Consider the following 288,358-nt stretch of genomic DNA (forward strand, 5'->3'; position numbering starts at 1 on the left):
ATGGATGTTAGTTTTATTTGGTTCATTAGTTTTAGTTGCAGACACCTCCAATCGAGAAAAGCTACATCGTGACCACCTGCATAATGGTCCCATTTATTATGTCAAATGTTGTTTGGAAGTGTATCTAAAATTGGTGCCGAGGTAAATTGAAACCTGGTTAAAAAACAGAGCTTTGTCTGAGATATTACTATATAATATAGTTTTTGCTCTGAAGTTATATTATATAGCAACATCAGGATTATACTGAATTTGTTTGAGTTTTATAAACAAGATGTTTGACAAGTTTTCATAATATTTATTTCTTTCATTTCGAAATATTTATTTCTTTCATTTATAGTTTCCTACATGGCCTTGCACGCTCTTTGGATCACTAAATTGGGGTCTCATTAAAGAGAAACTTTGTTCTAGAAAACATTAGTGCGCTATGGATTTGCGAAGATCCAAGGCCATGTAGTAGTGATATCAATTTATACAAGAGTTAGCTAAAACTTTTTGTATTTGATTATATATTTACCTTTTAATATACGTAATAAAGTATAACAAGTATGTATTTAATATACGTATAATAAGTATTATGCAGTTCGCGAAGTTTGCAGTGGAATAATACAGCTTCAAATATCAAAAGGATTTTTATTGAGAGACTCGTAATTGAACTAACACTTAACTCCGTGTTGTCTTTGATGTCCTTATTCGTAGTAAAATGAATGAAATGTTTTATAACGTCTCTAACTCCATAAATCGAAGCTCAACGTCAAATTTTTTTCTGTTTATAATACTCCACTAAAATATCACTAGGTCATAAACTGAAAAATTTGTTTCCAAATGCGTATTGTTATACTAATTTGTAATATTACTTCTCAGCGCATATAGGCCAATCATAAAGAAGACATTTTTACGGATATCTTTGTTGGATGTTAATTGGATGACAGGATCATTTGGAAACAAAATGAAAGAATCTAGAATCTCTAAGAATTTTGGCGATAGGTTTTTTAGATTGTGCTTTGTGATTATCTTTATACAATCCTATCTTATCTGCCTCGGAAGCTATAAAAAGTTGGAAGTTTATTCGAATCAGTCGAATCAGTTCAGCAAAGCGCAAGCTTTAAGTCCGTTGAATGGAGCTCAAGCAATTAGTGAGTGAGGATTGAGAGTTGCACCGAACCTTGGAGTCTTATCGAATTGTGTATCGTGTACTCAGTCGTTTAATCGAATCAATAGAGAGACGGAAGTTGAGGACAACTAAAGAAAGAAGGGTATGGAACGAGAAGACGTTTTGAGGGGCGTCAATATTTGTGTGAATCTCTCTATGGCTGTTTTATGTTTTTGCGATTGGTTACTACAGATTAGCTGTTAGTGTGTAGCTGTTTATTTAAGTGCTTTCATGTGAACCCCTCAGCTGGTTTTTGTCTTTCGTGTGCACATGTCTTCGTGGTTAATAAACGCCTTTGTTACTGAGTCTTTTGATGGTTTGGCTATATACCCACTGCACCGAGCTCATTAATTTTGCGAAATTTTGTGAAGAATTTCCCGTAACAATATTGATATATTTCTATTTTTTTAGTGTAAGCGAACTTTATATTTTTGGGCGCTTCTGTAGAAAACCACAATATAAAGATGAGTTTGGCATAATTAGCTAATAAGACATGAATCTGAATTTTTCTCAAAAATATTCTTATGGTTCGTAATTTTTTTTTTTTTTTGCAATAAATTGGTTACGTTATATTTAAGCTGATGTCGTTTTGTTTTAGTTTTACGATTCAAAAACAAAAAGAAAAGAAAACAAAAGAATAATGAAAATAGGGTTCTTCGGAAGAATAAAATAGATCTTTATTATAGTACCAAATACGATACAAATCCTTTTTCGCCGTTACCATTTTATTAGTGCAAAATAAAGTAAGTCCATAATCTATGAAAATGATAGCATTGAGCGATGTTACTGATTTTCTTTAAACAAGATGCATGGTTCAAAGAAAACAGTTGAAATAAGGTGCATGATCAAAAATTTGCTAGCTGTGTGATTACAGAAAAAAATATATTACATAAAAATGAATTTTTTCAAAATTGAAGAGATTAAGTTTATAATATCCTTCGAAATTCTATTCTATTTTAAATTCCATCTTCCAAAAAAAACATTTTTTCTTTATTCCATTACACTGAAAATAATACAGTAAGTTGGAAAAAAATGTGTAGATGTTGAAATTATGAAATAATACTTTTAAAAAGATTTCTCTTTTATACATATTAAAAATCTAGATTTTGAGAAAATTGAATTCTGGGAACCCTTCTTAAGCCAGGGCTTCAATAAAGTATCTAGAGTTTAGAAAATTGACATTTTATAATTATGACTTGTTATTTCGAATAAAATAATAATGCACTTCGAATAATTTTAATCAACTATATAAAAAATAAGTTTTCTTCATTAATATATAAATACAGAATTTTCTTACACATTTGATGATTTAACATATTAAGAAACCGTGCTGCAACCATCTCGCGGCTACTATGGTATGTAAAGTTCTGACAATATTTAATATGTGCGCAGAACAAAGAGAAGTTTTAAAGATTATCAACCATATAATATTATTAGGATTTGTAATCGAATTGGTAATTTTTTACGTATTTTATTTATTTTGATTTACAGATTAAAGAACTTAGAATGCGTAATAAATGCATGCTATTCTTTCTCCCTTTTTTAATGTTTTAAACTTTTTATTTTTATAGAACTGGTACATATAGTTTTGCAATTCTGTAAAAAGCGCAGGTCTTAGAGAATATCTCTAAAATAATAGATATTGTCTCGGTATTTCAATTTTGGTAAAATGGCCCAGTGTATGCCGAAATCTTCCCCGTTATGCTTAGGAGAAGATCTTTTTTTTCATTTAAGCAAATTGAATTACGAAAACAATGTTTTATTTAATAAAGCAAATCTACAGCACCACGTCAAACTTTATATAAATCCTCTTTCACCGCTGCCATTCCATTAGTACAAAAAAAAAACAGAGCTTCTACTTCATCAAGGAGTTGCCATCATAACTTTACTTACAAGATTATGAATGAAAAAGAGATGGAAAAAGGAAATATCTTAACATTTTAAAAATAAAATATTACTAAATTCTTATTTAATTTTCCTTCCTCTTTTCGAATACTAAAATATTTAATTTTTTAACCATAATTTGGGATATTTTGGCAGGCTTGTGATAAGTCCAGGTGTAAGAATTTACAATTCATGAGTTTGCGAAATACAAATTTTGTGAAAGATTTGTCTTTTGTTTACTCACGGCATGTTCTAAAAATACAGGTTTTTGAATGAGTTGAAAGGCTTTCTTTTAAGCATATTTTTCGTATTATGCATTGTAGATTTTTATGAAACAATAACTCAAAAAAACCCTCAGACTTTTTATTTTTCATAGCCTAATGTCATTAATATAACTTTAAACATCCATTTAGCATCACGTTTCTTTAAAAGTGTGCTATATGTAGTACCAAATACCACTAATCTTTCCAGATCTTCTTAGCATCTTTCTTCCAATTTATAGGTAATTCATTTAACATTAAACTGGTAATTCTTATTATTTGTGATTTGTAAGGGACCACGCATGAAATATAGCTTCAAATATAAAGATTTATTGGACATAATTTTGTTTATTGAATCTTATCACTTATGTTTTATAAGTATATCAATTATTTGATTACTTTTAATACATTAATAATTTTTAAGTACATGAGGTAATATTTAGTACAATTTAGAATAATTTCACCTTGAATAGAATTGTAAAAGCATGGATTGTTGTGATAATACAAATCAAATTGAGGATGGTGAAGATAAAAGGCTGACAATTCGCCAAGGAGTACAAGGGGAATTATCATTCTCCATACAATTCGTGAAAGTGAAGAGTAATCCATTTTTTTTTCTTTAAGGAGAAGTCACTAACGACATAGAAACAGTTTGGGAATGTTCCAATCCTTCATGTAGCATCTATTTTCATTGAAATGTATGTAGCTTTTGAAAATTGACCTATATTGTCAAATAGATACAATATTTCTTCAACAAGTAGCAATGCTTATAAATATGATCTCGGAGGTTCGAAAAATTAACTAACCAATTTCAGGTTCTGAGTTCAACAAGAGATGTTTATGCGCTTCTTGAGCAAAATTACAAGATTAATCATAGCCGAATTTTGTACACATATTCTCCAGAATACAGGACTAGAGGAATAGGAGAGGATATTAGCCTCTGTAGCCTCTAGTCTGTAGTTCTCTATTCTCCAGAATAGAGGACTAGAGGAATAGGATAGAATATTAGCCTCTGTAGCCATCCCTATATCAATAAAAATTTCCCATTGGTATTTAATACATATCTTTTCATATAAGTAAATCAGAGTTATCTTTTGGTACTGAATCTGTACTATTCGATATAATTAAATCAAAATTCTCTTTGGATACTATATCTGTACCATTCCATATGTAAATCAAAATTTTCAAATGGAATTACTGTACACGTTTGCATGTTATTCATAAACTTTCACGCATCTTTAACCGATTATCAGAAGTTGAAAGTGTCCTACTTATATCATTTGTATAGTCCATAATGAAATGTTTAAGTACCATAAAAATGCTAGATTCACTTTGTGAATAAAGTTCATTTTATGGAAAAAATGTTTCTAATTTTTCAGTAGAATCTTACATAAAAGCATTAAAGTGAATAATTCTTTCGTAATGCGCAGAATGAAAGGCTATTTTCCCTATTCAAGAAAATCTTTTAGAAATGATCAACTAGTGTCTGGGGAACAATTTTGTTATGGAAATTCCAAGTTCTTGGCTATGTACCAATAATGTTGAGGGTAACTGGCCTTACGCCAGTGGCCTGTTGAAATACATGACAAATGATCAAAGAGTTATAAAACAGATTTGCTTGAGGAAAATAAAGTCATTTGAAGCAAAGGAAGTCAAATACTTCAATTAGAAAAATATTAATACTTTCTTTCTTTACGTCATTATCTTCATTAAAAAATAGAAAAATTGTATTTGGATATGATTTGACGAAGAATAGGATAAAACTCTTCTGCCTAACTTGCTTTAACTCCCTTCTATCGATAAGAAAATATTTTAAACAAGCCTATTTACTTGTGCCTGAAGTTTTGCAAGCGTTTATTTTATCCATATATAAGTAAGATAACACAAAATATTTTTACGCATTTTGTGTTTTTTATATTCAAAACCCAGGATTTAACTTTTGAGCCTGATGATTCGGCAATAATAGTTAAAAGGGATAAAACAAATACCTAATTTCAAGACATTACGAAATTAAAGAAAGATTTAAAGAAATCGGTATCTATAAAGGAACTGTTACTGTTCATCGAGACATTTTTGCATATATCAGTTCACTTTCTTTGAAACATATTTGAGCTTATTTGCAAACATCGCATCTAGATAGTGATTTTAAAGAATTACGCACCCAGAGTGTTAAGATCTTCGGCAAAAAGGTGGTATCTATTTTTTTTTCAAGTTTTGTTCCAACAATAATATGATTTCTTCCGCTAATCTATACTTTATTAGATAAATCTGAATAAGATTCCGATTTTTCAATTTCAGTCATTAAATTTTAAAATACAAAATGCATTCTACTGTTGTATCTTGTAAATTTTTAATAACTATGGCTTAATCTGAGGAAATATTGTTAAAAAAAGTTACATTTGCTTATTTGCCAATACTCTAGAACTTTCAAAACGATTTGTTAAAATATCCTAAATTTTATTGCAGTTAGTTTTAACTATATCGAAATATTTGACTAATCTTACCGACTTCATCAGAAATTTAAAGTTTTAAATAATACTGCATTTGTACATCAGTTACCGTTTCGTTTTGGTGAATCATAGAATTAAACAGGTAAGTAAAAGACAACAATTTTTATGTTGATTATTAAATACTGCCGTTTGAATGCGAAGCATTCTAATTTCACAATCTGGTTCCTTTTGAACGAAAGATTATTGCCAAAGTGACGGATTCATTTTAGTGGAAGTGAAACCTAGTTTCATGTCTCCTTTCATTTCAGCATAAATGCTAAAATACAATTCTTCTGCAGCACTATGGCGATCGTCTTTCAGATACAGTAGGTTATATAAAACTGGTAAGAGGTGTTCATTTTAAATTTTAAAGTCTGCATAATATTAGGTGCCTAGTATTGATCAATTCTTGAAATATGCCAGAACCTTTAACATACATAATTGTTCAAGCAATACTTCAAATAAAGTTTAACTCAAATTAATTTTACCCGATTCCGTGGTTCAGAAATGAATGTGGTTTAGAAGGAAATCAAATAGAGTCGAAATCAGTTAAAAGAAATATTTTATTTAACATTGAAATCAGAATTATTTAACATCAAAATCAGCAACCCACCATGGGAAGACATCTTTCACCGACATAGGATCGAAGGTCCCTCAGTGTTAAACGATTGTTTGGCTAAATTTTAAATTTCACTCTCTTGTCATTCTAATTTTGATAATTTTTCCTTCAAAAATCGGCGATACGCGAGAGCATTATGAGAAGCTGCCGCAGGTCTGATTAATTCTTGAATGTCTTGCACAGAAAAGTTTTCAAATTTTGAATCTATGTAGGAAAAACCAGAAGGAAATCAAATAGTGCTCCACAACTTAGAACATCTTCTCTGTATAGAACAGGGTATCAATTCGGCGTCTAGCTAAATTCATTCTGCCAGACATTATATATAGTAGAAATGTCGAAACATGTCGAGCGCGGAGAGCCCGCTATAAAAAAAAATAGAACCGCTTTCGATTTATGCATCTTCATCTCTGACCTGAAACATACATAAAATACAATGTTAAATAAAGGAATCAACAAGAGGAGAGGTATCGACCCATGCCGAACGCGCAGTGCCAGTTACCGAGCACGGACACCTCGTTCGATCTATGCATCGACATCTCTGACCTGAAACATACATAAAATACAATGTTAGAAAAAAAACACAAGAAAAACATTCGGATGTACTCCCAGCATGCAGAGCGATTTACCAAACACGAACACCTCTGTCAATCTATATCTACCATCTGAAATATACAAAAAAACAGTTTTAAACAAAGGAATCAACAATAGGAGAGATGTCGACCCATGCCGAGCGCGCAGTGTCAGTTACCGAGCACGGACACCTCGTTCGATCTATGCATCGACATCTCTGACCTGAAACATACAAAAAATACAATGTTAAATAAAGGAATCAACAAGAGGAGAGGTATCGACACATGCCGAACGCGCAGTGCCAGTTTCCGAGCACGGACACCTCGTTCGATCTATGCATCGACATCTCTGATTAGAAACATACAAATTACAATGTTAGAAAAAAAAAACAAGAAAAACATTCGGATGTACTCCCAGCATGCAGAGCGATTTACCAAACACGAACACCTCTGTCAATCTATATCTACCATCTGAAATATACAAAAAAACAATTTTAAACAAAGGAATCAACAAGAGGAGAGGTATCGACCCATGCCGAACGCGCAGTGCCAGTTACCGAGCACGGACACCTCGTTCGATCTATGCATCGACATCTCTGACCTGAAACATACATAAAATACAATGTTAAATAAAGGAATCAACAAGAGGAGAGGTATCGACCCATGCCGAACGCGCAGTGCCAGTTACCGAGCACGGACACCTCGTTCGATCTATGCATCGACATCTCTGACCTGAAACATACATAAAATACAATGTTAAATAAAGGAATCAACAAGAGGAGAGGTATCGACCCATGCCGAACGCGCAGTGCCAGTTACCGAGCACGGACACCTCGTTCGATCTATGCATCGACATCTCTGACCTGAAACATACATAAAATACAATGTTAGAAAAAAAACACAAGAAAAACATTCGGATGTACTCCCAGCATGCAGAGCGATTTACCAAACACGAACACCTCTGTCAATCTATATCTACCATCTGAAATATACAAAAAAAACAATTTTAAACAAAGGAATCAACAATAGGAGAGATGTCGACCCATGCCGAGCGCGCAGTGTCAGTTACATTGCACGGACACCTCGTTCGATCTATGCATCGACATCTCTGACCTGAAACATACATAAAATACAATGTTAAATAAAGGAATCAACAAGAGGAGAGGTATCGGCCCATGCCGAACGCGCAGTGCCAGTTACCGAGCACGGACACCTCGTTCGATCTATGCATCGACATCTCTGATTAGAAACATACAAATTACAATGTTAGAAAAAAAAACAAGAAAAACATTCGGATGTACTCCCAGCATGCAGAGCGATTTACCAAACACGAACACCTCTGTCAATCTATATCTACCATCTGAAATATACAAAAAAAACAATTTTAAACAAAGGAATCAACAATAGGAGAGATGTCGACCCATGCCGAGCGCGCAGTGTCAGTTACATTGCACGGACACCTCGTTCGATCTATGCATCGACATCTCTGACCTGAAACATACATAAAATACAATGTTAAATAAAGGAATCAACAAGAGGAGAGGTATCGACTCATGCCGAACGCGCAGTGCCAGTTACCGAGCACGGACACCTCGTTCGATCTATGCATCGACATCTGACCTGAAACATACAAAAAATACAATGTTAAATAAAGGAATCAACAAGAGGAGAGGTATCGACCCATGCCGAACGCGCAGTGCCAGTTACCGAGCACGGACACCTCGTTCGATCTATGCATCGACATCTCTGACCTGAAACATACATAAAATACAATGTTAAATAAAGGAATCAACAAGAGGAGAGGTATCGACCCATGCCGAACGCGCAGTGCCAGTTACCGAGCACGGACACCTCGTTCGATCTATGCATCGACATCTCTGACCTGAAACATACATAAAATACAATGTTAGAAAAAAAACACAAGAAAAACATTCGGATGTACTCCCAGCATGCAGAGCGATTTACCAAACACGAACACCTCTGTCAATCTATATCTACCATCTGAAATATACAAAAAAACAATTTTAAACAAAGGAATCAACAAGAGGAGAGGTATCGACCCATGCCGAACGCGCAGTGCCAGTTACCGAGCACGGACACCTCGTTCGATCTATGCATTGACATCTCTGACCTGAAACATACATAAAATACAATGTTAAATAAAGGAATCAACAAGAGGAGAGGTATCGACTCATGCCGAACGCGCAGTGCCAGTTACCGAGCACGGACACCTCGTTCGATCTATGCATCGACATCTCTGACCTGAAACATACATAAAATACAATGTTAAATAAAGGAATCAACAAGAGGAGAGGTATCGACCCATGCCGAACGCGCAGCGCCAGTTACCGAGCACGGACACCTCGTTCGATCTATGCATCGACATCTCTGACCTGAAACATACAAAAAATACAATGTTAAATAAAGGAATCAACAAGAGGAGAGGTATCGACACATGCCGAACGCGCAGTGCCAGTTTCCGAGCACGGACACCTCGTTCGATCTATGCATCGACATCTCTGATTAGAAACATACAAATTACAATGTTAGAAAAAAAAAACAAGAAAAACATTCGGATGTACTCCCAGCATGCAGAGCGATTTACCAAACACGAACACCTCTGTCAATCTATATCTACCATCTGAAATATACAAAAAAACAATTTTAAACAAAGGAATCAACAAGAGGAGAGGTATCGACCCATGCCGAACGCGCAGTGCCAGTTACCGAGCACGGACACCTCGTTCGATCTATGCATCGACATCTCTGACCTGAAACATACATAAAATACAATGTTAAATAAAGGAATCAACAAGAGGAGAGGTATCGACCCATGCCGAACGCGCAGTGCCAGTTTCCGAGCACGGACACCTCGTTCGATCTATGCATCGACATCTCTGACCTGAAACATACATAAAATACAATGTTAAATGAAGGAATCAACAAGAGGAGAGGTATCGACCCATGCCGAACGCGCAGTGCCAGTTACCGAGCACGGACACCTCGTTCGATCTATGCATCGACATCTCTGATTAGAAACATACAAATTACAATGTTAGAAAAAAAAACAAGAAAAACATTCGGATGTACTCCCAGCATTCAGAGCGATTTACCAAACACGAACACCTCTGTCAATCTATATCTACCATCTGAAATATACAAAAAAAACAATTTTAAACAAAGGAATCAACAATAGGAGAGATGTCGACCCATGCCGAGCGCGCAGTGTCAGTTACATTGCACGGACACCTCGTTCGATCTATGCATCGACATCTCTGACCTGAAACATACATAAAATACAATGTTAAATAAAGGAATCAACAAGAGGAGAGGTATCGGCCCATGCCGAACGCGCAGTGCCAGTTACCGAGCACGGACACCTCGTTCGATCTATGCATCGACATCTCTGATTAGAAACATACAAATTACAATGTTAGAAAAAAAAACAAGAAAAACATTCGGATGTACTCCCAGCATGCAGAGCGATTTACCAAACACGAACACCTCTGTCAATCTATATCTACCATCTGAAATATACAAAAAAAAACAATTTTAAACAAAGGAATCAACAATAGGAGAGATGTCGACCCATGCCGAGCGCGCAGTGTCAGTTACCGTGCACGGACACCTCGTTCGATCTATGCATCGACATCTCTGACCTGAAACATACATAAAATACAATGTTAAATAAAGGAATCAACAAGAGGAGAGGTATCGACCCATGCCGAACGCGCAGTGCCAGTTACCGAGCACGGACACCTCGTTCGATCTATGCATCGACATCTCAGACCTGAAACATACATAAAATACAATGTTAAATAAAGGAATCAACAAGAGGAGAGGTATCGACCCATGCCGAACGCGCAGTGCCAGTTACCGAGCACGGACACCTCGTTCGATCTATGCATCGACATCTCTGACCTGAAACATACATAAAATACAATGTTAAATAAAGGAATCAACAAGAGGAGAGGTATCGACCCATGCCGAACGCGCAGTGCCAGTTACCGAGCACGGACACCTCGTTCGATCTATGCATCGACATCTCTGACCTGAAACATACATAAAATACAATGTTAAATAAAGGAATCAACAAGAGGAGAGGTATCGACCCATGCCGAACGCGCAGTGCCAGTTACCGAGCACGGACACCTCGTTCGATCTATGCATCGACATCTCTGACCTGAAACATACATAAAATACAATGTTAAATAAAGGAATCAACAAGAGGAGAGGTATCGACCCATGCCGAACGCGCAGTGCCAGTTACCGAGCACGGACACCTCGTTCGATCTATGCATCGACATCTCTGACCTGAAACATACATAAAATACAATGTTAAATAAAGGAATCAACAAGAGGAGAGGTATCGACCCATGCCGAACGCGCAGTGCCAGTTACCGAGCACGGACACCTCGTTCGATCTATGCATCGACATCTCTGACCTGAAACATACATAAAATACAATGTTAAATAAAGGAATCAACAAGAGGAGAGGTATCGACCCATGCCGAACGCGCAGTGCCAGTTACCGAGCACGGACACCTCGTTCGATCTATGCATCGACATCTCTGACCTGAAACATACATAAAATACAATGTTAAATAAAGGAATCAACAAGAGGAGAGGTATCGACCCATGCCGAACGCGCAGTGCCAGTTACCGAGCACGGACACCTCGTTCGATCTATGCATCGACATCTCTGACCTGAAACATACATAAAATACAATGTTAAATAAAGGAATCAACAAGAGGAGAGGTATCGACCCATGCCGAACGCGCAGTGCCAGTTACCGAGCACGGACACCTCGTTCGATCTATGCATCGACATCTCTGACCTGAAACATACATAAAATACAATGTTAAATAAAGGAATCAACAAGAGGAGAGGTATCGACCCATGCCGAACGCGCAGTGCCAGTTACCGAGCACGGACACCTCGTTCGATCTATGCATCGACATCTCTGACCTGAAACATACATAAAATACAATGTTAAATAAAGGAATCAACAAGGAGAGGTATCGACCCATGCCGAACGCGCAGTGCCAGTTACCGAGCACGGACACCTCGTTCGATCTATGCATCGACATCTCTGACCTGAAACATACATAAAATACAATGTTAAATAAAGGAATCAACAAGAGGAGAGGTATCGACCCATGCCGAACGCGCAGTGCCAGTTACCGAGCACGGACACCTCGTTCGATCTATGCATCGACATCTCTGACCTGAAACATACATAAAATACAATGTTAGAAAAAAAACACAAGAAAAACATTCGGATGTACTCCCAGCATGCAGAGCGATTTACCAAACACGAACACCTCTGTCAATCTATATCTACCATCTGAAATATACAAAAAAACAGTTTTAAATAAAGGAATCAACAATAGGAGAGATGTCGACCCATGCCGAACGCGCAGTGCCAGTTACCGAGCACGGACACCTCGTTCGATCTATGCATCGACATCTCTGACCTGAAACATACATAAAATACAATGTTAGAAAAAAAACACAAGAAAAACATTCGGATGTACTCCCAGCATGCAGAGCGATTTACCAAACACGAACACCTCTGTCAATCTATATCTACCATCTGAAATATACAAAAAAACAATTTTAAACAAAGGAATCAACAAGAGGAGATGTATCGACCCATGCCGAACGCGCAGTGCCAGTTACCGAGCACGGACACCTCGTTCGATCTATGCATTGACATCTCTGACCTGAAACATACATAAAATACAATGTTAAATAAAGGAATCAACAAGAGGAGAGGTATCGACTCATGCCGAACGCGCAGTGCCAGTTACCGAGCACGGACACCTCGTTCGATCTATGCATCGACATCTGACCTGAAACATACATAAAATACAATGTTAAATAAAGGAATCAACAAGAGGAGAGGTATCGACCCATGCCGAACGCGCAGTGTCAGTTACCGAGCACGGACACCTCGTTCGATCTATGCATCGATATCTCTGACCTGAAACATACATAAAATACAATGTTAAATAAAGGAATCAACAAGAGGAGAGGTATCGACCCATGCCGAACGCGCAGTGCCAGTTACCGAGCACGGACACCTCGTTCGATCTATGCATCGACATCTCTGACCTGAAACATACAAAAAATACAATGTTAAATAAAGGAATCAACAAGAGGAGAGGTATCGACACATGCCGATTGCGCAGTGCCAGTTTCCGAGCACGGACACCTCGTTCGATCTATGCATCGACATCTCTGATTAGAAACATACAAATTACAATGTTAGAAAAAAAACAAGAAAAACATTCGGATGTACTCCCAGCATGCAGATCGATTTACCAAACACGAACACCTCTGTCAATCTATATCTACCATCTGAAATATACAAAAAAACAATTTTAAACAAAGGAATCAACAAGAGGAGAGGTATCGACCCATGCCGAACGCGCAGTGCCAGTTACCGAGCACGGACACCTCGTTCGATCTATGCATCGACATCTCTGACCTGAAACATACATAAAATACAATGTTAAATAAAGGAATCAACAAGAGGAGAGGTATCGACCCATGCCGAACGCGCAGTGCCAGTTACCGAGCACGGACACCTCGTTCGATCTATGCATCGACATCTCTGACCTGAAACATACATAAAATACAATGTTAAATAAAGGAATCAACAAGAGGAGAGGTATCGACCCATGCCGAACGCGCAGTGCCAGTTACCGAGCACGGACACCTCGTTCGATCTATGCATCGACATCTCTGACCTGAAACATACATAAAATACAATGTTAAATAAAGGAATCAACAAGAGGAGAGGTATCGACCTATGCCGAACGCGCAGTGCCAGTTACCGAGCACGGACACCTCGTTCGATCTATGCATCGACATCTCTGATTAGAAACATACAAATTACAATGTTAGAAAAAAAACAAGAAAAACATTCGGATGTACTCCCAGCATTCAGAGCGATTTACCAAACACGAACACCTCTGTCAATCTATATCTACCATCTGAAATATACAAAAAAAACAATTTTAAACAAAGGAATCAACAATAGGAGAGATGTCGACCCATGCCGAGCGCGCAGTGTCAGTTACATTGCACGGACACCTCGTTCGATCTATGCATCGACATCTCTGACCTGAAACATACATAAAATACAATGTTAAATAAAGGAATCAACAAGAGGAGAGGTATCGGCCCATGCCGAACGCGCAGTGCCAGTTACCGAGCACGGACACCTCGTTCGATCTATGCATCGACATCTCTGATTAGAAACATACAAATTACAATGTTAGAAAAAAAAACAAGAAAAACATTCGGATGTACTCCCAGCATGCAGAGCGATTTACCAAACACGAACACCTCTGTCAATCTATATCTACCATCTGAAATATACAAAAAAAACAATTTTAAACAAAGGAATCAACAATAGGAGAGATGTCGACCCATGCCGAGCGCGCAGTGTCAGTTACCGTGCACGGACACCTCGTTCGATCTATGCATCGACATCTCTGACCTGAAACATACATAAAATACAATGTTAAATAAAGGAATCAACAAGAGGAGAGGTATCGACCCATGCCGAACGCGCAGTGCCAGTTACCGAGCACGGACACCTCGTTCGATCTATGCATCGACATCTCAGACCTGAAACATACATAAAATACAATGTTAAATAAAGGAATCAACAAGAGGAGAGGTATCGACCCATGCCGAACGCGCAGTGCCAGTTACCGAGCACGGACACCTCGTTCGATCTATGCATCGACATCTCTGATTAGAAACATACAAATTACAATGTTAGAAAAAAAAAACAAGAAAAACATTCGGATGTACTCCCAGCATGCAGAGCGATTTACCAAACACGAACACCTCTGTCAATCTATATCTACCATCTGAAATATACAAAAAAACAATTTTAAACAAAGGAATCAACAAGAGGAGAGGTATCGACCCATGCCGAACGCGCAGTGCCAGTTACCGAGCACGGACACCTCGTTCGATCTATGCATCGACATCTCTGACCTGAAACATACATAAAATACAATGTTAAATAAAGGAATCAACAAGAGGAGAGGTATCGACCCATGCCGAACGCGCAGTGCCAGTTACCGAGCACGGACACCTCGTTCGATCTATGCATCGACATCTCTGACCTGAAACATACATAAAATACAATGTTAAATAAAGGAATCAACAAGAGGAGAGGTATCGACCCATGCCGAACGCGCAGTGCCAGTTACCGAGCACGGACACCTCGTTCGATCTATGCATCGACATCTCTGATTAGAAACATACAAATTACAATGTTAGAAAAAAAAACAAGAAAAACATTCGGATGTACTCCCAGCATTCAGAGCGATTTACCAAACACGAACACCTCTGTCAATCTATATCTACCATCTGAAATATACAAAAAAAACAATTTTAAACAAAGGAATCAACAATAGGAGAGATGTCGACCCATGCCGAGCGCGCAGTGTCAGTTACATTGCACGGACACCTCGTTCGATCTATGCATCGACATCTCTGACCTGAAACATACATAAAATACAATGTTAAATAAAGGAATCAACAAGAGGAGAGGTATCGGCCCATGCCGAACGCGCAGTGCCAGTTACCGAGCATGGACACCTCGTTCGATCTATGCATCGACATCTCTGATTAGAAACATACAAATTACAATGTTAGAAAAAAAACAAGAAAAACATTCGGATGTACTCCCAGCATGCAGAGCGATTTACCAAACACGAACACCTCTGTCAATCTATATCTACCATCTGAAATATACAAAAAAAAACAATTTTAAACAAAGGAATCAACAATAGGAGAGATGTCGACCCATGCCGAGCGCGCAGTGTCAGTTACCGTGCACGGACACCTCGTTCGATCTATGCATCGACATCTCTGACCTGAAACATACATAAAATACAATGTTAAATAAAGGAATCAACAAGAGGAGAGGTATCGACCCATGCCGAACGCGCAGTGCCAGTTACCGAGCACGGACACCTCGTTCGATCTATGCATCGACATCTCTGACCTGAAACATACATAAAATACAATGTTAAATAAAGGAATCAACAAGAGGAGAGGTATCGACCCATGCCGAACGCGCAGTGCCAGTTACCGAGCACGGACACCTCGTTCGATCTATGCATCGACATCTCTGACCTGAAACATACATAAAATACAATGTTAAATAAAGGAATCAACAAGAGGAGAGGTATCGACCCATGCCGAACGCGCAGTGCCAGTTACCGAGCACGGACACCTCGTTCGATCTATGCATCGACATCTCTGACCTGAAACATACATGAAATACAATGTTAAATAAAGGAATCAACAAGAGGAGAGGTATCGACCCATGCCGAACGCGCAGTGCCAGTTACCGAGCACGGACACCTCGTTCGATCTATGCATCGACATCTCTGACCTGAAACATACATAAAATACAATGTTAAATAAAGGAATCAACAAGAGGAGAGGTATCGACCCATGCCGAACGCGCAGTGCCAGTTACCGAGCACGGACACCTCGTTCGATCTATGCATCGACATCTCTGACCTGAAACATACATAAAATACAATGTTAAATAAAGGAATCAACAAGGAGAGGTATCGACCCATGCCGAACGCGCAGTGCCAGTTACCGAGCACGGACACCTCGTTCGATCTATGCATCGACATCTCTGACCTGAAACATACATAAAATACAATGTTAAATAAAGGAATCAACAAGAGGAGAGGTATCGACCCATGCCGAACGCGCAGTGCCAGTTACCGAGCACGGACACCTCGTTCGATCTATGCATCGACATCTCTGACCTGAAACATACATAAAATACAATGTTAGAAAAAAAACACAAGAAAAACATTCGGATGTACTCCCAGCATGCAGAGCGATTTACCAAACACGAACACCTCTGTCAATCTATATCTACCATCTGAAATATACAAAAAAACAATTTTAAACAAAGGAATCAACAAGAGGAGAGGTATCGACCCATGCCGAACGCGCAGTGCCAGTTACCGAGCACGGACACCTCGTTCGATCTATGCATTGACATCTCTGACCTGAAACATACATAAAATACAATGTTAAATAAAGGAATCAACAAGAGGAGAGGTATCGACTCATGCCGAACGCGCAGTGCCAGTTACCGAGCACGGACACCTCGTTCGATCTATGCATCGACATCTGACCTGAAACATACATAAAATACAATGTTAAATAAAGGAATCAACAAGAGGAGAGGTATCGACCCATGCCGAACGCGCAGTGTCAGTTACCGAGCACGGACACCTCGTTCGATCTATGCATCGACATCTCTGACCTGAAACATACATAAAATACAATGTTAAATAAAGGAATCAACAAGAGGAGAGGTATCGACCCATGCCGAACGCGCAGTGCCAGTTACCGAGCACGGACACCTCGTTCGATCTATGCATCGACATCTCTGACCTGAAACATACAAAAAATACAATGTTAAATAAAGGAATCAACAAGAGGAGAGGTATCGACACATGCCGATTGCGCAGTGCCAGTTTCCGAGCACGGACACCTCGTTCGATCTATGCATCGACATCTCTGATTAGAAACATACAAATTACAATGTTAGAAAAAAAAACAAGAAAAACATTCGGATGTACTCCCAGCATGCAGATCGATTTACCAAACACGAACACCTCTGTCAATCTATATCTACCATCTGAAATATACAAAAAAACAATTTTAAACAAAGGAATCAACAAGAGGAGAGGTATCGACCCATGCCGAACGCGCAGTGCCAGTTACCGAGCACGGACACCTCGTTCGATCTATGCATCGACATCTCTGACCTGAAACATACATAAAATACAATGTTAAATAAAGGAATCAACAAGAGGAGAGGTATCGACCCATGCCGAACGCGCAGTGCCAGTTACCGAGCACGGACACCTCGTTCGATCTATGCATCGACATCTCTGACCTGAAACATACATAAAATACAATGTTAAATAAAGGAATCAACAAGAGGAGAGGTATCGACCCATGCCGAACGCGCAGTGCCAGTTACCGTGCACGGACACCTCGTTCGATCTATGCATCGACATCTCTGACCTGAAACATACATAAAATACAATGTTAAATAAAGGAATCAACAAGAGGAGAGGTATCGACCCATGCCGAACGCGCAGTGCCAGTTACCGAGCACGGACACCTCGTTCGATCTATGCATCGACATCTCTGATTAGAAACATACATAAAATACAATGTTAGAAAAAAAACACAAGAAAAACATTCGGATGTACTCCCAGCATGCAGAGCGATTTACCAAACACGAACACCTCTGTCAATCTATATCTACCATCTGAAATATACAAAAAAACAGTTTTAAATAAAGGAATCAACAATAGGAGAGATGTCGACCCATGCCGAACGCGCAGTGCCAGTTACCGAGCACGGACACCTCGTTCGATCTATGCATCGACATCTCTGACCTGAAACATACATAAAATACAATGTTAGAAAAAAAACACAAGAAAAACATTCGGATGTACTCCCAGCATGCAGAGCGATTTACCAAACACGAACACCTCTGTCAATCTATATCTACCATCTGAAATATACAAAAAAACAATTTTAAACAAAGGAATCAACAAGAGGAGAGGTATCGACCCATGCCGAACGCGCAGTGCCAGTTACCGAGCACGGACACCTCGTTCGATCTATGCATTGACATCTCTGACCTGAAACATACATAAAATACAATGTTAAATAAAGGAATCAACAAGAGGAGAGGTATCGACTCATGCCGAACGCGCAGTGCCAGTTACCGAGCACGGACACCTCGTTCGATCTATGCATCGACATCTGACCTGAAACATACATAAAATACAATGTTAAATAAAGGAATCAACAAGAGGAGAGGTATCGACCCATGCCGAACGCGCAGTGTCAGTTACCGAGCACGGACACCTCGTTCGATCTATGCATCGACATCTCTGACCTGAAACATACAAAAAATACAATGTTAAATAAAGGAATCAACAAGAGGAGAGGTATCGACACATGCCAATTGCGCAGTGCCAGTTTCCGAGCACGGACACCTCGTTCGATCTATGCATCGACATCTCTGATTAGAAACATACAAATTACAATGTTAGAAAAAAAAACAAGAAAAACATTCGGATGTACTCCCAGCATGCAGATCGATTTACCAAACACGAACACCTCTGTCAATCTATATCTACCATCTGAAATATACAAAAAAACAATTTTAAACAAAGGAATCAACAAGAGGAGAGGTATCGACCCATGCCGAACGCGCAGTGCCAGTTACCGTGCACGGACACCTCGTTCGATCTATGCATCGACATCTCTGACCTGAAACATACATAAAATACAATGTTAAATAAAGGAATCAACAAGAGGAGAGGTATCGACCCATGCCGAACGCGCAGTGCCAGTTACCGAGCACGGACACCTCGTTCGATCTATGCATCGACATCTCTGACCTGAAACATACATAAAATACAATGTTAAATAAAGGAATCAACAAGAGGAGAGGTATCGACACATGCCGAACGCGCAGTGCCAGTTACCGAGCACGGACACCTCGTTCGATCTATGCATCGACATCTCTGATTAGAAACATACAAATTACAATGTTAGAAAAAAAAACAAGAAAAACATTCGGATGTACTCCCAGCATGCAGAGCGATTTACCAAACACGAACACCTCTGTCAATCTATATCTACCATCTGAAATATACAAAAAAACAATTTTAAACAAAGGAATCAACAATAGGAGAGATGTCGACCCATGCCGAGCGCGCAGTGCCAGTTACCGAGCACGGACACCTCGTTCGATCTATGCATCGACATCTCTGATTAGAAACATACAAATTACAATGTTAGAAAAAAAAACAAGAAAAACATTCGGATGTACTCCCAGCATGCAGAGCGATTTACCAAACACGAACACCTCTGTCAATCTATATCTACCATCTGAAATATACAAAAAAAACAATTTTAAACAAAGGAATCAACAATAGGAGAGATGTCGACCCATGCCGAGCGCGCAGTGTCAGTTACCGTGCACGGACACCTCGTTCGATCTATGCATCGACATCTCTGACCTGAAACATACATAAAATACAATGTTAAATAAAGGAATCAACAAGAGGAGAGGTATCGACCCATGCCGAACGCGCAGTGCCAGTTACCGAGCACGGACACCCCGTTCGATCTATGCATCGACATCTCAGACCTGAAACATACATAAAATACAATGTTAAATAAAGGAATCAACAAGAGGAGAGGTATCGACCCATGCCGAACGCGCAGTGCCAGTTACCGAGCACGGACACCTCGTTCGATCTATGCATCGACATCTCTGACCTGAAACATACATAAAATACAATGTTAAATAAAGGAATCAACAAGAGGAGAGGTATCGACCCATGCCGAACGCGCAGTGCCAGTTACCGAGCACGGACACCTCGTTCGATCTATGCATCGACATCTCTGACCTGAAACATACATAAAATACAATGTTAAATAAAGGAATCAACAAGAGGAGAGGTATCGACCCATGCCGAACGCGCAGTGCCAGTTACCGAGCACGGACACCTCGTTCGATCTATGCATCGACATCTCTGATTAGAAACATACAAATTACAATGTTAGAAAAAAAAACAAGAAAAACATTCGGATGTACTCCCAGCATGCAGAGCGATTTACCAAACACGAACACCTCTGTCAATCTATATCTACCATCTGAAATATACAAAAAAAAACAATTTTAAACAAAGGAATCAACAATAGGAGAGATGTCGACCCATGCCGAGCGCGCAGTGTCAGTTACCGTGCACGGACACCTCGTTCGATCTATGCATCGACATCTCTGACCTGAAACATACATAAAATACAATGTTAAATAAAGGAATCAACAAGAGGAGAGGAATCGACCCATGCCGAACGCGCAGTGCCAGTTACCGAGCACGGACACCTCGTTCGATCTATGCATCGACATCTCTGATTAGAAACATACAAATTACAATGTTAGAAAAAAAAACAAGAAAAACATTCGGATGTACTCCCAGCATGCAGAGCGATTTACCAAACACGAACACCTCTGTCAATCTATATCTACCATCTGAAATATACAAAAAAAAACAATTTTAAACAAAGGAATCAACAATAGGAGAGATGTCGACCCATGCCGAGCGCGCAGTGTCAGTTACCGTGCACGGACACCTCGTTCGATCTATGCATCGACATCTCTGACCTGAAACATACATAAAATACAATGTTAAATAAAGGAATCAACAAGAGGAGAGGTATCGACCCATGCCGAACGCGCAGTGCCAGTTACCGAGCACGGACACCTCGTTCGATCTATGCATCGACATCTCAGACCTGAAACATACATAAAATACAATGTTAAATAAAGGAATCAACAAGAGGAGAGGTATCGACCCATGCCGAACGCGCAGTGCCAGTTACCGAGCACGGACACCTCGTTCGATCTATGCATCGACATCTCTGACCTGAAACATACATAAAATACAATGTTAAATAAAGGAATCAACAAGAGGAGAGGTATCGACCCATGCCGAACGCGCAGTGCCAGTTACCGAGCACGGACACCTCGTTCGATCTATGCATCGACATCTCTGACCTGAAACATACATAAAATACAATGTTAAATAAAGGAATCAACAAGAGGAGAGGTATCGACCCATGCCGAACGCGCAGTGGCAGTTACCGAGCACGGACACCTCGTTCGATCTATGCATCGACATCTCTGATTAGAAACATACAAATTACAATGTTAGAAAAAAACAAGAAAAACATTCGGATGTACTCCCAGCATGCAGAGCGATTTACCAAACACGAACACCTCTGTCAATCTATATCTACCATCTGAAATATACAAAAAAACAATTTTAAACAAAGGAATCAACAATAGGAGAGATGTCGACCCATGCCGAGCGCGCAGTATCAGTTACCGAGCACGGACACCTCGTTCGATCTATGCATCGTCATCTCTTACCTGAAACATACATAAAATACAATGTTAAATAAAGGAATCAACAAGAGGAGAGGTATCGACCCATGCCGAACGCGCAGTGCCAGTTACCGAGCACGGACACCTCGTTCGATCTATGCATCGACATCTGACCTGAAACATACATAAAATACAATGTTAAATAAAGGAATCAAGAAGAGGAGAGGTATCGACACATGCCGAACGCGCAGTGCCAGTTTCCGAGCACGGACACCTCGTTCGATCTATGCATCGACATCTCTTACCTGAAACATACATAAAATACAATGTTAAATAAAGGAATCAACAAGAGGAGAGGTATCGACTCATGCCGAACGCGCAGTGCCAGTTACCGAGCACGGACACCTCGTTCGATTTATGCATCGACATCTGACCTGAAACATACATAAAATACAATGTTAAATAAAGTAATCAACAAGAGGAGAGGTATCGACCCATGCCGAACGCGCAGTGCCAGTTACCGAGCACGGACACCTCGTTCGATCTAGGCATCGACATCTCTGACCTGAAACATACATAAAATACAATGTTAAATAAAGGAATCAAGAAGAGGAGAAGTATCGACACATGCCGAACGCGCAGTGCCAGTTTCTGAGCACGGACACCTCGTTCGATCTATGCATCGACATCTCTGACCTGAAACATACATAAAATACAATGTTAAATAAAGGAATCAACAAGAGGAGAGGTATCGACCCATGCCGAACGCGCAGTGCCAGTTACCGAGCACGGACACCTCGTTCGATCTATGCATCGACATCTCTGATTAGAAACATACAAATTACAATGTTAGAAAAAAGAAACAAGAAAAATATTCGTATGTACTCCCAGCATGCAGAGCGATTTACCAAACACGAACACCTCTGTCAATCTATATCTGCCATCTGAAATATACAAAAAAACAATTTTAAACAAAGGAATCAACAAGAGGAGAGGTATCGACCCATGCCGAACGCGCAGTGCCAGTTACCGAGCACGGACACCTCGTTCGATCTATGCATTGACATCTGACCTGAAACATACATAAAATACAATGTTAAATAAAGGAATCAACAAGAGGAGAGGTATCGACCCATGCCGAACGCGCAGTGCCAGTTACCGAGCACGGACACCTCGTTCGATCTATGCATCGACATCTCTGACCTGAAACATACATAAAATACAATGTTAAATAAAGGAATCAACAAGAGGAGAGGTATCGACCCATGCCGAACGCGCAGTGCCAGTTACCGAGCACGGACACCTCGTTCGATCTATGCATCGACATCTCTGACCTGAAACATACATAAAATACAATGTTAGAAAAAAAAAACAAGAAAAACATTCGGATGTACTCCCAGCATGCAGAGCGATTTACCAAACACGAACACCTCTGTCAATCTATATCTACCATCTGAAATATACAAAAAAACAATTTTAAACAAAGGAATCAACATTTGGAGAGATGTCGACCCATGCCGAGCGTGCAGTGTCAGTTACCGAGCACGGACACCTCGTTCGATCTATGCATCGACATCTCTGACCTGAAACATACATAAAATACAATGTTAAATAAAGGAATCAACAAGAGGAGAGGTATCGACCCATGCCGAACGCGCAGTGCCAGTTACCGAGCACGGACACCTCGTTCGATCTATGCATCGACATCTCTGACCTGAAACATACATAAAATACAATGTTAAATAAAGGAATCAACAAGAGGAGAGGTATCGACCCATGCCGAACGCGCAGTGCCAGTTACCGAGCACGGACACCTCGTTCGATCTATGCATCGACATCTCTGACCTGAAACATACATAAAATACAATGTTAAATAAAGGAATCAACAAGAGGAGAGGTATCGACCCATGCCGAACGCGCAGTGCCAGTTACCGAGCACGGACACCTCGTTCGATCTATGCATCGACATCTCTGACCTGAAACATACATAAAATACAATGTTAAATAAAGGAATCAACAAGAGGAGAGGTATCGACCCATGCCGAACGCGCAGTGCCAGTTACCGAGCACGGACACCTCGTTCGATCTATGCATCGACATCTCTGATTAGAAACATACAAATTACAATGTTAGAAAGAAAACAAGAAAAATATTCGGATGTACTCCCAGCATGCAGAGCGATTTACCAAACACGAACATCTCTGTCAATCTATATCTACCATCTGAAATACACAAAAAAAACAATTTTAAACAAAGGAATCAACAATAGGAGAGATGTCGACCCATGCCGAACGCGCAGTGCCAGTTACCGAGCACGGACACCTCGTTCGATCTATGCATCGACATCTCTGATTAGAAACATACAAATTACAATGTTAGAAAAAAAAACAAGAAAAACATTCGGATGTACTCCCAGCATGCAGAGTGATTTACCAAACACGAACACCTCTGTCAATCTATATCTACCATCTGAAATATACAAAAAAAACAATTTTAAACAAAGGAATCAACAATAGGAGAGATGTCGACCCATGCCGAGCGCGCAGTGTCAGTTACCGTGCACGGACACCTCGTTCGATCTATGCATCGACATCTCTGACCTGAAACATACATAAAATACAATGTTAAATAAAGGAATCAACAAGAGGAGAGGTATCGACCCATGCCGAACGCGCAGTGCCAGTTACCGAGCACGGACACCTCGTTCGATCTATGCATCGACATCTCTGATTAGAAACATACAAATTACAATGTTAGAAAAAAAAACAAGAAAAACATTCGGATGTACTCCCAGCATTCAGAGCGATTTACCAAACACGAACACCTCTTTCAATCTATATCTACCATCTGAAATATACAAAAAAAAAACAATTTTAAACAAAGGAATCAACAATAGGAGAGATGTCGACCCATGCCGAACTCGCAGTGCCAGTTACCGAGCACGGACACCTCATTCGATCTATGCATCGACATCTCTTGATTAGAAACATACAAATTACAATGTTAGAAAAAAAAACAAGAAAAACATTCGGATGTACTCCCAGCATGCAGAGCGATTTACCAAACACGAACACCTCTGTCAATCTATATCTACCATCTGAAATATACAAAAAAAACAATTTTAAACAAAGGAATCAACAATAGGAGAGATGTCGACCCATGCCGAGCGCGCAGTGTCAGTTACCGTGCACGGACACCTCGTTCGATCTATGCATCGACATCTCTGACCTGAAACATACATAAAATACAATGTTAAATAAAGGAATCAACAAGAGGAGAGGTATCGACCCATGCCGAACGCGCAGTGCCAGTTACCGAGCACGGACACCTCGTTCGATCTATGCATCGACATCTCAGACCTGAAACATACATAAAATACAATGTTAAATAAGGGAATCGACAAGAGGAGAGGTATCGACCCATGCCGAACGCGCAGTGCCAGTTACCGAGCACGGACACCTCGTTCGATCTATGCATCGACATCTCTGACCTGAAACATACATAAAATACAATGTTAAATAAAGGAATCAACAAGAGGAGAGGTATCGACCCATGCCGAACGCGCAGTGCCAGTTACCGAGCACGGACACCTCGTTCGATCTATGCATCGACATCTCTGACCTGAAACATACATAAAATACAATGTTAAATAAAGGAATCAACAAGAGGAGAGGTATCGACCCATGCCGAACGCGCAGTGCCAGTTACCGAGCACGGACACCTCGTTCGATCTATGCATCGACATCTCTGACCTGAAACATACATAAAATACAATGTTAAATAAAGGAATCAACAAGAGGAGAGGTATCGACCCATGCCGAACGCGCAGTGCCAGTTACCGAGCACGGACACCTCGTTCGATCTATGCATCGACATCTCTGACCTGAAACATACATAAAATACAATGTTAAATAAAGGAATCAACAAGAGGAGAGGTATCGACCCATGCCGAACGCGCAGTGCCAGTTACCGAGCACGGACACCTCGTTCGATCTATGCATCGACATCTCTGACCTGAAACATACATAAAATACAATGTTAAATAAAGGAATCAACAAGAGGAGAGGTATCGACCCATGCCGAACGCGCAGTGCCAGTTACCGAGCACGGACACCTCGTTCGATCTATGCATCGACATCTCTGACCTGAAACATACATAAAATACAATGTTAAATAAAGGAATCAACAAGAGGAGAGGTATCGACACATGCCGAACGCGCAGTGCCAGTTACCGAGCACGGACACCTCGTTCGATCTATGCATCGACATCTCTGATTAGAAACATACAAATTACAATGTTAGAAAAAAAAACAAGAAAAACATTCGGATGTACTCCCAGCATGCAGAGCGATTTACCAAACACGAACACCTCTGTCAATCTATATCTACCATCTGAAATATACAAAAAAACAATTTTAAACAAAGGAATCAACAATAGGAGAGATGTCGACCCATGCCGAGCGCGCAGTGTCAGTTACCGAGCACGGACACCTCGTTCGATCTATGCATCGACATCTCGGACCTGAAACATACATAAAATACAATGTTAAATAAAGGAATCAACAAGAGAAGAGGTATCGACCCATGCCGAACGCGCAGTGCCAGGGACCGAGCACGGACACCTCGTTCGATCTATGCATCGACATCTCTGACCTGAAACATAGATAAAATACAATGTTAAATAAAGGAATCAACAAGAGGAGAGGTATCGACCCATGCCGAACGCGCAGTGCCAGTTACCGAGCACGGACACCTCGTTCGATCTATGCATCGACATCTCTGATTAGAAACATACAAATTACAATGTTAGAAAAAAAAACAAGAAAAACATTCGGATGTACTCCCAGCATGCAGAGCGATTTACCAAACACGAACACCTCTGTCAATCTATATCTACCATCTGAAATATACAAAAAAAACAATTTTAAACAAAGGAATCAACATTTGGAGAGATGTCGACCCATGCCGAGCGTGCAGTGTCAGTTACCGAGCACGGACACCTCGTTCGATCTATGCATCGACATCTCTGACCTGAAACATACATAAAATACAATGTTAAATAAAGGAATCAACAAGAGGAGAGGTATCGACCCATGCCGAACGCGCAGTGCCAGTTACCGAGCACGGACACCTCGTTCGATCTATGCATCGACATATTTGACCTGAAACATACATAAAATACAATGTTAAATAAAGGAATCAACAAGAGGAGAGGTATCGACCCATGCCGAACGCGCAGTGCCAGTTACCGAGCACGGACACCTCGTTCGATCTATGCATCGACATCTCTGACCTGAAACATACATAAAATACAATGTTTAATAAAGGAATCAACAAGAGGAGAGGTATCGACCCATGCCGAACGCGCAGTGCCAGTTACCGAGCACGGACACCTCGTTCGATCTATGCATCGACATCTCTGATTAGAAACATACAAATTACAATGTTAGAAAAAAAAACAAGAAAAACATTCGGATGTACTCCCAGCATGCAGAGTGATTTACCAAACACGAACACCTCTGTCAATCTATATCTACCATCTGAAATATACAAAAAAAACAATTTTAAACAAAGGAATCAACAATAGGAGAGATGTCGACCCATGCCGAGCGCGCAGTGTCAGTTACCGTGCACGGACACCTCGTTCGATCTATGCATCGACATCTCTGACCTGAAACATACATAAAATACAATGTTAAATAAAGGAATCAACAAGAGGAGAGGTATCGACCCATGCCGAACGCGCAGTGCCAGTTACCGAGCACGGACACCTCGTTCGATCTATGCATCGACATATTTGACCTGAAACATACATAAAATACAATGTTAAATAAAGGAATCAACAAGAGGAGAGGTATCGACCCATGCCGAACGCGCAGTGCCAGTTACCGAGCACGGACACCTCGTTCGATCTATGCATCGACATCTCTGACCTGAAACATACATAAAATACAATGTTTAATAAAGGAATCAACAAGAGGAGAGGTATCGACCCATGCCGAACGCGCAGTGCCAGTTACCGAGCACGGACACCTCGTTCGATCTATGCATCGACATCTCTGATTAGAAACATACAAATTACAATGTTAGAAAAAAAAACAAGAAAAACATTCGGATGTACTCCCAGCATTCAGAGCGATTTACCAAACACGAACACCTCTTTCAATCTATATCTACCATCTGAAATATACAAAAAAAACAATTTTAAACAAAGGAATCAACAATAGGAGAGATGTCGACCCATGCCGAACTCGCAGTGCCAGTTACCGAGCACGGACACCTCGTTCGATCTATGCATCGACATCTCTGATTAGAAACATACAAATTACAATGTTAGAAAAAAAAAACAAGAAAAACATTCGGATGTACTCCCAGCATGCAGAGCGATTTACCAAACACGAACACCTCTGTCAATCTATATCTACCATCTGAAATATACAAAAAAAACAATTTTAAACAAAGGAATCAACAATAGGAGAGATGTCGACCCATGCCGAGCGCGCAGTGTCAGTTACCGTGCACGGACACCTCGTTCGATCTATGCATCGACATCTCTGACCTGAAACATACATAAAATACAATGTTAAATAAAGGAATCAACAAGAGGAGAGGTATCGACCCATGCCGAACGCGCAGTGCCAGTTACCGAGCACGGACACCTCGTTCGATCTATGCATCGACATCTCAGACCTGAAACATACATAAAATACAATGTTAAATAAAGGAATCAACAAGAGGAGAGGTATCGACCCATGCCGAACGCGCAGTGCCAGTTACCGAGCACGGACACCTCGTTCGATCTATGCATCGACATCTCTGACCTGAAACATACATAAAATACAATGTTAAATAAAGGAATCAACAAGAGGAGAGGTATCGACCCATGCCGAACGCGCAGTGCCAGTTACCGAGCACGGACACCTCGTTCGATCTATGCATCGACATCTCTGACCTGAAACATACATAAAATACAATGTTAAATAAAGGAATTAACAAGAGGAGAGGTATCGACCCATGCCGAACGCGCAGTGCCAGTTACCGAGCACGGACACCTCGTTCGATCTATGCATCGACATCTCTGACCTGAAACATACATAAAATACAATGTTAAATAAAGGAATCAACAAGAGGAGAGGTATCGACCCATGCCGAACGCGCAGTGCCAGTTACCGAGCACGGACATCTCGTTCGATCTATGCATCGACATCTCTGACCTGAAACATACATAAAATACAATGTTAAATAAAGGAATCAACAAGAGGAGAGGTATCGACCCATGCCGAACGCGCAGTGCCAGTTACCGAGCACGGACACCTCGTTCGATCTATGCATCGACATCTCTGACCTGAAACATACATAAAATACAATGTTAAATAAAGGAATCAACAAGAGGAGAGGTATCGACCCATGCCGAACGCGCAGTGCCAGTTACCGAGCACGGACACCTCGTTCGATCTATGCATCGACATCTCTGACCTGAAACATACATAAAATACAATGTTAAATAAAGGAATCAACAAGAGGAGAGGTATCGACACATGCCGAACGCGCAGTGCCAGTTACCGAGCACGGACACCTCGTTCGATCTATGCATCGACATCTCTGATTAGAAACATACAAATTACAATGTTAGAAAAAAAAAACAAGAAAAACATTCGGATGTACTCCCAGCATGCAGAGCGATTTACCAAACACGAACACCTCTGTCAATCTATATCTACCATCTGAAATATACAAAAAAACAATTTTAAACAAAGGAATCAACAATAGGAGAGATGTCGACCCATGCCGAGCGCGCAGTGTCAGTTACCGAGCACGGACACCTCGTTCGATCTATGCATCGACATCTCGGACCTGAAACATACATAAAATACAATGTTAAATAAAGGAATCAACAAGAGGAGAGGTATCGACCCATGCCGAACGCGCAGTGCCAGGGACCGAGCACGGACACCTCGTTCGATCTATGCATCGACATCTCTGACCTGAAACATAGATAAAATACAATGTTAAATAAAGGAATCAACAAGAGGAGAGGTATCGACCCATGCCGAACGCGCAGTGCCAGTTACCGAGCACGGACACCTCGTTCGATCTATGTATCGACATCTCTGATTAGAAACATACAAATTACAATGTTAGAAAAAAAAAACAAGAAAAACATTCGGATGTACTCCCAGCATGCAGAGCGATTTACCAAACACGAACAACTCTGTCAATCTATATCTACCATCTGAAATATACAAAAAAAACAATTTTAAACAAAGGAATCAACAATAGGAGAGATGTCGACCCATGCCGAGCGCGCAGTGTCAGTTACCGTGCACGGACACCTCGTTCGATCTATGCATCGACATCTCTGATTAGAAACATACAAATTACAATGTTAGAAAAAAAACAAGAAAAACATTCGGATGTACTCCCAGCATGCAGAGCGATTTACCAAATACGACCACCTCTGTCAATCTATATCTACCATCTGAAATATACAAAAAAAAACAATTTTTAACAAAGGAATCAACAATAGGAGAGATGTCGACCCATGCCGAGCGCGCAGTGTCAGTTACCGAGCACGGACACCTCGTTCGATCTATGCATCGACATCTCTGACCTGATACATACATAAAATACAATGTTAAATAAAGGAATCAACAAGAGGAGAGGTATCGACCCATGCCGAACGCGCAGTGCCAGTTACCGAGCACGGACACCTCGTTCGATCTATGCATCGACATCTCTGACCTGAAACATAGATAAAATACAATGTTAAATAAAGGAATCAACAAGAGGAGACTTATCGACCCATGCCGAACGCGCAGTGCCAGTTACCGAGCACGGACACCTCGTTCGATCTATGCATCGACATCTCTGACCTGAAACATACATAAAATACAATGTTAAATAAAGGAATCAACAAGAGGAGAGGTATCGACCCATGCCGAACGCGCAGTGCCAGTTACCGAGCACGGACACCTCGTTCGATCTATGCATCGACATCTCTTACCTGAAACATACATAAAATACAATGTTAAATAAAGGAATCAACAAGAGGAGAGGTATCGACCCATGCCGAACGCGCAGTGCCAGTTACCGAGCACGGACACCTCGTTCGATCTATGCATCGACATCTCTGACCTGAAACATACATAAAATACAATGTTAAATAAAGGAATCAAGAAGAGGAGAGGTATCGACACATGCCGAACGCGCAGTGCCAGTTTCCGAGCACGGACACCTCGTTCGATCTATGCATCGACATCTTTTACCTGAAACATACATAGAATACACTGTTAAATAAAGGAATCAACAAGAGGAGAGGTATCGACCCATGCCGAACGCGCAGTGCCAGTTACCGAGCACGGACACCTCGTTCGATCTATGCATCGACATCTCTGACCTGAAACATACATAAAATACAATGTTAAATAAAGGAATCAACAAGAGGAGAGGTATCGACACATGCCGAACGCGCAGTGCCAGTTACCGAGCACGGACACCTCGTTCGATCTATGCATCGACATCTCTGATTAGAAACATACAAATTACAATGTTAGAAAAAAAAACAAGAAAAACATTCGGATGTACTCCCAGCATGCAGAGCGATTTACCAAATACGACCACCTCTGTCAATCTATATCTACCATCTGAAATATACAAAAAAACAATTTTAAACAAAGGAATCAACAATAGGAGAGATGTCGACCCATGCCGAGCGCGCAGTGTCAGTTACCGAGCACGGACACCTCGTTCGATCTATGCATCGACATCTCTGACCTGATACATACATAAAATACAATGTTAAATAAAGGAATCAACAAGAGGAGAGGTATCGACCCATGCCGAACGCGCAGTGCCAGTTACCGAGCACGGACACCTCGTTCGATCTATGCATCGACATCTCTGACCTGAAACATAGATAAAATACAATGTTAAATAAAGGAATCAACAAGAGGAGTGGTATCGACCCATGCTGAACGCGCAGTGCCAGTTTCCGAGCACGGACAACTCGTTCGATCTATGCATCGACATGTCTGATTAGAAACATACAAATTACAATGTTAGAAAAAAAAACAAGAAAAACATTCGGATGTACTCCCAGCATGCAGAGCGATTTACCAAACACGAACACCTCTGTCAATCTATATCTACCATCTGAAATATACAAAAAAACAATTTTAAATAAAGGAATCAACAAGAGGAGAGGTATCGACCCATGCCGAACGCGCAGTGCCAGTTACCGAGCACGGACACCTCGTTCTATCTATGCATCGACATCTCTGACCTGAAACATACATAAAATACAATGTTAAATAAAGGAATAAACAAGAGGAGAGGTATCGACCCATGCCGAACGCGCAGTGCCAGTTTCCGAGCACGGACAACTCGTTCGATCTATGCATCGACATGTCTGATTAGAAACATACAAATTACAATGTTAGAAAAAAAAACAAGAAAAACATTCGGATGTACTCCCAGCATGCAGAGCGATTTACCAAACACGAACACCTCTGTCAATCTATATCTACCATCTGAAATATACAAAAAAACAATTTTAAATAAAGGAATCAACAAGAGGAGAGGTATCGACCCATGCCGAACGCGCAGTGCCAGTTACCGAGCACGGACACCTCGTTCTATCTATGCATCGACATCTCTGACCTGAAACATACATAAAATACAATGTTAAATAAAGGAATCAAGAAGAGGAGAGGTATCGACACATGCCGAACGCGCAGTGCCAGTTTCCGAGCACGGACACCTCGTTCGATCTATGCATCGACATCTTTTACCTGAAACATACATAAAATACACTGTTAAATAAAGGAATCAACAAGAGGAGAGGTATCGACCCATGCCGAACGCGCAGTGCCAGTTACCGAGCACGGACACCTCGTTCGATCTATGCATCGACATCTCTGACCTGAAACATACATAAAATACAATGTTAAATAAAGGAATCAAGAAGAGGAGAGGTATCGACACATGCCGAAAGCGCAGTGCCAGTTTCCGAGCACGGACACCTCGTTCGATCTATGCATCGACATCTTTTACCTGAAACATACATAAAATACAATGTTAAATAAAGGAATCAACAAGAGGAGAGGTATCGACCCATGCCGAACGCGCAGTGCCAGTTACCGAGCACGGACACCTCGTTCGATCTATGCATCGACATCTCTGACCTGAAACATACATAAAATACAATGTTAAATAAAGGAATCAACAAGAGGAGAGGTATCGACACATGCCGAACGCGCAGTGCCAGTTACCGAGCACGGACACCTCGTTCGATCTATGCATCGACATCTTTTACCTGAAACATACATAAAATACAATGTTAAATAAAGGAATCAACAAGAGGAGAGGTATCGACCCATGCCGAACGCGCAGTGCCAGTTACCGAGCACGGACACCTCGTTCGATCTATGCATCGACATCTCTGACCTGAAACATACATAAAATACAATGTTAAATAAAGGAATCAACAAGAGGAGAGGTATCGACCCATGCCGAACGCGCAGTGCCAGTTACCGAGCACGGACACCTCGTTCGATCTATGCATCGACATCTCTGACCTGAAACATACATAAAATACAATGTTAAATAAAGGAATCAAGAAGAGGAGAGGTATCGACACATGCCGAACGCGCAGTGCCAGTTTCCGAGCACGGACACCTCGTTCGATCTATGCATCGACATCTTTTACCTGAAACATACATAAAATACAATATTAAATAAAGGAATCAACAAGAGGAGAGGTATCGACCCATGCCGAACGCGCAGTGCCAGTTACCGAGCACGGACACCTCGTTCGATCTATGCATCGACATCTCTGACCTGAAACATACATAAAATACAATGTTAAATAAAGGAATCAAGAAGAGGAGAGGTATCGACACATGCCGAACGCGCAGTGCCAGTTTCCGAGCACGGACACCTCGTTCGATCTATGCATCGACATCTTTTACCTGAAACATACATAAAATACAATGTTAAATAAAGGAATCAACAAGAGGAGAGGTATCGACCCATGTCGAACGCGCAGTGCCAGTTACCGAGCACGGACACCTCGTTCGATCTATGCATCGACATGTCTTACCTGAAACATACATAAAATACAATGTTAAATAAAGGAATCAACAAGAGGAGAGGTATCGACCCATGCCGAACGCGCAGTGCCAGTTACCGAGCACGGACACCTCGTTCGATCTATGCATCGACATCTCTGACCTGAAATATACATAAAATACAATGTTAAATAAAGGAATCAAGAAGAGGAGAGGTATCGACACATGCCGAACGCGCAGTGCCAGTTTCCGAGCACGGACACCTCGTTCGATCTATGCATCGACATCTTTTACCTGAAACATACATAAAATACAATGTTAAATAAAGGAATCAACAAGAGGAGAGGTATCGACCCATGCCGAACGCGCAGTGCCAGTTACCGAGCACGGACACCTCGTTCGATCTATGCATCGACATCTCTTACCTGAAACATACATAAAATACAATGTTAAATAAAGGAATCAACAAGAGGAGAGGTATCGACCCATGCCGAACGCGCAGTGCCAGTTACCGAGCACGGACACCTCGTTCGATCTATGCATCGACATCTCTGACCTGAAACATACATAAAATACAATGTTAAATAAAGGAATCAAGAAGAGGAGAGGTATCGACACATGCCGAACGCGCAGTGCCAGTTTCCGAGCACGGACACCTCGTTCGATCTATGCATCGACATCTCTGACCTGAAACATACATAAAATACAATGTTAAATAAAGGAATCAACAAGAGGAGAGGTATCGACCCATGCCGAACGCGCAGTGCCAGTTACCGAGCACGGACACCTCGTTCGATCTATGCATCGACATCTCTGACCTGAAACATACATAAAATACAATGTTAAATAAAGGAATCAACAAGAGGAGAGGTATCGACCCATGCCGAACGCGCAGTGCCAGTTACCGAGCACGGACACCTCGTTCGATCTATGCATCGACATCTCTTACCTGAAACATACATAAAATACAATGTTAAATAAAGGAATCAAGAAGAGGAGAGGTATCGACACATGCCGAACGCGCAGTGCCAGTTTCCGAGCATGGACACCTCGTTCGATCTATGCATCGACATCTCTGACCTGAAACATACATAAAATACAATGTTAAATAAAGGAATCAACAAGAGGAGAGGTATCGACCCATGCCGAACGCGCAGTGCCAGTTACCGAGCACGGACACCTCGTTCGATCTATGCATCGACATCTCTGACCTGAAACATACATAAAATACAATGTTAAATAAAGGAATCAAGAAGAGGAGAGGTATCGACACATGCCGAACGCGCAGTGCCAGTTTCCGAGCACGGACACCTCGTTCGATCTATGCATCGACATCTTTTACCTGAAACATACATAAAATACAATGTTAAATAAAGGAATCAACAAGAGGAGAGGTATCGACCCATGCCGAACGCGCAGTGCCAGTTACCGAGCACGGACACCTCGTTCGATCTATGCATCGACATCTCTGACCTGAAACATACATAAAATACAATGTTAAATAAAGGAATCAAGAAGAGGAGAGGTATCGACACATGCCGAACGCGCAGTGCCAGTTTCCGAGCACGGACACCTCGTTCGATCTATGCATCGACATCTTTTACCTGAAACATACATAAAATACAATGTTAAATAAAGGAATCAACAAGAGGAGAGGTATCGACCCATGCCGAACGCGCAGTGCCAGTTACCGAGCACGGACACCTCGTTCGATCTATGCATCGACATCTCTTACCTGAAACATACATAAAATACAATGTTAAATAAAGGAATCAACAAGAGGAGAGGTATCGACACATGCCGAAAGCGCAGTGCCAGTTTCCGAGCACGGACACCTCGTTCGATCTATGCATCGACATCTTTTACCTGAAACATACATAAAATACAATGTTAAATAAAGGAATCAACAAGAGGAGAGGTATCGACCCATGCCGAACGCGCAGTGCCAGTTACCGAGCACGGACACCTCGTTCGATCTATGCATCGACATCTCTGACCTGAAACATACATAAAATACAATGTTAAATAAAGGAATCAACAAGAGGAGAGGTATCGACCGATGCCGAACGCGCAGTGCCTGTTACCGAGCACGGACACCTCGTTCGATCTATGCATCGACATCTCTTACCTGAAACAAACATAAAATACAATGTTAAATAAAGGAATCAAGAAGAGGAGAGGTATCGACACATGCCGAACGCGCAGTGCCAGTTTCCGAGCACGGACACCTCGTTCGATCTATGCATCGACATCTTTTACCTGAAACATACATAAAATACAATGTTAAATAAAGGAATCAACAAGAGGAGAGGTATCGACCCATGCCGAACGCGCAGTGCCAGTTACCGAGCACGGACACCTCGTTCGATCTATGCATCGACATCTCTTACCTGAAACATACATAAAATACAATGGTAAATAAAGGAATCAACAAGAGGAGAGGTATCGACCCATGCCGAACGCGCAGTGCCAGTTACCGAGCACGGACACCTCGTTCGATCTATGCATCGACATCTCTGACCTGAAATATACATAAAATACAATGTTAAATAAAGGAATCAAGAAGAGGAGAGGTATCGACACATGCCGAACGCGCAGTGCCAGTTTCCGAGCACGGACACCTCGTTCGATCTATGCATCGACATCTTTTACCTGAAACATACATAAAATACAATGTTAAATAAAGGAATCAACAAGAGGAGAGGTATCGACCCATGCCGAACGCACAGTGCCAGTTACCGAGCACGGACACCTCGTTCGATCTATGCATCGACATCTCTGACCTGAAACATACATAAAATACAATGTTAAATAAAGGAATCAAGAAGAGGAGAGGTATCGACACATGCCGAACGCGCAGTGCCAGTTTCCGAGCACGGACACCTCGTTCGATCTATGCATCGACATCTTTTACCTGAAACATACATAAAATACAATGTTAAATAAAGGAATCAACAAGAGGAGAGGTATCGACCCATGCCGAACGCGCAGTGCCAGTTACCGAGCACGGACACCTCGTTCGATCTATGCATCGACATCTCTGACCTGAAACATACATAAAATACAATGTTAAATAAAGGAATCAACAAGAGGAGAGGTATCGACCCATGCCGAACGCGCAGTGCCAGTTACCGAGCACGGACACCTCGTTCGATCTATGCATCGACATCTCTGACCTGAAACATACATAAAATACAATGTTAAATAAAGGAATCAAGAAGAGGAGAGGTATCGACACATGCCGAACGCGCAGTGCCAGTTTCCGAGCACGGACACCTCGTTCGATCTATGCATCGACATCTTTTACCTGAAACATACATAAAATACAATGTTAAATAAAGGAATCAACAAGAGGAGAGGTATCGACCCATGCCGAACGCGCAGTGCCAGTTACCGAGCACGGACACCTCGTTCGATCTATGCATCGACATCTCTGACCTGAAACATACATAAAATACAATGTTAAATAAAGGAATCAAGAAGAGGAGAGGTATCGACACATGCCGAACGCGCAGTGCCAGTTTCCGAGCACGGACACCTCGTTCGATCTATGCATCGACATCTTTTACCTGAAACATACATAAAATACAATGTTAAATAAAGGAATCAACAAGAGGAGAGGTATCGACCCATGCCGAACGCGCAGTGCCAGTTACCGAGCACGGACACCTCGTTCGATCTATGCATCGACATCTCTTACCTGAAACATACATAAAATACAATGTTAAATAAAGGAATCAACAAGAGGAGAGGTATCGACACATGCCGAACGCGCAGTGCCAGTTTCCGAGCACGGACACCTCGTTCGATCTATGCATCGACATCTTTTACCTGAAACATACATAAAATACAATGTTAAATAAAGGAATCAACAAGAGGAGAGGTATCGACCCATGCCGAACGCGCAGTGCCAGTTACCGAGCACGGACACCTCGTTCGATCTATGCATCGACATCTCTGACCTGAAACATACATAAAATACAATGTTAAATAAAGGAATCAAGAAGAGGAGAGGTATCGACACATGCCGAACGCGCAGTGCCAGTTTCCGAGCACGGACACCTCGTTCGATCTATGCATCGACATCTTTTACCTGAAACATACATAAAATACAATGTTAAATAAAGGAATCAACAAGAGGAGAGGTATCGACCCATGCCGAACGCGCAGTGCCAGTTACCGAGCACGGACACCTCGTTCGATCTATGCATCGACATCTCTTACCTGAAACATACATAAAATACAATGTTAAATAAAGGAATCAACAAGAGGAGAGGTATCGACCCATGCCGAACGCGCAGTGCCAGTTACCGAGCACGGACACCTCGTTCGATCTATGCATCGACATCTCTGACCTGAAACATACATAAAATACAATGTTAAATAAAGGAATCAAGAAGAGGAGAGGTATCGACACATGCCGAACGCGCAGTGCCAGTTTCCGAGCACGGACACCTCGTTCGATCTATGCATCGACATCTTTTACCTGAAACATACATAAAATACAATGTTAAATAAAGGAATCAACAAGAGGAGAGGTATCGACCCATGCCGAACGCGCAGTGCCAGTTACCGAGCACGGACACCTCGTTCGATCTATGCATCGACATCTCTGACCTGAAACATACATAAAATACAATGTTAAATAAAGGAATCAAGAGGAGAGGTATCGACACATGCCGAACGCGCAGTGCCAGTTTCCGAGCACGGACACCTCGTTCGATCTATGCATCGACATCTTTTACCTGAAACATACATAAAATACAATGTTAAATAAAGGAATCAACAAGAGGAGAGGTATCGACCCATGCCGAACGCGCAGTGCCAGTTACCGAGCACGGACACCTCGTTCGATCTATGCATCGACATCTCTTACCTGAAACATACATAAAATACAATGTTAAATAAAGGAATCAACAAGAGGAGAGGTATCGACCCATGCCGAACGCGCAGTGCCAGTTACCGAGCACGGACACCTCGTTCGATCTATGCATCGACATCTCTGACCTGAAACATACATAAAATACAATGTTAAATAAAGGAATCAAGAAGAGGAGAGGTATCGACACATGCCGAACGCGCAGTGCCAGTTTCCGAGCACGGACACCTCGTTCGATCTATGCATCGACATCTTTTACCTGAAACATACATAAAATACAATGTTAAATAAAGGAATCAACAAGAGGAGAGGTATCGACCCATGCCGAACGCGCAGTGCCAGTTACCGAGCACGGACACCTCGTTCGATCTATGCATCGACATCTCTGACCTGAAACATACATAAAATACAATGTTAAATAAAGGAATCAACAAGAGGAGAGGTATCGACCCATGCCGAACGCGCAGTGCCAGTTACCGAGCACGGACACCTCGTTCGATCTATGCATCGACATCTCTGACCTGAAACATACATAAAATACAATGTTAAATAAAGGAATCAACAAGAGGAGAGGTATCGACACATGCCGAACGCGCAGTGCCAGTTTCCGAGGACGGACACCTCGTTCGATCTATGCATCGACATCTCTGATTAGAAACATACAAATTACAATGTTAGAAAAAAAAAACAAGAAAAACATTCGGATGTACTCCCAGCATGCAGAGCGATTTACCAAACACGAACACCTCTGTCAATCTATATCTACCATCTGAAATATACAAAAAAACAATTTTAAACAAAGGAATCAACAATAGGAGAGATGTCGACCCATGCCGAGCGCGCAGTGTCAGTTACCATGCACGGACACCTCATTCGATCCATGCATCGACATCTTTCATTTCGAAAGAAAAATGTCCTTCGAGTTGTGTGTGTGTGTGTGTGTGTGTGTGTGTGTGTGTATGTGTGTGTGTGTATGTGTGTGTGTGTGTGTGTTTGCGATTTACCCGAATATTTTGCCTGTTTTCTATCTTTCGCCTTCTGATTTTCTTCCGCATATCTTTATATGTTCTCTGCGTTAGGCGAAGGAGCTCTTCATGAGAAGTCATTGCCGTTCTGTTTCCTTTCTATTTCTCACAGACACCAAAGAACTCCGCCTGTTAGGCGATTGTCAAAAAAGTGTTAAATTTCGAATCCTGCTTAATCAATCGGCTGGTATCCCAGGCATTAGCCTGAAGTGAACCAATGAACTGTCTCTCCTTGCGCTTAGCGTTAATGTTGCTTACTGTTCCCGGAAGACGTAACTACATTTCTCATCACGTAATTTATCGTTTTCGTTTCGGATAATATTCTTTCAGTAAAAGAACCTCTTAATTATGACTAATAACTATCACAATGCGACTGGCTTGCAGTTCTTGCGTTTAAAGTCTCGGGTAAAGTGTCTTCCGCCACCTCAACATCTCATTAATCCATTCCAATTCTTAAGCAAGTGATTTAACAAAATTTTATTCCAATATCAGCAATAGTGAGCAAACATTCATCTGCACTCCCGCTAAAATTTATCAAAATAAATCATCATAATGATTATTCGCATCAAATATGTCTCCAAGTTATTACAATGACTTTATCATCAATGACTAACTTCCCTGTAAAATCTTATGTAAAAAGTAATCAAGAGAATAAAAAAAAAACTGGTGAAAATGTTGAATGATAAAAAGTTAAAGAACTGAAACCAACAAAGTGTGTTCCTCTACATGCGACTAAAAGAGACCAAACTATCATAAACGCTTGTTAATCAAACCAATCCTCTTCCGGAAAAAATGTTTTTAAAGATTCTTTAAAGACAAATATTGATGATTCTTACATTTCATCCATCTGAAGATGAAATGTAAACTAGTGTTTTTGGTGACATCCCACCTTCTCTGTCTTTTACTTCAAGCGGTTTTTCTTTTTCCTTATTTTTACTTTCTGGTATATGTGGTATAGATAAAGTATAATAATCGTCAAGAAATTGAAAATTTGAGATTTTGACGAATCTCCACGTTTTAGATCTTCCCGAGTTCAAAAAACGCCTTTGCGGATATGCCTGTCTGCCTGTGACAAAAAAACTCAAAAATGATTTGAACTAGAGGGTTGAAATTTGATGTGGGTTTTGCACCAAGTTTTCAGTAAAATCTGTATAAAGGGAGTCCGTCTGTTTGGCTGTACGAATATCAATTAATGCTATAACTACAAAACGCAGAACCAATGGAACCTTGAGATAGAAAACAAACTACACATCGTGAAACCTTTTATTGAACTTTGGCGTTCCTCCTTAAATCGCAGATGCGATGTTATTCTGACACGATTACGCATTGGGCATTCTAGAATAACGCATAAATATATACTTTTAAAGCAGCCACTACCAAATTGTAATCGTTGTGGTGACAGTTTAACTATCAGACATATATTGATCGAATGTCAGTCACTGGACTCATTGCGTCTTAAGTATTTTAATACTGTTGTTCCTTGTCTCCCGCTTTTAATCGGACATATTCCCGCATTTTAATATTTTCCTGTATTTAAAAGAGGCGGGTTTTATCAAAGAAATTTGAAATGTTGTTTTTCCCTTGTCGTTGTTCTTAATTTATAGTTGTCTTTTTTAAAAACAGATTATAAATATTTTAAACAAAGTTTTAAGACTCAGCACCAGAATTTTCATCTAGTTGTGGCGCAGTTTATCCAGAGAATGGATCTTGCGCTAGTATAATATTCACTCACTCACTACAAAACGCAGAGAGCTAGACAATTAAAATTTAGTGCATTATAAACTCTACAGAGTATACATATATCAAATTATCAATCAAATTCAACGACGAATTGTCTGTTGGTCGGTACTTTTTGAAATAAGTAAACGTGTTAACTCAAAAATCCAAGTACTTAAATATATCAAATTTTGGTATGGGAATTTGTGACTAAAAGTGCAGTTTTGTATCAGCTTTTTGTTTCAGCCGTTTGAGAAAAACATGTCTAAAACCCAAATTCGGTTATTATAACGCATGCCCGGGATTAAACGCCAAATAACTCGCCAAGTAAAACACGAGAGATTCAGTATAAATGGACGCCAAAAGTTTATATTTCGTAACTATTTTACGCCAGAGCCATGTAAGATATTCTCTGGCATGACAAATTTATTAGATTATGAGAGAAAATTTTGGGGAAATCACTCCCGTTGGTTTCTCTTTAAGTAATGGCTATGTTTATTTCTTAGAACTGTAGAGGATTTATGAGATCAAGTCTACAAATCAAGTTTAAGAGACTTCATTAATTAATCTCAACCAACCTGTATTGCACTCCAACAGACGTATGTATCTTAAAGCAGATACGAGTATCGTAATCACCAAATTTTAAACAAGCACTAGATACAAAATAGAGCTTCTAGTACGTTGCAATTCCTACAGCGACTAATATCCCGTCCATGTCTTTAATTCCGAATATTAATCTTCAAGCAATGGCTATCTGCATTCAGATGCATTTGCAATGTACTTGCCCTCAACTAAACCATTAATCAAGCTGACTTTAATATTTTGATTTGCTAATTTCCTTTCTCGTTCATTACTTTGGATGACTAACAGCCATAATACTTTATGTGCTAGCTTCGATTCAAACACCCGTGATCAGGAAATCAAACAACTTCTTATTTATCATAACTTATGCTTATTAAATACTAGCCGCCTTTGGCGACCAGCTGGTTCGCCAATCTTAATGTTCGTTTAAATTTTAATAATTAAATATTTTACTCAATTCCTACTTTAATAGATTCTTCTTCAAAATATTTTGAAACTTCAAATTTTGAGAGTCATATAATTTACTCATAATATTATAAAGGCCTTCAGTCATAACGTGATATGTATCTAATTTTCTGTTAGCACGCGTAGAATTTATGTTTTAAATTAAAGTGGAAATAATTAATCTGCAATTAATATAATAATATTTTTTACTGAAACAAAGCATTTTTTTTGTAATATGATTACTGATAATAGAGTCACTGAGCGTTTAAACTTTATGGACACTAAAGAATATCTTTCTTAATTTATGCAATATCTCAAAAATTTGTCAGCAAACTTTTCCCAGATTTATCATGAACAGATCGATTAATTAATAATGTTTAATTTTAAATGCATCAAACACTAAGAGAATAAAACGAATCGTTTAAAATAATCGGTTGAAAACAGGTTGAAAACACTACTTAAGAAACGATGCACTTAAAACTATAAGCATATACAAAAAAATATATAACGAACATAAATACATTTTAATTACAAAAGCATACAACCAACCTAAAAATAATTTAAATCCAGTCCGCATCTGTTGATAATAATTGTCAACACAATGCGGAATTCAGAACACAATGCGCATGCGTGAATTTTCAACGCCAGTTACGGTAACGCAAATACGTGAATTTTTCTACGCCAGTTGGGGTAACGCTATGCAGATTAGACATTTTTAATTTCTTTTATTCTGTGTTATTTTAATTCAAAAGTACTTCAGAATGAATCTGAAATATCGAATAATTAACAATGTTTATTTTAAATGCATAAAACATTAAGAAAATAAATAGAATCGTTTCAAATAATCAGCCGAAAAATCTTAAGCCTAGCCTCATGACTGTTGGGAAAAAAAACTGAAGCCGTACTCAATTGGCGGTGGGGAAGATGGAAGACATTTTGGCGGGAAAGTTAGTTTTTAGTTAATAATTAAAATTCTAATTAAAAATTCAAAAAAGCGACCCCAGATACACATTCCCGACCTCTAAGGTATACATGTACCAAATTTGGTAGCTGTAGGTCAAATGGTCTGGCCTGTAGAGCGCCAACACACACACATTGAGCTTTATATAAGTACTAGCCGCCTTTGGCGACCAGCCAGTTCGCCAATCTTAATGCTCGTTAAAATTTTAATAATTAACTATTTTATGTAATTCCTACTTTAATAGCTTCTTCATTAAAATATTTTAAAACTTCAAATTTCAATTCACTCAGAATATTATAAAGGCCTTCAGTCATAACGTAATCATCAATTTTCTGTTAGCTCCCGTAGAATTTATGCTTTAAATTAAAGTGGAAATAATTAATCTGCAATTAATATAATAATATTTTTTACTGAAACAAATCTTTTTTTTTTGTAATATGATTACTGAAAACAGAGTCGCTGAGCATTTAAACTTTATGGGCACTAAAGAATATTTTTCTTAATTTATGTAATATCTCAAAAATTTGTCAGCAAACTTTTCCCAGATTTATCATGAACGGATCGATTAATTAATAATGTTTAATTTTAAATGCATCAAACACTAAGAGAATAAAACGAATCGTTTAAAATAATCGGTTGAAAACAGGTTGAAAACACTACTTAAGAAACGATGCACTTAAAACTATAAGCATATACAAAAAAATATATAACGAACATAAATACATTTTAATTACAAAAGCATACAACCAACCTAAAAATAATTTAAATCCAGTCCGCATCTGTTGATAATAATTGTCAACACAATGCGGAATTCAGAACACAATGCGCATGCGTGAATTTTCAACGCCAGTTACGGTAACGCAAATGCGTGAATTTTTCTACGCCAGTTGGGGTAACGCTATGCAGATTAGACATTTTTAATTTCTTTTATTCTGTGTTATTTTAATTCAAAAGTACTTCAGAATGAATCTGAAATATCGAATAATTAACAATGTTTATTTTAAATGCATAAAACATTAAGAAAATAAATAGAATCGTTTCAAATAATCAGCCGAAAAATCTTAAGCCTAGCCTCATGACTGTTGGGAAAAAAAACTGAAGCCGTACTCAATTGGCGGTGGGGAAGATGGAAGACATTTTGGCGGGAAAGTTAGTTTTTAGTTAATAATTAAAATTCTAATTAAAAATTCAAAAAAGCGACCCCAGATACACATTCCCGACCTCTAAGGTATACATGTACCAAATTTGGTAGCTGTAGGTCAAATGGTCTGGCCTGTAGAGCGCCAACACACACACATTGAGCTTTATATAAGTACTAGCCGCCTTTGGCGACCAGCCAGTTCGCCAATCTTAATGCTCGTTAAAATTTTAATAATTAACTATTTTATGTAATTCCTACTTTAATAGCTTCTTCATTAAAATATTTTAAAACTTCAAATTTCAATTCACTCAGAATATTATAAAGGCCTTCAGTCATAACGTAATCATCAATTTTCTGTTAGCTCCCGTAGAATTTATGCTTTAAATTAAAGTGGAAATAATTAATCTGCAATTAATATAATAATATTTTTTACTGAAACAAATCTTTTTTTTTTTTGTAATATGATTACTGAAAACAGAGTCGCTGAGCATTTAAACTTTATGGGCACTAAAGAATATTTTTCTTAATTTATGTAATATCTCAAGAATTTGTCAAAATTTTTTCAGATTCATCTTGAGCAGATATATTAATTTTAAATGCATCAAACACTAAGAAAATAAACAGAATCTTTTAAAATAATCGGTCGAAAACAGGTTAAAAAAATTACTTAAAAACCAATGGACTTAAACTAACATAAATACAATTTAATTACAAAAGCATGCAACTAACCTAAAAATAATTGAAATCATCCGTTGATATGGTTGTCATGACAACAATTAGAACAATGCGCATGCGTGAATTTTCTTCGCCAGTTGGGTAACGCAAATGCGTGAATTTTTCTACGCCAGTTGGGGTAACGCTATGCAGATTATACATTTTTAATTTCCTTTATTCTGTGTTATTTTAATTCAAAAGTACTTCAGAATGAATCTGAAAGATCGATTAATTAACAATGTTTAATTTTAAATGCATCAAACATTAAGAAAATAAACAGAATCGTTTGAAATAATCGGCCGAAAAATGTTAAGCCTAGCGTCATTACTGATGGGGGAATAAACCTGAAGCCTTACTCATTTGGCGGTGGGGAAGATGGAAGACATTTTAGCGGGAAAGTTTTTAGTTAATAATTAAAATTCTAATTAAAAATTCAAAAAAAGGGACCCCAGGTGCACATTCCCGACTTCTAAGGTATAATGTACCAAATTTGGTAGTTGTTGGTCAAATGGCCTGGCCTGTAGAGCGCCAACACACACACACACACACACACACACACACACACACACACACACACACACACACACACACACACACACACACTGAGCTTTATATAAGTATAGATAGATGAACGAAATAACTCCTTTCCATTTTTAGCTCGAACTTTTCATTCAGCTCATCTTGCAACTTGCTTCGTTAGATATTTTTCCTTTCCAAAATTTAACGGTTGACAATAATCTATAGAATTAAATGAAGATCATTCCTATTATAACAGAAAGTATAAACAGTACAACTAGATCTTTCCATCCTTATAAAAGTGATTTGAATCCTGAAAACTGATTATTCGCGATTCCCGATTTAATTATAAGAGTTAATTCTTTTATAATTAAATCGGGAACTATCGAAGAAGCATTAAATCATGTTAACAATATAATTCAAGCAGCGAACAAATTTATTCCAAAGACGTTTTGCATTCAGAGGAATAAAAACAATCTCTAGTGGAATACAGATTGACAGACGGCATTTAAAGACAAAAGACCTGGATTGCTTGTTCCAAAGTATTCAAGAACTAAAAAAATTATCAGTTCTAAAAAGGCCACAACAAAATTCAGAAAAAAAAACCACGATGCAATTTAAGAATCTCTTGGCGAATATTTGTATGTAATATATATAGAAAATCCAGCTACCTTCTGTGAAATAATGTAAAAAGAGCTTCAGGAGTTTCTTGCTCTAATACAGTTTCTAATTTAATATATAAAGGAAACATTGTATCATCGTTAAAAGATATTGCGAACTGCAGCGGCACAATTTTCGCTCCTTCTTGTAAAGGCCAAAATTAACCTTCCAAAATTTTGAACTAAAAAAAGAATGCAGAAAAACTAACATTAAATTATAATTATCGAAAGATAAATTATAATTATCCTACAACTGCGATCTAACATTTCTAGAATTGTAATCATATTTATTTAATGTTCAAAATTCTTCTCAGACAAAACCATACTAGTTATTTCATAAACATCTAATAGTAAAGTCTCAGAAAGCATTATTACTTTTCTACAGTCTCAGACGAAAACATTTCTTTCCTATTATTTGGCAAAAAGCATGTTGAAACTAGAAAAAGATTCCTAAAACCCGTCAAACCACCGCCCCTTTGCTCTGACCTGTATGATTAATAGAAGACTAATTCAATGCTTGGAGGACAATAATTTTCTTCGTTCATCTCAAAATGGATTTCTGAAATATGGTAAACCATCGGTAATGAAAAAGACATCCTTTCACTCCAACACGATATTCATTTCCAGTGGGTCCCATCTCATGTGGATCTACTTGGTAACGAAATAGCAGACAGGCTTGCAAAGAAAGAAAGCAGCCTAGCTATTTCATCTTCTGCTGAGCTCACATACTTAGAACTGTTCTCTCAGGCGAAATTCCTAAATAAGAAGAATTGGATGGTTCCCCCTACTCATGATTGGTATAGAGCCAATAAGTCGGACCAGTCCTTAATTCTTCCTTGTGATAGAAAAGCCAACACTTGCCTGTCGCGCCTTGCCAGTGGCCACCTTAAATGTCTTTTCTTTTCTCAAGGTGAATAATCTTCCCCTCTTTGCCCGAAATGCTGCCAACATCAGGCTTCTGCTGAACATAATCTAGACTGTTTAGGACTTCTTTGGGGAGAAATTTATTCTTCTCCGTTCCTCGTTTTTGACTTTCTTCTTTTCAACGGAATTTTGGATTTGGTCTGACTAAGTCGGGCCATGGAGATTAGCAACAACAACAAAAAGACATCTACTTTGCTATTTTAAAATCAAAGCATTTAGTTTAAAATTTTTCGACACCGAAAAGACGAGATCAGACCTCGAGATAAGGGACTTCAAAAGATTTGCATGATCTTGGATTAAGGGGGGAGACTTTCTTATTTTTATCAGAGAATTTTTGAAACTTTGCTGTATCAAGAATTAAGAGATTTCAAGTCAAAACAGAATCCAAACTTTCCGACCTTTTCATCGAAAAGGAATGTGTTTCTCAAGGCATCATCTTAAGCGTGGCACTTTTTAATTTTAAGATAAATAATATTTAAAAATAATTACTGCCTACTTGAATGGTTATTCATACGTTGACGACCTATACATTTCTTGCATAGGGAGAAAAATGAATTTTATACAACAATTGCGGATTACAATTAATAATATCGCATAATGATGCTGTGCTAACCGATGCATCTGAAATTACGGGTATCCATTTCAGATGCCAATCTGCACTTTAAGCTTGAAATCAAACTCAATCATAAAATTATTCCATTTTTAAACGAAATTAATTTTTCGAAGTAATTATCGGCAAAAAAAACTCAACTTTTTCTCTCATGTAAAACTACTATGAAAAAAAATGTTACAAGTTTGAATATTTTAGAAGTCTTGTCGGCTACAACTTGGGAGTAGACAGGTTTGGTTTGGTTATATTAACGTCCCTTTTGAAGCAACACTAGGGCTATTTTGGTACGGACCTCGTAATTTTGAACCGCGGTCCGATGACGAGGGAGTAGACAGATAATAAGATTAAACAATATAAAGCTACAATGCTGTCTTAACTGGATTATGATAGTGAAATTAATGGATCTGCTAGGAAAAAATGTTTTAAAAATGCTGAACCCGGTTAGTCACATAGCACTTCGAATTTGTTCCGGAGTTTTTAGAACATATTTCTAGAAGTCTTTGTGTACTTTTATGAACCTCGCCTTGACGAAAGAAGACAAATGCTATCATTGAATTATTTTAAAATTCAGTCAAACGCGAATACATAACAAAATCTTCACACTTATTTAGACTGCAATAAGTTAGGAAATCATCCATACCCGTGTTTCTTAAAAGACTTCAAAGCTATTTTTCAGAACTTAACCTATTTTATATACATCTAACTGCACAGCCGGTAAACAACTTCCGACAATGAAAAACTCTTAACCTGCAATTTTGAAACCCTTTCAATTTTTAAAAATCCAAGGAAGAATTTCTTTGAACACGGACAGCAATGTCAAGACTTTCTTCCAATTCATACCGATGGATCAAAATCAACTACTCATGTCTCTTGTTGCTTTCTTCTTAGATACAGCCATCCCTTTTACAATTCATTTCTCCTGTTCAGGTTTCACCGCAAGTAAGTGTTTTTTACATGCAAAAAGAACCCTTTGATCTTTTTAACAAATTGACTTCTCGTGATTTTATTCAGTTGTATAAAACCTCACTTTATTTTTACTCATTTATTTCTCTTTTTATCATTAAAGATATAATTTTTTTTTAGTAAAATTTAATTAAATTTCCGGAGAAAAGATTTAAATAATATTTAAAGAAGTAAATGTAGACTTTCAAAATCGATAAATACCATCAGTAAAGATGCATTTAATTAAAGTTTGAATTTTGAATTCTATTTATATTTAAAACAAGGAAGCTGTATGAAACAAATAGTTATATACAACATGAAATTTGCAGGCACTTACGAAAGAAATTACTTTATGTGAAGTCGAAGCAATTAAAAACAAATACCACATCTTAGTTAGCAAAAACGCGTTTTCCACTAATTTTGTAATTAAGTGGCTTTTCCTACGAGATATACTCCTATTTGAAAATTCACCAGTTTCAGCTATGTTTATTTTTTGCTTAAATTCTTTTAATGGTTTTTTTATCTATGCGAATTTAAATTTTGATTAAAGATATTGGACTGAAACTCGTTTATGGCCAATAAATTTCAATTTTTCAGGTATTAATACTTTTACTCATTTAAACATGTACGTTTGAATAATGTGATATATAGAAATCTAAGTTATCAAATATGATTTAACCAATTAGTGAATTGCTTCCTCGTGAGTAAATGTAATGAATAATATATAATAAAATAAACTTTTTGAATTAGTTATTAACCGAAATTAACAAAATGAAATTATGAAAAAAGCTATAAAAATATAGTCATCTAATTGGCATCATGCAAAATATTCATTTCAAAACATCAATTGTAATAGAAACTAATTCATGTTTTATTCTCCAATCCAGCTTATACTTTGATATAAGAAACCGTAATAAATTTATTGAATAAGGTAAAGAAATCATTGGAATTTTAATATTTGCAGTTAACTGAAATTTTGGTGTTCCATGGAAATTAAGATCTTTCAAAAATTGTGACTGAATTATTTCTTTTTAACATATATATCAAGAGACGATTGCTTATTTAAGATGTTCATTATAAGCATGTTTATCTACCTGAAGGCTGCAAATGTTTAAATATGTTCCAAGAGAAGTCTCTTTTAAACTATTGAGAAATTAAATTTCTTAATGCAAATTTGCAAGATACATCTAAACGCTTTTTTCCTGGCATCTTCTTGACAGTAAGAATTTCGATATTGCTTAAATTGTGGAAATCGCGGTGGCTAAAATATTAAAAATATTTGGAGCAACATACAGAAAAGGCTTTAAAGAGAAAACATTTACCTGTATTGAAAACAAGATTGCCAACATTTCAGCTTATTTCGATTGGATTTTCTTCTGAATAGCAAAATAAACCGGAGCTAACAAAAATTTCGGCTCATAACTCTTCAATATGGAGATGAAATGACGTTTCTCGAAGATGAATCTGTTAATAAGGATTTTTGATGTTGCTGAAATAATGCAAAATGCATTGTTAGAATCTGAAATTTGAATAATAAGGACACTTCACGGTTGTTATGTATTGTTATAGAATATCAGCATATTCTTATAATGCAAAAAGCATTGTTAAATAAAAGAAAAATTAAAATATTAGAACAATTAGGCAATAATGTTATTTGGTAAACAATTAGGTAATAATTATTCTATTCTATTGCCTTATTATACTTGAAAATAATTTTGAATATTCCTGAAATGACTGAAATAAATTTACCATATTGCTTCAATTTAGTAAAACTGAAGCAATATGGTAAATTATAAAAAAAACAATTGTGGAATATATGGATGTAAGCGGATTGTCACGTTTCCAGTAATCATAATATATTCCACAATTATAAACAAGCTGGAATACGTTAGTAATGTCTTTATAACTGCAAAATGGAGTGATCTTTCGATTTTTGAAACTTTATAATCACATCTCTCCGTTTTACCACTTGTCTACTTAAATGAACACCAGTTCCCATCCGCCTAAAAGAAATGGACAAAACGCATCTATTTCTAAGTTGCGCAATGCTTGCCGAACATTTACTAAGAACTTCGTGTTCGACCTATCAGCAGAATTATTCAATTATTCAAACACCAAGACTCAAAAGACCCATCAGCCACCAAAAAGTCTTCGAAGAACGCATAAAAAAAAAATTGATTCTTTAGACGGATCTTCGCATTCTAAAACTAGAACCACTACAGGATTACAAACGTTTTCTTTTACCTTAATCGCTTCCTCTTTTAAAGGTATTTCGAACACTTATCCAAAAATTCTTTCAAGAGTACACGCTTCAGAATTGGGCAAATAAAATAAGTTTAGAGACTGATGCATTTAATAATAAAAGCTCCAATGGTATTGCAAATATCAATACAGACAAAAATATCTCTGTATCTATTTCAATTTATAATAGCAATTTTACCGGTGCAGCCCTAAGCAATCTTGCTTGCAATTAAGTTTGCGAATCAACCAAAACAATACATTCTCTTACCTGACAGTCCATCCGAATTGGAAGCTCTACAGTCTTTAAACATTTTTTCCCAAAATTATTATCAATCTTTTGGCACAAGAAATTTTTAAGGTCTTTAACAAAATCATTTCTATCGAATTATTTTATACATCAGGCCACTCCGTCATTGCTGAAAAGGAGCTTGCTGATGGTTTTGCCTGGACAGCACCAGACACAAATGTTTCAAAATGGATATCACCAAACGCAGTCATCCTTTAACTTAAAAACGTCATGCAAAGGAATATAGAAGAATTCCAAATATTAAGAGAATTTCGCACATCTGAATACTATTAAATCTAATCATCGCTTGCTTCCCTATAATAGAAAATGGGCGTAACGTTATCTAATTTTTGAACTTAAACACTCTCAACCAAAGTAAAACGTTTTCAGCATCACTTCACTTCTTCAACACTTGCTCTACCAGCAAGAAAGGTGAAAATAGGGAACACACCATTTTTTCAGTGTACAAAATGCGAAGAATACAGGAACATTATAAGAAATGACTTTGGATGCCTTCCACTCTTTTTCAACTAGATTTTTGATCTTTCACTCGATGCTAATAAGAAATTCACCATCATCACGAAATTCATACGTCACATCCGATGCTAAATTTATACATCTTGCTTTTTTCATGCTTTACTCAATTTTTTTTTCTTTTCGATTGTTTAAAAAAAAATAAAATATGTACTTTTTGAATGCCTTGGAAACATATCGATGGCTAATTGAGCATTCATCTCAAGCAGCTTTTTCAAACCAAACAAAACATGGAGACAAAGTGCTAATCCAAGTTTTAGCCATCAATCCAGCTAAAACTTTAAGATTCGGAAATGTAAAAACTTATTTAATGAATTAAAAGCCTTCATATTGCAAGAAATTTAAGATCTTTGATAAAAAGGAAGAATTATATCGATTTAATTTATATATCAAATTTTGAGCCAAATCCATACAGTGGCTGACCACCTGTCTGCTGATGGTTTCTGCTCTTTCGAATGCACGTAAACGTAATAATCCAAAAATAAGATATATATGAAATACGATATATGAAAAGATATATGATATACGTATATATTGATATGCTTAGATATATGAAATACGTAACACCATTCTAAAATTCGGAGGGTTTATCCTGCTAAATTTTGAACTAAATTTGTCCAAAGGTTGATAGTCTGTAAATTTATATGTTTATACATATGTAAATGCCGGCGTCCTGGCCTAAGTGTATAGCGTCTTTCCCGTGATCTAGGCATCCGGGGTTCGAATCCTGGTTCGGGTATGCTTGTTCCCTACCCTGTGTTCTATCTGTGAGGTGCGTGAATGAGCCCCCCTGTGAGAAGGGGTTGTGCAAGCGAGTGTGTGCGTGTGTTTTCTTCATATGAGCTAGAAGTCAGACTTCTGCTCTCGGGTGCTCAGGGGTCTTTACTCCCAGTAGCTACTGTGCAAAAACTTGGCTTAAACTAGTCACACGACAAAAAAAATGTAAATAATATAAATAAAAAAGGCTATGACATAGATAAATGAAAATAAATATAGTATAGTTTGCTGTCAATTTTGGTTTCACTTGATTGAAAAAGAGACTTCAAAATGCATAACCTTCTTTACCATACTACGAGTGAGTGACATTCTGAAAATAAAAATCTGAGCACTCGTGGGTCTCATTGCCACAACGAAGGTCTCAATTTTATATGAAAGAACGAAATATAATGCTTTTATTAGAAACTATGCAACAAAGTTTTGGAGAAGCCACCATTCACTAATTTGAACTTGATATGCTTGCCTAAATGTCATACATGCGCAAGTAACATAATTTAGGAACGAATGCTTTCCTTTAACACCCAGCAATCAAAATACGCATCTAAAAATCCCTCTTACGAAAAAAAGGTACAATTTCTTTCGAATTTTGCGTATTTGCAGCACGCATTCTTACACTTGAAAGCTGAATAGTTTAAAATATGTTAATTAATCGATCGGTTAAATAACTGCTTTTAGAGAATTTTTTCGGATCTAACGCATAAGTACCAGAAAAGTTTACGTTTTGTTTATAAAGCGATTAAACCGAAATTCATCTTACGGCCAACAAATAAGCATTTTTTAGTCCATAATGATGATGATTATGTCATATCCGCGTTACCACGGAAATGGGTTGCAGTAGCTTCTGAGGGTAAAGCCCCCTGAACACCCAAGGGCAGAAGTCTGACATCTAGCCCATGAAACTCACACACATTCGCTTGCACAACCCCTTTTTACAGTGGGGCACATTCACACACCTCACAGATAGAACACAGATGAAGAACAACCATGCCCGAACCGGGATTCGAACCCGGGACGCCCAGATCACGAGGAAGACACGCAACCCCTATGCCAGGACACCGGCTTCAGCCCACCATACTTTTATTAATTAAAGAGTCACTCGCATGCGAATAAATGTGATACATATTTATTATTACTATCAAATGTTTTGAAGCACTGTGAACAAAATTAATTATTAAAGGAAATTGAAGAAAGTGAAATTATGAGAAAAATAACCTTACTAATAAATTTATTTAAATGGTATTTGCAATATATTAATTTTAAAATGACAACAGTGAGGACAAAAACGCTTTCTAGTTTTGATTTTGTAATGCAACCAAAATTATATAATACAAAAAAATTAGCAATTTTAAATAAGAAAAAGATGGCGTTATTAGACGAATATTTGGAATTAACAGAAATTTTCGGATTCCAAAGAATTTAAAATCTCATTTTTGAAATTATGTCTGTCTTTGAACATGATAACTTAATCATACTTTGAGCTAGACGGATGAAATTTTGTACATAACCTCTACTCCAAATTTTTAGATTCTTATCAAATTTTGAACGAAATCTATCGACAAGAAATCTAGCTGTCGGATAAAGACCCACACGAGTACTTACGTATTAACGCCACCGCAGTTACAGATTTGGCGGCTTTTACGCTAATGCGCAATAAAGAGCAATCCTATTACGTATTAACGCCACCGCAGCTACAGATTTGGCGGTTTTTCCGCTAATGCGCCTATAAAGAGTTTAATCTGTAGCTGCGGTGGCGTTGAATTTTGAAAGTGATTGGCGGCACTTAAAAACCCCCAAATCTGTAGCTGCGGTGGCGTTAATACGTAAGTACCCCCACACGACACCTGTGAATCGCTAACATGTAGGTATATAAAAATTGATACACATTTCTACCACGTAAAAGTTAGATCCTTATAAAATTTTGAAACAAATCCATTAAGGAATTAATTGTCTGTACTTTTGTATGTATGTAACGCATTAACTATGGTTATCTCACTGGGACAAAACTAACTCTAAAACGCTTTGATGGTTGAAATTTGGTACACAATATTTACACCAAATTTATAGATTTCTTCCAAATTTTGAGCACAGTTCCTTCAGAGAAAGTCTGTTTGTCCGACTGTTTGAATGTAAACACGATAGCTACAAAACAAAAATGACTAGAAGAACAACATTCGGTACACGGATTTAACATCTATGGTGAAGGCACCAATCAAATTCTGGGTCAATCTGTCTGTGATTTCAGAAACATGTAAAGGCTGCAGCCTTAAATGTCAATGATTTAAATATATCAAATTTGGTATGTGATTATGTGACTACAAGTGTAGTTCTGACAAATTTTTATTTCAATTGGTTGGTGAAAACGCATCAAAGAAAAAATTTTAATTTTAGGATATTATTTGCCGCATATCGCGGATTAATCGCCAATAAAACTCGCCAATGTTAACAATATACGAGTAAGTATAAATGCTAAATTCATGCCAAAGGTAATCTTTCGTAATTATTCAAAGACAATGCTATGCAAGGTGTTCTCAGGGATATCACTTTTATTAGAGTATCCTCGAATGCTGCAGGGAGATCATTCCTGCCTGTATGCTCATTCATTCATTTCTTTTGGCTACATCCTAAGGACGGGTACCGCCAAATTTGGCGCCAAACTATAAAGAAAAATCTCTTGCAAAATAGTCATAATATTGAGAAATACAATTCTGAAGATTACAGCTTCCGTGGAGCTTGGTGAGAAGAATTTGGCGGAAAATCGCCAAATGGTATCCGTCCTTAGAACTGTACCATTTCTTTTCTTTTCTCACTGAAAGTATAATTTATATTCACTTCATAATTTTAAATTTTATAGAAAGACAGAAATTTAGACATCAAAACTGATAAAAGACCTGAAATTTAGACCTCAAAACTGATAAAAGCCATTCTTAAAGATGCGTTTGCTTAAAGATTTATTTTTTTAATTCTGTTTAAATTTAAAAAAAAACAAAACAAGAAAATTGTATAACAGAAAAAAAAAATGGTACGACCAAAGTTTAGCTTCCTGCATGACGCAATTTTCAAAAATCGCCATCAACGGTCCTGCGCCATGTTTTTCGAAATATTCAAAAGCGAGGGAGCAGATGTCCAATCATAGCGCATAATAAAGGCTAAAGATAATAGGTTTGCCAGTCTAGAGAAAACGAAGGTTGGCGAGGAAGGGGGTAAAACCTCGGTTCACCCATAAAAATGACTATATATGCAATTACAACATAATAGTGAAACATTAATATAAATTTTTTTTTTGGGGGGGGGGTTATGATGTCCATGTTAAATGCAGATGACAACTTCTTAAAATTTAGTTCATGATGAGGAATAAACTTGTTTAAGAAAATTGAGTTTCCTTTATTTGAACTATAAAAATATTTACTTTAATCAATGACCGAAAAACATTGAGCATATGAAAATACCACAGAGGAAAAAAATTAATACAAGCGATGCTGCGGAAAGCAAAAACATTCTGCAATACAGTTACAATTAAGTATAAATAATCATAAAGTTAACAATGTAAAATCAGTAAAATAAAAATCATACTGTCAAGCAAACAGTTAATGAATTAAAAAAGAGTTTTTTAATTTTTTTTCCCAATCCGCTGCATCACATTCCGTGTAATCGAAGCAATTATATTCACACCGAATGCGCCAAATACCTTATCTTACGTGGCGAAAATACGTTTTTCCGCCAAAGTTGTAATTAAATTATTGTTCATTCGAGATATTGTCACATTTCAAAGTGGACTAAGCTAAACTATATTTATTTTTCGCTTTATATTTTGTGACTTTTTTGAAATCTTCTTCAGAAATGCCGGAAAAATCTATATAAATATTGATTATAAAATATAATATTAATTATAAAAAGGTTGGACTAAAAGTCACCTACTGGCCAAAAAAAAATATTTCAAATGATAATGCTTTTACCAGTTTAAACATAAGTGCTTCAATAATAAGGTATATATATAGAAACACAGTTTGTTATCACTGTGCTTTTACAAATTTGCGAAATTCTTCCTCGTGATTAAATGTAATACTTCATAATGATATAAATATTTTAATGCATTGTGTATTGAACTTATTACTAACGGAATTTAAAGAAATTAAATTACGAAAAAAGACGATAAATATATAGTTATTGGCATCGGGCAAAATATTCATTTCAAAACAACATCAGTTGCAGTAAAACGCTAATTCTTATTTTATTTTTCAATTCAGCTTAAATTTGGAGAAAAGAAAATTTATCTAATAAGGGAAAAATAGCGTTAGAAATCTAATAATTTCAGTTAAAAGAAATCTTCGGATTCCAAAGAAATTAAGATTCTTCAAAAATTATTTCTCTTTTAACATACACATTCGAAAGATACTCATTTTATTATATTCATTATAAACCTATTATCATACAAGAAGATGGCACATGTTTAAAAATGTTCAAGAAATGTTCCTTTTCAATTCTTGAGAAATGAAAATTATTTGTTCAAGCAAATTTGCAAGATATATCTGAAAACACTATTTCCTGGCATCATCGGAGAATAAAGATTTTAGACATTGCTTGAATTGTGGAAAATACGTTGTTTCAAATAATGTTTGGAGTATTATATACAAAATGATTTATAGAGAAAGAACTTATCTGCTTCGAAAACAAGGTGGTCAACGTTTCAGCTTATTTCGATGAGATTTTCTTCTGAACTAATCAGAGCTAACAAAAAGTTCTGCTAACAATTCTTCAAGATGGAGGTGAAATGAAGCTTCCCGAAGACAAGTCCACGTAATAATGAATTTTCACACTGCTGAAATAATGTAAAATGCATTGTTGGAAGCTGAAATTTGGAATAATAAGGATCATCACTTAACATTTGTTATGTATATTGTTCCAGGATGTCAGCACATTCTTATGATATATAAAGGACTGTTAAAAAATAAAATTAAATTAAATTTAGAACAATCATTTTCGTCAGGTAACAATGTCATATTCTATTCTAGCACATTGTCATATTCAACAATATTTTTCATTGTTTAAGCTATGTTTTCGGTTATTCCTGAAATAGCAGTTGATCGCAGAGCTTAATTTAGTAAAACTGAAGCAATTTGGTAAATTATATCTGTGATTAAAAAAGAAAAATTAAGAATAAATTCTTCAGCATATGGATAAGATACCGCTAGGAAAAGAAGTGAATTCTTCCTTTTCTTGCAACCAAAATTTGCATTTGGCGCAGCATAAACAAGAATGATTTTTCTTAAAACAGACTCAAAGAAAATAAATAAAATTCGATCTTGGAGTGGGATGGATATATTTAAGGGTTGAGATCCTTCAATTTCGGTGAGGAAATGTAACTCATTTTACATTTGTTTGTTTGTTTTTTTTCGCTCTCAGAAGATAATGTTCCTTGGCATTCCATCTTGAGTTCATCAGTTAATGCCAATGGGCCTATCACTCAGATTTGTTTGGGTGGTCTTGGCATTGCTTTGTTCAGTTTTGGCACTTGAGATTCATTTCAAAGATGACTAAACAGATAAGTCACCAATTGACATCTGAATCATGAATTTATTTCTGGTTTTTCCATAATGAATCTCAAATTTAAATTTTGGATTTAGCAGTTTTTACTTCTCCCGTTTTTTTCTAAGTATGCTGTTGGCGTAAAATAAGATTGAATACTTATTTTTGAAGATCATGTCTAAAAATTCTTTTTTTCTTTTTTAACTCTTTGTAAGGTCATGGGAAGAACGTTTATCACCAAATTCATTAATCGTTAGATGAAGTTATATAATTTGGCATAAGTTCTGACAAATTTTTCAATAAGAAAAATGCATGCGTCATTACCTTATCTCACATAAAATGGCATGTCTTGATTTGTTACTTATTTATTAATTAACTTGGTTAATTAATAAATCAAAATAAATTAGACTAATTGATAGATCACAAAAGTGTCACTATAATAAATAAAAAGGGTACAATTTGGTTGTAAAAGCAACCAAAAAGCGCCAAGAAAACATTTCGCCAAATTATTAAAATATTCTTAAATATATTATTATTATGAAAATTTTGAACTTGCGAATCACATGCTATATAGTTTGACGATTAAAATCGCCAAATTGGCAAAATTTCTTGTTTGGCACTTTTTGGTCGCCGTTACAATCAACAAGTACATCTGCTTCTCTTTGACATTCTCTTTCTGTTTCTCAAATCTATTAATTTAGCCAAATTAACATTCGAGGTCAACAGTAAGCAAAGATAAATTTTTAAAATTTGTAAATATGTTTCTAATTTCTCTTCTTTTTTTAATACGATTGTACATACTGAAATATATCATTGGCCAGAACTTTTATTTGCTTGAAAATTTTCTTATTGTACAAAACTCAACAATGGTGAGTGATTTCAGTAATTTTTATATTATATGAACACCTTATAACTGAGAAGGCAAATTATTGATTTAACAATTTTTCTCATTTAAGAAAGTAGTGGTAATCAGAAATGTTCTGGAGTTTGTCGCTCAACGCAATATACGAGAGACAAAGATAATTTTCTGATTCAAAATTGGCTTTAATGGGTTTGGTTCCATTGGTGAAACAAAAAAAAATATTATGGATATAAAAGAAAAAATTGCTGAAGTGGGTGTTGAAATTATCTGGATCAGAGCACATCAGGGATATATTGGAAAGGAAAAAGGAGATACGCTAGCGAAGGACGCAAGCTTTAAGCTTAGAAACGCAAGAAATGCCTTCCCATGAATCCAAAATCCAACTCAGAAATGAGACTAAAAAGCTAATAATTAGAGATTGGCAGGAGAGATAGGATTATTCCATCAAGGGGCGAACAACTTATCAACATTTTAAAAACGTTTCGGTTAAACGAATTGTGAGGGATTTTTATTTTAACCAAGTATACACTGGACATGGTGTATTTTTTGTACATCAGCGCCGTTTCATTGAAAAAAGTGACACCGAAGAAGAATCTATCTGATCAAAGTCTGCGCACTATGACGAGAACACAGACTCAGAAGGCTAAGAAATTGGTTATCTCTTGATGTTGAAGAACTATTAAAAATTCCAGTCATTAAATCTTCTATAAAAGACTCTTGTCTTTAGTTCTCTCTTAATATAAAAAGTGAACGCACATTTAATGTATTTAAGGCATTCTTAATGTTTCATACTTTAATATGTATTGTAAAAATGTAATATTTTTTTGCGTTCTAATATACATTCTCTCTAGAGAGTCCTTTGTTGTTAGTAAGTGTCCAACATCATCAAGTGTCGTTTGTTTCTTCGTGCTAGGTGGGATTGCTCTGTAGCGTCGGCATCAAGTTTCCAGCATGGCTTCTGGCTAGATCGGGGTATTGCTGGTAGTTTTCGCATTTACGATTAAAACTTATTTTAAGAAACGTGACATAAAAGAGGATTAGAAATAGCAAACCGTAATAAACAGGACCTTTATAGGATTTCTAATTCAGTATGACTTAATGTCTACAAATGAGTAATAAATATTCTTTGTTTAGATAGGCAGGTTTTTTTAAAAATATGAAATCAAATTAGAAAAATCATCTGCAGACGATTTTTGATATCGTTAAAATTGTTGTAACTTTAATAAATAAATGCTTCCTTCACGAAGAAAGACAATGTACTTGAAATAAAAATAAGAACAAAATATTTTTATTTATTTAATTTGAAACTGAATGTAGAAAAAAAACCCCAGGTGGCTAGATAAGAAAGAAAACCTTGGAACAATTGATTTATTTTTCTGGTATCGAATCTCTAACAAAACATTAAGTGGAATAAACAAAGTGCAAACAAATGTAGTGATCATCATTTTATAACAAAAATTTTCACACGGGGAAGAAATGGTGTCTTAAATTAATTATGAAATATCAGTAGTTCAACGTAAAGAATTTTCTTCCAAATTTTGTTTAAAAATTTGGTAACATTACAAAAATATTTATTACTAACATTTATTGAAAATATTGCACACTATTAGTCTTGTCCCGGCAATATTTTCTTGCTGAGGAATCGGAATTAAAAAATAAAGTACAGTTTACAACTCTTCAAAATAGCAATGAAAAGATTTTTCCGAAAACGAATCCAATTTACAATGGTTTTTTGGCATTGACATTTGTTCGACATGTAAAAAAGCATTGTTAAATAATGAACCTAAATTATTTCCGGAGCAATAGTATTCGATAAGCCAAGTATTACATTCTATTTTTTAATGAATTTTCATTATCAACTATTTCTTGCAATGTTTAAGATTTTTTTTAATTATTTCTAAAATGAATGGTCTTGCGAAATTTAAGGAAATATAATTAATTCGTTCAATGATAAATGTCATGAGAAACTGAAAGGCTAAAAAATTGTAGAATGTGAAGATGAGGAAACGAAGTGTAAGCAAGTCTGCTATTCTTTTGTCCGGTGTAAAATTATACGATTCACCCAGTAAAAATTCAAATGGTTTGTGATCCAGAAAATACAAATAAATAAAACATATTCAATTAAACCATCATTTAGGGATACAATGATTAGAATACTCAATTCTGATATCGAGGTGTACCCCTTCCGGTTAGGTTATGTCTCATAGGATAATCGCCATTAGGACTACATTACAACCTACGATAAGACCTATCATTCAGAATCCCTTTTGGTTCCCATGGCTACTCAGAAAGAGCTCAATTGGTGGTGATTGAGACTTCTTTTCGAAAATGACGAAAACGACAGCAGAACAAGAAGTCTCACAAATTTTTGTGGAAATACGACGGCACACCTTAATAATTTTAATTTCTGACTTCTCCAAAATGAATCTAAATTCATTCGTTGGCAGTGCTTGTGTCTTTAATTTTGATTTAAAGTTTGTAGTTTATGAAAAACTAAAAATATATTTTTTTAAGATGATTGCAAAAAAATTATTTAAAAAAACATGAAGTTTATTTTTTAATAATTTAAAGATATAATGGAATTTCTATATAATTATTTTTTACGTTCTCATAATCAAAGAAAAGAGAAATATTGCAATCTTCAAAGATTTATGTTGGGAATTTGACAAATTTTTTAAATTTCAGACTGCTTGTTTCGGAAAATACATTTTTGGAATTATGTCTGTCTATCGTCGTCTATCGTTGTCTGTCTGTCGTATGTCTATCTATCGTTATGTCTGTCTATCAATAATTTGAAAAAACTTTCATCTAAGTAGTTGAAATTTGGCATGAGATCTTAGCATCAAATTAGTAGATTTCTTTCGAATTTTAAATGAAATTCATTGACAGGAAATCTAGATGTCCGAATGTAGGCGGACTCGATACTTGCGAAAAAAATGAGCTAAGTAGACAAACTTTAGTGCGCAAATTTAACATCTAATGCTCCGAACCATTTCAAACTTCAAGTCAAATCCGGAAAGGGCTTGGTCATCTGTCCAATCTCTCTATTTCCGAACCAATGCAAATGCGATAACTCAAGAACAAACGTTTTAGGTAAATGGAATATGTATTACAGATTTAAAATTCAAAGTGAAGGTTCTTTTACAATTCTTCGATAAGTCTATTTCAGAGAGAACAGTCTGTAATTTTGTATTTTCGCATGTAGTGAAAGCTTATAAGCCAGTTAACAGCTACGCTGCGCGAGCAATTGCTTTTGTATTGTGGTGACGTTACTAGGCTGCTAACCACAAGGTCACAGGTTCTATCCTTGCGCATACAAATCCACTACATTGGTGACCTCGGGCGATGAACCTTCAACCCTCGTACAGCTGTTGTGGCACCATCTACCCACAGCAACCCAAAGTCGTCAAACTCACTTGAGGCAGCAATACAAAAAAAAAAAAAAAAAAAAAAAAAAAAAGGCCGCAGCAATACAAAGTCGCCAGACTCACTTGGCGCAACAGTAGCAGCAACCACTCGTCCACATGCGCTCGCCAAAACGCTTGGCGCTACTCAAATGGTTACAGGCGCATTAGATTCAACAGCTAATACATCACCACTCAACAGCCATGTCGTTCGTCTCACCTCCGACTCAGTGGAGGGATAATTTGTAATGAAAGCTTATAAGCCAGTTAACAGCTACGCTACACGAGCAATTGCTTTTGTATTGTGGTCATATTACTGGGCTGCGAACCACAAGGTCCCAGGTTCTATCCTCGCGCATACAAATCCACTATATGTGTACATTTATATTCATCGATTCAAAAAAGTTAAGGGTTTTATAAATGAAATAAGGTATGCACTCTTGCAGCTGAAATATATTTCCCCATCAAAATGTTGCTTCCAACTGGCAAAAAGTTTCCAAGATGCATAATCAACTTTATGTATCATACTACGAAGTATAAATCTTTAATGTGTGGCATTCTATAAATTAGAACTTGAGTGCTCTTGAAGTTCAAGGAAATGCACAAAATCCAAAATTTAAGAGAAGAAGGAATCATAAAACTTTGATAAAAGAGTGGTGAAAAGTTGTCGGAAGAATCACCATCGCTTGTTTGAATTTGATATGCTGGCTTGAAATTTTCACTCGTATGTTATTGGATTAATTTTAGGTAATATACACAGCCAGACATACTTAAGAATTTCTTATTTTCAGATGAAAACTACACAACATTTTTAGTTTTATATATAAAAAAAAAATCTTTTAAATCCTTTCGGAACAAATAGACTCAATTGTCTTTTTATTTTCTCCTATATGAAGAATAAAGAAAACGTTGAATTGTCAAAAAAAAAAAAAAATCGAAATCCGAGTTTTTGATGAAAGTTTTAGATATCCCTGAAATCGAAAAACACATTTTTGGCTTTATGTCTGTATATCCATCTGTCATAAAGATAACTAAAAAAGTGCTTTGAGTTCGATGGATGAAATACGATCTTTACACTAATTGTGTAGATTTCTATCAAATTTTGATGAAAATCCATTAAGAAGAAATTTGTCTGTCCGGCTGTTCAGACATAAACATGATTACTATGAAACGAAAGATGGATATAATTTAAAATTAGAGCTAGCAACATGGATAAAATTCGGTACATTAATATAGTAATAATAATCTCCATAGCGAAAACACCAATATCCAGAGGTACGATTTAATATCAATAGCACCGATCAAACTTTGTGTCATATCCAACAAAGGGTTAACCCTCTATCGGTCTGCATTTACAGAAACATATAAATGTGCTTTCAGAAAACATATAAACGTGATATCTCAAAAACTAAGTGACTAAAATATATTAAATTTAGATGTGATTTTCTGACTGCAAATGTAATTTTGTCTCGATTTTTGAAATTTTATTTTGTTTCAATCGGTTGAAAAAAACGGTCTACAGCAAGAATTTAATTTTGGGGTTATTATTTACTATACGCCAGCAATTAATCGCCAAACAATTCGCCAAAGTTTGCACAATAGATGTAGTGAAACTTCTAAATTCCCACCAAAAGTCAATATTTCATAACTAATGTACGCCAATGCCATGCAACATATTATTTGCATCTGCAAGAAAGTTTTAAAGAAACCGCTGACACTGATTTATTCTTTCATTAAATCATTCATTATTTTTCGTTTTGCCACTGAGGGAATAATTTACTAGTTATTAAAACTTGCTTTAATTTCTACAACAATTTTTTAAACAGCACTCCTGTTAAAAACTGTTTTGCGAATTGTTCAAAAGCGAGGGAGCAGATGTCCAATCGTAGCGCATAATAAAGGCGAAAGATAATGGGTTTGCCAGTCTAGAGAAAACGGAGGCTGCCAGATTTGGCACGTTATGGCAAATTGGCGAAGAAGGGGGTTAAACTCCGGTTCACCCAATCAAATGTAGACCCTCAAAACAGATAATTGTCAATCGTAAAGATGTATTTGTTTAGAATTTTAATTTTTTTTTCTGCTTAAGTTTTAAAAAGGAAATTTCTTAAAATAAACAAAAATTGTCATATATGCATATATAACAGAATATGGAAAAAGTTTACTTTCCGTAGAGTCGAAGGAATTAAATACGCATCAAATGCACCAAATACCATATTTTACCTAGAGGAAATACATTTTCCCGCCAATATTTTATTAAATTGCTGTTAATGGAAGATATTTTCACATTTAAAAGTTCATTCATTTGAACTATGCTTATTTTTCTCTTAAGTTTATATATTAAGTGAATTTTTTGTCGTCGATAATTTTAAGTGTGCTTGAAATTCGCCGCATTTCAAGCAAATATTTGAATTTTTCAAGCGATAATGCTGTTTCTAATTTAAACATGAATGTTTGTTTAATGGAACATGTATAGAAATACAGCTTGTTATACCTCACGTTTTTACTAACTGATGAACTGCTTCTTCGCGACTAATTGCATTACATAAAGAATTACGATATCAAACGTTTTGATGCACTGTGAATTTAACTGATTTGTAAAGGAATTTAAACAAAATAATATTATGAAAGATAAACGAGATAAAAATGTAGTTACCTAATTGGCATCGAGCAAAATATTTATTTCAAAACCACATTAGTTGTAGTGAAAACTTTAATTTATGTTTTATTTTCCAATCCAGTTCAAATTTTGAGATAAGAAAATGCTTTACTTTTTTTGAATAAGATTATTTTTAAAAATCGTTGGAAGTCTAAGATTTGCAATTAACAGAATTTTGAATTCCAAATTTGAATTCTTTCACAAATTGTGAACAAATTATATCTTTTTAACATATACATCTGATGACTATTATTTATGGAGGATGCTCAATATAAAGCTGTTTATATACCAGAAAACTACAAATGTTTAAAGATGCTTAAAGAAAATTTTCTTTTGAATTGCGGTGAAATGAAAATTATATCTTACGCAAATTTACAAGATATATCAAAAAACACATTTTCCTGGTATCACCTTGATATTAAGGTTTTCGATATTGTTTAAATTGTGGGAAAATTTTAGTTAAAGCATTTAAAAATATTTGAAGCATTATATACAAAGTGATTTATAGAGAAATAAATTACCTACATTGAAAACAAGATGATCACCATTTCGGCTTATTTCAATGGAATTTTCTTCGCAATCAGAGCTTACAAAAATTTCTTCCAACAGCTCTTCAGAATGGAGAGGAAATGACGCTTTCCGAAGATGAGTCACGGTAATGATGATATTTATTATTGCTGAAATAATGTAAAATGCATTGTTAAAAACTGAAATTTGGAATAATAAAGATCCTCACCTAACTGTTATAGGATGTCAGCATATTCTTATGATGTAAAATATATTGTTAAAAATGAAACTAAATTAAATTTGGAACAATGATATTAGTCAGATAACAATGCTATATTCTATTCTAGAGCACCATTGAATTCAACAATATTTTTCATTGTTTAAGCAATTTTTTTCGCTTATTCCTGAAATGGCCGTTGATCGTATAGCTTAATTTAGTAAAAACTGAAGCAATTTGGTAAATTATATATGTAATTAAAAATAAAAAAAATTAAAGTAGCTTATATATGGATGATATGCCGTTGTAAATATAAGCAGATACTCGCATCTCCTGTAATCACAACATATGTTTATTATAAGAGAAACTAGAATAGCTTTTGTTAAAGCAAACTCAACGAAAATAAATCATCAATTCATCGGGTGGGAGGGTGATAGTAAGCAGTCATCTTAATTTCGATGGTAAAGGTGATTCCTTTCACACTGGTTAGATCTCAGAAGAAAACTTTCCTTCTCCATTCCCCAGTTAATACTTATACACCTATAATTTAGGTATCCTTTGATTGTTCTGGCGTGGCTGGGTTGGCTCAATTTTAGTGTTTGAAATTTCATTTCAGAGTCAAAGATGTCTAAAACAATAACTAAACCAACAACCCACTTCTCAAAAGTGACTTTAATTCTGATTTTTTTCCATCACGCATCTCAAATTCAAGCGCTTTGATTTAACCGTGTTTACATCTCCCATTTTATATCTTAGTATTTTGTTGGCGAAATACCAGAATGAATACTTATTTTAGAAGATGATATGTCTAAAAATTCTCTTTCTACTATATACCATCTTTAAACATATTATAAATAATTCGGTTACATACAAATAAATTAATATACAAATACAAATAAATTTAATAATACAAATAAATTTAATAATGAAAATAAATTTACGTATTAAATGAATGGCAGTGGCGAGCATGGTATAACCGGAGTTTAACCTTCAGCTTGGCGCAATTTTCAAAAATCGCCAACAACAGTCTTGCGCCGTGTTTTGCGAAATGTTCAAAAGCGAGGGAGCAGATGTCCAATCATAACGCATAATAAAGACGAAAGATAATAGGTTTGCCAGTCTAGAGAAAACGGAGGTTGCCAGCTTTGGCGCTTTATTGCAACTTGGCGAAGAAGGGGGTTAAACTCCGGTTCACCCGCGAGCATAACCAATAGATGAATATGACGGATCAGAAAAAAATCACCATAATAATAATAAAACAAATAACACCTCTAAGAATGTACATATTGAGGCATGACGGATACGCAGTGTTCCTGGAAAAAGGCGCGCAACTCTTTAAATGCAAGACATCGATTACCACGTCATAGTTTCGTCTTTACATAAAGCACAAAGAAATTTCAGAATTAAATTTAAATTTCCTTAATCTTGGACCATTAGGTAAAATTATTTTTAACTGTAAATTTGTAACGAATATTTGCCTAAATTGAAAATTCGATACTGCTTAATTTCCAAGACTGATTAAGCAATGCCAAGAATAACGCCAAGCTAGAAAAAAGTAACGCTAAGCCAAAGTGAAACCCAAAATGAATTTGGCTACTTTCGGTAGTTTTTGTACATAATTTGGCGGTTTATCTCGTTCGACATAAAACTCCAGCTGTACCGAAAATTGTATAAAAGAAATAAAAATCATCATATATGCATATACAACATAATATGAGAAAATTCTATGTTATGTGAAAGTCGAAGAAATTAAATACACTCCATATGCACGAAATACCACATCTTACGTAACGAAAATGTGATTTTGCTTCAGTTTTAAATTTTTGTTCATAGCAGATATTCTTATATTTGAAATTTGATTTGAAATGTGTTCATTTTTAGCTTAAATTTAAGCTTTAAGTGAAATGTTTTGGATGTAATACAGAAGCATTAGAGATGTTTGAACTTTGGTCATAAAAGCGTTAGAACGAAATTCAATACATGACCATCAAATTTGAATATTTTGTGATATAGTTTTTACTTGCTTAAGGTTAAAAAAGTGAATATTGGGATATACAGCAATACAAACGGTTATCGTCAGGGTTTGCCAATAAGCAAGCTGCTTGCTCGCGATAAATTATATGAAAACTAAACAAATGTAATCAAATATTTTGGCGTAGTGCGAATTAAACAAATCGATTATGAAAATTAAACAAAACGAAATTATCAGACAAAATATGTGAAAAATATATTTATGTAATTGGCATTCACAATATATTCATTTCAAAATATTGTTAGATGGAGAAAAAGTGGAAATTCATTTTCCAATTCAACTAAAATTTTCAGTTGAGAAATTGGCGGAAATTTATTTAATGACTTGAAGAAAGCTCTGGAAGTTTAATATTTGCAACTAACAAAAGTCTTCAGATTACAAGGAATTTCAGATCTTTGAAAGATCATGATAGAATTACTTCATTTTGATTTATGTATCAAAAAACTATTGTTTGTAGGACATATTCATCGTTAACCTGTACTGTACCAGATAATTACAAATGTTTAAAGATGTTCAACAGAAATATTCTTTTAAATTCTTGAGAAAGAAAGTAATCTCTTTATACTAATTTGCAAGATACAGGTGAGAAAACTTTTTCCTAGCATATATCTTGACAATAAATGTTTTCTGATATGGCTTGAATTATAAAAATAGCATTAATTATAAAGATATGTAAAAATATTCGGAGCAGTAGATACAAAATGTATGTTAGAGAGAGGACTAACCTGTATTCAAAACAATATTACTGATGCTTCGGCTTTCTTCGATAGGATTTTCCTCTAAATAAATCAGATTTAAAAAAAGGGTTATGTTAACAGTTCTTCAAGATGGTGATGAAGTGACGCTTTCCAAAGATGAATCCCGACAATAATGATTTTTGATATTGTTGAAATAATGTAAAAGACGATTGTTAGAATCTGAAACTTGGAACAATAAGAATCCTCGAGTAATTCTATTTAAGTATTGTTAAAGTGAGTCAACATATTCAAATAATATAAAATACAATGAAATTAAATTTGGAACAATAATATCCGGTGGGTAATATTGCTATGTTCTATTCTATTCCGCTGTTATATTCAACAATATTTTACTTCGTTAAAGCTACTTTTTCACATTATTTCTGAAATGATGTTTGGTGTAAATTTTATTTTAATGAAATCAAAGCAATTTTATGAATTACTCATATCATTACAAGCAAAAATTAAGAATTAGAAAGATTAAAACAATATAACAATTGTTATTTGAAACGTTATATGGATGAGAAGCCGCTGATTTTTCAGCTTAATTTTAAGCGAGAAGCCGCTTAATTTTTTAAGCGGATTCTCGCTTCTCTTGTAACCATAACATACCTTTGGACCATCATAAGCAAGAAGATTATTCTTTCAATTATCTCTTTGTAAACAAATGAAATCAAATCTTGATTAGGAGAATCTGGTAATTATTTCGGGTTGAAATATCACTATTTCGCCGTTAGAACACATCTCCTTTTGCAATGGCTGGGTCTTAGAGGGTAACGATCATTAGAACTCTACCATCAGTCCCCCTGTTAATGTCACTACATTGAGATCTTCTTTAGCTATCATGGTAAGGTGAGAATACATCAATTTTAGTGATTGAGGATTTATTTTGAAGATGATCTGGATGACTTTCCTACCAGTGAACGACTTCTCAAGCATGATTGTGTTCCTGGGTTTTTTCCCTTTCCCATTATGTATCACATATTGAAATGTCATGATTTAACAATATTGACGTCTTTAATATTGTTTTTAAATTTGTTATTTTTAGAAAAAACCAGAAAAATAATTATATTTCATGATCATACTTAAAAATACTTTTTAAACGCCAGATTTAAGAACGAATAATTTAAAGACATTATGGGATTTCGACATAATTTTATTTTTGTTGTTTAATATGGCACTTTCCATGGACAAACCCGCTGTTATGAAGACAGCGATTTTAAGCCGGTGGGTGAGCGTCTCTTGTTTTTATAGTAGTGCCATCTAGGGCCAAGAGAACGACTTAGCTATATACACGTCCCAACCTTTTTTCCGGGGCGGACTTCATTCACGCATCCACAGACCGTAATTTAGACCTGAATCAGAGATCGATCACCTCTGATCTAGTAACCCCAGTGGCATTGCTCTCCACATGGATGACTTTGTGACTACAACAGATTTATACGCGCGTCAGCCGCTAAGCACGTGGGGAATCTCCGGCCGGCGGGGTTCGAACTCGAAACCTAAGGGACATGAATCCAGCCCGTTTTTTTTTTTTTTTTTTTTTTTTTTTTTTTTTTTTTTTTACATTCTTGTATATGAAGAAAAAGAGTTATGATGATTGAGAAAGTCAAACTCGAAATTTTGACGAATCTTCGTGTTTCTGAAATCTCTAATACCGGAAAAGCATATTTTTAGCGCTATATCGGACTGTCTATCTGTGAATATTATAATTAAAAACTTTTTAAACCAGGCGGACAAAATTTGGTAAATGGTTTTAACACCAAATTTGTATATTTCTATCAAAGTTTGAATAAAATCCATTCAGAAAACTCTGTCTGCCCAAATGCAGTTGAACACGATATATGCCAAACTAAAAAAAAAAAAAAAATAATAACAATACGATAAAATTTAGTACTTGTCGGTTGTAACGGCGACCAAAAGGAGACGAGAAAAAATTTCGCCATTTTGGCGATTTTTAATCATTAAGCTATATAACATGTAATTCGAACGTTCAAAATTTTCCATTATAATAATATATTTAAGAATATTTTTATAATTTGGCGAAATGATTTCTTGGCGCTTTTTGGTCGTTGCTAAAATCGAATTGTACCTAAAATTTGTAACAAAAATGAAGTATCTAAATTCAGATCCGTATCAAATGTCCCAATTCTTTTGCACGCATGTAAACGCACTAACTCGAGAACAAAATAGTTTCAATGTTAGAAATTTGGGGTGAACCGAAGTTTAAGCCACTTCTTCGCCTAGTTGCAATAACACGTCAAAGCTGGCATCCTCAATTTTCTTAAGACAAGCAAACCTATTATCTTTCGCCTTTATTATGCGCTATGATTGGACATCTGCTCCCTCGCTTTTGAACATTTCGCAAAACACGGCGCAAGACCGTTGTTAGCGAGTTGGCGATTTTTGAAAATTTCGCCAAGCAGGGGATTAAACTCCAGTCTTACCGAAATTTGTAATACAATTTTAAAATTCAAAGCGATGAGACTTGCAAAATACTCCCTGAAACTGTTTAAAAATTGACAATCTCTAGATCTGAATATTCGTATTGTGCAAATGTGGTAACTCAAAATTGCTATGGATTTGGCAAATGAAAATAATAATAGTATAATTCTGCGCCAAAGTTTAGTTTCACTCGATTGAAGCTGTGGTCTCCTCAAAATTTTCTGGCATATTCTCTTGTAAACTTGTCTGCCAGAGAATACGTTACACGGCATTGACTTACAATAGGTATGGAAAACTAACCTTTGACTTGAATTTAGCACTTTTACTGAATCTATCGTGTCATCCTTGGCGAGTTTTTAGATAATTAATCTCTGTGATGCGGCTAATTGCATCCGAAAATTAAATTCGTGCTTTAAACACGTTTTTCTCAACAGATTGGGACAAAGATTTGACACAAAAACTGCACTTTAGTCATAAAATCACATACCAAATTTGTTATATTTAAATCGTTGCGTTCTTTAGTTTTCGCGATAATATTTTTCTGAAAGTACAAATTGATAGACGGTCAACCCCTTGTTGGATTTATCTCAAAATTTGAAAGGTATTTATCCTATAGATTCTAAACATGTGTACCAAATTTTATCTATCTAACTCTCTTCGCTTTGTAGTTATATTAACTTGTATTTGAACAGTCGGACAGACAGACTTCCACTGAACATATTTTACTGGAAATTTGAAAGAAATATGCAAATTTGGTGTAACGACAGTATACCAAATTTCAACCATCTAGCTGAAGCTTTTTTTAAAATTATTTTTGTCACAGACGGATAGACATTTTCTAAAAATTGCGTTTTTCGAACTCGGTGAGGTATAAAACGTCGAGATTCATTGAAATATCATGTTCGAAATTTTTGATTTTTTCATATTTTCTTCTACATTACGTATACAAGAAAGTAAAAACTCTTCGAAATGCATAATCTATCTTTACTATACTACTAAGTACAAATCTGGAAAGTGCTGTAATCCGAACATAAAAATCTGTGCACTCGCAGTGTTCACGGTTATACCGAAGGTCTACAATTTTATATAAGAAGAAAGGATTATAACACCTTTATAAGAAAGTATGCGAAAAATTTTAGAGGGACCATCACCGCCGGTTTGCACTAGATATACTTGCGTGAAAGTTTAACTCGTACTTTATTGGAATATTTTTAGTAAAATACGCAGCCGAATTCATTTCTACATTTCTGATATGCATACAAAAGCTATGCAGCGTTTTCTTAAATATAAGAAAATTTCTAACATTCCAGCACAAATAAAAAACATGATAAGTTTTTTTTTATTTGTCTTTATTCAATTGCTTTTGTTTTTATCGTTAAAGGGATAATTTTTACTCATTTGAAATTTACTTGAATTTTTGTGGAAATTTTTTTATCGGATTAAAAGAAACAGTCATGAGCTCTCAATTACTGTTATTGTTCATAACCTTCATTTATAAATCTATATCCACTTGGAATTTTAGTTTTTAATTCAATTTAAATTTAAAAGGGACAGAACATTTTATAAAAGAAGTGGAAAAAGAATATCATACATGAGCATATAATATAATGTTCCATGAACTCAAATCAACCAAAATAAGCGCCTAATTAATCCTTTTACTGAAAGGATGTGCGATTTTCTACCCAATATTGCGTATTGAACTGCTGTTTATACAGTGGTTGGAACTTTAATAGTGGCAACACTGCCATAAAAACGCCAAACAACAAAACCAAAGAATGTCACGTTTACCACACGTCAGCTACATATCTACCTTACCTCTTAGAAAAAAGACTCGTCCTTCCTAAGACACGCGCATGCGGAGTGACGCGAAAAACTGATCCTTGTATTAGCTTGCGGTTTAAAGTAAGTGTTGTCAGGATGTTTTCAAAACAGGAACAACGAAATTGGATAAAAATTGAATGTGCCAGAGGTCATACAGCACGACAATGCCATCTAAGGCTTCAAGAGGCTTGCGGGGAACCTTAATTGCCTTACAGAACTGTTGCAAAATGAGTAAAAGCCTTCAATGAAGGACGCCAAAATGTGGCAGACATGCATCGGCCAGGTTGTCTTAGTGTATGCGAAGCAGATGTGCATGTTGTTGCCGCACTAATGTATAGTGATCGATGCCAAACCATTTGTGAGCTGACTCCGCAGACAGGATTTGCGCATACGATTGCGCTGCCCATTCTGAAGGAACGACTGGGCATGAGAAAAATTGCTTCACGATGGGTTCCACATCATTTGACGGAAATGCAGAAATGGCTACGATACGATGTTGCTCGAAGCCACCTGGAGCGCTATGAACGCGAAGGAGAGACTTTTTTTTACGCCGTCTCATTACGGCGTAAAAAAAGCCTGGATGCGACTTGGACCAGATCGTATCAGCCAAAATTGAAACGCCAATCAAACGAATGGCGTCATTACGCGCCACTACGAAGTTCAAAATTTCTTCAGATCCCGAGCAATGTGAAAGTTATGCTGATTATCGTGTACGACTGTGATGGTGTCATCCTAACGCATACCGTTCCCCCACAGCAGACCGTCTATGCGCAGTATTACTGCTTAGTTTTGGAGCTCCATCTCAGACCAGCTTTGAGAAAAAAATGTCGACACTTTCTGCAGAATACCCCTATCATTTTGCATGACAATGCTCGGCCGCGTGCAGCGCAAGTTGTGTCTGATTTGCTCGATCGATGGGGCTGGGAAGTACTTTATCATCCACCATATTCCCCAGATATAATCCCTTGTGACTTTGACTTGATTCCTAAGATGAAAGAACCACTTCGGATCATTCGCTTCAAAACTGTTCCAGAGATTCTTGCGGCAATAAACAGGTCCATTCGAACTATCAACAGAACAGGCGCTGCTACAGGTCTTCTGCGACTTCCACATCGTTGGAAATGGGTTGTACACAATGCTGGCGACTATATTGAAGGACTGTAAAACATGGTGACATGAATCACTTTTGCATTCCATGTAAATAAATAGTTGCCACTATTAAAGTTCCAACCTTCGTAGTAGGCATTCTCGCACTTGAAGCAGCTTGGTTTAAAATTTGTCCATTTATTGCATAAATTTCTATTTTTAGATTATTGAGTATGGCTCAGAAACACACACACAAAAAAAACTGTAGGTTTTGGTTATAAAAAGATTAGACTACTTTATGGCCAACAAATTTGAATTTTTCAAGTCATAATGCTTTTATGAATTGACGAGTTGCTTTCATGCGAATAAATGCGGTTCATGTTACGGAGTACTATCAAATATTTTGACGCACTGCGAAATAAACTAATTATTAAAGGAAATTAAATTAAATTATGAAAAAAACACGAAAACAATAAACTTAGATAACTGATGTCTCCAATACATTCATTTCAAAATAATGACATTTGTAGTCAAAACGTTAATCCAAGTTTTATTTTTCAATCCAACTAAAAGTGTATGATTAAAAATATTTGGAGCAGCAGATACAAAAGGTATTATTTAGAGTGAACTAACCTTTAATGAAGAAAAGATTACCAAACACTTCTGTTTACTTCGATGGATTTCTTCTGAACTAATGTAAGCAACAAAAAAAGAGTTCTGCATACAATTCTTTAGAACGACGGTGAAATGATTATTTCAAGGGATGCATTATGATAACAATGATTTTTGACATTGTTCATATAATAAAAAAAAATATTGTTGAAACTGGAAATAATAAGGATCTCAATTAACATTGTTACGGATGGTTACAGAAAACAGACATGCGTTCAATTTTTTTGATTCTTACAATACTTTCTCTTTGTATACTTCATATGCAAGAAAGTGAAGAGTAGCGATATGATTTAAGATAATTTTGATGTAACCTATCATTAATCGGTTTAGATAATTCATCAGTTTGGCTTCAAAACCATGTTAATTGAAAGATGAAACATTTTCAGGAGATTCTAATAAATGATTAAAATGACCACTATTTGAATAAATAGTGTGACTTTGAAATTGATACTATAAAATACGTAAAACTGACAAACTTATCAAATGAAATTGAATTCATTTAATGAACTCAAGTTCAAAAAAGAACCAAGACAGAAAGTTTTATAGTATGCGACTGAGGGACATTCAATTTTTTGATGTTCAAAAATATGAGAAAATAGCAACAAGTAAATCGATCCATAAGCTCGCCATTATTGGAATATTTTGGAATAATTCATAAAAATCTGGTTAAAAAGTTGTAATGTCTTGAGAAGGAAAACATAGTTTTAAAAGCTACAAGACATTTATTCACAGACATAGACAACAATTAACATTAAACACAAATAAAAATCGGGTTTAACATTTTAAAATTCTCTGGAGTTTTCAGAACCAAACTAATTTAAAATTGCTAAATATAAAGAGCTCAGGATCCGGCCATCACACACAGAACAAAACCAAAGTCTCTCCTCCTTTCTCGCCTCATCCTTTCTTTTTTTTCCATCGACGCCCATCTCACTTCAGTTTAACTCCCAATAAGGTTGAAAAAGTTCCAACAAATTCGACTTGACTTTAAATGAGCGGCAGGACGGTACAAAGTCATTAAAAATAAACATTAGTTAAGTATTAGAAGACTGCGATAATTGAACTAAAAATGCACCAAATGCAATGCTCGAAAGCACCAAATGATATTCTCGTCACTCTTCGTGGAAAGAGATTAATTATTTAATAGTAAAAAATAATAAATAATCTAATAGAGCCACCCGAGATGTGACGTTACTTTACAGAAACACCGAATATGCAGTAAATATCATAGTAAAGAAGAGAATTTTCCTGATATTTCTCATGGTTGTTAGGTCAATGATACTGACTTTGACAACCGTTTGGCGATTTTGGTAAGATACTCGAATATATGGGTGCCTTAATGTTTAGGAGTTAAGGATCTTTTAAGAAAGTTCGATACCCCGTCCCGCAGATTAAAAAACAACAACTGCAGAAACAGAGCTAAAAGCAATAATAAACTCTATCTATGGAATGTTTATCTCCGTCGAGTTTTCTATAAGCTCTTTGTTATTAAAGATTACTTGCGATTAAACGATTACTTGTGTGTACGCGTTTGATTTTTTTCAAATGCTTTGTTTGCAAATTTCTGCTGAGTTTTGTTACTTGAGTTTCATATTTTATTATAGATTAAAACGTAGCTATTCATTCTTGAATTTTGTAGACTTTTCCCCGTACACCCACCCTACCAAATGTATTTTCAGTAGTAATATACAGACCAATAAACACTCAACATTTTGACAAATTTCAGATAGAATCTGGGGGCACGGCAGTGCCACCTCCATCGAGCAAAAACAAGCGGCACGGCCGTACCATCCTTTTCTCGAAGCAGTTCAGGCCATTTTCGACCTTCTATAACTTCATTGTGGATTAAACTAGAAGCCTGAATTTTCAGTAACCAAGCAGGCGTTATATAAACACGGTATATTTTAAATTTCATTAAATTTGAACCAGTAGTTTAAGAATTATAACTAGTCAAAGTTTGTGAATTTTGTAACTGACTGACTGACCGATCATCAAAACTCTAAGGCACTTCTAGCAGACATAGAAGCTTCAAATTTAAAATACAATTAGTGTTTAGTGTATAAATCAAGGAAAAACTAAAATATGCGTGTAATAATGGACGGGTAGATAAATTTTTCGAAGTTTCGAGCATTATCCATTTTGTCGGCAAATTCGTCGCCAAGTCGCCAAATGGTCGCCACCAAGCTCTGGGATCACTGGCTCGGCATCCGACAGCATCCAATACAGATTACAGTAAAACGGTCTTTCTTATGATGACACTATTCACGCTGCGAAGCAAAATGACAGGTTTGTAACAATATCTAATTGGAAATAATTCAATTGGAAGCTGCAAACGCAATGGGTGACTTTCAGAGAATCAATCTGGCAGAGGACTATAAATATAACTTGTAATATAAATATATATATTACAAAATATGTAATATAAATATATATACAAGTTATAATATATATGGTAGAAGAATATAAAGTCTGGACGGCTTACATCGAATAAAAGTCGACTTTGGAAGAATTAAAGCGCAGGAATCCTCAATTTGTGAATACAACAGACTAACAAGCATTTACTGTCCAGACTTGTCAAAAATTGTAACATCAAAGCTTACGAGAAAAACCCATAGAGGCAGGGAGTGGGCTTTGAGAAAAACTGTAGCTGAAGCTCAAGAAGTAGTACCGGAAAAGAAAAAGAGGAAGACTACATACAAAAATAAGAAAAGGACTATCTACAAAAAGAAATGAGATGCCATCAAAAACATAACTTGTAAAAAAACCCAAGTCTAGCAACTCAGTTCTTCTATCGTAAAAAGTTGTGAGATCCATGTAATACGAAGTCGGTCAATTCATTCAGTCCCTACTTAAGGGTCCTTCTGTCTTAAGTTATTACGTAATTAGCTAACCTAACAACATCTTATAGTGACCATATCAATATTAAAAATCTTTTATGGTTTAAATAAATAGATTGACTTGGCAATCGCACTAAACAATCTAATTTAATATAATATGTTAATGTAATCTAATTTAATGTAAAAATACATTGTGTTTTCATGTGATGGCCAAGTCAGTCTATTTATTTGAACCATAAAAGATTTTTAATATTGATATGATCACTATAAGATGTTGTTAGGTTAGCTAATTACGTAATAACTTAAGACAGAAGGACCCTTAAGTAGGGACTGAATGAATTGACCGACTTCGTATTACATGGATCTCACAACTTTTTACGATAGAAGAACTGAATTGCGAGACTTGGTTTTTTTACAAGTTATGTTTTTGATGGCATTATAGTTTTACTGGTATAACCTTCACTCATCTACATTGTAGAGTTATTTTGTTCACATACACAGTTATAAATAACACGCGTAATTTCAATTATTTTTGTTATTTTTTAAAGCTATTATAGGTCTGAAATGTAGTAATTCATCAAAACATCAATATCGAGTTCTTTGTTGATAACAATATTTTTTCTTTCTATACTTCAAACAAGTAAAAGTAAAAATTAGTGTGACTTATTAGGCACCTAAATCTTTGATGTTTCAATTATACTGTTGGCGTCCTTGCCTAGGGGTAGCGCATCTTTCCCGTGATCTGGGACCCCCGGATTCGAATTCCGGTTCGGGCATGTTGCTCTTCATCTGTGATCTATTTGTGAGGTGTGTGAATGTGTCCCCCCCACCTGTAAAAAGGTGTTGCGCAAGCGAATGTGTGAGTTTCATCTTCATATGAGCTAGAAGTCAGACTTCTGACCTCGGGTGCTCAGGGGTCTTTGCCCTCAGAAGTTACTGCACCCCCTTTCCGTTGTAACGCGAACGCGATATCATCATCATTCAATTATGCAATGTCTCAATATTTCTGTTTCTTTTTTTTTTCAAAACATTCAAGAGCGTTTCTTTTAAACAGACTCTCATTTGCCTTCTAATAAAGCTATTATACTCTTCCACCGTATGCCATTGGACAAAACTGTGAACAGTATGTGTGCTTAGAATGTGGTCAAAGTGGAAGGGAGCATTTCACAACACACTTGAATGCCCCTCCCTTCATTCCCGATCCCCAAGAAGTTTGACACATGAGCCTTTTATTATTCTTTGCATTGCGAAGAACCAATTATGATTTCAGACTATTTCAGTTCAACCAATTGAACCAAAATAATAATAGAAAACGATACACCAATTTTCCTTACTTTAAATTGCTGGGTGTTTGCGTATATACGAGGGCAGTCTAGAAAGTTTCTGACCTTTGGCTAGGAAAAATAAAATACTTATGTGAAGAAATTGGGAACCTCATCCCCTTCAAAATAGGCCCCTTGCGCCTTCACACACTTAAAGCCACCGATCCTTTCATTGCTGAAAACACACCTGGAAGGCTTCTTTTGGAATGGTGTTCATCTTCGCTGTCGCGTTCTGCATTATCTCTCCTCAAAATGGGTTTCTTTCAACAGCAGTTTCAATTTCGTAAACGACCAGAAGTCGCAAGGAGCCACATCTGGAGAGAAGGGAGTTTGGAAGACGACTGGAATTCCGTGTTTTGCCAAGAAAGTTTGGATCAGTCATCTTCAGAGAAAAATCCGACGAAAAGTCATAACAGCACCTCACTCAAAGGCCAGCAGGCAACGACTGACACACTCGAATATCGAGAAAAAAAATCAAACATGCGCATTAAGTTGTCCCCTTCCACTGTGCACGATGGCTCCGCTCTAGCATCATTGTTGTACGTAGGAAAATTCAAGGTCAAATACTTTTTAGACAGTCCTCGTATACGTATCGATAGGCCGGCACACCAATAACGAATTTAAGTCAAAATTATATAATCTATATTTTGAATAGTAAAATTATGTATCGAATTGTTTAGTATCCGACTATTTATGTTTTTTTTTCTTTTTTTTTTACATAGAGTATTAATTTGTAGACGAACAGATAAATAGACAAATTTCATGCAAATAGACTTGGCTGAACATTTGATACAAATCTACGAAATTGGCGCAAAGACTCCAAACCAAATTTCATCGCTTTATGTAAACACACATTTGAATTATCGTGTTTAAAGACATATAGACAGACAGACATAATTTCAAACATGTGTTTTTAAGATTTCGGAAATATCCGAAAAGTATTTCGACAAAATCCCAAACTCAAATATTTTGACAATAGTAATACTTTCTCTTTTGGAATTTCGAAGAGGTAAAAAAGTGCTTGTGGTTTTGTATTTTTCGACACAAAACCGTAAGAAACTAACCTATAAACTTTCTGTTTCTGTTAGAGTTCATCGATCGAATCCTTCCATCTAGAAAAGGAGTTTCGGAAGTTTATTTCGAATTTCTTACTTTCCAAAAGTTCACTTCGAACGCCTTCTCCAATAGCGATGTCGTAATAAAGATCTGTCAGTTGCAGATGTATTGGGATAGTTCCCATGACAGAGGCATTGTCTAAGTGTTACTTTGCGAATCTGAAAAGCAGATGAATGTGACTGGAAATTATTCAAGGTGAAACTGAGTGAAGGATTTATTCGCGGTAAAATTGGGTTTGCAGAAAATATAAGAACCAATTGCAAGACCTTCTAAAAATATGAAATTCTTTGACGTTAAAAACAGATGTTTTATTGAGTCAAAAATATTAGAAAAGAATACTGATTCTAATTAGGACTTAAAATATTAAAAAAAAATCAACACATTCACATATATGCATGTGTGTGTTTTCTTTTTTTAGGTAGCAAATGTATTCACTTTTATATTCATCTTCTTACTTTTTCGCATACAAAGTATATGATACTAAAATAAGTTAGATAATCGTTAAAAAATTCGAACTCGAGATTTCAAGAAATCTTTATATTCCAGATCTCTCTAACCCCAAAACTGATTGTGTTTGTCATTATTTCAGTCTACGCACATTATACTAACCGATAAGGAGCCTGTGGTGAAAGCTTATAAGCTAATTAACAAGTACGCTGCACGAGCGAGCAAATACTTTTGTATCGTGGTCATGTTACTGGACTGCGAATCACAAGGTCCCAGGTTCTATCCTCAATCCCAATACGTTACAAACCTTAAAGGAGCTGTGAACTTTGAAATAAGCAAAAATGGACGAAAACGTGCAATTTTATTTTTATCGTTTCATCACCAAAGTATATACTTATATTCAACTAAAATAGTGTCATAAAATGTATTGTTCAACAAAATAAATATTTGAAGACTTAAGAGGAAAAAAAGTACATCTTCATGTCTTTTCTCAAAACGATATTGTAATTAGATTTAAACATCTTTGAAATGTTCCAGGTGTCTTAATTTTTGAAGAAATTAAATGAAGTTGATTATAAAGATTTCGGTCAAACATTAAAAAAAATGAGGTATGCATTTTATGTTTCGAGTTTTTTTAGATAGTCAAAAGTAAATTTTAGTTCAGAAAAACATAAAATTCTTATGAAAATTCAGTAAGTGTGCTTAAAAATATTTCTAAAAAATTAGCATTTAATTGAAATAACAAAATAATACTTAGTTTTGTTCAAAATAAATTTACGTTTGAAATAAGAATAAAAAGTAATAGAAAAAAAATTAAAAATCAAAACGGCTGGATTATTTAAATTTTTTTTTAAATAATGTATCTGTTAAATTTTTTAAAAAATAATATATTTCGTTTTAAAATGCTTTTATAAAGAAATTTGACGTATTTATATTTTAATATATATACAGAAAAATGAATAATTCCCAAAAATGCCTAATATTGTCCCCTTAAACATTTTCAGTTCGGGATTTACTGCGACAAAGATGTCTGTCTGTCTGTGAAAATGATAATTTGAAATTTCTTTGAGCCATTTGGATGGGATTTAATTTATGACTTTTGCACCAACTTTATGCATTTCCATATAATTTCGAGCGAAATTTATTCAAAGAAGGTCTGACTGTCTGAATATAAGTAAATACAATAACTACAAAATGTAAAGAGATGGAAACATAAAATTGTTAGATTTGTTTTTGCATTACATTACATTTTCTGCATTGCATTCTGCATAAAATGATTAGATTCGTTTCTGCATTACATTACATTATCTGCATTACATGCTGCATAAAATGGTTACATTTGTTTCTGCATTATATTATACATAAAATGGTTAGATTCGTTTTTGCATTACATTCTGCATAAAATGGTTACATTTGTTTCTCAGGTTTAGCATCTAAAATAGACATCAGTACTAAAGTAGAGATTTGAAATCGAAACCACCAAGAAATTTATCATCTATCGATCTCAAATTTCACATACATATATAAGCACAATAACACAAATATATTACAAGTGGGATAAGTGAGATATGGTACAAAATAATTGCAGCTTAAGTACAGATTCATATCAAATTTTGATCTGTCGAATAATATGTCTATGTGTTAACTAACTATCGGTTTGCTTTTCTCACGTATGTAAATGCTATTATTAAAAAAACGCAAAGATTTAAATAAGTGAAATTTGCTGTGTGATCGTGTCACTACAATTGTAATTCAATGACAAATTTTCATTTCAATCAGATGGAGGAAAGGTCTCGAGAATACAAATTTGATTTTTTGGCACTTGGATATGAATAACATGTTAGCGATTAATCACCAAAAATAATAAAAACTTGCAGGCTACAGTTATAAGCCAAGATTCAGGCGAAAGATATATCTTTTATTATAGTTGTTCAACAACATTATTCTAACAATCCACATGTGCCAGTTTTACTGTTTAGTTAATACACAATTCTCATGTGCGCTTCTCTGAAAATAAAACTTTGAGTAACCATGGAGTTCACAGTCTTGTTGATTATTCACAGCTTTATGCAGGGAAGAGAGAATAAAACATTTATTAAAGAATATGCGAGAAAATTTCGGGGAGATCACTGCTGATGTCTATTTATGAAATCTTCTCGCCTTCTTCTTTACAAGTCTTAAAAACAGTTAAGAAGGTCATCAAAAAATTGATTTTACGCTCCTTACTGCTTGACAAATTTAGCGCTGAAAAGCAAAGTAATCATGATATTATTTTGTGGTGAAAGCTTATAAGCCAGTTAACAGCTACGCTACACGAGCAATTGTTTTTGTATCCTGGTCATGTTACTGGGCTGCGAACCACAAGGTCGCAGGTTCTATCCTGACTCATACCAATCCGCCACATTGGGGACCTCGGACGATGAACCTTCAACCTTCGTACAGCTGTTGTGGCGCCTTCTACCCACAGCAAACCAAAGTCATCAGACTCACTTGACGCAGCAACAACATCAGCAACCAATCACCCACACACGCTCGCCATAACGCTTGGCTCTACTCAAATGGGTGCAAGCGCTTTAGAATCAACAGCCAATACATCACCACTCAACAGCCATATCGTTCGTCTCACCTCCGACTCACTGGAGGGAGAGTCTGTAGTGAAAGCTTATAAGCCAGTTAACAGCTACGCTACACGAGCAATTGCTTTTGCATCCTGGTCATGTTTTTGGGCTGCGAACCACAAGGTCACAGGTTCTATCCTCGCACATCTCAATTCACCACAATTTTATATTCAAGCAGCCTTTCTATGGTTGACTTATAAGAAAACTAAGAACACCGACTTACTGCGACGCAACGCAGGCTACTAGAAGCGATACTTTAGTAGTATCTGAATGTGCTTAGAAATCTTATTTGGAAAATCAAAAAAGTATTCATTTGATATGAAGCGTTAACAAAGCAGGGGGGTAGGCTTTCCAAAATGTTCCCATATATCCTTTAATAAAGGTATTATTGCCCCTCCCATCTTGTCTCATAAAAATAATGAAAGTAAACATAACGGTAAAAGTTTTGACAATGTTATTAAAGGGGCTTGCATACAATTATTGATGAGACCCAAAGGACCTAGATTTACGTGGACTTCTAAGAATTGTTTGGTTGAGTCATTATTATTATTTTTTCTTTCCCATTGCATCCTCTGCTACCTATTCTGGAGATGATGGATTTTCTGTAAACCAGCTCATTATCCTGACCTTTTTTATGGATTCAAGTTGTTGTTTTTTTATTCTCAGTCTATGTTTACAAGGAACATGGAAAACTTTACCTTATTTATTACCATGTTTTTTTGCTATTTCGCCGATATTGTAAAGTATATCACGATTTACCATAGCTTTTAATAGGTTATTTATTATAAAACTTTTTAACTGTTATTTATTTAACTTTTATTATACTTTTTAACTGTGAATGCTTGGTAGTGTCTTTGTTTTGTTTAAAGTATATTGGAATATGAAAATGTTTTACTAGTATCTATTAAATTAAATTCTAGAAATCTGTATAGAAATTTGTTGTTGTTGCTTCTTGTGGCACTTGCCATGGACAAGCCCGCTGTTCGAAGACAGCCGATTTAAGCCTGAGGGGGAGAGCCTCTTGTTTCTATAGTAGTGCCATCTAGGGCCAAGAGAACGACTTAGCTACACACAAGTCACAACTTTTTTTACCGGGCGGACTTCATTCAGGCATTTCATTCACTCAAACTACAAATCGTAGTTTAGACCTGAATCAGAGAATGATCACCCCTGATCCAATACCAAGAGTGGTATTACTCTCGACATGGAGGACTTTGTGACCACGACAGATTTAATGCGCGTCAACGACCAAGCACGCGTGGAATCTTCGGCCGGGGGGGGGGTTCAAACTCCCAACCTAAGGGACGCCAATCCGACGCTCTGCCAACCAGGCCGGTAGAATTTTCTAACAACAAGAGTGATCCTATGCTCTCGGTTTTCTAAACAAATGTAAATTGTTGAGAAGAGCAAAAACTGCGAAATTTTGAAGTTTAAAACAGGTTGTTTAATTTTCAGTGAAGTATATAAACAACACCATACTGTTCGAAAAGTTTTAGAACTTTTATAGAAAAAAAAAAAAAAACCTGATGTCTTTACGATTTGCCCAATGATAATGGATAATTAATTTATGTAATAATATTTCGTTCTGCTGAGTTCATATCAAACTGATGATCAAATTGTTACAAAGTGTCACATTTTGAACAGGTAAGAAAAAAATATTATTTTCGAGATTATAACAATAAGGCGTTCTGAAGTTGTCTGCATATTAGTCGATTAAAAACACTTTCATCATATTAAAAGAAATAAAGATAAAGTACCTCATGTTAAATGTGTTATAAGAAATTAAAACCAATATCCCATGTAAAATATATTGTAAAAATAAGCGTAAACACTTCCTATTAAAATTTCTAAAAAAAATAATATAACAATCGTAATTTCATAAAGTTGTTACGAACATTAATATGTGTTAAAAAATAAATTTTTTCAATTGACTGATGTAAAATATTAAAATTTAGATACATCTCTATTCATATTGCATATTACCCATCTAATTGACTTTCTTGTAATCGCATGCAGATGCAAATTCTAAAATGTTTGGGGACTAAAAATGATCTAAAATATCTACATTTATCGTAGCAATAAATTTGGAGACTGATTATTTGCATTACGTCAAAAGAATTAAAATAATTAAATACGTTTATACTCTTAAGTTTCTGACTGATTTCAGAATAAGTAATTGAATTGTTTAAATTCTATTTATGAAAATTAAAGCTCTTCACTTATCAATTTACACTATTTGAAACTCTTGATTGTAATTATTTTACTGCCTTATTTAGCTGTTTATTATGAATAAAAATTACTTTTAAGTAAACTGGGATATGGTATTCGAAGTAGACCCTTTTCTCTTTCAATTTCAATAGATGAGTAAATGAAATACTTCATCAAATTTCTTACATGACTAAAGAAAATTATTAGAATAATATAAAGAAAATTTGTTTGAATGCCTAAGATTTTGTCATTCCCTTCTTTTTTTATGAAAAAGAAGCTGGTATAAGAAAGACTAACCCTGTCTACTTGTATCAATGTTAATGATAAGGGACTAGTGCATCATAAACCATATTTACTGAATACTGAGTTGACAAAAAAAGAAAAAAAAAACTATTCTGTCATCGGATGGAAAAGGGAAAAAATCGCCACTTCACCTTCATAGTTGCTACTAACTGAAACTTTCCTTCAACTTCTAGTAACTGAAGCATCCTGTATGTTCAGTATTAAAATATCCAAGTGGTTGCGTACATGTAAGTGAACCGAAAAGCTTAGAATTTTATATCCTGCACCAAGGGAGCATTTATCCAACCTTCGACCACTCAGTTTAGGGAAAGTCTTGGAATTCTACGTCGTAAGTAATTTTCTTTTCTATATTCTTTCATCTCAAAGAAAATACCCCTGTGGGTGTTTCGAATTTTTCATAGGATCAAAGGAAGAATATCTTGTTTCTTTTTTAGCTAACTTTTGTATACGTTTTATAAGCACATGGTACCAGAATTCTTGTTTTTAAAGAACTTTCAAAATATTGAGGCGAAATGGTATATATTTTTTTCTTGATATTATATGATAATTGTTTCATTTTTTAAATAAAAAACTTTTTTTAAAAAAATAAAGTTACTAAAATGAAATAAACTAGTAAGAAAGTTAGAAGTACATATTCAGTCATTTTTCAGAATAACTACTTACAAAATGGCTTAAGAGTTTTTTTTAACAATAAATTGATACATTATTTTTGTTGTGTCATATTCATTTTAATAAATTAATCAAATTTATAAACATTACTTCTGTAGATATAAGAGATTTTTTTGTAATTTTTTATAATTCATAATGGCACTGTTGAATTTATTTAAGAATCAAGAAAGATTATCCCGTTTTTATGCATGCAAAAATTCAGATTGATAGACAGTCAAACTCTTGATGGATTTGGCTTCAAATTAGATGTACATTATATTTTTGATGTTGAATCTGTGCACCAAATTCGATCCATTTTGCTCTCTTTGTTTTACAATTATCGTGTTATTCTATATTCAGATAGTTAGATATACAGATTAGATTTCATCGATTAGATTAGTGATTAGATTTCATTTTGATAAAAATCTGAAAATTTTGAGTAAAAACCATATAATAAATTTCATCTTTTTTGTTACAAGTGCTTTTGAAACGCACAGATATAAATACGATTCATAGATATAGATATGACACATATAGATATGATTCCAGAAATTTGTTCTCAGGGGGGGGGGAGATGTGAAACGTGGTGATGCTTCAAAATATTCACTCCGAATTTTTGACATCTTCAATGCATTCTCTTTGTGATTTTTTTTATGCGAAAAAGTAAAACACTTAAATTCTAGAACTTACCACATATTATTCGGAAAAAAATAGAACATATTGAAGTATATTCTTGGGTAGGAAATAAACACCAAAAATGTTAAAATTTTTTCTTTAAACTTAGAAAAGAACATGATTTTAAAAATTTATAAACCACCATTATGATACTATATTTAACGCATTTAATTGCTCTTCAACGTCATTATTTATAATAAAATTCCACTTTGCAATTTTGGATTACTATTGTATCATTCATCTTATTTCATGATGAAAAGATGGTGAATGGGTTCACGAGAAACTTAATGAAATCCTCAAGGGAAACTGAAGTCGGAAACACTTTTCTTTATTCTTCAATTAAATTTCACACTTGAGAGAATCTGAATCTTCTTATGAATTCTCAATTTTTACTTATAATTTGACTAGGTTTATGAAAGGAATAAAAGTTTAATTTTTGTAAAACGTTTGTTAAATTGAATTTCTTGATGATATTTCCATTCTTTCCTTTTTGATGTTAATTATCTTAGTTTCTTTTCTTCGAAATTTTATTGAACTGCTTTTTATTGAAAATTCTAAAAATTCATTAATGGAGTGTTTGAGAACTTTAATGATGTTAAAAAAATAAATAATTTTTATTTAAATTCCTTAAATTTCTATTTGTGAGGAATTAATTAAATTTTAGTTAAATTATTATTTTTAATTTAATGATATTTAATAAAAATTTACGAATTTTGAAACTTTTCCCACTTTTAATAGAACTCTTTCGAAATTCAGTGTTTATTTATTTATATTCTAAAAATAAATCGGTGGCTCTAAAAAATTAATAAATGCTTAAAACTTTGACTGCCGTAATTAAAGATGGACGAAAAATTAAATTTATCATCAAAATTATTTCTTGTGATATCGACCTAAAAGATAAAAAAATATTTTTTTATATCTTTTTATTTGGAAATAATATTCTCTTTTTGGACTCTGAGTATTTTTTTTTTTCATTATATTCAATTCTGTATTAATTATCTTGAAAATCTAGATTGAATTTTTAACTCATTCTTCTATGTGTTGGTAAGAATAATTCAAAAAGTTCACGTGTGAAAATAATTTGAGGGTCAAAATAAGATGTAGAAAAGGTATCAGTTATATCTCAGGTTGAATTTTACATAATATGGATAACTTTGGATAATTAAACTTAAGTGCTTTACCTTTTCAATTAAAAGATAGTAATGGTTTCGTGACAATAAGAAAATCATTCCATTAGCATGTAAATTTTTTTAAATTTTAATGAATATTTTGTTATCTATATAGAAAAAAAAACTAGAAATGACTTCTAAAGTTTAAAAATGAGTTAAAAAATCATCATAGTATAAATTATGATGATTTTTAAATAATTTAATTTATAAAAAAAATCATGGCTAAAGCTTATTTCTTTACTTAATTCCCAAATTATTTATTTATAATTTTAACAATAGCAAATTTAAGATATGTTAATAGGATTTAAATGTTTTATCTAAATCTATTTTGAAAGCTGTTAAATATACTTTCATTTAAATAAAAATAAAAATTGCTCAGAAGTCTTATTGTACAGTTGAAAATTGACCTATCAACTAATTTTTAAAATGTATTCGCATATATTTTTACAATTATTTCATTTAGTTTTAAAAGCGATTTTCTGTATTTCTAAAATAATTGTGTTGTAAAAAGAAATATAAATTAACTATTGATAATTATTATAAATTCTTCAATTTGTCATTTAATGAATTCAAATATGAAATACAATTCTGATCAATTCCAGCGTAAGTTGTAACATCTTTAAAATTATGTGCAGAAACTGAATCCTCTAGAACAATACTTTCATTTTTTTAAGCTTTTGTTGATGAACATTGAAGCTAACACTGTGAAAAACTCAAAATGTACATTCATTTTGTAAAAATGTTATCTGAAAGACACTTCTATTTTAAAAACATTCTGTGATTTTCAAAATGCAGACTTTTATTCCTGCTTTCTTTCTAGAAAAGACTTAATAAAGCCTCCCATCACATGTCAGAAAAACATTTTAAAAGAAAAGAATGTAGGAGCAAGGGAAACTATTGCAGCGTAAGGAGGATTGAACTTGTTAGAGCGTGCAAGATTTTGAAACTTCTTTCTTCCCAAAAAAATGCCGTGAAAAGAAGTAGCAGTATAAAAATAAAGAAAGATCAACTATACCTATCTATATCGGTGTCTTCAGCAAATGTATTGGCAGCGTAATAGACCATCTTATGTGCTGAAATCAGTAGCGGCCGTCAAAGGAAAACATCCTGCTCTGAGATCGACTGACGAAAGAAAATCTACTATTTTAACTTGACAGTTGCTACGTGCCAAATCCTTAGCTTCAACCTATAAGCAGGAATCAATTTTTCTTTTTTATTCAATGGCCGTGTGGGTGGAAGCGACTTGACGATGCAAGAATTTATATTCTGCTCTATAGGAGAATTTTGCAAACCTTCAGTAACTTAGTATATGGGAAATGTTGAAATGTTATATAGTAAGCAATTTTCCTCGTTATATTCTCTCGTTTATAAGAAATATTCCTTTGGGATATTTGGAATTTTCTTGGGTAAAAGGAAGAATATCTTTATTTTTCAGGATTATCTTTTGTGTTCTTTTTACAGCAGATGTTACCAAAATCCTGCCTTTCAGAAAATTTTAATATTTTTGACAATGGGTTTATATTTTTTTTTCTCGCGATAGTAGTATAGTTTTATGAATATTTTAACATTTTAATTAAAAATTTTGTGAGTTAAGAAAAATAATAGCTTTAAATTTCAAAAAAAAAAACTTCAAACCATATATTTCTCTATGGAGCATTACTTCTTGCATATTTTCTTAAACCTCATTTTGATTTCAGCAAAACAGAATTATTTACATTTTTCTTTCATTAAAAACTATTTTATAAAGGAAATATAATATTTATATATTTAATTTAAAGTTCGTGATTTGTTTCATGATTTTATAGACAATTTTTATATTTTTTCTCATTTCTTAGTAGGTTAATTTTTCAAAATTCATACAATTTTTATTTTTGTTATTAATTTAATTATCAATTAACTATCAATCAAATAAAATTTTCATTATGCCTCTAAGAAATCATTTGATAGTTATTTTAAGAAAAATTTAAGATGGGAAAATAGAAGCGAATCAAAATCTACTTGTTAATATATTAAACAATCTGGAATTTGTTATTAAGGATACTAATTAATCTGCAGGAAAGAATCTAAAAGAAATTGGGTTTAATTTTTATTTTTGTTTATTCTTTCATTTAAAATGATAGAATACTAATTCTATAAAATATGCCTAGTCCAAGTAATGAGAAGTATTAAAAAATATTATTTATACAAATGATAACTGAATTTTTAAAAAAATTTTATGTGAATTCCATGAAAATAATTTAAAACGTATTATTTCAGCCTAAAGTTTGAAAACACTCATTTTAGTACTTATTTTGAAAATTCTTGGAATATTTATTAGTTTCAATACAACTGTAACTAAAATTAAATTGCAATGATTAATAAACAAATTATTATTTATTACTAATAGAGTTTATATATTAAAATGGGGGAATATATAGTCAGAGTTTCTTTTAATTAATATATAATTTTTAAAGAATTTTTGTCATACACTTTATACTCTTTAATTAATATTTGTTTTGAAGAGGAAACAATAATTCATTTTTAATGAGAAAATGATGTATATACATGTATAACAACTCCACTTTTGACTAGACCTTTTATAAGTAGAAGTATTATAATATTAAAAATAAGTTTTAATAAGTATTATAATATCATTAAAATATCATAATATTAACAATAAAAAGCGATTATTTTAATAAATAAATAAACGAAAATTATAATATTTACGAGGATTTTCCTGAAAAACCTGGAAACATCACAACATTAAATATTTTGGCTTGTTATAATAGCATTTAAGTAGTTATTATTGATTCTTTTCAGAAGAAACGAAAAGTTTCACCGAATTGACTATAATATTTCGTTCAATATCAGTTATTTCTTAGTTTTGTTTCATTAATTTTTATTTTAAGAATATTATCCACAATTTTTAGTTCAGGGCGTAGCTATTTTCGCTTGTGATTTTAAATATAATTAAGAAATATATTGGCAGTTAAATAAAATAATTGTAAACTAAAATAGGATATGATTTAGGAAAATTCAAATATTTGGAAAATATTTATAATACAAGCTGCAACAATATTAAATTCTTTTTTAATAATTGACGACCTTTATAAATTCAAAATAAACTAATGAAGACCTATTCTTTCCCCAATATTCACTTATCGATTTGACTTCAGAGCTGCAAAATTATTCCATGCTATTTAATTAAAAATCATTACACAATTCCTTCTCTACGAGCATAATGAAACGGAATTTTCTATTAACAGATAAATATATAATTAATAGCTTGAACATCAAGCATTTATTAAGTTACCTGAAGAGCAAATTATTAATTCAAACCTGTAATTAACAACCGTTAGTAAAATAATAGCTTTCAAAATAATTCATTTATTGCATTTCGTAGACTATCGGGAAAATGTATTGCATCAATAATCATTATTGATTATTCAAATTGAAATTCAAAGAAATATTGGAATCTAATCAATAATCCAAGAGAGTTATTAATGTACTTTGATTTCTAAAGGGAACGTACGTTATTAACAGAAATGATTTCCTGCACTTAAGGTTTATTTTAAACTACAGTAAGGAAATCTCTGAGTTGAGCATCTTAGGTAACAGTAATTATTATCATTATAAGTCGTTATTATGTCTGAAAAATTGAAGGAATAGTTTCAGAAATTATTTCTTTGAATGAGAAATTTTTAAGGTGTACTCCTCTTTCAAATATATGTGTTACAGTCAATGTTAATAACCGGTTATTATTAATACTAACCTGTTTGGTTATTATCAATAATTACCGGTTAGTATTAATACTAACCTGTTTGGTTATTATCAATAATTACCGATTAGTATTAATACTAACCTGTTTGGTTATTATCAATAATTACCGGTTAGTATTAATACTAACCTGTTTGGCTATTATCAATAATTACCGGTTAGTATTAACAATAACCGATTATTCACTCAAATATTATTCAAATATTACTGAAAATAAGTATCAATGTTCAAAATTAAATAATATCGTTTGAATTTCATTTCTAAAATTTCTTCATTTCTTTCCTTCGTATAATTTCAATTTTCTGAAGTTAACCGATATTTAAAAATAAAAATACCAATTATCGTTAATCATTAACTTTATAAAGAATGCAAGTATTTTTTTTCTGTCCTCCACACGAAGAAGGAAACAGAGAGAACTAAATTGTCAAAAAATAAATGAATAAATAAATAACAATCTCATGTTGCAGAGTTCGAAGATTCTTCTGAATTTCAAACTTCCCAGAATTTAAAAAAAAAAAAGCAGAATATTTGTTGTGTGTTTTTGAATAAAATAAATGAAAATGATGACGAGCAAGATAGGTGGAATTGGATATTATCTGTAGAATATATATGGAATCTATAAATTTAGCTCAATATATCTACAGATTAAAGGCAATGTCTCTGTCTATTGTATTGTTATGTCTAATCTAAATAAGAAAATCAGATTCCTAAAATTTAATATAATTATATTAAGTATTATTATATTAAATTAATTATACTATTTGCCCTTATATTAAATTGCAGATCAATATAAAAATTTGGAATAGATTTGTCAAAAGTTGCTAAGCTGTTCCGATTGCAGGACAATCAAAGAAGCAGTTTTCCTAGCTCTGAAATAACAAATATTTTTTTTACCTGAAACCACCCTAACCATCAATTATAAGATTACATAATTTATATAAAGTTTGAAATCTTATAAGTATAGGAAAAAACTAAAACGCAAAGATAGGTTATATTATTGAAGAATTTTGAAATCACAATTTAAATAAATAATTATTCGAAGATTTATAAGACTCTTTCAGTTAAGGTCAATAACTGCACGAAAGTTAATAAGTTCAAAATTTACACCGCCACGTATCACTTCTCATTCTTTATACATGAATGAATCACCAATCGCATCAGTAATTCAATATAGCCATGGATTATTCATTAATATATGAATGCGATAGTCTAAAATTAAATCATAGAAACTGAAATAAGACAATAAAATTCAATTTAATGACAACATTTATTAAATTCAACTCATTTCATAAAAAAATTAAATAAAAATAAATGTCTTTAAAAAATTTTCTTTAAATTTTGAGCAGAAAATTACTTTAAAAATTAAATATCATCATAACAATTCGCAAGAGAATTTAGTTTCAGATAAATATAAATATTTAACATTAATGTTTATGTAATTAAATATTTATCGTATCATATTATCGTTTTGTTAGAATTTTCTTATTTCTTTGACCCCTCCACCGCTTCTCATCTTTTATATGTGCATTACTACCATATTTTGCAATTTATTTAATAAAACTTGATATATTCATCATGATATTAAATAAAAGCAATAAATATTTAAGGAGGAAAGAAGATCTGAAACGATGTGATAGTTATTTCACTTGAATTTCCATTCATTCTGATTTCTCACAAAACTTTCTGTATGAATTTTCAGTTCAATGTTTGAATTGGTTTGAAATTCAAACATAAAAAAAAACAAAAAAAACATGCTTGTTTTTGCAAAATATATTGACGTATGGAATTCACATATTTTCTTTTTGATGTCATACTAATTGTTTTCATGGCTTTCATGGGTTTAAGAAGTTCGTCATCATGTAAACAACTGAATTAACTGCAGTTTGATTAGATACGAGTGGCGCCATCTAGTAATGATTTTTAGAAGTAAATATTTTAGAATATCATAATATTTAAATAAAAATATTAGAATTAATTAAAACAGAAGTTCCCCCTTTTTTACTATATTAACAAAATAATGTATTTAAAAAAAAATGTTTGTATATTCCTTTTTGTTGATTTATCTATCATTTAGTTTCCTTGTAAAAATAAAGATATTTATTACACATAAAATTACATTCAACTTACTTATTAAGTTCAGACTTTTCAATATTGGAATCATAAAGTTTCTCTCATCACTTTTGGTTTCTATTCTTTTTATTAGATATTCTTTAAATTCTTATCTTATTCTTTGTGATTGCGAAATATTCCAGAAATAGATGGAAGCCTTAAGAAGCAGACTTAATTTCGAACCTGAACAAGCAGAATTTTTAAGTTAATTTTTACCTCAGATTAATGTGAAAATTAATCCTGTTTTCATTTTACGTAATTAATCCTGTCCAATTAATCCTATGTAGAACATCATTTTTTAAAAATGGAGTTATAATAGAGTAAAGAAGGATCAACTCAGGGGTCCTCTTTGTCATGAAATATATTAAGTAAAATAGCAAAATAAATTGTGTAACAGTGTGAAAAAAAAAGATAAATTCATAATAAAAGAATGCTGTTTTAAGTTATAAATATAATGACACGTGCATTGATAAGTGAGTAACAGTATACATAACGTCTTCTTTATAGTACTTAAATTTACCATTGAAAGTTACACATGATTCGTATGTTGCTTTTCAGGAAACAGTGTTGTTACCCTTTTTGAAAAGATGCACAATTTATCTGGTGTATGTATTTCTTTTACTTAACCCTTTCTAGGGCCGTGGGAAGTATGCTTCCCACCAAATTTGTCAATCTTTGTATGAAATGATGTAGGATGGCATAAGTTCTGACACATTTTTTTAGTAAGTCAGAAACTTAGATGCTTCAATTCTTTATCTCAGACAAAATAATGTGCCTTGATTTATTTCTTAATTATTATTGAACAAAATTAATTACTTAATCAAATTAAATTTATCTAATAAGATAAATGAATCCCTTTTCTTATTCTAATTTCAAGCCTAAAAATATTTTAACATAAGACTAGAAAGAAATTTAATAATTGTAGATCTGACTACCGCTCCTGAATAACACACACACACACACACACACACACACACACACACACACACACACACACACACACACACACACACACACACACACACACACACACACACACACACACACACACACACACACACACACACACACACACACACACACCATATAGATGGATACACGTACATACACATTTTCGTTTTATTAACAGTAGAAAAAGAAATAAAAAGTTATAGACCTTTAAAGTGTTAATGTAACTGTGAGTAGAAGGGTTGATAAAAAGATCCCTTTGAATTTGTGATTAAATTTTCCTTTATTACAAGCCGAAGGGTCTACTCAAAACTTTCTGGTCTACTCTTAAGTTTATGCTTTATTTTCTCATCCCCACATAAAACTGTGAACTTTGGGATTAGAAGTTAACGCCATAAATGTTCAGTAAGGCAGTTATGAGCTTCGAAATTTATGAAAGAAAATAGAATAATCATTTGAAAGCCTCTTTTTCGAAGAACGTTTGGCACAGAACTGCAATTTCAGTGTCAAAATCACATAAAAAATTTTATTCATTGTTCATTGCATGTACAATGTACATGGATGCGAAAGTGCAAACCAATAGAAAGTAAACCATTTGGGATATTTGGTTCACAAAAATCTATACTTATATGTAAAATCTGTGTGCCAAAGTTTATTTATTTAGTTAGTTACATTTTATAATTACTGTGTTCATTTGTTCTTAGAAATGCAGATTTCATCTTAATGGATTTCGTTTAAAAGTTGATAGAAATGATAAATTTGATATAAAAGATATATATCGAATTTCATTCGTCTAGCTCAATTTTCTTTTCTTTATCGTGATCAAAGAGATACATATGTACAGTGGATAAAAACAGTATTGGCAATTGCCTATAAATGATCATATTTGCTAACAAAGTATGTTTACAAATTTTATTTTAACATAGCGATTACAGAAGGAGAAAAGACAAACAAATATAACGAAATTTTCATTTAAATATTTTTTTAGTCAAAATCTAAGAGAAAATTCAAAATTTACATGATAAAAAAAGTATTGGCAAAATTATGAAATTGACAAAATTATGAGCGAAAACAAAATCAGTATATGTTTAGTACTTTGTATGCATATCTTCTGCATCTATAACAGATTATAATCTATTTCTCATAGAGGAAACGAAGGTCTTTGTTGTACTGTTGGAAATTTTGTGCCACTCTTGCAAGAGTAAACGTTTGAGGTCGTTTTTACTTGAAATTTTATGTTTCCTGATTTCTAGATCCAGCAGGTGCCATAAATTTTTTAATTGGATTGATGTCAGGCGATTGAGGTGGGGTTTTTAACTGGCGAGAAGTATTGTAGATTAGCCATTCACGGGTGAGATTCGCTGTATGCTTGGGGTCATTGTCTTGTTGAAAAACGAATGATGTTCCCAAGCCAAGATTTTGGGCACTGATTTTTAAGTTATGGCGCAAAATGTCAATGTATGTACGTGCTGTCATAATACTATCAATAAAATACAGGTTGCCAACTCCATTAGCTGCCATACAGCCCCAAACTAAGACACTGTCTCCACCATGTTTTACCGTAGCAGTTAAATGTTGCTCTTCCAATTCAGTATTTGGCCTCCTCCACACATATCGTCGTCCATCACTGCCTAAAAGGTTAAACTTTGATTTGTCGGAAAAAATAACTGTGTTCCAAAACTCTTCGGATAAATAAACGTGGGATTTTGCGAAATCTAACCTCTTTCTCCTATTTATTTACGAGTTGAATGGTTTCTTTCTAGCTGCCCTTCAATAATAACGTCCTTCGTGTAAAACATTCCGTACAGTCTGTACGCTGAAAGTCTTTTGCGAAGTGAAAGCAACATCTCTAGCTATCTGGGGTGGACTTATTTTAGGGTTTTTCTTAACCTTGTTAATAATGGCACGTTTATCTCTTGTAGAAAATATTCGAGGTCGTCCACTTCTAGTCTTATTTTCCGTTGATCCTGTTTCCTTGAACTTTTTTACAACACTTCTTACAGTAAATAACCTTATATTCAACTGCACTCCTATAGCACGATAAGTTAAACCTTCATTTCTGAGCTTAATAATCATGTTTTTAACACTAACGTCCAACTCCTTCGATTTCGAAGTCATTTTACTGCAGTAATCACAAAATAATGCATAGACACTTTTGGAGTAGTTTTGCAGACTTTATACTGATAGAGTTTTTTATCAGTCGAAACACGTGACTTCAATGTAACAAAATTTGCATACCAATTAAAACTTTGCCAATATTTTTTTGACCTGCAAATTTTCAAGTTTGAAAGAAAAAATCGTAGAAAATGCAAATTAAAATAAAAGTTTTACTATTTTTATACATCTAAGATGTCTTGTAATTAATTACGACAGTTAAAAATTCCACAACATTTTATTTATTTGTCAATATAAATAAATTAAGGCAATTGCCAATACTTTTTTTACCCACTGTAAATGTGTTTTTGGAATTACGGAGGTCCAAAATGTGGAAATTCGTTGAACTCCCGGTTTGAGTTTTTGATGATAACAATACTTTTTTTATACTATGCATAAAAAAAATAATAATAAAGAACTCAGTTTGAGTCGAAGGAGTTGTGGAAATCCCATTTTCAGACCTCCTATAGAGTCCGGATTTCTTATTTTTGAAACCCTGTCTGTCTCTGATAACTCAAAAGCGTCTATCCTTGAAATTCACTTACACTAAATCAGTAGATTTCTGTCAAGTTTTGAACGAAATTCATTTTCATAATATCTATATGTCAGCCTTTTCAAGAATAACAGAACATGTTATCTACCAACCTTAAAGAACTACTTGGTCAGCGCTTGGTATACAAATTTAACATCCTAGGTGATACGTATCAAATTCCAATTTAATACTTGTCAGGGTGTTGCCCGTCTGTCGATCAGCACATAATTGAAAAATGCAGCGATTTTGTTGTTCTTGTAGTTGTTGTCGTGTCCATGAAAAATTGAGGAAAGAAAGTCTCAGATATTGTCAAAGGTCCACAGTACCACTGCCTCCAGCTTTGGTACTTCAGGACTGTAATGGATCTCCCGAAGTGGATCCATCAGCAGCAACCAACCAAGCTTTAAGATACCTGCCGTAATAGATGGACACTCGAAGATGTATCTCGGTGTGAGCTGAGTTTCCCGGCAGTTCTTGCAGTAAATATAGGTTCTTGCACTATCCATAGGAAGAGGTTTGCCATTGCCTCAGAGAGGTTGGACTTCTACCTGTTGGTCCGAGGGAGGTATTTTATTTTCCCCCTACCACCCGATGATGTTGTTGTTTCTTATGGCACTTGCCATGGACAGGCCCGCTGTTATGAAGACAGCGATTTAAGCCCGTGGGGGAGGTTCTTTTGTTTTTATAGTAGCGCCAACTAGGGCCAAGAGTACGACTTTGCTACTCAAGCATCAATCATTTGCTTGCACAACCCCTTTTTACAGAAGGGCACATTCACACATCTCACAGAGAGAACAACGGAAGAACAACCATGCCCAAACCGGGATTAGAACCCAGGACGCCAGATCACGGGGAAGACGCGCTACCCCTAGGCCAGGACGCCGGCCCACCCAATGGTAAACCATTGGAGAGGCATTTCTCTTTTTGCTACCTGGGGACGCTCCTTCTAGGAGTTACAGGCTCCATCGAGGGCAGCAATTTTGTTAAATGTAATATGTGATTTTGACCATGAAATTTCAGTTCTGTGTGAAATCATATTTCTATGTAAGGTGTCCAAAACGAATATTCGGTTTTCTTTAATCTGCAATGAAGTGCAGGTGTTCACTGCCTTGACCGAAGTCAACAATTTTAAGAATATTATTACTTTTATTAGCTTTTCTTTTTCTTAGGCCACCACTGCTTTTAATTAAGGCGATTTAAATCATGAAGATTCATTAAAGTAACTAGACTAAAATTTTTGATAATTTCAGTACTTTTTTTTACTATGTTTTATATTTCAAAATTGAAAAGAAAATTCAATATTTTTGCGCAATATGCTTTCCCCAAGAATCCTTCATAATTTCTTGGATATGTCTTTATTATATCAAAAATGAAATTTTAAGCTAGCAGTATTGTTAAAAATAGACATCTCCAGTTTTATACTTTTAAACATATGCGCATATATATTACTAAGATAAAATACTTTCAGAAAACATTCCTTTTTATTCATGAGTGCAGGGATGCCATCACACATTTTATATTCAAATTTCATTAAATAACTCATTTAAATACAAACATCATCAGCATAATAATATGGCATTAAAAAGGATTTTGATGGTTTGGTCTTGCTTATGGATAAATATTCACAGATTCCAAGTTTACGTTTTCGCTTTATCTTAGAATGATTTTAGTTTTTGAAAATGCAAATTGTATTATATTAAACCTGTAAATTTCAAATCTTTGCAAAAGAACATTTTATTTATCAGTGAATTGTCTTTATAATAAATAGATTTACATAACATCAAGAATTTTGAATGAGAAAAAAAAAATGCTTCCGAAAATTAAAAAAAAAATAAAATTATCATACAAAATTATTGATTTCGATAATTCGAATAATAATTTTTTTTATCATTATTAGAATAAAAGAAGCCGACTATTTAAAGGATTATTTTCGAACTGATGAACATGCTAATATTATATAATTCACCAGATGTCAAAATGTTCTTTAAATAATTGCTTCTAAGATACAATAATACATTTAAAGGAATGATAAATATAGGTGCCCTTTGATTTATTACTTATTTGCATTCAATTGATCTTAACTATTTCTTCTATTATTGGTTATTTTCGACTTAGATTATTACATTTTATTCCATTTTCAACGTAATGCAATGCGTTTGGAAATTTTTCATTAAAAATCTTATATTAAAGTAAATAAGTTATAAACTTCATAGATTTTTATAATTTTTTTATGAATTTCAAGGTAAAGAAAAAAATAAAAAAATTAAATATCAATTTCCTTTCAGGTCATCAACAATATTTAGTCAAATTCTTAAAATCAGAAAAATTATTATTTAGAAGAATTATACGTAGGAATTCAATAAAGTTTTATGTTTACTATATCAAATTTCTAATGGCAATTTAGAAGAACACTAAGTTTTACTTAACTTACTCCGCATAATTTTTTTGAAAATTAACCATTATTATAAAAAATGATTTTTAACTACAAACTTCAAAGATTTAAAGTAGAAGAGCATCAAGAGAGAATTTACTTTTAAATGTACATCAAAAAAGAGACGGTGAATTAATAATTTAGTTTGCATTTATATTTAGTAACAGTTTTCATCAAATTGATTTATGCTATTCGCTGTGTTTTTATCGCTTCGCTGTGTTTTTAATATGAAAGATTTAGGGAAAATCTCAAATTAGTTAGAAATCAGAAAATTGGCACAAATTATCAAGCCAATTAGCTCAATTCCAAAACAAAATGTTGCAACTCAATGCAATTGTACATTAACCAGTTATAAAACAGATATTATGCCGTGGGTTTTTTTCCAACCTTTATAGAAATGATTCTTTTGTACTTGATGTTATTACTTAAATCAGCGTTTCTCAACCTTTCAGTATTCCTGGCACAGTTTTCAATCATAATTTTCATCGCCCCCTCCCGCTAACAATAAAATTTATACAACAATAATGAATATTGAGTATTTTGGATTCTGTTTTTAAATTATTCTTAACTAACTGCCAAAACAAGAGTAAAAGCGAGCCAACGTTGGCGGGAAACCACATCTTGCATTTTAGACAAACGGGCGGTGAACAGATGAAGCGAATGAAAGCGGAGAAATTTTAAATATTATATTTGAAATGAAAGCTAAACAGGGAGATAACGATAAAAGATTATGAAAGTAGAAAAATTCGTCAATGAAAGTTAACCTAGACGGGGTGAGCTAAATTTAGAAACTGGGAATACATTTTTTTGAATAATAAAAGAAATAAAACAGAGGCATGACAAAACAAAAGTGAAAATAAAATAGCAATGTTTGTGGAACGGAATCCACACGACCGATGCCGTCTCGAGCATGCACGGAGAAAATGTTTTCTCATAGGAAGAAGAAAAATATTCGATAGCGCAAGTTTCAATTCCAGCCAGTCTCATTCGAGTCAATCCTTTTATCGCTATCAAATCTATCGTGAATTTGTATGTTATAAATGTTTTCATGTTAATTGCAATTCACCATATTAAATATTCACGGCAGCAGATTTAAGCAGAGTCTTAAATAAATTTTTAAGCGGAAGTAAGCAAGGATTAGACGATAGTCAAGCATCAACAACTACACAGACGAGCGTGGTACCGAAAATAAAATCAAGGAAATATTCTCAAGAATACTTAAATTTTGGGTTTACCAGGACTGAAGTAAATGAAGAAGAAAGGCCCCTGTGTATCATTTGCTCAAAATTGTTGGCCGCAGACAGCATGACACCTAAAAAACTTAAACGAAATTAGGAAACGCTTCATAGTGAGTACGTCAATAAACACAGATAATTCTTTGAATAAAATTAAAATCATATAAAAAGTAAAAATCATTTTAAAAGAAACTGTGAATAAAAAAAGCTTTAATCGCATCTTACAAAGTTCATATAAAATAGCCAGATGTAAGAAACCTTACACCATTGGTGAAGAACTTATTTTGCCAGAAGCAATTGAGATTGTAGAAACTATGTTTTGAGAATTTTTCAAAACAATTGCAGTCCATACCTCTTTCAAATGATACTGTTGCTCGTCGAATATAGCTGAAGATGTACAGTGTCAGCTTTTCTCGAAGTTGCGTGACAAATTGTTTTCAATACAGCTTGACGAAGCAACAAATAGTAATAAAGATGTTCATTTAATTGCCTATGTTCGAATTTGTGATAATATGCCAGTAGTAGAAGAACTACTTTTCGGCAAACCAATAGAATTCAAAACATCAGCGCTCGTATTATTTGTTATTTTAAATGATTTTATGAACGAGGCAAACATAGAATGGAAAAAATTGCGTTGGAATATGCACCGATGCTGCTCGTTCAATGTCCGGAAGATTCCAAGATATAAAAGCACTTGTAAATCAAAACTCGCCTCAGTGCACACATTGCATGATCCACAGAGAAGCTTTGGCTTCGAAAAAAAATGAGTCCTGGTTTCAATATTGTGTTAACTATGGTTGTAACCGTAGTAAATTATATAAAAATGAGAACTCTTTGTAAAGACATGGGTTCAGTACATTCAGCGTTACTATTTTATTGCGAGGCAAGATGGTCATCACATGGGAAATATTTGCAACGTGTTTATGAATTAAAAAAAGAAATTGCCATTTTCCTAGAAGAAGGAAACAGACAGGAGGCCGAGAATTTTCGCGATAGTTTATTTGTGATGAAATTGAGGTACTTCGTCGACATTTTCGAGAAATTAAATAACTTGAATCTTTAACTCCAAGGAGCAAATACACATATGTTGGATACGAGTGATAAAATTAATGCTTTTTGTAGAAAATTGGAATTTGGAGCAGAAATTTAAAGCAAAAAAACCTAACAATGTTTGTAAATGTGGATGATTGTACTAAAACTTATAAGGCTGAAGAAGAACATGTAAAAATTGTTTTTGTAACCTCTGAAAATCGGTTAGCCATGCTGGTAAAGAATTTTAAAAAGTATTTTCATGCTGACGACAAACTGATAGCAAGTTGCGAGTGAGTTAGGGATCCATTTCATAGGACTCCCGAAGAACTATGAGGAAGAAAAATTCCTAGACTTCACAAGTGGTGAAACTAAAAGCCAATTTAGTAATAAATCACTATTTGAATTTTGTGCAGGAGTAAGGATGATTTTTCTGCACTAAAAACAAGGACATTTCACATTCTATTACCATTCAACATCCTACATTTGTGAAACTGGATTTTCTGCTGTGGCTTCTTTGAAGACAAAATATGGAAACAGAACTGAGAGTGGCTATTTCTAATACTAAGCCTTCCTTTGAAAAACTTTGATCTGCAAGACAGGCCCAAGGAAGTCACTAATAATTATTAAACTTGTTTTTAATTTAGTATGTTTTGATTAAGTAAGTTGTTTTACTTTAATAAGTCATTAAAAACGTCGAAATGTATTTTGTTTTCTATGTGTAAGTGTGCTTTCCTTTCAGTCAGTTAATTAATTTTTTAAAATAATATTTTCTCTTGGATATTCTCGCTCCACCCCTCTAGTGTGCTCGCGTCCCGCAGGTTGAGAATCGCTAACTTAAGTAATTAATAAGTTACAAAGTAATAGGATATTTTGGAGATAGTTTCAATTTAATTTGATAAGTTTATCTTTTTGACCAGTTAACTCAATAGATATTCTTTGTTTTGTTAAATAGTTTTCTGACACTACTTGTGTGTCAACAGCTTTCTATGATTTAATTCTAGTGAAATATTTTTAAGTCCAGAGCTTAAACTGAATCGAGATTTTCCATTGAAGTGATTTTCATTAGTTGACAAATTTGATTGACAGGCTGATAATTTGGAGACTGTAGAAGTACTAATTATGATTTTATAAAAGATTTTCCCAATAGATGGATCATTTAAAAGAAAGTTTACTTATATGCAATCAGAAAGTTTGTATCATAGTTTCTATTCAGTTTCTTCATACTTTCGTAGAAATGTTGATTTCGCCTTATATGAAAGCAACAGAGCTGTTTCCTCTTTATTAAAATCTCTGTAAGGCTGCTTCTTTGATATTGCTGTAGCTGCTCTTAAGATCTCCTGAAAGCAAGAAGATGTTTGACTGATTATAAGATTTAGGCTTAAGGACCAGAAGGTTACAGTGCGAATTTTTATTTAAGTTTTGCTTTTATATGAGCATTGTGTCCTCCAGTGGTATGGTTCAGAGTTTGTGCAGGGGAAGCAGGTCAAATATAATCTTTGATATTTGATTGCAGTTCAAAATGATGAGGTCAATACTGAAATAGCCCTCTTTCTAATTGAAAAAAGGAAGTTAACCTAACCAAATCAATCACAAGGATGTACAGTTCTTGCTGTCCCGTAAAATTTCTTGTTGTTCCTTACATAGTAGAACCTCTATAAGGCCGTCATCTTTGGTACTTTAACAAAACTGGACCGTCTTGAGGGTGACATTTGAATAGGTATAATTAAAGAATTGGAAGAAAAAAATCTTCTAAATAACGAAAAAAATGTATAAATAAGAATAGTAAAATTATTAATTTAATCAATTAAAAACTTAAATTATCATCACATATTATTTAAAATATTCATTTATTTTAAATTGTTTGAGATTAAAACATTTTTTTTCTTACAATTTCTTTTTCAAAAGTATGTATAAACTTTCAATAAGTTCTGAATTATTTGCTCCAATACCTTTATTAATTTTAGAAAATAATTTTTTCATTTCATGTAAGGGAACAAATGTTTCGTTTAAAATCTTGGTAACGCCAGATTCGTCTGATGTTGTTCAAATCTATGTCACACACAGATACTAACTCTGTAGTTTTATTTTCCAACTATTTTGGATACTTTCAGGTAAATTAAGCTCTGGATTCCTTTGGTTTACTCCATTATTAAAGAAGCACTCAATTATCGTTTTCAAACTTCATTCCATGTAAATCTGATCCAAGATACAGATTGATTGATTCAAAATAGTCCAACAGAAATAAACGAGTTGTTTCTATTAGACTACGTTTCTTTATTTTGTTGTTGAAAGATTCAAGTCTTTTATCAAAAATTCTTAAATTCTTCCAGGTTTCACGACTTGATTCCCATTTCGTACCAAGCTTAGTTAAATCTTTGTATCTTAAACATCGAGGTCTTTTGGATTTCCCAAACATCAGCAATTATTCTTTATAAAAATAGTCCACTTTTATCAACAATGACAATATTATCTAATTCAAATATTTCAATTATTTTAGACAACCTAATTTTTCAGTCTTCAGTTGGTTTTAAATTTATATCTCCACTTTCTGAACTTTGTGATTTAAAACAGATATTATTTCTAACTCGTAATCGATCGAGCCAGTCGTTGCTTGCCGCGTGAATAATTCTTTTGATATATTCAATGTTTTTTCCATAACCACTCTTCCACTTAATGGAATACCATTTATTCTTACTTCTTTAAACCATTAATATACGCGATTGTTTATGTCAGGTTATTTTTTCCTCGCGTTTGCTTTTAGTGTTTTCGAATATATTATGTTTTTATCAAACCGTTGGAAATTGATAAAATTTGATTCATTTGAGTTTTTATCGAGAATATTTTAATGCGTACTTCCTTGGCGATAAGTGATTTTGTTTATGATCTTTAATCAGATATATTCGTTGTTCACTTGCACTTTTTACTCGCCGTTTCAATTCGGTTTCTCTTCTTATGCACGAACAAAAATTTTGTTCAAGCTATGTTATGGAAATCACACGATCGAAACAACTGATAACACTAAACTGATAATAGTAAATTGCAAACACTAGCCTGGTGGGTGGAGAAAAGGAGGAATACTTAGATCATAAAGAGAGACATGGCATGTGAGTGTGGCTGGTGTAAATGGGATCCTCGACAGAAAACCATATGATCTGTTCTCCAATCGGGTAACTTTCTGTATTGCTGTTACATCTTACAGAGAATTCAAGGGCGATTTATTTTAATTTCTTTTCAATATAATGGAAAAATTTTAACACAAATATTGTTCTTATCAAAAGCATGTAATGTTGTTCATAGATATATAGGTAAGTTTTTTTTCTTTAATTTCTAAATTCGATTTTATTTTTTTCTGGCCAGCTTTGTGTTAGCTTGTTAATTTTTCTGGCCGTGTTTGTGTTGTCCATTGACCGAGTTGAGGGGTGGTAGTCGAATAAAATTACATTATATTGAATAAGAGCAAAATTATATTATATTCTGAGGATCATAATCGAACGATTTGTGTCCGCTTGAAGGGGTGACCATCGAATAAAAGGTTTGTTCAGAGATATTTTACTGTACTCTGAGTTTGATTGTAATATTTACATCGAAAAAGGCTTTTCAGGGGACATCTTCGTTAGTCGCTTTTAAAAAATTACTCATAGTTTATATTAGAAATTTAGACATTAGTGACTGCAACGTGCATAGGTATGGAAGATAAAAAGTTCGGACTGTTTGTGATGTTTCAAATTTTTCAAATTTTCAAACAAAGCAATTTTCTTCAGCGAAAAATGCGATCAATATTAACTCGTGCGAGTAACCATGAGTCGTGATTAAATGCGAGGATCGAACTATTATACGAAAAAAATTAAATGTAATGCACATTAATATTTGGCTTTTTTTGTGTGTGATGGACTTAAATATTTTGGACCAAGTTTAGTTGAATTCACATATGTACCTTCTAAAAACTTTCATACCATACAGTAAGCTGTGTTCAGAGATGGAACATCTAAGACCCTAAACATTCTATAACTATGAACTCACTGCAGGGAATTTTATGAAGGGAGGCGTACGAAGAGAAAAGAAAAGAAAGCATGTAAAAAAAGAAATAACGGCGCAAATGTCGATGACAGAAGTCTATGCATATATATTATTTTTTTTAAAATAATAATACTTCATAATATAATAGAATTTCTGCAGAAATATATTTTAATTTAGTACATTCATTAAAATTTTTTTAAGAAGTTAAAAAATTACCATGCAATTTAAGTTTGTAAAAGTTATAAAATAGTTATGATTTTTTTTATATAATTAGTGCGAGACTATTTTTATGTATTACTTATACAAATCATCAGTTATCAGAAGATGTTTGGCTAATTTTTTTTATCTGAGATTTTTTTATCAAACTTACTTCTGTATTGTCACAATTTTCGTAATGATATTCTATTGGAATGCTACAAGACTTTTTTAGCAAGGCACTAGTAATGTTGGTAAGGACAGAAAATTTGCAACATAAGAGGTTGAAGAAAAGTTATGGAAATTTGAAAGGCTATAGTGTAGAAGCGAAAGACCAGTATAAGAGCGTGCTGTTAAATTTTTAATACCTTTCTTGGATACAGAACTTACGTATCTAACAAAATTATATTAAATATCACAGTAAGGAACATTCAGGACAAGAGGCTATATTTATGTTCGTTCAAAGCTAATTTTGTGAAACACAGTTCCGTAAAACCACTTCAAAATCATAATGAAATTATCTTTCATCTGAGTTGTTGGATACTCCCTGAATAATTGTTAGACTTCATCATAAGCTAATCCGAAATTATTTCAGGCTGTTTGTTTTATTTGCCATATTTTTATAAAAATCTGGAAAAATAATAAAAAATCAAAAATAAATCCAACAAATATTTTATCAGTATTTTTTCCCATATATTGCAGTAGTTTGATTTCACAACTGGATCAAACTCTTAACATTAATAATAAAAATCATTTTGTGCGATATGATAGTTTAATAGTACGCGATAGCGGATGGTCTCAAAACTGGTAAAGAATACTGGAAAAGTACAGGAGTAAAAGATTAGAACTAGAACGTTGCATTTAATAATAATAATAAAAAAAAACGTAATAGAATTCACAAATTTAACATTCAGAGGATTCTCTAAGACTTGGTGATTCATTTGAAGCTCGAAATCGCGTAGACAATGAATAAATCATAAATGGGGAGTCATGAGCTTTCTCCCGATGAAGCCTTGCAAAGAAAAAAGAAAGGGAACGAAAGAGCAAACAGAGGTCGGAACAAAACCTTCTGTCAGCAAAAGCGAATGATGAAAATTTAAAATTAGAAGCTGATCGAATTAAACATGAACGTAAAATAGCTTTACAACGGGAACGAAGAGAGCGTAAATGTATGCAGTGTTTTGAAGATTCTCAATCGCAACACTCAACTTCAAACACAGAAAGAGTCCATTTGGATTCTGAATCACAACGTTCAACGCAAAACGTCTCCGTTTCAATTCTGAGTTTTAAATATCGCTTTTTAGCTCTAAGCAATTCATCGAAAACAATGTTCTCACATGATAACTTGAAATTTGGGATAGCAGATTTCATTTTTTATTTATTTATTATATTAACTATGCAACGAATTTCCATTTATTAGCAGTTTGAATTGATACAGTTGTTTTTAAATTTGTTATTACTTTAAATTCGTTGATTGAATTTATTTTTATTTAATTGTAAGTTTTACATGAAGAAATGATATTTTTTCGTATAAGAAACATAAAGGTGCCTTTTATAATGAAATGAAGAATATTTGTTCTTTTCTTTGCATTTTAGCTGCATATACTTTGTTCCATTATAATTATTAAAAATTGGTTTCTTTTCTTTCACACTTTTTGCAAAAAATGAATAAAAACAAATTTTCATTAAGCAAAAATTTATGATTTGAAAAGGCTTTGAGGTTAGTTCTTTTGAAGTAATATTTTGTTTGGGTTTGAGAACTATTTTCGCTTCATTCAACTCATAAACATGAAACATAGGTAATAAATACAAACAACACGTATACAAAGCAGCATTTTCAGAATTCAGTGACACGGAAAGCAGAAAATCATTACTAAAAGATTACAAAAACACAAGGCCCGCTAAGGATTCGATGGAGATAATTTTTTCCACAGAGAGATTTCCCTCAATTACTCACATCTATAGAGTTGATTACTCACTCATTACAAATTCTCTTTACCCGACTCCTTTTTTATAGCTTTCGCAAGCAAATTTCGAGCATTCTAGAGAAAACTACGGAACTCGAGTCGTAATTGAATCATGGCTAATATTATAAGATTTATTTTTGTCGCTAATTTACCTAATTCTCTACTAAAAGGTCGTCAAATTTGTCACCAAAGATAATTGATTTCAATACCTATACAAGAGAGATATTTGTAAAAATATTTTCCTTACTAGAAGACTTACTACTAAGAGAAACGTGATTATAAGTTTGTAACGTTATGGATTTGCTGATTTGCAGTTAATATATTTAATTAGTGTTCATTTCATTAATAAAATTTCATTTTACGTGCACTAATTTAGAGCATATTTAGCCTACTTTCACTAAACATCATACTACTATTAATGCATCTTTTCGATTATTTTTAGCATGCCATATACTGACCTCGATTTATGAATGAAAATAATCATAAACTTTTTATGGATTTATGGAGAGATAAAAGATTGCCCCAGTAGAGATTTCAGCTGATAAACAAACCAGATCCACTTTCGCTTCCTTTTTACCGTTTATAGGGCATCAAATCTTACATCCAAGCGTTTCAGTCGCTATGGTGACGAGGAAATAAAGTGAATTGAGTCGACCTGTTTTCCCATAATACCAGTTATATGTACAAACTGCTTTACATCAAAGTTGATTTAATATGAGATCGACTGTCAGATATCAAAGTTCAAGATTTTGAGCAGCATGCATTGATGTAAAAATGTGACTATAATTTATAAATGATTTAGCTATAAAATGATTATCTTTCTATCATTGCCATAAATATATTCATATTGCAAAATAAATTAATTTTTTCGCATAAATTAATAATTGTTTTTCAATATTTAAAACAATAGAAGCGAAATTATTTTCATTTTCACAATTCAAAGTATTTTTAATATGCAACTAAAAATATTTTAGACTATTTAATGTTTCTTAAAAATATTTTTAAATTTTGGATTCTTTTAATTTGTGATAATTAAACCAACGGGAGTGGTCGCACCAAAACATTCTCGGATACTTTGTAATAAAGGTTTTATCACCATCTCTCATAAAATTGAAAACAACAACAAAAAGTAAAAAAGCGTGAGGAATGCGCAAATTTTATTTTTAATGTTTCGCACTTGAGAACTTTGTGAATCATAATATATTGTTACAAAATTTTTCTTCTACAAATTCCGCCAATCAATCTCAATAACGCAGTGCATTTTATCGCTAGTTCAGCAGCTTGCTTGCTGTCTAATCCTCTAAAATCTGTTACTTGTCGGTGACTCCGGCTACTCACACACACGACTTCCCTGCAGCTTCAGAGTACCTGTCTTTTATAGTTCCGGGAGGCGGGGCTAGAATCTTCCAGACCAATCAGGGCGCATCTGTGTATATCTCGGTTCTTAGTGGATGGATCGTGAAAGTTCTCGAACTTTCCAGTATTATCCATTTAGTCGCCAAACTCGCCACATTCATCGCCAAGTCGCCAAATGCTCGCCAAGCTCTGAAGTCATTGACGCTGCACCCACTCAGCACGCACAGGACAGATCTTACAACTGTTTTTCCCAAGATGACAGACACTATTCATGCCGGGTAGCAAAATTACAGATTTGTAACATTGCTCCCCTCTTTAAAGACTGACGTCTCGGCAGTCCCACTTCAATCCAACAGCTGGCGTAGGCTTCCGAACGATGTGATGATGTTGATGCGTTTAACGACTTCCGCACTTTCAAAGATGACATCATTCACTTATTTGGCGGCGAATAAAAAACAACGGTTTTTCCCAAATGACACTATTTGTGCCGGGTAGCAAAATTAATTTGTAACAATATTAAAAAACTTGGTACCTTATGTAGTATTCACTGCAGGCCATTAGCGAAAAATAGATATGAAAGGTCTATTAGTGAATGATCTTTGGTGATTATTTTTATCAATGAATAGCTAGGATGCGACTATTACATAAATATCATAATGCCAATTATATATTTTTGACGTCTTCTTTTGCAACTTGATTGAAACCAAGTTTGCCAATGAATTACACACTAAACTTCATTTACCAATAAATTGCTTACTAAATTTCATTTAAGTTATTGCTTTTTTGAGTTATTAACGTTTACATGTATGCAAGAGTAAGTCAATACATTAAAAGACAGTAAGAGACAGTTAATTCTTTAATGAATATAATTGAAATCTTAATCCGGATATACACGGTATATGCTTATTATGTGTACCAAATTTTATCTATCTAGCTCTTTTCGTTTGGTAGTTATGATGTTACTTTGAATTCGTTTAGCCACAGTCGCATGCATCTTCTGAATGAATTTATAAAAAAATTTAATTAAAATCTGAAAATTTGAGGTATAGACTAAATACTAACTTTTATTCATCAAGTTTAAAGCTTTTATCGTGTTCACAGATACAAACATACAAACATTACTTAAAATAATTTCAAGTATTTAATTTATAATTATTTATTACGAATGAATAATTATAAATGTATTGGAACACACATACCCATATATATATATATATATATATATATATATATATATATATATATATATATATATATATATATATATATATATATATATATATATATATATATATATATATATATATATATATATATAAGCATAATTTTATGTGAAGCACAATGCAATTTCGAAGACAGTGAAGAGACTCATTTTCGTGACGTCGTTTTATTTCATCTTGGAGAAGCACGCAGTATTTACAGCAGAAGCGACGAGCAACACACAACACAGACCGACACAGAAAGGAATGAGAGAAAAAGCACTTGAACATTTTATCCCCGATCTTACATAACCTAAAATTGTGAAGGGAAAATATTTCTTTACAGTGCTAATATATTATTAAGATTTCGATAGGGATTTTTGCTACACACGTCGACGAGATAAGGGAAAACATAGGGATCTTTTAAAAAGAATGTGCTTACTGGACATTTTTCTATCCCTTCTCGCGGAGCGTTGGAATGTGAGAATTTTAGCCGATTCAGCAATTTTACAAAGCTACTTTTGAATTAATTAAGTAGAGAAAGTGGAATTGGATCACGAAATAAGAGAATATTTTTAGAATAAAGTTACTATTGGCTAAATTAAGATAAAATCATGGAAATGAATTAAAATATTACATATATATATACAGGGTGTCCCAAAACAATGTATACACATTTTAGCAGCCGATAACTAAGTTATTTCTTCTTTCTTTACTGACTGAACCCATTGAACCGACTGATGGCAGACATACTTGAATTTGAAGAAAGGAAATTTATTCTAAAATGCTACTGGAAGTATGAAAATCCAGTAAAAGTGCAAAGACAATTTAAGAGGGAGTTTAACAAAGAACCACCTACACGAGTTACCATCACTCGAATTAGAGATAAGTTTGAAGCTGATGGAACTGTTCAGGACGTCCATAAACCTGCAACAGTTGTTCAATTGAGGGCAACCATTGAACATGAATGTACGAATATCCCAAGGGAATTGTTACATCATGTGTGTTATTCCATCGCTTCGTGTTGTCAGCAGTGTCTGGAGCAGAACGGACATCAGTTTGAGAACATGCGATAACAAGACAGTAGAATGATATTTGTAGAATCTTTTACATGTTGAAAATTATTCGAATTATAATAAACCCCAAATTTACAATTATTTAAAGTGTGTATACATTTTTTGGGACACCCTGTATATATATGGGTATGTGTGTTGACATCGAGAATGCGCAAGCGCACAAAATTTTAAACCATATTACATCAAAAATTGATAAATAAACATTTCAAAACTTTATCTTCATATTAACGAAGCAATTTACATCATATTAATATGATAATGAATGACTAGTTAATCGGCAAAATCAATTACATTTCAAAGTATTTTTTTTCGAATGATTTGACAATGCTTTTTATTCAAAGTTGGGTTTATTTGTAGAAGAAGTATTTTCTCTTTGATGTATTACTTGGATAGAAATAGTGTGCTGCTGAAACCGTTCCGAGATTGCAATGAGTAGCGTTTACTTCAAATGCAAATTCTTCAGACAGCAATGAATTTATCATATCTTATAGAATATACATGAGAATAAACTGAAACATTCCATACATGGTCCATAAACGGTTCAACTTTGTGAACAAAATAACATGTTTTATGCATGGAGATGTCAGCGTAATGGATTTAAAATATCATTTCTGCAATAGATTGGGAAGTTAATGATAAAGAATTGGTATTTGTAAGAATTTGAAAAGAATTAATTTGTAACCTTCCGCTAAATATGTTAATATTGTGTTCAAAAGTTTTAGAAAAGTACATATATCTGCCTCAGATTGAAAATAATATTTTGATACAATATTCGTGTTTTTCATATCGATTTTGTAATTTAAAATCGATACATAATGCAACGTAATGATGTTCTGAAATTTCAAAAAATAATCAATTCATACAAAAATTATTTTTTTATTTAACTAATGTTTCATATAATAATGTTTATGAATTAAATATAAAAATTTTCCAGAAAAATTGAAAAGTTATTTTGGTTTCCAGAAGGAAATAATTTGAATTCTTAAAATAAAACTTTCCTTTTTGGATAATTTTGGCAATGTAATGAGTGTCAAAACTTTAAAGAAGATATATTCACAAACCAAAATAATCACAAAATAATTCTTTGTAAATAATCGTATTAAATAGTGGTTTTTATGTAACAATGCCATTATTTTTTATAATAAATTCAGCATTAATTTCAATTTAAAAGTTTTTTAAAAAGCTGTAATCCAATAAATAAAAACAATGAATGCATAGTTAAAACAATATCCTCTTCTTCAATTTAAAAACTTTATTATTAATATATATAACATAAATACTTTATTGAAATATGGTTCATTAGATAAGCAAATGACATCTTATTGTTCATAACTAAAGACATATTTTCAATTGCTTTAAAAAAACATTTTATTTTGGTGATTTCCAACAAAAAACTGTATTATCTCTTAAATTGGAAATAAAGTTGTTAAATACATCTTTATTTAAATCAAAGGATCCTGCAACACTAACCAATTCAATCAACTTTTCCTAAGAGCTAACAGCTTAATGGGAAATGGCGGTGGTTTGGTGGTAAAGCCTCGACTTCAGGACGAGACGGTTCTAGGCTCGACACTGATTCCATCGATGGACTGTAAATGGTGGAATCAGCATCGAGTAAGTTAAATACATCAGGGCCAAATTTTTCTCATTCATGTGTTGCGAAACCCTGGAATCCCTGATGTGGATGCCAGCTCACGTACCATCCACATCATCTGAGCGCGATTGTAAATTTATTACGTCTACCCCAAATAGTCCTAATACTGCTTTAAAACTGGCAAATAATATAACTTAATTAATCGTCGTTTCTGTAAATCATATGAGTATCACTTCTCAAACATATGCGAGTATTACTTCTCAAACATATATTAAATCTTGCAAAGACGTTGTAATTCATGATAAAAAATAACCCATAATCCACAAAATTCCAAAATATTGTACGGATAATTAATTGAAGCAGGATACAACACATTTTCAAACGAGAGGTGTTCACCAATTAAATTATGAAACAATGGTAAAATGCTCTATTGTTAAAATCAAAATTCAAATAGAGTTAATTTATTGAAATCTGACATATATATGTTTTAGAAAATGGTCTACAACTGAACCTTCAAACTCCCCAATAATACATTGATGAAATTCATGTGGACAAGTTGACTGCATCGTGATTCACCTGTGGTGCTCGCCTATGTGATTGTTCCGAACTATCTATTTAATACGATTACCTCTTCTCTACTATAGTAAATAGACATCAATTAGTGGATGGATCAGATATCTGGTGTGATTCGTGGCTGTCAATGTATCAAGGCAGTAGTGATTATAGATGTTTAGAGTATTCAAGGAGTGTCTGAACATTCATTGAGGCCGGGGCATTAAAAAGAATTTAAAAATAGTGGTTCAACATTTTTTAAATAAAACAAAAGAAACAAAAAAATCTAGGAAATATAAAATATTTGCTGCCTTTCTTTTACGGTGTTTTACAAAAATTTTATAAAATATTTTGCAACATGTATAAATGCATATGTAAACATAATTTTTTAAGCAGAATCGTTGAAGACAGAGAGAAGACACTTTGAAATTTTTAAACTTCGTTTTTATTCCATACCGGGAGGCATAATTGAAGTACAAGAAGAAGCGACGAAACACATCACACAAAACGAAACGAGAGGTAAATGAGGAAGGGCAAATGAAAAATTTATCCCCGTGATTATATACTGTGAGATTTTGATAGGGATTTCTCTACACATGTCGACCCAGGTAAGGGAATTATAGGTATCTTTTAAAAGAATGTGCTTGGCTGGACAATTTTTTATCCCTTCATTCTGAGTGTAAGAACTTGTCGATCTCAGCAATTTTACAGAGCTTCTGTTTCATTAATTAAATGAAAAAGGTGGAATTGGATCAGGAAATAAGAGAATATTTTGGAATGAAGTTAATGCGGGCTGAATTAAGATAAAACTTTGGAAATTAATTAGGATTAAATTAGATTCATATATATATATATATATATATATATATATATATATATATATATATATATATATATATATATATATATATATATATATATATATATATATATATATATATATATATATATATATATAATATAATATACTAATTTCTACATAACATCTTAACACCACAACTCTAAAGCTCCTATGATTCCTCTTTGTTTCCACAAACATGTAGACTTACTTTATTTTAAAAGAGTTATATTATTAAAAGTGTTATATTATTAAAAGGCAGAAAAATCTTACATTATATTGCATCAGATTACTTTTGAGGTTTATTTATGAGGCTTGCGGAATTAGGAAGGCCTAGTAACAAACATGATGATATTACTATGCATTCCTATTGAATACTGATCTATATTATTTTCTTCTCAGTTTTATTATTTGTTAATTATAAATTTATAATTTAATATTCAAAACAAATGGAAGTAGCGATTTTTCATTGGCTACTATTTTATATCAATATAAAGACAATAAAAATGTTGTAAATCTTTTAAAAATAAAACATTACGTAAATATAATGCAAAAATGACACGTCTTTCAAATGCTATTAAAAGAAGTATGAATTAAATAAACAATGCAGAATCGAAAGTTTAATAAATGACTGATTACAAGGGGTGTTCAAATGAAAAGGTACGAAACGACACTATGGGTATAAATGAAGACTTTATTCAAAATATACACCATAGGCCTGAGCATAACGATCCCATTGATTAACGAGCGGAAGGATTCCTTGTTCCCAGAATTCCTGTAGCCGTGACGAGATCCAGTCTTTCACAGCGTCCTTGAGTTCGCGTTCCAAATTGAAGCGCTTCCTTTTCAGATGTTTTTTCTGGGATCCAAACGCATGAAATTCGCAGGGTGACATGTCTGGGATGTAGGGCGGATGGTCGAGCTGCCTCCACTTGAACTTGGCCAGTTCTTCGTGCGTGACACTGGAGATGTGTGGACGCGTGTTATCCTGGAGCAGAACCGCACCCTCCGTGAGTAACTCCGGTCTTTTGTTCTTGATGGGCCTGCGTAGTCTTTGGAGTGTCTCATAGTACACATCGGAGTTAATGGGTTTTCTGTGCCTGTGTCATCCTGTCTTCACATGCACTGCCACGCCAATTGGACGGGGTTCTTTATAAGAGCCTCTGCTCCTTCCTGCTCATTCGCGCATGTTCCAATCTAGCCGGAGACTCCAATTGCATCCCTAGATGTCTCGTTACGTTCTCCCATAGCGGCATAGGCAAATACGTTAACGGTTACGTTGTTACGACGTTTCGAAACTTTTCATTTGAAACCGCTTAAATTATTAATTTGCTACGACGAAAGCAAATTCATTTACAAATAATAATTTTATAGTTTGGAAGCCAATACCAATGTATTAATATATAATATTGTAAAGAAAATTAAATCTGAAATTCAGATTTTTAACACAAAACCTAGAAAACCTTATTTGCCCATCTTGAGTGTAAAAATATTATTAAAAACATTTCTTATTTTATACTCTTTATATGCTTGTCAGTACGCTTTAAAACAATTTAAAAAATCTTTCACCCTTCCCTGATGTGCTGTTTGTTTGTGAATATTAAGTAGATAATTATTAATCAAATCCACTATCATTAAGAATCGAATTTCTTAACTTATTTTTCACTAGTATTTTGCCAAAAAAAAGTTTTTCGATTGATTCCACTACGTTTCTATAAAAAGGTGGAACAAGTTTTCATCATCATTTAAATTAGCTTCAGATAGTTTTCCTTTTATTTACCTTTTGCAATCGGAAAAGTAATTCCGATTCATAATTATTCACTTAATAATTTTGATTATTCACTTAATTCATAATCATTCATAATTATTCACTTAAGGGCTTGCAGTAAGCAAGCCCTTAAGTGAATAATACTTACTGCTCCAAAACAAAATATAATTGTTTTAAATTGAATTAAAAATTAATCTACGTCGTTTTACCATTCTTTAGGTATTTTTAACAATCAAAATTTTAAAAATAAATAAATAAATAAAGCGTCAAAAAGATGCATCGTCTTGAATGGTGCCTGAGTGGCACCATTAGAATGCAAAGGGTTAATTATCAATTGTGAATAACTTCGAATACATGGTGTCATTATTATAGTGTCCGTATTTTTAGAAAGTGATAGCTGCTTTCACGTGATTGGGATCTTCTTCAGCATCAAAAATGACATACAAATGACGTGTTGAGTTATATTAACAATTACCTTTATTATCAAAATGGTTACAATGGTCAGAGCTATGATGAAAGAATGTATAAATAAAAAATAAAAAACGACAATTTATTGTATGAATTATTCAATTAAAGAGGGTAATATTATGCATTAAATACTATAGAAGTGCAGTCCTTATGCATGCGACATCCATTTTGTATCTCCAAATTTCTAAAACAGAATCGATGAAATCATCTATGTGATTGTTTAATTGTTATTGGGCGAAATGGCCAGGGTTTCAGCACCGGAAATAAGTTGTTATTTTAAATACCCGGCAAGAAGTTTGTAAGTAATGGTTGAATAAGTTTTTTTTTTTTTCATTAGTCCTAAGTCTATTATAATACGTATCGGTGGCAAGCGTTTGTTGAGCAGATAGTATCTTAGATTGACCTTTTTGTTATATGATAGGAACTTCGAATCTCAACTCTGCATTCTGGTCTTTTCCTCTTCATTGATTTGGTCATTTTGCTTCTTTTTTCTTGAAAATTCTCATCTAGTCGTTTGTATCTGCCGTTGTGAATTTTGCCCTGATTTGATTCTTTAAAACCCACTGAAGAAAGGTTGTCTTTGATCTCAAGAAAGATATTTAGGTAAGTTATATTTCTTATTTAGCTTTAAATTTTGATATTGATCTTTCCTGATAATTGTACCCTTGGATTTATTTATTACACAGGATTTAAAATCTAAATAAATGACTTTCTTCTTTCACGGAAAGAAGTCGCTAGTAATACACATTTTGTTGTAATTAAAGACAAAATGAAAGAATTAGACACGTATATATAACGTTATATGGGAAACCTTCCACCGAGATGTTGAGATCGATATTACGAATTACTTTTGATGTATTTATTACATCAAAATTTATTGCAAATGTATTGATGTGCATAAATGATATATTTATTAAAATTATTTTTAATCTGATAATATAACAGCATAACAGAAATAAAAAAAAATGCTTCGAAAATTGTTAAATTGAATAATTAAATTCTTGATGATAATGCAACTGTGTCAAAATTCAACAAATAAAAATACATTTCTTGCCAAAAAAGAGGCCAAAAATGACCTTGGCTCCATGACAAAATTCATAAAAGAAGATGTTAAATTATTTAATGAACCTGAAGATAGTATTCAAACAAACATGACCATTTTATTTGCATCACGTAAAAAGAATACAAACAGATCAAGAATTGAAAAAATTAAATAATCAAGTCTATTTATATTTGAACCAAAAATAAGAAAGTACTTATAAACTTTTAGAAGAACAGAAAAGAATAATTGAAAATGAAATTACTATAAATACCATTTAAGAAATAATCAAATAAATAAGATTTCGGACTACAGTATTGCATTAGAAGGACATACTGACAGAGCTGGTAAAGATTAATAGAGAGATGTTGAAATTTAGATAGCATTAAAATGAATTTTATTTTTGATATCCAGAAAATAGATAAGCTGTAAAATATTACATAACATCAACAGAAATAGACCTAAGGATCAGTCAACTGAAGATCTCCTTTTGAGAATGTTTTAGAATATAAAGATTCAAAATTGTTTAATATAAATTTTCTGTAATATCTAGGTCAAGGTTTAGACAAGTAATTATAAATAACATTAGATTTGAGCATAAGATCAAATAATTATATTGTTTGGTCCAAAACAGATAGATGGTTGTACTTCCAGAGAGAATTCCATCATATTTATAATTTTCACTCTGTATTAAGTGAGCTAGGTGTAGAGCTATTGGAAGAATTCTGATCCGATTAGTAATAACAGTCGATGATTAACATATTTATTTATAATTATATAAAATTATATATATATATATATATAAATTGCTTATAATTATCTAAAATTAAATTTATAAAATTTTTGTTGTTAAAATAATAGGTTGATATGGATGTTTTTCTTTAACCAAGATTTATATACATTTTAAATGTTTTATATTCTGGAATCTTATAAACATTATAGTTCCTTTTGTTGTGTATTTTGATCCAAATATGGGCTGCTTATTGTTACAAGCTGAATGCCATTTTTTAGAAAAATGTCTTTCAAACGGTTTCTTGTACTAAATTTTATTTGGTATGAATGATAATCTTGATTTTATAAAGTATATTCAGACTTTACTAAACACGTGAAACGGATAGAATAAAGTAAATAATATTTAATTTTTATTTAAAAAATAATGTTACAGTATTTAAATTATTTAAAAATTGTTTTATTATATTAAGATGCTTTTTATGGTAATAATTACTTAATATACGGCCATTAAATAAGTTTTAAATTATTTATAATAAGTAAAATATAAAACACAGCTCAATGTAAGATCAACTACTTATTATAATTAGGTCATTACCGTTTTTTTTTATTAAAAAAAAAGATCATTCACAATAAAACAATTAGATTTGAAATAATTTTCTGTCTAACTCCACTATAATCAAGATGTTCCATTTTGTTAATATAAAAACTTATTAAATGATGCATAATATTTTACTTTTTATTATTTAATCTTATATTTAAATAAATAATAAGAATACTACTTAATCTAATCAACTTAATTAAAATTCGTAATTTAAATTGTCTTTTATATAAGTATTTATTACATTTCTTGGTTGTTTACTCAGCACATGAAAGCAGTTGTTAAGACTTTTATAAAAATTATTTTTTTTTTATTTTATAAGAGTTGTTACTAGTTGCTACTAAGTTAACATTCCAATGATAATCAATCACATTATTGCCATTTAGGCAGTACAAAATAAAGACACTAATTGCTGGTTTAAAAAGGAGAATGAAAACGAGCTTAGTGGAATGGAAACCGTTTGATTAAAATCATACACTTTAATAGTTTAGAATGGCATTACAGAAAACAGATTAAATGTTTTCGAACAAAAAAATGTACATAAATTAAACAGTAATTATCTCTTGAATCCGTGTATATGGGAGGGGGGGAGAGATTTGAACGAGTATATTAGTATTATTAGCGAGCTCTTTGATTCACTTCATGTCGAAGTTCCCACTTTTTTTATTCGATTCAAAAAGACAAGCGTTTATTTACTTTACAAAAACAGATTCAGTATTTTATATAAATTTTTCCTGTTCAGAATTTAGCTTTGTTTTCTTGTCCAAACTCGTGTGGTCGTTTTTTTTTCAATGCGTCACGTATGTTAATTTTAGATATTTTTCTTAAAGAGAAGACTAATAAAATTATGGTTACGTTATCGTACGCTATCCTTACGTTAATCAGGTATTCAGATGAAATAATTAAGAGAATATATGGTGAATTCAGACGAAAAAAAAAAAGGCGGTAAACTTAAGTCGTTATTAAGTATAATCTAAAAGTATATTACTAAGTTGTAATAAATATAGTAAATAAGTAGAAATAATAAGTAGAAATAAGTGTTGAGTATAAATGTATTCTGTGTCTCGGAACTCGGCAAAAGCTACATGATTTCCGAAAAAAAGTAATTTATGATGTAATCAGTATATTCTAAATAATATATTATTTAGAATTTACTGAATATATTGTTCTATGAATATATTACCAATTTACTGAATATATTATTCAGTAAATTGGTTTATTACTGAATAATATATGATCTATAATAAAATCTTTAGAAAACTGATTCATGTCCAGATATATTTTGTGATGAAAAGGAATGTCATAAAGGAATAAATATATTGCTTGCTATTATTTAAATGAGACATAGATATAAAACTGATTTTAATAATATCTTTTTGTGCTAAAATCAAACAAGGATTTAATGTCCCAAAAATGCTTTAAAAATCATTTTACATTCAAAATCTGCTTCAATATGTTTCTTTATAAAAGTATTAGTGATATATTCATATTTAGCTTCATGCATAGTTATAGTATATGATCTTTTCATCTCTTTTCGGAAATGCACCATTTTATTTTGTAATAACTGTCTGCATAGAAAGAGGATTCCAATAAGGTCTAGGCTTAACACTTGATTTGCTGGTCCTGGATCCAACAGGCGATAGAAATTCTCAATTACATTCCTTTTATGTTGACTTATTCGTTCTCTTGCCTTCTTTGTAAGATAAAATTTTTTCTCTTTGATTTTGTATCTGAAGACGTTAGGTGATAATAGCTGTTTAGTTTCTTCTTTAGAGCAATTTAATTCGACACTTTTAAAAAGTTTTATTATTTCCGATATTTTCTTTATATTGCTTAATCCAATAACACATAATAATTATATTTATTTTTGAAATCTTTTTGAACCTGTATTATAATTAGTGTTTTAATAACTGTATAATTTGATTTTATGTGTTTATTATTTATGATTAGTATATAATATTACAATCAGAATTTTACTTTTTTTTTTTACATCATAGTTCTATTTGTGCGTTTTTTCGTTTTACATAATTTTATCATTCAAAACCATTTATGAATTAGGGGATGTGGGATTTTTTTGTTTACAAACATTTAAAATTTTTGAAACAATTTTTTAATTATAATTAGCATTAACATAACGTGGATATTTTAGAGAAATATCAGAATATAAAAATTAATTATCAGAATGCTTCAAATTCAATGCCACAAAATAATTTCAAAGCTTCAAAAATGATTATTTATGTTTTAGTAGAACATTTTTTATATTTATTGAATTCTTTTAAATCTCATTTTATTGAGTTCTTTCAATTATAAGAATTTCTAATTTTGCTAACTATTAAAAGAAATAGTTTTATAATAACATATTCAATAATCTTCGTTTAATGATAAACAGATCAAGAATTCTTTTTCCTCTGCTCATTTTTTGCTGAAAAAATTCTCCATTTGTATTGAAGGTTCTGTTTTAAACCTCAACACAAATTACTCCGTGGCAAATTTTCCAAAATGCCCCCTTTTCTGATAAAATCGTTTGATATTAGATATGCTCTATATATCTAATGATTTTTTATGGAATATACGACAGCCATGTTTTATTTATGAAAATGGTAGAGCTCTTTAATACCCTTTAATATCAATCATTTTTTCCTTTAAAGAACATAAAAAAAGAGAATATTTCTGAAATTAAGGCCTACATCATCTTTTTTATATCATTTCGATTCCTCAGCTGATGCAACGAAAAGCAGTTATCTTAGCAGCAGCAGCAGTTATTGCTTCTATTTCTAATACATTTATGAAATTCTGGGATACTTAAGCCAAATTTACATAAAATATTGAATACTTATTAATAGTTTAATATTTTTACCTTTAATACATTAATTATTATTAATACTTTCCGATATTTTAGCCGAAAATTCAATTTATTGTATGCATGTTGTGCAATAAGTTGAATTTATCAGGTTTGCAATGCAATTTTAAGCTTCAAGGAATGTTAAATGATTTAGGAAGATTTAAAATGAAATCTAGTTAGTTTTTTTATATTTCTCATTTGAAAAATGTCCCAAATGGAGTAAATAATTATATCTCCAATCGTTTTAATCAATTAATGCATTGCTTAGATAATTTCAAAATCTTAATTCTTATATAGTGGTAAGATCCTACTAATCATGTTTAGAAAAATATCGTTGACACACTAACATTTCAGATTTTACTAATCCTTATTATTATTATTAATAATAAGGAATTATTCTGTATGAATTTAATAATAAATTTTATGTAAGGTTTTTAAACCTTTATTGCTACAGCCGGATTAAAGTGAAATGAGAACGACATATAGATGATATTTAATGCATGCAATTACTTTAAATTTACTTTATATTTTTCTATTTATTTCTCCATTATATGCCTATTATATAATACTGCATAAAAGTTAATAAAGCGCATATAATAACTTAAAAATAATTCAACCTTAGCAAATTTAGAGTGATTAAAAGATATAACTTCAGTTTCATGTGAATATACATATAATTCAAAATGAATACAGAGATTACAAAAGGCCATATCTATTTAATGAAAAATAATTTTTAGATACGATTAACACAAAATGTAGACAGAGCTTCAAAATTTAATATACATACGTCATAGATGTTCTATGTCACTTCCCTTGGTCACACGGACAATATCTAGGTGGTATTCCATTTCACGTCATACATTCTGAAGCACGTGTACAGTCACCGACGCAAGCGTATTACAAATGTGTATTTTCGATTGTTTGGGGCATGGGAAATTTTGAAGTTCCGTCTGCATTATGTGTTAAACTTATTGATAGATTCTTTTTCAATAAATAGTTATAGCCGTTTGTTATAGCTATATTCATTTTGAATTACCCTGTATATTAAATACTCTTTTGTAGCTTTAAGAGTTTTGTCAAAACCAAGCATACTTCAGTAAAAAAAAAAAAAAAAAAAAAAAAAAAAAAAATCATACATTTAAATGTAAGGGGACGTCAGTTCATCTTCATGTAATATAACTCAAATGCGTCACACTAAATTATTAATAGAAAGCAAAGAACGATCATGTGTAAGGAAAATGATAAGATATAGCACAATTAGATGACAAACGTCGATTAATAAATTTTCAACACAACTGTCGTCAAATTCGTTGATTGTATTGTTATTTTCATTTTAAGTCCTTTTCTCAGACTAAAAGTCAAAGAAAAGATCACAACGAAAACAAGTCCGAACTGAATAAAAAGTAAAAGGAGTTTTATAACGTCATTAAATCTAAAAGATGGTATACGTGACTTTAGATAATGGACTCAAACGGAAACGTTACGAATGTACTGCCATTCCGTTGTAAAAATGATGCGAAATTGACAAAACAAAAAGGTTTTATTTCTTTCTGCAAAATCGTTCACTTGTCCAAAATGATGAAGTGAAATCGTTTAAGTCGGCAAAAACGAAGAAATCCGAGAAATCGACTCTTCAGTCTTCTATTATAGTTTCTTAGTAGAAATAGTTATCAGTATATGAAAGAACCATTTCCACTACATTTGATCTTAGCTCTTATTCCGATTTTTTTTTAAATAAATGACTGTTTAGGAATGCTATTTACTATTAAGTGAGCTGTAAGCTTATCTGATTCAAGCACGATGGTTTATTTCCGAAATCGCTTATGAGTATACTTAATGAGTTGCGATTTAGTTTTTATGTCTATTAATGAAAACAATCTATTTTTTAGTTTTAAAATAAATTTTCTTCATTAAATAGTTTTAAACCGAGACAAATGCATTAAGTACTCTTATGAAAGTAGTTTAGTATATATACAATTATGCTTCAAAAAGTTAAAGTGGTGACGTATATCGCAAGATCTCAAGAAATTTCTTCCCAGCTAATATGGAACCTCTGACAAAATCCTCCAAATTCAAAACACAATTCGCCAGCAAACAATCACTAAGACTTGGAAATTCGCTTCAAAGTTTAGCCTGGGGGCCGAAGTGGTTTGGTGGTAAGGTCTCGTTTTCGGAACCGGAGGATTTCAGGTTCGTGACCCGATTCTACCGAAGAACAGTCGGGTCTGCTGTACGTTAAACTGTCCGGGCCAAACGTCCTACTGCTGCTGTGGTGTGGTGTGGAGAAGGGGGTGCCAACTCAGGTGTAGTCCTCATCATCTGACCACGGTACTAAATTACGAGGTCCGTCGCAAAATAGGCCTAATGTTGCTTTAAAACGGGATGTTAATATAACTAAACTTCAAAGTTTAGCCCTGTCTATGGAACACCATCTCAATGTAATCTTCGCTAAGACTAATTGTTTTGTATTTTATTCTGTTTTGACACCAAATTCTATCATTAAAGTATATAATATTTATAATTTTTCACTAAATTCTAGGGACAGATCGCTAGTTAACTTAGTTGCGAAATAAAAAATTAATAAAAAAATCTTTCAATTAAAAAAAAAAAAACTACAATGTGTGTTAACATTGAATTATTAAAATTATTATTGAATACAGAATAATCCTCACTTATTTATAATAATAATGGGATATTAATAATTCATTTAATTGTTTGTTAAATTTCATTATTATAAATTAATCATTTTTAATTCGGGGGTGGGTTGGTATTTAACTGCTCATACTTAAAAGAATTTAGCAAACTTATTTAAACATCTATTTTTTTTAATTCTGAATTTTTTAACATGTTGACTGCTACGTGACTCACTGATTCACACTTGCTATTAAATTACCCTTTCTTTATTTCAGATATAGTAAAGATCATTTGATTTGATAAATAGTTCGAATATGAAGGGAGAGTCATGGCAGGGAACATATTAAATAAATGTTCGCATAGAAAACAATATAAAATACTTAGGAGTTATCTATGAATATTCTGTTTGATGGAAGAAAAAAGGATTACAAATCGGACAAATAAGTGAACAATATATGATAAACTGTCAAGTTAATAAATAATAATTTTTGTGTTTTATTTCAGCTTACTAAATTGGATATTCCATGATTTTATGTAATAACGTTCTTTATTTAAACCAGTGAAATCGATCTTCCAGAATTCAAAAGAATATAACTATAAAACCAGTAATTTACGATTACTCCATAATCAGTAAATCCAATTACCCTAGCCAAACCGATGTGTATGTAGAAATCAGTCAATCTTACTGTAGTGAGTAGGATTAGATATGTAACCCTCCGCAATTTCAATTCCTTAATGCCATTTAGAGTTGAATGACACTGCATTCCCCACAAATCGAGACTTCATACCAAAATCGATTTTGAATTTCGAATCCAGTCAGTTCTGTCGGGGTGTGTAAGGGTGTATATCGAATTCTTCACAGTTTCTATAATTTCATGCCACTTTTAATGAGGGTTGGTCGGTCGGTAAATAAGTTAAGGAGAGAGAAACTTGGGCACTTAGAAGTAGGAGAGGTATTCGGCTCATTCTAGAAAGGCCTTCACAGCAGAGATTGGAATATGATTAGCTGAATATACTGTGTCCTTTATAAATGGTATGTACTATCATTGTGCCATTCCAGATTTAGCTATTTGATCCTACAAGATGTTCCGGAAAAGACTTTTGTTAAGTTTCATGTTATATTTATAAGATAGGATATGATGTTTATAATATTCAGGGTATGAGGGATTTACCATTTATAATAATTTAATTTCGAAGGTTGTAAACTTGATTTAAAAATTGTGACAAATTAAAAACTTAATCTCTTTCAATTAATTATAGTTTACACTAACAAGAAATTTATAGTTTCAAAGTAGAAGTGATAAAGAATATGCTATCTTCTTTCGCTTATACGATGGTAACGATATATTAAAAACTGTAAGCCGATCGGCGAATAATTTTTCATAATGTTAATGTGAATATGTTCCTTGGTAATATAGCTGCCCAAGTAGCAATATGAGACTATTATCGAAGTCATTTTATATTTATAAAACTTTCATCACTTTACCTATAATGAATATGTGCCATAATTCCAAAATATGAATATGCACCATATTCCTTCCCCACATTAATCGACTTATATATAGATAACTTTCACTGTATGGAGTTCATTGCTCTTTTATCAGAGCATTCAGACATTAATAAAAATGATCGTTGCCCGAGAAACCTCACTCCAATCTTCAACATACATCAAAGCAAATCCATAGGGCGACGTCTATGGTTATTAGCACTTTTCTCCCCATCGTATCCAAGCAAGGTACAAAAAAAATGAACTTCCCAGTCTGTTAACGCAGCGGACTCGAGGGAAATAATGCAGCGGATAATTCTTCCTAAAATATTCCTTGGTAAGATGATAGCAGAGTTTCTACAGCAAATACATCTGGGAAGGAATGAATAAGCAATTTTGCCTGCTTTCTGCGAAAGCAACTTTTCGACCAGTTGTCTCGGGGAAGGCTAAATTATTAAGATGATACCAATGATCATGATGAATTATTAACATGCTAAACGTGGTCATCAGTTCTGTGGATGGTGAGTATGGATGGTGATTAACTATTCAGGGGGAAATTATTATTGAGGAAATGGCCTCTCTTCTTAAATAGGATACTTCGCACGAACGGTTTCTTTCTTCATATACCAGATATAGACGGTGAAAATTATTATAATCGTTATTATATACGATTTCCAAATTTTCTGCTTAATATCCGAATAAAGTTATTTTCTGTTTTGTCTTTCTAGACCGTCTATCCATCGATGCATGAAGTAATACTGTACCATATATATGATACGACACTTACAATGCATTTTTAAATATTTTCTTAATTTATTTTTTTGTTTCATGATTTGTGTTTTTTGGATATCTTTTATCCAAAAAATATGGTTTTTATTTCAAATTTTTGATGAGTGGTATTAAAATGTATAAGGGGTATTTTATTGTTTATGGCTTCAGAAAATAATATTTTCATACCATTTGACAAAGTGCTATTAAAAAATTATAAATTTTTTTTGGAGAATTTAGAATGGTTGTGTCAAAACAGACTAAAAGTATACTTATCTTTCTTGTTTATGCAATGTTGTTTTGATTTAAAATAAAAATGTTTTAAATTAAATAAACTACGTAAAACTTTTTAAAAATATTTTTGACATTGATTCTTTTGTCTGGGCCATCATTGAAATTGCATCTCAATTATGCAGTATCAGATATTGGTTCGGTAATGACTAATTGCATATAAATAGCATAAAAATATCATATATTGCATAAAAATATATTTACAGGGGAAACATATATTTGGTGATTAAAAGAACACTTAAGTTTTATGCTGGGAAAAAAGTAAAACATCACAGAATTAAGTGTTAATTTCTAAGTGTTTCTGTGACTTTAACATTTCAACAATTTTTACTAGTTTATGTAACTGGCAAATTTTGATTTGCATAATTAGAAAGCACCTTAGATATTATTTAAGAAAAAAAAACCATCACACTCCATCATATTATTTTCTATAGTTTCTTATTTTACAAACTATCATGGCTTCTATCGCAAAGATTTGAAGAAACTTTCATTAAAATACCGAAATTTCATTAATGAAATTTAGTAAAAATGCATTTTATTTTGTTATATAAGATAACAATTCTTGATTGCTCTCTTAAAATTGCTCGTATTACATACAAAATATTTTATCTTATATTTCAAAAATGAAAGAGAATTATGAAATTAATATTTGATGAAATAATAAAGATTATTTGAATTTTATAATGTTGGAAATTAAGCAAAACATTTTTATAAGATTGTGAATATTCAAAAACAATTCCATGGTAATTAATAACTTAGTTAGGATGATTAAAAGCAATTCTTTTATATTTAAAAATGATGCCCATTTTAGTTTTGTACAATATTATATTTATGAGTTATCGAAATCAAATCTCAAAACTTGCTTAATTTTTGACTAAGCAAGATTTGAGAATTATTACTATTATTCTGTATAACCCTTTGAAAATAATTAGTACTTAATTTTTTTTTTAAATTCTAATTAATTTTTTAATTGAGTGCCGTGGAAACATATATAGAAGCAAATTTCATCTAACGAAAAATTTATAACACTCAATCCATATATAAAATCGAACGCAAAATGCTTAAAGTGAAACAAGTAAGTAATTTGAACAGATTATCATAACTAGCTCATGCTCACAAAGAAACAATATGTAATGGGATGGTGCACACTGTTGAAAATTTTCTTGGAGCTGTTAGTCTATGAAGAGAACACGTGATCATATCTCAAAATTAACAAACAATGGAGACCTTGCTAACATTTACAAATTAATGAAAATGTCTCGTTTTCGTGTTTATTATTAAGTGTTATTTCGTGTTCAATTATTTAGCCATCGATTTAATATATTCTGATATATTTTGAGTTAAGAGACGTTATTCCTGAAGATAATCTAATAAGGTTAAGAGGACGTATTTCCAAAAATGATCATATAAATAGATAAGATGTAAAAGAAGAAAATAATTTAATGTTACATGTTACTCAATTATTTCAAATTGAATTTATTTTGTTTATAGAAAGGGAACTTCATTAGATGAAACACATTTCTAACTTTACAAAGACAAATTCGTAACAGTCCATATATCTGTCACGAATCATTAAATAGGTTGTCTACATTCCTGACATTTCCTAATAGAATAAATATATCATTAATAAGGGGATGACATTTTCAACGAGAGCGAAGTTTAACCCGCGAAGACGCGCGCTTCTGTTGTGACTCGAAGACGCGCTCCGGGCTTCGCAGGCCCGGAAACGTTTTTCGTGAGAAAAACGCAAATAAAATTACATTTACGTTACCGAAAATCTAAGTTTCACAAAAGCATACTACTGAAAATATAAAATAATGTTTTTCAGATAAATGCCACTTTCAATTTACACAATTACAACTAGTTTAAGTACAAAATATTTAAAATTGTTTAAATGTTCTTTTCTCTTTAAAACTGAAAATTACAAAACATACATGAGACATAAATTATTACTAGTATTTATTAGTAAAAATTATTTCTACATTAGTAAATTAAAATAAAACTTACATTTTAGAGACATTTGCAGCAAACAATGCTGCTATGTTCCCCGCATACATTTTTTTTACACGCGGAACACATTTGGGATTTTCTGTCCTTTGTACTGGGGCATACATGGCATCTTTTTCTAGAAATTTTTTGCTTTTTTTGGGGGGGAGTATCACAATTTTCACTGCGGTTACAATTCAATTGGTCACGCAATTGACGGGGAAGAGTAGCCTGCATACTTCTTTCTTGAAGGTGGTCCTTCAATAATTCTAAAGAAAGATCTTTTATGAATAAACTTCTTTTCTTATACTGAACGGGTGGCGTATTTGATGACAGTAATATGATACGAGAATTTACAGTAGCAATATTCAGCATACTGAAAAATATGACCATAGGCCATCTTTTACTTATCCTCGCAGTAGAATATGTAGCTGACATTTCATCCACTACATCAACTGCGCCCTTTGTAAGGTTATAAAATGTTATAATCTCTGGTTTCTTGCTTCTCCTGTAGGAGCGTCAATTGTAACACCATTATGCATTGAGGATAAAAGAACAACACATTTGTTTTTTTTCGGTACGTAAGAAACCAGTGTCAAATTTTTTTGGAATCCAAATAATGTTGAATATTGTTCTCGTTTTTTTCCAGAAATGAATTCCTTTGGAAGCTACCTTTTATTTTTTCGGACTGTTCCCACAAGTGTAATTTTTTTCTTCAAGAGGTCTTTTGCTAAATCATAGCTAGTGTACCAATTGTCAACAGTTAGGTTGCGTCCTGAATTGAAAATAGGTTCTAGTAATCTCTTTACAATTTTGTCTGGGCCATTTTCAACGTTATATGGTCCTGCTGGTTGAGTTCCTGCATAAATCTCTAGGTTCCATGTATAAAATGTTCTCGCATCTACCAAGGCAAAAATTTTTATTCCATACTTGGCTGGTTTATTTGGCATGTACTGTCGAAATGAACACCTTCCTCTGAACGGTTCTAATTTTTCGTCGATTGTCACATATTCTCCAAGAGTTTGAACTTTTTGACAATTTGCGACGAACATTTCAAAAATATTTCTGATGGGAGCAAGTTTATCCATTTCTCTTCTAGAAGAACGATCTCTTATATCATCAAATCTGACACACCTCATCAGAAATAAAAAAACGTTTATATGACATAGTACGGTGGAATATGTCAATTCCTGTCCCATCAGTAGCCCAGAGGTCCTTTTCATTTACATGGGAAGATTTGTGCAGTCCACCAAAATAAAGAAGTCCTATAAATGCCTTTATTTCAGAAATTTTTGTAGGATGAGCGTCTCTTTCTCTTCCAAAATTACATGCAATTGATCGAATAAAAGTATTCGTGCACTCGACAATAATTGATATCATACTTTCATCAATCAGAAATGTCCAAGAATTTATTGGCGAGGATACATTTTTTGTTTCGCCAATATTTCCAGGCAGTTTTGAAATGATATTGTGAGCAGGAGTTCTCACATTTTTCCTTGGCTCCTTTTTATGCCATATCGTTTTACCGTCTTTCCCAACGTAATCATCGGTGGATTCACAAACGTACACTTCACTGTCTGAATCTAGCTCCTCTTCTGAATTCGATTGATGATCACTAATTAATTCTTCATCAACAATTTCTTCATCTTCCTCATTAAGAGATTCTTCATCTGTTGAAACTTCAGCTAATAATTTTTGTAATCTTTCGCATTCCTCTTTATAACTCAAGTATCGAGACATTATTGCGACTGTCTCCACTGCTTACAAAAATAGCTATGCGAACGCTCGCATCGGGCTTTCGAGGCCCGCGCAGCTGTTTCTGACAGCAGGTGTTCCATTTTCCAAGAAACGAGAGGGGTGAAATTCCTAGAATGACTGGGGTCAGGTGGCAAATGATCTTGGACGCAGCTACTGGGGAACTTGAGTTTCTACGCTGAAAAACCGATTTTCTGCAGAATTTTTTTCAAGCGCTCGGGCCTCTGAGGCCCGACGCGCGCGCTCGCGGGTTAATTATGAAATGTGGCAAACATGCAACATTGGTGTTGAAATCGGCAATAAATCGAGCAACTTTTCATCAGATCCATCGCTTTGGGATCATGCAAACATTCATTTTGGTTAATTAGATTTACTGTTTTCTATTTCATATAGATTTAGGAAACTGTCACTGTAACCGATAGAGTTAAGTAGATATTTCATTTGAATCCAGAAGTATTTGGCTGTAGGAAGAACTTTTGTGATAACATCAGAAATTAAGCAGTAACTTAATTTGCCATCACTGAAATTAGCTCAAGTGGGAATAGATTCTAATTTTTAGGAGTTGACTTATTAGTATGTTTTCTAGGCTTAATAAACACAAAGAGAGTTTTAATAATAATGTGACTTTACCAGAATTTCACCTTTTTTATTTATTAATATATGAATTTTTTATAGGAGTCGAATTTCATGATATCAGATTGTCATCAAGTACTTAAGAATTTTGGTAATATATTTAAAATTGTTCAGTGTTTTTAACGGTATTGTACTTTCTCTTTTAAAAAGCAGAATAATAAGTCTTTCTTTTTTCACTCTAGCTTTCAGGATTGAAACAAAATTGTGCGATTAAATATTTTATGAAATAAAGAAAGTAATTCAAATTCCAAATCGCCAAAGAAAAGTCTTATTGAAAATTTGTAAAAAATGTATAAAAATTAAAAAATAATATTCTTAAAAATCTGCACAACTAGATTGATATCATTAAAAAGGTAATTTTAAAATTTAAAATACTTCAAAAATTACTTTTTGACTGTAATATTTTAAATAACAATCCAAAATAAACACTCATATTTGTTTAATTTTCACACAATTAAAATTCTAATCAATTTTAACAAAATTTATGTGAGATGCGCATTTTTACCTTTCAGAGTATATTTCAGGCATATATAGTGACTGTATTCCAGATGGTCTAGCTTGTTGAGTACAAGCAGACACATTTTATCGCTTCTTATTAGTAAAGATGATTAGGTTTACAGCAAGTGTTTTTGTTTTTGTTTTTTTTGTAAAACTGAGCGAAATAAAGTTATGCTAGATATTATTTTCTGAAATTAGAAAATAAATGAAATTTAAACATGCGTTATCTTATTCGAAAGTAGTTTACTGCTATTTAAATTCTTTAAAGAACTAACAATTTTATTAGTGTGAGAAATTTACACTGCACAAAACATTGCAATTTTTTATTCAAAATACATTCCAGGAATGCAAAATAATACACTAAAAGTTAAATTCCTCAGGATTTCCTGCAGAAATTAAAAGGAAAAAAATCTGAGGAGATTACTACAGTTTCTTTGTAAATAGGAAATTCAAATGTTCTTTTTTCCTCTGATAAATCTGAGATGACTCCGTTTGTAGAATTGAAAAAGTAAACATTCAGGCTGAAAGTCAAGAATGCCTTTCAGTACGATTGAATTTCTTTAAACTGATTGAGGATTCGGACACTCTCCCAGACAAATACTCCATCTCTATTTAAAAAAAAAGAAGAAAGTTTATTTTTGGAGCGATGCTTCTTTTCCAAATGGTGTTTCATGCAAAATGTGAGCCGAAGGATTTAAAGTCAATTTAATAGTGTCATTGATATGCAAAAGGAATTTTTTTTATCAATAAAAGAGTTATCCTAACTTTTAAAATAAGATTTTACTTCTTTCTTATCTACATACGATACTTGTATTTATCTTTCTATATATTTGCAATCTCCTTTTAAAAAAAGTACTTACAGTAAATGCTTCAAAAAAACTTCTATATAAGTTAAATCAAAATGTTGGCGATTTTTATATTTAAAGAGTTAAATCGCAAAGTAGTGTCTTAATCCCAATGAACATTTTGACACTGTAAGCAATTTTCCCACTTTCATCGTGACGCAATAGCTAATTTTAAATATTTGTGTAGAGTAGTATCCTAATCCCAATGAACATTTGTTACCATAAGCAGTTTGTCTATTTTCAGCAGGACTCAATAGTTAATTTCAAATCTATTAAAATAGAGATATTATTCCAATTAATTTGGAATTATACAGAGATATTATTCCAATTAATTTGGAATTATACAGAGATATTATTCCAATTAATTTGGAATTATACAGAGATATTATTCCAATTAATTTGGAATTATACAGAGATATAATTCCAATTAATTTGGAATTATACAGAGATATAATTCCAATTAATTTGGAATTATACAGAGATATAATTCCAATTAATTTGGAATTATATAGAGATACAATTCCAAATGGGAAAAAAATTCAAGGGACGAGAAGAATTACATTTTATTTTGTTATAGTCAAAATATATATATATCAAAATGCTACAAAATGTAATTTCTTAAATAGTGTTCCTTTGCTACAAAAATTTAATAAAAAATTCTTTGACAATGTAATTTTTTAAGTTTAAAACAATCCTTTCTTCTGCGACTAAACTGATCGATTTATGAAACATTGAAAATCAATATTTCGGACAAATTTTATAGATAAATTTAAAGGCTCGAGACAAAACTAAACAGACTGTTTGTAAATTGAAATTACGCATCGATTTTATACTTTATTTCCAAATTGTTCCTTTAAATAATTTTTCACATGACACCTATACAGGTTAAACGGCTATAATTCAATCCATTTTTGTCATAAAATGAATATTTTTTTGTGTCTTGTTTCAGAATGTCGGTAATTTTTTTTATTAAAAATGATTTATCGGACTGAGAATCAGAAAAAAAGTTCTCGATTGATTTAGAAATATATTTGTTAACTGAAATAACATAAAATATAAGTAGACTCGTCACTTATACCAATTTTCCATCTGGCTATAGGTGTGTCTCTAATGGTTTAAAAATTAGCTACTAAGTAACGGTAAGAGCTGATAACCTGTATATTCACTAAAATTAATTCACTATTAAATCATTTTATTGCTTCTCGTAATTTCGTTTGAAGTATTTAAATAAAATATTTACAGATATATTTATAAACATGTTTGTTTGCTTATATGCCTTTTACGAAACTCCGGGTATACTGAAATCTGGCACATGTGCATTTCAAGATAGTAGAAAGGTAACTTCCTACATTTTAAAGTTAAAAAAATTATATAGAATAAATGCTAATTAAAAATTAGTAAAGTTTCTTCCGTGAAGAATAAGAGATTGAATTACTGCGAAATATAACATGCAATTGGAAGATAGATTAATCGAATATTTAAATATTTAATGGTTTAATAGCATTATGAATAACAGTTGAACTAGAACAGCTTATATTCACAAAAAATAGAACAGGTATATGGTTATTAAAATTGCAATTCTTTAATAATATCTATCATATTTATGCTAAAAATGACTTTTTTGAATGAACCATTAACATCACGTTATGAGTAAAAAATTGAATAAGAATTACACATACGTGATTTTCTTGATGTACCAGTTAGTCGCTGAAGAAATCTGGTAATAAATAAATGGGATTTCTTTATAGTAATTAACAAATGAGATAATTATAAATAAGATTTCATAATAATTTTAAAATAATATTCTTCAGAATTAAATTTATTTGCTTCTTTCACGTTCTTTCGATGATTACAATAATTTGAAAAGAAATAGATTTTTTACTGTCAGATAAACGTAAATTCGAACTGTTTTTTTAAAAAAAATCGAAATCAAATAAAATGAAGATCAATTCCTTTAAAGAATATTTTTCAATTTTCAAATTCTATAATACGATTTATAAAAGTATTTAATATTTCAATTTTCAGTGCATTGTCTTAATTGCAGAAGAAGGTTATGATTTTTTTTCCGATTCGAACAGAATTCGATCGATTTGGATCAAAAAATGTTATAATTTTCGATATTAATCAGAATTCAATTTTAGAGATTTTTTTTTTTTTTTTTTGCACTATTTTTTCTAGTTTGGATATCGTTCTTTCTATATTCTAACATTTAATTTCTTACTTAAGTGATATTTTTACTTGCCACTTTCGTTTCAATTTGCTTTTAAAACGTTAAAAACCTACTGTAATTAAATTGGAATTATGTATTTGTTCCCCCCAAACGACCTTCAATAAGTAGAAATTTTGTTTTAGGTGAAAAAAAAAAACTGAGCAGAATTAAGTCTGTTTTAAATAAAATAATTACAAATACAGCCATTTAACAAGATATTCCGTGGTGTTTCCATATTGTTTTTCGGTACTCTGAATGCTATAGAATATCTGGAAGATAACCTTATAATATTGTAAGAATACTTTGGGACAAAAGAGTAATTTTTTCAAAAGTCATAGAAAATATATGAATAATATAATAAGAATTAAAGTTAAAATAATATTAGTAGTTTACTGAAAAGTTTGAATTGTTTATTATGCATCGAATTAAACTAAGAAAATAGCTCATTAGATTTTCACGAGCAAGAATACATGTGGTGTTTACAATGTTTTATAGAGGCATTTTATTAGTATGGACAGGGAATAAAGATATTTTCTAAGCCTATCCAAATAAATTCCTTCTTTACTTTTGGTACGTACCAAACAGAAGTAAAAATTCTGATCATTTATAGCCATCACAAGCACCAAAAACATTGCCACTCTCATCAATTTCTTTGACAAAAATATTACCTTATACCTAACAATGTAGTTTTCAATTTCCTATTCGCCCCCATAAAAGACGAATATGTTTTGAATATTCTTTGAAATCGTCTTATAACTTCTTCCATGACAAATTCTTTGTGCGGGTCCTCCCAAAGTGAAAGAACACATTCGTTACGTCAAAATATACATAAAAATAATGATTGATTTCTTCGTAGTCCCATTCCTTTTATGCAACTACGACAATAGTTACTCATTTTGAAAAGAAATCGGAACGACATCGAATATAAAATGTTTTTTTTAAAAGGCTTCATTGAAATTTATTATAGACTCGGGAGTTGCAGTATTTCTTCATTTAAAAAAACTTTTTCTAGCGCTTATAAAAGAAATGCAGGTGTACTGAAATGCAAAGGATATACTTGACTATTCTTCACGACGACTTATGAATTTGACGTCGTATGGATTATTTGGTTTAGATTCTGTGTGCCTATATAAAAGGATAAAGGAAAATAGATTGTTTTTTTTATTATTGGGTGTCGCCGATGTGTAGTAAAGTATTTTTATTTCGTGGTACAAATCTTTATATCATCCAATATGTTCTTTGCACAAATATATACTAATCTATTTTAAACTATATTGTTTAAAATAGACTAGTACTAGGCTATTTCCTACAATATTCAATATTTTAACTCAATGGTTTTGCCCAAAATATAGTGTAAATATTTATTAACTAAATTATAAAAAAATAAAAAGGACATAAAATAAAAAAAATATTCAATAAATTCAAAAAGAAACATGATTGCTCTTAACAGGATCAGAACGTTTTTATTTTATTTCTCTGTGTAAATTATGCAATTTTATTGTTTTTATGAAATTTTACTGGTGAAATAATACAGCTCAAATTTTAATAATTCTTCAAGTCGAGAAAAGTAGTTGAATTGCTTTCTGTCCAATAGGAATGAATTTTATAGGAAACTTCGAATAAAATATTTATATGATTTGTGATGGACATGATATCTGTATTTTTCTCTATAGAAACTTAGCAGTGATGTGTCCCTAAAAATGAATTTATGGTAGCCTATTGATAGAAAACTGTGACCAGGTAACTAATGAATAATGTATGTTCTCCAATATATATTTTTAACTTTTTATTAGCTTGAGTTTTAAACCTCTATAGGGTTCCCATTAGTTAAATAGGTATAGGCAAAATATTAAAAAGAATAATGTTAAAGGCTATACTAAAATACATCAGAAAGCAGTTATAATATATAGAGTGTTTGGTGAGGAATTCATTGATTTTGATGCAAAGTTTCATTTGCTAGGAGAAAGATCCTCTTTGGGAATTTTGATGAGACTTTGACATAGTGAAGTGAATTTCAATGGGAGTAAAGAAATTATTCTGGGGCTGAATCTAGGAAGACGTAATATTTGTTGTTTTTCATCAGGACACTAAAAAAATAAAGAAAAAGGATATCACAGAAGCTAGTTACTACAATGATGTAGACTAATATTGGGAAATTTTCAAGGATAACTCTGCAAGAATGCGTAAATGATCTTGTAACAGGGAGTAATCGGGAGCAAGGTTTCTTAACATTTTATTTTTTTTTAAACTATTAATCTACAAATATATAATGAATGAAATTCCTTTTAAAATCTTTAATGACTTATTCATATCCAACAATGTAAAAAATATATCATGAAATTATTTCATTTAAATTTATTGTATTGTGTAATTTTGCATAATCAAAACATCATAAAAGTCTTAAAATATAATACTCGTGTTTGAGATAGCAAAACATAACTCAAACAAATGGATAATCAATGTTTTTAGACCTTCTCTGAAATATCTTTTGCATCTTACATTATCATTAAATGAACAGAGCATATGTAATTAAAATAACGTTGCTTTAATTACTGCGAATTTGAGGAAATCTTGGACATGAAGTTGTATCTAAATGTAAACATCAAGTTGTGGTAAACTGAAATTAAATATAGCTGATAAAAAAAACTAACTCATTACACTCAAAATAACTAAAACTCCTTTAATAAAATACATTAAACATCAAAATTAAACTAAACAACTTACACAACAAAAAAACCCAAAACATCACACTCTTCTGAAACAATCCAATAACCATAGATGTGGAGGAACAGCTGAAAACAAGTCTCTCTCGCAACTACTGCATTTATACTTATATTTCTACAAACAGTAGCGCCCTCTAGTGTGCCAAGGGGTGCGCTTTAGTGGATCATTTCTCAACAATAGCCAATAGCCACGGTGAACCAACTGGTCGTCAAAGGTCAGTTATAGTTACAGATTTTATTACCAGTAATACACGCTAGTGGCAGGAGAAAAGAGATTATAAAATTCTTATTGCTGTTGTCAAAACCCTTTTACAGCATTCTGCTGATAGCACGAATCATGCGTTTATTTAGAACTAAATTTTTCTACATTTGATTAAGAGATATTTATCTTGCTGTTTTTTTATGTATATTTTTTGTATATAATGATATTATATATAATTTATATATTATATGATTGTGATACAATTTTTATGTAATTTTTTTACTTCATTTAAATGTTACTATTAAGGGAAAGATTAATAGTAATAGTTTAATTACAATACAAAAAATTCAAGATATCAATTATTTAAAAATTGGGTCTGGAGTTTACTTCACATATTTAATTGTGGTAAAGTCTGAGGACTGAACGATAAAATGCGTTATTTCGGAATGGGAATATTAGAGGATTGGTTAATTTATGCGTAGTATCAAAAATAACAATACTGGCGGTGAATATTACTAACAGAGGTGCTTCAAACACTGCTAAAATTTAACGATGTCTTTTTCCGATTACTGTTCTTGAATCATAAATTTAATTTGATCTCGCTATTATAGTTTATTTTGTTCTCTTCAATCAGAGTAAATCATTCAGAACAATCATATATATTTGCTAAAAAGCCCCCACCCCTCCCTATCAAAACAAGAAAAGTTTCCTGACAAAAATTCCTTGATCGTAAAAAAAAAAAAAAAAAAAAAAAAATGTTTTTAAGTATGAGAGGAACTATAAATTCAGTGAAAGAGCTGAAAAGTGAATAGAGCGTTTATTAATCTACTTTTTCGAATTGCAAATTAATCTCTGTAATTGGTGTAATTCACTAAAAAATGTCTGAAATGGCGAAATTCGCCAATATCGAGTATTGATGACTCCATTTGAGTATTGTGGTTTCTGATAATACCATTAAAAAGCCCCATCTGTTGACAGAATATATAACTAAAAATACCAACTGGGAAATGGCAAATAGTATTTTTAATTTTTCTTTCAAAACATTCTGTGTACAGTAAACAAGATTTTTTAAACAAAATTAGACAAATTAAAAAGTTAACTGGAATGATAATATTAGGTAAAAAAAATATTTAAAAATAACAATTACAAAAAATATTTTCTATTCAATAAATTATGTATTATTCATTCCTAGTTCTAAAATCATTCTGCTGAAAAATCCACCCTGATTGTTGCTTGATGAACCATAAATCCGATTTATTTATTTTATCTTTGTGGTGGTAGAAAAAGAATACAATGATTATTTAAAAATGACTAACCTCGTCTAAATTTTGTCCTTCTCAAATGATATTTTACTGCAGATAACATTCGTTTGAAACAGTTTCGATTTTGACTTTTATACCAACAAGATTGAAGCGGTATGAGACGCGGGAGGATAGAACCTGGGACCTTTTGGTTAGCAGTCCAGTAGCGATCCGATTTTACCAAAACAGCTGTCCGGGTAGAAGCACTGTTACTGGCTTATTTGCAATTCACCACAAGATTATTATGTTTGACTGTATGCCAGTTCAGCCATTTTTCTCAAATTATCATGAAAGAAGATATTTTTTTCTTTGTAAAGAGGCGTTTGTCTTGCGTTTTATCAATAGCAAATGGTAAATTTTTAATGTAAATAAATTAAAAAGTACTTCTTATAGACCCGTATAAAAAATTACGTTGTAAAAAAGTGTTAATTTGTAAATGCTGAGTTTGTATTACGTTGATAGAATCAAAATAGATTAAGCGGGTAGCGTTTTCACAAAGGCTCTTCAATAGCTATACTTCCACATATTACAAGAATTTTCACAATTTTCTCCTCGATGCGATTGTTGAAGGATATCGAGACGACACTGAATGCATCCGATGAGTTTTTGATAGACTCACAGGATTGATCTGTTTTTCCCAAATATTAACATTTTCAGAAATCTTGCTACTTACTAATGAACAGTTGGGTATGAAGAGGCTTAATCTGTGGGATTTACTGACAGAATTAAGTAATTAAACAAATTGATCAAAGTAAACAGTTGTGATGAAATCGAAAATTCCTATTATACAAATGATACGATGTTTTTTCATTTGGAAGATAATGCACCGTTATCCACTAAAATTTAAGAAATTTCAAAATTTGAATTGATTTAACTAAATCTATAAAAAAAAAATCCATTTAGATTTTGCCAGATTCTCTTTTGAAATACTAAAATGGTAAAAATAAGCTTAGCGAATTATTTGTAACTTAAAATTAAAAACCCTATTATTATGACAATAAATTTTTAAATTCCAAATAATATGAAAATATTTTTAATTCTTTTACACATAATTTTTTTAAATAAATTTTCATTCTAGAAATATTTTCCGTGGGCTATAGTGACACTTTTTTCGGAAAAAGAAACCCCTTGTTACACAAGCTTTCGAAACCAAGAGCTTGTGTATCAAAATGGATGCAATTAGGAAGATTAAAAATTTCTTTTAAAGTCGTACGATTATACTTATTCAATTTTAATTATCTAATGTGAGATATCAAGTATAATATTTAAGTTGTGAAATAAGTAATGACAATTTAATAAATATTTCTTACGAAGTCCATGAAAAATATAGTGATTGAGGACTTGAACTGCAACTAAAAACTTCGACTCCAAATAATTGTTTCCATGATGTAGAAAATTCTGAAAGTACCTTATCAATTCACATTGTGCAAAGTATTTCGTTGCATTTTAATTAGCGACTGTTAATTAAAATATAATAAGAATATTAATCAAACTTGCTTTAAAATGAATAAAAAGTATCTGAAAATAGATTGCAATTAATATTTTACTCATGATACGGCTTTAATACTTTTACATTTTCATATACGAAGAAGCAATGAAGTAAAATATTGTAATCGTCAAATAATTCATGAATCTCCCGAGTTCAAAGCAAGCATTTTTTTAACATTATGTATGTCTGCCTGTCTACCTATGTATGTAAAAAAAGATATTTAAAAATGCTCTGATCTGACTGATGAAATTTAGTATATTATCTTTACTCTGAAGCTGTAGATTTCTATCATATTTTGAGAGAAATACAATTAAATGGCTTGTCTGTCTGCCCAAATATATATTAACATGAAAGCTACAAAAGGAAGAGAAATAGATTGATAAAATGCAGTAAACTAATTTTAAATCATACAGATACATATCAAATTTAGAGCCAAATCAATGGAAGAGATGTCTTTCTGTCGATCTGTACTTTTATAAGCATATAATCAGGATAATTCAAAAACGCAGTGATTTAAATCTATGAAATTTAGTATGTAATTTTGTAACCGTCAATATGATTTTAAATCAGATTCCCATTTCAATCGGTTAGAAATCATGCGTTTAGAACACAAATTCGATTTTTGGGTATCTATCACTAAATGTCAGAGATTTATCGTCAGCTAACTAGAATCATACGAATAGATTTAATAAAAATATGAAATTCGAGTTAAAGAACAATATTTCGAATATTCATCAATGGTATAAAATACATTCGTAGTTTTAGCCTAATGTCCAGAATTTTATGTGGGAGAACCGGGATGACATCGTTATTTCAGAATATTCGAGATAATTTGGGGATAAAAGCAATATTACTCCCGGAGGTTTAAATAGTATATACTAGATTTTATTGATGATATTCTGACACCTGCAACAAGGTTATTTTTTATCACTGGTCGATTCAGACAATTAATTGCTTCACCATGAATAATGTTTGTATTTAATTTCAAATAAATCACTTAGGCCTACCTTCCATGTCCATGATTTCGCCAGATTGTCTGATATTATGACAGGATTATTTTAACTGTTCTAATTAAGTTCGGTTTTTGGTGTAATTTTCAGATGAAAACAGCGAGGTAACATCATACTGGTTTGAAACGTGTCTGGTTCATCTATTTTTAAAATATCGTGATTATGCAAATCCCCCTTTTTTGCTTGTCTAATAATTACAAAGATATTAAACAGAATCCTTTTTCATTAGCTTTGAGCAATCATCAAAATTACGCGATTAAATATTTGATGAAACAATAAAGACGATTTGAATTTTAAGTTACAATATAACGGATTGTTTGGAATGGATAAAAATATTTTTAAGATATTATAAAAGTTAAATAAAAATACGCTCCAGAATAAATGGATATCAATAAAAACATAATATTTTAAATGAAATGATGTAAAATATATTTTTATGCAATGATATTTGCAGAAGTTATTGCTGTAAAATGCTGAAATTCAGCTTAATTTTTAATTAAAATTTCAAAAATCGCTGAGAGATGCACCCCTCCCCTCCCATTCTCTAAGATGTGTCAAATTTGGAAGCTGTAGGTCAAACAGTAGAGTGTCAACACATACACATATATTCATCGTTATTATTATTAGATTTCAATTATCTAAAATATCCAATAAATAACAATACATAACTAATACATATCCAATACATAGTAAACTTCTTTATACTTCTTTTATTTTAATGTTATGGATAGGAAGAATCTTTAGAGGAATCGAAGATCGGAATTAAGAATCAAAAATCATGTCTTCATACTTGAAATCTTTTTTCATGAGCATTCACAGCTATAAAAATATGTATTTGGCCTCCAGAAACTACTAAAACCGGAATAATATGGATAAGAGGGATGAATCGCAAATGCGCATTTCATTTAGGAAATTCAAGAATATTTTTGCTCTTTCGCAGATGTCTCATAAATGGTCGACATAGATCTAACGTTTGGTAGCAATTTGGGAGAAATCAAGTTACAATATATGACCATATTTATTCTTATAGAAAAGAAAAAAAAATATGGTCTAAATTTAACATCTGTGCTGTAAATATGTCTTATAATATTTAATAGGAATTACTCAAACTTACGAGGCTGAAATTGTCGGTTCATTAAAAATTTTAAGTATAAAATCCAACCTTAAACTCAAGCAACATAATAAAAAAAATAATCATTGATACATAAGCGAAAAAATGAGAGAAAAACAAATCATATGTATTCGTTGTAAGGAATTATCCATTAAGCAAGAACATTTTTTTTTTTCAGGTTTGATTTTTTTCTTTCAGATAATGAGCAAATGGTTTGTTCGCTCCTTCTGTTCTTTTTCATAACACTTCTAATGTCCGGAAAGTTTCCTAATGATATTAGGATGGGTTTTTTTTTTTCGCTTGGGAACATGTTGGTGCTAAAGGGTATTTCAAAGTGAGATTAATTGATTGTCGCCGAATCTAAAGATAAAAGTATGGAATGATTTCATTTTCAAAGAAGATTACCAAACCATGAAATAGAGCTATAGAAGAACCTCTTTCAATAGTTTCTAATATCTGCACAAAGTTTTTGGAGATAAAATATAATTAAAAATTCTATTTTAAACATTGAATCGTCTTCTATTTTAAAATAATTGTTTTTAATTGTTTTTTGTAAATTTTTTATATTAAAAAATGTTACTCTATCGAATGGAAAAGGTGCTATTGATAATAATTTTGAAAAATAAGAATACTGAAACAGAGGCGAATCATAATGAGACATCAATTTTCCAGTGTGGTTCAGCAAATCTTAATTAGTCACTTAATTAGTCATTTGCAGATAAAATGTAATAAATAATAATGCACAAATTAAAAATTTAATAACTATTTTGCTAAACTACTAAAAAATTATGCACAGAAATTAATAATTATCAGAGTGACTGGGAAACGATTTTTTTGTATAAATGTTTTTATTAGTACTAACCGTCTTTGGCGACCAGATGTGTTATTTATGCTTGATTCACTAATCCAATTATGCATTATTTGATATTCAACAATCTTTTCTCTTCTTTATAACACAAAACTTTTAATTTTTGAGAATATTCATTAGGATCTTTTTATGTTTTTGCAAATAGATGAAGTTTTTACATAAAATTTTGCCATTTGCATCCGAATATGCTTTATAAAGATACTTTAACCACTTAACTGTTTTATTTTCTTTACTATCTAATAAGATGATACCTTCTATTTAGAGAATATTTTCTTATTTTGATTCAAATGGAAATCCATTGAATACTTGACATATCTATGTATTCAAAGTAATTTTAATATTGAATTATAATCGTTATGAATGGTTTATGTTTTGCTTACAACTATCAAAATTCGATAAATAGATGCACGTATGGCACTCCGGAAAAATAGTGAAGCGGTTAATAATAGTTAATTTCTGTTTGAGGAAAATTATATGTTGATAATTTGTAAAATAACCTACATGTATCATGCGTTAATATACATGAACATTTTAAAGGTAATTGCTTTATTCGAAATTATTTTAAAATAATGTTCTATGTTTTTCAGTGTTATATAATGTTATTTTTTAGGTTCACAAGAAACTTTTTATTGAATTCTACTAAATAAAGGGAATTAATCAATTACAAATATTCATTTTTACATTTTTTTGTAAACTTTTACAACAAGAAGGTAAGTTTTATAAAAAAAAAATAATGTATTATATAATATATGTTCATTATATAAGTACTTTTAATGTTTATATTACTATAGAAATATTAATTGGAGAAATAATTGTGAAATAATTCAAAACTCCTCTTTCGCGTTAACATTATACATGGACAACAATGAAAACAACTGGTTTAGTTGATATGTACAATATAATCTTGTAGTGGAGACAAAGATACCGAGGATGTGACAAAAAATATATTTGCTAGTCATAATTGCTTATCTGTATGAATGATGAAAAAATGCATTAATTTTAAGAACCATATTTGTTTTATAGAAAACTCAAAAAGCGGAAAACAGGTTCTAGCAGTATTTCTTATTCTGTTAAAAATAGTTTCCAGAACCTTTTTGGATGCTAAATATCTTTATTTCAACACGCGGTAGGTTTTACTTATTGGTTATTACAATGGTGTCTAGCAAATACATTAATATTCAGCAAAGATTATAATATAAAACAAACTTTTTAGTTAAGTGCAGAGAAAGGCAGTTGTTTCTATCAAAATTAATAATGACATTTTTATTGAAGATCGAAAAACAAATAAAAAAACTTTTATTCTATAAAGTTTTAAAAACCATAGCTCATTAGATTCTGGCGTGTAGATTCATAAAAATATATTTTCATGTTTTATCATTTTTAAATTTTGAAAAAAAATCGTAATTAAACTTGCATACCTTAACGTGTAATAAGTTTTTTATTTTCAGAAATTTAATATTTTTTTTCTGATATAAATTTTACATTCCATCATTTTTTCTTTATGCCTTTGTTCCAAAGTTAAATGTTGTTGAAACCAAATTCTTGTTTATCTTCATATAACAAAATTTTAGCCTCCATAAAAACTGTTACAAGAAGAGAAAAATTGAGAGTAAAGTTGTTTTTTTAAAAAAAATAATAAGTTGTTTAAAGAAAATGTCTGGAATAAGTTTTTATTTTCGAGTTTTTATAAAGGAGCATTAAAATGTATGAGAGATGTTTCATTGCTTACGGCTATAGTAAATAAAGTTGTTTTTATGTTATTTGATACATTATTAAAAATAATTAGTTATTAAAGAAATTTATAAGGCTTGTATAACATTGGATGGAAATTCTTAGTTTTTATTTTTTGCATAATATTAATTTAAAGTGAAGATAATTTTTTTGACTTAACAAATTATGCAGAGGCTCTTAAAAACACTTTTGTGACGTCGACAGTTTTACCTAGAGCACTTCTGAAATTGTTAATTAAATTTTTAAGCATCTTTATTATGTTATAAGTAGAAAATTCTCTTCCTTTGAAAATTGCATACACTGTATAAATAGTGTTTAAAAATATCCAAAAAAAAATTTATGTAACAAAAATCACATTAAAAAAAAATTGAGTTTTAATTTCTGATTGCTGCAATTACTTTAGTTTCGGTTTCTTTCCTATAGTTCCTTTCCTTTACTTTTTCATATACGAAGCACGTACAAATTATTTTGCTCTGATAAAAAAAAATGAAAGCCGACACCTTTACAAATTATCACGTTTGAGATTTTTCCGAGTCCGAAAAACATATCTTTGGAATTTTGTTTGACTGCCTGTCTGTATGTCTGTCCGTCTATCTGTGATAAAGATAACTAAAAAATGATTTGAGTTAAATTGCTTAAATTTGACATATAATCTTTATATTATATTTATATATTCTATCAAATTTGAAACGAAATCATTTATGAAGTATGTGTATCCGTCTATCCGTAAAACCACGGATAGCTATGAAACAGTTAACAAGATAACTATGAAACGAAGAGAGCTATGAAACAGTTACGTTAACAAGATAACTATGAAGCGAAGAGAGCTATGAAACAGTTACGTTAACAAGATAACTATGAAGCGAAGAGAGCTATGAAACAGTTAACAAGATAACTATGAAGCGAAGAGAGCTATGAAACAGTTAACAAGATAACTATGAAACGAAGAGAGCTATGAAACAGTTAAGTTAACAAGATAACTATGAAGCGAAGAGAGCTATGAAACGGTTAAGTTAACAAGATAACTATGAAGCGAAGAGAGCTATGAAACAGTTACGTTAACAAGATAACTATGAAGCGAAGAGAGCTATGAAACGGTTAAGTTAACAAGATAACTATGAAACGAAGAGAGCTATGAAACAGTTAAGTTAACAAGATAACTATGAAGCGAAGAGAGCTATGAAACGGTTAAGTTAACAAGATAACTATGAAGCGAAGAGAGCTATGAAACGGTTAAGTTAACAAGATAACTATGAAACGAAGAGAGATATGAAACAGTTACGTTAACAAGATAACTATGAAGCGAAGAGAGCTATGAAACAGTTACGTTAACAAGATAACTATGAGGCGAAGAGAGCTATGAAACGGTTAAGTTAACAAGATAACTATGAAGCGAAGAGAGCTATGAAACAGTTAACAAGATAACTATGAAGCGAAGAGAGCTATGAAACAGTTAAGTTAACAAGATAACTATGGAACGAAGAGAGCTAGATTAATAAATTTAGTGCACAGAACCAACATCTAAATAATTGATACTTATAAAATTTGGAACGAAATATGTCAAGGTGCTGGCTTTCCGACCATCTATGTTTTCACAAATATGTAAATGCGGCAAGTAATACTGCAATGGCTTAAATATATGAAATCCTACAAGTGGTTTTGTGATAGCATTTGCAATTCTGTGACAAGTTTTGGATTCAATAGAAATGGAAACTTTGTGTTTGAAACAGAGATTTGATTTTCGGGTACTTTGTCCTAAATGCCAGAGAATAATCGCCAAAATATTCATCAAAGATCACACGACAGATTCTGTAAAAACATTAGATTCATACCAAAAATTAGTAAACATTGTTCGAAAATACTATGCAAGGCATTGCGGCCTTACACAAGATCAACAAAGGGTAGGGGGGAGGGATAACATCTTTATTAGATAGCATGCGAGAAAGTTTGGAGGATACCACTTTCGCTTGTAAGTAGTTTTCGTTAACTGCAAAATTTGAAAAGAATCATTTTAACACATTTTTGAAAAAAAAAGCATCACTTTCCTGTACATTCCTTTTATTTCTCTTAAAAGAAACGTATTTTCTTATTAATCTGGTATTAAAATCTCAAAATTTCATATTTGGTAAAGTGTCTGTTTTCTTTTTGTAAAAGACAATTATACATTTCTCTATATTTTTTACAACCCACTTCCAGCGATCATATTCCATGAGCAAAACTAGATTTGTTTAATAACAAATAAATCTTTTTAGTATAAATGGACATTCATGTCTACAACTATGTATTTTAACTATCATGATAGATATCAAAGTCTTGTTTTTTAGGAGTCTAATACACTCTGTTTATTTCTGCACGAAAATTAAAAATGAAATTCGAATGTAATATTAGATTATATTCGAATATAATATAAAATATAAAATATCCGTTTCAAACTGCTTATTGTCTTTTTTATTAAACTAAATACACTTTTTTATTCGTAGGTGGTCGGGGTGGCCTGGTGGTAAGGTCTCGGCTTGTGAGCCGTAGGGTTTCAGGTTCGAGACCCGATTCCACCGAAGAACCGTCGTGTAAGGGGGTCTGTTGCACGTTAAATCCGTCTTGCCAAATGTCCTCCCGCTGGTGTGGTGTGATGTGGTGTGGAGAGGGAGGGTGCCAGCTCAGGTGTCGTTCTCGTCATCTGACCGCGGTTCAAAATGACGAGGTCCATCTCAAAATAGCCCTAGTGTTGTTTTACAACGGGACGTTAATATAACTAAACTAAACATTTTTTTTATTCGTTTGTAAACTGAGCACGTAATTGGAGAAAAAGCACGTGATTAAATGTTTGATAAAACAACGAAGTCATTTATATTTGTAATGAAATCTATTGTTGAATATTATAATAAAAGAAATTTTAAAAATAATTGCTAAAATTTAGAAAAGAAATCGGGAGAGGGGTAATTAAATTGCTATGATTAAAATCACAATTAAAAAAAATATAGTGTAGAATTAGATTTGTACAATAGTACAATCTTGAGTATAATGGAGAAAATCCTACATCTTGTTTAATTTTTCGTTAGAATTCTAATTAAAATTTTATTATGAACGTGATTGAAACAGATATCGAAACAAGACTGGCCCGACACCATAGAAAAATTTACAGATTAGTATTTTTTGAACAATGTATACCCCACTTAAAATCAAAAAGGTTTAAAAAATTGAACAAGAGGTATAATTTTAGATTCGATTTGTATCAAAGCACTTTTGCATTAAAAGTGGTGGGATGGACGGAACTGTAAACATTTAGGTTAAAGTTATGTAGAGAAATGATCCTGCATTCATTTTCTAGAATAAAAACATTAATTTTGATTATATAATTTCTAACTATTAATATTCATTAATAGTTATTTAAGAGCATATCTTTGAATTGGTAATGTAACAAGTGTTTTGAAATGAGCTAATCTGATATATCGAGATTTTTGATCCACTTTCGTACTCTCCATTTTTAAAAAAAAACATTGCAAGATAGTTGTATTTATACAAAATATATGTTTGCAATAAATATTCATAATACTCACTTTCTGATATTCGAAATGAACTGATCATCATAAAAATTTTATATCCGGAATTATAATCAAGTTTGAAAAGATACGAATTCATAAATTTATGACAGTTAGTTTATGACATCAACTTAAAAGTAAAGAATTAAGAATCAAATTTCACGAAACATATAAACAAACGACCGTAACATATGAATTTCTAACTGCCGAGTGACGTCATTTAGGAAAATATATCTAATTTGGTTTAGAAGATAGATTCAATCTTTCAACAGAATATAGATAGTACTATAAATGAATGGAGCAAAGGCTAAAAAATATGAATAATAATTTTGCTTGTATATTTCATGCAATTGTTTCAAATTATTTCATTTTTTTTTCTGGTGAAATAGGAATTTAACTTAGCAAGAAAACTTCTAACTGGACAGAAATTCGTAACAATTTATGTATCTGTCACAAACCATCAAATAGGTTGGTTTAATCCTTGACATCCATGACAGTACAATAAATATCCTATTAATTGTGGGATAGCATTTTCAACGTGACCAGACTTAAATTACGACGCTTGGCAAACGCGCAACATCGACGCTCAGATCGAAGAGCAATCGAGCTACATATCATCGCTTCGAGCGATGCAAACATTCATTTTGGTTAATGAGGTTTGCTGCTGTCATTTGAGGATAGATTTTGGGAAAGTGTAACTTTAATCTTTATAGTTTGACAGATATTTTCAATAAATTCATACGTATTTAGCAATCAGAATTAGTTGTATGATAATATCAGAAATTAAACAGTAATTTAGTCACAACCAAAATCCATATTTTTTTTGGTATTGAATTTATTGGTACGTTTTCCACGCTTAATTCATATAGAAAGGATTAGTAGGGATACATTCATATTTTAAATATACTTCCGAAATGTAGCATATGTTGCAAAATATATTGTGGACAACTGCTTTGGATTGCAAGCAAATTAATGAGGGTTTCATTAAATAACTTGGTGACGTATTTAACGAATAGCTATATCAAAAGATGGTTTCATTTGAAAGAAAATTGCAGACAATTGTTTTCAGGAGATATAAAGATCCATTCACTTTTCTGTACATTAAATAATACATTCTATAAAATCTGTTCTTATTCTTAAATTTTTGAAGGATATTACATGGATATGAGATATGCTATAAGATATTTGTTATGTATTATTTTCTTCATATAATAATGATAAATGTAATATCTATGAAAAAATAGAAACTATCTGTTCATATTGCAAAAAAATTCAATTTATTCCAGCATATTTATTTACCATTTTATGAATCTAATATTTTCATTTAATTCTAAATTAACTTTTTTCTGGAAATAAGAGATTTAGTAAATAAATATTTATCCCGGGTTTCTTAATTATTCTACTGCTTAAATTATAAGAGATTAAAAACTTTAAGAAATAAACTTTTTAATTAAAAAATAAAAATAATTTCTGAGTCGGATGGAATTCTAATTTCCTACATTTTTTGGGGGAGGGAATTCTAGTTTCCTACTTTTTTGGGTTTCTTTCTCGGAGATAATCTCTTTGATTATCGTCATGGTTCTACGGGAAAAAAAAATTAAAATTTCCACTAAAAAGAGAACTTGTCCTAAATCGAAATAAGTATTCCATTTTAATTTTAAATTTTTTTCTAAAAATACAGGTGGTTTAACCTTAACAAGTGTTTAAATCTAGTTTAGCATAAATAGTAGCATTACCATCATCCCATATTCTGCAGGAAACAAAGTTTGTTTCATAAAATGGATCTACTCAGCCGACAGTTGCCTATTCTTCCTTTTAGGGTTATGATCTGTCATGATATGGGCAGCTAGCAGAAAACTACGTTGCTACCCATATCATGACAGATCCACCTCCCAGCCTGACAATTGGAAGGAGGTATTCACGATCATGCACTTGAGTAGGTGCCCTTTGAAAGTGTATCCTTCCTGTAGTGGGGAGAAGTGTGAAAAATAATTCGTCTGACTATATAACTATCTTATAATGATCAATCAACTAGGTTTTGGGGGTTATGGTTCCACTGTATATGACATTTGCTTTTAATATTCAAGACAATTGGCTCAGAAATTACCGATGTGCCATAAATGTTTTGTTTATGAAGTTGACCACTTAATTGTAATTATTGATACTGGAGAATCTAGATGCTGATTCAGTTGTGTGGTTATTTTTGGCTGTCATTGTTTTATTTTTAGACATTACAATCCGCTTCTATACTTGCCTGTCTCTTTCACTCAGCTTCATTTTCCGTTCACTGTTTTGCCGAGCTTATCTTGCCACGTTGTGTGTACCCTGCCATGATTTTATACACCTCACTTCTAAAAACACCTAAAAGCTAGTGTTTTTCAATCACAGTTACTACAGGTAGTTGGACTTCGACAATTTGATCTCTTTGAAAAACTGTGAGGTCTGACATTTTACGTTTTTGACAAAATCCAAGGTATATAAATGTCAGTATACCTATTTCGTGCTGTCATGATGTATATTATTAATATTTAAAAAACTGGTGGCTTGGATTACGAAGCGCATTCTTAAATGTCTCTTTTATTAACAGATGTTTGTATTATTTTGATAACCTCCTATTTATCGTCCATACTTGTACAGTTTAAAATTAATTTTGGCCGCACCTCACACCTCACAATATCCAGAATTTCTCTTATTTCGACTTGGTATTAGATATTGGTCCCCTTCAGAATCGTTAAGATTTAGTGTTCGATTTTATTCACAAGAAACTAACAAGTTTTCAAAATTTAACAAGAAAGAATCTGTGAAATTTTCAAGTGCATGCCAGTGTTTTGATGATTCATTTTAGGTTAATCTTCATATCTGTTAATATCAGTTTTTAACTTTATTCTCAAATATTTTTTTACTCATTTTACTGTCATAATTCAATCGCAGGTAACAGCAGTGTACTGCTGCTTAGATTATAAACCAAATTGACAACTTTCTGGTTCTTATAAACTTGAAATGCACCAATAGTAATGAAGCAAGTATGTCCGTTGTTTGGAAATGAAGTATCAATCAATACTTTACTTTAAAAAAAAAACTGATAACTATAAACAATATATACCGTTGACACTAAACGAATATTTTTGTGAACTTTTGAAAATGTCGGTTCAGCAACAGAGAATTTGATGACATTAAGCAAATCATAATATTGGCGACGATCACATTAAGCAGCTTCCTAATTATTCCATTCTTTTAAATAAAAGTAATCAACGAAATAAAAGCTAGTGATCTAATTGGATGAAATAATGATGTTCAAGAATCAAACAACACAGCTGATTAAACATATTGATAGAAACATAATGTATTCTAGAGATAATAATGTCTTTTTTAGAATAACCTTGGCATTAGCATTAAGAATAGAAACATGGTTGAGATATCTTTAAAATATATTAAAAATAAGAGAATGATATGTAAAAAAAAATTCTGTATTGTAAAATCAACAGGAAAGCTTCAAGTGGTTAAAAATTTAATTAAATATATAACATTTTAACAGAGAAATAAAAAAAATCTTTTTAAATGTTCCATTGAATTTTATGAATTGCATAAAATGTTCCCTTATTTAATTTATATAAATTTTTCCCTTCCTAAATTCAAAGTAAACCACTTGTTACGAATCTGTAATGCTTCTTCCCAGCATAGTTGGTTCCACCATCGGAAAGAATGTTTTACAGTCATCTGTACTGGACGGGGTCGCGTCGGAGGTCCCAGAACTTGGCGACCATTTGGCAACGAATTTGGCGCCAAAATAGATTATACCCGAAACATTGAGAATTTTCCCGATCCGTCCAGTAGGAACGGAGATACACCTCGGACGTTCCTGATTGGTTGAGAGGCTTCTAGCCCCACCTCTTGAGACCTATAAAAGGAAGCACCCGCAGCTGCCGGGCAGTGGTGAATCGAGTGGTGAACCAGTGGTGAATTGGAGTCGTGGACCAGTGGAGTTGAAGAGTAGTCGGAAGCGACGGCGAAGAGCTCGTCTTCCAGGGGCTAGCGGAGCAGCGACGGAGTAGAGCTGCTGTGTATGCTGTTGTATGCTGCACGTCTCGGCTGAAGATAATCGTCTTCTGTGCTGTATATAGTTGTCGTCTTTGTGCTGCCCTGTGTGTCTTCGTGTAAATAAACGTCGTTGTTTTATTTTCTACTGCTGATTGAGTGTTCTCCGCACCATATAACCCCCACTATCCAAACGAACCCCTGGAAATTCCGTAACACACTATTTTTCACCCGACAACAGAAATTCAAACTTTTTCCCTTTATTAAACCGGCACTTTATTGTCAAAATAATATAATAAGAAATGACGGTTCTTTCTTTGTAACTGAACTCCAAGCAATTATATCCAGTTATGAATATCCTATAAGTGAAAAAAATGTGGCGCAGCTAACAAACTCTTTATAAAGAATAAATTATAAATGTATAGGTATCTCTATAAATGTTCTTTCTAAAATATTTTCACTCTGCTTAATTAAAAACAATTAAAAATTAATTTGCAAGAATTTTTTATGAAAAAATATTTTTCATCATCAAGGGAATAAGAAGATAGAACGGTTGTAAAATTTTTAAGCCAAACATTATACATAAAAACCCCAGTGGTTTAGGCAATGCTCTAATTAGCGAAACTTTCAAGGAAAATTTACGAAAGAAATTCTAACGATAAACAAAATGAATTATAAAACCTTGGTTCTGTTTTTCTTGATGTTGGCAAGTAATCTGATATGCGCTTAAAGAGAAAAAAAAATGCTTACAGCGAACAGTATGATTAGATTGAAATAAAATCATCTCTGAAATTTTTCATCATTTTTGTTAGTTTATTTTCTTTAGTGAGTGTTATTTATCATCTAATTAGTTGAGCTTTAAAGATCTCAAATTCTTTATGGTAGTCAGTTTATTTGATATTCTTGAAATGAAAAATCTTACTTTTCTTTTTGCGTATCTTGAACAAGTAAAAAACGCTTTCTGTTTTAAAATGTTTTAAGGCATAATAGATTAATTTTAAGATGACATATTTTCTATGCTTTTAATTACGATATCAGTTTTATTTTCATTGCAAGAACCGAATAAGATGGCAGTTATTAAACATACGCATCACATTATCAGTTTTTTTTCTGTATTCATAGCTATAAAAATAAAAATGCACTCAAATGACTAGGTCAACAAAACATAGTTTTTGAAAAATTCTTGAAATTCTGGTAGCTGATATTTGTTTAATTTGAAATACTGACAACAAATGAAATCATCATATTTTTCTATCAAATAAGTTTTTTTTATAGAGCGATTTTTCATTTCGCTTGAAATTAATCGGTATATTTTAATATTTTACATTTATTGTAAAGCCTCATAAACACGAATGCTTCATTTATAGAGTAGTTTTGCCTTATTTTAATAATGACTTCTAGAAAAAAGGGTGACATTATTTGCTTAAGAGATTTTTCTCTTTTCCAAATTTTTTCTTTTTCATCTTTTTCCTGGGGAATTTTTCATGCATCGTGACTTTTCAATAGTTGGCATACTGATATTCCACATTCATTGATATTATAATTTCATATCCTAGATGTTTTCACGAAACTTTTCATTTTGTTCCACGTTGATTAACGCCTTAATTTCCAAAATAATGCTCCACGCAAATTTTAAAAAATGAACCTTCATATTGTGTACCCCCATACCAAAAAAAAGAGTTTCCAATTTCGGGATTTGCTGATGTTTCTACTACAATAGATTCCGCAGTTGAAATCTACTTTGGTTTCCAATTTACTTCCAATTACCCTTAATATTGCTACGAATACTCTTATTCAATCTCCTACGAATACTCTTATTCAATCTCCTACGAATACTCTTATTCAATCTCCTACGAATACTCTTATTCAATCTCCTACGAATACTCTTATTCCTTCTCCTATGAATACTGCTTTCTTTCGCATTGTTGTGGATAAACTAGTGAAGTTTTCACGAATATATTTGATAAATTCTCCTTTATAATAGTTCAATAAAATTCTTCAATAAAGTCTAACTTTGTTTAAAGTGTTGGAAATCGGCGGGACTTTTTAGAAGCCTCTCAAGAAGTCATAGATTGTGGTAGGAGTGAGCTGTTTTTTCAAGACGTCTGTCAAAAACATTCAGTGCCGACATTTGGAAATTGTATGCCATAAAAGACCGCACTCTGGCTCCACGGTCTGTAACTGAAGTATCGGGAGCACATATTGATAAGGACTCCAAGATACTTGTAGAAGGCAATAGAAATTTACTATTTGCAAAGAATATTGCTGTACCTACCACAATTATCTCTTCCATAATACTAGAGGAGAAATCTGGGTCACCAATATACATCTTGAAAAACAGATTATACTTAAAAGAATGTTCATCGGTCATGCTGAGCATCTAGATGGAAATAATTCATGCGCAATAACGGATGAACAAGATAGTCGTAATTGCTTGAAAAAAACATCGGAATTTTTATATTAATAATTAATAATTTTAATATTAAGTAATGTAAAAGCATTACATAGATTTCAATATTTCAAATGTCCCTTATATTATTATAGGAATTAAAATAATAATGAATGCCCAAAATAAGATGTATCAATTAATTAGGTAGTCATTCAAATGATAAGTCAAAGGGTTAAAAATAAAGAGATTTTTGGAAATTTCAACGATAAATGCTGAATATATTAGTGCACAAAAATAATTCCAACAATATTTTAAAATCTAAAGTAGTATCGTTTTTAATATCAGTTCAGTCGTTTTCTTTGAATTTTGACATTTTTTTAAAAATATCTTTTGCAGAGTCCATTCAAAAATTCTCGATGGCTGCAACGAAGTCCACACCGATTTCATTATATATCACGTATTTAATTGTTTGATTTTCTTCCATTGTTTAACGCTAAGAAAGTTGTTTATTATCTGTGCAATGTTAACAAGGAATAAGTGAGTGAAATATCTCGAAATATAACCAGCAAGTAGAGCACAGATTGGCAGGATATTTATATTTTAATAGCATTTTGATGTCTTGAGATTTGATTCTATCTGGAAGGTTCATGTTCACAGCAAAAAAAAACTGGTGCAAGGTTATTAAATTATTACATTGAATATTATTACTGCTTTAATATCTATCATAATTTAGGGTTAAAATAACCTTTTTGATTGAATCATGAAAGCATGTTTCTGTTAAAACATTTAATTAAAATCGCAGAAATCTATTTACCGACTGGTTATATATAGAAGAGATTTTAATACATGAGAAATACAAATTCTCAGAATATATTTTGTTTTGCGTCTTTCACGTACATTCGAAATTTCCATTAACTTGAGAAGCAGCGAATTGTTTTTCAGTTTCCTGGCAGGATTATCTTGGGGCTATTTTAAAAGGTCGAAAACAAATAAAAGAAGATTAAATCACTCAAAGAACTTCTGCAGTTTCCAATTTTATAACAAAGTTTCTGAAAGTATTTTATATTGTGTTTTGCAATGCGTGTTCATAAATATAAAAACGTTATTAATATTTTATTATTATTACCTAAAAGTTTGTCGTTATAAATTTTTCAAATTTTATATTGTATTTTTTTTTCTTTCAGAAAAAGAAATATCGTTGATATAAAAATGATTTAGAGGTACGATAATAAGAATGCTCTAAAACTTCCCTTTTGTATTTTGTATAAAGCAATTGAGGAAAGATGTTTGAATTTTTGTTTTAGTATTATATGTGCTAGAATGAATTAAAATTAATATTGATATAGCCTGCAAAGGAAGGAAAGAAAAATGAATTTAATATTCAATGTTTTTAATTAACAATAAGTGGTGAAAAAGAATCTTATAGTTAATCAATTAAATGATCTATCTTTAATTTAGTAATTTAAGCAGAAATACGAATGAAGAGTTTTGTTTGAATCCATGAAACTGCATCTTTTATTTAGTATTTCAATTAAAATTTTTCCAATTCGAAAAGAAATTTCTATTATATATCTGGCAACTTTTCAGTCGGGGGAGGGGGGGTTAATTTTAACTCATAAAAAAAATAGGTTTTGAGCTTTGAATTTTTACGGATATGAATTATTTCTCATTATTTTTACTTAAATTAAATGTTTTCATGTATCCAGAGGATTTTGTTTTATGTTCACAGAGATATTTATCTACATGTAGTAAAACAGGTAAGATCATAATCATTGCAACTTGGAACACTCGGCACTCAACCCACCCCTATTCTTCTAGAAAATCTTAGATTCTTCTAGAATCTAATTTTGACTTATATTCATTTTTTTTTTAATGTTTCACTATTTTTATCATCACCATTTTAATTTTGCCACTTTTTCTGTAAAAAAAAATATGCAATAAATTCCCCTCCTTCACTGAGTGGAAAAATTTGTTATCTAACCTACTTTTAATGCAAAACGAATGAATGAGATATAGAAGTATTAAATATTCTTATTTACAATACAATTTATGATATAGCAACAATTCATACCATAGAAGATCAACCTCTGGCGTGAACCTAGTGTTTTCACTAAAATTAACATGCTATGTTTGGCGATAAATTGCTGAACAATTATACAATACATTATACTTACAATTAGACAAACACAATTTTTCATTTAATCAAAATCACTATTTTTAAATTTACAGCTTAATATAATTATATAGGTCGGTAGGTTTACATGCTCACATTCTTGCATCGTACCTCCGCACTTTGGATTGGTGAGGAGATTGGCACTTGGTTGGCACACTGGTATTATTAGAAAATGCTGCAATTCGAGGAGGTAGGTGCATTGGCATTATTAACGAGTGTAGAATTAGTTCAAAATTTTAGAGAAATGTGCAAATTTGATATTACGTCCATATATTAAATTTCATTTGTCGCGCAAAGTGTTTCTTAGGTGTCGTGTTCACTGCTAAGCGGACAAATAGGTAGACATTATTACAAATATGTGTTTTTTTTAAATTCAGGAAAATCTGATACGTGGAGATTTTACAAAATTTCGAAACCGTACTTTTTTTTATATTATTACAATATATTCTACATCTTAAACAAAAAAGTAAAAAAAAAAATGAAATTTTTATTAAATGATACATGATACAAATTGTAGTGTTATTATCCTGTAGAAAAACAAAATGCTTTCAGAAAATTATTTTTCCAGTTTTATACTTGTCTGAGATGAAAAATATTACATATGATCCATTGTAACGATAACAGGCACCAGAAATATTGCTCTTTCATCAATGTTTTGACGAAAAAATTACCTTATTTCGAACAATAAATTTCTCGGTTTCTAACTCCTTAAAGATGAAAATATTTCTGAATATTCTTTCAAAACTCTTTGATAACTTCAACCATGTCATATTGGGCAGATCCTCATAAAGTGAAAGAAATTTGTTATTTCGAAATGTATATAAAATGATTTACACCTACGCACAACTATTCTTTTCATGCAACTCCAAAAATAGCTACTATTTTTGAAAAGAAATCGAAATGGTATCAAATATAAAATGATTTTTATATTCGAGATTCATTGGAATCATAAATTTGGTAGCTTTGAAGTACATCTTTAAAATAACACTTATTCTATTTATAACAAAAGAAATTTCAATGCAAAGGAAATAGTTGATAAAAATTTTCATATCGAATTGAGAATTAGATGTTATATAGATTTAATTTTGAGTCTTTTCGCTTAAGAAAAAGGAAAAAAAGATAGTTTTCTATTTTATTTGATGTTCTCAGTATTTAGTAATGGTATTTCCATTTTCTACTATAAATCATTGGTGCTTTACCTTCAAAAAGACTTTATTCTATTTTTAACCAATAATATGTTGTTTAAAGTCTTTTTTTTTTATGCATCAATTTTTCTCGCAAGATAATGCACGTATAGTACGTACGTACAGAGTGCAACATTTTATTTTTACGCGATATATTTATTACAAACATTAACTTGAAAATTAAAAAAAAAAAAAAAAACTTTCCAATCTCGTAATAGTATTTTTAAAAATAAAAACTCTTTTTTGTAAAAGAAATTATGGAATTTAATATTTTATTTGGTGAACCCTTCGTTGTATTTAGCAAAAGTTTCTACACTTTAACAAACAAAACACAAAAATTTGGCTTCTTTAGACAAATATTGATCGAGATATTTGAAATCCAAAAATAAAATGTATTCATTTTTTATAACGCAAGTTTTTTTTATGAAACGATTTTAAATTTATGAGGAAGAACATAATTGTATTTCGCCGTTTTAATTATTTTACTCCGCGTAAATACAAATTTTTGCCTTTTTAAACAAGATCAGTCATCATTTTATTCACAAATGAGTTTAAGAAAGTCATTGTTATATTGTTTTTTTTTTTCCTAAAATTTTCTTTTCCTAAATTCTGACCAGTCGCCTCAGGCGATCAGATGGTTCGAGTGGAATATTGTGTATATTTGTTCGCAGATAAATCGTTTAAATATAACATGTCCATATTGTTTAATATTAGTCTTATTTTAATCGTCTTATTTTAGCTCTATTTACTGTGAACATGAGCCTTTCAAATGGAGACCGGTGCGATAACGTCATAGCGCTATTTAAAACGTAAATGTCCGGTTAATTTACCTTCTGCATTTCTTGATATTGTAGCTTCACCTTTTTGTCTTATAAATTACACAGATAATAAATAAACTGTAGAATTTATTTTTGTATACTGTAGAACTTACAGTAAAAAAGTTATATATCTGTTTTTTTTGTAAGAGTTTTCGCAGAAGGAAAAAGTGTGCATGGAATATTTAATGACATTGATTTTCATTTTATAAGAAGAAAAAAAAATAGTAAGCATGTAAAGCATAATTTAAAATCGCATGTATCCACTTAAATCAAAGGAATCGCATTTTATCTCTACACACAACAAGAAAAAATACGTTAAGAATGCAGAAATTGCAATAAAAAAAGGAACTAAGCGATTTTATTTTTAGGCTTTTTTTCCAGACATAAAAATTTTACTGAGCGTTTAATATTTTAAGATGTCTTAGGAAATAATGGTGAAGAAAGCAGGGAGGTTAAGGTTCTGTGCTAAGAAAAACTATTTTTTTCTATTTCAGCCATTAAAAGAACCTCATTTTTTGCAGAAAAAAGCACACTTATATACTTTCACATTCACTTTAAGTGATTGCAGTCAAGAACTGAAAAAAAAAGCACATCTTCCATTGGTGTGGGCGGGAGGGGAAAGAGCACATTTGAGTCCTCTTCCGAGTCATTTGGTAAGGTATGAATTATTGACAACTTTTTAAATGCTTCATACGAGCAGGAAAGTAAAACCAATAATTCGTGTCCTTCTCCCAAATAATAAATTATTCCGAATGTTGAGGTTCCTACGTTGCTCTTGAGATATACGATTTTTTCCGAGTCTGATAGATAGATGGATTTCTTCTGTTTTATAATCCGTAGGGGAAACAGGAGAGATTATTTTTTGCAGCCATTCAAGCTTTAGTCGATTTGCGACATTTTTAAATTAATTGTGTAGAATTTTATAATACTTTTTCATTGAGATAATTTGGAAATGTAGTATAGAATAAGTCTACATAGATTTTAGTTTTGAAGAATATTTCTAAACACTGAATTATTTAATTTTAAACAAATTTAATTAATTTATATCCAAATGATCTGAAATATTTTGGATTCAGCTAGTTTGATTTTCATTTTCTTCGCATATTTTGAAAAATAATTTTATCTGTATAGAATTTCATGTTATGTTTTAATTCAAATCATTTGGAATAAAAAAATTGAACAGCGTTCATTTTAAAAGTTTCCTTTGTTCTAAATTTTATTTGTAATAATGTTATTTACAGCATATATGCATTTCAAAAATTTAAAAAGGTACACAAAACGAAGCACAGATTGCTCGTATTTGGTTTGGAAAATAATGTGAATTTAGAAAACTTCTGAAATTTTGAATAGAAAAATTTGAGATTTTTTTCTTAATTTTTATCTTAACTTCTTATCTTATTTTTTATTTCAACTGTAGAGTTTAACAGTAAAAACAAACTGATAGTTAAGTCGATTATAAAGTACATCAGACAGATAGTTAATTTTTATTTGAATAAATAAAAAAGTGTTAAGAAAATTGAAAAAGCTGAAATAAAAAATAGAAACGTATTGACGGAAAATACATATATTTGCTTTATACAGAGAATAAAATTTCATTAATTTTATTCTCGAGTTTGGAACGATCTTACTGACTTATATTTTTATTTATATTTATGTTAAAGTGATTAATTGATCATAGGAAAATAAGTTATATTAGTTTATTAATGGAAACATGTGCAATGAAAGTTTAATTTACAAAGGGAAATTCTTGATTATAGATCGCGTATAATCTTCATATTTTTAATAAAATATTCATTCGAATCCACTAATATATATTTACAAATATATTGTTATTAATTAAATTTTGTTTTCTCTAGTTTATCCTATTGTATCCCAATTGTTCTTATTCCGCTGAACATTCAATAAAGCATCTGTATATATAAAACTCTACGAAAGAAGTTATTAATGAAATGAAGAAATAGATTTCAAACAAAAAGTTCAATCGAACGCAAAAATAGGCTTAACCGTCGCCAGATAAGTATTCACGATAAGGCTAAAGATTAATTTATGGTTTTTGGACAACTGCATCAAAATCGTACCAATCGTCCAAATATTCGCCTAAAGACTGCTATTCTAGGTGGAAATCAGATATGGTAACAAACGATTTTTAAAGGTTGTAATAAAAAAATGTCATGATTATATTTGGCGAAAAATCGCCTCAAAGTATTTCAGATTTGGCAATCATACATTAATTTTAAGTTTAGCCACAAGCGTTATGACTTAACCAATGAAATTAATATTCATATCTTCCGAAGCAATTATCTTTCAAAAAATAGTATTTGTATTATTTTAAGACTCAAGAAATTACCATTTTAATAATATCAATTTCATTTCTGTATAATTTCGCCCTTAAATTAAGTAATCTTTTAATTCAATTTGATACTATATCTAAAATAATGTTTTAAATGCTATGAAGGAATTTTAACTCAACCAACAAAATATTCAATCGCGTGTTTTTTACCAATCATTAATTCAGTAGTAGGAGTTTCTGTTTTTATTTCGCAACGTATACACTTTATAATTTGCAATAAATTGGTTTAATTCGTGTTTTTTCAGTGACATGAAATAAAAAATTAATCCTTTAACAGTCTAAAAAGTCAATATTGAGGAAGAAACTGGTCACCAAAGGCGGCTAATTATTTTATAAGAATATAAATTTTGAGTGAAAATAAATGCATGTCAAAACTCAAATAAAAATTGCTTTCTTTTCTATTAAGTAGAAACCTTGTATTTAAGATTTAAAAGCCTCAGAAACTTTAAAAATAAAAAAAAATTATGAATGTTCTCATGTAAGAAATTGCGATGGTAGGCTATTAAAAAAGAAACCTCTTCAAAATATTGAACGCAGAAATTTTAAACTATTTTCCTATATCGTAAGATATTACAATCTGGTATGATTTATTACTGCTTTTAGACTTTTATGCCTGAAAATATTGAAATTCATAAAAATCTCCAGGAAGACAGGAATTTTATTCGGATAATAAATAAAATCAAGGCAAAGCCATTTTATTGAAAAATTTGATGTGCCTAAAATTTAATATGTCTGGCTCGGAATGGTTTTAAAAATACTTCGTAATTAAACTGGATTTTAAGATTTTGATGACTATTATTTAAAATTCCATTCGATTTTTTTAATTAAACTCAAGGTGATTTCATATTTTGAATCGAAAAATTATTACCTCTTTTAACTTGTAAGTTTTTAAATAAAATTAATGGATTCTAAGTATTTTTTCTTTTTTATAACCTTCTTTTGGTTTTACCTTTCTAAGCAAGTTTAAGACTGATATATATATATATATATATATATATATATATATATATATATATATGGTCTTTTCGATTTAAGCTTAGTGCTTTAGAACAGCTATAATAATTTTTCCTAATGTTCAGAAAAGTCTACTGCTATTTTTTCTGATCTTATGAAGATAATTTTTCATAGAATATAGAGAATTATGGCCCTCTTCAGAGGTATACAGTAAATCTCTATAATATTTGTCAATATATATAACCTTTATCAGTATCTTTCAAATTTCATATGATTTTTTTCTTAAGAATAAACATCATTTCACAGATTGAACAGTATTGCTTTTAATTTTCGATGATGTTTAAAATTCTGTTACAGTAATACCTATTTAAAAACTTTTTATAATGTTAAACTTTTTTTTATATTCATTCATTATAAAAAAATAATTGAGGGATTGATGAGTTTACATAATACAAATCCATAAAATCTGCCTTTTAGAAATTAACTCTTTATAAGTGATAATTGTTAAATAAATGTAAAACTAATCTCTTTAAAATCAAACAAACAAACAAAAAATACTAATAAGATTATATGTTTCATTAATGGCTCTTATTTCTCTTGGCCTATTTCATGCTTTATGCTAGAATTCCGTACTTTCTTGAGCGCATTACAGTATTATTATATTTTGAGAATTATCTCCAATAATCATTTATTATTTAATTTAGCTAATTTTAATTCAATAAAAGGCCCGCCATCTATAGACAATTTTAAAAAGTTATTAAATCCATTCATTTATAACCATAATATATATATCATTACTCGAAGCAGTAATTGTATTGTTTATTTAAAAAAATGCGTCTTAATGTTAAATGGCAAATACTAGTTATTAAAATGTAAATGCTTCATATAGAAAAATAACATTTATTGAATCTTTGGCAATCTTATCCTCAAACAGTGTAAGATAACCAAACTAAAGTAATATATTGCACATAATTATAATTTATTTTAGCGTTTTTAAAAAACGTTTTAGCAGAATTACAAAGGCATTTAATATGCATTGTAGTCACATTAGAGGTAAAAATAAAAAACAGGAAAATGAAATAATCTATAACTTTAATAATAGTTAATTTAATTTTTTTCTTTGCATTTTTGCATATCATGAAGTAATGTTTGTAAAAATTCTTCTGCTATTCAAGCCACTATTTCTCGAGTTTCTTACAAAACATAAAAGTGGAGCAATATTTTTTCTGCTTCAATTTTATACATAAAAATATCATATATAGCGTGAAAAAGAATCATTAAAAATTTAAATCAATAATATCTAAAACTCTGTTCGGAGTTTTTGATTAATTTGACCCAAGGGAAAAAAACATTTATTTCCGGAGCGAAAGAAAACACGATGTGTATTACTTGTTCTATCACAGATATTTTCTATCATGAATTAATGATTGATTAACAACAATAAAATATTTATATATATTTTGTCATCAAGTTTTTACATATATTTCATTTGGAACCATATAAATATTCTTCATATCAAAAAGACAATTTAAATGCTGACATTTGTTACTTTAAGCGCTGATACAATGATGTGATACTGGTTTTCATCCAAAATTTTTACGAGAAGGAATTTCAGGTTAAAGATTCGAACAGATTTATTGTTGAATAAATTTGTAACGTAAGATTTTAAAATCATTCTTCTGACTCCAGAAACATTTGAGGAAGAGGAAACAAGCATAAGTTTGCAGTGTTTCCGTTATTCGGAAAATTATCTAACTTGTATAGCTCTTGAATATTTTCAAATAATATTTTATTGAAAAATTTAAGCCGAAACAAAAGCAATTTATATTTTTCAGGTGTAAAAAATGTTTCAAATATATTCATTGATTCTAAAAAAGCATATTTTTCTAAGGGAAAGGAAATTGATAATAAATAGAATTTTTTTAAAGATTCCTTACAGGAAGACTACTTAGAACTATTTTAATTTAACTAGCTAGTAATATGAAAAATAGAGTAATATGAATAACATTTTGAAATTGACTTACAATAGAAATGAAGTAGAAGTGTCAGAGAACGTTGGAGGAGATAACTGTCTTGCTACTCAGGGCAAAAATTACGTCAAACTTAGACGCAAATAGTTGATCCAACATGTGAGTCAAATGACTCGTAAGTTATAGAGAGAATTCCTTGTTCTTGCCCTAAATGTCAGTATACTTTTCTGATGTATACTAACTGTAAATTAAAATATTTAAAAGATTAATGCATCGTATAGCCATTTGGCTACATGTTATTTGCCTTTATAAATTTCGCATGACTGTTCCAAAGGGCAAGAATGAATGTTTGGAAATCCTTTTTTAAAATGCTTTTAGGTAAGCATTTGCAGAAAATTCTGATATAGGGCAATAGTGCTATTAGAGTTAAATTTAAAATGGAAATGAGAAAAATACCAGGACGGCTGTTGTATGATTGGCTTTACCATTCAAAATACAATCAAAATGCATTTTTTTGTTTTGTTTTTCTTTCTTGAAAACTATATTTGTAGAAAGGGTTTTTTATTTTTATTGCAGAATTGTTATAATGTTGTTTGCCCCATTGGGATACTGTTAAATTTATAATGTAACCATTCGGCAGTTCGATTGTTTTTTAAATTTCACGAAAATATTTTTAAAAATAATTATCTTGAATTATATGAAATCTTGAAAAATATGAAATCTTGAAAAATAATTGAAAAATATGAAATCTTGAAAAATAATTATCTTGAAAATATATGTGTTTTTACAAAACACATATATTTTTATAAAAAAAAAAGTCATGCATTGCAGAGTTAAATTTTTTGTACTTCATCTATCTGGAAGTACGCTTTCAAATCCACTTACATAAGTTAAATAAAATGTACAGTATGTATAATTTTACTTCCAAACAATTATATTTTTCCTTGGATAAGAAAGAGAATAGTGTATTCGATAGATTCAAATAATTTGGCATTGTAATATTTATTGCGAATTTTATTTTCCACAACTTTATTAGTCTTTTGACAAATTATAACTAATAAATTAATATGTAACTGTATTTAATATGTAACTGCCGCATTGAATAAAGGCAGACGACCCTCCCTGGCCGAATGGTCATAGCACTAATCTCATAATCAAGAGATCATAAGTTCGAATCTCGTTAGAGACAATGTCATTCACAGTATGTGTAAATATCTAATTCCTTGATTTTATGTTTTCCTTTATTTCATGTTCCAGAAGATTCTGGACCTTTCTTTAATTTACCAGAAACGTGTTCTGGACTTTTCTTACTGTCTCCAGAAAAGTATTTTGGAACTTTCCCTGCTGGTATAAAAGCAGAAGATCTGTCAGTCACTGTGTTCTGAGTTCAGAGTTAAGTTAATAAATTGGTTTAGTTCTACTTCTTGTGTGTGTCATTGATTTCCACACTAGAGTACCTAATTGACAATATGTAACTGTATTTAATTGCCTTATGTATATAATATTATTATTTTACTATTATAAAATATTAATTCATTTTGATTGTTATCGATATTAATGCAAGTACTACTTTTGTATATATGAAATTATTTTTCAGTTCTGCATAAAATTGTTTTATGATCTACTATTTGGTTTTGATTGTTTGATTTATTTCTCCCTAATTGAAACAAATTTCATGCATATAGCAAAAAAATTTAAACCACCGAATTACTCTTTCGAAGATAAGAACTCTCCTCCCTTCACAAATCGCAATGACAGACCTTGAGTTTTTGTTACAAAAGAAATCTCTTCTTAGTTAGTGGGCTATTAAACAAATGCCTTCTGCGTCATCTTTTGAGTATCCTCAGTAAACCCCCTCTAATCCATCTAACTGGAAGAGCGTCTCTAACTAACAAAGCATAAGCCACCGGTATTCAGTCCATCACAACCAAAGAGTGGAATTTAGCAGATAAGGAACCAGTTCGTTCTTCTATTAAACTGACTTTTCTGGCCTTTCCGTATTGATAGAGTTAACGTTGTGCGGAAAACATTTTCATATTGCCCATTTCTCTACATACCTACTAATGCAACTCTAAATTATTAAATAATTTCCATGAAAAAGTTAAGAATATATTTCCAACTTGATCCGGGAAATTTATTTATGTTGCCTATGTAAATAATATGATTATTATTTGCATGGACACCATAGCATAATTCACAATATAACCATAACATAACATTTTTTTTCTAAAAGTGACCTGACGTCTTTAGTGTATTTCAGAAAATATCTATTTGTATTAGCTATTTCACTATCCAAAATAAATACAAATTCATTTTGTGAATAAATAATTCAATCATTGTTGTCGCTCAATATAAAAAATTCCTTTTTATAATCGAATAAATTTTATTAATATATAATGAGTTGTTTTAAATCATTTATATATTCGCGTTCTGGTAGTATTTTGCTCATGAATAGGCTCTTTTTTTCTCATTTTTTTGCACTTAAGAGTTTTTTGAGAATAAAAAATAAAATTGAAAAAAAAAAGCGTACTCCTGATCAGTAAAAAGTACTTCTGTCTTTTTAGATTATACATTTTCTGATAAATTCCTTTCATCTTAAATTTTTAATGTAACTCTTTGACATTTAAGAATTTCTATTCTAAACATTCCATTCTTTTTCTGTCTGTCATTTTGTGCAAACATATTCCCTTTTTTTTAACAAAAAAAGGGATTTTTCTCTTTTGGAAGCTGCTACAAATGATAAATCGTTTTCTAAAAGGTTATTTTATTTGATTCGAAAAAAAAACCATTGATTAAAAAAAATGGTGCGATTTTTTTAAGTCCTTGCACAGTTCTTCAATGGCTAGTGAAGGACTTTCCAAAAAGCCATGTTGTAGAAAAAAATTGAGGCATTGGGAAAAATTATAGGGAATAAAAGTGTTTCTTCTTTTTAATTGAAGGCGTTAGATTATTTTGTGGCATTGTTGTACGAATTCTTTATTTTCTTTGAACTGTTATAAAATTGATCTTAAACTTCATTTCAGTCAAATTTAGCCTTAAATATATTTCGGATTGTAACTAATAAATTAATAAATATGTATGTATGTATGTAAATTAATTATGAGTATACAAAGGGAATGTTAATAACAAGTTATAATTCATATGCTATAAATAAGAACTAAGAAAAAATAGAAATCGTTAAATGAAGAAATCATAATTAAATGAAAGGAATCGTAATTAAATAAAGAAATAATAATTGTTAAATTCGATCTCTGGAGATTCTAATGTTCTCCGTCGTTGAAAATAACGAAATATTGTGATGAATGTTGGCGCCAAACATGAAGAATTAGCTCGAGCACACCATAAACAGTAACAGGGCCATCTATGTTGTCTTATTCCAACGAACTGTTTGATTTTCAAAACATTATTTCTACTTTATGCTTATATCATTTCACATGCGCCTTCTTATTTCATTTACAATATTGCTCACAGCCATAATAAACTTCTATACCAATTTATAATTTTAATATTTCTTTGCAGTTTGAATCTAAAAATTTTTGTGCATATCATACTTGTAAAGAAAAGGAATTTATGTATATTTATCTTTTTGTTGGAGATGATTCTTTGTGTGTCATAGCAGTTGATTATAAGAAAAGGGGAAACGAACGGAACTCTTTTTTTGCCCTTCATAGTGAATGAAATATCCTCTTTTTAATTCACATAAGCATTATTGTGTAGTAGCAGAACAAGTAATATATATATATAAAAAATGTAAGTCAATTCCTACTTAGGTCAACAATTTTTTTTTATTTTAGTTACTTTTTATTAAATAATCACAATTAATATAAATATGTATATGCATATGACAGAAATACAATATTAAGTGGCAATAACTCAATAACTGTAATCATTCATTGCTTGTAATATATCAATTTCGCTTGGCGACATGGCGACGGATTTGGGCAACTTTGGCGACCAATTAGAAATTACTGGACAAATTTATTTAATTAATTAATATTTGAAAAAGTACTGTATTAACATCAAGTGTCATCCACTACAAGTTTAAAAAAATGTATTTGAACTTGAGTGGATGAATAAAAAGTATTTTATTAGCGATTGAAAATTTCAAAAAGATATACATAGGAAGAGTGTGAACTAATATTAGGAATCGAAATAAAAGCAAGTCTTTTAAAACGTTAATCGACACAAGATACATACACAAAATTTGTGTCTGGTGACTCATGAGAAACAAATGATTCATTTGATTTCTGTTTACAACCATAAAATCTGCATAGCATAAAAATATTGAAACAATTGTTTTTAAAAAGTATTTTGAAAGAATTGTCAAAATTAATATATTTGAACGTGAAGTACATGTGCCTCACGCGCCCTTACATCGAAATAAAATTTCTCATATTTTTCTTTTAATATGATGATCATCTAATGATCTAATCATTAACTATTATAATACAAATTAATAACATGTTGATAAATGTAATCTTTTTATAATTTGGAAAGTTATTAAATGAATGGAAAAATTTTGACATGGGACGGCCGAAATTCTCATTCAATTGATCAAATTTTAAAATAATTTAATTTAATTATAATTTAAATTAACTGAAGGTGCGTAATTTAATTTGAAGTTAATGTTTCGTTTAACTTTTTTAAATATTCGAGAAAAATGTAAGATAAAAACAATAGAAATGATTTTAAAAAGTATGCTATTTTATGAAAAAATGTTAAGGGGTCCGACATTTTATTTTCGTTTAAGTCATTCTCTCCCTCCTTCTTTGCTCCACAAATGTTCAAAAGTATATTGACAAATTGTAATTTGATTTCAACAGGTTTCGTCACTAATTTTTATAGAATAAATAGGAAAGCAAAATTCAATTTTTTAAAAGGTAAACGCAATGATGCAATTCATATATTTAATCTATTTTAATCATTTTGAAATTTAATGCCTTTCTTACAGTTTATTTTTATAAATCCCTTAATTATATATAAAAAATGTGCATATTGAACGACAAAATATACGATGTATATTAAAAAGGGGTTTGAAATACAATTAAATTTTAAATCCGTTTGCTTTTATCATATAAATCACTATACAAATGAATGTTCTTTGAATATATGAAGAGTTCACGCAAATGTTTTACTACTTTTCAGAATAGCCATGCTTCATACACTTGAATGTAAAGAGGCATATATTATAGCTGCCATAACCCTTTAACCAGTTATATCTGATTAAACTTGACTCTAACCTCGCCTATTTGATGTGCGTCTATGAATTTCTCTTCTACGGAGACGTGTTGCGTTCTGAAACGTTTAGTAAACTCGCATTACTTTCGCCTAATTCATTGAAACAAGTCATTCATCTTAGATCAGGGGGATGTCTTCATTGGAGTTGGTAATTAATTGAGATGAATGAAGACATGAGACTTAAATCGGGCTCTCCCCTTCGGGGACTGTCTATTTGTCTAGAATACGTTAGCATCCCTAATGCAGAACGATTTATTAATAGCGGTGGAATATTAGAATTGAGAATTCCTCATATTTAACAGTTATGTGGTTTGAGAAGATGCGTGTATTAAATTTGACTTTGTTATATCGATTTACTTCATGGAAAATGCAGATTTTAGTATATTTTGATTGTATGGTTTTCTATTTTAAAAAAAAACAAGGGAAAAAAACTTTCTAAATTTTAAATACTAATTTAGTTTCAAATTTAAGTTAAATGTTAAATTTTAAATATTGAAAACTAACGTTTCTATGCATATTTTTCAATAAAATTATTGTCTATCTTTAACTTATCAGTAGTATTCATTATCTGAAAGATAATGATTCTCTAAATACTACGCTAATTAAATCATGTCATATTAAGATAAAAGAAAATATTAAGTATTAAGAGAGATAAAAAAAACGTTTATGGGTGTATTTGACAAACAAATATTGCACTAGTAGTTAAAGAAACACGTTTGATTTTTTTTAAAGGAATAATTATTTCAAATATAGTTTAACTAAGACGTTTGAATGTTACGGTTTGTCGCAAATGTGTATATTTCCCTCCCTTAATTTAACTCCGATTCTTTTGTATTTCTACACATGTGTACATAAATTAGGGGCATTTCAGAATCATACAGAAACTATGCACAACAATATTACTCAATCAATATGGTATATTAAGGATAGTAAAAAAAAAAAAAAAAAAAAAAAAAGAGAGAGAATTGAGATTGATTATAATGAAGTGAAATATCAAAAATAAAAACTAGGAATTTTTTTAATTTTCACTAATTTATAATTTGACTTATTTCAAGACATTCTCTATATTTTCTTAACATTATATTCTCTTTAAGGTTTGCATTATTCTTGTTAACTGCATGAACTAAGATACTGTAGTGAATAGCTTATAAGTCAATTAACAGCTACGCTACAAGAGTAATTGCTTTTGTTTTGTGGACATGTTACTGGACTGCGAACCACAAGGTCCCAGGTTCTATCCTCGCTCATAGCAATCCGCCACATTGGTGACCTCGGACAATGAACCTTCAACCTTCATACAGCTGTTGTAGCGCTATCTAGCCACAGCAACCCAAAGTCGTCAGACTCACTTGACGCAGCAACATAAAAGCCGTCAAACTCACTTGACGCAACAGCAACCACTCACCCACACACCCTCGTCATAACGCTTGGCGCTACTCAAATGGGTACAGGCGCATTAGAATCAACAGCTAATGCATCACCACTCAACAGCCATATCGTTTGTTTCACCTCCGACTCACTGGAGGGAGAGTCTGTAGTGAAAGCTTATAAGCCAGTTAACATCTAAAAATTTAGTTATTTTGAATTAAATCATGGTATAGAAAAATAGTATAGAAAATATCATCAGTTTTTCATAATAAGAAAAAAATGTTTGTAATTTTTTTTTATTGCTACTTACTTATTGGTTTATTATTTTTTATAAATATAAAATATTATCACACTTTGGATGACAAAGATTAGAAAAAAATCTAATATTTTAAGAAATTATCCCATAGTTTTTCTTGATTTGTCTTAAAAAATATTTGTGTAAGAACCATATTTCTATTTCCTTACCGACTCGATATTAATAGCAAAGAAGAGAATTTCTACCGTTCTCAAATTTCAAAAATTTAATACCCAAAATTTGATCTTATTAAATCAGAATGAAACATTAGCTTTCTTTTTTTACGTTATGTTTTAGTTTAAAAAAAGATATGCTTATGATTTGTTACTTTTGAGCCACAAAGCATTCATTAACTTTACATTAGCAGAAGAGCTTTTACAAAGAGGCTTTGGAAAACAGGGAGCCATTTTCTCGTAAAAGAAATTGCAGTTTCATGTCACGCACTATCTCCAAGCTTTTCTTAACATCGAGGCTTTTGTTAATGGGAACTGATTTTCAGTATAATAGCATAATTACTTTTGTTGTGTTTACGAAATTCGGGAAATGACAAACAATCTGGCATTTCAATTCATCTTAAAAGCGTAAGTAGATGGTATTTACGCGTTTATTGGTTCTCCTCGTATGAATAAAAAGTGCAGATGATAGCAATGTAAACAATCTGATTAATGAATAAAATAATGAATAGTCAGAATTTTCTGGTGCCCGTGGATTTTGAATGATTCTTATTTTGGCAATGATAAATAAGTAGAAAAGTGTTTTAAACATTAAAGTTGAGTGGCTGTGGAATTATAATTAGATTTGATGATTCATACGAAATTTGATTTATCCAGGTTTATGTTCAAAAACACCCTCCCCCCAAAGAAAAAAGATGAAAATGCCTTTTTATGAAAAAATAAAGATGTGCGAAATTGTTTTTTAGAATGAAATCTAATTTCATGTAATGTCGAATCGCAAAGGCAATTTCGTGAGATTGTGGTGGTAACTTCATAAGCCAGATAACAACTTCCGGACACGAGTGTGCACTTTTGTCTAGGGGCTTTGTTACTCGGCTATGAACCCTAACGTTGCGAGTTCGAACCTCAACTTGCATAAGATTTCCCAATAATGCAGCTGAAACATTAAATCCAATTTTTATTAGCAGCTATTTTTTTTCTTGGCATTACGAATAAAATTGCACAGTAAGAAGGTAGATTTGAAATTGCTTTGAAACTTTTGTACTTTATTTATCGACACTTTATTAAAAATGATATCAACTTCAACAGTACAGAGTTTTTTCTAATGAAATGCTACAATAATAGACTTCGGGTTATTAAACTGTAAAAAATTTTTTATGAAAGAGAAACATTTTATTCGTTTTCCCTTAAATTGTTATTGTATTAATTTGACCTGCGATTATTGGCAATCCAACCTATAAATAACTAGAATTTGTTGTCTAAAATATTTCCTGAATGATCCTAAACTGATTTCCCATGCCATTTGATATTTAGGCGATATAAATTCAAATGTCAAGGATATTATAGTGGTTATTACAAGAATAGTTATTCGACATTTGGTATGTTAGGCGAAATTATGCTTGTAGCGCTACCATTCTAAGCCAGTATGTTTGCTTGCTCTAATGAGGCAACAGTGTTTTGACATTTCATGAGGGCAGTAACCGAGACGTTGTTCATGTTTGAGTGAGTGTAGGAAAGTGCTGTGTTTTAAATGAAATTATGAAAAATAAACTTCTAAAAATTAGAAGAAAAAAAAATAAAAAAATAGCACAAAATGAGATAGAAGTTAAATAATATTTAAATATTTTAAATATGATGTTTACAGGATTTCGCAGTATTATATATTCCCAAAGTTCTTTATATATATTTATCACATACTTTCAGAAGCGAATTTTTACTCATATAATTATAAGAATATATATCTTGTGTATATATATATGTAATGATATTTTAATTATAATTTCAATTCCATTAATTTCCAAGATTTTATCTTAATTTAGCCCATAGTAACTTCATTCTAAAAATATTCTCTTATTTCGTGATCCAATTCCAATTTTGGTTTAATTAATTCCTTTGTAAAAATAATACGCCATCAGAACTACGTATCAAAGGAAGGTGATACTTCCGTTGAGCTTCTTAAGGTCAACATATGTATTTCATCAGCGCGTGGCCGGAAATCCTATGTTATATAAGACTAGTGATCATTTGTTTCGCTTTTCTTTCTGACTTCTGCTTTTATGTCGCGCTGCGTCTTCTTTCACAAAGGAATTAATTAAACCGAAAGTGGAATTGGAACACGGAATAAGAGAATATTTTTAGAATGAAGTTACTGTGGACTAAATTAAGAAAATCTTGGAAATTACTTTGGTTTAAATTAAGAGTTATATATAATATAATAGATAGGTAGACATAAATTATTAGATATTAGTAAACATATATTTATCAGTTGGAAGCATATATATTGTGAGCAATAGATAAACAATAATAAATCAGCAGGCATGATAACTCAAAAACTTTCTGGCATGTTTTTCAATAAATGTGCATCCGCTTTCTCTTCACATAAAAATTAGAACTTTGAGCAGGGCCATGACTATTCAAATTTTTATTTTCAGAGTCATGTAGTATGCATTTAAGAGCGCTGTAAGAAAATGGAGAAAATTGTATTCATTTTGAATGCCTTTTTTTCGTACGGAAGAATTGACACTGGAATTAACATCGAATTCCTACGTGATACAAAAACAATAATTATAATATCAAAATCGCATACCAATGTCCTTTCTTTCAAATCTGAGTTCTTTTTTTATTATCATGATGCATGCATATATGGTCATTCCTTTTGTGCATTTGGTTCAAAATGTGATAAACTTTATACTGAATTGCTTTTAGATTCTAAAACTGTATGCCATATTTTGTTAATGTAAAATTATAGTTTTGCTGTTATTGTTCTCGTTATGAACATACAGATAAGTACGTTAAACTTACTCTAACTTTGCAAAAATTTTTACAGAAAATCTAAAAGAGCACAAAGATGGCTGCAAATGTTTTTGCATTATCATGTTTGCAGATAGGCAAATGGGGGGGAGACATAATTCTAAAAATGTTTTCTTTTTTTCCTAATTCAGAGAAGTCTCAACTTTGGTGATTCGCAGGAAACTAGAGTTAATTTTTGTTTTTTGTTTTTTACAATACTCTCTCTAATGTGTACTTCGTGTACGAGAAAAAAATGGTATAAAATTAGATATGTAGTATTTTATACTAATGAAAGAAATAAACAACGAATCTTTGAATTGTAAGGAAATGCATTTACATTTTATAAAACATGAAATGTAAGATTTATCCCCATTTTTTTTAATAAATATCATGCATATATCTACATCTACATTAACATTTTAGATCTTGCATGCATATATATATATATATATATATATATATATATATATATATATATATATATATATATATATATATAATATTATATTGTCTTCTAATTATCTATTAGCCTTAACTTCATTTTGAATAACAAACATTTTCAATAAAATAGTATATCATAAATAATAAATTAAGATGTGAAGATTTATTTTTAAAAAAATGTAAGAAAACCTATTAGCCTAGAACTTTTGTTAGAGCCTAGCACCTTATAAAATCTTTAAAAGCTTCAGACATGAACATAATGACAAGCTTTCATGTTGTTGCTTTCCACGACTCTGAATAAATGCCACTTGATAAACTGTCCCGAAATTATCGTCAGCAGCCATTAATCCTTGAAGGCGCGTCTTTTGAATTTCTCATATCTAAATAATGGGTTAAGTCTCCTTCTCAGTGCGGATGCTTTTAAAGTTCGCGACATGGGCATAATCAAAAGATTGAGTAGAGTTGTTTTGTCCCTCATTCCATAATAATTATCAAACTTCGACTGTTCTGACAACCTGATTCATGATGCCTTTCGTTATGATGACGGTCCATTTATATTTTGTTATACGCCTTCAGATGCGTATAGTCAGCTACAAAATATTTTTGCGATATTGCTAAAGGTTCAGAATATTGTATAGAAATTTTAAAATACTTTTGCGTGATTTGGTTGGTGAATTGATTTATTACACATACAATATACTGTGTGGAAAAATAAAAATTCCTTCCGTAGATTGTACGTTGAGAACTCTAACGGTACAGTATCAAATAACGATTCTTTATTCTACACGAAAACATAATATACAGATAACAAAATACAGATAAAGCGTGCGAAAAACTGCACTTGTAGTAAACAGAAGTATAGAAGCAGTAAATCAGAACTAAGCAATCATAACAAGGCATAGTGTTCAGAGAAAATCGTCGAGAGATCAACTCGCCAAACAAATAAACGTTGTTTAACTACACCCTTTAGACTCGACTGACTATTCCATTTCGCTTTGTTCGTATCAATTGTTCTAGAACAAACGACAGAATTCGAGTCCTTATGGAAGTATCGTCACGATTCTCGAATATTCATTTTTATTGCCAAGCTTACTGAATTCGGTGCCAAATTGTCAAGTATGTCGCCATATTGATTCAATATAACAGACATCACTATATATATATATATATATATATATATATATATATATAATGATATTTTAAACTCTTAATTTAATCCAAATTAATTTCTAAAACTTCATCTTATTTTAGCCCATAGTAAAATATTCTCTTATTTTCTGATTTCATTCCACTTATGAAGCTGTGTAAAAATTACTGCGCAATCAATCTACATCTCAAATGAAAGTGATCCCTTCAGTGTCCTTGAAAAGGTGTATTGAATTGGCGCGTGGCCGGAAATCCCATCGTATATAAGACTAGTCATCATTTGTTCGTCCTTTTTTTCCCTTCTGTCTTACTTCTGCTTTTGCGTCGCGCTGCGTCTGCTTGTGAATAAATTGCTTTCCAGAGATGGATTTTAAGGAGAGAATAAAACGAAATTAAAAATACAACATATCGTCTATGTCTTCGAACCTGCCTTCTGCTGCAAGCAAAATATGTTATATATATATATATAAAATATAATATCTATTTTCTTTATTAGGAAATTTACTGGCTAGGGATGCTATAAAATAAACTCGTAACAATAATATTCATTCATTTGACTGATTAAACTCTCATTATTCTAATGGACATTATCAAAAATAACCTTCAAAAGAAGCTGCAAGAATAATTAAAAATGCTTTTATAAGCCATGATTTAAGTAGCTCTTCAAAGTAAATGAACTATATCAGCAAATTAGTCCTTATAATGTGCAAAAGGACTCCTTTTAATTATAGATTTTGTAAAAGAATCCCTGATGAGATTTTCTTTTGCTTTTTTTGTCAATTGCTGACGCTGAAAAAAGAAAAAGAAAATTCCAATTTTTGGTATCTGAAGCGGATAATTAGTTATTACGTTTAATCGAGAATGAATGCAAATCGGTAAAGAAAATTTCAAAATATTTCTTCATTGACTTTATTCTCAAAAGTGGTGAGATCAGCTAAAATATGTGTTTTTAATATTATTATTCCAAACAAAACGGGCGACCTTCTACTTTGATTCACATAACAATATAACATGCAGAATATGCACTTAAATTCAGAATCTTAAATAATAGTAGACTTTATTGAAATTATTGAATTTTATTTTACAAGAATTTATTGAAAAGTCGTCCAGAAGAGAGCACAAAGTCAGGCAAGTTTATTTCAGGACTTAAATATAAACAGAAATAAAGAGTCTTTAACTGTATATTTAAACATAGGAAAATTTGGAGAATTTTAGGTCACAATTCAAGAGAAAACGGAAGTAATATTATTTGTTTAATCTATTTTATAGGAAATTATGTAATAGCAATATGTTTTTTTATGTCATAGCAAGTAAAATTTTAAAATGCCTCATATATAAGAAAACAGAAATTGTTACTGAAGAAAATGCTGAATACATTTGTTTTTTTGAAAATGATTGGCAGCATTTTGAAATGTTTAATATCTTAACTTTTTTCGTATATAATTATCACCAATGACATTTTAACAGAATGGTTAAAATTCTTCAATGCAACAAGAATAGTTTTAAATGTGATTTCTTACATATTTCGAAATATTTTTATGTTAACACTGAGCTTCAGTTTTACGTTACTGCTCTTTATTTCATGCATCAAGACTGTAACTGAAATCAGAAGTGAATTATTTTCTTAGAACTCGTCTCATGGTTCTAAGACTCGTAAGAGAACATATATGCAGCAACTTATAGTAGTCTATTACAGATTTAACAGCTCATAGCTTTTTTTACAGTTCAAATTGTCTTTGACTATAAAAAATAAAATAAAAATGAATGAATGATTTGCTATTAAAAACTCGGTACTATCGATCTTACTTAAAAGCTCTATCAATATTTTATAAACAATGCATCATAAGATAAAGCAGATTAATTTTTGTTAGGCATATTGAATCTTTTCTTGATCATTACGTGGTCTATCAATCTCGCAAAAAATTTCTGAAAGTGAAAAATGATCGTTAACAAAAATTTCCTAACCTAAGAAAACAAACTTATGCTTTTCAGTTGCATTTCAGAATTTGAAGATAAAAAAGAGAAGTGAGTTCTCATTTATTTTGCTTTGGAATAAAATGGCCGATGTCAGATTTAAAATGTTATACTCTTCAACAAAGAATGTGATAAATTTGGTATCAGAAGCAGATTTTTCACTTTGGAGAATTCAAAAGGGTTTCAAAAGTAAATTATTATGCTTACTTTGCTGGTGATTTTTCAAAAGTTGGGCAATTTTTTTAATACCTATATTAGTATTGATTTTTCTTTTTGTAATTCTACAAAAAATAAATACTCTATTTTTTTACATAAATTTATGAATTCTCCTTTTTGCCTGAACAATGTGATTTGAAACGTCATCAACATTATTTAAAATTGAGTTGCAGAAATATAATATTTTAGTAATAAGATCAACAAAATAATCCATGAAAATCTAAGGCATCTAATAACTTGGATACATTCTATTAACTTTTTGGAATATATTATGATTTGCTTATTTCACATAATTATATGGCTATTGTTTATCTTGTTATAAGTAATGATCTTTATTCTAAAGAATAACTAAGTTCAATAAATATAGTACAGATTTCATCTTTTATGCTTTTGCTTTTTATGACTAGAAAAGTGAGGTAAAACATCTGGTCTTTTTATGAATTTTATTGTTTCGCCTTAAAAACAAACAAACAATGAACTGAAAATAAAAAGAGTGCAAATGTTTCCTTTCATATAACTCAGCATTCTTTTCTTCCTTCATTTCATTCTTTAATCTTAAAGCATTTTATTTTTGTTTTTATCTTTCTGAAATTACCCAGCCGCAGCAGACGAGTTTTAAAGCAGAAAAAAAAATTAGAAAGGCCATAACTGTAATACCTGCTATATTGCCCAAGACGTAGACGACTGGATTTTTTCTTCGTCGATTTATTTTTTACTACTTTTTCGATGACTTTGTTTTTCTGCAGAAAAACTGATGCCGCATTTTGCGATAAAGAAGCTCTATTCTTTCTCGTTGTATAAAAGAAGCAGTTTAGAAAAATTACTATTATTCTTAGTAAAGTCTGTGGTCTCCATTGATTTATAGCGTAATGAAACTTTCCTTCTTCTGTCTTATGTCACATTTCTCATTAGTTTGTACTGTCCTTTAAATTGCATACTTTATAAGTTATGTTACTGTACTCGTTAGTTTGTATATTGTCCTCCAAATTACATGCTTTGTAAGTTATGTTACCTTGCTCGTTAGTTTGTACTGTCCTCTAAATTACATGCTTTGTAAGTTATGTAACCCCCGGGGGGCACCACGAAAAGAGGATGAGATGCTTCCGGCATGGTGGTTGGATCTCATTACCCTGGAGTGTACACAAATATGTGGGGGATCTGACTCCTCCCATCGATGACGGGACGTATTTCCTTCGGGGAGGGTTGTACCGTGGGCGGTGATGGTCCTTGGGACTCAACCACAGTTCCCGCCAGTGTTGCTGTTGCGGTGGTCCGGTCATTCAATTTTATGGTTTAAATCCGTGTGCCTTCGTGACGAGTCGGAGAGTCAGATGGCTGACTTACCCGACTCGTTAATGAATCTCCGGGGGGCAATCTCGAAAAGAGGATGAAATGCTTCCTGTATGGTGGTTGGATCTCGCCACCTGGAGAGTACACCAAAAGGGGGGGGGGATCTGGCTCCTCCCATCGGTGATGGGACGTACTTCCTTCGGAAAGGGTTGTACCGTTGCCGGTGATGGCCCCTGTTGACATTAGGACCTTACCGTTGCCGGATTGTTGACCTTAGGATTCAACCAGAGTTCCAGCTAGTATTGTTGTTGCGGCGATCCGGTCATTCAGTTTTCTTTATTCGTGTGCCTTTGGGAGGGTTGGCGAATCAGTAATATGACTTAATTCATACTTGTTAATTTGTACTGTCTTCTAAATAACATGCTGTGTAATTTTCATTATAAATTTTAATGTCAAATAAAATTGTTTAATTCAAATCATTTTCATTATTCAAGAAATACACATCAGTATTATAAATTTCTAAAATTTGAATTTCATTTAGTTTAAAGGAATCAGATATTAAATGATATTGCATTGATATTATTTGACTAATAGTTTTGAAATTCGTTCAATATACCTTTACTTTTTTCATAGATGACTACCATGATATTGCAATCTTAGAAAGATTTGTAATCAAGAAATTATTCTTGATGTGTTAACGAATTTCTACATTTCCGACCTCTCTAAGTCCTGGATGCATTTATATTGTATAATATTTCCTGTCTATTTCTCTGTGTGAACACAATAATTATAATTCAAAAGTACATTTAGCTAAAGCAATGAAAGATTATATGTATTCTTTAAAACTAAATTTGTAAATTTCTGTCAAAATTCAGACGAAAACGATAGAAGGGAAATCCATCCGTATATCTCTTCATATGCATTTAATTCAACATTCAACAAAAGCTATATGGATGAAATTCGGTAAGCCGATTTATCATTGGAATAGATAATTCTGATATTTAATTTACATACATAATTTGGTGTGTATTAAAATAAGCATCAAATCTGTCAAATGTTAGAATATAAACCAATAATTAATTTCTACATTTCTGTTACTTCAACAGTTCTAAAATGCGACGACTTGGATAAATAAATTTTGGTATACCCCCTTTAATAATAGATATGTATATAAAATAATAGATATGTGTCAAATTTCGATCCAATAGGTGGAATTGAAGGCATTCAAAATACATATTTTTATTATACTACGAAATGTAAAATTATAAAAATATTCCATATTGTCGCTCGACATTCGGAGAGTAGGTAGAAGTATTGACGCTAGCGGAATAATTTGACCTTGAAGTATCTACCACCTGCTTTTCTATACTGATTCATTCCAGTATACGTTTAGGGGATTTAGAGCAGGATAATAAGAGGAAAGAAATTAGATAGTTAAACATACGATGAAGACTAAATACTTCAGCAGATTTATTTGAATTTCGGATCTGTATTAATTCGTACCTGGTATTTAGAGTATTAATTCGTACTTGGTATTTAATTAATGTACTGGATGATAATTCGTTATAACCGCGATTTTAAAGATCGTATAACTAGAAATAATTACAGAACAAATTAACAAAGAAAGAACATATGGGGCTTTTAAGTTATTCTTTTATAACCTTACATTTGAATGGAGTGAATTATAAAATGTTTATATACACGATAGCTTGCAAAGGAGCAACAATTTCTATTGATGACTGCGCATATCAGGATGTCCTACTTTTTAAAAAGTGCATGAGGCCTTTAACATACATGTTGGAGGTGACTACTAAATCTATTTATTGCCAGTGAACAAAAAGATAAATAAAGTAAAATATACAATTCGGATTCAATGAATATCAATAGGAAAAAATGCTTTATTAACAGCGAGATTATCTTGAAATATTTAAGTTACTGCATTGGTTTGTTGATGAGGTTGATTCAACAAACTTGCAGTTGCATCTATAAATACGATTTATTATTTTGTTTTTCTTGATACACTAGTACTGTGATGATGTGGATTTATATTGCATTACACCTGTGATATACATGATATCTGCTGCATTCCATTTTACATAAGGCATAGCAAAGAGTTTCCAGTAGCGGCCACACTTTGCATTTGCGAAATCGTATTTTAAGCGAAAGTTGTTTCTCATGAGTACCTCTTTTTGTTTGTAGATGGAACATCGGACTACTTTGCAGGAGATTAAATTAAATAATTTTTAAGGCAGCTTCCAAGTTTTCAAGAATTACTGTTCTCTTTCAAATGCATCAATATCCAAGCAAAGATTTTAATTTCTGAAATTCTTTTAAATATCGTGCACAATTTCATAAAAAACTAAATTCTATTAGCTATTAACTGACAAAAGGTTATGAAGTGTATATTTTTTTATTGTATGGAATATTCTTGTGACACTATTCAAGTATGTTCACTATCAAATAAGCGAGGGAATACTAAATTATTAGCAGAATATAAAGTGATATAAAAAAGCAGGAGATATAAAATTTTAATAAAGCAGAATTTTGAACAAGTGACAAGTAAAACGTTCTAAAAACCACATTAATAGTTGTAAGCAACCTCGTCTTGTCAAAAAAGTTTTCATATTAAGTATGTTAGAGCACATCTGGCAAATCACATTAAGAACGTCAAGTTACAAAATAAAGCATAGAACAACAAATTTGTTAATAAAAAGAAAATTACTTAGAGACATTTTTCTGAGACTGAAAAAAATCGTTACTTTGCTTAGCTAGAATTATTTTGAGCATCATCAAATAGTATCATGATATTTATAAAACTGAAATCCGCAGACTTTCATAAAAAGAAAGCTCAAATTTTTTAACCAGTTTCTTTTAACTGATATATCTTATAATTTTGTTTGCCCATTTTTCATTTTCTAACTATGGTTAAGTGTAAAATGGTGCATATTAATTAGCCGTCTATGGCAATTAGCTTGTTCGACCAGATTATTAAGTTTTAATGCTACTATTAATATGCAATGCATATAGTTTATTTTTTAAATTTCACCTTTTGATATTTAATAAGATCGAAGAACATGAATTAAATTGAAATAAGTCAAAATCAATAGTAAAGCGTGCAAATTGAAAAGTGTATATAGTATGAAATAAAATGAAAATTCTATTTATGTCCTAGAAAAGTCCAGAGAAGGCATTTATCTTAATTTTGATCTTAACAAAAGCATACGATTGGATGTTTTTTGGGTGAGTTTGAATTCATTATATTAAAAATGAATTGTTACAAATGGAGTATTAAGTTAAAAAATTATTAAAAATAAAGAAATAAAACATTGTTAAAAAATGAAATAGATATCATTAAAAAGGAAATTTTTTTAATGAGATGACACACAAATCTTCTTTTTTGCGAGGTAGTAGTTTTGAAAGATGTGTTTTCGAATTAAGCCATAGTGCTATCCGTCTGGCAATAATTAAGCCTCCTTTTGCACACGATTAGACTTTAGGACCTATTTATTGATTTCTTTCATAGCTTCTTTCTTCTGAGTGGTTAGAGCTTTTAATTTAGCTTTATTCAGACCATTTCTAATAAAAATGTTAGCTTCATTAAATAGCGAGGCTTTGAATTAAGTGTAGCTGTAAAAATGTTCTTTAAAGTAGAAACATTCGATAGAGACTTGTTTACATTTGACTGTTGCCTTTTGTGATATCACTGACTCTCCACCCCGCCCGAAGGCACACGGATAAATAAATAAATACTGAATGATCGGATTGCCGTAACAGCAACACTGGAGGGAACTGTGGTTGATTCCTAAGGGCCATCACCGGCCACGGTACAACCCTTCCCTAAGGAAGTACGTCCCGTCATCGATGGGAAGAGCCAGACCCCCGCCTTATTGTGTATCCTCCAGGTTGGCGAGATCCAACCACCATATCGGAAGCATCTCATCCTCTTTTCGAAGTGCGCTCCGCGGGGTATATGCCATTTTTCAGTATGTAATAACCATTAATCCATCAAGAGGTTGACTCTGTTGGTTTGTGCTTTCATAAGCATGTAAATGCGATTTCTTAAAAAAGCAATGACTTATGTTAAATTGAGTAATTTTGTGACTAAAATTGAAAATAATAAAATGCCAAAATGCACATTTGGTTCTCTATTGCATTGCGTTAACTTCATTAAAGCGATTAATTACCAAAGATCGCACTCCCAAATCTTATTTTTGACTCAAACATCACTTGTTTTTTGGGGGAGCGGGGATATCTCCTGAAAAAGAATGCAAAATTTATGAAAAACTGATAAACGAAAAAGGCTTTGAAAAAGGAATACAAATCAAATTCCTAAAGCTCAGAAACAACATATGCACGCTCTTTCATCATTAACACTGATCACAGATGTTCCCTATGGCATGAAAGAACTATTTCGTCAATTTTCACTACGAGCTACAAAGCAAACATTGATCCTCAATGATGTGGAAGATAAGTGTTAATTTGAATAAACACGAGAAATGGAGTTTAAGGACAAGTTTTAAATGGAACTACTGATAAAAATGTCTTTACTCGAAATAATTTCCTCTGGCTGTTATTCCTAAAATTGCTTATCCTATATGAATCGCTGAATAAAGGTTTTGCTTCTTTAGATTCGCCGTGCATTTATGTAAATTGCCTTCTAGTCGATATATACATGAGCTGTTAGTGTTTTTATTACATCTGCCTGTTATGAGGAGATCTATTATTATTATTTTATTTGTTTATCGAAGCAAACGTTTTTAGAAAAATAAAAATATCATATTTAATGTTGTTGCTGAAAAATATTTATATTTGAGTGAAACTCAAAATCGGTAAAAATTGCGATTAAGGTATCGTTTCTGCTATGGAGATCAAAGACATAAACATAATTTATTAAAGAAGCTTTAGTTGAATTATTTGGTGTTTATTAAATCGGCCTCTATGTTTGATGTTTATTCAGAAATTCTTTACTCTTTATTATCTTGTGTGTCAATTTAGAAATTATATAAGAATTGTTTCATAAGATTTGATTGTTATAATATCTATAGTTTATTTAATCGATTCAACTTATATTGTTTCCTTTTAAAACGCAGAAAAATTTCAAAATAATTTTTATTTTGAAAGATTATATTTTCAAACAAAGAATGTTACGATCTTTTTTTATCATCTTTATACTTATTTCCATTTATTATATAGTAGATCTGTAGAATATGATTGTATGATATTGAATATCCACTGATTACTATAATATAATCCACTGAGCTTGCATGGAAAGGTCTCGACATCGAGGCCGAAAAGTTTGAAGATCAAAATTTGATTTCAAAAAATATCCGTCATGTATTTGGGCCTAATCATCATCTGGTCATGACCCCCCCCCACTAATGAGATGCGTATGTTTGGAGAAGGCTGCTAGCTCGTGCGTCTTTCACGTCATATAACAAAACTTTAAAATGGCGAGTTCTATCCCAAAATAGTCCTTGTGTTTTTACAAAACGGGACGCTAAAATAATTAAATTAACTGAACAAGATATGCATTTGATGCTATAAAAAATTACTTCTTCTGATATTCCTGTATGGACCAATCATCAAATCCTCTTGGTAATTATTTGAAGCCAGAAATTTGTTTCATTATGCCTAAATCATGATTTTTAATAGATTTCGTTTTATAATTTAGCATTTATGACATCCATTTTGTATAAAACAAAATATTTTATATTATATATTTATTATATATCTGTTTTCTGTTATATTTATAGAATCGTATATTGTAACCCGAGACCTTCTCCGAATTCTAGACCATATGATCTCTATCGCATGAAATCAAAGTTTAATCGAAAACAATTGAGTAAATTTTAGTTATGAAAGTCATAAATCATTGAAAATAGTATCCTTCGAGGACAGAGTAGATAGTGAACATTTCTAATTCTAGAACGTCAAGGAAATAATGAAAAACCAGTAACAAAATTCCGTTCTTTCATCCATGAATGTAGTTTAGTTAAATAAAAACTTGTAAAGGAGAGCTGGTAGAATTACTGCATTTTTAAAGAAAAAGATCTAAACTTTTTTTAATGAAGAAGTGCAAAGCTAATTCCCAAGACTCAGTCTAATCTGTATTTTAGAGGAAAATGTTGCAGGTTTTCTCGAACAGAATAGCAAATAACTGCTGTCACCATTTCTACTCTTACAGAAAGTGAAAAAAATAAATCAATTATTCAAATCCATGGAAATTCTACGTTCTGAAGCATCGCTTCGGTGCTTTGTTTTTCTTAATCATTTAGCTATTTTTCAAACAAAGGTGGGATATAAAACAAAAAGGAGATAGAGCATCATTTTCTTTTGGTTGTCTGAATAAATAATCATCCATCACTTATTTATTTATTTAGTTGTTCTTGTGTTTTTCAATAATATATTTTGCACTCACTTTTTTCAAGAGAATATTTTGACATATTTATGCTTTCATATATGTTTAGGTTAGACTATGGAAAATACTTTGAAAGAAGAATTTTGTATTTGTATATGTCGACAATAACTGATGATGTTTTACATTACACAATTTCTCGCCGAAATATTTTTATGTATTTTGTTGTATTTATGTAAAGTGTCTGCCTTAATTTTTGTTCGGAAGCTCATTTGTAAACCATTAGAGGCAAGTACATATTTCCAGTTGCAAAATTGCTGTAATTGATATTAATAATTACATTTCATGGTGAAAGAGTCGATAAATTTACTGCTGATAAAGTACTGAATTCTTTTATACTATATCATTCCTATTAATTGTATTTGCTAAAAATATCTTACACAGTAACATTTTAAACAAAATATGTTTCAGTATTGCAGTCAAAACTGACAGAATAATAAAATTATAATTATCACTATTTTGGACTATTTCAACGGCCACCATACGGAAATCTCCAAAGGTAAATATTCACTAAAGGGCGTATTTAAGAAGAAAGGCTCGTTCATTTATAGTTAAATTTTAGTAAGGAACAAATAACTTTGTTTATTGTACTATAAACAAATCGAACACTGGTCTTATTGTAGCTAATTTTGAAAGACTCCGAAATAGTTTTCTATTTTCTCTATATTCAAATCGGATTAGTTATTAAATAATTCCAAAACATTGAAAAAACATAGTTGTACGTTGAGTGTGGAGACATCTTCATTTTATGAACTCTGAAAAAAAGTTCTATTAACACTACAGCCAAAATTAGAGTAAGCAAACCTATGAAATTATATTAAATTGCATATCTTACAGTTTCTTTTTACAATATATGTATAGTAGCCCAAATAATAATTTTCAATATAGAGTTTAAACTTTTTCTGCATAAACTATAGAATATATTTTTCCATGAAATATTCGTTTCATTTTCCAGTTAATTTATAAAGCTAATTCGTTGAGAAAAATTTCATTGCTGAAATAGGATATTTATTATTCCGTTTATTGCAAAATTCCTACGAATCGGGGACAATTTTATAATGCTATGTTGTATATAATAAAAATGTTTATTGAAGACTATAAAAAATATCAATAAACAAAATCATGAAATATATATAAACATATTGGTATAAACTAAGCAAATGTATCTGTTTAGAGAATACATGGAATATCAGATGTTACAATTAAAATATTGCAAAGTTTTATAAATAGAATTATAGAAATGATTCGATTAGATTCATTTTAGAATAGGAAGATTATTTTGTGTTTCCTGAAATTTTCTTATTAAGAAGCCATAGGAAGTTATAAAATTAAAGAATAACCAGAAATTACATATTTTACTTTGCTTAACATTCAACATGTATCATTTTGTATAATTCAAGGCACTTAGTTAATCAATTATATAATTTATGCATTTTTATTTCATTAAAACGATAAAAATATTGAACTTGTTCCTATAAAACTTTCTTACCAAATCTTAAAAATGCAACAAATAAGTCAAAACAAAAGATGTGAAAAAATTTAAAATTAATAACTTTAGTTAGAGATTATACTCCCTAGTTCATAACGTTATCGCATCTTTTGTTTTCAGACACAAAATAACGAACAAATTTAGTAGCAAGGTCTTGGAGAAAAGAAAAAAAAAAATCTGCAGATTGTGTGTGATTCTATTTCGAAAATTTAAAGGTCATTTGTTATTTCTAGGAAACTAGGAAAGATAGTACGACAAATGGGAATACTGGCCAATTTTTCATGATTAAAATGACTTAATTTGCGCATAAAGATGGTCTTAATTTGTAAGCATACAATATGATTTCTATATTAATAAGTTTAGAATTTCCAGTTTCCAAATTAGTTAAGGTGATACTGCCCTATAGAATCGGACAACTTGTCATATATTGCAAAGGGTAATAAAAAATATCAAGCAACAGATTGTTAAAGGCAGTAAATTGTATTAAAAAGATTAGAAATAGAAAAAGAAATGTGACTGGGAATACTACATAATGAAGTTCGTGATACGCTAAAACAGACAAATAACAACTAGGTGTTTTAAATTTGGACAAATACGCATACATGTGATGTTTCATAAACTGCTGAAACCTCATAGTTATACAAGTTTCGCAGCTCGGCAAATGATCTATTTTATTTTTATTTATTATGATATATTAGTATTTTTGTAAATACCTTTCATTTCATAAAAAATTTAGCGACCACATATGAAAATGACTAAATCTAACTTTTGTAAAGTTTTATTTCTCGGCTCTTGATTGGAATATTATTGATTATACTGAAATGCTGTATTTGACAAAATACTAGATAATATGCCCCTGCATCATTTCTCATTTCTGACGCTACATAGGCTGACAAAAATAATATAGAGATGAAAATATTCTTTTAATTATATATATATATATATATATAAATGTATTAATACAATGTTATGCTATATCTGAAATATATATATCAGATTTATAAACTGAGAAGAAAATATTAAAGACAAATGCAATAGAGCAGTTCCATTCACTAAATTCTTATATTTCATTCAAGAAAAGTGATAAATCATCCGCACAAATAATCGCATATAAGATTGATTATCCTCAGGCTCAGATATGAAAACCGTGGAACTTTGGAGGCTGTTGTACAATCCATCATGTACGAGCAAGTATTCCCTGGAATAAATTAGTTTGCTTCATTTTCAAAAAAAAAAAAAAAATACTTCACATACATTAATTCTATACGGAAAATCATATCTAAAAACGATATTTTTATATCTATGCTCTTATATTATTTTCTCTATTGGTAACATTTCTTTTTCTCAATTAAATCAATGCCTGTATATCCTGTGTGAGATTAAAAGCGTATATCGTTTTTGCACAGGCTACAACTGCACATCCTCCATGACTTTCATTATTATCTTCACCGTATGATCATTGGATGATATGTACATGTGCAAATGATTATTTCTTGTGAATTCCGAAAGCTGCCACAGCGGCTGATAGAATTGACAGGTTCTTTAAAGTGTTTTACCGTTCAGAGATATACATTTTTATTTCCTTTCAGTGAGGGCTTTTTTCATGGAAAGTGGCAAGAAAACAAATGGCCAAAGATCAATTTGATAAAATCAGAAATTAACATGTATCATATACACGCAATTTATTCTCATTTTAGCTTTTAACATCACAAATTAAAAAATATATATTTAAACTAGTGGGAATGGTTTCCCAAAAAACTTTCTCGCACACTCTATAATATACTTGCCAGAGAACGACTTACATGGCATTGGCGTACACTCGTTAAGAAATATCAACATTTGACTTGAATTTAGCCCTATTACAAAATGTATTGTGTCATTCTTGGCGAGTTATTTGGCGATTAATCCCAGGCATACATTAATATTATTCAAAAAACGAATTTGTGTTTTCGATACGTTTTTTCAAACCAGAAATTTGATACAAAACTGCACTCATACCGAATTTGATACATTTAAATCATTGATTTACTGAATGATTGCGTTTACATATTTTTAAATGTACAGACATATATATAATTAACCCCTTGTTGGATTTTGCATAAAATTTAACAGATGTCTAAACTACAGATATTCAATTTGTATATCTAATTTCCTCAATCTAGATCTCTTCGTTTTATGATTATTGTCTTAGCTTGTATTCGAATAGTCGGACAGATTGATTTCCGTTGAACATATTGTAAAGAAAATTTCATAGAAATCTGCAAATTTAATGTAAAGATCGAATACCAAATTTCAACTGTCTAGCCCAAATCATTTTTAAGTTATTTTTGTCACCGACGGATATTTTCTAAAAATGTGTTTTTCTAACACAGGGGGTTCTAAAACACAGAAATGCGTTAAAATCTCCAGTTCGAATTTTTTGACGATTATTATAGTTTTTCTATACTACGTATGCTGGAATGTAAAGATTTCAAACTGAATGGTTTCACATTGAATTAATTGAAAGATTAGCATTAAGAGTTTTATATTTTGAGTTCAAACGGTGAAGTGAAATAACAGAATTATTTGAGGCTAAAGTTTTAATCTTATTATCTTTACTCAAACGATCTCATCCGTAATAGGATAAAATATTTATAAATGAATACCAAGCTTGATTAATAAAATATTGCATTTCTTGAAACATGTTGCATATATTATTGAGACTCTTTCCAAGAATAATTGTCTGAAGAAAACAAAAGCCTGTTTATCACAATATATTTAATTAGAAAATTTAAAAAATATGTTTCAAAAACTACTTCTGTAACAATCAAAGGCAACAAATACACTTTTAATTAGCACTGAACAAATTAGTATTTTTAAGGGTTGATTTTAAGAATAATATTTACACCATGAAATAATCAAGAATATATTAATTAATATTTCTTATGAAATTGATAAGAACTGTGGTGATCGAAAAATTGAACCGTAATTAAATGCAGCTACTAATATTTGCTTTTCATTCTTTAGGGAACTGTTATAATATCTTAACAATTAATGCTATGAAAAAACATTTCATAACATTTTAATTAGTCACTCATAGTCAGAATATTAACGAAGCCTGTTTCATGGTAAACAAAAGATATCTTACATCGGTTATCTGCAAATAAAATGGCAATAAATGTTTTATTTATGATTTTGTTGCAATTATTTTTAAGCATCGTATAATTGATTCAATCGATAAAATTTTGATATCCGTAAAATTTTCAGAATATTTAGCCTTTTAATTATCTTATCTATACTTATATAAAGCTCAATGTGTGTGTGTGTGTGTGTGTTGGCGCTCTACAGGCCAGGCCATTTGACCTACAGCTACCAAATTTGATACATGTATACTTTAGAAGTCGGGATGGGCACCTGGGGTTCCTTTTTTAATTTTTAATTAGAATTTTAATTATTAATTAAAAACTAATTTTCCCGCCAAAAAATTTTTCCATTTCCCTCACCGCCAAATGAGTAAGGCTTCAGTTTTTTTCCCCCAACAGTAATGAGGCTAGGGTTAACATTTTTCGACCGATTATTTCAAACGATTCTGTTTATTTTCTTTATGTTTTATGCATTTAAAATTAAAAATTGTTAATTAATCAATCTTTTAGATTCCTTCTGAAGTACTTTTGAATTAAAATGAAACAGAATAAATTAAATTAATAATTTCTAATCTGCATAGCGTTACCCCAACTGGCGGAGAATAATTCACGCATGCGCATTGTATTCTGATTGTTGAGAGCGGATGCGGATTTGATTCAAATTATTTTTAGGTTAATTGTATGCTTTTGTAATTAAATTGTATTTATGTTAGCTATATATTTTTTGTATATGCTTATAGTTTTAAGTAAATCGTTTTTTAAGTAGTTTATTTTTAACCTGTTTTCAACCGATTATTTTAAAAGATTCGTTTTATTTTCTTAGTGTTTGATGCATTTAAAATTAAACATTATTAATTAATCGATCTGCTCATGTTGGCAAATTCTTGAGATTATATAAATTAAGAAATATATTCTTTAGTGCCCATAAAGTTTAAACGCTCAGTGACTCTGTTTTCAGTAATCATATTATAAGAAAATGCTTTGTTTCAGTAAAAAATATTATTATATTAATTGCAGATTAATTCTTTCCACTTTAATTTAAGGAATAAATTCTACGGGAGCTAACAGAAATTTAGAGAGATACATATTGCGTTTATATTTAATGATAAATTATGATTCAGTGAATATTAAATGTGCACCTGGGGTTCCTTCTTTCAAATATTTAATTAGAATTTTAATTATTAATTAAAAACTAACTTTTCCGCCAAAAAAATCATTTCATTTTCCCCACCGCCAAATGAGTAGCCATTAAAGTAGGAATTACATAAAATAATTAATTAACGATAGCTAACAGAAAATTAGAGAGATGCATATTACGTTATGACGGAAGGTCTTTATAATATTATGAGTGAATTATGTGACTATCAAAATTTGAAGTTTTAAAATATTTTGATGAAGAAGCTATTAAAGTAGGAATTGCATAAAATATTTAATTATTAAAATTTTAACGAACATTAAGATTGGCGAACCAACTGGTCGCCAAAGGCGGCTAGTTATTAAATAAAGCGAACATAAATACTGATGAGAAAATTGGTATTTATATATTATTAGTATTTCTATTCGGTGTTTTGCGTTATGAGTATGGAGCGTTTGAGGAGTGGTTTTCGAAACTCTGAACCGAAAATAAACCAGGTTTCACCACCAGGTTTTTATACCTAAAAGGGTTTCTAATTATTGTGAGATAATTAAATTTTTTACTTTTTTTAGCAGTGAAATGGTTTTTGGTATGCTAAAAAGACATACAATCGGTTGCTGTAAACTGCACGAGTCCTGCTTATGGAGTTATAGTCAATAATAAAAGTGTTACCACAGTTTTAAACTGATCGAGCGAAGCATTAATTTGTTTACCAGGGAATGAAATCAATGTGCATTGGAAGAGGGAGTTATAGCAACTTCTGCAGACAATAATGAACAATTAAATGATACTGTCTTCATTCCGAGTGGTAATAGAGATAGAAAAGCGGTATCTATCTGATAAAAAAAACTGAAAATATAAATAAATAAAAAATACAATGGAAAGTGCACTAAGTATTAAGGTTAAACAAAAATGGTTTAAAGTAAAATGACTTAACGACTTATCTGTGTGAGTAGAATGCCAATGTAAGTGAAGTGTATCATGTATCGCTACAATGGTGCGCGTTTTTGAGGACTGTCGATTGAGGACATGAATATATATTTATATAAATATTATTGAATTAAGTAATTACTCTATTATGAGGAAACTTAAAATTTTTTTCCAGCTTAACCTCCGGGGGGGGGCAAATTGAAATGAGGAGATCCTTCCGGTATGGTGGGTGAATCTCGCCACCTGGTGGGTACATAAAAGGTGGGGGATCTGGCTCCTCCCATCGATGGTGGGACGTACTTCCTTCGGGGAGGGTTGCACCGTGGCCGGTGATAGCCCTTAGGACTCAATCACAGTTCCCGCCAATGTTGCTGTTGCGGCGACCCGGCCATTCAGTATTCTTTTTCAGTGTGCCTTCGGGCGGGTCGGTGAGTCAGTGATATGATTTTTCTTCCAGCTTCATTTTTTTTTTTTTTTTCGCCAGACAATGAACAGATGGTATATTTTCTCATTCTGTTCTTTTTTTCGTAACACTGCTTATGTCCGAAGAATTTTCTAAATTTGTTAAAAAGGAAACTTTTTTTCTCTTCGAGAAGTGTCGTTGCTAAAGGGCATTTCAATGCTAGATTAGTTCATTGTTTTTGAGGTCAAAGGAAAAACAGTAAGTAATTGATTTACTTCCAGAGACAATAAGCGAGTCGGAATACAAAAGTAACAAATTTATTTTTCTAAAATACACAAATACTTTGTATTGTATTTTAAAGCTTGTGGACATTTATTTAAAAAATATCTCTTATTTCGAATTATCTGAATAATGTTTGCCTTCTAAAACTAAGTTTTTTTTTTTTTTAAATAATGTTAATTGTGTTTCATACGATTTTATTCGGTTCGAATTGCTTTGAAAATGCTTCTTAAGTACCTTTTCAGTTTTGCAATGTTTCTTTTTAATTGGATGAAAAAAATTTTTCTTAGAAATCTTACGAAAAAAATCTAGGCATTTTTTAAAAATTTGTTATCGAGATTGCAACTGATATTTAAAACACAAGAATACTTAATTTGGAAGTCTCCGGAATTGCATAAGAGCTGTAATAGTGGTATTAAATCACTTTCTAATGCTATTGGACAATTATTAACAGTATAGATTTCTTGGAGAAAGTGGAGGAATTCTATTTTCTGCGGAAAAAATATAAAAAGATAAGCTATTATCTGAAATTTTTCTTGCCGAAAGTGATAGTATTTTATAATATACTTGCATTAAGGTTATTTAATATGCAATTCTCTAGAATTTGAACATTTTTCTTCAATGCTTTATGGAAACACAACTATACATTATACAACTTGTTTTCTTAATGGACCGTCAGACTCATCGAGTTACTAGTAAACATCAAGGAGAACAACAATTTTAATACCACATGATGTCACAACCGATTTTTACGAGGATGAAAATCATGAAAAACACATGCATTTTTCAGCACCACGTTAGAAAGACAAAAAGCACAAAAATAGCTGCAAAAAAAATATTTAATTGATTAATTATTACAAGAATTGCTGTAAATAGCGGTCGGTGACGCAATTGCACTGTCTACAATGACGTAAAAACTAATTCCGAACACGCTAGATGATGCTAAATGTACTTTTTATGTCTGCCGCAACCACGAGAATCCATAGTATAAGATCTCTCGTTGTGCCCATAGACGTCGCATAGAGGATAAATTTAAAGTGTAGGAAAAATATCATAAGGATTGTTACCCGGCGAACATGAAATCTAAGCAATATGTTCCCTTTTCCAATTTACTCTTTGGGCATGCAACATCCGGTTTGTCATACACCTCGCAAGAAAAAAAATGTACTAGCATCATCACTTCTGAATTATATGCCTCGTTGTACCACATCCAGCCAATTTGCAACATTTCGGGAAGGAATGTGTTGCAGAAAAACAAGGTACGTTGTTCCATTTAGGTATTGAGATAAGAGCCAATGCCCCAAGAGAAAATTACTTAGGCCTCTCACCCATACCTTAACACTGTCCCTTTGTTGAGATTTCTATGCTGCAGTGGCATAAACTCCTGGACTCGGAGTTTCCATGTGTGTTTTCTTTCTCAACGTTGCTTTCGATTCTACGGCAATTTTCGGACGTCTTGGTGCTTACTAAAAGGACTCTGTCTTCTGTTTACTGATAATCCTGAATATATGCAAACATTATGGGGATTTTTTATCTTTTACTGGGAGCAGCATTATGTACAATACAAATTATACCAGTTGAAATTCTTCCTGTTTAGAAATAGTAACCTTATCTTTTTACTATTAAGGGCTTGATCTTAATTATTCAATTAATTTTCTTCTTAATGGAAATTTCCAACCATTGGTAGTAATAATTTTAAATATTTAATGTGTTTTAATAAATAGCAAAGAATAATGAATAAATATTTTAGTTCACTTATCTGTTAGAAGTAGTTTATTGTTATTTATATATACTTGCTTATATTTTCCGAAAGGAGGTAAAAAGTTCATATTAATCAGTAAATATAAAAATAAATTTTAATTAAATTAAGAAAGACGACATGATATTTCATTAACTCTATCAGATCTGAAATACCCCAAATACTAGTTCGATAAAGTTCCGGCGGGCACCTCTAGACTCTTAGATATCACTATAAATGTTTTTCTTCTTTCGCTCTGTGTAATTGATTGAATACTTAAGGTGTTTGCTTTATTTATTAGATATGCGCGCCCAGTTTGGTTTTGACGGACACCAGGATTTTCTGCTTACTCTCAAAGGAAGTCCAGGCATAAATTTAATTAATAGTGATGATAAGTTAATGATAAGCAGAATATATTTTTGTATACGAACATCTTAAGATTAAGGGATATCATCGCGGTTTTTAAGGAAAATAAAGAATTTTTCCTTATTTTTGGGGAGAAAAACTTCAGTGTTCTGATATTTTCAGATACCTGAATTCAAACTTAAGAATGAATGGGTTAAAATATACCGAACGATCGTTAAAGCTAATTTTCTTAGATGTATTTTAATACTAAGTTTAAGGTTGTTTCAGTGTACAATTTTCATTAGAAACCGAAAATTGAGTTGACTTTCTAAATTAAAAAAATATTTAAAAAATTAAATTAATTTAAATAATTACAAGCAACTTCATGAAGGTAGTTTCATTTTTTAAGAAGTCTAATTCCCGAATTAGAAAATTAAGACAATTTAAAAATAATTATTTAAAAAAATTTTTCTAATATCATTCATATTGGATTTTGAAATCTGTGTCTATGCATTTAAAATGTCCATACTGCATTTAGTCATTTAAATCTAGTCATTTTAAATGTTTATATTGGATTTTAAAATCAATGCCCAACAAAAAACATTGAAGCCAACTCTGATTAAATGTTTAAAAAATGCGATTATTTCTAGGGCTAGAAAAAAATTAAAAAGCATTCTAAAATATTAACAACTGACGATTAAAATCTTTATAATTTGGCTACCAAAGTAACATTTTTAATTATAATAGAAAGAGCAAAAATCTACTTTTGACTCTTTAATTTTTTTTTTTTTAATTTAGGGGGTTTGTTTCTCGTAGGGTATTTTCCCCCACACGTAAAAGTTTACCGTCATTTTAATAGCAGTATTCCATTACCAACTATTAAAAAGAAATATAAAATGTTTTGATATAAAATCATTAATTAAGTGACTGCATATCAGAAAAAAATTAATAGTAATTTATATAAATTAAAGGCAAAAAAATATCGCGAAAATTTCATTTGTTTCGTATTTAAGAAGAATTATGCCTTTATGTAAAGGAAATTTCTCACAATAAAAATATTAGCATTATTTATTTAATTAACACTTTAAATACTTAACAAATTTCTTACTTTTTTTTGTGTGCGTGTGTGCGTGCTTTTTCCCTTAGCAATATTAGAATACGCTCTCACTTGACTGTGGACGATTTGTTAATTATCCATGTGACATTTGTTGGAGACGAATGTTAAAAGATGGGATTACTTAGATGGAGTTTTAGGGCATCATTTTTAAAAATCAAAATTAGTGTTGCATATTTATAATGAACATGTCCAATTGAATGCCACTCGTAAAGATTGGTTTCAGCTAATTTAAAAAGATGATTTCTATTTATATGTCAAAGGGTATAATAAACTACCCAAAAGAAAAGATGCAGATTTGGAAGCATAGTAAGAAGCCATCAATGATTAACGATACGAAAAAAATTGATCAATTTGAATTTAGTATTGAATGAAAAATGATTGATGGTTCAATTTTATAGAATAGGCTTTCAGGCTTGAGAAAATATAACTGTTTTCACAAAAAGACAGTGAAGCAAAATCAGTTAAATGTTAGTATTTTATTGTTTCAATTTCTTATACATTATACTGCCACTTCAGTGGCACTAAAAGATTAAAGAAATTATTTTACGTTTTCTCTTCATTCAGAAATTGAAATCATTTTAATGGCTATAACATACAGCCAATTTTTAACCGAAATTTTAGTTGTTTAAGGAGATTGCTATATATTCCTTTTTATTTATTTTTACTTCGCTATAATATTCTGTTATTCAATACAAGAATGAATAAGTAGAGTACTTAGGATTTTGCGATGCGTAATGGGTGGAAAAAATAAATTTAGTAACCACCACATACCCGAAAAATATATAACATATAAGTATAAATCAGAAAAAAAATAATAAACACTTCCAAATAAATAATTATTTTCGCTGAAAGTTACACAGCATTATTTCATGAAATAAATAATGCATTCTTGGAACTGCCTCGATGGAATTGCGTATTGTTATTTATTTTAGAAAAATTAATTGTTCCACGGTCAAATTCTTGGCAAACGAAGAAACTGTCAGATAATTTAGATCATATCAGATTAGCAGAATTTTAAAGACAGTAAAAGTTCATGTTTCAAGATATGCCACTCAAGTGCCTTCCCCGTTACTATCTAAATTAGAAAAATCTTTTTGGAAAAAAGCCAAGACTGAGAAATCTTAATTATGGTCTAATATTAGCAAATTTCTCTTGAACAGTTTCTTAAATCCATTTAATGTTTTTTTATTCAGTTTTTTTTCTATTTACTTAAATCAATTACTTTAGCAATAGACATAGAAGCAATTCTTGATTTTTGTTCTAATATCTCTTTCTAAAAATAATTTGAATTGTTTCGATAAGGCCTCTTTGAAGAACATCCACACATCAGCACCCGGCATTTCCTTAACGAAGCTATTTAGTTACTTTTAAACAAGTAATTTGAAAGTATCATTAATCGCACATTTTTGTAGACGATAGAATAAGGTAAAGTATATAAAAAATTAGACTTCGTAATTTTTTTCAGAAAAAAACATTGATTCAAATAACATTAAACATTTCTTTATAATCACATTCATACTTAACAAACACAAACAAAAGACAAGACATTTAAGCACGCAGCTTAACATAACAGCATCATCTCATTCTTATTACACTCGCAACACACTATGCGATGCATATCTAATCAGGCAGCGCCATCCAGTATCCAAAAGAGAAGATAAGAATAATGCAATTGCTACAACCTCATATAGATCACATGCAATTGTGGCTAAGTAAAACAGAATAACTGAATAAAATGAAACATAAAATTGGCTTCTTGTTTTAGAAATTTCTGAAATTTTTTATCGCTAATAAAGTTTAGGTAAATCAATAAGATATAGAAACAAATATTGCAATTAAAAATTCAATTTAGTCAAAATAAATAGATCTCGCCTGATTATGGAGTTGCTAGTTTCAAAGATAGGGAAACATGACTCTCAAAATGTGTTTTATGATCTCATAGAAGCCTGAATTACGAAGATTCAAAAAAATCTTGAAACTAATTTTTTTCAACAATAATAAAATTAAATTAATAATAGCTGCGCCACATTTTTTCGCATAATATTCTTACACAGCTCATCAGTGCACAAAACACATTTATTATTTTAAACGAATGAGTGTCGTCCCCCAAATACTTTCTCGTATATTCTCTAATAAATTTGTCATGCTAATGCAAGCCTTACATGACATTAACGTACAATAGTTACGAAGTATTAACTTTTGACGTGAAGCAATTTTACTGAATCTATCATGTCAATCTTGGCGAGTTATTTGGCGATGAATCCCTGGCATGCATTAATAATTTCTGAAAATCGAATTTGTATTTTAGATACGTTTTACTCAACCAATTGAAACAAAACTTTGATACCACATTGCACTTGTAATCACAAAATTTCCTACCAAATTTGAAATATTCAACTCAATGTACTTTTGAATTATCGCTTTTATATGTTTCTGAAAGTAGAGACCGACAGATGAACAACCCCTCTTCTGATTTGGTTCAAATTTGGCAGGTGTCTATATTCTAGATGTTAAATCTGTGTATCGAATTTTATCTAGTTACCTTTCTTCGTTTGTAATTATCTTTTTAACATGTATCTGAGCAGCAGAACAGAGGAACTTCCTCTGGACAGATTTTACTTAAAATTTGATAAAAATCTGCAAATTTAATGAAACGTATACCAAATTTCAACTGTCTAGCTCAAAACGTTTGAGTTATTTTTGTCAAAACCGACAGACATTTTCCAAAAATGTGTTTTTCGAACTTTAAATCTTGGAGATTTTTCAAAATCGCGAGTTCTAATTTTTTTTTTTATTACTTTCTTTATACCATGTTTAGGAGAAAGTAAAATTGAAGAAAAATACTGATACTTTTAGTCAATCCAAGCCTTGGAATTGTATCCTTATGATATTTTTTTAATGAACAAACGAGCCTTGAAAAACCCATCATCCAACCTTTTCCATCTGATAAGTCGAATGTTTTTGTGAAATGACAGGTGGTCTCATCTGGCGAACCAGAACGTTGTTCCTTGCAGAAAATCCAGTTATTCTTGGAAAGGCGTAAAAACTTAAGGGTAAATTGCGGGCCATAGTGGAGGATATATAGATGCCTTTATAAAGGCTTTGTTGTATCTGAAAGATATTTTGTTTCTTTGGTGTTGTTATTGATTGAATTTCAGTGGCAACATGGAATTTTTTGATGGATCATCCTGTTTTCTCAAAATAATGATGAGATGGGAAATCTATCTTGCGAGATTTTATAAAAATGGTTATTCATCAACATCATACTTGTCGATGTAATTGAATATCCCAGCTATTTTATTTGGTGGGAGTATTTCTATTATGTAAACAGTATAGTTATTAAACTAAATTTGAAAGTTAAACAATTTCAAGTTAAGACACTTTAAGTTAAGGCATTTCTTTCTTTTACTGTTTTAATCAGAACATAGTTTAGAAGAGAATAGTCGGAAAACATATTTGTTGCCTGAAAGGGGATTTAAGGAAGCTATTTAATAGTTTAGGTCCAATATTCGTCCAAAAGATAAGATTGATGTTTGTAATTATTTCAGAGTGACATTTTAATATAAACTTTATTAATAACAATAACGCATTTTTAATTTAAAGCTTTGAAATTAATGATATCGTAGTCCTATGAAATGTTACTCTTACGGCAATACGCATTCAGTTTTAGAAAACGTTATTTTGGAAAAAAAATAAACTAAATTAAAAGTAGTTGAATATTTTCTTAAAATGAAAACTTTTTCAGCATAATGTTTTCACCTTTTTTTTAACTTTTTATCTTTTAATTGGACATATTTCATCTTTAAAACTTTCTTTAATCATAGAAAAATTCACAGCTAATACTAAAAGGATAAAGAAGCTGTTATGCTCAACAACTTTTCCAATTAATATCAGAAATAAAATAATTAAATATAATTCTTCTTTTAGTAGATTTCTTTATATGATAAATTTGTTTCTCAATGGAATTTGAATATTTATCCTTTTACAACAAGGCATGCCTTTTACTTACGATTCTTTAAATCATAAATTCAAGGTATCTGCATTGATTGTGGCCTAATAATAATTTCTAACCTGTTAGTTATAGACATCTTTTATTGAGGACAAGAGTTAAATTATGATGCTTGAACTAGTAAGTATACAGTTGAAAAAAATTTGAAGCCTAAATCTTTATAACTCCCCATAGTAATGTTCAATAAATTTGACTTATATAAAATCCCTATTTATTGAAAAAATGATTTTTTTTTGTTTGGTAAAGTAAACCTGAAATTTTTATTAATTTTACATATGGAATGGTAACAAATGAAGTTTACAACAAAAAAAGCAAAAATATACCAGAATTATAAATTTTTTTTTCTGAATTTTAGATTACACATGTATATACTAAAAAAATCCTGATTATATGGAGAATGCAAAAAATTAAATAAGATACTTAAACAGAAGCTCGAAATTTTTTAATTTCTTAATTTAAATCCGTTAACATGTGCAATTTTAATTAAATTTCTTTAATATTTCTTATTTTACTATCGGCTTGTATAATCCCATTTCTTTCCTAATTTCATATTTTATGAATCGAGCTAGCTGATAATAATTTATTTTTAATAGGCTTTATGTAATCTAAAATCCTCTTAACTAAATGAAAATAGCCAAAATCTTAATAAAAATTACTAAAAAAAGGGAAGGATTATATTCTTATTTTGATGGTAACACCAATCTCTTCGTCATACAGATACCACTTGAGAGCATTAAAAAAAAATTGAGTATCAATATTTTCCAATTTCTTCCTTATCCTCGGAATATTTAACTTGGATAAATTCCTTCTTAATATTTTTATCATGTTTCTGAAGTCTAGTATGGTTGATTCTTTAATCTTTTAAACATTTTTAATGATTATATGAAATACTAATCTTTGTTTGGTTAGAATTTGGTTAATAACCAACTTCCACAATTATAATCTGTAAACTTTATTTGTATAATAACAGTATAAACTGTAATAAAAAAAGAAACAGTATATATTTAACATAAGAGCAGAAATTTATATTTTTTAGAGATTAAAAATATTTATATATCATTCTGTGAGAAAATAATGGCTTAAATGATTTAAATTATTGTTTTAATTTATCGCCATCATGATGTCTTAGCATTAAGATGAATAGACATTGATAAAAGTTTTTAATTCCTAAAATATATATATTTTTTACTCATCTTGTTTAGCTTGGTATTTCATTTAAAATGTTACATATAAACAAATAACATGGTAACATTTGTAACATGGTTAAAATATAGCCAAATAATTTGATATGGGATTTTGTGATTACAAGTGCAGTTTTAGGTCAGATTTTTGCTTCAATCGATAGAGAAAAACGTGTCTAAAACACAAATTAAGTTTTCGGATAATATTAATGCATGCCAGGGATTAGTCTCCAAATAACTCGCCAAGAATTATAAGATCGATTAAAAATGCCAAATTCGCGCCACTTTCGTAATTATTGTACGTATTGTAAGTCGTAATCTGGCATGACAATTTTATTAAAGAGTGTGAGAAAGTTTCGGGGAGACCATTCCATCTGGTTGCTGTTACACATTTTTCTAACAAAAACCCTCTTGTTTGTATTTTTTATCCCATACTTTATATGACGTATTTTAAGACTCTGAGAAAAAAAATTGTCCATAAGTTTACATATTAATTCTTCATCGCATTAATTGTAAATGCATTTCTTTACTCTATTTTATTAGAGTAAAGAATAATATGTTCCTATCGTATCACTACTGCACTATCTTACGACTTAATAATCAAATTAATTAAGGCAAATCTAATTTATTAGATTAAACGTGAGCTGTTTACGAGGTTACTAGATCATAAATATGCAGATGCTTCCTAATTAAATTCTTCCTTGTCCTACAATACGAGTAATCAACAAGTCGTTTTAGACCTTAGGTATGTGCAATTCATTTCCTTGGATGCTCCGATAAGTTTGGAATTTGCATTGGAGCCAATGCAGAATAATGTTCTGTAAAGCACTTCTTAAAATACCAGGGAATAAAAATAGTATTTTGAAGCCAAATACCGGAGAGTCAGGTTTAGTTGTTTTGTTTTAGGCGTAATACATCAATTTTTGCAATTAATATACGAAGTGATATAAATACATTAATTTTCAGAAAATAAAACCATATGAGAAAATGTTTCGAAACATCTCTTTTCTGATTGTTTTAACAATTCGTATGTAATGTTGTCTCATCGTTTAAGATACGTGACAACATTTGGAGTAAATTTTTTGATAAACCTTATTTGAGTTTGAATTTTTGCATAAAGCAAAGTGAAACAAAACTATGAAATCAAAATATACCATTTTGATATCAAATGTTTATTTTAAAAATTTGAAAAACAAATGCTAGTTATTTTTTGTTTCTATTTAAAAAGAGGAAAATTCAAAATCTTTCTAGTTATTAAATGGTTATTAAATGACTTTCCCAAACTATTGCGGATAGCTTTATAAACATATTTCCTAGTTTTTGAATTAAAAAATAAGAAAGGTCCCTTTTTATCCAGCCTTTAATAATTTATATAAATTTTTCATTTGTTCTTGGCACTATGAAACTTTGAAATAACTATAGAATGCTTTTAAACAGACATATTGCCTATTCCCTTGTCCAGAACCTGCAGAATGTATTAAGAGAGTATTATACCAAATCTGAACAAAAAGTAGCTGCCCAAAGATTTTAATTTGCGATATTTCTGGTGAGAAAATTTTAACAAAAATTATATTTTGTGAAAATTTAAAATAGCATCAAAACATGTGCTTTGCGAATATAAAAATCTATGACACTTCCTAAAGAATAATTTAGAAAAAGCATTCATGGGATTTTACGAAGAAAACTGTACAGAAATTAAGAATATTAAATAAAATGGTATTTGATATTTTCGGAAAAAAAAGGACTTTTGACTATGAAAAACGACGTAGTCGCTCGCCTATATTAATCTAAAAAGAAAACAAATCTAGAAGGTTTAAAAAAGCATTTGTAATTTAATAGCTTAGGGTGTCCTTGTTTGTGGAGCACAGTTTCTTCATAAGATGATTATTGTGCTAATCAGAAAGAAAGATTTTTTAAAAAGAGTAAGCACTAATATTAAATCTAGATTATACAAGTAATTCAAAACAATTGTATTGAAAACAAAATAGTTATGAACTCTTTCTTAACTACTATAAGAAGAAATAATTTGAGCATAATACACAAGGTTTGATTGCGTACGTAATAATCATTGTGAATGTTTTTGTTTGCCTAGGTAACAAGCATTTGCCATTTCGTTAATAATTTCCTTCCGGATCTTCGGTTTATTTACTGTAGTATATAGTCTATGAAACACCGTCTACGAAATGAAACTCTTAAAGAAATGAAAGCACTAGATATGATTTTAGAAAATACCTAATGCAAAATGTTATATAAGGCTACATTAAGTGAGGTGCATTAAGTGGCTTCATATGGTATTGCATAAAATGGATGCTGCATTTGTATTCATGAAAATCACATAGAAAAATTAATTACATAAAAAAACATTATAATCATGTATAGCAATCAAATGATTTCTTTTTGTTGTTCTGAAGGAAATTAAAACCATTTGTGATAGATATACTCTTTTGAATAAACCTATACGTCAAATCACCATCTATTTACAGGATCAGTTGTTACTTATGCCAAATATTTGATCATGATATGAATATCTAAAGATAATGTCCAATTTAGAAAATATCCTGTCTGAGTAGCGGGTGGATTGTATTTGTTCACAGTTTTTTCTACTAAAAAGAATAAAACACATGACACAAATAGTTACCGTTCAGAAATTCCTGAGAAATATCCAATTCCATCTTGGACTCTCTCAGTGGGTCTTATCAATCGCGTTCAATCATCTGACAGCTCATGTTGACCCTCAAACGCTATCATATCTAGACATACAAATTAAATTTCCTTTTTTTATTTCTGAGAAGCCAAATTAAAATCTAGAGGTACATTACAAACGGCTAAACTCTTTCTGATAATTTCGCATCTAATTTTATCAAAGAAGAATAATTACATAAATGTTTATCTAGGCCTTTAACTTAATTCATAATTATAAAATTTACACTTTCTCAATTAATTTTATACCAGAATACTATTTGAAAAAGATTATCTCATTTAACTGTACAAAGTAAAAATTCTGATCCCAAATAACATAAGACAGACTTTCATAAAAATATGTGCTACATTCTTTAATTCAAATATTTTGAGAACAATTTCACAACCTAATCTTCATCTGTTCTATCTGTGAAATGTGTCAATGTATCCCCCATATAAAAAGGGATTGTGCAAGCGAATTTGATGCGTGAGTAGCTAAGACGTACTCTTGGCCCTAGTTGGAGCTGCTAAAAAACAAGAGACGCTCCCTTGGCTTAAAATTGCTGACCTCGTCAGCGAGCTTGTCCATGGCAAGTGCCATTAGAAACAACAACAACAACATAACGCGTTATTTAAACTTACAGAAGTCACTAACATGGCCTGAATTTAATATTCTATGAAATTTATTATTTTATGGGTACTATTCTTACAAACTCATCAAGGGTCCGTTTCTTAAATCAAGGAAAGAACATGTGCACTCTTGAATTGATAAAAATCCTAAATTGTTCTTCATATCAATAAAGGCAGATTACAAATAATTTAAGTAACAGGTATAATTATCAAGCTATGATTCTATGATTTTTCGTGATTTACGGTTCGAATAAAACTTACAAATATGAATTGTTCCATAAAAAATTTAGTTTAGCATGAGAACATTTCAAAAAGTCTGTTTTCTTTTGTCATTGAATAATTCATACAATCTTCTCTGGGCGCTTTTTGCTGAAAATGGGGCTGGTCTTCATTAGATATTCAGACAAAGATTTACCACCTTTTTTTTTCTCTCTCTATTTCCTTTCTACTATAGAACACTCAGTCGCTCTGAAGAATCACTATTTTATAATTTATTTCGCTGAGTGTCCTTTACTTGAGAAATTGCTTTCGTGAATACTTTAGAAATGCAGTCGCCACATATACTTGTGTAAGTCTTGCTTGCTCTTCTTTCAGAGGATTTTCATTGTATCGTCAGTCGGAATACAAACTTTCTTTAGATGAGGATGTATTTTATTGCTGCAAAAAAAATTCTTTCAGTGAATCAAAATGCTTTGATTACCAATCCATGCATTTAAAAATATCGGACGTCTGTGAAGCTCATTTTTATTTAAAAATATACTTAATACCTATCGAATTGCTTTCATAAATTTTGCAATATGTGATCAGGTGTTCACAGAAATTAAGATTTTTGTAGTTTCCCATTTCCTGAAATCCTTCTTGATGACCCAATCGAATAATAAACTCGATTTGCAATCGAAACTTTAAGAAGGATCCGATTTTTAGGACATCAATTCTTTCATTTTGAACATGAATGCATTTCATGGGAAAATAATAATTTTATTGATTTATTGTAAGCAAGTGATGGATATTCATGTTAAATAATTCGATGTTTCGTTCGGATTATAATATCATAATTCGTTATCCTAATATTCCTTTTGATTGTGAGATTTCTAATTGATTGTTTGAATATTATTCAATATTTTTACACCATGCTTTGATAACAATGTTCCATGTTACTTAATTTGAAATGACTTTTCTTGCACTGTATATTTATGATAAATTCATATACAATAATTGTATGTAACTAAACAACTTCTGTAATTTTTTTCGAATCAAAAAATGTTCAAAATTATAAGTGAAAATAGAAAATTGAAATTTCGGTTTAGGTGGAATTCATAATCTTATTGTTGAAGATGGATTTCTATTAATGGTTTTGATAAATTGCTGTAGAGCTGATTTTAGTAAAGAATATTTCTTCTTTGAATATTTCTAATCAGAAAACAAGATATATGTAAATAATATAAGTGATTTTCCTTGTTATTAGAATTAAAGTATTTTTATCCAAAGCATATCAAAGACGAAACCCAATGGTCATGAGAACGCTGTAAATCGATGACTTGCATTTCAGAACATGGGATAACGAATGATCAAACAATATATAAAACCCATTCGGATGAATGTATGGATCCTATTCAGAGCTAAGCTTGTAAACTATTCAGAGCTAAGCTTGTAAACTATTCAGAGCTAAGCTTGTAAACTACTCAGAGCTAAGCTTGTAAACTATTCAGATCTAAGCTTGTAAACTATGCAGAGCTAAGCTTGTAAACTATTCAGAGCTAAGCTTGTAAACTATGCAGAGATAAGCTTGTAAACTATGCAGAGCTAAGCTTGTAAACTATGCAGAGCTAAGCTTGTAAGCTATTCAGAGCTAAGCTTGTATTAAGCTTGTTAGCTATTCAGAGCTAAGCTTGTATTAAGTATGTAAGCTATTCAGAGCTAAGCTTGTATTAGGCTTGTAAGCTATTCAGAGCTAAGCTTGTATTAAGCTTGTAAGCTATTCAGAGCTAAGCTTGTATTCAAAGCAAAGCAAATACTTACTTTAAAAAATTGGAGTGATTTCATCAGTTGTCATGAAAATGTTATATCTTGCTGCATTTTAGAAAACGGGAAAACGATCAGAGAGATGCATATCCTTCCCTACTAGGGGCGATAAAAAGTAGTAAACAAGGACCATGAGAAAGCTATGTTTTAAGGATATCCATTTCAGAACATGAGACAGAGAATGGTCAAAGGAATGTATGTTTGCTTTCCACAGCAATGCATAGACCTATTCAGAGGAATGCCGAGTAGAAAACCAGTATTCATTCAGGAGAATGCTATGTTTCGGTGGATATAGCCTCCTGAATCCTGAATGCTATATTCAGGATTATGTTAATCTTAAAATGTTTCTACAATGAAATCGCTTAGTTGGATGCATTATCTCATCTGAGTTTAAAATCTTTTTCTAAGAAGACATTTTTAATTCTTTCTCCGAACATTGCTAAGGTAAAGTCTTTTTGTAAAAGTGCTGCATATCACTAAAGTTATTTTTATTTGTAGTACATTGTATATATAATTATTGTTTTCAAAACTCCAATATTTATTGAAAATAATTATTGGGTTGCTTTAAAATTGGACGTTAATATAACTAAACTAAACCAATATTTATTGCCTGATTTATAGTTAAACGGGCAATATAAAATGTATTGCTAAAAATGGAAATCTGAATGGATTTGAATATCAAAATATTAAAATATTATTAATTCGTCATAATCTTTGTCACTCGGAAAGTTTTGACCATATATCTTTGTGATTCATTTATAAATATTGTAAAAAATTGAATAGGATATATCAATGTGCAGAGATATTAATGAAATGTCAAAACTGAAAGGAGTTCATTAATTGATACTGCGTTCGGATTAATTGATACGGAGTTCATTAATTGACTTTTATACTGCGTTCAAACAAACATTATTTGATAAAAAACAAAATCAGTGACTTAAATATAAATCATCAAAACCCCATTTCCCTACATGTAATGTCTTCCAGGATAGTTTTTTGCGTCACAAAAGCAATATGAATGATATAATTTTACTTATATTAAGGCATTTTAAAATTGATAGTTACATATCTAACGGTCTAAAGAAAATGAATATATTTGTCTGCAAGTAGCAGGCAATTTTGTCATATTAATGTTTGAAAAAATAAAAGGTTAAATGGCAATTGTCTTGAACATTTGTCCGACGTATAAAAGATCATTAGATGTATAATATGAATATAATATCATAATATTAGATGAATTAGAACATAATATTAGAATATTATATTCTAATTCTAATAGGTAAATATTAGAATGTAATATTAGATGTATAATATGAATATAATATCATAATATTAGATGAATTAGAACATAATATTAGAATATTATATTCTAATTCTAATAGGTGAATATTAGAATATAATATTAGATGTATAATATGAATATAATCTCTATATAAAAATGATTTTTTTTGTTATTAATACAATATCAAAAATAACAAATTTTATATTTTTACATTTAAATATGTAACTTTAAAAATTAAAATTCATAGAATTAAAGGAATCTAGGATGTTTACTGTCGTTTTGGTTAATTCGTATAGAAAAAGTCTCGAAGCGTTGTTCATAAATTTTAAGTGTAGGTCAGGGATGCTAAGACTGAAATAGAATGAGAAAAATAACTTATTTTTAATTACTAAGAGAAGAAAAAAAATTTTTTCCATAGATCGTGACATCAGAAATACAAAACGATGCAATAAAAACCATATGCAGCATGAAATATAAATGACATTGCCAACAAAAAAAAAATATTCATAATACTTAAAATAACTGTTAAAAGGCTTGATTTTTGTAAATTTAAAGATTTTCTACTATAAATCATTCTTCATAAACGAAATAAAGAAATCATGGATTAACAAAAATTTGACTTTATTTTCTAAAACATTTTCTTCTTTATTATTCTGTAATAATAATAACTGAGTGCATAAGTATTCATATTTGCTAGAACTTTATATACAAACAATTTGATCTAAAGATATTACATTTTGGCACAAATATATTTCAGATGGTAAAAATATTAATCTTTGGGCATGTTTTTTTTTTTTTTTTTTTTCATTATTAGTTAAAATTTCAATGAAACATAAAAAATAGATATATGGAGAAATTCCGTGATAGGTTTGATAATTTTGACATTATGCAAGTTTTTCCTAAATTTCAGTTATATTTTTATCTCTTTTAGAACAGCTCTTTTTATACAAATTTAAAACAAATATTTAATATTTCTGCTAGGATTAAAAATGTGCTTTTTGAAGCAGTATTTAAAATTTTTAATTCATTAAAATAAATCGAGCTCTTTTATATAGCAGTGGGAAATACTAGCGTTAAAAATTATTTTTCAAGTATTTTAAAAATTAGTTTTCTAACTGTGTTTCTTTACTTGTCATGAATTTCTTAATTCCAAAAATTTTTCAAAAATTCTTTTAGCATAATTTTCAAGAACAGATTTCATTGTTTCAATGAAATCTGAACCATTATCATTGTATCATCAAATATTTATTAATCTGCTTTTAATCTGAGAAAAAAACACAGAGAATTAAAAACCGAGAATTTTATAAATTGAAATTAGACTACGCCAAAAGACACATGTGTAATTTGAAATAAAGTATGTATAAACTTAATTTTCTAGTGATATTAAGTTACTGATAAATGATTTTTTCATGGAATTAAATTCGTTTAAGAAGTTTCATTTTCTCTGTAAAACTCTGCAGGTTTAGAGTTATTAAAATAGTGGAGCTTCAATATATATCACAACTTTATTTTTTAAATAGACTTTGTATTGAGGATTGAGGACGTCTGATTATGCATAAAAGATTTAATTGAAATAAAACGGAATGAGTATATCTGGCGAACCAGTTTGTTGTCAAAGGCGGCTAGCTAATATTTGAAATTACAAGAAATAAATTAGAATCAAAATCACTCCTTATATGTCAAAATGTTGACGTTGTTTTCTATTTATAATCCTTCATCTGAAAACAAAATTTGTCTTCAATTGAATAAATCTATCTATTAAATAAACCTCAACCGATCGATTATAAGGACGTCCTCTTATCCGTCATATACATTGACATAATGGCAGGCAGGGGGGAAGTCACATCTGGCATTCAGTTCCGCTGAAATGAAGTTATTTTTAGAACGATGTCGAAAAATCTTGAAGAAATAAATACATCTGGTCACCAACGAAATGCTGTGGATGTGTAAAGGGCTATTTTAAGGCGCATATGGTTTCTTTTGTGTTCTGAATTATTGTTTATCTATTGCTACAATTTGCCTGGCAATGATTTCTTCATTTTTTTTATGGATTTGTTTATAGTGGCGAAAAGATAGAAAAGACGCTTTATTTTAGTACATCAACTATTTATCAACATGGTACTGGTCAAAGAAATTAGATTTCGTGTAATTTTATTATATTTTAAATTTAGTTTGTATATTTTGGTGAGCAATTAATTTTGCTTATCATACAGGGTGTCCCAAAAATATATATACACACTTTAAATAATTGTAAATTTGGGGTTTATTATAATTCGAATAATTTTCAACATGTAAAAGATTCTACAAATATCATTCTATTGTCTTGTTATCGTATGCTCTCAAACTGATGTCCGTTCTGCTCCTGACACTGCTGACAACGCGAAGCGATGGAATAGCACACACGATGGAACAATTCCCTTGGGATATTCGTACATTCATGTTCAATGGTTGCCCTCAATTGAACAACTGTTGCAGGTTTATGGACGTCCTGAACAGTTCCATCAGCTTCAAACTTATCTCTAATTCGAGTGATGGTAACTCGTGTAGGTGGTTCTTTGTTAAACTCCCTCTTAAATTGTCTTTGCACTTCTACTGCATTTTCATACTTCCAGTAGCATTTTAGAATAAATTTCCTTTCTTCAAATTAAAGTCTGTCTGCCATCACTCGGTTCAATGGGTTCAGTCTGTAAAGAAAGAAGAAATAACTTAGTTATCAGCTGCTAAAATGTGTATACATTTTTTGGGACACCCTGTATTTTAAATCCACCATAATAGCCTGTAGTTTATTGTTTTAATGCAATACTAGATAATGCATAATTAGGAATGAAATCTTCCTTTGCTTGTTGACAGATGAAGAAATATTGGATTATTTTATTGTTATTTACAATATTTATCGGTGAAATTTCATTTTCACCGAAAATTTCGTCTCAAAAGGGAAGAAAAGAGTTATTTTTGTACTTTTATCCTAACTTTTAGCGCTCAAACGAACTATTCTCATTGAATTTCTCATTTCTCATTTTTCCCCCTTTAAATGCTATTAATTTAGTTAATGTAATTAAATATAACAGTTATAATTTTTAATATGAGTTATAATTTTAATTTATATAAGTTATAATTTTTAAAAAGAATCTTTAAAATAAATTTATTCTTCTAGCCCTTTAATCAAATGTTTAACCAGACACTTTTTAGGTTTAAATAGTTATATAAAAATTTGTTATAATAGAACCCTAAATTTTAATAAAAAAATTTAGTCTTTAAGGTGTATGTACACACTTGAAACTTTGAAAATCGTTCGAAATATCGAATATTTTTTTTTATTGCTTAATAATATTCTCTGATTCTTTAGCTTTCAAACGATACCAAGATGTTGCCAATATTCCTAATATTTCTCGAGTTATAATTATTTTTCTTGAGGTGCTTTCATTGAAAACTCTAGTCATGGTGTTTTTAAAACTCATTTTATGAAGAATGATATTTTTCCACTCTGTTGCTTCATTCAAACAATCATAACTCAACAAGAAATTAACCAAATACAGTTATTTATATATCAAAATAATTTGTATGAAATAGCGGATGTTTTGTGCGTCAATCAAAGTTATATTTATAGAAATAAATTTTTAATAGCTGTTTAAATGTTAAAATTACAGAAAAATCTCGCTTTTTCTATTCATCGTTGAGGAAAAAATTGTAAAAAAAAACTATGAATTTTTATAACTTGATTGAGGCAGACAACAGGAAGACTCATATTAGGCATAATTTCCAACTATAATTGTGTGTCTGTACAAATTAGAATTTGAGATATCATGTTTCAAAAAATAGGCTAATTAGCTCATTAAATATTATTTAATTAATTAATAATTAGTGTAATATGGTTTTTTCTCACTGAAATGAGTTTAAACATAAATTAATAATCTACTGTGAAAAAACTGGACTTTTAACGTTAAAATTTTTAAAAAAATCTTCAAGTGTGTACTTACACCTTAACTCACTAGAATTAAAATGCTCTTCATTTTTAATTTCTTTTATTTGATTTTAAATAGATGGAATTCTGTAATCGAGATTTTATTAGCTTTCTTATAAGTTACACAGTTTAAAGTTATGCATTCTGTGTGACAGTATACTTCATTTATACTTTCAGAGTTCAAATATATCTCAGTCGATTAATTTTGATTTTATACCCATTATGCCATATAGTAGTGCATTTATGGAAGTAGTGACACACGATCTTATAAACTCTACAGTTATCATTATATATTAAAGAAAAATAAGTAGAAAATGATGTACTAAAATTGCATTTAAAATATTTTTATAATGAGCATCATTGGGGATTCGCTTTCTAAATATCTACAAAAATACACGGCGTTACTCCGTATTTTCAAGTTTCAAAATATTGTGAAATTTTGAAAATATGACTATATCATATAAAAACCGTATTAATTTTTTTTAAAATTCCGGCATAACCAGTTTCGTCAACTTCTTCAATTTACATGTACATGTTTGAAAGATAATGGCAAGTCATTCAAAATTGTTCCTTTTAATAATGATAATAAGACAGAAATAATGATAATAACACAAAAGAATATAAAAAAATTACATTTTGGATATGTCTTTTTCAAAAACTTTATCCCATGTTCTATTTTAAAATAGGAATAAAGAAATAATGATTGATAATTTTTTCACGCGTAAGAATTATTATTATTTGCTATGCAAAAATGTCTTTGTCTAGACGTTGTGAAACTCTGTAAAATCACATTTCATAAAATTTATAATCATCTGGGATTCCCTTATAAATGTTTTATTAGCAAAAGAATTAACTATTAAATATATCCAGCAGACAGACAAAAATAAAAAACGAATATAAAAAAAAAACTAAGTCTGAAACTTCCAAATCCTGAAATTCATTATAATAATTAAATTTATCTTTCAATTTTTTTTTTTTTACCGAAAAAGTTACTGAACTTTAAGTTTTTTTTTCGAAAAGATAATTTGCTATCATTTTTCTTTTAGATTATTCATTTGTAACCAGATAGTATTCCTTCAATTGTATTTTTAAAAATTTTATAACGAATCGGAACAAAAGAACTTTATTAACTATTCAAATAACCGAAATTTTTTTTTAGCATAGATATATTTTATAAAAAAAATTAAAGCATATATATATTTTATTAAAAAAATGCGATTAGAAACATTCACTGTATTATTTATTTAAATTTCTTTTAAATTTCAAATAAAATATTTTTTACGATACTGACAATTTTTCAATCGTTTTATAATTTCTTTAATACTGTATCTTTGTGGATGTAAAATAATTTAGAATATTTTTAAAAACGTTGGGATTCTAATTTTCCCAGTGGAATTCAAACCATTTTCTTTGTTTATGAAATATTTAATCTCTTGACATTATTTCATTTTTGAAAGCTAATGAAGACAGATTCTGCTTATCATCTGAGTAGTTTGTATGAAAAAAAAAAAAAAAACTGAAAATGAATTTCCGCAAAATGCAACGAACAATTAGAAAATTGATTACTATCACAGTTATATTTTAATGGCTCTAAAATTTCTTACTACGAGTCTGGACTCCATCAAAAAAGTTGAGGTGCACAATAAACAATACTAACGTAAGGTTATTAAAATAATACAATTTTATTTTTATCATAATGTTATGCTAGAAAAATATTTTGATAAGAGAACCATGAATAAATAATTCATAAGAGTTTTAACTGAAACTAAACCTTATCAATATTCCTGGTTAACTAACTGATCGCAGAAAGTGGGTAACTGTTAACAGATTAATAATCAAATATGTCACGACTAATAAATAAAAATGATTTATTTACTAAGATATCCAGAATAATGCGACATTTTGTTTTTAATTCGAAATAAAGTTTTTGCTGATTTTGCAAGGATGTTGAATATAATATCTATAAAATATCGATATTATGTAATAATATTTTGAGTAATTTTTAGGAAATTAAATTTTTTTATATATATGACACAGAGATAAATTTAAAATGGATATCTATCATTAACATGCAAAAGCGTTTTAATTAAATTCCATTTATCATGATTGAACGTAATGTGTTAGTAATCAGAAATACTGTTTTGGATCTTACATCTTTTTTATTCCGGAAGCCAAGATTAATTGATAATTTGTAATTAGAAGTTATATGAAAACGACTTCTGGATAATCTGCCTGAAAATTAAGAAAATATTTTTTTTAAAAATTTAATTACTTATTTTTATGCCATACACGATTATAATAGTTCTGACTTACTGGGTGTATATGCAAGACTCCGTGCTTTTTTTAAAGTGGAAAAAAAGACAATTATTTTTTGTGAAAAATAAAGATCAAGTTATTCTAGATATTTTTCCTTAGGAATTACGGCATTAGTCCATCTTTCGGCAATAAACAAATTCCGCAAAGACAAAATTCTGGGTGCCTGAGGTCCTATATCAACCAAATAATAAAATATTAGCATTTCAAATGCCTCCTCAAGTTTGCCTAACAAGAAAAAAAAAAAAAAAAAAAAAGATGAGCTTTTGCATTTCATTGGTGGTATATACTTCAGACTAGATGTCACAAAGAAAGAGACGAAGGGTGCAAGGATTTAAGCATGCTCAATTTGCCTAGGATTCTATAGCTCGAATGCTTCAGTAAGAATCACCGATTCTGAATCTTCTATCACCTTTAGAGACTGACTTTGGAAGTGCAAACATTGTTAGTTATTATTATTTAAATGACTCATTTTCTTTTGAGGACTTTGAAATTTCCTTCATAACCAGAGAATATCGGTGATAGTTTTGGTTCCGCATTTTTCAACCAAATTTGTTTCTATATGGAACTAAGAAAGATTGATCTTCTTTTATTACTGTTTTTATACGTAATAAAAGCGATAATGAATTTTCTTTATTGGATTTTCTTGATTTCCCTGGCTTTAACTTTCATTCATATGTGCGTTTTTGTGTTTTATTCCATTGTTTCTAATCCAAAATAACAATTTTAACAATAGCCATTATAATTCCTAATAACAGCAGTTATAACAAATAAATTAGGGTGGATACTAGCACAGCCCACCTCTTGGCGTCTTTTTTAATTCTCACCAAACGAGTGGCGATAACATCGCCAAATGTGGCAACCTAGACGATTTATTTTTATTTTTTTTAAATTTATTTTATTTTTTATTATTTTAAATTAATTAATTTATTTATTATTTTATTATTTATTTATTTATTATATATTTTTTTTATTATATTTATTTTATTTATATTTTTTATTTTATTTATTATTATTTCTGGCCTTCAAGTATCGTTTTTTAATTGAAAAATAATAATAGCAAAAATTCAATTAGTAGTCAACTTGGCGAGATTTCAAATAAGTCGCCAAGAGGTGGGTCCATCTAGGATTTTACCATAAATTCACTTCGTCTTCATCTTTTCCGAATCAACGTTATTACAAATTAGTCAGTGTTTTTAATTCCCCCCCCCCTCTATTCACTTTTTGATGAGCCTATATATAATAATTAGGGATTTAATGCAGAGTGCTATTGTAATAAAATATATACTATATAAAATTATAATATACTGTGTATTTAAAATAATATATAATCTAAAATAAAACATAATAATTATATGCATATTACGAAATAATATGTAAATAATTTTCTTGTTTGGAATTTATCTGATTTATATAACAATATTATTACGAATTTTTTTAGATAAGGACGTTTTCTGTTAGTGCTTAATTCTTTACAACTTTATGTAACCTAAGAATTTGTTTTTTATGAACTTGAGATTGCAACGAAAATGTTTCATTAGTTATAGCATAAACATAAATTTTGATATTTTACTCTTTGAGGAGTTTACAAGGAAATGATCGGAAATAACCAAGACTCGCGTATTTTTACCTCTGCAAAATATTACTTCTACAAAGATAAGAAATGCCATAACTCAAGAATGAATACAGCAGTTTAAAAAATAGTAATAAGTCCGCCGAGACATAATAATGGGAAAAAATCGAAGCTATTTTCTTTAAAAGCAGCCATATCATCATTCTTTATAGCTTCGGCCTTTTTCATATGAAACTTCATGTGTTTTTTTACCCTTGTTTCTTACTTCGTTTACTGTCTTTTCCTATTTATTCAAAATATAAAAGGTGATTATTTGTATCTTCAATATTCAAAACAACATAAATATTTCAGTTTCAAGTAACGAGATGACATCCTGTTTTGGTTTTAGAGCTTTTGAAAGCAGGAATCAAAAGAATTGCATATGTTTTTGTAATGTTTTAGAAAAAAGAGTTTTTTTTTTCTTTTTCTTTTTACTTCATATGTTGGAAGAAAATACTAAGAAGTAATGAGAAAAGTTGAAGTAAGAGCATTTTTAAAATATGAATTGACATAGAAAAAACTTCCATTCAAACATATAAAAAACATATGACACTATTGTTTAGAAATTCATCATTTTAGAAAAATAAATACTAACATTTCTATATATATATATATATATATATATATATATTGAAATTATCAAGAGTTCTTACAACAATATTCTTCCAAAACATTGTTTATCAAAGTCTATCTGAATTTTGATAAGGGGCTTTTTTGTCTTAATAATAATTGATCTTTTGTTGCATCTTTCATTATTTTTATCCAAATTCTGTGAACATATTATAATTAGTCATAAGGTTATATTACCATAATTACAAACCCCCCGGGGGGGCACTTCGAAATGAGGATGAGATGCTTCCGTCATGGTGGTTGGATCTCGTCACCCTGGAGGGTACACTAATAGGTGGGAGATCTGACTCCTCCCATCGGTGACGGGACATACTTCCTTCGGGGAGGGTTGTACCGTGGCCGGTGACGGCCCTTAGGACTCAACCACAGTTCCCACCAATGTTGATGTTGCGGCGGTCCGGTCATTCAGTTTTTATTTTTTAAATCCGCTTTGCCTTCATGGCGGGTCCGAGAGTTAGATGGCTGACTTACCATAATTACAAGTTATATTGCCATTCAATACTATTCTTACTATTGTTTAATTATTATCTCCGTAAGTAATTTATTTATCTTTAGAATGTTTAAGACATGGGCCAGGTAGAAAAACATATGGTTGAAATTTATTTGTGCATTAAGTTTCTCGACGATATGATACTCCAAACAAGAATACGGAGTAGTTTTCTAGCAGCTCTGTTGTTGATTTCTTTGTTTATTGATTGTCGTGATAAATTCCATATCTGCTATTTTAGCGACATGGCATTGTTGGGAACTTGTAGAAAGTATGGTTGAAATTTACTTTAATAAGTCTTTGATGATGCCAAAGGATACGTTGAAGTAAATTTCAACTACACATATTACATTCTCCAGTGATTTCGTCGCAGGTAGCTTTCTACTTATTGACAGTTTTATGAAAACGATTTTTGTATCTCAGTTGTTTATATCAGAAGTAAAATTTAATCAGATATATTTAACTAAGAATTACCAAACATAAGCTATGCGTTATATTACATTTGTGATATTATTAGTGGCAAAAATGTATTTAATCAGAAAATACACTCATTGTATTTTTAATAATAGCGCAAATACATTACTTCAAATATAAATTGATTTTGCAAAATTTGTACTTCTGTTTAGAGACATACAAATAAAATTGAGATGAGTCTTCATATATTAAACTGCTCTAATAAAAACACTTTAAGTTTAACAGAAATTTTACAAAAATTAAATTAAAAAAAATTAAATACTCATTTTATAATTAGAATAAAATAAGTGCCATTTCTTTTTAGTTTAATTAAATCCGACATTTTAGTCTAATTTATCATTCGTTATTTTAAATATTATAGAATCGTGATATCAGTTTTTCTTTTCTCAAATTCACTACCAGGCGGCACTACACATGTGGAATTGGAATTAAAATAAATAAATTTATTTTTATAAACTTCTGAATATAATCACATATTGTACATTGCCATCAAGAATATACAAATGCACAAATCTAAAAATCTTGTTAGTTAATAAGTGAGATATAAAAAAATTAGAAAAATCCATGTGAACTATTCTATTTACGACTTAGAACAAATCAATATTAAAAATGTGTTTCAAACATATTAAATATTATAATTTAGGAAGGAATTATTTACAGTAGAGCCTATTAGAGTTTTAGATTATGAATAGATATAACATGATGTTTAACCCCTTAATTTCCGTGGTCTTGAGTTCTGCGTGATTCAAGTTATCTCTCCTTAAATTAAAAAATGTCATAACATTTTCAAACACATCACATGCTCTATGAATTTTTTAGCTGAATCTGTAAGGAATCACGTTTCCGAAGCGAGGAAAAGTGTTATCTAATTAGAAAGTAGAGGAAACTAAAAAGCGGTTAGAGGGCAAATATTGTTACAGAAATCCGCCCGGTGAGCATGCGGTTAAAGAAGTCCAATAAGTTTGATAACAATTAATGATGTTTTATTCCCCGATAAAATATGAAACACAAAGATTAGAACACAGTCAATGCAAGTACAAAAAGCATTTCGAGAAATAAGCAACACTCACGCAAAGAGCTATTTTACAAAAACACTTTAACGCTCAAAGTGTAACTAGAGAGTAACATCAAAATTCAAAGAGCGAATTGACCTTTATTTTGGAATCTCGACTTGTACAGCTTTCCAACGGGGAATCGAATTTTATAGAAGGATCTCCAAACAATAGCTCCTAATAATTAGCATCAAAATTTCTGCAGTTTTCAGAAGCTTCATTCTTTTTTTTTTACCGAATTTTTTTACTCGCCAAATCATCAAATAATTACAGATTTCGTCGTAGTCAACAAATGATTACAAACTTTGTTGCCAAGTCCAGCCAACCATTCAGCATCCATGAAAAAAGAGGTATTTTTTCTTTTCTTTCTAACGATATAAAAAGAGAAATGATTGAAGAAAAAGATGCATTAATGTAAAACAGCATTACATATTCTTAAATATGTTAACTGTATAAAATTTATCGTTTGAGAATTATTGATGTATTGTAAAATCTTATATATATTAAGTTTAAAAAAACTATATTAAGGCATTGATACTTGTTTTTATTAATAAGTCACATTAAAAAAATTCCATCAAAACAGTCTTAAAAGAGTTAATTATATTCATTCTTGTAAACATACCAAATTTTACAAATCAAATTTTTGAAGCTTCTCAGCAATTGAAACACTGATATACTAAAAAAGGGTCCAAAACGTAATCAAAAAGTTCAAGAATCCATTTATGTGCTACAGCGCATTCAGTTCTTTAAAGTAAATAAGGGTTTTTAATTGTTTATGATTTGATAAAATATTTGTCAAATGTATCTTTGTTTAAATAGCAACATTTAACTTATGCGGGTGAATTTAACTCGATTAAATGAAGTATTTGCTTATGACTGTAGTTTGGTGATCTTATTGAAAAAGAATTTTCATTCGTAAACACGAAAACAGCTTAAACCAAACACGAATTAGTTTCTTATGAAATGGGTTTGTTTTCAATTATTTTTGGGACGCTTTTATTTCGGACAATCACTAAATGCTCTTTCTTCAATAATTTATATTTGAGGTATGTATTTAAATGATGTTCGAAGTTTCTTTTATAACAGTACAAAATATTATAATATCCTTAAGCGATTTTATTATATCTTTGCTCTTTATTCAAATATTGTTTCATCTGTAATTGTAATATTTGTTTCATTACAATAATTTTTATACTTTCACAACATACTATTAAAACAAATATTTTTTATACTCTTAATTAAAATCTAAAAATTTTAATCTCTAAACTTGCAAACCAAAACAACGGGAGAAAGTTTGAATCTCATCAGATTTAACATTCATTTGGGCTTATATATGCAGCTCATTCATGGAATCGAGTCTCAAGTCCATGCCCTTTAAGTCTAGTGGTTGATTCCTTACCATGAGGTAACCTCAGCTCTCATAACACCTTGAAGCAAATACATATACTTAAAAGTAGAAGTACGTCTCCGCTGTAACTCTTGGCTGCATTTGACTTGGGAAATTTTCAAAGGGCCGGCGTCCTGGCATAGGGGTAGCGCGTCTTCTCCGTGATCTGGGCGTTCCGGGTTCGAGTCCCGGTTTGGTCATGGTTGTTCTTCTTGTTCTATCTGTGAGATGTGTGAATGTGCCGTCCTGTAAAAAGGGGTTGTGCAAGCGAATGAGCGATGCGTGAGTAGTCAAGTCGTCCTCTTGGCCCAAGATGGCTCTGCGATAAAAACAAAAGGCGCTTCCTCTCAGGCTTAAATCGGCCTGAGCAAATTGTCCGTGGAAAGGACCATAAGAAACAACAACAAAATTTTTAAAGGAATGTGGCTAAATTTATTGTTTCGTAAGGAAAAAAAAATTAGAAGAAATTCTACAACCCAGCGGACTGTATAGAGCGATTAATAGCTAAATCACACAACGCCTATCTGGTTAATGCTAGTTTAGAATTCGTAATTCTTAAACACTTTCACTAGTCATCTTTATATCCCTTCCTTCTGCTTAGGAATGATGTCACCCTTTTGTTAAGACCCAATCTAAATTAAAGTTAAGATGCAAGCTAAAAGTAATTGTGGCACAGGAGTTTCTGAAAAAGGTGACAGATATTCTTCAGAAGTAGCTCTAAGCCTTCGTTTTAGCTAATCATTTTTGAAAACACCTTGTTCGATTTTATATGAAGAAATATTTTCTAAATATTTATTTCTTTTTTTCTCTTTCTATTATTAAAACACTTAAACCGAATATTTTTTTTTCTTAAATTTTTTCTTCGGAAAATCACATTTGTTAAAAGAAATTAGCCGAGAGAGTCTACTGCTATTTTGAATAGTGGATTCTAAAAGGGAAATGTTAAAGAATAAATAAAACTTACCAAATAAAAATTATAATATCACCCTTAAAACTAAAAATGCACTTATTTTGCTTTTAAATTATTCCGTAAAATGGCAAATAATTTCTGCTTTTAAGCAGATTGTTTTCGAATTTTTAAATGTGGCAAAAGGGGAAGCTTAATTTCAAAGTTCTTCTGAAATAACCCCCTTTTCTCCCTTTTCGTTTCCAGGGAGTATTTATTCAGTAGTTTTCTCTCACTAATTCAGTTAGAGTGGCCATTGTGTCATCTTGACTGCCTTAGTTTGGAAGAAGTTACTACGCTTCAAGGTCAAAGACATAGAGATAAAGTCGCCGTCATTAGGCCATTTTAAAATTTCTCAAGAGACTCGAAATTTCTTTCTTCTCTTTTTCCTTACGGTATTGTGGGTTCATTAGTAGTAAATCAAGTGTCGTGTATTGTGGATATGTGCGATAAATTAATAGTTTCTTGTATGAAACAAATAGTTTTTATTTTAGACATAAGAATGGTTTTGGCAAATAAAATTAACAATGAGCGTGTTTTCAAGCGAATAAAAATATTAAGATTCAACCCGTATTGAAATTGAATTGAAAAGAATTTTCTTAAATAATTAAGAAATAATTTCATGATTGTCAATCAACAAAACATAATTGATAGCCATGAAATTAAATAATTTCATGGCTATCATGTTTCATTCATTGTTGAAATGCTGATCATTAGCAAACACAACATTAATCATTAAGAATTATTGTATTAAAACTGTATATAATTGTAATCATTTTCTTGAAATGAGACGTTAAAAACTTTCACATTTCTAATTAATAAGTACAGTATTGGAAATCCAGTTTTTAATTATCTGCCCTATATTTCATTTTAGAAAAAAAGCAAAAAAAATATTTGTATAAAAAACTAATATTTTAGACATATGTTTAATTTAATACGTTGTAATATCTGGTACTTTTATGAGCTTCAACTGCATCCATGTGAGGACGAAATAATATAAAACAATCTCATTTAAAATTTTACTATGTAGATTCAATATTTATTTATAATAATAAAAATGAAAATATATTATCAATCTCAGCTTATTTATTTTCAAACGCAATCTTGTTGTTAATTTAAATTCACTAGCTAAAAGAATTTGAAATACAATTTGGCGAATCAAATTGTAATTATCGGCGAAAATATATTATCTCTTCCATAAAATATTTTTCTATTTGAAAGCATATTTATAATGCTGTAGAAATAAAACTGTAAACAAGTTTTAAAAAAGCTGCAAAAAGAATCTAGAATAAATTTAAACTATGAATTCTGAAGAAAGTGCTATTATTTATTTATGAGTTTATTTTATAAAATGCAAATTAAAATTTCGAAAAAGTATATTCCAGAAATATATTTTGATGTATTAAATTTTGGAGTAATTCAAACGGAATTGTTTATGTACATATGTTGTTTATTGTTTTGAAAATAAAGCGAAAATTGTAATATTGGAACAAGTTCATTTCGCTTGTTTTCAATTTTTATATAAAAACATTTTTTTTCTGCAACGTTTCTTGCTAAAGTATGAATTCTTTAATATGCATTTCTATTGATTTAATAATGATACATTCCAAAAATTGAATTTAAAATTACAACCATATTTAACGTTAACGTGTTTATGATATTTAAAATCAAATTTATAGTTGTTGACAGCTCCAGTTTTAATAAAAATTGATTTGAAAATTATCTTAATATTCCACTTTTGTTGATAAAAAATAGCAAAATTCTTTCTTTAATATTTTAATTATTATTTAAATTTAATCTTTATATCGATCACTTCTAAGTTTTTTTCCTAACAAATGTCTCTGTAAAAACAGCAAAATTCAAGTTAATTAATGATTAACTGGCAATAAAGCATCTAAAATAATGAAACAGTGTAATGTCATCTAGCACACATATGTGTTCAAAATTATAATTATCTAGTGCATGAAGAAGCGAGTGAAAAATTGATTAAAATAAAGTACTTTTTTGCAAACATTAAATCCAGTTGAATAAAAATGTTTAAAAAATGATTTTTTTTTCCTCCAAAAATTTTTTGAAATATACCTATTCTTAATTTGAAATTATGTAAAGATAAATACATAAAGGGAAAAATACAATCTTTAAAATCTAAGGCTATTATTTAACTTTTTTTTTGCGTTTTTAAGATTCTTTCAATTCTGAAATACACTTCATTTTATACAATATAATTTCAAGTAATTAATTTAAACAAAAGATCAAAACACACAATCTTCTAGAATGTTCACGAAGTATACGAATCTGAGTTGCTAATAGATATGCCAAAATTCTTATATTTTCTAAATGTTTCAGTTTTGTCGCAAATGGTCACCAATATTGTTGATTTGGTATATTCAACATTTATTAAAATATCTGTAAATATCTCTTTTTATTTTGAAACTAATGGAGTAGAAAAACAATATTACAAGGAAAATATTAATTATTACACTATTATTTTTGTATTTGTTTTACATATCTTAATCATTTATGATTGAAAAACGTAAATATTTTGTTCAATCATAAATAATTATTAAGAAATTACCATTCATTAATTTTACAGAAAATTATATGAATTTTCAGAAATCATTGAAATAGCAACAACTAACAAAAATTAACGGAATGATATATCACAAACAATTAACGCGTTCTCAAAACTGTAAATGTAGAAGTCTTAAATTCAAATACAAATACAAAGTTCCAATAAAGTTCAATGTAGCTTTAAAATAATTGCAATTTCCTAAATATATGTTGTATTTAACCATTTGTAAATTTTAATTTTATTTAATTAATATAAAAATAATTTAAGATACCTTAGTATTTAATAATGGAGATTATATATATATATAATTACAATTGATGCAATATTATTATTATGCTCAAATGATATAACTGCCGTAATTATGTACAGCTTGTATCAAGAAATATAGAATTTGCAGTGTACCTGAAAGAATAAGTTACCTTATCGGTGAGATAATTCTATCTTTTTAAAAATCCTAAAAAAGTTAGATAAGAAATACCTGATCGATATATTTAAATGTTGGCAATGCTATTTGCTGTACTTAGATTTAAGCCCTAGTAAAATTTGGTTAGAGTTATCAAGAAATCACTTCTTTACATTTGCTACTAAATTGTTGAAACGCTAAACAATAATTATAAAATGTATGATATCTTCCATTTTAAGCAACACTCCAAAGCGTTCCTATAATTTCCAATTTTTTTAAGCAACACTCCAAAGCAATCCTATAACTATATACATAATTTTCTCCTGCAAAAACTTAGCTTATAAGATGATCACATGATAAGTTTATCCTAGGTTTTAAGAAATTCTAAATTAATGTCTCTCGCATAAAAGAAAAATAATTCATTTCAGCATCAGAATATTCTTAATCCTGAATCATTATCATGAAGTTTAAATGTCAAAAATTATTTCAAAAAGAATATTTATCAACTGACATGAAAAAATGATTTTATTCTAACTTAATTTTTTGAAAATGGTATAGTACAATAAGGTGCTTAATCTTTACACGAGAGTTAAATGCAAATCTAATACTTGTAGCTCGACGCGCCATCTTTTAGTCCAAAAATAAACTACGTCAATTCCAGAATTGATTTTTAATTTCCTGATAAAAGAATATTAGGCTTACTACAATTAAATTATACAGATTTTTTTAGTGAAGATATTTTGAGTAATTTGCAAAATTGTCATCATATTTAATTAATGACTTAGAAAACAATTTTAGTTATATTTTTATTTAGAGAAATCGAAACCTTTATTCTGAAACTTAAACGATTTATAATTATTTTAAAATTTGGCAGATGATAAATTATAGGCTTGTTCGTCTTACTAAAGTTCACATTATAAAAAACACTTATATATGGAAAATAAAAAAAAAATTGCATAAATAACCAGAAACTCCTAAAAAAAGCTCTGAAAAGAAATAATAAATTGCAATTAGAAACTTGTAATTAAATATGCAAGTTTAAGTAAATTAACCAAAGTTGATAGTTTACATTATGTAACAACTAGTAATAAAAATTGGGAACAAAATGTATTCTTTGTAATTAATCACGGTAATGCATTAAAATAATTCATTTTAATAAAATGTTTCTCATACAGTTTAATTTAATGTCATCTTTAATAAAATTTCTAAAATTCATCACTTCAATTACTAACAAAACACTAACATAGGACAGAAAAAAGAATCGGTTCTAAAAACAAAAGGCATTAATTTTAGATATCCTAAATAAAGCGAATTCCTGATATTGTTAATTTAAACAAGCTGGCATCTTGAATATATTGTTTTATGAAAGTGCATAGTCATGACATAAATATGCAACAGTTCCGTAATTAAATCCTTGAGCGTAGTTGTTCACTTTATGAAACAGGTCGTCACACCATTGTTTGGACTAGCTGTATGAGCTGAAATGTAACTAATTATCTTAGAACAGCAGACTAGTTGCGAATATGTTTAAAGTCTTAGAGGGAAGTATTATTCGTAGTAGAGATTCTAGAAAAAAAAATTAGGGTCTCGAGAAAGATTATTTATAATCTTAATAATGATCTCTTAGAAGAAAAATATATAATTTCTTTTATCAATTATTAGATTTCTACAAAAGAAATTTATTAAATAGGAATCGACAAGTATATATATATATATATATATATATATATATATATATATATTAATATAAGGACGTTAATTAAATGAAAGAGAATAAACGAAATTATGAAAATGTTTTAATTATTTTATCAGAAAAATAATAAAATAAAAATACTTTAATTTTTTGAAGTATTATTTTTAGTTCGTCGGAATTTTATGATTTTTCTTTGATTTCTGTTTTTATATAAAAGGATATTTCCTTCTTCAAGTACATTTATATAAATGCAATAGAATACTTTATTATTTTTAATATTTACATCATTTTAGTCTTGAATATATTTATTTTTATAGATATTAGGGAATATTATAATTACTTTTTCTCCAATCTATACTTATGTGACGCTCATAATATAAAACAAGACATTAATTACGATTGGAAAGAAAAACTGTAGATGTCACAGACTTAATGACGTTATACGTTTTAATAGAGGCATATCATAGATATAGTTTGTTATAAAGGAGAAACCAGTAAAAGATAATTGATAAAAAAAATGGTTGGAGTTATTTTCCTGAAACATTCTTGTATTCTCTAATAAAAGGGCTCACTAGGATGAGATTAAAAGAGATGTATTATAAAACCGTAGATGTGCTTTCTTTAAAACAAATTGCACCAAAATAGGGCTTAGAGCTTCAATTATAATCTCAAAATTACGTACCCAATTTTATCAATCTTTGTATGAAATTATGTAGGTTATCATAAGTTCTGACAAATTTTTTTTTAGAAAGACAGAAACTCAGATGTTTTAGTTCTTTATCTTACACAAAATGATGTGTTTTGATTTGATACTTAATTATTAATGAACCAAATTAATTAATTAATTAAAATAAATGTATCTAATAAGCTAAATGAATCCCTTTTCTTATTCTAATTTCAAGATTAAAAATATTTTAACATAATATGTCTAGAAAAAAATGACCCTTTAAAGGGTTAAAACATTATGTAGTTCAGTTGTCGTGTTTACATTCTTCTGAAAGAAGAGATCCACAGACTGCCAAGATTCGCTGGACAGATTTAGTCCCAAATTTGATATTTATCTATATTTTAGATGACAATAATATATATTCCAATTTTTATCTATTTTGTAAATATCGCGTTTCATTCAAACAGCTTAAAATGCAAACGCCCTATAAATGTATTTTCTTCAAAATGTGATAGAAATCCGCAAATCTGGTATGCAGTGCGCATAACAAATTTCATCCATGTAGCTCGTAGCACTTTTGAGTTATCATGTTCACAGACAAACATGATTCCAATTATATATTTTTCGGACTCGGAAATATCTGAAATCTATAGATTCATCAAAATCTCGAGTTCTAATATTTTGATGATTACAGTATTTTCTCTTTGGGTGCTTCATATAAAAGAAAAAAAAATTAGTCGTTGCTAAAAACTGGCCATTTACTATTTCACTGGGAAAGTTTAGGTTTAAACTTTTTGTAGAATATTTCACAATAAGCATTTTTTGATACTTAGACATCGAAAACCATTTTGATGAATGAGGTTTTATATTCTAAATTTATTTTTTACTATATATACTTTTCCCACCTTATCTTAGTTTGACATATATCATTCCAGTCATCAAGTATCCATGATGATGAATTTCATACTAAGCAGGTTTGTTAATTACCTAAAGTCACAAACATATCGATTAACCCTTTGTAGGGCCGTGGGAAGTACGCTTCCCACCAAATTTATCAATCTTTGTAAGAATTTATGTAGGTTGGCATAATTTCTGAGAAATTTTTTTAGAAAGACAGAAACTTAGATGCTTCAGTTCTTTATCTCACACAAAATGATGTGTCTTGATTTGTTACTTAATTATTAATGAACCAAATTAATTAATCAAATTAAATTTATCTAATAAGCTAAATGAATCCCTTTTCTTATTCTAATTTCAAGACTAAAAATATTTTAACATAATATGACTAGAAAAAAAATGGCCCTTTAAAGGGTTAAAAAAGCATTTTTTAGACAAGTAGTAAAATAAAAAGTTTATAAAAAATAAAAATTTTATGGATGATAAAATATTATCATAATATAAGCCTTTTATCATGATCATGTTCTTATATTTTTCATAATGCTCCCTTAGTTATTGCTATGTAATGTGATTACAAAACCTCTTTTCTGTTATTCAACAGTTATGCCTGGAGTTTAAAATATTTGAATTCGTGTATTCCATCTATCCTTCCGCAAATCGGTTTATGTATGATATTTATAATACTGAGCATATACTTTGATAGTATTTAGTACATGACTGCTGGATAGTCTGGAGTTATATTAGATAAACAAAAATTAATACCGTTACGAAGTTATTAAAATGAAAAATTTTTATTACCTAAATTATCACATTGGCATGTTAAAAATGTCTTGGAATGTGAAATAAAATTAACCATCTTAATAAAATAAGAGCCTCACAATATGTTCCTCCTAGAGCCTTATAGTATTTAAATTCGCCACAGAGAGTGTCTATAAACTATACTGGTCATATTTCTGAAATAGCATTGGAACTACATTTTATAGACAAATATCCCCTTTGGTTAGCAAACACTATAGAAACCATCTTTCTTTACCTATATAAGATAAATAGTGAATGCAGCGCCATCTACACAACTAACATAGCAATAAAAACGAATAGAAAAGAGTTCAGTAATTGACAGGAAAAATCAATGGACATTATTCCCGCTACAAATGTAATTTACCTGCTTAGGCCCTCGAACTCCTCGTTAAAAAAGCGAAATAAGATGATAGTGGGAAAGTAACTGTCTCTTCAGCATTTTTACACTGGCTTTATCTTTTCAATATTTCACTCTCTCTCCTTTGCCACAAAAGGCAACCACTTTCCCTAGTGCAAGACATTCAAGAATACCTACGAAACTGCTTGAAGAGAATGGGATTGTTTCGGAACAAGCCTTTATTAGAAGCGGAATGGGCTACAGTGGGGAGAATTCCAGTACTTCGTAGCGAAGGAGATCCTTTTCAAGGAGAATGCCTTTGTTCCGTATCCTAGTGGCTCACTAGGGCTTAGAATTGAATTCCTAGTAAAGCATTATTCATTGTATAAAAGTTGCAAAATTTGGCCTTTCAAAGAGCTATTATCTAGTACTCTAGTGCTGTTTTGATTCTAAATGTTGATTTTTGTATGTTATGAATTCATTCAAAACAGCATTTAAATTACCTGAATTAAACAAAATTGTTTATGAAATATTCTTTTATATGCTCATATGACAGAAAGTGAAAAATTTATTTCAAGGAGATAAATGTTCCACTATTTGCATTATTGACAGTTCAATGAGGAAGATTGTCAAATGTGAATTATGTAATGAAAATACATAATTACTTACCAGTGGTTTCATAATCTTCTTCGTTCCTTCAACTAAATCACTATTTTATTATTTTATTCTTTACTTATAAATATTTCTTGAATGTTGAAAGTTAAATTTTGGTATTCAATTAAAAAGCTGCATTGAGCTCAAATGCATACTAATTTAATATGGGAAATCAGTAAAACGTTTTTACTGTTTCGTATTCCTTAAAAAATAAAAAATAAAAATCAATTAGACGATAAACATAGATTTCCAATGGCATTAAGTTATTTCAGGTTCAGGTTTTAATTATTAAGAGTTTTTATCTCTTATTTATATAATGGATTTTGTAAGTGGCACAGAAACTGGTCTTATTACTTATTGTCGAATGGCAACTATCAAATGTAAACAAACGTTTATAAGGACTTTCAGAATATTTCAATGAACGTTTTTTTAGCTGCACTTCACTTATCTAATTAATTTGTTTCAAAACATTATTAGAAATGCTCGAAAAAGGGTTCATCTTATTACCGAATCCCCTATTCAATCCGAGGAAAGAAATTTAAATAAAACCAAGACTCTTAAGGCAAACAGAAAGTTCAGCTGAGATCGAATTTTGATTTAAACATTGCCAGATAGGTAAATGTATGGAATTCGTTATTCCATATGATATGATGCTATTTCATGGAATAACTGTGAGATAACTGATAAATCATGATGAATTATTTCAGGAAATACATAATAAATAAACATTGTGACCTTAAAGCATTTTAATTTGCCCGAACAGTAATTGTTTTTCTGTTTCTGTTTAATTCAGATGATTCAATCTTCTTAAATAAAGTGAAATTGTAATAAATGTTATTCGTGTAGATAATATGTTTGCTAGAAAAATCAAAATTCTGGGCCAACAATCTGGTCATCAAAGTTGATTAATGTAATTTATTTGTGGTAAAATGTTTGACACTAATAGAAACATGTAAAACCACATAAAAATTTTGAATTTTTTTGTTGAAAATATATATTTTTTCAAAAAAGAAAAAACCCAGATATAGACAACTTAAACATTTAAAACTATCTTGATTTGCATGAGTTTTTAAAACATTTGACTTCATTTTGATATTTCTAAGAACTCTATTTTTGAATTGAAGATTATTTTTAAATTTCAGTTTAATGAATCTATCCCAATATTCCTTCCTCTCAAGGCTTTTGTTTTCCAACGGCAGTTGAATCATCAATGATATTTTTGAGAATGGTGTTCGAAACCGGTCATGTGATCACAAGTGTAAACAAGAGGAAACCCGGGGAGACGCCGTCAGGATTTCGGCAATAACTGACGTGGGTAATCACTGTGCTAAAGTATGAATCGAAACCAACAATAACAAAATTTACTGTCATCTATATTAATGTTTTGTGTTGTCTTGTGTGATGTCAATAAATGAATTTAAAACAGGCAACACTGGTCTGTCGTTATTTTATCAAATGGAATCTGGATTTTAAGCCAGACCAAATGGCATTGAAAAAACTATTTAAAAATGGAAAAAAAGCTGTTTATTTTGGATGAAACCATATTTTTCCTTTAATCATATGACTTTATAAAAGAAATAAGAACTTATTGCAAGTTCTTAACTTCAAAAATTATTATACATTTCCTTTGAAATATTATACTTGAATTTGAAAAAAAAAAAAAATGGAAATAATAAGATAAATTCATACTACATACAGATTCATCTTCTGACCTTTGAACGTTAATCTCTCTTAACGAGAGTGATTTTAATGAAAATTTTAAATTGATTTAGCAGATTTTAAGACACATACTTTTAAATTATATCGCTAACAAATGATTAATACTGATACGAACGAAAAGAAAAGCCGTTTTTGATATATTGAAAAATTCGTTTCATTAATCAGATTTTCTTTCTAGAGGGGAAAAAGTGCTAAAGTTAATATACGCCAAGAAATGTGTTAAAGGATCTGAACACTATGGAAATATAGATTTAATTTAGACATCATTGAGAAGCCCAGATTATCTAATAGTTTTCGAACGATCTCAACTTTGAGACCCCATTCTATTGTCTAATGTTATTTTCCGGTATAGTCATTCAAACAGTTCTGATAATAATAGATTTACATATATTTGTAATGGATGCTATGGCAAAGATTCTTACCCATGATGGTCGATTGGCAACAAAAAGTAATGTTCTAGGGAAACAAGAATTTGGCTCAATCTCTATGATGAAATGAAATTCAAGCATAAGAACATTTCATGCTTTATCAGAGAACCTATATAAACAAGAGGAATTGAAACGAGTCAGTCAAATCTATTCGCTTTCGGCGAGGCGTTGATCGTAGAGCGAGCTGTCTTCCTGAGCATTCTTTAAACAGTTATTTCCTAATTTGATTTTTTCTCCTTATTAAGAGTTTCTACAATTACTGCTCTTTGTGTTTGTGTCGTGTTCATTTCGTGTTTTCTTGGGAAATAAAATTTCGTTGTCTGTCTTGCTGTATATTTACATTGGACAATTTCCTTAACAATATGCTATCTTATGCACTTCATTATCAGTGCTTGACTGATGATTAATCAGATTTTTAAAACTGTACATAAGAAAAACAAACTTAAAAATTAAAATCAATCCCTTGTTATTTGGATTGAAAAACACTGTCAAGAAATTTAATAAAAGTAATCAAATATTTCATTTTCTTCTTGTCTAAAAAGTAGATATGTTTAGAGAATAATTAGGGTCAAATACTCACATTTCAAAATAAAGAAGATAAAAATGGTCTTTTTTTTAAAAAAAAAATATGGATTTTATAAGCAATATTTTTTAAAAAATAAAACCTGTTTCTCTAATGCTATTCCGAACCATTAAATAATGTATGATGATATTTCTATAGATTGCATCAAACAAAAAATATATTTTTCAAAAAAAAAAAAAAAAAAGAATGAATCAGCGATATATAGAAATCAAAAACGCATTCGCTTTTTACATAAGAAATTCTTTCATTGTGTTTATATTTTTTTTAAAAAGTAAACTTTTAAAAATAATAGTAAAAAATTCCAGAAAAGAGTTCCTTGAATACACACCTATTCAAACGATTCAACAAAAAAACTGGTTTCATTTTGGTTTTGGAATAAACTAGGAATATTTTTCACTTTTCCGTCTTTTTTTCGAAGTAAAATCTGGATAAAGCTCAACAGAAAGATTGCATGTTGTCTCGGTGCAAGATAAATCTTTTTCTCTTTATTCTCGATTCTCTTTCAAGTCTTTCTTTTATTTAGAGCTTATTCTTAGAAACAGCTTTGCGATGAAAAAAATAAGTGGTTAAATTCAAAAGAAAACGTATTTTATTTCAAGCTTTAAAATAGGAGTTTTATTTTCTTAATCTTTGTGTTTTTGAAGTTCAATTATGTATAATTTAACTCAGTTTTATAGACAGTAAAAGGAATTAAATATATCTATTAAGATATTGTTCTTTCTAAAATTCATAGGAAGTAGATAGAGTACAAAGTGTTTTATGAACACCAACATCCAAACACTTCCCAAACTGTTATATAACAGAAATAATTTTTATATTATCTTAAAATTCAAAGATTTACTGTTTAATTTATGTCAATTTTATTTCTGTAGAATTTTTTTTCTTTATATTCAATAAAGTGTTTAAATTAAGATACTTAAACTGCAGTTATGTTTTAAACTTAGATTGACAGCAAGACTGTTTAAACGAAAGAAAAGTGTGCGATATAGAAATACAAGCATGGAGCAATACTATCCAATGATAATCGTATCAATTTTCATAGATATATAACTAACCCCCCATTAAACAATTTCGATACTTGAAATTGCAAAATTTAAATTTATAACAGCACGTGCTTAATTCCATGAATCTTTTAATCTAACCTCAGGGAAACCAAATTTGAATATCATATAAACACTTTCAAAAAATGATTTTGTATAATTTAATTTATATGACAATATTTCTAAGAATTTCGGTCAAAAAAAAAGAACTATTGTTTATTTCTTGATTTTAAAAGTCGGTTGGAGGGTGCATTCTAAAGAGTTTCGAAAGAAATGCATATAGTTTTTATTTGGCAGAAATATGAAAATTTCAATCTGAGACTTCGATTTTCTTATAATTTCATAGATTCGAGGGGGATACCATTTTTGTATTACTTTTTACCTATAGAAAAATTGTAAACTGTAGAGTTTTTTATTATATTATTAATATATTTTTATATGTATAATATTAGAATTAAATGATTAATATATATTTTAAAAACATTCTCAAATGACATTTCTTTTAATATGGCAAGCTTTTATTTCAGGATGTTTATCTAAGTAATGAAAAAGAACAAAAATAATTATTTTTATAATTCGAGAATAGATTTTAATACTATTACTTATTGTTTAACCGATCCAATTCTGCAATGCAATGATTTGTTTTTAATCCGAGGCTTCAAAAAAAAAATCCAATTCCAGGGAGTTAAGATTTGCCTTATGACAAATCTGACTTATTGTCGTGAGTCAGATGGCATAAAGCCAGTTATTTATAATCAGTTCCTCACGAATGGTATTTATATTCCATCCATCTAGGGTTTCACTTATGATTCTTCTACACCTCGTAAATCCGCTGATTGCAGTCATTGTGATTTCCTATTAATACTACCACCGCCCACAAAACTGGTGACTTCGTCCTCCCTGAGCTCATAGATTTGTTAGAATGGTTTGGATTTTTGAACTTTCCTTTCCTATTCTGGTGATTTTAAATGACTTTTGAATCGATTTTCATGTAGAGATAGACCAAACCTGCCATAGATATGGTATGGATGTGTTGGACAGTGGGGGCCTGGTGGTAAGATCTCGGCTTGTGAGCCGTAGGGTTTCAGGTTTGACACCTCATTCCACCGAAGAACCGCCGTGTAAGGAGGTCTGTTGCACGATAAATCCATCAGAGCCAAACGTCCTCCGTTTGGTGAGGTGTGGAGAGGGAGGTGCCAGCTAAGTGTCGTCCTCGTCATCTGACCACGGTTAAAAATTAAGAGGTTCGTCCCAAAATAGCCCTAGTGTTGCTTTAAACGGGGCGTTAATATAACTAAACTAAACTAACCTAATGAAAGTGTTGGACAGTGATGAGCAGCCTCAATCGTTCTCTTTGCAATTGGGGCTTTTATTTGTATGTACCGACCTTGTATGTAGTAATTTCTTCGTAGCTTCATAATTGGATATTAACTTAACTAAGAACCAAACTAAAAATATCTGTGTCAAACACATTCTCTCTAACATTTATTTTCTTTAACAAATCCTAAATTGAAAAGCTGTAGTTAAGCTGGATCTACAATACAAAAATTCCGGAAATTAAAATGAACTTCTTAGCATACAATATAATAATAATGTTGTATATAATGAATATAAGTATATTAAATAATCTTTTAATGTTACTTTTTTTTCCAGCTTTTAACAGTTGAAGTCAATGCAAATACCAAGAAAGCCCAGGAATTCAAAATCACTTTACATAAAATGCATCTATGCAAAAAATAAAATCGAAGCATTGTTCTTCCTTCTGAAAAGTAACTTTGTTATTCAAGGGATAAATGAATTTCCTTTTCTAAAAGATTTAATTGTCTTAAAACGCTCATCAGAAGTAAAACTGGATAAAAGAAGGACATTATATTTTTTACAGCTTTTTACACTTCTGTTACATTTCATTCAGAAAGTTAAGGAAGTTGTAATTTTCTTTTTGACGGGATGTCTTTTATTTTATAACTAAAGGAAGTTTGCGAAAAAAAAATCTAAAATAAGCTCAAAAGAAATGAGACTGGAGGAAGAATACGTTTTTAATCCGAACTATTGTTGTTTTTCTTTTAAAGCATACGATTTCCTTTCTGTTTAATTTCTTTTATCACGTTGTTATATTTAATCTAAAACCTTTTGTGATATTGCAGGACACAAGCCATATAAAATTTAAATATAATTCAAGCACAGTTTTATACATCGACATAAATATAAAAAAGTTTCGTACGTTTTTTTTCCTATATTTAAACGTTTAATTTGATTGCCTAGATTTATATCCCGTTTCCAAATTCATGAAGGCTTTTCAGCGATGGTCTTCTACATCATTTGAGGCTTGTTTATTTTTTACTATTCTCGGATTTACTTGGCATTTCTCAGAATGAAATTGGATCGCCAAGGTAAATGGGCTTGGAAGATTACGCCAAGATCGCCAAGCTCCATTATACACAAGATACGGAGATTTCGTTATACTCCATTCGGCACAATATGCTAAAATTTCGACAAGATGTGTGCATTCTCGTATTTATTTCATAACTTAAAAATTACAAGATATTATATTTACTTAAAGATATTTCAAGATCGTAAAGCTCTATTAAAACGTGCCACGATGGATAGCTACTTTTGTTGGCGACAATTTGTATTTTGTGGCGTTTTATCTAAAATGCCTTAAAAATAAACAAGTATTTCCCTTTCTTTTTTCGCATGCTACATTAGCTTGAGGGCATTTTCTCCCATGACATCAGAGGGCGGCGGTGGCCTGGTGGTAAGGTCTCGGCTTCGGAACCGGAGGGTTTCAGGTTCGTGACCCGATTCCACCAAAGAACCGTCGTGTAAGGGGGTCTGTTGCACGTTAAATCCGTCATGACCAAATGTCCTCCCGCTGGTGTGGCGTGGTGTGGAGAGGGGGGTGCCAGCTCAGGTGTCGTCCTCGTCATCTGACCGCGGTTCAAAATTACGAGGTCCGTCCCAAAATAGCCCTAGTGTTGCTTCAAACGGGACGTTAATATAACCAAACCAAACCAAACCCATGACATCAGAATCAACTTTCATTTGCATGTCAGAACAGTTTATTTATTTATTACAGATGCCCAGAAGATTGGCTATGGCCCCTTTAGATCTCTAGTCTTCCAATATTTCTGAACTTTATAGTTTAAAAACACAAGTGCAGAGTACGAGTCAAGATGAGTAGACGATGAGTAGCTTCATCAGTATTGTACACCGCATAAGGGTGAGTCACATATCCCAAGCCAATACAAGTATGCGGATAAATTATCATGGCCTGTAGTAAGGAGGAAAAGTGCCACAGCTACATTTCTAGGAAAATTTGAGATCAACAGTGTTTCCTCAAGTAGTGAGGTTTAATGGCAGAGCTCTCTGCTTTATCCTGGAGGCATATCTTCTTTTTATCAGGAGCTTGACTGAATGAAATGAGGGGCTTTTCAAAGGTCTATGGAGGACTCTTGCACCCGTTTTGGCCAAAAAGTCTTCAGCTTCCTTCCCAAGAATCCCGCAGTGAACTGAGATTCACTGGAAAAAAACAGAGATTGACATTTGGAGCTCTCTTCAATATGCGGGTATTATCTGCGTATTGTCTATTTGCAAGAGATTGAAGAGCAAACGGGGAGTCTGACAAAAGAACAGAACAAATGTCAATAGTAACCAAGACTTTACCAACTGATAATGTCGAAAGTAATGAAGTTTGGTTTGCAAAGGAAGATTATTTACTTAAGTTATTAATTATATTTAAAGAAAGATAATTAAACTTCTAACATGAGTAAAAATATATTATTTTGAAACTTTAACGTAAAAACAAAAACAGTTATTTGCAGCTGTAGGTTTTGTAACTAGCATATGTTTCGCCTTTTCGAATAACAAAATATCTGGATTACCATCCTGGCTAACTGCCTAATACAGGAAATCGATTTCATTATTCAAGGTTATCTGATTCTTGTCAGTGTGTTTCGATTATTGAGAAATTACCTCATTTTCTTCTCCTAAGATATGAAGACTAATTTGGTCACTAAAAGCATCTGGATATTTTTAGTAACGTTACTCTACCTTGTATTTCCACCGGTCCGAATTTTGGTATGCAAGACATTCTATAAATATCTACATTAGACGCTGATTTGTTTTTCAAAAATAAATTCGTTTTGTATATAATAGTAATATAAATTATAAGTAATATTAATATTATGTGATATTAATAATAATAATTCTATATAGCTCTACTGAAATAAAAGGAAACTTATATTAAACATTTCTAATATGATGTTAAATTTTTTCTTGATTAAGTTCTTTCTTCAAAATATTTGAAAAACATTTTAATATCTTACTGCATGATATTAATATCTTCTGATCAAAGTAGCATTGTTTCCTAGTAAGCAACATTTTGTTACATTCTTACAATTACTAGCTAATAAGTTAATTTTTTTTATCTTTCTTAGAAATGTTTAAATAAATAATGCATAACTCTCTTATCTGTTGGGCTGGAAGGTCTTATAAATCCTTACATTAAAGGTAGATAAAAAATGTTACTCTTCCCTTTGTTAACAATTAGTTTCCTTCTAATTCTACAATGAAATGGTTTCTACAACTTTAACTTAAAGCCCATTAGAAGAAAGGTCATTTTTACTAGATTTGATAATATTAGGTTTCATTTTAAATTTACAAAATCTTATTTATTTTTTTCTATTCTATTCTTTTTTTCTACAATTTTCATTTAATCGCTTTAATTTTATAATATTGCACTTCTTTAGAATTTTTTAAATATTTTTTTTAAATTTAACTATCTAGTGCACTGAAAAGAAAATATTTTTTAATCAGTGTCTATCATTAATTATGGAAATATAATATATTAAGCTATATCTATTAAATTTTCTCATTGATAAATTATTTTTGGACGCCTTTTTAAAAAAAAAAATCTTTTTTTAAGTTTTTTTTATATATAATGCAATTACGCTTGTGTTTAATTAAGAAGCAATTCATCAAAAAGTTATGAAATAGCTCTAATATTGGTATCAGCACCACATATTTAATTTCAGATATTTAGCTGGTTAATCTTTTTGAATCACTATCTTCACAAACATATAAAAACATATAGAGATGGACACTTACAAAAATTTTCAGTATTATTTTTGTGTAAGTATCGTCACTTAAAATGTTGCCTTAATTGAATTAAAATATTTATTTACATATTAATAGCTACCTAATGAAATTCTCATTTCTCTTATTATATTATTCTTAAAATTTCCAGAAATGTAGTATATAGGATTCTATCATATATTTATGTTTTAAGTTAACATGTAATTTTAAATCAGTAAAAAAAATTAAGGGAGGTCACCAAGACCTTGAGAAACCTCTAGTGCCTTATTTTTCATTGAACTGAAAACAATGACTTTCTGTTAATTATACAGATAATTTTACAGATCCCATTACAGCATCCTATAGGTGGTACATCAAAACAAACGGATGATAAAATATTTCAATATTATTCAAAGCTTTTTTTATGCTTTTAGATGGATTCTTTAATTAATTTATCTAAAATTGCAGCTATGGAACATTGATTTACTGTAATGTTTTCTTAGAACCAAAAATAATTTACTGCATAAGTTTTGTATTTTCTACAATTTATATAATATTACTTATATGTTATTTAAATATGTTGGAATGAGAATTATATTTCATGTGAAAGTATTAAAAGGAATTAAGAATTGTTAGAATTCCCTGATTTCATAACTAAATTTCAAAGCAAGTGAAAACTAAATAATAAAGTAGCATTTAATAGGGTTACTTTTATCAAATTTCTTAGATATCCCTTTCATCAGTTATCTGTTATAATTGACTCCGTCCAATTTTGAAACTCTAATAGAAAAATAATAATTCTGGAATAAATATTTTTTTCTAAGGACTTCATTGTAATAATCTAAATTGAAATCTCCTCATTTTTTTTATCGTTCAGTGTTTGAAAAAATACAAATCTTGCAATTATTCCTTTTTTTAAAAAAAAATTTCTTTCTTTTCAAATCTTTGCAAATATAATTGGCATGATTTCTTTGAAATCAAAAATAAAAAAAAAATCTGTTTGGTCATTAAAAAGGGGAAAACTGCTTGAGCAGTACAGAAAAAAACTCAAGTCTTTGAAAATATCGAAATAATGACAATCGAAGTTTTTTTTTAGGAGAAAGTGTTTTCAGTAATCGTAAAAAAACTGTCACATTTTTTAGTCATTCTTTTTTTAAACCTAAAATTGAAAAAAAATATATCCTGAATAACTGAAGCTTTTAGTTCATGAAAAATACACTTTAAAGGTGGCATTTGCATAAGAATATTTTTCAAGATTCAAATTTCTGATCTAAGGGAGTGAAAAAATTGACAAAGATGATCCATAAATATTGAAAAATCATTTTGCTTTAGAAATATATTTTAACGGCGCCATTCTCATGTTAACTCATGACATATTAACTTCTAATCATTAAATAAATACAGTTAGAAAAAATGTATATGTAATAAATTAGGAAAGGCCTCTCTGTGAAAAAAAAATAGAATGTCATAGATCACTTGGATTTTTTTTGTGCATACTCCTTGTTGTTGATTCTTTGAATATGAAAATAGCAATACTAGGACAAGACCTGGAACACGGCCTTTTAATTGGTCTCAAAATTTAGAACGGGTCAACAAAAAAAGGCAGAAAGCAAAAGAATTCCTCTTTTTCAGTTTTTGCCTTTTTTGAAACAATAACGTATGTGTTATGCTTCGAAGTATGCATTTGTTAAAAAACGTGAATATGATTATGTATAAAGATCGGTAACTCTTAAGTAAGTCTAAATAAATTAATAATCTTTAATTAATAATGGCTTATTTTTGAAAGCCAAAACTTTTACTTAATTTTTTTTTCAGTGATTTATTAGTTCATAAAGAAATACTTGATGAAATAAATAAGCATAAATTTCGAAATGTGGTTTCAAAATAGCTACCTATTTTTACATGTATTTCGTTTTTGAATGCAAGATATTTCTATTAATACGTTATTAAATTATTAATGAAAAAAACCCAAAATGACAAATTAATTCAATCAGTAAATATTAGTTTCCTGAAACATCTTAAAGGACATTCTAGACTAAAAAATTATGCTGAATTCTAATGGTTCATAATTTTAAGAGAAATCAGATGTGTTTAAACAATGAAAATTATTAAAATAATTTTATTTGATTAGTTAAATTGTTTCTTAAATATGTGTAATACTGTATCAGAAAAACTCATCTACCGATTTAGTTATAGATATACTGGTATTTCTTAAAAACATACCATACATTAAATCATTTTAAAAACAAAGACATGGAAAAAATTTAAAAAGAGGTATAAGCAGCCAACAAACATTATTTTATTGGTATTACACACAAGATATTGGATACCAAGGCATTAGTCCCGTTTTGGATATACTACTTTTTATTGTAACGTTATTTTTTGCTTCATATTACTTAATATAAAAGATATCATATAATTTTGGGAGCGGATATGATATTCCCAATCAGATTTCTCGGAGAAAACTCATTGAGTCACTTATCTTCCTATTGCCTGATAATATTAGCCTATAGTTGACTAATGAAATGTACTCTATTTTTATGACATCTTACAAGAAATAAAAAGGATAGTTGGCATTTTTATAACATCAATAAAATTGTACGTTATAGTGATGATATTCATTAAATAATATTTTTCCAAATGACTTTTTCTTTGTAATGTTTAATACATTTTTTTAAAAAAATATTTCCTGCATCGAAAATTAATTATGGATAATCGTATTATCAATTTAATTATATGATTAAATTTAATTACTGAATTCAGTAAAATGAACGAAATAGAAATAGAAATATATAGTAAATAATTTTTCCCACTTAAACATTCAGTGCTTGAATAAGTGTCAGTGTTTAAATTCTACATTCAATTAAATTGTTTAAAAGAAATAAGATAGTCTACACTATTAAAAAGTTCAGCGGCAGTAGTCTACACTTACCCAATATACAATAACATATATATTTGCGTATTATTTACCACGTATGAGCAAACAACTATTATAAAAATGCAAATTGTGTGCGATTTTTGATATTAATTATAAGGCTGAGGTTAATACACAAGCACTAGAACACTTTATTTAAATTTTTGATGGATATTTTACGAACATTAAAACTAAAAATTGATATCGAACTACAACTGTAATCACAAGATTGCATACCAAATTTCATATTTTTAAATCATTGCATTTTTAGAGTTTAATGTTATATGCTTGGGAAAATACAGACTACCAGATGGTAAATTTTTGGCGGATTTGATTTGAAATGTGATCGGTATTTATACTTTAGATGCTAAATCTTTAAACTAAATTTTAGCAATTAGGTCTCTTCCTTAATATATATTTGTATAATCTGATAGCAAAAATTCCTCCTAATAAATTTCGTTCAAAATGTAATAAAATATATACAAATTTGATGTTAAGACTATTTAGCAAACACCCCTAAGCTTTTTAGAATTTATCGCATTCACAGCTAAATAAACCGTCATTATTTCAAAAAATGTGTTTTTTGAACATATGAATATTTTTGAACATATGGATATCAAAATTTCAAATTTGAATTTTCTGACGATTTCAACATTTTTTCATTATATACTTCGCGTACAAGAAAATAAAAAATCGATTTTTCATATTCAGTTTTATCAAGTAGGAAAATATCCCATTAACTGTGGAAAAATATGGTTGTAATAATTTTCAAAAGCAGAAAATATATTTTAAAATTTTAATCAACTGATATATCTTTGATAAAAATATTGTCTCTTTCAATTTTCTCAAAAAATGTCATTTTTCAAATTTTGGTATTCATATACAAAATTCTTTTAAATTGATTTATGTGAACTTTTATACATATTATTTACAAGCATTATGCAACGGCTAAATATATTCATTTATAGTACTTAGATGCCGATTAGATTATAGTACTTAGATTGTAGCCTCGAGCAATACGCATTATAAATATGCCTTATTTTAAGAAACTAATCAAATTAGTTTCACGTTTGAACACATTTTTAATAAACTAATATCTTAATTATTTTTATTTCAGTAAAAATTTGATAACACTTCCTTTTTTATTATTGTATTGTGTATAGTTATTATTTTGTGCCCAGTATGTAAACTTCAACATTTTTTCTTCTTGATAAAATTTTTTACGTAGAACCCCCATTCAACCGACAGGGAACCCTGGAGATTCCAAGTTCGGGATATTCTGTGGCGAAAAACGAAGTAACGATTTGATATTAACATTTATTATCATTCATATTTATGTGGCCGTCTATGTTTGTACTCAGTATTACTTATTTTATTATTGAATTTCATAAATATAGTAAAAGCAAAAGGAATATAGTGACACAGGGAGAAATATGACACTTTATATTTAATATTAATATTTTATAATTAATTACAAATAATAGATTGTATTAATCGATAACTAATATTTTTTTTCAATTCTTAGAATTTATATATTTTACATATTTATTTAGCAACAAACTAATAGCATTTTTTTAATCTATTTGCTTGCAGCCTTTTCAACCCAACAAACCAGAATAACTGCCTATTCTGCTTAGTCGAAAACCCACTATTAATGGCTCTTATTCCATAACTAATATTAAATACTAAAATTTCTTTGCATACATCTGAAACACAAGTTAATGTTCCATTATTCATAAAATTTCACCAAAGTGGGATCAATATACTATCCCATCTGCTCATAAACCAGTTAAAATCTTGTTAAATGAAAGCAATTTATTTCCCGAAATCTTCCAAACCGCAAATCCATATCCAGCAAAGTTACACAATATTTCGCTAAACAAACTCGAGAGAAACCAATTTTGTAACTTGAGGGTGTTCGATTTTGAGGATAACTACATCATAAATATTCATTAGTTTCACAATTAAATTCTTCCCTTAGAGGTCCAGTTTACAATGCAAGTCTCTCGGCTGACGTTCGGATCTTTAATATGTGTTCAAAGTGCAATTTATTATCTAAGAACCGCAGATTAGTTAAGAATTTGCATTAAAAGCGATTCGAAGCATTTCTAGGTAAAATATTTCTAAATGACCTTGGGAATTGTCGATAGATTCATATTATGCTCTTAAAACAGAAGTTCCATTGTTTAAGTAACATTACATAACACATTTGCTTTGTATAAGTATATATATTTTATTTGTTTTAGTTCTGAGTGAAATGATTAAATCCTGGTTTTTAATCTATTTTGTGCAAAGGTAATTTCGTATGACATTCCAAAAAATATTCCAAACATCAATTCTTATGTTGTTATAGTCCCATGACACAATTTACTGTGCATGTTGTTATACAGTATATTGAGCTATGATATACTTTAGAATTGAAAAATATACTTTATGACTGAATCTGTTTAATTAACATAACTTCAAAGATTTTTTACAAAGAACATTCCCAAACGTCATTCAGTTACTTAATTTAGATATTTTTGAAGTTGTAAACACGCTATTTTGCTTTAATACTACCTATCGAATACTGTTTCAGAATATATGGGCATACAATGTTCTAAAATTATACAGATTGTGAAATTTCATAATTTAAAAAAAATATTAATAAACTTATATCGTGTAAAAGTCTATTCAATTGCATTCTCATTAGGAATTGCAATACCGGACCAAATTTTCAATACCGGTATTCGGCATTTTTTAGATCTTAATACCGGTATTAAAAATTTCAGAAAAAGAAAGAAAACACAGGTGTTTCTTTGTTTTATTTGCCAGTTTTATTAGAGAGTGTAAATATCACAAAAATAATTTGTAACTTATAAATTATAACAGTATATAATCAGAAAAAAAGTAAAGGAACAAACAGTATATAAATAAAACAAAAAATAGTGTAAATATCACTATTCAGTCTGAGGTACTATTACAAATTTTTGAAATGTGATCATAAAAAACATAATGCATCAATTATACTGTCATTAAGCCTGAAACGTAATTATGTGCAAAAATTACCAGCTGTCGAAAACGCTCTTTCGGCATCTACGCTAGTTGGTGGTACTGTTAGCGATGCGCGATATACTTTTTCCAAGTATTTACCTCTAACTCCCTCATCTTCAAATAAATCGATTTCTCGTCGGATGGTTTTGGATATAGCTGATTTCTGTATTGTATTTTGGTTCGTTGATTTTTTTTTATTTATCGCTAATTCTAATTTTTATTCAAGAGACAATTCCTTTTCACTATCGACATTAGTGTCATCATGATCTTCGATAACTGAACTGAATTCTTCTGAATATGGATAGGTTTGTGAGTAAAAAGTTTTAAGAAAATTTACTATAAACTTAATCAGATTTGAATTGGTTATTTTATTTTCTTCTTTTTCATTTTCAATTTTAAAATCTTATAATTATGTAAATACCATAAGACATTTTCTATTTCGGTATGCCTTTCTTCTGTGCAATTTTTCAATGCAATATATAATTCTTCAGATAGTGATATGTGCTGTTCTTTCAGTGACTGCAACCTAAAATTTATTGTTGCATTAGCTATTAATAAATTAGAATCTCTCCTACATAATGCCTCAATAGTCAGGTTTATTGAAAGTAGAGCTGATACAGTTCTGGATATTAAGTCGAATTCAATATCTGAAAAATTAATTTACAGAATTAAGTCGATTATTGCTTTTTGGATAGGATTTCTCAGTTTCAAAAATTGTTCCATCATTAGGAGTAAACTTTTCCAACGTGTTTTAGAATCTAATATTAACATATATTCTGTTTTATTTTAAGTTAATATATATTTTAGTAATATATCATTTTTTTAATAGCGGAACGTTTAAATATCTTAACGATTTTTCGAGCTTTATAAATTATAGGAATCAATTCTTGATGGGTTAATATTTCATCCTCACTATCAATATCCTCAACAATTACATTGTCATTATCTTAATTGTCTCAATATCACTCTCACTCTTACTTTCTTCAAAGTTGGAATCCGAAGTTTCTATATGCACAGTATTTGGATTCTTCCGTTCCTTTTTTTTTGGTGCAATATATCTATTACTCCCAATTGAATTCCATGAGCATAGCACAGTTGCTGATTTGCACCAATCAACTTTCCAACTTTTTTCATAACTTTTGCTCCATCATTGGTTATGGTTACAATATCTTCTTTCAGGGGTAATCCATGTTTCGCTAATTTAGATTTAAGTCATTAATTAAGCCATTAATTAGCTAATTAATTTCGCCAGTTAGGGAGACGTAAAAACAAAAACGTATATTATTTTGCTATGTTGGCGATCCTTTAACATATAGTGGAGGCAATTTAAAAAATTTCTAATAAATACCGAAAAACCGGTATTTAAACTTGTGAATACCGGTATTACAAAATTGTATAAAGGGTTCAAAATACCGGTGTTCGGTATCCCGGTATACTGGTATTGCAATCCCTAATTCTCATATAGGACGGATTTTTTTTTCGGAAAACGAATATAGGAGGGATTTTTATTAAATTGTATTTTATATTATAACTATTTTAACCCTGAATATTTTATCTTTAGTTCTCCATATGTATATTTATTAAAAAATAATTTGCATATTTTTATATTTAGAATAATATTTTCTGTTTCTTAGTTTTTATTTAAAACGGATAAATAGTTCGTTTTATTTTGTCATAAATATTTATAGAATTCATCATGCTCGAATTCAAAAAATTAGCAGTAATAATACTTTAAATAAAAACTTCTTCATATATAATAAAATACAAAATTTGAAGTTTTCATAGTTAAAAGTTGTATAAATGCGTTATATTTGTATTGATAATTATGTGCAGTGTGTTTTTAGATGCTTATTTAAAATTTTGTTTACTAAGAACAAAGTGGGATAACATTTTAAGAAAAATTTATATTTTAGCATAATAAAAATAGAAAAAAAACTGTGTAATTTATTAAAATTTAAACAATTGTAAAGAATATTAGTAATACTATGTCAGAGATCTAGTTAGGAATTCCATTTTTTTAAAAATAAATATTATTGTAAGACTAAAATGCATTTCACAAAGCATACAAATACATGTTTTCCACCAAATGACAATTGTCAAAAAGCCAGCTCTAAATACTTCAAAGAAAAATGAGCTGAAAAATAAAAAAAAACAATCACTAAAGGATTTTTAAAGAATTCTTTCTTGAAAGAAGTAGTGTAAATCAAGACTGTGTAACGTATAGAATATTAAACACCTTTCTTAAGATCCTCTCACGTTCGCAAGGTTTCTCACTTCACTTATTTCAATTGTCTTTTTCGTGTTTGTTAAAATGACGAGGAGTTCGTTCTTTGAAAGGCCTACGATTAAGTTTGAAGGTGACGTACCATTTTTATTGTGGTTTTACTTTAAAAATGCAGCTTAAAGCTCTGAAAAGTTAGACTAGTATATTCAATGACGCTTGTTTACATACGGCCATTGAGTATACTATTCACACGAAATCTGGGAATGGGAAACGACAATGGAATCAAATACCAAAAAGAAAATTCTTAGTCAAAACACAGCAAATACTAATGTTTTCAACTTACAAATTGATGCAAGTGTACAATGTAGGAGGGGTGCATAATGTAAAAGGAGTTATATCCAAGGGTGCCTTCGTTTTACATCCTGTATCCCTCTTTTGAAATAAAAATGAGCCTGCCAATATATTTTGGCTGGTCAGTAGGGAAAGGTTTAAATATGAATAGATATTGGATGTATTTGTAATTTTAATTTAGTTAATTGTATTTATTTTATTAGTTCTGTTCTAGTGTGTTTTTGATTTTTCTGTGTTGTCTCTGTATTTTTTTTTTATTATTTTCGTTTAAATGTATGACATTGTATCTGGCAACTAATTTAATGTTCAATTTGTATAATGTTCTTGGCAACGACTGTTATGTAATTTTTTTATTGGTAACTCTTAACTCAAAATGTAAAATTAAACGTGTTTGAACCTTTAGAAGCTTTTTAATTTGATCTGTAACGATCAATAAGTATATATCACTTCATATGTGATGTAATGAAAATAATAAGTAACATCAGGATTAGAGTGTGAGTCTCTAATAAATGAAACTAAAAAGAGAGTACTGACCTGTAAAGCTCAGAAAATAACAAAATTGACCTGAAGCATCTTTACTTCTGTAAAATTTACCTTTAGAAACTTATTGCATTTTCTATTTTTAGTCTTACATTACATTTGTATGGAGCACTATACGCTAATATACAATTAGTATCACAATATAATAAAATCATAACATTTAAACACTGAATAAATTTGATTAGAGATATAATGTGATATAATGAAAATAATAAGTGACATCAGGATTAGAGTGTGAGTCTCTAATCAATGAAACTAAAAAGAGAGTACTGACCTGTTAAGCTCAGAAAATAACAAAATTGACTTGAAACATCTTTACTTCTGAAAAATTTACCTTTAGAAACTTATTGCATTTTCTATTTTTAGTCTTCATTTATTACATTATATTTGCAAGGATCTCTGTACAATAATATACAGTTAGTATCATAATATAATAAAATCATAACATTTAAACACTAAATACATTTGATTGATGCTTTAATAAATATTGCTGTCTGTATAGAACAATTATTTTTTGATCCATTATGGACATATATTTCAATGTGATGGCCAGTCAAGTTTAACAAAAACTGTGAATTTATTTACTCTAAATCTCAGCACTTCAGTTGTTTACTCAGTAAAGTGTTTACAAGACAAAACTCAGATTATAAGGCATGTTGTGTCTAAAAGAAGTGAAAACCAATCACCGGGTGAGAATATAGATATAAATTATTATTTAACATAAAAATTGTTAAAAACTTTTTTTGTTATTCGCATTTTTAGTAATTAGATGGACATTGATATTATTATTTCCTCACTACCATTGTAAAATAACAAAAACCAGTAGGAATAGTCTCCCCGAAACTTTCTTGCATACTCCACATTTAATGTTCTATTTCCTTTCTTCCGCATGGGTAAGGTCCCAGATGCAGGATATTAAAGAACAGTAATTAGAAATAAGGGTCTCTAACGTGAATCTGACATTTTTACTGAATCTAGCGTACCAATAGATATTTTGAATATTTGCCGACCGAAAATGGTGATGATCGAAATGAAACCGATCGAAATGAAACCAAAATTTGGCACGAACTACAGTTGTGATAACAAGATACCAAAGTGAATTTCATTCATTTAAGTCAATCTGTTTATGGGTTGTTGCATTTGTATGCATGCGAAAGTACAGATAGACAGATGGTCAAGACTTTAACATATTTGGTTCAAAAATTGATAAAAATCTCTATTTTAGATGCTAAATTTGTGTACTAAGTTTTATCTTTCTCTTTATCTATCCTTTTATCTAGTTCTATACAGTTTGTAGTTATCCAATTACTCTTGTAATCGAATAACCGGACAAGCAGACTTTCTGTAGAGTGAGTACGTTCAAAATTCAATAGAAATCTATAATTTTATTGTAAGCTTATATATCAAATTTCATTATCTAACTCAAAACGTTTTTGACTTTCCGTATTCTCGGATAAACAGACAGATTTAATGCCAAAAATGTGTTTTTTAAACTCGTGGAGATTTTTCAAAGTTCAAGTTCTAATTTTTGTTAATTACAAGACTTTCTTTGCGCTTCCTATGTAAGAAAGTAAAAATTTTGCACTTGATTCATTAAGTCTTTAGAATTTAAATGACTTCAATGCCTTCAAAAATCCCTACACATAAAATCAACTTACTTATTCAACATACTTACATATTATTTCTACAACATAAAATGCATGTAATTTATAACAAAAAATACTAAATATATCAATATAAGGCTTAAATTAGCAGTACTGTTTTATTAATTCGAGAATAAAACATGAAAATTTTATTAGCTTGAAAATTGAAAAATTATTTTTATTGAACTCATTGTCAACTCAATATGGCATATTTTAAACTATGCAATCAGTATTAATTTATATAAAATAAGGGTTTCATCACTTACCAGATTCATTTATTCAGATATTTATTTCCAAGAACAAACGCAGCCAATAATCTTCACTATTTGCGCGGTCTAAAGCTGGTATTAAAGCTGCTCTAGAAAGTAAACATGGAATCTCTTGCAGTTTGAAGTAAACAGAGAATTCATTTCATTTTGAAGTAAACATGGAGTTTATATCACTTTAAAGTAAACATAAATAAATATTTATATGAGATCATAATCAAGCTGCAAGTATAGGGTTTCGGAAAAGATTTCAATAGTAGGAACGATAAATAAATAAAGTATTTATAAAGTATAAACCAACAAATTTGAATGCATGTGGATCACACAAAATAATTCTGATGCATTGTATTTAAGAATAATCTAAAACTTAGTTTTATTTATGTAAAATTTATTATCAAAATGAATGATTTTATATGCAAAAAAGGTTTAAGATTTAAATTATATTTTATGTTTTAAATAACATTCAATACGATATTCAAATTACAAATATCGTATAAATATATTAAATATATTTATAAGTACAATCAACGAATTTGTTGATTTAATATTAAAAATGTTTTAAACAAAGAAAAATTCATACTTTTAAATTTGTAAAGGAATTTTTTTAGCTTTTTATACATGTAATAATAAAAAGAATGTTGGTTTTAATTGAATTTTGAGTTTTAAAGTTGTCATAATTATTTATCAAGAAGTCTTTAAAAGTATAATAAATTTATTTAATTGGTTTATCGAGATTAATAATGGCTAAGATTTCCATTGTTAATTCAGCAAAATATTGTTACAAAATTTTTCTTCTACAACAAATATCGCTAATCAATTGTAATAGCGCAGCACATTTAATTGCTATAGTTCATTAGTTCAGCAGCTTTCTTGCTGTCTAATCCTCCAATACCTTATTTTGTCGGCGACTCCGACTGCTCACCACACACCGCCTCTGACTATCCACACAACGTCTGACGATACACACCCTTCTTCTTCAGCTTCAGATTGTCCATCTTTTATAGTTCCGGGAGGCGGGGCTAGAATCTTCAGACCAATCAGGGCGTACCTGGCTGTATCTCGGGTCTTAGTGGATGGATCGTGAAAGTTCTCGAACTTTCCAGCAGTATCCATTTAGTCGCCAAACTCGCCAAATTCAACGCCAAGTCGCCAAATGATCGCCAAGTTAATCGCCAACCTTTGAGTTCATTGACACGGCACCCGCTCAGCACACACAGGACAGATCGTACAACGGTCTTTCTTAGGATGACACTATTCGTCTTGCTGGGAAGCAAATTACAAGTTTGTAACAATATTTTTAAACTTAAACTTTTGATAGAAATATAATTTACATTATTTCAAAATTCTTGCACCTTTCAGTTCTTTGTATTTTACTTTTCCCTAATTTTGTCAGTATACATCTTCATACATCAAATTATATCACAGGAAAAAGTAATAATAGTTTTATGGAAACTTTTCCGCCGTTGTTTGATTTTAAACTTAAACCGTAATTTTAATATTCATTAATTAATTAAAATGTCAACATAATCGTTTTGCTGCACACATTCTCAACTTTCTAAGAATATAATTAGCAAGTTTCATAGCTCTAGGTCAAACGGTTTTGCCGGTAAAGCGAAACACGCGCACACGCGCACACACACACACACACGCACATACACACGCGCACACACACGCACACACACACACACACGCACACGCACATACACACACACACACACACACACACACACACACACACACACACACACACTTTCGTCTCTATTATCTGTAGATGCTTTAATCGCATTATAAATCTAACAATGCAGGAAATTTACCATTTTGAACTGTTAAACAATTAAACATCATTGAAAAATGAAGTTCGGTTTAAATTTTGCCCAAACTTTTTGAGCACAAAAAAGTACGTCATTGAACCTATTACAGTTATTATTATTATTCTAAAGGTAATAATGATTTTCTTACTTCATTAAGTTAAAAAAATTTCATCTTTTTGAAGTTTAATGCAAATTACATCAAATCGGCAAAACATTAACAGCTAAAATAATGCTTTCTCAAAGTTCTTTGGAACCATTAATTGTGGGATATTTGCAAGATTGTAAAACTTTTATACATTAATTTCCATCATTTTCTTTCTTCTATATTTTAAAATTTCTTCCTTTTTTACTTTTTTTCTCTTTATTCCGAGAACATATCATCTTTATTAAATCGCATTATGTAGATTGCCTCCCAACAGATTAAAAGGAATAATAATAAAAGTAATTTTCAAAATATGAAGAAAAGCTATCCAAAATTAATTCATCTTAATTTTCCATTAATTGTCTCTGTCTTAATTGACTTACTGGCTAATTATATAGCAGCTTTTGACTTAGGGATAAACTGTTTTTTCATTCAATGAAGTATTCTAAGAAACCTTCAGATATTTATGCTTTTTTCCTAATTTTTAATTGAGTTGCAAAGTTTGTGAGGGAATTACTTTTGATATAAAAGAATAAAAATTCGAGAATTTAATAACATATATATCCTGTACTTGTTAATCAATTAGAGATTTAATTCCAATTTTCTAGACTTTTTATGATAAAGAACTAGTTGTAACAACCTTTAAATGCAATTTTAAAATCATGGAAGAAGAATTCAGGTAACATTAATTGCATGAAAACGTGTAGAGACACATTTTGAATAATAATTGCATAACTAATTGATAATAAACATTTAACATCTTTTATTAACTAATTGATAACACACATCTAAAATATTATATTAATTCAGTCAATTATAAAACCTTTAGAAGTGTTTAATTTCTAGATAGTCATTTCCTAAGTGGCGTTGAATGAAACAATTGATGATTTTTTATATGCTGGTAACTATGCCTAATTTGTATGAATCTCTTTCAAATTGCATTCTCATCTTATTTACCGTAACATTATTGAAAGATAAAAATAATTTTCATTTATATTCCATAAAAAGAAATCCATTGGAATGAGATCTTGTGAGTATGGAGAAGTTTAATTCTATCTCTTTCCCCAATCATGTGTTCCCCGATATTATATCTTTAACATGCCATGATAAATGACAGATGTGCTTTTCCTGTCAGAAGTAGCTTTCTTCACAAGTGTATCTTTAATGTTATATGTTATGTTTTCCATTGTACATCAAAGTAAATATTCCTAGCCATGCCTTTGTCAAAGACGGGGTATTCAATTACTCGCCACGCAATTAAATTACTTTTTAGAAAATTACCAAATTATCAAATTACCCTTTGCAATTAAATTAAAAATTTATAAATTCTTACAATGTAATAAAAAGATTATCAGAAGAACAAATCATAAAAATAAAAATAAAATGATTAGGGAATTATTTATGATAACATATTGCTTTAATGTTAAAAAATATATATTAATTAATCAATGTAATAATTATAGAATCAGGAATATTCTAACTGGCAAGCATTTATTAATATAAATTATAAAATTTCGATGAGAGCTATTAATTATTTGCGTAACCGCTTTCATTTATATTTTCGGCTCGCTTCAAAATTAAATACCACACACTCTGTAACTTTCCATTTCTCTGATTGTTTTCTTATCAATAAATAATGTTCCAAACTTAGAATATTGTTGCTAATTTCTCCAAACAGCCTTTGAAAGGTTGGAAACACCTTCTTATAAAATAATCATCCGTTCTCCACTGCTGCGTTGAAGTATTTTTCCCACTTCGTTCCCTAAGAGGATTTATTCTGCAACAGGCCCTCGCGCATTTCCTACAAGTGGCCATCTTGCATTCTAAATGCCTTTCTCCTGGAGAGATCGTTACGCTGTGAGGTGAACAGAGCTCCAAGTCTATTACAGCCATAAAGTCAGAATAAAATTGTTCCTGGGGCTCTCATTTCCCTTGAGTTCTCTTTCCCTAACAGGGTGTGTATGCCCCTGAGTAGGTAAGTGGCGTTTATGGCGGATGTGCCGGGTCAGCTGATAGTTTCCTGCAGTGAATTGGAGCCCCTTATTATTTCCTTTTCATGGGGAGCTACGTTAATGGAAGTAATTTTCTCTTTATGAAGATATCATTGATATGTTCAAGGTGCATTTTGTGTGAAGAATCTACTGGTGGGACTGAATTAGACTCCAAGAAAAATAAGCTGAAGCGATATGATGGATTTGTTCCCAGCGTTTCTGTATAGTTTAGTTTAAATGTCGTAATAATGATTCAGCTAATTCAGAAATATCGTCAGATGTTGTAGGAACCCCAAAAATATTTTAATGTAACAGTTTGAACATCCTGGATACTTACATATTTGCTTATTAGATACGGCCTAGATTATTAGATAATGCATATTTGCTTTTTTTTAAACCAGGGGGAGTTTATTCTCTAATAAATTTGTCATGCCAGAGAATGTCTTACATAGCATTGGCGTACAATAGTTACAAAATGTTAACTGTTGGCGTGAATTTAGCATTTTTATTGAATCTATCGTGTCATCCTCGGGGAGTTATTTGAGGATTACCCCCAGCAAGCATTAATAATATACAGAAAATGAATTTGTGTTTTAGACGCGTTCTTCACAAATGATTGAAACAAAAATTTCGCATAAAACTAAAAGATTGATTGATTGATTTTGTACATGATTAAATTCATAAAAATACGTACTGAATTTGATATATTTAAGTCATTGCGTTTCTAAATTATCACGTTTTACATGTTTCTGAAAGTACAGACCGACAGACAGTCTGCGCTATCGATGTTAAATTTGTGTACTGAATTTTATCTATCAACCTTTCTTCGTTATAATTTTCCTGTTAACTTATATTAATGTTAATAATTAATAATTTTAGATTTTTTCTCCGATTGTTAAACGATACAATAATATACAAGCAATCGATGAAGATCACGAACAATCTGAATAATTCGAATTCTTTAAGAATATGCGAGACGAAAGAGTTGCAAGTGGTATTAGAAATCTTAAATTGTCTTGAATTACTTTGCTTCTCTTTAGAAATTTTATTTTACCTCATCCACGTGCACGTAAACAAATAGAAGAACAGGCAGTCAATCCGCCAGAGGACAATACGGATGCACAAGAAGACACAGATCTAAAATTTTATTATAAAACAAATCTTGTAGGAAAATTTAATTAAATATCTTCTTACATTTTTTAATAACTGCTTCATAATACACGAGAATAGATAGACTATTAGACAATGAATCCCGTTTGAAAGTTTATAACAAAATTAGGTATTGATCTCCCAGTTTGGTGCGCACATCGCACCATAAATTTTGTTCATTTGGTATTTTTAACTATCGCATTTAAGCACACATATAGTTAGGTAAAAAAAATAACGATAAAACCTAAGAATAACTATTTTTCGAAACCATGATAAAAATATTCAGAGAATTATCGAATTTGTGAGATTGAATTCCTGACCATCAAAATAAACGATTCCTAAAATTAACGCAAGCTTTGAATTTGCCAATAATTGTGCAGTAAAATGTTGGCAACTCTATTAAGAATTATTTGACACCTGCTAGTTTAGGGTTAGTAAAAATGGAGCGTTATACGATAGAACAACTTATTTTCACTGTTGAACAATATTTCAAAAATAATGAAAATATGGCGGCCACTGTTTCAAAATTTGAGAATTGACCGACCCCAAGATCATAGGATTTAGCACCATTGGATTTCTTTTTATGGGGTGATTTGAAGTAAAATGTATATTCCAACAACCTACCTACAAGCACACGTGCATTGTAGGAGAAAATTCAACTCTGAAAATTGAGCCACATTTATGGAAAATAATCATAGAAAATTTCGACGAGTGAATGCGTATGTGCCATCCAAACCATGGAGATTATTTGCCATATGTGTTATTCCATACATAGCTCTGTACTGTGTACTTTGACATTCAAAAAAAAGGTAACATTTTAATGGAATAAAATTGTTTTTTTACTTAATTTAAATCTTTGTTCTAACGTGTAACGATCTATTTTTACTGACCCTAATCAATCAGCTGTCAAATGGTATTTTTAATAGGGTTATCAACACTTTACTGCACGAATAGGGTCAAGTTCAAATCTTTCGTTAATTTTGTGATACCCTTTACATTCTTTTCATGACCTTTGTAGGGAAGAAAGTAAAAATATAAAGATGGCTACAAGATAAGTGTCTAAAATGAGACACTTAACTTTACCTAATGTGCTAAAATTGATTAACAGGATGATTCTCGTAAAGATAAAAGCAATCGTGGAGATAATCCCTCAGAACATACATTATGTGAATGCCATGAGTGGTAAATCTAATTTATTTAACAAGACTATCTAATAAAGGAAGAATCCCATTAATTAAGGAACCTTAGTCATTGCTTTAGAAATATTAACTTTGTTACCAATTTTTCTCGTACATTGTTACAATTTTGTCTCGAAGGCCGGTGAGAAATGAGAAATCGATTTTCATAAGTATGAGTATGTGTTAGCTATCATCTTTCCCTTTATTAGAATAACTTGGCTTAAACTGATTAAATTTATTTCTGAGCGCATATTGTAATTTATTATTGGAAAAACTTTGACCATTGATTACTTCTGAAAAAGTTAATAATTTGCTTTGTTCATTAAATATAAAAATCCGTTGAAATGGAAATTAAAACTTTTATTGTACTAGTAATGTATGTATATACATATTCGGTTCTTGGAATCCTTTAACTAATATTGACTTTATTCGGTATACTGGTTTCAAATATAAAAATATTTTTTTTCAGTTCTGATTTTCGAGATTGAGTTACAGCTAAATTATGAGATATTAAAAACTTTAAAGCACAGGTTATTCCTTGAAAAAAGAGACGCATGAAAAGGAAATAAACATATTATCTGTTCAAACTTTTGAAGCAGTAAAACGATTGAAAAAAAATAACTGATACCTTAATTTTGGCCATGGAGATAAACAGTTCACAAACATTAATGCGTAATTTGTGTGGACTTGAAAATAACTTCCTTTTCAATCAGCAAGAAACCCATTAAAAATAGTTTTGGTTCTTGTACTTATGTATAATTGTTGAAGAAAGAAATTACATGCGTGTCTCTGCAATCAGATACTACAGAATCGTCTCTCCCCTGTTGCATATAAGATGCTAGAATAAATAAACCAGTTCATGAAAGCACTTCATCAAGATAAACATTGCTATTGCATATATCATACAAAAAAGTGTAAAATAAGTACAGCAAAATGTGCAGTTGGAATTTTTGATGGCTTCCAATCCAAATAGATCTTAAACGATCTTCGCTTTGCGGATTGCCTGAATCAAACAGATCGAAAGAATCTTTGACTCGTTGTTGACAAGGCTGAACTATGTTGATTCAGTCAGAGGCATTCGTGTTTCCGGAGACATTAAATGTAATATAAGTATAAAGATACATTTCTTCAACAGCCATTAGAAATACTAGTTCAGTTAATCTAAGAAATACTAATGAAGAAAAAGGCAAATGATTTCACCAGAATATAAAGACAATGAAAGACCGATACCAAATCTGAAAGGATATTCATGTGATTTCAGATTAATTTTAAAATTTTCAGATATATTCTATAAATAAAGATAATTCAATAATAACAAATAATTGATATTTTAAAAATATATCCTTTTTTATTTCAATTTTATATTAATGATTTATAATTAAGTTACTAATATTCACAGTAATGTTGTTTTATATTTCAATTAGTTAAAGTATTTCACACATATTGACTGAGGATAAAGTTTTTTTTTTAATGTAATAGTCAAGCCTAATTTAGCATGCAAATGTAAATTTATTTTAATCTACCATATCGTACACACACGGATGAAATCTTACGCCCTATTCATGTTCTTCATATGAATTATTCATAAAGTCAGGTGAAATAATCACCATCAGCTAAATATGTGCAGACTTTCTACATTAAGTGTGCGCTATATAATAATTAATAAAAAAGATGAATTAGTTCGTATTTCATATTTTAAATTAGTATAGTACAGTTATTTATATTATTAACAATGAATATGTATTTGTGTGCATTTTAATGCTCTACAGAACAGATCGAAGGACTAGAGCCACGAATTTGATGCAAATGCATTTCTAAGACTGGAAATGTGTATTTCAGGTTTTAATTTTTAAGTTTAACGTTGATAAATTAAAATATATTGTTTAAATTGCAGCAATAGTTGCTAATTTACAATAATATAAATCATATCAATATAAACTATTTTTTGATCAAACACTTCTTAAGCTCATTAAGCTACATATTTTCTTTCTTTGTTGGAGGCTAAGAAATGAAGTTTCTCTTTTCCTTCTTATATTATTTAGCAATGCATTTTTTTTATTTTTAATTTAATCTCTATTTCATTTCATTAAATATATTAAGAAACAAAGGAGATGAAAGTGAATAATATATTCGATGAGCTAAAAGAAAATTCTTACAAATTTTCTTATTAACTTACTTAGCACATATGAAACAAATAATCATTTAATCTATACCTTACTAAGGAAAAATGGAATTATAAAAATATCTCTAATAATCAATAGTTACTTCCAATTAATTATAATATTCGACATTTTACTTTCTTTATACTTCCAACGTTCTGTCCAACAAATTTTTGCCATTAAATGCTCAAAGCACCTGAGAAAAATGAGTAAAAGATGTTTTTTTTGTAACAATCATCGTTATACAAATAAAACTTGATGAATTAAATATGTATTATGTTTGGATTATATAATTATTGGTATAAAATTATTTACTTTTAATGTTTTTAATGTGTTATGATACTAATTTTTCAACAAAGAAACAAGATGAAATAAAAAAGTTAATTAAATAAAGACTCCACATTTATAGCAAATATGAAAAGGATCAGTAATTAATTTTAAAAATTTCCATTCGTAGTATAATAAAATTATATATTTAAGGAACTCTGAAATAGTCTTTTCGAGAAAATTTTAATCAATAATCAGGCTGCAAAATAGTTTTGAATGTTGCCAAAAGATGAGATGAAAAATAATAATTGAGAAGCTTATTTAATTCTTATCTTCTTCAAATCTTAAAAATGAAATAATCTTCATTAAAATTCGACATTTAGACAACATACATAACATTTCAGAAAATGCAACTACTTTGGAAAGAGAGGCACAAATCTCAATGTGTAAACAAATTATTACATTTTTTGAAGATTTTTTTAGAAAAAGAAAAATATATGCTGCATTTTTTTTAATCTTAAAAAATTTCTCTACTTCTATAAGTAAAAGCGATTAAATTAATGATTTAAAACGATTCAATTAATGATACCGAACGTATCTATTTTATTCTAATGAATTCTATTCTAAAAATTTAATTTTCATAAAATTTATAGCTCTGAAAAAGGTTAAATCTATGTAAATTTTAAATTATTCTTCCATGAAATATATATCAGCAGAATTACCTTGAAATGGGAAATTAATGAAACTGGAATAGGTAAAAAAGTTTAATCATATTTGATCATCGTATGTATTTATTCTGTTATATCAGAAATATCTGAAAAAATATTAAAATTTATGTTTATATTTTATAAAATAAACAGATATTTTTTTACAATTAAGTACAAAATTTTAATTGCCACAAATTTAGTACCATTTTCTATTAAAAATAATCAATATTGAATCTATTTGAGAAGAATGCAACTACCACAAAAAAAAGGACAACTTTTAGTACAAAAAAGAAAGAAAGAAAGGGGGGGGGGGTGAAAATTATGCTTTTGAAGCATAAGATTTTCTTCACCATCGACAAGATATGGACTTGTCATGGCCACATTTCACCATGATCGCTCAATTGACCAGAATCATTGAGGCAGATGACAGATTGCTTAACACTACATCGTAATCCCATCATGCATCCCTTCATGACATTTCAGTATGGCACAGGGAAAGAGAAGATAAATAATGATGGCGATCGAAGAAACAGGTTTTTTTTATTCACTTTAGTACTTTTTTTTTAGGTAGAAAAGAGAAATAATGATTTTATTTTAAAAAATTCATCACAGTATATGCATACATACTAACAAAATGAACATCGTCCATGTCATGCGACTAAAATATTTATTTTCAAGCTATTCTAAAGACAATGTAAGCTGTCATTAGAATACTGAGCATTGTTGTAAGCATTTTAAAAAGTAGAAAAATCAAAAGATTACATAAAAACATTTATAACACTGCATTTAATAGTGCGCAGGATCATAGTTGCTTTTATTTCAATGAATTCTTAGTTTTATTTATAATTTTTTAATATAAATATTTCCGCGATAGAAGTTTTACCAAAAAGTTACGTGACTGATCTGATAAAAAGTATTGGACTGCTTGACTTGATTCGAACCTCGGTCACGGTGGTTTAATACTCGAACTGGTATTTGAGTTCAAAATGTTAATGTTGTTTAATTACATGTTTTGGACATGTCTAGATCCTTCAAGAAAGCTTTTGATAAGTGATTCTTAAGTATTCCCTCCATGTCTTGATATGCAGCCTTGTATCTTGTCGACAAGTTCTTTATTCTCCTGTGTTACAAGTTACTTTGCTTTAATAAATTACTTCTTTGTTATTAATTATCTACATTATAACAAAATAGTATTCAACATTTCTTTGTATTTTCGTAACAATATTACCATGCAGTAAATTTTGTCTTAAGTTATCCGAACACGTTAAAAAGATCGATTTTCTTTTTTAAAAAAAGGACATTTTTGAAAAAATTCTTTTTTTGGATAGACCTGTCTTTGAGCTATCCAAAACAGGTTTACTTTTGTCTCTACATTAATTACAAGTCAAGATATTAATATTTTCGTAATAATCGGTAAATCGGAAGTGGGCATTTAAATAACCGGAAATACCGATTTAAAGGGTCAAAAATATGTTAAAAATTTGTATGAACAAAAATTTAGTTTCAAATTTAATTTTAGTAAACTTTTATTGAAGTAATTAAACTAATGCTACTTTTCCAAATTGTATGGCAATGCAGAATTACTTCACATAATTTGGCAACAATTTATGGTTTACTTGTTGTCACATGCTTGCGCTTACAATATATATTTTTTAAACTTGTGTTCTTTTCAGAGAATTTATTATCTTTGAATAGTTTGTAGTTATGGGAAATAATAAGAATCGAATCTCTTTGTGTAAGCGTAAATTTAATGGAAATAGATTTACAAATAATACCGATAAGAAGAGCAACAAAATTGCTGATCAAGCTATCCAGACAGTGAGCGACGTAAAGCTACAAAATGTTTTTTCATCTGTAGATAAGTCGAATAAAGCTTCAGTTTCTGGAAATGAAGAAGGAAATGTGATTTTCAGTCTAGATATTCTGTCTAATGTAATATCATGTTTATGTTGCCCTGTGTGTTTCACAAGTGGTGTAAGTCTTGTAAAAGAGTCTGTGTTTGGGTTAGAAGCAAATATGTCTCTCAAATGTCAGAATTGTGATTTCATAATATCTTTTTGTTCATCTGAAAAAGTGAATCAAATGAATAACATTCATGCAGCATTTGTTTTTAGTTTGAGACTCATAGGGAGAGGACATTCTGCAGCAAAAAAATTATGCTCAGCTATGAGTATAATACCTCCATCCAAAACTTATATCAGATCTTTGAGAAGAAATTAGAGTGTGCTGCTGATGACGTTGCAAATAAAACCATGAAGGAGTCGGCTTCTGAAATTAGGAAGAATAAAAATCCAGATGAAATTGGTGAGTGTGGTGTGTCAGTCGATGGAACGTAGCAACGTCGAGGGCACATTTCTTTAAATGGATGCCTAACTATTGTTACAAGCCTGTAAAGTTGCTTCCAAGCACGATAAGTTATATCACCGGAAAGACTGATTTACAATCCTCTCTATTGGATGTGCTCGGGTGCTGAGCCAGTGATCCCAGAGCTTGGTGACAGACTTGGCGACCATTTGTCGACTTGCTGAAAGCTTTGGCGACGAAATAGATAATGCCGGAAATTTCTAGAATTTTAACAATCCATCCATAGGAACCGATATAAACCTGATTGGCCTAGTAGATTCCCGGCCCGCCTATCGGGTACTATAAAAGGCCGGCAGTCTCAAGCTGCTGTGAACCAGATCGGAATCATAGACAAGTAACGAGTCTTCGAGAGGATAGCGAAGCAATGGTGGAGTGCCAGCGTTGTGTGGAGCTCAAGCTATTGCTGAACTGGGCTGTGGGCCGAGTCCTGTTGTCTATTGTGGAAGCAGCATCTTGTGTGTTGAGTAGCCACTCGTGTGGTAGTGAGTCGGCAATTGGATACAGCTAAAGCGAGGAGACAGTGAGAACTTCAGCCGTTTGGAGAGACCGTAGAGCGAAGTGCCGAGGATCCCCTCTCCTGCTGGATTCTGTCTGGACGCTTTGTCTGCTGTAGTCGATTACTACTTGTGAGCTACTGTTTGCAGTAGTGTGTTGCTGTGTGTCGTGCTGTGTGTACGTCTCGGTTGTATATAGTTATCGTCTTTGTATTGGCCGTCTGTGTCTTTTATAAACATCGTTGTTGTTTTCTACTCAGGCCTGCTGATTGTGTTTTCACATCATACACCCACTACAGACGAACCCGGTAAAATCCGTAACATTATCATTTCTGTTGATACTGGAAAGGAGTTAGACATTGAAGTGATGTCTAAAGTGTTCAGGTTGTGCAGAGCAACAAATGATGAAAATCATTCTACAAAATGTGCAAAATATATTGTGTCATCAGGTGTCATGGAGCCAGTCAGAGTATATCGTATTTTTGAAAGATCTCCCCAAATGAGAAATTTACATTATATAGGTTTTTTATGGTGATGGTGACTCGAAAGGATATGATGTAGTAAAAGATATGTATGGTGAAAACAGTGTCAAAAAGTACGAATGAATTGGTCATATTCAAAAACACGTTGTTTAAGATTTAGAAAATTCAAAATGAAACATAAAGAAGGTAAGGGGAAACTAACTGATGTTTTTATTGACAAGCTACAAAATTACTACTGTATTGCAATTTGTAGTAATGTAAACAATTTGCAAGAAATGCAACGCACAGTATTTTTTTCATTGCGGCTCAAATGCAAAACAGCCTATGCATGGTCAATGCCCAACTGGATCCAACAGCTGATGCAAATTTCAAAGAGCTGCGTGCAAATTTCAAAGAGCTATTTTGTAAAACTAGAATACTTGAAAGTATGTGATGAAAAAAAACTATTAGAAAAATGTTTGTACGGAAAAATGCAAAATGCCAATGCGAGTTTCAACGGTGCTTTGTGAAAATCTGTACATAAAGATGTCTTTGTTGAGCTTTGAACTCTCAGATTGGGGGCATTATGTCTATAATACATTTTAACGAAGGAATTATTATTATTAGACGTAGGATTTTGTCTTTATATTATTTTCTAGGGAAGAAGTTAAAAGAATTTTAATTGTGAGAATATTTTTTTTTAATTTACAGCCTATTGTTTGAATAATAATGTCATAAATTTACTAAAAATTTCATGACAAATCTTTGATTGGTTCCAAAATTTTTATTATTATTATAACCATACGATTGTAGTTCATTCCCTAGACAAATCTATGTAGTTTATTTTGGTATAGATGTTGTTCAGATGAGAGTAATAGTTTTTGTGTAGCCAATTTGAAGTTTTTTAAAGAATTTGCCTACATTTATGCTATAAAATGCCAATTTTCAAAAATTATTAATGTTTATTTCAAATATTGACATTCTATTATTAATCTGGAATAGTCATACCTTTTCCAGAAATATGGTTAAATTATGTCTGCATTATGTTTTTCTAAAAACCTAACCTGTTTGGCCAATACGAGGCAGACGATCGTCATTGAATATCTGTGAATAATTAACTGAAAATTAAGTTATAATAAAAAATATAAAGTATTATCGGCCCACTCTCATGATTACACTAAATTCCAAAACCATTAACACATCTAGAAATAGTGAAAAAATTTGATTACGAAATTTGTCGTAAAAGATGTATAAAAAGTTAGATGAATATACATAAAAAAAGAAAAATTAAAAAATAAGTAATAGAAAAAATATGTGGGAAGTTCATTTAAATATTACTAAAATATTTTTTTCTATCAGAATATTAATGTATATTAGTTGCGAAATGTCAGTAACACGCTGCCTATTAACCCATTCTAGAGCCACGTGAAGTATGCTTCCCTCTAAATTCATCCATATTTGTATCAACTTATGTAGATCAGCAAAGGTTCTGACAAATTTTTCAATCCGGCTGAAAGTTCAATGCTTCTTTTTCTTATTTTCTTAGATGTAGAAAACTTAGATGCTTCAGATCCTTATTTTCTTAGATATAGGAAACTTGGAGGCTTCAGTTCCTTATCTTCTTAGGTGTAGAGAATTTAGTTGAAAAAAAAATGGATTTTCCAATTTAATCATTATTTTATTTTGACCTTGGAAATTTTTTTAACCAAAACTTTTTTGTAATTATTGATCTTAATGAAGCATTGACTTGATAAAATATCTTAAAGAAAAATGCATCTTTTTAAAATATTAAGAACTAGATTTTTCATTTTAATAATTAACATAACCTTTAGTTCCGGTATCTATTGTTTATCGAACTTATTATAAGTTGGCCACAACCGACAAGAAATCAAAATTTAAATAACTGCCTAACTAATAATTATTTTTAAAAACATTAAAATGGTATACTGTCATCCAGTTCACAATTAGTGCTCATGGTCTGAACAATAAAATTAATCAATCAAACAATAATTACAATCGCGCTAGCATTAAAACTATTATAAGAAATTGGATAATATTGGAATCAACCTGTATGCAAAGGAATAAAATTGGTGGAACATGTTTTGAACTGCCTGCATGAAAAATGTTAAAATGCATCCTAATTCTGGGCATAAAATATTGAGATAATATCCAATTGTAATACTACAAAACAAATAATCAAGAGCGATTTGAATATTACGATAAATAGTTTTGTATTCATGTTAATAGGTTTCTTATTATCATGTTTAATATTTTATTGTTATCGCATTTTTTCTCATCATTTTTTTATTATTATTGCATTAGATATTTTACTGTCATTGAGTTTTTTTTATTATCCTGTTTATTATTTCAACTCTAACAACCAAAATTTTGGATACAAATACGTTAAATAAGGATCTATTGTTTTGCCACAGCGGAAATTAATGGAAGAATAGCGGCCATTTTTAAATTTCGCCCAATAAAGAATTTATTTTACACGTGCATAAAAAAAACACTTAACTTCCAAATAAATTAATGAAGCTACACAGACGTTAAAAAAGAAATTTTATTTCTTAGATAAAACTTTCTTTAAAAAGAAACTTTTTTTTTCAAGAGATTTTTCAACAAGCTGCTTGATCGAATGAAGATGAAACATTTCGATGCATTTAGAAAATTACTTGCCTTTCATAACTGTTAAAGAAGTTGTGAAACTATTTAAAAGAATTAAACTGAAATTACTTTGAGTTGAATAAAACGTTTAGAAAATTAAGTTTTAGTGGCAGTAAAAAATGTTCAGAAAACATTTTGCATCTATTGATTGTCGTGGCACTATTTTTCTGAAATTGCTTGCAATAAAATTTACCAAATGATTAAATGGATACATCAACAAAATTAGAATATTCTTTTTTTCAAACTTATTCTAGAGGAACGAAATTTTTTCTTTAAAAGTATTATTCTTTTTTTATTACTATTAATCGTAAAAATTCAAAATTACTTCCAACTAGTAAAATGAAATCAGACGTTACAACCAAAATACTTATTTTAATAGTTCTTTTCGTTGAATTTTCAAGTTACGATGTACGTTGATTAGTAAAATAAGGACTTTTCTGGCGTAAATATGCAGGATTGCTCAAGGAAAAATATATTTTTAATAACAGGACTTTAAATTTATTTTGGAAAAATGACCAGCTTTATCAATATGAAGCAACCTTGATGAAATGATGATAACTAAAAGTCTTTAAAAATTGTTTCAATAAAGAGTATTTAATTTAGCAAGAAACTTTTGAAAAAAATAAAGTTATAAAAATTGTGGAATAATATAGCTCTGTTCAATACTGTTATTCAAAATTATATTTACTGAAAGAGGTTTTAAAAACAATGACAACATATAAAACTCAATTAAAATGCTAAATTAAATATAATTTTTATAGAAAAAAAAGCTTACGAAATGCAATTTCTACTGTTCATTTAATTCAGGTTTGATGAAATACAAAGTTCTTGAAAGGAACTTTATAATGAATATAAAGGAAGGCAAAATAAATTATGTTCATATCCATTAATCTTAAGAATGCAAGTTCTTAAGTAACGCAGAAATATGAAAGAAAATGTTTAACTGTTCATACAGAAAAGCTCTAAACGTCCATTCGACGAAACTTCATTGGTCTCTCAAGATTTACAAAGTCTTATACCAAATTTGATATATTTCAGTAATTGGGTATTTGAATTATCACTTTTCTGAAAGTACATCCAGACAGACGGTCAACCTCTTTTTGGATTTAGCTCAAAATTTGATAGGTGTCTACATTATAGATAATAAATCTGTGTACCGAATTTCTATCTAGTTCTCCTCGCTTTGTAATTATTGTTAAATTAGATACGAATAGCCGGACAGACAGCTTACCTCTGAATGAAATTTGCTCAAAATTTGATAGAAATATACAAAGTTGGTGCAAAGAGACCATATCAAATTCAATTCTTCTAGCCCAAGCATTTTTGAGTTATCTTTGTTACAAATAGACATACGGACAGACATGCGTTTTCCAAAAATGTGTTTTTCGAACTCCTTGAGGCCTAAATCTGGAATTCTAATTTTTTTACAGTTACTGTAGTTTCTCTGCACTTTGTATACGAGAAATTAATAATATCTAGATATCTTTTGATGTTCAGTTACGGAAATTCAGACAAAATTTAATTTAGTTGCTTTTGTGAAATAAACTACAAATATGAAATTGTTTTATTTTTGTGAGTTACTTTAATTATATTTATCATTATTAGTTTTCTGCTGACACACTTGATTACGATTAAATGGAAAAATCTGATTTATATTAAAAAAATTCTTAAAATATTATTTTTTAATTTTTTAAAAATATATTTGAAATCATTATTCTTAGAATATGCATTTATAATATAAATTCAATATTCATTAGTAAAGGTCAGCATATAACTTATTTTATATTACTTAGGCATGAAAATGCATCAATAAATTAAAATTTTCTATGTTATAAGGACAAACATAATAATATAAACAATAATAACTAAACAATACATCTTGTGTATTCTAAGGATCAATAAGGACATAATACAAACAATAATAACTATATAATTAATCATTTTATATCTTAAAATAATAAAACAATAGAACCATTGCCTATCAATCTTGTGTATTCTAAGGATCAATAAGGACATAATACAAACAATAATAACTATATAATTAATCATTTTATATCTTAAAATAATAAAACAATAGAACCATTGCCTATCAATCTTGTGTATTCTAAGGATCAATAAGGACATAATACAAACAATAATAACTATATAATTAATCATTTTATATCTTAAAATAATAAAACAATAGAACCATTGCCTATCAATCTTGTGTATTCTAAGGATCAATAAGGACATAATACAAACAATAATAACTATATAATTAATCATTTTATATCTTAAAATAATAAAACAATACAACCATTGCCTATCAATCTTGTGTATACTAAGGATCAATAAAGACATAATACAAACAATAATAACTAAACAATCAATCTTGTGTATTCTAAGGATCAATAAGGACATAATACAAACAATAATAACTAAACAATCAATCTTGTGTATTCTAAGGATCAATAAGGACATAATACAAACAATAATAACTATATAATTAATCATTTTATATCTTAAAATAATAAAACAATAGAACCATTGCCTATCAATCTTTTGTATACTAATAACATAGCGCAATGAAAAAAGAAAATTGTTTCCTCTAAAATAAAATATAAAATTAAAGAAAAACTCTAAATATTGTTAGATAGATATATTGTTCACAGCATAAAAATTCCAAGAAATTTAATTATCTTGACAAGCATGATATTGATATACAATCATAATTATGAAACCACCAAGGCAACATCTCTCTTCCATCGTCATTTTAAACAAGCCAGATGATCAATCAAAAAATTCCGCGCTGTCACTGAAGAGCAACAGAAATAAAATCTGCTAAATATGAAAAGAAAATACTTTCAAAAGATTGTCAATATGCCCTGTTACCCCTTCACTCATAGGTAACCGAAAGATTTTTCTTCGGAATTTGTTCGCGCTACTCTGAGAATAATTTAATTTTGTTTAAGGGACAGTGTTTAAGAATTCCTATCTGTCATTCTGTCAAGAGACAGGCTGTCCTTTGAAAAAGAATAAACCATTTTCATAATCAGATATGATTAGGTCAACTATTTATAAAAGATGTTTTGCAAAGGATCTGCTGGTTCATTTGTTACTTTTGTTTTGATTGATGTTTGTTTAACATGCACGATGAAGTCTTTAGGTGGATATAATATGTAAAATCCTAATGAAAAATCACCTCTTAGGTGGCAATCCAAATTTGGTTATGATTCGTTGATACAAAATCAGATTCCATATAAGATCTACTATATTATTACTGATTCGTAGTGCAGTTAGTTTCATAGTTAGAAAGGTTTAAGGTGTATATACACACTTGAAACTTCGAAAATTGTTCAAAATATCGAATATTTTTTTATTGCTTAATAATGTTCTTTGATCCTTTAGCTTTCAAACGATGCCAAGATGTTGTCAGTATTCGAAATATTTCTTGAGTTATAATTATTTTTCTTGAGGCGCTTTCATTAAAAACTCTAGTTACGGTGTTTTTAAAACTTATTTTATGAAGAATGATATTTTCCCACTATGTTGCTTCATTCAAACAATCATAACTCAACAAGAAATGAACCAAATACAGATATTTATATATCAAAATAATCTGTATGAAATAGCGGATGTTTTGTGCTTCCATCAAAATTATATTTATGGAAATAAATTTTTAATAACTGTTTAAATGTTAAAATGACAGAAAAAATCTCGCTTTTTCTATTCATCGTTGATGAAAAAAATTTTTTAAAAAAACTATTTATTTTTATAACTTGTTTGAGACAGACAACATGAAGACTAATATTAGGCATCATTTCCAACTAGAAATGTGTGTCTGTACAAATTAGAATTTAAGATATCATGTTGCAAAAAATAGGCTAATTAGCTCATTAAATATTATTTAATAAATTAATAGTTAGTGTAATATGGTTTTTTCTCACTGAAATGAGTTTAAACATATATTAATAACCTATTGTGAAAAAACTTTAATTTTAAAGTTAAAATTTTAAAAAAATCTTCAAGTGTGTACGTACACCTTAACAAATGCCTCTAACTAATGCTGAATAGTGCCTGGATCAGTGATCCTCGACCTTGGCTATTAATTTGGTGACCATTTGAAAAATTGTTTGCTTTCTAAATAGATGAGATCTTTTATTCTGAAAATGTTTTGTAGTAATTTAATGAAAGATGGACAAAGCATCTGTGATCTATATGGATTACTAGCCTTTATTTATTATGAATTGCTTGATTCTATATTCCAAGCTTTAAAATGCAGTAATTTGTTACGAATCTACCTCTCCACCAGTGTTAAAGGATTACGAGTGTTTGATAACGGAAAAATGTACACAATTAAAGACTTGCAGAGATCCTATCTATCCGCTGAGTAACAAAGGGTACATCTCAAATGAATAGTAGAAGAGTTGTTTCAGCACATATCGGAAGAAAATCTTGTGGTAACTAGTTTACATTGCCATAAAGAAAATGTTAAATAAAAAAATTTTTAGGATTAATTAATCAATAACTTTAGGATAACTTATGCTCACTAATTTATAAGTGTGACCAAATTCTTTTAGAAAAGTTTACACGGCAAAGGAAAAATGCTTTATCATTAATAGATACAGGATAAAAATGGTAATTAAGAGACATATGTGGCTGTCTCTTCTCTACATAATCGCCAAATCTATTGAGGCAACTCTGCTGGACCAATTGGTTTAACCCGTCTTGGTAATAATCAAGTCCCTGGCTGTTCCAATTCTCGGCACCCTTTTGAACATCGCCGTCTGATATTAACCTTGCTTTGGATAAGTGTTTCTTCAATGCCGGGAAAAGGAAATAGTCACTGGGAGCCAAATCGGAGTTGTATGGGGGTGGCTCCAGACCTCCCACCTAAACGTTTCCAGCAATCTCTCTGCCAGTTTCAAAAGAATGACACCGTTTCGCCACCTGTTGTCTATTTATTGCTTCGCCCCCGTACACTTCAGCGATTTGTCTGTGAACGTCGAATAGGGACACATTCTTGGCTCATAGAAATCGTATCAAGGCTCGCACCTCTGTGCGAGACATATTTTCTAGACGTCTTTCCATTGCTGTCGCTGTTTCAGGTCTCAATACTAACACTATTTGCTCGAACGACCGGTCTAAGACAGCTAGCGCCATCTGTCTCTACTCTGGGTAATAATATTCCCATCCACAATTTCTACTTTCAAATGCTGCTGCTTGTAAACTTTTTTTGGATCACCCCCCCCCCCCGTATTTATTTTTAAAAAACCCGAAGTGTGAATATTTTCCTAATTTTCTTGATTTTTGAAATTCATTATAGTAAAAAATCCATCGCTCCGGTAAAATTTTAATTCTGTAGGAAATACAAAAGCAAAGATAAAAATACAAAATTTGAAGAGTGTTAATATCCTGAATAATGATTTTTAAAAAATTTTCTATCCGTCTGTTGTGGATTGTATTTCTTTAGTTTTTATCAGAAGTGCCATAATAAGTTTTTTTAACATACTCAAACACTTTTTCCGTGAAATTTCCATACAGATATGTTAACATTTCTCCCTAAATTCAAAGCTTTAGGTTTTCTTTGGTTTGGTAAACACATACAGTCGTTTAGAAAACATACAAAATCCTCTTTGCGCAACTTAATGGGTAAACAATTTTTATACGTTGATTATTTTGAATTTATTCCAGTGTGTATAAAAACCAGCTTTATAAAGAATGATTAATAAAAAAAACTGCTTCATGAAGTGTGGGATAATAAACAACTAATCAAAAATAAGTTTTTTTTCTTTTTTTTTAAATGGATATAAAAACATAACGGTAGGAATTTATAAAAAATGTTTAAAAAATTGCGCCAAGTAGTTAAGAAAAAATGTAACATATTGCAATTAAGCTATGCTATTGGAGATAAAAATTTATTAGTAATTGGGAGATGAAACATTACTATTTCGTCACACCATCAATAACGGAAATGAAACTGATCGCTGCTGTGCAGTAAATATTCTATTACCAATTATATATTTTCAGATACAGCTAATATCATATACACACGCTCAATAAATTCAATTTGGTATTGTGTAATCTATACTTATAATAATGCTCAATGTGTGTGTGTGTGTGTGTGTGTGTGTGTGTTGGCGCTCTACAGGCCAGGTCATTTGACATACAGCTATCAAATTTGGTACATGTATACCTTAGAGGTAGGGAATGTGCACCTGGGGTCCCTTTTTTGAAATTTTAATTAGAATTTAATTATTAATTAAAAACTAACTTTCCCACCAAAAAATCTTCCATTTTCCCCACCGCCAACTTTTCCGCCAAAAAAATCTTCCATTTTCCCCAGTGCCAAATGAGTAAGGCTTCAGTATATTTTTTTCTCCCAACAGTAATGAGGCTAGGGTTAACATTTTTCGGCGGATTATTTCAAAAGATTCTGTTTATTTTCTTAATGTCTTATGCATTTAAAATTAAACATTGTTAATTAATCCATGTTTCAGATTCATTCTGAAGTACTTTTGAATTAAAATAACACAGAATAAAGGAAATTAAAAATGTATAATCTGCATAACGTTACCCCAACTGGCTTAGAAAAATTCACGCATTTGCGTTAACGTAACTGGCGAAAAAAATTCACGCATGCGCATTATGTTCTGAATGTTGACATGACAACCAACGGATGATTTAAATTATTTTTAGGTTAGTTGCATGCTTTTGTAAGTAAATTGTATTTATGTTAGTTATATATTTTTTGTATATGCTTATAGTTTTAAGTACATCGTTTTTTAAGTAGTTTTTTTTTTTAAACCTGTTTTCGACCGATTATTTTAAACGATTCATTTTATTTTCTTAGTGTTTGATGCATTTAAAATTAAACATTGTTAATGAATCGATCTGTTCATGATGAATCTGAGAAATTTTTGTTGACAAATTCTTGACATATTACATAAATTAAGAAAGATATTCTTTAGGTACCATAAAGTTTAAACTCTCAGTGACTCTATTATCAGTAATCATATTATTAAAAAAAATGCTTTGTTTCAGTAAAAAATATTATATTAATCGCAGATTAATCATTTACACTTTAATTTAAAGCTAGGGTTAACATTTTTCGGCCGATTATTTCAAATGATTCTGTTTATTTTCTTAATGTTTTATGTATTTAAAATTAAACATTGTTAATTAATCGATCTATCAGATTCATTCTGAAGTATTTTTGAATTAAAAAACACAGAATAAAGGAAATTAAAAATTTCTAATCTGCATAGCGAAAAATTCACGCATTTGCGTTACCGTAACGGGCATTGGAAATTCACGCATGTGCATTGTGTTCTGATTGTTGACAATATTATCAACGGATGATTCTTGATTTAAATTATTTTTAGGTTAGTTGCATGCTTTTGTAATTAAAATGTATTTATGTTAGTTATATATTTTTTGTATATGCTTATAATTTTAAGTACATCGTTTTTTAAGTATTTTTTTAAACCTGTGTTCGACCGATTATTTTAAACGATTCGTTTTATTTTCTTAGTGTTTGATGCATTTAAAATTAAACATTGTTAATGAATCGATCTGTTCATGATGAATTTCAGAAAATTTTGTTTACAAATTCTTGAGATATTACATAAATTAAGAAAGATATTCTTTAGTGCCCATAAAGCTTAAACGCTCAGTGACTCTGTTATCAGTAATCATATTATAAAAAAATGCGTTATTTCAGTAAAAAATATTATGATATTAATTGCAGATTAATTCTTTCCACTTTAATTTAAAGCATAAATTCTACGGGAGCTAACAGAAAATTAGAGAGATAATATTACGTTATGACTGAAGGCCTTTATAATATTTTGAGTGAATTATATGACTATCAAAATTAGAAGTTTTAAAATATTTTGATGAAGAATCTATTAAAGTATCGTAAAATATTTAATTATTAAAATTTAAACCAACATTAATATTGACGAACCGGCTGGTCGCCAAAGGCGGCTAGTATAATATAAATTAATGTAGTGTAAGTAATCTGTTGTGTTGTTGTTGTTGTTTCTAATCTCAGGTGTTATAGTTGAGCTATACTACCTCCATGAAACCAAAGATCTCTAAAAAGTCCAAAAACAATAGCGGGTCCCTTAAAATCTAAAAAAATCGTAAAATTTAAACATTTAAGAATGTGATTGGGGGAGGCTTGATCTGCCTTGCACCAAGGGCATTCAGCAAAAGATCATCCTCCCGTGTTGGAATGTGAGGGATTTGGTGTGTCCACTCATAAAACGAGAGAGAGCCGTTTGCTGTTTTCTAGAGATATTCAGACGGTGACACCAACTAGGATTCTTACCAAAATACCAAGAGTGAGCAGGTGGGACTCTCCAAAGAGCACTCGACTCCATCTTTTTGATAAAGGAGATTTCAGAATAAGTTAGTGTAGCATCACCATGAAATATGTCAGCTGAGGCAGTCTTAGCTAAGTTATCCGCAATCTCATTACCATTTAAACCAACATGTGAGGATACCCATTGAAAGTGTATAGAATGTTTAGCGGAGAGCCTGGCAATGAGGTTTAAGATACCCATGCTAATCTTGTCCCCCATTTTCGTCCAATGAGAAAGGTGCTGTATAGAGGCACAACTATCCGTTAAAATCCAAATGTCTCCGAAGACAATTTCAGAGGACGTGACAATATATTGAAGTCCCTTATAGATTGCAATAAGTTCGCACCTGAATACAGAACAGTTGACAGGATTACTAAATAAAATATCAGTAGTTCCTTCAGGAGTCTCAGTGTGCATGCCACTACCAGAAATTCCACTATCTCCTTTACTGCCATCAGTGTACATTTTCAGAGCCGAAGATGGGTTGCTATGAATTGTTTCCAGAGACATTTGTCTAGTAAATTCAGGTAATTCTGACTTTTTGCTAATCTTGGCCAAGAGATCAGTATGGAAATGAATACGATAAGGGTCAAACTTAAAATTCCAATAAGGCTTTAAGGAATGTGGCTTTAAGGAATAAGGCTTTAAGGAATGTGGTTCCACATCTCTAGAAGGTAGACTCATCTCTTTTGCGAAGGAAAAAGGGCTGTGCTTCTTTAAACGTTTATTATGCCATGAATGAAGATAAGCAGAAGTTCTGTGCTGATCATTGTAGCTAAAGAGCTTTTTGTAATAGTTTGAAAGACAGTAACTTCTTCTCAGAGATAGAGGTGGTAGATCACAGTAATCTGTTGTAAAAAGAACAACTGCTAATAAAAGTTTGAAAAGTAAATTATGCATACATACGTAGAATTTCGATAGTTAACTGCTAATTCCTTAAATAACTTCTGAATATATGCTTTAGTACAGGTAGGAGCAGCTATTAGAATAATTAACGACTGTTCCCACTTTGAAAAAAAAAAATTGCCACACTAAGCAGTAAAGAAAACTGCTTTCATTAAAATCTGTCAGTTGGGAAATTTATGGAGTCCGTTCGATTTCATGTTAGATAATCAATTAGTTTATCAGTTAATTATCAGTTTAAAAGGCGTTTAGTTTATCTAGAAAATATCAATAAATTTCTGTTTTTGTAACTGTATCTATTTTTATCTTTTGTGCATAATTAAACGGTGTGCTTAGCCATTTCAGATTTCAGTAATTATTATCGATTGGCTATTAGTCTAAACGCTCCACAACAAATTTCTTTCATATCACTTTACATTTTCCTCATGACCAAACTACATAGAAGACAGTAGAAATCGGTAATAATAAACTGAAATGAAAGTGACAATAAAACTAAAGATAAAACTGTAATACACATTCGTTTTCTGCACATATTTAGCTATGCGTACCGTAGAAATATATGTACGACAAACTATAATGTATTTTCTAAATCAAAAGAGAGATTTCACATTTTGTGTGTATTTCCTTTCTTTTTAATTGATGTAATTGCAGCTAATTTAGTTCTGATAATGTAAAGTCAGTTCTTCGGAATGTCAGAAATTACAGGTCAATTTTTGTGTTCCTAATATGTGCATAATATGTCTGTTAATTTTGATGAAAAAAATTAATTTTTAACACCAGGTTTTATTTACAGTTTCAGTCAACCTTCTAACAACGCAGTATATCGATTGCTACTTTGGGCCTCATTTTGCAGAAGAATGACTTTTATTGCAAATCATCGTTTGAATGCCCAAATTTCTGTCATATGCCCTAGTTCTATGTGTATATTGCAAACGAAAATAATTATGCTTTGTGCTTCATTCAACTGCTTTATAGTATTTGGATTATATTAAATAGTGTATTTCTGAAAAAAAATAGCTGTTATCAAATATTGTCGGACATCTGCAAAAGCCACTATCACACTGATATTTTTTTTATTATAATATAAATACAAGCTGAGAAGTTTTTCTCTTTTGCATATCTGTAATTTATCTTTATGATTCTCTAAATGTAAACCACTACTTTGGATATATTTAGTGCGGGCAACGTTATATCAAAAGCTGCGGCTTCAAATAAGCAGAAAAATAAATGGTTCGCATTATCTAATTTGTATTTATTTAATACAAGTACAAAATTCAGTTACTTTTAAGATAAAAAATTCCTAAAAATATGAAATGTTCATTCTAGAAGAGTACTGATTTTCTTGATATTAAAAAAAGTTTGTTATTAAGTAAACTGTCCGGTGATATCTGAATATTTTCAATACCAGAATAAAATAAATTGACGTTTTGCACTATCATTTTCTTTGATGACACTATGTACTTACATATGAAATTTAATAATATTTAAAAATTACGATATAAAATCGTGTTACTAAAATAGGCTGATTATATTCTAAATCCGTAAATATTGCAAAAAAATTTTCAAATGATAATTTTTAAAAATGAAATTGATTTAATTTTCTCCCAATTTCTTAAGATCGAATATAACAGAAAAAAAAAGAAAAATACAAAAATTATTTGAATAAGAATAAAAAGGACAAATGGTTCCAAGTGTCTCCATGTACATCGTAGACGTTTAATCCCGTTAAAACTTTAAAAGCTTAATTTTATTTTTCAGAGTTAAAATACGTTTGGAGAAATGAGTTACAATAAAAATAATGGAAAGTTCATCTTAGGACAAATACAAAAAATGTCTTATTATCGACATATTTCGATTGTTTTATTGATTAATCAATCGTGGGAATACAATCAACCAAAGCAAATGTGGGTGTAACAAAGCACTTTACAACAAGGACAGTAGGTCGAGATCTATAGAATCAATAATTCAATACACAGCAAATACAAGCTACATTAATTCGTCTGAAGTCTGCAGATTTAGCGAACGACGTTGCTCAAAGCATGGCAGAAGCTGTTTTCTACATTTCCTTTTAGGCTCAGAATCATTGATTCTAGTATTATCGGCAGCTTTTTGCAACTAAGATGCTTTGAAATGGATGCCAAAGCTTTCTGTGTCTGAGATTTTTCTGCTAGTGATACTTCCATTAAACACTCAGCAAGTAATTTTTGCTCTACTAAAAGTGGGAGTCCTTCCGATAATTGAGTTTCGTTTCGGTTCAGAGCCTTGGAATGTCGATTGGTTCTAGCTGAAGCTTGTAGTTGACAAATGGGATTCTGATGAATTAGTAATAGTTGACAACGCCAAAAGCGTGAAAACGGTTTTATTTTTTGCATTTGGACTACTGCAATCGTTAAATTATTCGAATTCAAAATTTTGAAAAAACTGCAACTTTCCAACTTGATTGAATCTGAAAAAGAAAACGATTTTGGTATTATATTTTCTATGAATACGAGTACTTAACTAAAGGAGGTGGCCTCTACAAAATTTTCTCGCATACTTTCTAATCAAAATGTTATTTCAGTGACCTCTTGTATGGTATTGACGTACAATAGTTACGAAATATTTACCTTTGGTGAGAAATTAGCATTTTTACTGAAACTATCTTGCGATTCTTGGCGAGTCATTTGGCGATTAATCTCTGGCATGTAGTAATAATATCCAAAAATCGAATTTATATTTTAGACATGTTCTTCAAAATCGATTGAAACAAACATATGACATAAGACTGCACTTAAAGTCACAAAATAACACACCAAATTTGATATATTTCAGTAATTTCGTTTTTCAGTTATCGCTTTTACGTGTTTATGAACATACAAACCGACAGATGGCCAACCCCTTTTTGGATTTCACTCAAAATTTGACAGGCGTCTGTACTAAATATAATAATCTGTGCACTAAATTTTATTTATCTAGCTCTCTTCATTTTTTAGTTATCGTGCTAACTTATATTCGAACAGCCGGACAGACAGACTTCCTCTGAAAAAGGATTTTTCGCAACATTTGATAAAAATATACAAATTTGGTTTTACGTCTGTATGCCAAACTTCATACGTCCAATTTAAAAGAGTTTTTGAGTTATCTTTGTCACAGACAGACAGACAGACGGACCTTTACCAAAGATGTGTTTATAGAATTCAGGGAGGTCTAAATTGTAGAGGTTCGTCAAAATCTCGAGTTCGAATTTTGTGACGATAACTATACTTACTCTATAATGCACACGAGAAAGTAAAAACAACTATCAAGCCTTATTACACCTGCATTGTAGTCATTATACCAAAATTTCATATTTGTTTCAACTTTCAGAGAAATTGTAGGTGATAAAGCTGCATGTCTGTCCTTTTGAAGGTGAATATTACAACATAATGGTCTGGTAATTTATCTTATACTGATATCAACAAGCTTGTATATGTGTGTATATCAGATTTTGATTCTAATTTAAGTATGTTTATGTCAATTCTCTTATTTCCATACATTCATATGCGGAAACTCACAAATACCATTAAATAGCAAATTGAATTCTTGATTGAACTGAATCCACCGAGAGAAGATCAAAATGTACCTTCGATTCAATGCACTAAGCGAAGAAATTAAGCAAAATATATCATTATGTACAATTATACCAGAAAATTTAGGCGTTAAAACTTCTAATTATTCACTGATTGATATATTTTGATGCTAATGTATTTACATAATAGCATTATAGTGTTAGAAATACATTTTTTCTTGTTAAATTTTAAAATTGTGTAAAATGTATATATTTTAAGATTTATAATGTTAAAGCGTTGAAAGTCATACTTTATAATTACATATCATGGGATATACAAGCTCTTCTTTAAAACGGCAACAACAATCATTGATCAAACTTGGTACCTAGATGTAGTAAATTGACTATGCAGTAAGATCTGTTAAAATCATCGGCAAACAACGGAATTAGAGTTCATTTCTTGAAACAGTTTAAAATACAGGGAAAAAAAAGACAACAATAAAATTATAGAGCGTCTTTGATTTAGTATGAAGAGATGCAAAGGGCGCAATAACACTAAGAACAAAATGTGTAAGATGAGCTTTTGTTTGTCGTGCTTTCCAACATCTTACGCCATAAAAGCGTAAGAAATAAAGAAAGCCATTGGTTATCAGTAGAGTCTTTTACTTTCGATGTTTGAAACGCACCCCTGAGTTACAATATCCATCTAGTAATTTTTTAGTAATGTTTTTGGATTTCTTGCTACACATTTTGTAGAGTATCAGGTGGCACACTAGCACAAGCATCAGCAATGCGTCGTTAAGGCCCTTAGTAAAGTCTTTATTCTTATTATTATCATGCTCAGATATCGTTTTGTGCTGATTCAGAGCCGCTTTTCAATTTTGTAATAGACCTTTTTTTTTCAGTATCTTATACTGTTTTAGAAGTATGAATGTAACTCTAATACTTGTCGTCCGGTTGCGCTGTTACTGATCGTAAAGGGGAGCCCTTTACCGTACTTAAAATCCAAATTTTGCAATAATTTTTGACGATCTCAAATTAATGTGAAGTCGAAGGATTTTAACAGATTCTCTTTATATAGGGTGTTTCAAAACTCATTGTCAAAAGTTTAGGGATGATAGAAAATATTTAAACAAGCAATTTTCACCATGCAATGCATGGGTGGTGAGCAAGCAGTGAATTGCTAGATGGCTCTGTAATGGAAAGCATAAAGCGCGAGTTTTCTTACACATCGCCATTTCTAGCACAGATTTCAGAAGGTATGGCGACGTAAAGTAATCAAGTAAAGGCGGACAAGCATTTTATGTATGATCTGGTGAACGGGAATGCTTTGGAAACCGCAAGACTCTACAGGCAACGTTTCCCGAGAAGACACGTGCCAGACCGAAAACTGTTCAAATAATTGCATCGGTCCCTGTGTGAAACGGGATCCTTTGTCACCGGCATGCATGATGCAGGGCTTAGCAGAAGTGTGCGGAAGCCACAAGATGCACGCGAGAGGTTTCCCGTGCCGTAAATGTGCCTCGATCGACAATTTGGCGAGTACTACAGAACGAAGGATTACACCCCTACTATGCACAGAAGGTCCAAGCCTTGTTGCCTGCTAATTATGCGCCACGTGTCGAGTCTGCACTTCGGTTTTTGCAACAGATAGCAGCTTAGCCTGATTTCAGTGCACATGTGTTATTCACGAATGAATGCACCTTTACTCTTAAAGGCATTTTTGATACGCACAACCTTCATGTGTGGGCTTCTAGCAATCTTACGCTACAAGTCCTCATGCGTATCAGAAGCGTTTCAGTATAAATGTTTGGGTTAGAATTGTGGGTGACCATTTGATCGCCCCACTTCTTGTTTTTACCTTACTTTTTGTTAATTTATTTTAGAGAGAGATAAAAAAAAATTGCTTTGAATGCGGTTTACTACACTGATCTCTAAAGTGTGATTCTTTTTTAAAGCGCTTAAAGATACCATCATTTTGACAAAGAACAAACATTACACTAGAGTTTAAATAAAGACATAAAGATTAGAGTATCAGAAAAAAAACATGCATTAAAAAATAAGGACTAAAGAATAAGTAATTGCTTATATCGTTCTGATAACATAAAAGAATGTAAATTATTGTTATTTAAATAAGAAACAAAATGTAATGAATGTGGAAAAAAGTAATTTTCAAAAATATTACAATCTAATATATGAATCAGAATTATTCTATAAATGAAGTATAAAGCAAAAAATAATTATAAAAAAAACCCCGAAATAATTGTTTATGCCACTAAGAGCACGATGCTTAATAGATTGAAACTTAAAATGACTGCAGCTTTATTAAGAAAGAAGGAATTTAACACATGGAGCAATAAACTCCGAGATCAATTCAGCTTTAAAACAAAAGTCTATTATAAACTAACAGTTTTAAAAAGAATACTTTAATTGCATCAACAAAATCAAACGACGAAGGGAAAAAAAGATAACATACTACCCCCAGAGAAAGAGCTAACTTTGAAGTCAATCCTATTTCTTTCAACCACTCTTTCGCCTTTTTCAAGAAATTGACTCAATTACCAGCTGAAAGTTGCACACATAAAAAGAGAGTTTAATTGCCTTAACGTGCTTAACAAAGAAAACGTTTATAGCGAAAGGAAGAGACGTAAAATCTGGTAGCAAAGGTTTACTGTCATCTTATTAAGTTTAGTTTCTAGTAGCATAATTCAAATAATTAGAAACATCCACGAGAGGAAAGTCATTTACTGAGTTTTTGTGAACATTTTATTAGGAAAACTAGTTAGCTGAAAATTAAGTTCAAAATAACTTTGTTTGTTTCCTTCTTTGATGTTTTTTAGCATAGTTCTTTTATTGCTTTTTGTGTTAACTTTCAGTTAATTGTTTAAATTGAAGAGAAAAAAACGTAAAAGGCAATGATGTCTTTCAGAATTTGGTCTGTTTAGTTTGTGATGGATTTCTTTGAAATATTCTGCATTTTTTCGCAACATTTGAGAATGTTTTTCCCTCAACTCTCGTGCATATTTTGACAATCCACGTCTTTTCTTCTTTCGTTCAAAATTTGGTGGGATTGGAGTGGAGTAAAGCGGGAAGTGACAAAATCTCGAAAGCAATAGCATTTCTTAAGTGTGGATCTCTCTCCCTCCCACTCTAATCGTTGTGATGCAGTATGGCGGTTATTGAGTTTCGTATATAATAAAGTTGAATATTCGTTTTGGGAGCTTTGCTTTGAGCCGATTGGATCCAAAATTTGACATTGTTCTACAGCCTTGAACATGAAACACTATAGTAAATTTAATTTATCGAAGCCTTTGATTTTTTGAAATATCATTCCACACAACAGACATTCATACATACTAGCATTCTGTAGAATCATTCCTAATCTTGATAAAAGAATTCAATTTTTAGTCAACAAGTGAACAAGTGAAATTTGAGTTTGAGGTTTGCAAAGGCAGAAAATTTTTTTGAAGAATCATGAACTGAATTTTAACTGAAGAATCATGATTCTCTTGCAGAACCTACGAATCGATCCCAAAGAAGAAACATTACCTAATGCGAGATTGATGGACGTTAAATACGTTAAACGGCATGTCAGTCAACCGTCTGTACTTAATGCACGGAAAATTTCAGTCGCTAGTGACTGGCAGTATACTTTCATTTCGTATCTCATCAATCAGCAGTGAATAACTTTGTACTTTTCTTTTTCAAGACATATTAGTCACTGTTGAGTAACAGTATAATTTTCATTCAAGCTGCATTAGTCATTGATGACTGATGATATATAATTTTAAAAAGACTAGTTCCTATTAATAACCTTTAATATGAAAAACACAAAAGCATGCATAAATGTAGGCTTATCCCAAATTCATATAAATCTCTAGCTATCAACATATCAAAGACATCTGTTATTGTGGGTTAGACAAAAAGGACGATGTTAAGAATTCAGTTAACCACGTGATCTTCCTGGGTGGAGCTAGCTGCCAATCATGTATCACGTGGTCTCCCTGTTGTTGTTTAGTATATATTTTTTTCCAGTAGATGAGAACTTGACTGCTGTACTAGGAGGGAGTGTGATTTCGGCTCTCTCTTTCACCCGAGAAGTTTTATGTGTAGTTCTCTAGGCCTATTACACTATGGCGTCATGTGCCTTTTGTTGTTGATGTTACCAATAAACCACATAAAAGACAACATGTGTATTCAAGTCATTTCATCCAGACCACAATCTTCACTATCGAATAAATTATTGTGTAATAAAGAAATGCAATAATTTTTTACAGGCGAAGTAAGATTGGCACTTAACGAGTTTAGTCATTAGATGTTAAACATTCCTTCGATGGTCTCAAACGTTTGCAGAAACGTTCCTGATTTGATGAAGATTCTGCCGACTCAGATGCTTTACGAAATTCTTTCGAAAATCATTTTCAAGTTGCTGTGAAACGTTGCTGCAAGTTGTTCTAATTAAGGATACAGCATTGGACTTTGACCATAAGGAAAGAAACTGTGATCTTAGTAAGAAATGGAAATTGTTTCCTCAACTTACAAATTAATTGTAATTGCATTTTTAAAATCTCATTCGTTACAATATAAAAAGTCGTATAATATTTCTAAAAAAATGTAAATTTAATATTAAATATTTCCAGACATGGCATTTTATAACGATATGGCTGCTGCCATTTGCTTCACTGTCACATTAAGAGTTTTAAAAAATTGGGAAGCACGGAATTTATTCCAAGATAAAATGGATTTTATTTATCACGTGTCAAGAAACAGAGGACTGAAACCATTAAAAAGTGCCATTTTAATTTAATGTATAATAAATCAATATAAAAATATCTGACATGAGAGCATGACTTTAAGCGACATATCAATCATCAGTGATTGAGTTTGCACTATGCTTTTAAAAAGAAGATAATCGACACAGTAATCAATTAAGACAAAACGGAATTTCTTATTAAATGCTGGAACGAATGTTTAAGGACATAACATTTTTGCCCCCAACTGTTTTACTGATATGGTAACTTTCATACTTCAGAAAAACTGATCATTAGATAATTATAGATAGTTAGATTAATCATAATTAGATAGTTAGATTAGTTATTAGATAGTTAGTTAGATAGATAGTTAGATTAGATAGTTAGATAGATAAATTAATAGATAGTTAGATAGATAAATTAATAGATAGTTAGATCATTAGATTAATCATAGATAATTTAATAAGGATATAACGTAATTCTTGTATTTTATAAAACTTTCAGTTTTATTAGCAAATTCGCTTCTAAATTGCTATGTTTGTAATCTAAGTCGGAGATCACAAAGAAATAATTCTTTTGATATTTTTCTTTATAATAGGAGGAGATGGGGCAGCAATATTGACTTCAGAAATCATGATATTTCATATAAAGTAAAAAGAGGCGATATCGGCTCAGTAATTAGTGCTGAGAAAATGGTTTTGACATCATTTAGAATCCAATGATCTGACATCATTTAGTATCCATTAAAATATTTTTAGATCTATATTTCCTATTATGCCATTAATATTGTAGTGGAACAATGTTTCGATTTTGCAGCAATATTAACTAGCAAAATAATAATATTCCGAGTAAAAATTCAATAAAAATTAGTGAAGAGATATCATAATTCACCAAATATCATTGAAAGGATGTTCAAAAAGTGATGTGGATAAATGGTACCAAAAACCTAAGGCGGAATTTTATTCTATTACGTATTTTTGATAAGATGAATAATTGATAATAGCAGACTGAAAATCTCATTTCAGTCTGATATTATCTAAGACTGAGAGATAATTTCCGACTGAGAGTTTTGGTAAAAGGAATTTCATTTTTCATTTTTATAATTTTACGATGGAACTGAACTGCTTAAAATTGTTCTGAAAGAAATGATTTTAAAAGTTTGTCGTGTAGAACTTTTACGAAAAAAAATAGTTGTTTTTCCCATTCGTTTCCAATAGAAATAAGGCTGAAATATAAATTCAGACTAAAAGGGAGCAGAGCCAATTTTCATTTCAAGAATTCTTCCCAATAATCATTTCAGGAAGGAAATTGCTTTCTAAAGAGGAAGTCTCATTGTGTTCTCCAAACAAATTTAGTTGTCCTCAAAGAACTCACAGCATTGTTGGTCTCTTTATATGCCATTATAGGTCATTTGGGGGAATACTATAGTTATGAATCAAAAGCAGAAGAAAATTCTGTTAAAGTAAAAGCAATTTTTCCTCATCCATACAGAGAATACAAGCTTTTATTTGGTTCATTAGGTGGAAACACATTACGATTTCTCCTGTTATGTCATGTGATTTTATTAGGATTCTTTGATAATGGAGACATGCTTCATTCATAAATTGCTTTTCTTCCTAAAAAAGAATAATAATTTTAAAGTTCTATATGTTTTTCTTTGTCAAGAAACACTTAGTCTTTAAAAACTTTTTTCGTACTTTAATATAATGAAAGGAATGAAATATATAAATGGTAGAATTTTTTTTCATCCTTAACAAGTTCATCTTAAAGTGAATCAAATATGTCATTGTTAATAACAATATATTAAATAATATTCTAATATTTCAGAAATTATTAACCTTTCTAGCCGCCTTTGGCTACCAGCTATCCAAATAGATATTAATATTACTACACTAAATTTTGCGACCAACTATTCTTCAACCATATAAATACAATAATTTAGTTGTGTTAACAAACTTTAATAAGCTATATCCTATCATAACAAATGTGTCCCTTTAAATTATATTTTCACAATAAACGCAGCATGGATTGTTAATTATCTTCGTTATTCGGCGAAATTAATAGGCAGAATCGATTTAGTATGAAGATTTTGCATTTTGCACTATCTCTCAAAGAAGGAGGAAATAGGAGAGCGAGAAAATATTGATAATATCCATAGACATCATTGGAATACAAATTAATTCAAAAGTGATGATTAGGGGAGTAAGTATTAGGGGTATATTAATGATTAGGAATGATAAGTAATGATTAGTAGAGTTTGCAGTAATTTTTTTATATATATAGAATATACAATAAAATAATTATTTTGATATTTTTCTTTATAATAGGACTCGATCGGGCAGCAATATTGACTTTAGAAATCATGATATTTCATATAAAGTAAAAAGAGGCGATATCGGCTCAGTAATTAGTGCTGAGAAAATGGGTTTTGCCCTCATAGAAAATGCACAGTGAAATAATGTTATCACATTCTTCTCGAGAATAGGAAGAAGTAAAGGGCCAGGCGAACAATACTGATATATCGTGGACTCACAAGCTTACATATGAAATGAAAATTAGCGAACTCGAACCATTTGCCATTTCAAGCACAAGTTCTTATGTTTTCCTAATTATTTTATATATATAAATAATATATGGAGCATTACAGAATTTTTATTTAAAATTTTTTAACCTTGTGCTCTCATGTACATTATATATTGTTGCGAAATTTCCGGGTTCATTTGGATAGTGGGAGTTATATGGTGTGGAGAACACTCAATGAGCAGTAGAAAATGAAACAACGACGTTTATTTACACGAAGACACACAGGACAGCACAAATATGACAACTATATACAACACAGAAGACGATTATCTTCAGCTGAGACGTGCAGCATACAACAAGACTCTACTGCAGACAGTAGCGCACAGCTTAGTTCAGCACTAGCTTGACTCCGTCGCTGTTCCTCTTATCTCTGGAAGGCCACTCTTCACCGTCGATCCCGACTACTCTTCTCTGTCGATTCCGACTACTCTCCGATCTGGTTCACGACCCTCTTCTCTGTCGCTTCCGACTACGATTCAATTAACCACTGCCCGGCAGCTGCAGGTGCTTCCTTTTATAGGTCTCAGGAGGCGGGGCTAGAAGCCTCTCAACCAATCAGGAGCGTTCGAGGCGTAACTCGGTTCCTACTGGACGGTTCGGGAAAATCCTCGATGTTTCGGGTATAATCTATTTTGGAGCCAAAGTCACCAAATTCGTTGCCATGTCGCCAAAGGGTCGCCAAGCTCTGGGACCTCCCATGGAACCAACTATGCTGGAAAGCCGCATCACAGGTTCGTAACAATATGTTATCATGTAAAATTACCATTGCTTAATGTTAAAGATTTAAGTTAATCAATGAATTTTTCAATTTTTAACTGAAACATTATTTTTATAGCAATTTTCTTCCATTATTTATACTGTTTGTTGACAAGGAATAACATTACAAACGGAATAAAACAGTATAATTCAAATTTTAACGTGAAAAATCTCTGCTATCGCTTGCATTCATGATAATCTATTTGATGTCATGATAGTCTGAATAACTGAGAAACGGAAGTAAATTTGAGTCATCTCCCATCATTTCTAATCACAACTTTTCGAAGTTTGATTTCAGCTGCATAATTCTTCCAGTTGCCTATTGTTCAGTATCTTCTGCGCTGAAGGAACCAGTGTTTATATTTCATTATTCCTTTGATCCTTTCAGAAGCTGATCTTAATTGTAATTCTCTTTGTCTAGTTGTCTGGTATTTGTTCCGAGTAAACTTTAGGAACCATTTTAATTCAAAAGCATATAGCTTCCATTACTTCAAAAGTGAAGGTTTATTCTGAAAGGAGTTTAGTTTCGTCATTCTTTTAAAACTTCTGATTTTTTGAAGAGGAACTTCCGAAATAGTTGTCTTTTCAAGAACTTTCCATATGTAAAACTTTTGTAATTAGTTGAAAGTATTTGTTTTAAATCCTTGAAAGTGACTAATTTGTTATTTCAAGATCTCAAACTGTCTGGTATGATATGTATTAAGAAATGCTTAGAAAACAGATATTTCAAATTTAAGAGACAAATAACTTATTTTTATTAATGTAAAGAAAAATATCAATGAAAATATATTGTTGATGGTCATTTGGTGTATCATTCTGGTAGAAAAAGCATTTAACTATTTTCAGAATATGAAAAAAAAGCCTGGTTTTGTTCTCATTAAGAGAATGTCATATTAGAATGAAACATCAGAATTATTTTCCCTTTATTCTATTTTTATTTGATCTATGGTCAAATTGAGCTTTGCTACAGAACTTAGATCCAACCAATCGCTTCTGACAAAGATGAATAAAAATATCACAAAATTGGTTAAAATTTCCTTTTCCCCCGAAAAGTTACTTTTTTTTTCAAATTCCAGCATTTAAGTTTGTTTTGAAATTTTAGATACTTTAAGCAGATGAATGGTTTTCTTTGCGTTTGTTTGTGCATCATTGCAAAGAGCTGAGACCGCTATACATTTATTTAATCATTCCTCCAAGTTCTCCCAGGAATATTTTTATAGTGTACAAGTAAACAATCAGGAAATAATCATCTGTAGAATAATTTCAATATAGGCAAGAATTATATGTCACCACAAGTGTAATAAATGTGTTTAACTCAAATGTTATAACATTTTCCAAACTTTTGGAGAGATTTGATGCCTGAATGCTTATGTCATAAGAGATGGACAGCAAATTATTCTTTCTCCATCTTTGATAATCTCGACAGCTCACATTAGCTTTCCAAATCTTCACATTTGAACAATAGTTTAAAAATATATTTCAGGACATTATTTAGTATTTTTCTGTTTCTCAATCAAATGTTATTACTTAACTTTAAATTTCAATTACTTTTATCGGTGAATTAATACAATTCAGTCTATAAGATCAATTTCAATAATACGAAAACCAATTAAATTTGGAATCATTTGCCATCTTACAGAAAAAAGGATATTATGCGACAGATAATATTTAAGGTAATGTGCTATTAAACTTTAGAACAAATGAGTTGTGCTGCTTAGCATACAACTGTGTCAAAAATAGCAATAAATTTCGATATTTTTCGGCCCTAGACAGAGCACAACATAAGATACTTTTTAAAATAAAATTGAAAATTTAATTGCAGTTTTAACAAATTTTAATTTAATCAAAATGCTAATGATTTAAGATTAACGTATTATTTTAGTAAGATTAGGAAAATCGATATTTTATTCATTTATAAAATTTTAGAATCATACAGCATCAACATTCATATACAATATCACTTAAATTTAATATTTATGAATACTAATAAAAATGTAAACACAGCGATGCAGACTA

The 288,358-nt window shown here is 31.1% G+C and overlaps 1 protein-coding gene across 1 annotated transcript; it reads right to left on the minus strand.

The window, feature by feature from the left end:
* Positions 1 to 130,562: 130,562 nt before the first annotated feature.
* On the minus strand, positions 130,563 to 130,982 carry LOC129971732 (piggyBac transposable element-derived protein 4-like). The gene has a single exon (XM_056085709.1). The coding sequence runs from the start codon at positions 130,980 to 130,982 to the stop codon at positions 130,563 to 130,565; it is 420 nt and encodes a 139-aa protein (XP_055941684.1).
* Positions 130,983 to 288,358: the final 157,376 nt, after the last annotated feature.

Source organism: Argiope bruennichi, chromosome 6 (assembly GCF_947563725.1).
Source record: "Argiope bruennichi chromosome 6, qqArgBrue1.1, whole genome shotgun sequence".
NCBI lineage: Eukaryota > Metazoa > Arthropoda > Arachnida > Araneae > Araneidae > Argiope > Argiope bruennichi.

Excerpts from the sequence above, each read along its gene's own strand:
- LOC129971732 (XM_056085709.1), bottom strand. The coding sequence starts at position 130,982 with ATGGATAAACTTGCTCCCATCAGAAATATTTTTGAAATGTTCGTCGCA.